This window comes from Elaeis guineensis, chromosome 1, assembly GCF_000442705.2.
Source record: "Elaeis guineensis isolate ETL-2024a chromosome 1, EG11, whole genome shotgun sequence".
Lineage (NCBI taxonomy): Eukaryota > Viridiplantae > Streptophyta > Magnoliopsida > Arecales > Arecaceae > Elaeis > Elaeis guineensis.
In genome coordinates this window covers 181,043,717-181,332,074 of record NC_025993.2, presented here as the reverse complement: position 1 = coordinate 181,332,074, position 288,358 = coordinate 181,043,717, and the positions used below count along the sequence as shown (strand labels likewise).

At 37.5% G+C, this 288,358-nt stretch overlaps 12 protein-coding genes, 2 non-coding genes and 1 pseudogene across 27 annotated transcripts; 6 read left to right on the top strand and 9 right to left on the bottom strand.

Moving 5' to 3' along the window:
• Positions 1 to 9,328: 9,328 nt before the first annotated feature.
• LOC105039957 (protein FAR1-RELATED SEQUENCE 5) lies at positions 9,329 to 14,297 on the bottom strand. 2 transcript variants are annotated; one of them, XM_010916291.4, is made up of 2 exons: positions 14,150 to 14,297; positions 9,329 to 12,062 (listed from the first exon to the last, which is right to left on the bottom strand). In XM_010916291.4, the coding sequence occupies exon 2, from the start codon at positions 12,036 to 12,038 to the stop codon at positions 9,630 to 9,632; it is 2,409 nt and encodes an 802-aa protein (XP_010914593.1). In that variant the 5' UTR covers positions 12,039 to 12,062; positions 14,150 to 14,297; the 3' UTR covers positions 9,329 to 9,629. The 2 variants fall into 2 exon arrangements, with proteins under 2 accessions (XP_010914593.1, XP_019704292.1); XM_019848733.3 differs by having other exon boundaries at positions 9,329 to 12,167; positions 14,150 to 14,277.
• A 6,984-nt stretch (positions 14,298 to 21,281) lies between these two features.
• Positions 21,282 to 27,931, bottom strand: LOC105039956 (prefoldin subunit 3). 6 transcript variants are annotated; one of them, XR_002163904.3, is made up of 7 exons: positions 27,732 to 27,931; positions 24,876 to 24,933; positions 24,415 to 24,486; positions 22,242 to 22,361; positions 22,032 to 22,133; positions 21,690 to 21,881; positions 21,282 to 21,595 (listed from the first exon to the last, which is right to left on the bottom strand). XR_002163904.3 is itself a non-coding variant. In XM_019848100.2 (7 exons), the coding sequence occupies exons 2-7, from the start codon at positions 27,246 to 27,248 to the stop codon at positions 21,816 to 21,818; spliced, it is 456 nt and encodes a 151-aa protein (XP_019703659.1). In that variant the 5' UTR covers positions 27,249 to 27,324; positions 27,732 to 27,931; the 3' UTR covers positions 21,282 to 21,815. The 6 variants fall into 6 exon arrangements, 5 of the variants coding, with proteins under 5 accessions (XP_019703659.1, XP_019703661.1, XP_019703660.1 ...); XM_019848100.2 differs by adding an exon at positions 27,246 to 27,324 and having other exon boundaries at positions 21,282 to 21,881; positions 24,876 to 24,968; XM_019848102.2 differs by adding an exon at positions 27,246 to 27,324 and having other exon boundaries at positions 21,282 to 21,881.
• Positions 27,932 to 29,728: 1,797 nt separating this feature from the next.
• Positions 29,729 to 30,553, bottom strand: LOC105039955 (uncharacterized). The gene has a single exon (XM_010916289.4). It carries the CDS (start codon positions 30,384 to 30,386, stop codon positions 29,961 to 29,963), a length of 426 nt encoding a protein of 141 aa, XP_010914591.1. The 5' UTR covers positions 30,387 to 30,553; the 3' UTR covers positions 29,729 to 29,960.
• A 21,601-nt stretch (positions 30,554 to 52,154) lies between these two features.
• Positions 52,155 to 53,231, bottom strand: LOC105039954 (transcription factor bHLH148). Its single transcript, XM_010916287.3, has 2 exons — positions 53,129 to 53,231; positions 52,155 to 52,912 (listed from the first exon to the last, which is right to left on the bottom strand). The coding sequence occupies exon 2, from the start codon at positions 52,855 to 52,857 to the stop codon at positions 52,273 to 52,275; it is 585 nt and encodes a 194-aa protein (XP_010914589.1). The 5' UTR covers positions 52,858 to 52,912; positions 53,129 to 53,231; the 3' UTR covers positions 52,155 to 52,272.
• A 43,405-nt stretch (positions 53,232 to 96,636) lies between these two features.
• LOC105039953 (DNA replication complex GINS protein SLD5) lies at positions 96,637 to 102,181 on the top strand. Of its 2 annotated transcripts, none has more exons than XM_010916285.4 (7): positions 96,637 to 96,862; positions 97,943 to 98,065; positions 98,157 to 98,236; positions 98,344 to 98,456; positions 99,648 to 99,723; positions 99,802 to 99,922; positions 101,403 to 102,181. In XM_010916285.4, exons 1-6 carry the CDS (start codon positions 96,674 to 96,676, stop codon positions 99,899 to 99,901), a joined length of 681 nt encoding a protein of 226 aa, XP_010914587.1. In that variant the 5' UTR covers positions 96,637 to 96,673; the 3' UTR covers positions 99,902 to 99,922; positions 101,403 to 102,181. The 2 variants fall into 2 exon arrangements, with proteins under 2 accessions (XP_010914587.1, XP_010914588.1); XM_010916286.4 differs by having other exon boundaries at positions 96,638 to 96,862; positions 98,347 to 98,456; positions 101,403 to 101,957.
• An 87-nt stretch (positions 102,182 to 102,268) lies between these two features.
• On the bottom strand, positions 102,269 to 110,490 carry LOC105039952 (probable protein phosphatase 2C 36). Its single transcript, XM_010916282.4, is given in 5 exon segments — positions 102,269 to 102,730; positions 105,497 to 105,733; positions 108,993 to 109,360; positions 110,009 to 110,164; positions 110,167 to 110,490. Coding segments are annotated over 5 exon segments (1,101 nt in total). The 5' UTR covers positions 110,294 to 110,490; the 3' UTR covers positions 102,269 to 102,517.
• Positions 110,491 to 114,738: 4,248 nt separating this feature from the next.
• On the bottom strand, positions 114,739 to 114,845 carry LOC140854980 (small nucleolar RNA R71). Its single transcript, XR_012138073.1, has one exon. It is a non-coding gene; the product is annotated as a small nucleolar RNA R71 (small nucleolar RNA).
• Positions 114,846 to 124,776: 9,931 nt separating this feature from the next.
• LOC105039951 (uncharacterized) lies at positions 124,777 to 161,181 on the top strand. 7 transcript variants are annotated; one of them, XM_073250613.1, is made up of 14 exons: positions 124,777 to 125,045; positions 125,156 to 125,204; positions 125,313 to 125,462; positions 126,763 to 126,899; positions 126,982 to 127,051; positions 127,294 to 127,384; positions 127,513 to 127,582; positions 151,307 to 151,406; positions 151,497 to 151,583; positions 152,035 to 152,126; positions 153,431 to 153,599; positions 157,414 to 157,469; positions 160,769 to 160,835; positions 160,910 to 160,924. In XM_073250613.1, exons 1-11 carry the CDS (start codon positions 124,845 to 124,847, stop codon positions 153,596 to 153,598), a joined length of 1,215 nt encoding a protein of 404 aa, XP_073106714.1. In that variant the 5' UTR covers positions 124,777 to 124,844; the 3' UTR covers position 153,599; positions 157,414 to 157,469; positions 160,769 to 160,835; positions 160,910 to 160,924. The 7 variants fall into 7 exon arrangements, with proteins under 7 accessions (XP_073106714.1, XP_073106717.1, XP_073106713.1 ...); XM_073250612.1 differs by lacking the exon at positions 160,910 to 160,924 and adding an exon at positions 149,706 to 149,801 and having other exon boundaries at positions 124,778 to 125,045; positions 160,769 to 160,841; XM_073250614.1 differs by lacking the exons at positions 124,777 to 125,045; positions 125,156 to 125,204 and adding an exon at positions 149,706 to 149,801 and having other exon boundaries at positions 126,763 to 126,888.
• Positions 140,010 to 140,115, top strand: LOC140855140 (small nucleolar RNA R71). The gene has a single exon (XR_012138171.1). It is a non-coding gene; the product is annotated as a small nucleolar RNA R71 (small nucleolar RNA).
• Positions 161,182 to 166,056: 4,875 nt separating the features above from the next.
• On the bottom strand, positions 166,057 to 182,192 carry LOC105039948 (uncharacterized). Its single transcript, XM_010916280.4, is given in 14 exon segments — positions 166,057 to 166,604; positions 166,687 to 166,781; positions 167,527 to 167,608; positions 167,709 to 167,758; positions 167,898 to 167,966; positions 168,052 to 168,150; positions 168,502 to 168,580; positions 172,569 to 172,669; positions 174,027 to 174,095; positions 175,923 to 175,963; positions 179,175 to 179,832; positions 180,005 to 180,422; positions 181,434 to 181,723; positions 181,726 to 182,192. Coding segments are annotated over 14 exon segments (2,319 nt in total). The 5' UTR covers positions 181,849 to 182,192; the 3' UTR covers positions 166,057 to 166,459.
• Positions 182,193 to 188,165: 5,973 nt separating this feature from the next.
• LOC140854670 (ATP-citrate synthase beta chain protein 1-like) lies at positions 188,166 to 199,152 on the bottom strand. Its single transcript, XM_073250611.1, has 17 exons — positions 199,013 to 199,152; positions 197,554 to 197,677; positions 197,338 to 197,440; positions 196,281 to 196,346; positions 196,064 to 196,187; positions 194,386 to 194,520; positions 194,002 to 194,062; positions 193,747 to 193,823; positions 192,776 to 192,931; positions 192,537 to 192,665; positions 192,202 to 192,334; positions 191,979 to 192,106; positions 190,876 to 190,981; positions 190,695 to 190,771; positions 190,348 to 190,418; positions 189,149 to 189,433; positions 188,166 to 188,697 (listed from the first exon to the last, which is right to left on the bottom strand). Exons 2-17 carry the CDS (start codon positions 197,651 to 197,653, stop codon positions 188,622 to 188,624), a joined length of 1,827 nt encoding a protein of 608 aa, XP_073106712.1. The 5' UTR covers positions 197,654 to 197,677; positions 199,013 to 199,152; the 3' UTR covers positions 188,166 to 188,621.
• A 4,630-nt stretch (positions 199,153 to 203,782) lies between these two features.
• On the bottom strand, positions 203,783 to 208,458 carry LOC140854669 (uncharacterized). Its single transcript, XM_073250610.1, has 4 exons — positions 206,314 to 208,458; positions 205,588 to 205,801; positions 204,780 to 204,964; positions 203,783 to 204,172 (listed from the first exon to the last, which is right to left on the bottom strand). Exons 1-4 carry the CDS (start codon positions 208,233 to 208,235, stop codon positions 203,911 to 203,913), a joined length of 2,583 nt encoding a protein of 860 aa, XP_073106711.1. The 5' UTR covers positions 208,236 to 208,458; the 3' UTR covers positions 203,783 to 203,910.
• Positions 208,234 to 223,915, top strand: LOC105036941 (heat shock cognate 70 kDa protein-like). Its single transcript, XM_073256673.1, has 2 exons — positions 208,234 to 208,419; positions 223,580 to 223,915. Exons 1-2 carry the CDS (start codon positions 208,234 to 208,236, stop codon positions 223,913 to 223,915), a joined length of 522 nt encoding a protein of 173 aa, XP_073112774.1.
• A 32,556-nt stretch (positions 223,916 to 256,471) lies between these two features.
• LOC140857546 (uncharacterized) lies at positions 256,472 to 258,580 on the top strand (annotated as a pseudogene).
• A 2,460-nt stretch (positions 258,581 to 261,040) lies between these two features.
• On the top strand, positions 261,041 to 277,031 carry LOC105037012 (putrescine hydroxycinnamoyltransferase 1-like). Its single transcript, XM_073250608.1, has 2 exons — positions 261,041 to 261,506; positions 275,960 to 277,031. Exons 1-2 carry the CDS (start codon positions 261,096 to 261,098, stop codon positions 276,851 to 276,853), a joined length of 1,305 nt encoding a protein of 434 aa, XP_073106709.1. The 5' UTR covers positions 261,041 to 261,095; the 3' UTR covers positions 276,854 to 277,031.
• The last annotated feature ends 11,327 nt before the right edge of the window (positions 277,032 to 288,358 follow it).

Here is a 288,358-nt window from a genome sequence, read left to right as displayed (position 1 = left end):
CTATATATTTAGGCCATTGGAGAGATCATATAGGACAAGCACGTAAGGTTGGCCTATATACTTTTGAAGAAAATAAAAGTACAAAATACATGGTCTCTTTCTCTCTTTGACACAAGCGAGAAGTGGAAGGCTGACAGCAACCCCTCACGTGTCCAGCGTCAAAAGTAGAAAAAAATAGTAAAAATAATTACATAAGGCAAACATGTAAGTCCTGTCTGCATGCTTTCCTCTCTCTCTTATGCACGCCAACAATAGAAGGATGCTGTTGTGGCAGCAACCCTTACACGCATAAAAAATGAAAAGAAAAAATAGAAAAAAAAATAAATAAAGAGAAGGGTGTACCTAATTCGACTGCGGGCCACGATGGAGCCTCGAATCTAATGGAGACACATATATAGCCTCGACCGATCATCCTTATCGCAACCCCAGTAAGGGATAGATCCGGCCTGCTATCCTCTTTTTCCATCATGTGTCCCATAGTTGGTATATCTTCGAAGAAAAGATTATGGAAAGTGTTGGGTATAAAATATCCTCAGTCGAAGTTCTTAATAAGATTGACCCTCCCGAGACTCCTCCGGCTTTCGACCGCAGATGGTATCTCCCCGGACTTCTCCAACAGTCGGATTTCCGCAGTGCTGATCGAATTCCCCCGACGGACGAACTCCCACTACACAACCCGAGCTCCTTCAACATGAGTTCCCCCAGTTGTCTATTAAACCGCCCCAAGCGCTCACTAAGCTCCACCGACAGCCGACTTTCTACGACTATCAGCTGCTCCCCGAATCCCTTCCAGACTTCTTCCAGTCAGGTTCAACTCTAATCCGAACTACTCCGGACTCCGCCAACGGCTGAACTTCTCCAACGGTAGATTCCTACAACTACCAGATCTCAGTCCGGACTCCTACGGGAGTCGGATCTCGCCCCCGACCTCGACTGCGGAAAGGCTTCGTCCGGACCCCTACGGGAGTCGGGCTCCACCCACGACTTCGCTTACAGGTAAATTTCGTCCGGACTCCTAAGGGAGCCGGACTTCATCCCTGACTTTGATTGCAGGTAGACTCAGCCCGGACTCCTTCGAGAGCCGGACCTCATCCCCGACTTCAACTGAAGGAAGACTCCATCCGGACTCCCGCGAGAGCCGGACTCCAAGCTCCTCTCAGGCGGGTAGCTAGCCACCTCTCTCCGCCAAACACCCCAGCCGAACTCCGGCCGATAGACCTGGACCTCCTGGCAGGCCGCAGCAACAGTCATGACTCTGCTCCACCTCCTGCGATGGATTTCACGCAGCTCCATCACTCCCTGGCAGGCCATAATAATGGCCACGATCCTGCTCCACTTTCTGCGACGGATACCGCGCGATTCTTCCATTCTCTGGCAAGTCACGATATAGTACATTCAAATAGGATGGATATTTAATACTATCTAATTTTTTTCTTTCTCTAATTTTTCAGTGATAAAAATACCCTTTATGACTTTCTGATACCTTATATAACTTCTTGTGAGTGATTTTCTGTGAATATATATGATTTTCTGTGAATATATTCTGTTCAGAAAATCATATGACTTTTTATAAATATATATGACTTCTTGTGACTTCTTGTGAACATATATGACTTCCTGTGAATATATATGACTTCTTGTGAACATATATATATTCACAGAAAGTTATATATATTCACAGAAAGCCATATATATTCATAGAAAGTCATATATATTTATAAAAAATCATATATATTTATAGGAAGTTATATATATTCATAAAAAATCATATATATTCACAGAAAGTTATATAGAAGTTATATATATTCACAAGAAGTTATATATATTCACAAAAAATTATATATTACTTCTTGTGAATATATATGACTTTCTGTGAATATATATATATATGTGTGTGTATTCATAAAAAGTCAAAGAAAGTCATATATATTCATAGAAAGTTATATGACTTTCTGAACAGTATATATTTACAGAAAGTCATATATATTCACAGAAAGTCATACAAGATATCAGAAGATCATAAAAGATATTTTCATCATTAAAAATTTGAGAAAAGAAAAAAACTGGACAGCATTAAATATCCATCCCATTTGAATGCACTACATGTCCAAATGTTATTAGACAGTGCAATAGTATTGCATCGCATACGGTGCACAAAGAATTACTCTTTCCTACCTATGCTGACCTACACCTGAGCCAACCCCACTCCTCTGTCCAAGCCCATGCTTTCTTTAAAGAATTCTTTGTGCACTGTGGGCAGTGCAAAACCACCGAGGTGCAAAACCGCCGAGGGCACTGTGGGGCCGAGGTGCAACACATGAAAAAAAAAATTTTTTTCATCGGTCCTGCATGCGAACCAATCACCATAGGTGGTGCGCACGGTTCTGCACCACCCACGGTGCACAAAGAATTTTACTTTTTTAAACATAACCTTTGGGCTGAGGTCCAGTCCATGTTTTCTTTCCCCAGCCCATACAAATCTGCCTATCTATCACCAATTTTTTTCAGACACTATAAGTTACTCTTCTTCTATTCTTTTTTTTTTCAAATGATACAATATTAGTTGACGATGGCTGCTATCCATCGGCAGCAATATGCCAATGTGCTGATGAATAGAAAAAATTATAATAGAAAAAGAAAACCTATCAGTAATGCTTAAGGAAATCTCTCGCTCTCCAGATGATGTGGAATGGAAAAATAAATACTGTAGGTTCCTGCGGAAATCTCTCGTTAATTAGTTCCTTTGATGGGTACCTAAACAGTTAAGGGATAAAATAAGCTAGCATAAAAAGCTCCCCTTGATTGCAGACCAACACAAAGTCTGGTTGATAACACAATCGAACAACCTTTGTATATAGCTCGCCCTGCTGCAATCCCTAGCACTATGCTGAAATGACCAAAAGAGTAGGCTGGAAAGTGGCGTTTCCATCTTGCTGCACATGCTCACCCCTTCTGCTTCCCAATCATCTGAACTATCCCCTCCACTATGGTGCCTCAGCTTCTATTTTTCCTTCTCCATCCCTATCATTTTGAACTGTCCCCTCCATCGTGTAATTTCAGCCCATTTTACCCTCTATTTTCTTTTTTCCCTCTCGAGTAATTTTTTATGCACCGCATGCAGTGCAATACTATTGCACTGCTCAATAACATTGGGGTACATAGCACATTCAGATGGGATGGGTATTTAATACTATCCAGCTTTTTTTTTTCTCCAATTTTTTAGTGGCCAAAATGTCCTTTATGACTTTCTGATACTTTATATGACTTCCTATGAATATATATGACTTTCTGTGAATATATACTATTTAGGAAGTCATATGATTACTTGTAAATATATATGACTTTCTTAAACATATATAATTTTCTGTATATGACTTTCTGTGAACATATATAACTTCTTATAAATATATATAACTTTCTATGAACATATATGACTTTCTGTGAGAATATATAACTCTCTGTGAACATATATGACCTGTGAATATATATGATCTTCTATGAATATATATGATTTTTTATGAACATAAATGGCATTCTGTGAATATATATATTCACAAAAAATCATATATATTCACAGGAAATCATATAGAAGTCATATATATTCATAGAAAGTCATATATGTTCACAAAAAATCATAAGAGATGGTCCAAATCATAAGCTTGGGCCTCATACCAAAATTCTAGATCGAGGCTCAATCCACATAGATCCAATTTCAGCCCATTTTACCCTTTATTTTCTTTTTTCCTTTCCCGAGTAATTCTTTATACATCGCATACGGTGCAATACTATTGCACCGTCCAATAATATTGGGGCACGTAGTACATTAAATGAGATGGATATTTAATACTACCCAATTTTTTTCTTTCTCTGATCTTTTAGTGACAAAAATGCCCTTTATAAGTTTCTGATACTTTATATGACTTCCTATGAGTGACTTCCTGTGAATATCTATAACTTCCTATAAATATATACTGTTCAAAAAGTCATATCACTTCCTGTGAATATATATGACTTCTTGTGAATATATATGACTTCTTGTGACTTTCTGTAAACATATAAAACTTCTTGTATATGACTTCCTATGAACATATATGACTTCCTGTGAATATATATAACTTTCTGTGAATATATATGACTTTTTTTGAGTATATATAATTTTCTGTGAACATATATTACTTTCTGTGAATATATATGACTTTTTGTGAATATATATATATATTCACAGGAAGTCATATATATTCACAGGAAGTCATATATATTCACAAAAAATTATATATATTTATAGAAAATTATAAAAGATGGCCCAATCTGTGAGCTTGGGCCTCAGATCGAAATTATAGACCGAGGTCTGATCCATGCAGATCCAATTTTAGCCCATTTTACTCTTTATTTTCTTTTCTCCTCCTCGAGTAATTTTTTGTGCACCACATGCAGTGCAATACTATTGCACTACCCAATAATATTAGGGCACGTAGTACATTCAGATGGGACGGACATTTAATACTACCCAACTTTTTCTTTCTTCAATTTTTCAGTGATGAAAATATCTTTTATGACTTCCTGATATCTTGTATAACATTTTGTGAGTGACTTCCTGTAAATATATATAATTTTTTGTGAATATATACTGTTCAGAAAGTCATATGACTTTCTATAAATATATATGACTTCCTGTGACTTCTTGTGAACATATATATGACTTCTTGTGAATATATATGACTTCTTGTGAATATATATATGTTCACAGAAAGTCATATATATTTACCAAAAGTCATATATATTTATAAAAAATTATATATATTCATAGAAAATTATATATATTCATAAAAAGTTATATATATTCATAGAAAGTCATATAGAAGTTATATATATTCATAAGAAGTCATATATGTTCACAAAAAATCATATATGACTTCTTGTGAATATATATAATTTTTTATTAATATATATATATATATATATATATATATATATATATATATAAAGTCATATATGCTCACAAAAAATCAAAGAAAGTCATATATATTCATAGGAAATCATATGACTTTCTGAACAGTATATATTTACAGAAAATCATATATATTCACAGAAAATCACTCACATACAAGATATCATAAGGTCATAAAAGGTATTTTTATCATTGAAAAATTGAAAAAAAAAACTAGATAGCATTAAATATCCATTCCATTTGAATGCACTACGTGTCCAAATATTATTACACAATGCAATAGTATTGCATCGCATGCAGTGCACAAAGAATTACTCTTTCCTTCCCATGCTGACCTACACCTGAGCCAACCCCACTCCTCTGTCCAAGCCCATGCTTTCTTTAAAGAATTCTTTGTGCATCGTGGGCAGTGCAAAACTGCGTGCATCACCTGCAGTGATTGGTTCATATACGGGGTTGGGGTGCAACGCATGAAAAAAAAAAAAATTTTCATCGGCCCCGCATGAGAACCAATCACCATAGGTGGTGCACACAGTTCTGCACCACCCACGGTGCACAAAGAATTTCACTTTTTTAAACATAACCTTTGGGCTGAGGTCCAATCCATATTTTCTTTCCCCAGCCTATACAAATCTGCCTATCTATCACCAATTTTTTTCAAACACTATAAGTTACTCTTTTTCTATTCTTTTTTTTTCAAATGATGCAATATTGGTTGACGATGGTTGCTATCCATCGGCAGCAACATGCCAATGCGCTGATGAATAGAAAAAAATTATAATAGGAAAAGAAAATCCATCAGTAATGCTTAAGGAAATCTCTTGCTCTCCAGATGATGTGGAATGGAAAAGGAAATGTTGTAGGTTCCTGCGGCAATCTCTCGTTAATTAGTTCCTTTGATGGGTACCTAAACAGTTAAGGAATAAAATAAGCTAGTATAAAAAGCTCATCTTGATTGCAGACCAACACGAAGTCTGGTTGATAACACAACTGAGCAACTTTTGTATATAGCTCGCCATGCTGCAATCCCTAGCACTATGCTGAAATGACCAAAAGAGTAGACTGGCAAGTGGCGTTTCCATCTTGCTGCGCACGCTCACCCCTTCCGCTTCCCAATCATCCTGAACTATCCCCTCCACTATGGTGCCTCAACTTCTATTTTTCCTTCTCCATCCCTATCATCTTGAACTGTTCCCTCCACCGTGGTACCTCAGGAGTTAAAAGGGGTGTCAAACGTAGTAGGTTTAACTTATTTTTTTCAAAGTCATCTTAATTCGATGGTAAAGCTCACTGATCAGCATTAATTTTTTGTCTCTAACTATTCTACAATGCCTCATTTTTTTCAATTTTTTGTAGTATTTTTTGATGGTAAAGCTCACTGATCAGCATTAATTTTTGTCTCTAACTATTCTATAACGTTTCATTTTTCAATTTTGTTTTAGTATTTTTGAGTCAACCATGCCACAGACAACACGCAATGCCTGATCTGACATATTGGCTGAGGATGGCTCAGTTAGCGTATTGGCTGATGATGGTTGCTATTTAGCAGCAACACGCCAATGCTGCGATCTGCTACTCAGCAGCAACACCAATGCTTCAATGGGAGACACATGGCAATATCCATGGCTCATTTTTTTTTGTGCCTTTTTATAGCTGTTTTATTTTGATTATTTTTGCTTCATTTGGCTTTTCAGGCTCCATTTAGTTGGAAATCGGTAGCAAGCCTCGTTGGAAACCAACAGCAAATCCCATGGCATCATCCTACGTTGGCACGTGGTGCAGCTACTACTGGTGGATGACATCTTGAAAGAGCCCTGGACTTGACATGTGGGGCGCCCAACTCTTGACAGATGACATGCTGGGAGAGCCATTGGCTCTCCTTTAATGTATTAGATAGATTTAACATTAAATAGATAGATTATTGTAGATTAGGTTCATTCATGAGACACGTGTCAAGACTCACGAGCCAAGTCAGCTTGGCTATCAACGAAGGGAAGCAATTGGGTCATTTGTCTGGATTGGTTTTTTTCTTCCTTTTTCTTAAATTTTATAAGTTCTACTTTTCAGATAATGGATATCCCTGCGGCGAGGGACTTCCTTGATCTGCTGGCCAGAGAGCAGGGTTCCAAGTAAACAATCCAACGTTGGATTCTTTTCATGGAAAATGAAAACTTGATTTGTTACCAAAAAGCTATCCAGGGAAATGGACTTAATACAAAAAAAGCACCAAAAACAGGAATTTTCTTGCTTCTGCTTTTCGAATTGGTGACACTTTCATTTTCAAGTTCAAGTTAGGAGGAACCTAGGGTTCATTCATTTTTGAAATTCTCAGTTAAAGAGGTGTAAAAAGGCTCATTTCTTCAAAATCCTCCAGCTGAATCATATATTTGGTTTTGAAACTTGAAGGTATTTACATGTTCATATGGAGGGACTATGTACACGTGATCGATGTACGACTAATTTAAATAAAGTTATTCAAGAGAAAAGAATATTAAATACATAATCATGCATGCATCTCGGAGTGAAAAATTTGGGAGTCAGGCTGGCACTAAATAAACACATCTTTCTTTGTTCCTCATTTTATGTCATAGATAGAAATAAGTGGCTTGACCTTAGCCAAGAGTCTAAATAATAGCATTGAAGCATACCTCCTAAATAGTGATACCGGCATAACATTCACCATCATAAAAGTATGATTCTTTCCACGTTTTCCTCTTAAAATTTCTAAATATTTTTTGCCCTAAATTTTCCTTTTATATAAGCACAATAAACATTCTTAAACATGTAACCAATTATCAAATCCAATCAATGACAATACCTTTGTAATATCAAACAATGACAAAAATACTGTTCTATTGATTATATTAGGATAATGGCAAACTGAAATGCATATCAAGAAACCATACAGACTAAAAGCATAAAACATGAAATATATACAAAAAATTTCCCTCATTTTAAGACATAATAAAGGTTCCTTCAACACCCCGTGCAAAGTAACAGAGACTCAATAGCCAATTTTAATCTCTCAAAAGAAGATGAAGATGAAGAGCCAATTTCATAGCACATCGACACCACCTATCACCAGAAACCATTAAGACATTGGCAATACAAAAAGAGACTCCTGTTCCTGCATCAAAATACTGAAAAACCATTATCCGATCCAATTCTGAGATTCAATTTTTTTTTTTAAAAAAAAAAGATATGTCTGAATGTAGTTAATAACAGGGAAGCCAGCCAAAGAATCAACGTCTTCCAATCATAGGAGTTGGTAACCCACGATATGCTCTAATAGGTTAAGATGGTAACTTTAGCACTTTTCCAGAGTGTGACTGACACAAGGTTAGTTACACAATAATAGCTTATATTCTGCATCTGTATTTAGTTGTAGATGCTTACATGCAAAAATCACTCTCTCTGTAACAAGTGTCCTGCTGCATAATTTAATAACATTATCCAACAAACTAGAAGCCTTAAGAGAAATCTTATGTCTTCTACATACTTGGTATTAATATCATAAAAGTTACACCTAATTCTATCTTTAAGCCAAGTTTTCCTCTACTGATCCCCAACATGCATATATTATCCGTTCAAGTTAATCAAGAGAGAAACATGATGGACAAAAGGACAGAGTTTTCCAAGCACATACTTGGAAAGGTAATCTTGAAAAAAACAAAAACTATAGAGCAGGTTATAGAGCTGGCACGCAGCATAAATCCAAGAGACATTCTCATATCATGAGGCATAGATGAAGATAAAACCAGAAGATCATAATTTAAGGTGAAAAGAAAAGTTTTCATATTTTTTAATGCAATTAGACAATATAAACATGCATATCAACTATGCTTTATATTTAATACCAGTAGTTGCTATGATCTAAAGCATGATTCCTTCCCACTTACACAAACATAGGCCCCGAAAAAAAAAAAAAAAAAAACGTGTTGGCTATGATTTGAAGCATGATTTCTACCTGCTTGCATAAACAGATGCTAAAAAGGAAACATGCTGGAACTTGGTCAAAATACCATGACATCAATCAATATAGAACCATCTCCACCCAACACAACTAAATAATAAGGTCAAAAAAATGGCTATGAAATCAAACCCATACTGCACATATACATCTAGTGATACCGATCAGTCACCCACAGTTTTTTTATAAACATGTTCAATTCAACCATGCATCTTCACCCTGTGCTTTCCATAAAATTAGCTGTTGCTTTTGCTGGAGGGAAGAAGGCATTTAGTTGATCAAGCTGCCAAGCTTAAAATAAAATGAAATAATCTTGAACCAAAACCAATGGAGCTACAAACAGAAACAAATGTATAAGTAGCCACTAAAGCACTGCTTTACCAGAATATTATCAGTTATAGCAGTTAAAGTGCCAAAACAAAGAACTTCTTCCAATCAAATCAGGCATTTTGCAAAAGATCTGATACGATTGTCTAGATCTAACATGAACAGACCCTGTAACAACTCCATTACTTATGGATACACAAACATCTTAAATTTTACACAAATAACATCCAAGTGGACCATACAGCTGTAAGAACACCCCTATCAAGGTTATAAAATGCCTCTGTCAAAACAATTAAACAAACAAGTTTTGCTGCACGCAAATAACTGATAGGGGAGACATTACTCCAGCAAGCATGGGCGTGGATGCATTACAACAGGATAAGCTCATCTAGCAGTAAACTCAAAACTGTCAAAACAAATGTTACTGGCATCCAGTGTATTCTGCTGCATATTGTCATCAACATTCATATCCTCTCTTTGTTCATTCAATGAAGCATTATGAAGCAAATTTTCCATTTCTGCGATCAATCTATCAAGTCCATGCTCAAGAATATCAAGTGCATCTTTTGATAATGCACTTTTTACTGCAACAGCAATCGCCTTATGGCAAACACGGCTATATCGGTGAGACAAGGATTCTTGAAGACCAGGGTCAACCACAGGTTGACGTGCATCAGATAGTGGCCCATCCTTAGCATATTTTGTCCACCTCTTCAATATGTACCGAGGTGGGAGATACAGAACATTGTTGTTGTTAAGAACTTTTAATGCATGCATGCACAGAATACCCATTGACTCAAACTTTTTACAGCTGCATGTTACTGTAGCATTGGAAGGGTTAAATTCAACATGCCCGCTACTCTGCTTTTGGGGAACAGAAACTTTGAAAGTGTACACTGTACCATCCACGCCAACAGGTTCACAAAGACAGGCAAGTTGGCTCTTGTATTCATATTCAAAGTCCATATACATCATTCTTGTATAAGATTCTGCTGCTTCGGCTAGCATAGGTATATCGACCAGTAAAACTGGTTTAGTTTGCCTTGATTCATAATCTTCAACCAGCTCATCCTCACGAAGTTGAACCAATGCCTTAAAATACTGCATAATAAATTTTGAAAGAGGCAATTTCCTATAGAAATGAATCTTAAAGAGATTGTCCATGCTTTCGGCCCTTTGCTTTGTTGTCAGGGTACCACAGAATGAATGACTATGATAAGCCAAAGCCCATTTCTCTCTAACTGCATACAAGTCTTTTAACCATGAATTACTTGCAAGACCATACTTAGAGATCAAGTTATCCCATCTTTTATGGAAATCATCTTCAGAGCAACCTCCATAGATGCAATTTTCGAACTCCTTCTGAAAGTTAGGCTCGCGACTGCAGACACTATTTAAATGTTTTGGAACATTTTGAAGTATATGCCATAAACAAAGCTGATGACATGAGTCAGGTAAACTTATAGCAATTGCCTTTGACATTGCAGCACACCAATCTGTAAAAATTGTCTTCGGCTGCTTTCCAGACATTGCATCCAAGAATGTTTTAAATAACCAAACAAATGATTCTGTAGTTTCATCTAACAGTAATGCAGCACCAAAAATGACGATCTGCTTGTGATGGTTTATGCCAATAAATGGAGCAAATGGTATGTCAAACCTGCTTGTCCGGTAGGTCGTATCAAACAACACTGCATCACCAAAGTATGCATAATCAATTATTGATCGTGCATCTGCCCAGAAGAAGTTGGTCAACCTTTCCTTTTCATCAAGTTGTACTGCATAAAAAAATGATGGATCCTCAGACTGCTTAGCTTTCAGAAAGTCTAAAAGAAACTGAGCATCTCCCTTCTCAAGATCTCTTATTCTTTTCGTGCTCAAACAGTTGCTTTGGTTCTTCAAAAGAAGTCCAGTATCTTCAGTACCATGCAAATCCTCTGACTCAAAATCATGCAGCAAAGAATGTTTTACTCCATAATAGTAATCTGCTTCGGTAAAAACTGCACGTTGAATAGGCAGCTTCTTTCTGTGAGACCTTAACATGTGTACCTTATTGGGGCTTGCTAGTGGATGATTGTGGTCATCAATGAATTTATTCACTACCCATACATTATCACGATTCACTTTGAATTCAATACGAGCCAGACAATTTGTTCTCTCAAGGGGACGTGGCTTCTTTGTTATATGTGTACGATGCTCTTGACGGAAACCTTCATTGCTACAAACATAATGTCTGTCTCGTATACTCCCATCTCTTCTTCGAGAAAGATGGCCCTTCCGAACACTGAAACCCTTTCTCTTTGCATATGAATTGTAGAAATCATATGCTTCATCTTCTGAATGAAATGTCATACCAACTTTTGGATCTAACTGTGAAGCATTAATCGAATCCAGAGCAGGTGATCCATCCAGGTTATTGGTATTTTTTACTAATTCACCTATTCCACTAGTATTTTTCACAGATCCATCAATGACACTGGTAATTTTTACTGATCCATCTTTCACATTCATTTCTTCCATTGATCCATCTGTGGCATTGGTATCTTCGACAGACCCATCTGTGGCATTGGCATTTTCTGCTGATCCATCTGTGGCATTAATATTTTCTTCTGATCCATTTGCAGCATTAATGTTTTCTGCTGATCCATTTACAGTGATATTTTCTGCTGGTCCATCCCCAGCATTGGTGTTATTTATAACTAGCGTCTCGAAGCCATCATGACATTCCTTGGAAGCTGGGGATAATTTTAACATGGCATTCTCTTCTGAAGCACATTCATTCGAAGTTGACATTTCATCTAGAATTGCATCAACTCCCTTTAAGAAAATAGATTAATCATTAACATCTTCAGTAAACCATTTTCTGAATATATTAAGTAGCACAGGAATCTATAAATTCAACTTCTCAAGATAAGTGCAATCCTGAGAAGAAGAAAGCCACAGTCAGTAGCATGGAATTAATACTACGCAGCACAAGGAAATGACTTTAGCAAATTGGTTATCAAAAAACATGAACATATAGTAGCCCATGATCTCACAGAGACAAAGTCATCTCTGAGTATGTTAATTGTAAGTAAGCAACATAAGCAATGACATCAGATGCTAAGCATAATGAGCGACCTGAGCAAAGGAACAGATGAATTGGGGAAAGTGAGCAAGCAAATGCTTAATTAAAATTCATCTCTTACTTATATTCAGCCAACTAAATTGGTTCTATATGAATGTAAAATAAATGAAAAAAAATTAAATGAGAACATACATAACCACAACTCTTAAAATGTTAATGGGCTTCATACATACACCACAATGCAAATCAGATATTCTGGCTTTTTCGGTAAGCATACCATTAACATAAATAGGAGTAGAATAATGAAATGCATCCCTAACTTTTGGCTCCATCAAAACCTATGAGTTTCCCAGTTTTATAACCAACTTTTAATAAGGAATACGATTTTCATGTATGATTGTGATTTATAGTTATAACATGTCTGAGGGGGGAAAAAATAATGCTGTATCTGGAGAGAGATTTTCCTAATGTTCAGCCACTAAAACAATATATGAAATTCATCCTACCACATAGAAAAACAAATTAATGCAATTCCATATATAAAATTGCACTAGTACATAAATAAACAATTGCACAAACTCTTCCACTGTATATGCATGTATGCAGTGGTACATAGATACAAATATACAGTAATTAAAAAACTTTCAGTCCAAACAAGATGATTATTCTTATATGTATGTGAACTAAAAAGAACCTGCTAAACCTGTTGTAAAAGTATGGGCATGATTTAAACTTATTTTTGCAAAAAACAAATTTAGCAACAAAACGAGAGGAAGATGAAGGATATTCAACTACGGATTATTAAACTACGATTTTAAATACAAAAGTATGAAACTATTTAGCTGTAAAAAACAAGAGGAATCTTTTGGTACATTATTATTGCACCGCTCTCAGAGCATAGCATAACAAAATTTGTGCTGCATCTACCATACCTGAGGGGAAGCCTTCCATGTTTTGTCAGGCATGCTAGAGAATAAAGGCATTCTAAATCTGGCAAAACGACAAAGCAACAGGAACAAATCTTATCCCCCCACCCCCCCCCCCACCCCACCCCCCAACAAAAAAAAAAAAAACCAAAAAAAAAAAATCAAAGAAAAAAAGAAAGCTCTTCATATTTTCTGTTTTTCCCCATTTCGATCTCAAACATCTCCTCTATATTCTCTTGTCAATGGCAACTATAGCGACAAATTGTATTCTCGTTTTGTCTTCTTCTAGTTCACTTGCATTTCAAAACATTCTCCAATTTAGCTCATCTCCTTCAACTCCCAGGTTTGATAATAAATTTGACGCATAACACCATTACCAATTACCAACTTAAGGGTCAGAGGATGCTTGGCGAGTTCGAAGACAACCTAAAACGACTGATGGCAAAGACCAAACTAGTTAAATTGCATTTCTTGACAAAAACTCGAACCAAAATTGCAATCAAAAGCCAGAACCACGGAGAAAAGGGTCCCGAATCAGCAGCCAAACTCGAGCATATTTCATACAAATCACATATTTAACAAGCCCAGAATGGTCTCATCGAAACCCACACCGTTTTAAACAAAATCATGCACACTCGCTCAAGAAAAACAAGACCTTGAAGTTTAGAATTATAGAACCATTACTACTGATTGAAGCCTTGGGACGTTTTAAGAATAATTGGGGTTGAAGCCAGGATTTCGAGCCTCTGGATCTATGAATCATCTAATAACCCTATAATTAACACAAATAATCATACAACGTTAGAAATTTATGCTCCAAGGAAGGAAAAAATTCGGTCAAACTAGCTATCCCAGGGAAAAACTCAACAAAGAATTGATATGACAGGAAGAGAGAACCAATCCAAGCTTACCTCCTTCGAACAAAGATTAGGATTTGCTCCCCAAAACCCTGATGGGCACCGCTTCTCCCAAACCCTCAGGTTCCCACTACCCTCTTGAGCCCTAGAACGAGGTTCTGGTATTCCGCCGGTGCGACATTAGCCGAGCCCGAGGAGCCTGGTTTCATCACAGAATAGACAGCTGATCTGAACCGTCCATCTGGATAGCATTGAGATCGTAGGGAAAAGATCTTCTTAACGTGATCCTGGCTCTATGGTCCGTCACGAAGACCCAATCAAGACCATTGTTAAAATATTTTTTTTCTTAAAAAAATTTATATAATTTTTTTTATATAAAAAATTAGAGATAAATTTTAGACACTATTTTCAACTTAAAAGCAGCTTCTCAAATAAATTTTATATACAAATAGTTATCTAATTCAAACATAAATTAAAAATAACTATCTATTTTTGATTGAAATTATCTTTATATCTTTTAAAATACTGCAATATTACATTATCATAATATAGTATTCCTTTACAATAAAATATTATTATATTATATAATATAATATTTTTTTATAAAAATATAATATTTATTTATTATATTATATTAGTACAGTATTCTTTTATAATAACGTAGTATCACATTATATTAGTGTAGTATTCTTTTATAATAATACAGTGTTACTTTATTATATTATATTAGTGTAATATTTTTTTCAATAAGATAATATTATATTATTATAGTATAGTATTATTTTACAACAATGCAGTGTTGTTTTATAATAATGTAATATAACTTTATAATAGTATAGTATTACTTTATAATAGTGCAGTACTGTTTTATAATAGTGTAGTACTGTTTTGTAATAATATAGTATTATTTTATAACAGTACAATATTATTTTATAATAATATAATATTACTTCATAACTGTAAAAGCAATTGGGTCATTTCATTCTATTTAGATAGCTATTTTTAATTTATGTTTCAAATAGAGAGGATTTTTTATTTGAAACTTAAATAGGTAGCTACTTTTAAGTTTAAACTCAATTGAGTATTTCTCATTAGTTTAATCTTTTTTGTATACATGAAATTTTTTTATTGTCAGTAAACATAAATTATTCTTTTTGGATGGATTGCTGCTCGATTCGGTCCACGTCGGAAAGAGGGTGACTGAGCCACGCGCAGAAATGCTAATGCTAGAGTGACCTGCAAAATAAGTTTAAATCAGAGATTTTCGCTCCGACGAGAATCCTCCGACACTTTAGTCAAATTCAGAGAACAAAGAAGCAGCAATGAGTTCTCTGAGAGAGATTGCTTAGCTTATCTTGATCCTCGGGGCTTTGCTTGCTTATATAGAATGCTATCGAATAGCTGGTCACACAGCTGTGAGATTATGCGATCCTAAGATTGCAGGACATGCTATAACGGACGAGATATTTCAGCCCTCAATCGCTCCAGCGAGATTAGGAGATTTGATTATATCTGAGTTTATCCACTCAGAGTGGACAGCTGTCGCGTATATTAGGAGGTGAGTCAACTGTAATAACAGGGGCAACCTACACATTAAGGTATTAACTTGCTAAGACAACGGGGGTAACCTACACGTCGGACAGACCGTGTTGCAAATCAGATGCAAGTAGCTCTGCTCTACATACGGCTCTGCATACCTCAGTTCTAATCTTGGGTTGGCAGTCTCGATGATAATCGAAAGACCTGAGATATCTCATGGTCGTCACGCTAATCTGAGGTACTCACGATAACCACCGTAATATTATCCCCTTACTCCTAAGTTTGAGAATCAGACAAAAAGAGAATTTTAGAAGTCGTACCTCGGATCAGGGGATGCACACTCTCATGCCTTTGCATATGTCTAGCATTTAAGATTGCTGACATCACCTTGACACAATCATTACAAATGATCGTGACTGATGGGACTCACAGCCGATGGTTTTCTCAAAAATTTGATTTCTTAAGTGATGACTTTTTATCTTTACTATCGACCTCCTTTTAAATCAGGCTTCTGGGTGCTTAATTAGAGAAAAATAATCGTAAGGCCTTCCTGCTCCAGACTTTCATCGTGACCTCTAGAGATAATATGAGTTTAGAACTCATGAAGAAGTTTGAACTAGCATTGACCCGAAAGAGACAGGCCAAGGCTCTATCTGTCGGTCCTTTAGCTCCAGTGGATGACTATACCCGAGCTCTGGTCATCGAATCAGCTCCTATGGCTACGGGAGATGGAAATCCCCTTCAAATCGTCGGGCCAGTGGTTGCCCCGTCGGAAGGCATGGTAAGAGTCCCGTTGGAAGGAATTTTGATAGAAGAGATGTCGGTGGAGGGGACTCTAATTACAGGTGTAACCTTCTAGAGAAGTTCTGGTTGTGGCAATGCAGGTGGAGGATGCGGTTGGTCATCTTGAGGGGGCTCCAGCAGTGGTGGTGGAAATCGAGGAGTCTCTAGAGCCAACGCTTCCTCTTGAGTGCTTTCCCTTTGCCGTCACTCAAGTGGGTCTTTCACAACCAATGCCTTCTGCTCCTTCCACGGCTAGACTTTTGAAAGACTTTCTGTCTCCATCTAGGAGACAACTTTTGGATAGACAAGGAGCCCAACAGTAGATGTTAGGTACTCTTAGATCTCTTGCCCAGAGGAGTCATCCTTGGGCATCTTCTTTTAACCCCTTACAACTTGCAACATTTTAATGCTTATTTATAAAATTTTGCACAGGTGGGGCATGACCTAACCAGTTTCGATAGTTCCATCCCTGATGCTTCAGCATTGGAGCTTACAGCGACGAGGGAGAAAATAGACTTGCTGAGATACCAGTTAGAGCAGATAAAGAGAAATAATGGTGAGCTGATAAAAAAGCTCAGTTCCTTCAAAGAGGCAAGTTCCTTCAACAGAACTGGCAGAGGTCTCCTCAGCAAAGGCCTCCTCTATGCAGGCATACTTCTCCGCACAGGCCAGCATATCTAAAAAATCCTGGAGATAAGTCTTCGTCAATAATTTTTTCAAGTTGTTCTTTAGTAGGTCGTCCATCATCGCAGCCATCGTGGGCAACTGGTTCAGATCACGGACCTCTAGGGTTGACGTATTGAAATAATTGACGAAAGCGTGGATCGACTCACCCTCTTTTTGCTTGATGATGTGAAGATAGTCGGACCGCTTCTGCTGTCATCGGCTACTGACAAAATAGCTGACGAATGCCCGACATAACTCTTCGAAAGAGTGTATGGATACTGGCTTCAAACTCAAATACCACTGTCAGACGGCCTCCTTAAGGGTAAGAGGAAATATTCGATAGAAGATAGCATTAGATGCTTCTTGGAGGAGCATTGCCACCTTAAAAGTCTCCACATGGTTGATGGGGTCGGCAGTCCTGTCATAGACCTCTAGCTAGGGCAGCTTGAGGTGTCGAGGGAGTGGCTCCTGCACTATCCTCGGTGCAAAGGGCGGCTCGCTATTAAATCCCTCATAGGGCTGCACCGAGGAGTGATTATTATTGAGAGCATTCTCAATCTTCTTTTCCATCTGCTTGTCAAGTGCCTGAAACCGTCTTTCGATATCAAGATCTCAAGTGATGTAGGCCTCAGAATGCTGCGAAGAATGGCGACTAGGGGTTGAATCATGCCCCGATCGCAGACTAGGAGATCACCGTCTGGCGGGCTGCTGGGCCCTGGGATGGCTCTGATGAGTCTGTCTCCTCTCCGAACTCTAAGAAGGCACATGCGGCTCTGGCTGTAGCGATAGTTGAGGAGTCGAGTGTGAAGTCGAATTTGGTGGGGGGGCCACAGTAGGAAGCACCGATGGTGCCGTTGAGATAATCACTGATTGTACCACTAAAGGAGGTACAGAGACAACCTGAGTAGGCTGCGGTGCCATTGAAGGAGGCGTAAGAATAGTCTGAACTACTTGAATAGTGGCTAATAAGTTTTGGACTTACTGGAAGAGCAGGTTGAATTGATCCATCGTGACCCACACCAGTTGGGCTGGCGGAGGAATATCAATCATCTATTGCTATGCCTGGCTATTGGCTTGGCTCTCTATCCGATGGAGGTGGCGGCATTGGAGGTCCGAAATGATGCTCATTTTGGAAGCATAATGAAGATTACACCCTTCCTCTATCTGTTGCTGCTCGATTCGATCAAGGTCGGAGAGAGAGCGATTGGGCCTCACCCAGGGATGCTGACGCTAAAGTGATCTGCAAAACAAGTCCAAACCAAAAATTTTCGCTCCGACGAGGACCCTCCGTAGCTCAAATCAGATTTAGAGAACAAAGAAGTAGTAATAAGTTCTCTGAGAGAGATTGCTTAGCTTACCTTGATTCTCGAAGCTTTGGTTGCTTATATAGATTGATGTTGAACAGTTGGTTACACAGCTGTGAGATTGTGCGATCTTGAGATTGCATGACATGCTATAATGGACAGGACATTTCAGCCCTCAATCGCTCCTGCGAGATTAGGAGAGTTGGTTATGCCTGAGTCTATCCACTCGGAGCGGATAGCTGTCGCACACATCAGGAGGTGAGTCGGCTATAACAGGGGCAGCCTACATGCTAAGGTATTAGCCTGCCGAGACAATAGAGGTAACTTATATGCCGAGTAGACCATGCGACAGATCAGACGTAAGTAGCTCTGCTCTGCATGCCTCAGTTCTGCTCTTGGGCCAGCGGTCTCAGTGATAACTGAAAAATCTGAGATATCTCATGGTTGGCACGCTGATCTAAGATATTCACGGTAACTATCATGACAGAATGCATATGGTTTATTTGAGAGGAGAGCTACTGGATAATATCATCTCAACAATAACAAAGAAACAATATTTCTTTTTTTTTTCTAAGCATGGAAGGCCACCACGTGGGACATTTTTTCTGGTTCTGTTACATTAAGAACAAAATATACAATCTGTCTCTCTACTAAGAAAAAATCCATATACTTGCTCCAGCAGTCCTCGACTTAGTTATCCCGTCCTCTGTAAAATAGATGCAATTTGATCCATATTGTTGTGACGCCCCTTCAGCTGAGACCAATATTGATAGACATTTGCTCAAGAACATTAAGTAGTCGCCACTGCTTCCCAGCTGCATCCAGCTCTTGCCACTGCCCTCAAGTTGGAGCGCTTAGAAGTTGACAGTCCTTGCAGGCTTAAATTGGCTAGTATTAGCGTCATCGAACCTCTCGATCTCTAATAACCATCAACAAGTATTAACGACCTACGGAAAAAGTGTTCAGAGAGGGGAAATGAATTAATTTTGTCATTGCTAAAAAGAAAAAAAATAAAAAAAAAATTATAAAAATATCTTTTACCTTTAACAAAATTTTATTTATATTTTTATATTTAAAAAAATATCAAACTGAATGTTCTAATAGTTCCAAATATTTGTTTTATTAATAAATGATATTAAATTTTTTTCTTAATGGATGAAAATATCTTTGTTCATGAATGAACTGGAGGAGGAAGAAGCTGAGAAGAAAAAATAAATGAGGAAAAAAAAGAGAATGAAAGAATGGCCGTGAATAAAGAATGGATTAGAAGAGGAGAAATAGGACAAGAAGGTGAGGAGGAAGGAGAAGGAAAAAATGGATTACCGATGAGAAGTGGCGGAGGTGGAAGAGACCGCCATGAAGGGGCTAGCTTTGGGCAATTTGGAGAGAAAAAAGGATGAGGAGGTGAAATGGAAAAGAAGAAAAAAATGAGGTGGAGGGAGCTATCATAAAGGAGGAGAAATGAGTGAAGAAAAAAAAGAGGGGGAAGGAGGAGAGGGGCCGTCAACAAAAAAAATAGAATGGAGGAGGAGAGAGAAGAGGAAAAGAGGATCAGGAGGAAGAAAATGGGGAAAAGAAAAAAAGATGAAGGTGGAAGAGGCCGCCATATAAGAGGATGATTTATGAACGGCTTAAAAGAGAAAGATAAGGAAGAGAAGTGGATGAAAAGGAAGAAGATGAGAAAGGAGAAGAGGAGAATAAGTGGAGAAAGGAGAGTAGGAGAAAGGTAGAGGGACAAAGAAGAGAAAGAGGAGGAGGAGAAATGGATAAGAAAGAATAAGAAAAGAAAGAAGAGAAAGAGAAAAGAAGAGGGAGAAAGAGAAACACCAGCCATAGAGAAGGAAGGGATCAATTAGAGAAGATAGAGGAAGGAGAAGATAGATATTTTTATTATTTTAAAAAATTTTATTAACAAAAATAAATAACTGAACTATATCAAAATATATCGATAATTAGAATGATCAGTTTGATACTTTTTAAAATATATAGGATATAAGTAAAATTGAACTAAAATAAAAAAGATGTTCTAATAATTTTTTTAAAAGTAAACAAATGGTTTAAGCCGGAGTTATGTCATCAAGTTTGTCATCTTCATGCTTATTGATGAGATGTATATGAAATATCAGCTTGTATAATTTTGAATAATATAAAGTTATGGATCCTAAATTATTGATCAACAAAATATGGATATGCTTCATATCCTGAAATATAAGCCAGTATAATATGAGAATAAATACTAGAATAATCAGTTTGCTGTACCTTGCTGGAAGTATTTTCAGATCAATAAATATTAAGATCAACGTGTACAACAATCATTAATCCACTATTACAATTTTGCTTGACATTTCAGTATCTCATTCTTACGTATCTACAGATTAACATTATGATCACTATTTTGTTTTCCGAAAAGGGTGAGAGAGGTTTTCTTTTAAGAAAATCACGACAATCTAATATCCATATCTTTAAAGGAAAAAGGAAACAACAGACAAGGTGAACAACCCGTGAAGGGAATGTGATCTCAAACATCATTCTTCAGGTATAAATTTATTGAATACCGTATGAGAAGCATGTTTTTTTTTCCTTTTCTGAAAACTTAAATTTGTGACATATTTGTTGCAAAAATGGAAAAAGATACTGCAAGCGAATATGTTCATAGAGCACTTAGGACAACAATGCACATCCGATAGAATAATGTGCTCGAGTCAATTTAAGGGTTGGAACATGCACCATAAACCTCTACATAAGAAGCTACTGAGCTCACATGATTGAAATGAAAATTGCTGGCTGCAGGGACACCAAATTAGTAGTTAAAATATCATAATAGAACCCTTAAAAACATATTAGTGTTCCAAGTAAAATAACCACAGATAACGCAGTAATATAGTTGGAAATACTAGAACCAACAAAAGGAAAGAGCATGCCTTATAATGGGAGAAAAATTAACATCTCATATCATACTAATTTTCTGCCATGGCTGGATAAAGTCATGGTCTAATACCATACAACGCCAGTTGAGCCAAAATAAATACTAAACTAAGCCTTAATCCCAAACTAGTTGGGACCAAAATAAACGCCATGATGCTTGCCATCATTCTTCAATAGAGGAGTTGGGGTCCACAGGAGGAATGTGCCCTGCAGCCTTCAAGCTCAGATAGCAGTACTAGTTGTTTTCTCATATTTCTTTCTGATAGCAAAAATTGACCCTTATCTGAGAAAAGCATGCAGGACATTCTTAAAACTTTGAAATTGTGTATATCTCACAATGACACAGACAATCAGTAGAAATTTAAATATATAATTACCTCACAACAACATAACCGAGAACTAACAAAAAGAACCCAAATCCAAAACCGTGACAGGAAAGAAGTGACCAACTAAATAACATAATCAATCAAGAGCTAGTTCAATAACAGGGAGCTACTAGAAAATCAAGTTTCCTTTGCAGCTAGTCTACTCTGATGAACATCCCAGTTATACACTCGAGCACCAGTAACCTGCATAAACATAATTTCACATCATCACAAAATGATATGTAGAAATTGGTTAACAAAAATCATTGACATTTGTTTCTGCATAGATTTGTTAGGGAGAGAAGGGGGAAACATGAACTTATGAAAGCAGAAATATAATTAAACAGGTGCTACCTGAGTGATGGTCACTTGATCCCTCAAGAACTGCAAATCAGCAACAAAAACTTCTAAACTGGCTTTAGCATTTTCCAAGTTCTTTTGTAGAAGGGCCTTGGCCTGTAGAAAACAACAGGATCAGCACCAAACTAGGTCCTTTTATTCTAGATCTAAAAAGTTATAAACATGCATGTGAATGGAACCATAAGCAAGATCCTCTGAACCAACCTCATCACAAGAATACTCTAGCATGACATTTGCTCCCAACCAAAGACACACTGATTCAGTATCCTCTATTATCGCTTGTGAATAAATGCCCTCAGATACCTCAAAATCAGCAATCAATGCCTGCATGCAGCATGTAGGAGACTGATGGTATAAGATTAAGCTGTAGGTAATATATGAGTGACGAAAGGGTCATGAAATGAATACTTTGTTAGCTTATTGAAGAGACTCTCATATATCAAACAATCATGAGAAGAGAGGGGAAATTGGTTAAATATAAGCATTGTGTTCATGTCTCTTTTTGCTGCATCAAACAATCATGAGAACCAGGACAAATAATCATTTAATATTAAAAATATCTGGTCTTAAGGCTATGAAATTAATATCAAGCCCATGACATTCCAAAGATGGATAATAGAAGTTAACAAATAGTCACTAGAGCAAACTGTCAATAATTATCGATGGGATTTTCAAATATTTCGGACATTATTAATTAATAAGCATGAAATGCCATGCAGCTTTCCAATTACATGATTCAGGGTGATGAAATTCTATTGTTCTCTTGATTCGGCCACCAGGCAAATTGTCAAATATAGTGGAAAATTAGTGATTTAGGGATAACCAATCAAGTTAGTGATGCACTGAAGTCAAGGGTGATGTTGTTCAATATAAGGAAATATTCACAAATGGAAATCAGAGTATTGTAACATCTCGCACCAACAGTTTTAACCTTCCCATACAGCATGGTACATTAGGTAGTGGAAATGCCACTTTAGGGACTGGCACTTTATGTCATCATTGCTACTTTGACCTCTACGTTCATATCTTAAAAAAAGAAAGAATTTATTTTAACAAAAAAAGAACCTTAGCATTAAGTTCAAAGAAAAATACAATATGGCTACATTGCCTTTTGGTTTTTTAGCTTAGGATCATCACATTTGGTGTAAGGATTAGGCCATGTTCTAAAGCTTCATTTGAAAAAAAAGAAATATATGTTATTCTCCTACCGAGTTTCATGAACTAAGGTTTCTTTTGGTATAAGGATTGATCCAAAGTTACATGGACAAGTTTTAAATGCTAAATGAAGTTTGTGTTTGAACATTTATATCCATTTGTTCATGACAAAGCAGTAAAATAACAGAAAGCGTACTAAAATGTTTTGCTACAATAGTATGCTCTTCCATCCTAGCAAAAATTATTTTCATTAAGTTCCACATAAATCATGTTTGCTAGTTTTTTTTTTAAATTATTATTACATCTTTTAATAACTCATTTCTTCCGGTCTAGACAGTTTCAGATTAAATCAGCCAATGTGGAATGACATGGCAGAAACATTTCATACCAAGACTCGCCAATATGTACTTTGAGAACCGCACTTATAATGAACCTCCATGGATCACAAATTTAAGGATCGAGCAGATGCAAAACAAGATATAAAAAGATCAAACTGACATTTCAGGAGGATAAAATAAACAACAGGGTGCAGAGAAAGGTATGCTAGAGCCTAGAGTGTTCATATGACATGAATCAAACATCCTATAAGTATCTATTTTTGGCATCTCAGTACCAGACCCTCTACCAGCAACATCTTGGGACAGTGTTGACACATCCTGCATAGGGGCCGGTTTGTCGTACCAATACTCGATATGACCCCCATATACTGGTTCGGTACCATGCCCGATATGCACTGGCACCAATCACCGATCAGTACAGGGTACCATGATCTGTCTCGCAAATTATATACAGCAAAGAGCAATGACATGTCAAACAGAGATACGAACAGTCTGCACAGTCTTCCACAGAACATTCAGCAATTGCATGCAATGTATTGTCTCATGTGTAAATTACAATAGGAACCCACGTTGACAAAAGTATAAATCTATTACAAAGTTAGGTCTATAAATGGATGTCAAATAAACAAGGATTCTTCTTGAAATGGATGCCATGATGGCATTTCACATAACATTGATGTTTTCTACAAACTTTTGAAATCAGATAATAAGAGAAGAGATTATTTCATTATTTGCAAATCAAACACATCCTCGTCCCAACAAATTAAGATCAACCAGAAACAGGCTTTATGATATTACATTCAAATTTTTTGGAATGCTAACATCTCGATAACAGGATTCTAACATAAATATGGAAGAGCAAATTCAAATTATCTGAAACGAACCTCACCACTACCCTTCTTAGCTTGGAGAGTGGCGACAATATCTAAACACTTCTCAATATCAGGGATTTTAGCCTGTAGTAATAAAGGAAAGAAATCACTTCCAATCATTACACAGCAGTTTTCATCATAATAAAGCATCAATAAAGATGTCATGAAGGGGTTAAGTCAATTATTCCTGACAAAGCCACAGCTCAACTGGCTCTCAGTGTGAGAAAGAGTAACAGAATTTTTTTATTTTGAAGAAAGTATTATCTGATGACCATCCTAAATAATATATCGATATATTGCATTAACTTAAAGGTAAGTCCTGTCAAGCTAAAAGATTAAGGGGAACCCTGAATTGAGCTTGCAAAGATAAGATTAGCCACAAATGTTCCCACAGGTAACCATAGTATAAGTTGATGCAAAGCATTCGCATCAGCAATTTTCCTGTAGAAAGAAACCAAAGAAGGGAAAAGCACCTGAAGATCCCTCTGCTGTGCTAGAAGTTTCATTTCCACAATCTTGTACTGCTGAAGCCTGGAGGGGGAAAAAAGGTTGTGAAAAAAGCCAACCTAACAACATAATAAGGACATATCAGAATATTGATTTATTCTTCCTAATAAACCATGTATTGATCAAAGAAAAAACATGTTGATCAAAGAAAAACATGAAAAGAATCATACTTTATGCAGAGAATTATGATTACAAATTTATGGTCTATCCTTTAAAATCCTGAGAGTTGATCCAATAGTTAATTGAAGTTGTAATTACACATCATTTGATAAAAATGATGAAACTACGAAAGAAGCATGATTTACTCCAAAAGCATGCATTACTCTTTACAGCTTTGCTTTGGATCTGAGGAAGACAAGATATATCCGAAACACAACTAAAGTGTTATGTTTGGTATTAGGCAATGCTTTTTTGCCGTATCTCCAACAAAAGATAGAAATGTCATCTAAAAACTGAGATAACTTACTTCAAGCAGCATTTGCCACTTTTATCCATAACAATTTTCTGCCAATTAAAAATGAAAGGAGAGGGGTTCCTCTGTGAAGATCCCTAATCTAGAAAAATATAAGCAAAAAAAAAAAAGAAAAAGATTATAGCTTTTTCTTTTTATCGGTAAATGTTTACGCCCATACAGTTATGAAATGTAGTGCAATATGTTTTGTGTTTCAGCACATCAACCATCTCAGGCAATACAGCAAAAGAAGGTTTCTATAAGTCAAACCAGGTTTCTTGGGTATAGAGGTGTCTTTTATTAGGACATGGCACTAAAAACCTTTGAAAACATGCACTAAAGACATTTCTTTTGGTGTGCACTATAATTATAAGCACTCTATGACACTCTATGGACAGTGATATTGAGGATCTTGCTTGCATTTAGCAAGCTTTTCGATCTTACGATATGTTTCGTTGGGGTATGTCAAATTACGGAGTAATTTCACAATTCCTAGGAATCATTTATCTAGGAAAATGATTACGGAGAAAAATAATTTTTACTATATTTGGCTAGTAGAAAAATCCGAAAAATGACATTGGAAAAAGATTACTACATTTGGTTGGAGATAATCGCATATAAGAATTTTGGCTAAATTTACAAATATGCCCATCAACATAAAATAATTTTTTAATACAAGATAATATTGTCATCTCTAATAAGCTTTTATATAATGACTATAATCACATAACCCTTTGTATAATGCCATCTACATCTTAATTTTTTTTGTAAAAGCTCTTTATTGAATGAATTTGGAAAGATATCAAAACAAATTTAATGACTACATATGTACTCTATTTTCTGAGCTTTATCCTACTCGATATTTTCATTGTCACCAATGCTTCATTTTGTATCTCTCTTTATTAAATATAATGGGGGTATTTTTATCAAGTATGGATTACCACCACTTGAGAATTTACCAAATACCAACACCCCATGGTATTTGTTTGCCCTTCTCTCTTTGAGAAATAAATGTGAGACCCACCATTTTTTTTTATCATCTCTCTCTTTCATTTTTCATACCAAACATGATAATCTGATATAGGATTTATTTTTCCATACCAGATTAACTCCAACCAAACGGACCCTTAGTGCTTTTGCCCTTACCACACATCATCCAAATCCAACATGAAACAACTGAATTTTTTAAGGAATAGAGTTCTTGCAAATTAAGGTTTGATATTTTAAGATGTCAACAATTGTTGTGGTTAGTCCCCACTAGCCCCACTTCACTTGCTAGCATCAAACAGCCTCCGAGGAATGCAGCACAAACAATGAAAGTGCACCACATAGGTGTTCAATTGCAAGAAGGTATGAGATGCGGAATCCAAAACAAGCACAACAATAACACAACAATTTATGTGGTTCACCCACAAAGGGCTATGTCAACAGGCAAGCTGGCAATTGTGAATCCATTATCAAGATGAAAAGATTACACCAAGAGAGGTTTAACACTCCCTCTCTACAAGTAATGGGAGTCCCACCTTCAACATCTTCTCACACCCAGGCAAGAACAAACACTGGTTCCCAATACTCACCCAGAACCCTGAAAAATACAATGATGGAATCCCAAGAACCTTGAGACAATCCCCAGCAAAAAAGAAAAGAAAAAAAACCTTGGTAGAGAAACCCACACCCCAGTGTGTAAGCCAACCCTTCCCCTTAGCTATCAAACACTCTCCATACGCTAACGTTTGAAATCCGCATTCCCAAGAATGCCCTTCCAACAAATAATAATTAATAAGTACTCGACTTTAGCATATGATCATTTTATATCACCAGCATTAACAGCAACACAAAATTTAAGCAAATAATGAGAGAGATAAATTAGTGTTCCAAAACCCACCATTCAGCCCCATATCAACAAACTTCCTACATCTTTTTCTTTTCCTTTCAGCATCTTGCTGCACCTTTTCACGGTAAGCCTAATTGAATACCAATGCAGACATAATGAAACTCGATTAAAACAAATTGCATATCTTAGTATTCCATTCATCGTGAGTGGAAATTAAAGCATCCACGTTATTCAGAAGAAATTTCCACCTAACACTGTCATACGTAAGTAAAGTGCTGAAACCCAGATTAATCAAGGAGAAACATACCAAGAACCACTTCAAGATTTAAGATAGATCAAAGAAAAGCAAAAAGCTATTCATCCGATCAGCTTAATAAGAAAGGGAAAACGGCAATTCTTTGAGAAATCCAAGATCAAGAACTTGTAAAACCTAGATCGAAAGATGAAAACCAACTTGATCCTTTAATGACTGAAGAGAAATCAAAGAGAAGCGAGAGAGCAGATCGATCAGGATAAGGAATAGGAAAAGAGGGGGACCTTTCTTGGAGGAACGCGAGGGAGCAGCTGACATCGAGGCCGGATTGCTTGAGATAGGTCTCCACGTCTTCCACGAAGGAAGCAGCCGGGATGCCCCTCCGCTCCGCTACGCAGGGGGAGGAGGAACAAGTAGAAGCCGCCATTAACGGGAGAAGAAGAAGGTTTGGATTTTGCATAAAATATGCATTTAGTTATTGATTCTGCTTAATAAAATATCAGTCACATGACTGACTTTAATATTAAATCTTTTTTTAATATTTAATAATTGATATAATTACATCACTTTTTTTTAAATAAATGGATCGATCTGTAGGCTAGACAGGCCAGCTCTTCACAAGTCGGGCCATAAATGGGCAGGACTAAAAAGTCCTTTTGTTAAATGAGCTATTAAAATACTAATCCAATCCTACTATTTTAAAAGTCTAAATGGGTTAGCCTATGGACCACAGCCCATTTTGATGGCTCTAATTGCAATTAGCCTAATAACCTAACGGGCCACCCAACAAACGGATAAAGGTCCTCTAGTGAGGTCACCAATGGAAAACACCCAAGGATGCCCTAATTGCTCACCATATTCCTCTTTTACAGATTTTAAACCATTCATATAGATGGTGCTAAAGAGACCTTCATTGAGAAAATTAAGCATACGAGAAGTCTCGAGTGTCTACAATGTCAACTTCAACAGCAATGTAACTTAAACCAGTGGTGGTGCTAGTTATGCTATCCATGGGCCCGACATGAGACTCATGACGGTCGGTGGCAATCATCTTTTTGACACCTTGGTTCTTGGAGTGGAGCTGAGGGTGGTCTAGATGGGCATTATCTATTTAAGATAGACCTAGGAAGTGGGCCAGCTCATCATTGAGGGTGATTTCACCATATTGATTGGATAGATTCAAAGTTGAGTAAAAGCAACCCAAACCCATCTCCCCTTATATGATATTCGAAGGATGCTGATGGAGTGTATTTTTCTAATGGTCATACATGTCTACCAAAAGATGAATAGTGCAGTGAATTGGATCACCTCCTACGTAGCTCAATACTCAGAAGATGTTTTAAGAATCGATGCAGCAAATACTCTTTTCAATTTTAAGAATATATTTTTTTTAATTTTGTTGAATGTATTTATACTAGACTAGTAGGGTCAATTCAATTTTATCAAAAAAAAATAATAATAATTGAAAAGAAAAAGCATACAAAAAATCCCAAGCAAAGTGGTGAGCAAAGATTGGAAACGGCTATAGGTAGGTCTCGTAAGAATGGAACCGAGCCCATTCTAGCCTGATTGAAGCTTACTTTTGCTTATGGAACCTGAATTAAGTGTGTAAGCATGCAAAATGAGCCAGCCGAAGTTGATGTTAACAGCCTTTGCCAGAGTTTGCAAGTTTCAAGTTGAATCTAAGAAGCGAAATAACATATTCCAAACGATGATATCATTGCTATTGGTGGTTTCTATAATTAGATCCAATTCTCTCGTGTCCATATCTTACCATGTTAAGATCTGGGTTTCTTTTTTCTTTTTTTTTTTTTTTTTTTTTTTTTTTGTGTCGGATAGAACTAGGAATACTTTTTTTTTAATTTTATATGGCTGGCTTTAAGGTTGATGACCTACCTTGTACGTTTTTACCTAATAAGATTTAGGTATGCCAATTCTGGGTGGGTAAAACACCCCTTTACATTTTTTTTTTTTTTTTAAAAAAAAGGAAGAAAGAAGAAAGGCATGCCAAGTGGAGCATCAACCTGCTACATGCTGCGATTCATTGCTTCTTGCATCCATTTGTGCCTATACAGGCTCTGATTGGTGAGTCATGTCCGCTGGAATATAGATAGAGCGATACTTGCTGATTCCTTTTCTTTGTATGTAGAGTTTATCAATGGTCTGATTCTAAGATAGCTGCAATTCAGGGAGGAACTTGTTGCCCAGTCCACTTGTACACCAAATTCACATATACATACACTCAGAGATACACACACACAGAGAGGGGAAGAGAGGAGAGAGAACAAGTTGACATTGCAATTCATGTAATATGAAATACACGGGCTGTCTACATATATATTAACAAGATACTAATAAAGCATTTCCAGCTAGACATGAATGAAAGCAATATTACACACCTAGAATCCTATCCTAACAATATTGTGATCACGTACGGCAATGAGAAAAATATATATAAAGACATAAACAGAGCAACAATTCTTGTCTAGGCCTCTCTAATTTCAAAAAGAGGATCAGACACCAGAATCCTTTGGCGACGTCAGCACACTAACCATGATCTGCATCACCCTCACTTGCGTTTGTAGGCAGATGATGTAGTCTGCTGCCTCATGAAGGAGCCCTTCAAGCCCCATGGGCTCAGTACCATGTGGCAGGAGACGCTGGAGCGTCCTGATCCTCCTCTCGATGCCACTCATGGGCTTTCTAGAACCTTCTAGAAGGACCCGTTTCTTCTTCCACATCATCTGCCTTCTCGTCCATGCCACTGTGCCACCACCAATCCTCTCGGTCCTTGCCGTTTGCTTCCTTCTTCTCAGTGCATGGCGTTGCATGGCTTTCATTACGAGCGATCCCGTTCGCAATCGGTTTGCGCCAACCGACCGCGTGGTCATGCCATTGGAGTGGATAGCTAAAAGAAGGGACTGCAGAGATGCTACCATGGGTACAAGGTTTTGAATAAGACTTTGTTTTTCCCCGAGAGGACCTTGGTTGCTGGGTGAGGAAAAGAGAGATATTTGGTTTCTAGGTACAACACTTGATTGTTCACAAGGTTTTGGCAGAGGGGGAGGAGCCTTATATAAACTTTTTTGAGAACAAGGAGATGTGACCCAAAAATAAAAACTACACCATATGTGCATGGAAATAATGGCCATAGAAAAGGGGGGGGGGGGGAGGGAGGGAGGAAGGTGGCATGAAAAGGGCTATCTTGTAGCAAAAGTCATGTTCTCCTAGCTCAACGCACATGCACCCACATGATTTCTTAGACATTCAATTCTTGCTTTCCACTCCTATACCTCTCCTAATCCCAGACTCCCTTTCCCTTTCCTTTTTTTTTTTTTTTTTGGCTCCTCAACACAACACCCTGTATTATTCCCTCTCCCTTTCACATTCAGTGTATTGTGGTGTGGATCTGGGCATTCATACCACCATTCCAGCTCGAATAGAAGTGACAAGGGGTCCACATTAGCAAGGTGGAGCAAGGAGGAATGGCATGGTGGTTAGACAATTGGGCTTGTGTTTCCCCACAGGGAACTCATGATAGCCTCCAATTAAGAAATTTGATGCTTAGACCTGCATGCTTGTCAATGCATGTGGCAACAAGGGGGTAGGAATTCCATGATCTCCTTAGAATGGGATGGGGGTGGTGGTGATCTTCTCCAAATATTTGCGGGAGAAATTATTTATTGGACCACGTCCATCAGCTCAATAGTAGACCCATCCAACTGCAAAACAACACGTGCAAATACGGAGAAAAGGGAGTAATATGAACGAGGTGTGTGTGCATGTTGTTTTACAATTGGACTTGTTCACCATTGAGCTGGTGGACCTGGTCCAATTAATAATTTTTTATAATTTATGAAATGTCACAAGTTTCTCCTGCAAAATGTCTTTGGAATATGATCTAAATACGTGTCTGTCGGAGAGAGCTAGCATTGCATGCGTTATGGACACGCAACTTTTGTCTTTGAATTGTTAAAGTGGAAGAAGGGAGGGGATCAAGCAATTGGACTGATGGATTCACATGTATTGTTTGACCTCATTTCGCGATAACTATGATTAGAATTTTAATAAATGCATGATTAAACAAGCATCTTTGACAATTAGCACTGGTTAGGTGGATAAAGGCAAGGATGTTTCCTTTCCGCAAGACGTGGTGACTTATCTCTAATCGATAATAATCTAATAATTTACATGAAAAATGGTACTTGGTATCTATGTTCATACCAATTTACATGGAGAAAATGTTTGGTTCGCAATCAGAATCAGAATGAAAATAAAAATCGAAATAGCTTGAAATCAAAATTGGAATGGTCAAATCCTCCGAAATGTTTAGTTCATGACCGAAATCGAAATTGAAATGAAAAATTGAATCCATAGATGAGAGTCGGGATTGAGTTCTATATAAATTGAGCCATTCCCATTCCACTTCGGAATCAGAATCGGAATGAAACTCTTCCCAACTAAACGGTTGGAATGGAAGTCACCCACTTTTCATTCCAATTTCGATTCCGGACTTCCACTTTTTTCAACTAAACACCCCTAAAAAAAAATAAAAAATACATCTTAGCCACCCTACGCACTTGGTTTCTATAGCATGTGAAGGATAATTACCTAGGATCCATGTCAATAGACTATTCCACGGTTATAACAAAACCGGGACCTCAAGTTTCATAAGATAGGCTTAATCATGGCAGCAACTGCACTATGTTGCTAAGCACAGAACCTAGCTTCTAAGTCACATGACCAATGCCTAAGTTGGCATTCTGATGACACACACACACACACTAGGTTAGTAATATTTAATTCCACTGTTAGTGCCTTAAAAAATGCTTCACTTCATCCCACGAAATTTTTTGTTGGGTGCGTCGTAAGCGACGGAGATCCGAAGATTTTATGGGAAGATGCATTTTTATTTGAAATTAATTATAAAGGCACTCCCTCCAAATTTGAGCCGGTTATACTTAGACTCCAAAAACATAAAAAATTTTAATTGACCACCAAAACATCATTTTTATTGCAATATAATCCAATCATCCATCTAAATCTTAACACCATTAACATGTTAGAAAAAAGGCCAAAACAACCTCGATTCAAAGAGACCGGATCGTGGCTTTTACACAATCTTCGAAATTAAGAAATTTGATTAAAATTTCATGATAACTATGATTAGAATTTTAATAAATGCATGATTAAACAAGTATCTTTGACAATTAGCACTGATTAGGTGGACAAACGCAAGGATGTTTCCTTTCCACAAGACGTGGTGACTTATCTCTAACAGATAATAATCTAATAATTTACTTAAAAAATGGTACTTGATATCTATGTTTATACCAATTTACATGGAGGGAGTGTTTGGTTCGCAATCAGAATTAGAATGAGAATGAAATTTGAAATAGCTTGGAATCGAAATCGAAATGGTCAAATCCCCCGAAACATTTGGTCCGTGATCGGAATCAAAATTGGAATGAAAAATTGAATTTATAAAGGAGAATTGGGATTGAGTTCTATATAGATTGAGTTATTTCCATTTCATTTCGAAATCAGAATCGGAATGAAACTTCTTCCAACCAAATGGATGGAATGAAAATCAACCATTCTAATTTCGATTCCGAATCTCTACTCCTTCCAACCAAACATCCTCAAAAAAAATTAAAAAATATATCTTAACCACCCTACGCACTTCCTATAGCATGTGAAGGATAATAACCTGGGATCCGTGTCAATAGACTATTCCATGGTTATAACAAAACCGAGACCTCAAGTCTCATAAGATAGGCTTAATCGTGACAGCAACTGCACTATGTTGCAAAGCACAGAACCTAGCTTCTAAGTCACATGACGAATGCCTAAGTTGGCATTCTGATGACACACACACACACTAGGTTAGTAATATTTATTTCCACTGTTAGTGCCTTTAATAATGCTTCACTTCATCCCATGAAATTTTTTGTTGGGTGCGTCGTAGGCGATGGAGATCCCAAGATTTTATGGGAAGATGCATATTTTTATTTGAAAATAATTATAAAGGCACTCCCTCCATATTTGAGCCGGTTATACTTAGGCTTCAAAAACTTAAAAAATTTTAATTGACCGTCAAAACATCATTTTTATTGCAATATAACCCAATCATCCATCTAGATCTTAACACTATTAACATGTTAGAAAAAAAAACCAAAACAACCTCGATTCAAAGAGATTAGATTGTGGCTTTTACACAATCTCTGAAATTCATCCACTCATACAAATCTTAAAGCACATAATCCTCTACCATTCAACCATCTGCACATATCTAAAAATGCTCCATCATCTATCATCCATCTATGCAAATCTCAAAATAGTCCATCAACTTGCATAGATTTTCAAGTGGTTCGTCCTCTATCAATCGCCCATTTGCATAGATCTCAAAGCGCTTTATTTGATATTAATTTACTTGAAAATACTCCATCCTCTATCATCCATTGCTTGTATAGATCATAAAATACTTTATCTTATATCATTCAGCCGTCTGCATAGATCGTAAAGCACTTCGTCCTTTGTTATCCATCCACCTGTACAGATCTCAAAGCACTGCATCCTCCCTTATCCATCCATCTGTACAGCTTTCAAAGCATTTTGTCTTTTACCATTCATCCATCTATATAGATCTTAAAGCACTCAATCCTCTCTCATCCACCCACCTGCATAAATCTCAAGTGCTCCATCTCTATCATCCATCCATCTACACAAATCTTAAGGCACTTCATCCTCTATCTTCAGCTACCTACATAGATCTCAAAGTGTTTTATCTTTTATCATCCATTCATATATACAGATCTCAAAGCCCTTCAGCCTCCATCATCCATCTACTTGCATAGATTTCAAAGCATTCCATTCCTTATCATTTATCTATCTGTATAGATCTCAAAATACTCCATCTTCTATCATAGGTTCATCTACACAGGAATACTCAATTAATTCTCTATCACTCATTTGTCTACATAGATATCAAAGCATTATATTCTTTATTATCCATATACTTACATAGATCTCGAAGCACTCCATCATCTACTTACAAAATCTCGATGCACTTCATCCTTTATCATCCATCTACTTCACAAATCTCAAAACACTCCATCATCTTTCCTATATTTGCATAGATTTCAAAGTATATTCCATCATTTGCCATTCATCCACTTACATATATATCAAAATACTCCATCCTCTATCACCCATCTGCATGCACAAATCTCAAAGTACTCCACCACTATCATCCATCCATCTACATCGATCTCAAAAAACTTCATTCTTTATCATCCATTCGTTCATGTAGATTTCAAAGCACTATGTTCATCCATTTGCACAGATCTTAAAGCTATTCATCTATCATTTATTCATCTTGCATAGATCTCAGAACACTTCCTTTCAATTTATGCCAAAATAAGAGGTTGTTGCTAAGTTAATGAGAATTAAGGGTGGCAATCGGGTCGGATCGGATATAAACAGAACAGTCAAATATGGGTCGAGTCAAATTCATCTCTGAATCCAGATCCGATCTATTTATTTAAATAGGTCAAGTTTTAAAGTCTGAACCTGACTTACTTAATAAACAGATTATCTAATCTGACCTATTTATGACTCATTGATAATCCATTAAAAAAATAAAATCCAACCCATTTATGATCTATTTAAAAAAATATATATATAAAAAAAATCTGCTCTCCATCATCTCCGATCTCTATGGCTCTACTCTCGCCGCATCTCTACCCCAACCGCCTCTTCGGCCTCCACCCTCGCCACGCTCTCGGCCGCCTCCAGCTCTGCCTGACCGACCATCCTAGCCGTGCTCTCGCCTCCAACTCCGTCCAACCAAAAGTCCTTGTCGCACTCTTACCTCCAGCTCCGCCCAACCGGCCGCCCTCGCCTCCAGCTCCACAGTCGCCGTACTCTCGGTAGCCTCTTTGACCTCCACCCAACTAGAGCTCGCGGCCTCCTCTAGCTCGATCCACACTTAACCAAGCTCTTGCTGCCTCCAGCTTCGCCCGATCGAAGCTCTCGACCACCTTCGACTCCATCGTTGATGGCTTGACCATGCCCTCGATCGCCTCCGACCCTCTGCAGCTTCACCCCATCACCTGATCAGGAAATGAAGGGCACTGTGTAGCACGAGTTTATGACTCGCTGTCTCCGCCCCTCTATAGCCCTCGACCAGATCGATCCCTCTTTATGGACGGTGGCGTGAAGAAGAAGGAAAGTGAGGGGATCAGAAAACCCTAGCTGCATTGAATTTGATGCGGTTATACGGATTATGGAGGGGGGTACCAAGAGAATTGGAAAATAAATGTGTGCTACGCACCGCATGGGAATTGGGAGGAGCCCAGCTGCCCACTAGTCCACTACTCAATTTATTTGAATGGCCCATATACTAGCTAATTTAGTCTAACTCAAAATTTAAACGGGTTAAGCAGATTAGACATATGAAAATTGAATCCGATCCAAATAATAAAAAGATTAAACAAATCGACCTATTTACGATCTAAATCTGTTTAGCCCAAATCCAAATCTGTTTATAGCAAATCGAATACGAATCGGATTGATGGGTTGGGTCATATTTTGCCATCTCTAGTGAGAACGGTATTTCTAAACTTTTGCAAAAATTTAGTTATTAGTTGAGATGATTCTCAAATGATAATATTTTATAATAGAGATAGATGACTGGACTATATTACAATAAATTTAAAGTTTTGATGGCTAATTAATATTTTTAAAATTTTTGAGATCTAAGTATAACTAGTACGAACTTGGAGAGGTGTCTCTATAATTTTTTATTTATTTATTAAGATACGGAATACTCCCTCACATATTTCTCCTACCAATGTTATTTTGCCAATATTCACATGCTCCCATATCCAAACTAGACCAAAATTTCAGCTCCAGCTTTTTGAGGAAGCAGCACTTTGATAATATACAGGAAAATAAGATTATCCTTATGAAAATCATACAACAAGACAAGAAGAGGATAGCGTCCATAGGAGTGTCTTAAATGATCATAGATACATGCAAGATCCAAACTCCACCATAGGTCTTTCGAGTTGGGATCCTTCATGGTGTGAATTTTGCACAGTAGAGCTATACAATGCTAGATGACTATCACATCACCTGATTACGAAGACGAATAGCTATCAAACAAGGTGTGGGGTATTGCATGGTACCCATCCAACATTGTATGGCTCTCTGTCATGCAACGCTCGCAACATATAGGATCCGAAAGCAGCTCTTTCTTTTACCATAAGAACAATGACTTTTCAACAGCTCATGGAAAGTCATGACTTCGGCTCATAAGGCTAGATATTAATTAACTTTAAGAAACCTTATGCCATATCAGTGGTTGAAATATGCAGCAAGGCGCTAGTATTTGAATCATAGGGCAAGTAGTTCTTTTTAGGAGGTGACATGATGAATGACGGATTTAGTTCTTCCAAAGCTATGTTACTAAAACTGAGCAACCAAACAAAAAGTCACTCAAGAGAACATCAATGACGAGCACTATCACTAGTAGACACAGAAAATTCTGCCGTGAGGGGCAGTCAGCCACCACATTATTGGCACTTTGGCTTTCTTCTTATGGGTCTGAGTGCTAGCTGTCTCATATTGTCCCATTCCTTCCCTCGGCAAGCCAAAGCATAATCGTTTGTTTTTGAGAGAGATCCAACCCTAATTCCGATCACAAACAACAGCACTTTTGACATCTTCTGCCCTAAAGATGGACCATGCGTACCTATCTAATCAGGAAAAGGTGACAGCTTCCACTGATGTCCGCATTGATTTCTTTCAGAAAAGCCATTTGGAATTTTGGTAGAAGAAGACTGATGGCCTTGGATGCTGGATATGAACCATCCAGGACAGTCTTTACAACTACAAGGGTCAATCAATTGCCTAGACGAGTAAAATTGCACTTCCTTAAACATGTGGCTTCATTGAACAAATTGGGTAAAATTGGACAAGTGGATTATGCTTTGGTTACTCTTGTATACCATTTTAGGTTGGTGGGGCTTCCAGGGGAGACCAAGAAATGGCGCCTAACTTTGTGAAACCATCCACCATGTTCGATTGTATGAGATGACATTGCCGACGTCAAGCAAGGCCAAGGCCTAGAGTATCGGTGATTTCATGTGTGCTAACTCTTTTTTTAATCAATAGGTAAGCATGATTGCCTCTAGATGGACCATCTACATCATGACATGAAATTATGTTATTTTTGGCAAATATTTTACCTATGCTTGTGCTTGCGCATTGTCATTGATACGATATAAGTGGCATGCATAGAACCTCGCAATTAAGTACACGTCCCTTGAGGGTTTGTCACTTTATAACTAAATGTTCCATATAAGTCTTTTGCAACCGATTCCATAGTTCATACAAATTTATGATGATTGGATGCCAAATTTGTTAATTGGAAACTTTAATTGTTTTTGGTAATTTATTCTTTAGAAAACCCTAATTTGCTGTTGGTGGTTGCAATTTGCCCAGTGCATGTGAACCAAGCCACGTATGACATGTTTTGATTATGAGTATGGATATTCTCCTATTCAAGTCAGATTAGAGATCCACTCTCCTTATCACTGCTGCCCTTGCATTGCGTGCCAGCTGTGATTGAATGAGGTTCATGTAACTCACGTAGTGCTTTGTCCTAGTTCTACATAGGACCTAATCAATCATGGCCATCAAACAAGACATAGGCAATGATGATTGTATGACCGGATCTCTTCATTAATTTCAATCCTGAACACGGGCGAATCCAAAGTGTGTGACTAAGCTCATAGAATTTTTTTTTTTTTTTTTAGTAAGACTAATCTCATAAAATTCCAACCAACCAACAATATAACAAAAATCTTGCTCAATAATTAATAATCCTTCTTATGATTTGATGGTAAAATTTGATAGGAAAAATATGGAAGTACTTTCATGTTCGGAAGGTGGAATTTTTTTCCTCCGAAAGATTTGATCTTTAATTAGATGCATGATGTTATCACCAAACTCCGACGAGATTCTCTATTCGGGGCCGAGTAAGTACCCTGTTGGTGCGGACACCAGAGCCATAAAAAATTGGCAACATAATTTAAGTTCGATTTGAATCGAAGAAGCCTCATTAAATTGATTCTACTTCAGTTATTTATTTTTAGTCAATAAATTTTAATACATTTGGCTTTAGGTCCATAGGGCCATACTTGGATTTGTCCACGTCACCTTTGGAGCCACCACTCTCCACATGCCAAGAGAAGAAATATGCATGCCAGCATGTGCCGTGCTCATGCCAAGTTGTGTCAAGCATCAAGCACCCACATGGAGTTCCATTTCTTCCTTAGAATTCCTTAAGAGTTCTTGGCTACTTACTTATTTTGTTGAAGGCTGATTTCTTTTCTATGATAGATTATAATGCTTTACTTTTTTGTGGAGGGTTGATTTCTTCCTTGTAAAGATAAGAGATTCCTAAACAAACAGGACCCTTAGAGTCCTATATAAATCCTTGTATCTTTCATGAAAAAAATAATGAATGATTTTACAAACTCCACAAATACTTGTGTCAATCGCTCTGAGAGGGAGAGGGTGTGAGATCCAAAATTGCCCCACAAGGGGAGGGTGTGAGGCCCACTTTCTATCCTATTCCTTCTACTTAAGATTCAGTATTCCTGCGACTCTGATCGACTCCACCATCTACCCACGCAAGCCTATTCCGTCAAGAGAAGATCTATCTCCTCCAGAATTTTCATCTGTCGTGCTGAGAGAAGGAGTGATTTCTTATTCTACAGATCATATGCTGTCAAGGACCTTCATTCCTTAACAGTTGATCTTTGATTTTTTTTTAATCCGATGTTGGTAAAGACCTAGTTCTTTATCGATGGATCTGTTTGGTTAAAAGATTAAGAGCCATAATCAGAGTAGTTTCTTAACTACCACGATCCGGATTCTTATCATCTTCTTGAATTTTCTCACGGGTTTAATATTTTATTTTCTCTCATTTCATTATTTTTTTTTTTGCATTTACTCGTGAGCATATTTAATTTCTGCTATCTGTTTATGAAATTTTCTATTACTAATTGTTTACTGATCTCTCGAATGGTATTCGTCTGTATCATTTAGATTGATCTCGCTTTAGTCTCGTATCAATCAATCACGCCTCCTGAGCAGAGTATAGGCAACTATACTGTCTGTCCTGGGAATAATGAGCCTCTAGCCGGACGTGATTTGTTGTTGATGAACAGAAGAGAGCTTGATTATTAGGATTGATTTTCTTTTTAGGATTGTCCCGCATCAATTTGGTATCAGAGCAGGTTGATTAGGGCTTTAGTTTAAATTCAGCAATTTAAATTTTCGCAAGTTAAATTTTCGCACTCTAAATTTCATACTTTACTTTCAAGCATTTTAATTTTTATTGCACCTTATTTTTGCATCTTAGAGTTGCATGACCACTAGATCAGGTACCTGGTACCAACATCCTACTTCCCCACCCAACACCAATATAGATCCCAATATAGCAGCCATCATTAATACTCTGACTGAAAAGTTTGATGATATGAAAAATTTTATGAAAGCCATGAATGAAAGAATAGTGGTATTAGAAGAAGCTAGACAGAAACAACCTGAACCTGAGTCTCTCCGACTACCTATAGGACAAAGAGGTAGGAATCTAGAACTTGATCGACCTATAGGGGCACGCCCGCACCATAACCAGTTCGATCAAGATGAGCATATTCTTAGGAATGTGAAAGTCGAAGCCCCAAGTTTTGATGGTTGTCTAGATCCGAGAGAGTACCTAGATTGGGAATCAGGTATGGACCACTATTTTGGATGGTACGAAATGTCTGAAGCAAGGAGAGTTAGGTTTGCTAGGATGAAATTGGTGAGGCAAGCCCGACTTTATTGGAAAAGTGTTGAGCGTCTTCTCAATCAGAGAAGACAAGATCCGATAGAAACCTGGGATGAGATGAAAGAAAAACTCAGAGAGAAGTACCTCCCCACCTCTTACTAACAAAGACTTTTAGATCAATGGCAGAAGCTTACTCAAGGGAATAGATCAGTCACCGAGTATATCACGAGATTTGATGAATACCTCATGAGATGTGGAGTAGCCGAAGATAGAGTTGTTACCTTATCTAGATTTAGAGCTGGATTACGAGAGGATATTCAGCGTGAGCTCTTTCTGCGAGAGGTAACCACGTTGGAACAAGCTTATCAACTTGCCTTAGATTTTGAAAGATTTTCTAGATATTCGACTCTCCGTCGTCCTGAACCCAACCGAGTAACCCCATCTGGATGGAGACCTAATATTAATCAAACTCCTAGTAATGGACCTCCACTTACAAATCCTATTGGGAGAAAAGAAGATAAAGGAAAAGGAGCTATAGGAGAGTTATCAAAAGGAAGTAGTTCTCGATCTCATTGTTTCAAGTGCCATGGTTACGGTCACTTTGCTGCACAATACCCCAACCGATCATTATTCGTAGAAGAATTAGAAGGAGAAACTCTAAAAAATATTGAGGAGGAAGTTTATGAAGCTGATCCAGATTTAGCCAAGCAATTTGAGACTACTGAGGACATCCTAGGTTATGCCACACCTGAGTCAGACCTTAGGCTTGGAGTCGTTAGGTATGTCCTAGCCCAAACTAAGGAAAGTGAAGACTGGCGTAGGACCTCTATTTTCCATACCTTCATAAAATTTGACGATAAAATTTGTAAGGTGATCATTGATAGTGATAGCTGTATCAACGCCATCTCCACCGACACGGTTAAGCGATTAGGATTAACTCCTGTAGATCATCCCAGTCCATACCGTGTGTCTTGGATTGATTCCTCCTCTATTCCCATTAAATTTAGATGTCGTGTGCCCATCCAGCTTCATTCCTATCAGGATCATGTGTGGTGCGATGTCTTACCCATAGAAGTCAGAAGTATCACACTAGGTCGGCCTTGGCTATTCGACAATGATGTTACGATTTATGGCCACACCAACTCCTGTAGCTTTACTCATCAGGGTAAGAAGATCACGATTAATCTTTCCCCACCTAAGGCTACTAATAGAAAGATAGGCGATGGACCAAAAGAAAATCTTAAGAAGAAAAGCCTCAATCTGATAGGTGCTAAAGAATTAGAGACGATCATGAGTGAAGAATCACCAGTTTGGATGCTTGTTGCTAGAGAAGTTCGTGAGGATTCTAAGATGGATTATCCTAAGGAAGTAGCTAGCCTTCTTACTGAGTTTCATGATATCTTTTCTGAGGATCTTCCAGATTACTTACCGCCTATGAGAAACATTCAACATGCTATTAATTTAGTTCCTGGATCTACCCTACCCAACTTGCCCCACTATAGGTTGAACCCTAATGAGCATGCCGAGCTACAGAGACAAGTTGGAGAGCTGATAAAAAAAGGATTTGTGAGGGAGAGTTTGAGTCCTTGCGCGGTTCCCACACTACTGACTCCAAAGAAGGATGGTACATAGAGGATGTGCATAGATAGCTGTGCCATTAATAAGATCACCATTAAGTACCGCTTTCCCATCCCTAGGTTAGATGATATGTTAGATATGATGGCCGGATCCACTATCTTTTCTAAGATCGATCTTAAGAGTGGTTACCATCAAGTAAGGATTAGACCGGGAGATGAGTGGAAAACTGCTTTCAAGACAAAAAATGATTTATATGAGTAGATGGTGATGCCATTTGGATTATCTAATGCCCCTAGTACCTTCATGAGGTTGATGACCCAAGTACTACGACCATTTATAGGAGTATTTGTAGTCATATATTTTGATGACATTTTGATCTATAGTCGAACTAAGGAAGATCATTTAGATCACCTCCAAAGAGTGTGTCAAGTTCTTAAAACAGAAAGCTTGTATGATAATCCTAAGAAGTGCGCTTTTATGACAGACCATATCATCTTTTTAGGTTTTGTTGTTACCTCCAATGGTGTATCTGCTGATCCTGAAAAGATTAGAGCAATAGTTGAGTGGCCGGTGCCCAAGAGTGTGCATGACGTACGGAGTTTTCATGGATTAGCAACCTTTTATCGTAGGTTCATAAAAGGGTTTAGCACCATAGTCGCTCCCATCACTGACTGCATTAGAAAGAAAAATTTTGAATGGACTAGGACAGCCAATAGAGCCTTTCTAGACATTAAGGACAAGATGACTCATGCCCCAATCTTACGTCTCTCTGATTTTTCTAAGGTTTTTGAAGTAGCGTGCGATGCGTCAGGAGTTGGGATTGGTGGTGTCCTTAGTCAAGAAGGTCATCCGGTAGCATACTTTAACGAGAAACTTAATGATTCTAAACTCAAGTATTCTACCTATGATAAGGAGTTTTATGTGGTAATTCAAGCTTTAAGATATTGGAGGCATTACCTACTACCGTAAGAATTTATTTTGTACTCTGACTATGAGGCCCTTAGATTTCTGAATTCTCAAAAGAAATTGAATCATAGACACGGTAGGTGGGTCGAGTTTTTGCAAGCCTATACTTTTATTTTGAAACACCGTGCAGGTGTAGAGAATCGTGCTGCTGATGTCCTGAGTCATTGTCATACTTTGCTGTCCACCGTTAGTATAGAAGTTGTTGGTTTTGATAAGGTTAAAGAAAATTATGAGGAGTGTCCAGATTTTGGTGACATACTTACCGCTTTACATAAGGGGCCATCTAGAGAACGTAGTGAATATACCCTTCAGGATGGTTACCTATTTAGAGAAACTAGGCTGTGTATCCCCCGTACATCTTTAAGAGATTTTTTAGTTTGGAAATTACATGCGGGAGGATTAGCTGGACACTTTGGTAGGAATAAAACTATAGAGTTAGTAGAAGTCCAGTTCTTTTGGCCAAGCTTGAAAAGAGATGTCGCCCGAATTGTTGCCCAATGTAGAACATGTGCCGTGGCCAAGCAGAGAAAACAAAACACCGGCTTATATACATCCTTACCTATACCAGACTGTCCTTGGCAAGATGTTAGTATGAATTTTATTTTGGGATTACCTAGGACAGCTAGGAAGCATGATTCTATTCTAGTGGTTGTAGATAGATTTTAAAAAATGGCCCATTTCTTGTCCTGTTGCCAAATGTCTGATGCGTCGAAAGTTGCAAGGATATACTTTGATGAGATTGTTAGACTACATGGATTGCCTAAAACCATTATTTCTGATAGGGATGTTAGATTTATGAGCTACTTTTGAAAAATCCTATTGCATCTTTTAGGCACAAAACTAAAGTTTTCTTCTGCCTATCATCCGCAAACAGACGGTCAGACCGAAGTGGTTAATAGGAGTCTTGAAAATCTTTTGCGTTGCTTGATTGGGGAACATATGGGTAACTGGGATCTTTTGCTGCTCCAAACCGAATTTGCATATAATAGCTCTGTTAATAGGTCCTTTGGCATGAGTCCTTTTGAAGTAGTTCATGGATATCAACCTAGAAAATCAATAGACCTCATCCCACTACCCATGCATGCTAGGATTTTCGAATCTGCAGAGTCATTTGCACAGCATGTCAAGAGTCTGCATAAAGAGATCAGTAAAAAAATTAGTATGAGTAATAAAGTTTATAAACAGAATGCAGATTCTCATCGACGTATTCAAGAGTTTGTAGAGGGAGACTATATGATGGTTCGATTGAGGCCTAAACGGTTTTCCCCCAGAATCGTGAAGAAGTTACATGCCCGAGGAGTAGGTCCGTTTAAAATCATAAAGAAAATCGGATCAAATGCGTATGTTGTGGACCTACCTTCTGATTTTGGAATTAGCTCTACTTTTAACATTACAGATCTTGTCGCCTATAAAAAATCAACTCGGATACCTAGTGAGCCATTTGAGCCTGAACCAACCTTTGAGAGCGAACATATCCCTGAGTGTCCACCAGCCAAAATGTCAGCAAAACACGATCAGATTGAGAGAATTTTGGATGAGCAGATCCTTTCCACCCGGAGTCGAGGCTATCAGCGGTATCTGATCAGATGGCGAGGTCGATCGGAGTCTGAAGATACCTGGATCACTCGAGAAGAGCTGCAACGCATTGATCCCGATCTACTTGAGCGTCACCAGAGCGAAATCGACCCACACTCGACAGGATCGAGTTTTTTCCACCCCGAGAGAATTGGTGCGGACACCAGAGCTATCAAAAATCGACAACATAATTTAAGTTCGATTTGGATCGAAGAAGCCTCATTAAATTGATTCTACTTCAGTTATTTATTTTCAGTCAATAAATTTTAATGCATTTGGCTTTGGGTCCATAGGGCCATACTTGGATTTGTCCACGTCACCTTTGGAGCCACCACTCTCCACATGTCAAGAGAAGAAATATGCATGCCAGCATGTGTCGTGCTCATGCCAAGTTGTGTCAAGCATCAAGCACCCACATGGAGTTCCATTTCTTCCTTAGAATTTCTTAAGAGTTCTTAGCTACTTACTTATTTTGTTGAAGGCTGATTTTTTTTCTATGGTAGATTATAATGCTTTACTTTTTTGTGGAGGGTTGATTTCTTCCTTGTAAAGATAAGAGATTCCTAAACAAACAGGACCCTTAGAGTCCTATATAAATCCTTGTATCTTTCATGAAAAAAATAATGAATGATTTTACAAACTCCACAAATACTTGTGTCAATCACTCCGAGAGGGAGAGGGTGTGAGATCCAAAATCGCCCCACAAGGAGAAGGTGTGAGGTCCACTTTCTATCATATTCCTTCTACTTAAGATTCAGTGTTTCTGCGACTCTGATCGACTCCACCATCTACCCATGCAAGCCTATTCCGTCAAGAGAAGATCTGTCTCCTCCAGAATTTTCATCTGTCATACTGAGAGAAAGAGTGATTTCTTATTCTACAGATCATATGCTGTCAAGGACCTTCATTCCTTAACAGTTGATCTTTGATTTTTTTTTAATCCGATGTTGGTAAAGACCTAGTTCTTTATCGATGGATCTGTTTGGTTAAAAGATTAAGAGCCATAATCAGAGTAGTTTCTTAACTACCACGATCCGGATTCTTATCATCTTCTTGAATTTTCTCATGGGTTTAATATTTTATTTTCTCTCATTTCATTATTTTTTTTTTTGCATTTACTCGTGAGCATGTTTAATTTCTGCTATCTATTTATAAAATTTTTTATTACTAATTATTTACTTATCTCTCGAATGGCATTCGTCTGTATCATTTAGATTGATCTCGCTTTAGTCTCGTATCAATCAATCACGCCTCCTGAGCAGAGTATAGACAACTATACTGTCTGTCCTGGGAATAACGAGCCTCTGACCGGACGTGATTTGTTGTTGATGAACAGAAGAGAGCTTGATTATTAGGATTGATTTTTTTTTAGGATTGTCCCGCATCACCTGTGCAGTAGACTTGAAAAGAACCTGTAAGATGAAATTTTCTTATTGGATGTTGTCCGCTGGAGACCCTTCGATGCCTAAGTCAATCAGAATTAAGGAAACAATAAAAAAATTATAAAAGTAAGAGCTTAATTAGTCAGCCAAAAATTTATTCGATCCCCTTCTTACTTCCTCTTATATAGAGGTGGAGTGTGCAATTGCTTTTAACTTTCATTCCCTGAAATTCGAGAATGCGGGAGCCAGTGGACGTAATGCGGATTTAGTGGGCGGATACTTTGGCCCATAATTCTTTAATTATGAGTAATTAATATTCTCATCGTGTGTCGTGACCATTCTGACCCCTAATCTTTCGAGTCGTAATTGTTGGTTCTCAACCAAATAGAAAGATCAAGTTTCCACCGAGGTCGTAATTCCGAATAAATAATCCAACATTTGGCTTTCTGATGAGGTTGACTTTCTCAACCTTCTGATGAGATCTACTTGCTCGATCTTCTCAGATTTCTCGGTCTTCTCAATTTTCTCGACCTTCTTAACTTCTCGGCTTTCTCAACTTTCTCAATCTTCTCAACTTTCTTGGATTTCTGATGAGCTATAGATTTTTATAAAATTGCTAGCCATGTGTCAATCAATGATAAAGATGTTGATTTATATGCCATATCATATGCCCCCAACTTTCAAGTACGAAGCAGTTTCACCGCTTCGACGAAGAAAATAGTCAACAAGAAGTCAAAATATCTGAAATATCCAAAGTAGATTAAAAATCAAAACATCCAAAACATATCCAAAGAAGATTCGAAGTAGATTAGAAATCGACATATCTGAAATCGAAATATCCAAAGAAGATCTGAAATAGATCGGAAGTCAAAGTATCCAAAGTAGATCATAAGTTGAACCTCGACAGTAAACTTGTCAAACCAATATCATCGTCATCAGCCTCCGTTCGACTCATCTATAGATGAAAAGTACTAGATGGCCATATGGGGTCTTTAAAGGATTAGTTCTATCGTTATCATTATTTTTGACCGACCATGTGGGGTGTCCAGAGGATTAACCCCTTCATAGTCATCGTCAGCCATATGAGATCCCCAGAGGATTAGGTCCTTCATTAGTAGATAGTCGAAACTTGACTGAGTAAATTTGTTGATACAATAAAGTCGAATATCGAAATATTTCTAGTCAAACTTCTTTCTTTTTGACTTTTATTGGCTACATAGAGCCTTTTGTCGATCGGATGCAAACCGATCATTATTTTGTTGGGTGTCAGCCGACAATATTTTTGTAATCGGATGTCAGTCAATCATGTTATTCGATCAATTATAAATAGTTGATTTTTTATTAGTCGATATTCATTGCTGATAACCTTTTGAAACAATACAATAGAATACAAAGCATTTGCATAATATGATTTGTTATGAGGACTTATTGATAATACATGCATATATTCTTGGCATTCCAAGTCCAAAAAATTTTAGTACCATCCAAATTTTTGATCAGTCATCCAATCATCATCGGGGCTCATCATGGTGTTAGAAATATCCAGAGTGGAGTCTTCCCTAGATGAGCTTGAGGGAGAGCGACGTCACTTTTTCTTCTTCAAATTTTGTCGAGGAGGAGATCATTGCTCCTTGGGAACGACATGATGTGAGTGCCGGATGGGTTGGCGTTGCGGTGAAGGAGGTTGCTAGGGAGTTTGCCAGCTATGCTTGGAAGGTGCAGCATACAGTGCCGACTCCTCTGGAGGTAGTTGTTGTTGTGGTCGCTTTTCTGCAGTTTGCTACAGATTGTGGATAGCCTTCGTCAAAGGTTTTCACTTGTTAGACTAATGTGGCAAACTACTACTGGTCCGCCATAATCACAAGGTGTAAAGCAGTGGGTTCTCCATGTTGGTTTGGGTGCTCTTCACGTCGTGAGAGCATCTGACAGTACTTGTAGATGCATTTTGGGCTTTCATCCTCGCCATGATTCTTTCTTTGGAGGGATATCTTCTCTCCCTATCTAGTGCATCAATTTGTTATCGCTAAACTCCGACGAGATCCTCAGTCGGATGCCGAGTGAGTGCATCGTGCAATAGATTTGAAAAGAACCTGCAAGATGAAGTCCTCTTGCCGAATGTTGTCCGACAGAGGACTCTTCGATGTCTAAGTCAGTCGGAGTTAAAAAAATAGTAGAAAAAAATCATAAAAATGAGAGCTTAATTAGCATGCCAAAAATTTATCTGATTTTCCTCTTACATCCTCTTATATAGAGGTGGAGTGCGTGGTTGCTTTGTAACTTTCATTTTCTGAAGAATAGGAACGTAGAAGTTACTGAACTTAATGTGGGTTTAGTGGGCGGTTACTTTGGCCCACGATTCTTCAATTATAAGTAGTTAATGTCCTCATTGTGCATCGTGACTGTTCTGATCCCTAATCTTTTAGGCCTTAAATTAGGATTCTTCCTCAGATACTTGACAACATCCAAGTAAGACCATCGGTTTGATACCAAGATAGTTGATTAGTAGTTGTATTGCTTGGCTAGTCTTGGAACATTCTCGATAGCCATCTGAGTAGGTTTGAGGATGTAAGTAATGTCGGTTCTCAATCGGATAGAAAGATCATATTTCTGTCGAGGTCGTAATTCCGAATAAATATCCCAACAATTGGTCTTCTGATGAAGTCGACTTTCTTGACCTTCCAATGAGGTCGACTTGCTCGACCTTCTCAGTCTTCTCAATTTTTTTAGTTTTCTCAATTTTTTGCCTTCTCAGTTTTCTCAGATTTCTGATGACCTGCTGACCTTTATAAAACTACTGGCCACATGTCAATCAATAATAGAGAGGCTAATCTATATACCATATCATATGGTATAATGATTAATTAGAATTTAAAAATTGGTATGACAACAACTCAAATTGAGGTCTTGATTTGATATGAATTATATGATTTTGTATCTTGCAAACATCTGATTAAAAATTTTTCAAAAAACCAAATTAGCACCATCTTATAAGATGTGCATGATCTACTATCGATTTGTGTTCATATGCTATATATGTAGTCCTCCTTGGAGAAAAAAATGATGCTAAGACAATAATATTAAAAAAAACTATGGATATATATATATATATGATCCTTTTTTATTAGTAGAAACTTTATATTTTTTTAAAAAATCACTTTACATATGGGATGTTGGTGAATGTTTCGTGGACTTGGTTGATATCTACTTTAAATCTAAATTCATTTTAAAAAATTACTATAAATTAGAAAATAATTTTAAATATTGGTAGTCATAAAATCTAGACAGATCAAAAAGAATCCTCATCAAGAACACTCAGATATGTTATCCAATTAAGAAGTATATTATTGAGAATATTTTTTATCCCTCAAATCATTTTTCATATTTGCATCAAACCAAATACAAGCATATCATGGAGAATAGTTTTATATTCATCATTTATAAAACTTATCCTCTGTTTGATACGAAGGATGGATTGAAAGAAGGATGGATGGAGGAGGATGGATAGATAGAGGAAAGGATGGATGGGTTTTCTATCCATCATCTCATATTTTTGGTAAAACATGAAAGGATGGGTGGAAATGATTTCCTTTGGAATAAGAAAAATAAGAAAAAAGATGAATGACATTTTACAAAGCTATCCTTTGATAAAAATATTATTATTATCAATTTATAATACTTATTTATACTAAAGAAGTAAACAATCTATAAACTTATAATCTTTCTAATCTATAATTATATTAAAAATTATATAAATATTCAATTTAATACATGATTTCATAAATTAATTATATAAATAACTAAATAATTTATAATTTAATTTAAATAGTTAATTAATATTATATAAATAGTTAATTAAAAAATAATAAATATAAATAGAGAAATAGAAGATAATCTAATTATTTAATTATAATTATAAAAATCATATATTAAAATTAAAATAATAACTAATAAAATTTAATAGTATATAATTAATAGTATATATAAAAGTATATATAAATAATATTAATAAAAAAAATAGTATTATATTTTTATCAAAAAAATTAATTAGGAATAATTTTGTCAATATTAAAATCTATCATTCAATACTCTATCCATCTTTTCTTCATCCTCCCAATTTAGGATGATGCAAAATGGTGGGCCAGGATGGATAGACAATCTATCTTTTTCATTCATTTTTTCTATAACTTTTTGAACCAAACGATCTATTCTTCTAATTCCATCTATCCTTCTAATTCCATCCGTTTATCTTTTTATGATCCCAACCAAATACAGTTATAGTGTCGATACATTTATGGTGAGGTTTAAGAGGTCCTATAAAATATCCGAGCACTAGGAGCAAACAATTAGGCACTATTCATGCAACATATCATCTAATTTTATATGAAAACTATTTTATTAATGATTTGTAAAATCAAACTTGAAAAAAAAACCTCTCACTTATTGAAAGAAACATCACATACTAGCTCAACGCAATTGGATGCCTTTTCAGAGTTTTGGATTGAGCATACGATCGGGTCTCCTTTTTTTTTTTTTTTTATTCCTAATTGGTCTCCATTTTATTTTCAAGCTCTTGCTTGCCTCAGAAAAGAGTCAGGAAAAAAAAAAAAGTGTGCCAGGGCCACCAAAACTTTCCAATGTGGTCTCCGTCACCATTACGCTCGCACTATTTGGAAGGATCTAATTCAAAGAATATCTGGTGCTCCATCATTTATTAATCGTACACATCCATCCACATGTCGAATCCAGCGGATCTAACGGCAGATGTCGTAGGTACACCGGACCGGGTATCTCCCACCATGTCGTGTCTCATCCGGGAGAATATTTAATCGGCAAACCGACCAAGATCACACGTGGCTTGTCTCACCACCCAATCATGTGGTGGTCCACATCCCACATGTGTTTGCCGACATCCTGTGTCCCGTCAGCACCTTCCACATCAGGCCATCAGACGGCCAATAAAAGCCAACAAGGCATTGTGCGGTCTTGTCTGTCCGAAAGCTCCACTTCCTCAAAACAAGGATGGAGAGATGCGAATGACGTGGCTCGGACTCTAGATCTTGGTTCACCAAGATTCTACCCAAATTGATTCACCGAGTCTGGTCCAGTAAAAATGTAGGAGACTACATTTGGATTTGCGAACCAAAGTTTGCCGCGCATTTGATTAAAGCTTGGATCACTCTGAGAAACATATGAAAATGCCAAAAGCCACCCCTCAAATCACCGCTGAGATCACGAATCTTATGTAACAATTGATGATTGATAGAAAAATATAAGCGACCTCGACTGACTCCATAAGATCTGATATGGAATGAAGCTTTATGTTCACCATTGTTTAATCTATCTACCTAGGGTTGTAGTTATTCATCACCTCAATTCGATGGGACCACCTTTCTTCCCATGAGATGAAGTTAATTACTTACATTTTACTATCAGAGAAAAATACATCTTATAGTCAGTTTTTTGTAATAGCAAGGAAAATGAAGACATATGGCCCTTTATTATTGGTCACTTTGTTCTCATAGTCAGTTGGACCTGTGAGCAGTGCTACAAGCTAGGGATGGACACTTATGAATTTTCCTTAGTAAAACTTCCATCCTCTTTTATATCCCACAACTACAATGTAGCTCCCTCAAATATCTCCTGGTGTAGGCAAATTCTAGGATTACCCCTTATATGAGATAGAATTGAATTGGACACAAATGGCTCAACCAAACAAACCAAGTACTAGAGACAATGCACGGCAAAGACTAAAGAAAATGGCCTGAACCCAGTTTTGCTTCATAAAATCGACAATTTAAACTCAGAAAATCCTGTAGTAGAGAAGCAGGCATAAAAAGTATTGAACACTGCAATCTCCCTTTCACCATGTAGGTTCTTTTTTTTTTTTTTTGGGTAAAGCACCATGTAGGTTCTTTGTTTAGCTGTGTAAACTATGAAGGTGGTTACCGCCTTTGATGCATGCATCACAAAGAAACATGCAAACATAAGCAAATAAAAGTAACTACGAAACAAAAAATAAAGTAAAACAAAGATCATCAAACCATCGTACATCAACATATTATAGAGATGTTATTTTTAACAAACATTTAAAATTTATCCCCACTCTTTGAGATATATTTACAAAATAAAATGAAAAAGAAAGTTATTAGACTTGAATTCAGATGTAGGATATTAAAAACAAAGTAAATAAATTATCATCCGTGATCTAAGTAACTCTCCGTACTGAATTTTTTAGTCTCTAGGAAAATATATATGCGCGAATATATCCAATTACATTCGTCTTAAGTCTTACTTAAGACAGACCGCCCCTTAGGCCACGAGAAATCTAACAAAAGTAAAAAGTTAGGAAGCCAAAAAAAAAAGGGAGGGAATATACAGCAAAATACAACAGAAAAAAAAAAAAAAAAAAAAAAAACACTAAGATAATTATAAAAAATAATAAAACGAAATAGCAAGACAGCTCCGTTCGCCGCCAGCTCAGCTCGGCTCCCCCGAGCCGAGCCGAGCCGATCGACTGGAACCGGAGAGCATGTCGGCTAGCTCGCTCATGGCTCGGACTTGCATCTGCAGAGCGGCGATATAATCCGAAGCCTCCGCTAGAAGCGTCGGAAACGACACTTTCCGGCATCCCGGAACCAGCCGCCCCAGAACTCTCGTCCTACGCTGGATGTCCGGCGCCGAAGATCTCCTCCTCTCCGGCATCACCAGCGCTGGAGACTTCCTCTGCCGGCCGCAGGCGGCGGTGACCCATGGACGCCGGCGGGCCTTGAGACGGAGCAAGCGGCTGCCGGAGATGACCGCACGGCTCCACCGTGTCCGGCCCCTCGCCGCGGCCGCCAGCGTGCGGTCGGCCGCCTCCCGGATGGCCCGTGCCCGAGGCGGCGAGGCCGGCGACGAGCGGCAGAGGCGCCGGAGAGCTTCGAGGAGCTTGGAGGAGTAGATCCGGCGCTCGGTGTCGGTCCGCCACCGTCGGGGCGGCGAGGGCGTGCTCTCGCTGCCGCTGCTCCCCCGCTTCCGCTTCCTCCCTCGGTCCTCCTGGACCTCATGATTCGGGATCGGCATCGGATTCGAAGGCTGAAATCTCTTGTAAGAATCCCCCAAAATACAAGGAAAATCCCTGAGAAAAAAAGTTGAACATATATCGCGAGATCGGGAGCCAGAGACATAAATTAAAGCTTTTGTAAATCGCAAGCAAAGAGGTAACGATCCGATCGATCTACCCCCAAATGCTCCATTTTTTATGATTCCAGACTGATGAAAGCTTACATTCCAAGAACAGAAAGATTCGGATTAAAAGAAAGAAAAACATAAGAAAAAAAAATGATCCTAATACCTCGCCGATTTCTTCGATCCACGAAAGAAATGGGTTTGAATAAAGAGAGGGTGGTATTAAACTCTCTCTCTTTCTCGGCAGACTGCAGTTGCTTCCCTCTCCCTCCCCTCGGATTTATATATACCTCTTCTCGTGCGTCGTCACATGGTTTTTTTTTTTAAAAAAATATTACTATTATTATTTACTATTTTTTTGAACATAATATAATGACGATTTTATCCTCAATTTCATTTCATCAACCTAGGTGCGTTTTGGTTATATTTTTTATTTTTTGATTATTAATTTTTAAAAAATATTTATTATTTTTTTTAATTTTTATTATTGAGTAAAAATAAAAAAAAATAAAAAGTATATTTAGTAATTATGTTACTGTAAAGCAAAAAGCAACGTTTGGGAATGACAGATGAAGAGTTCGATGAGAGAGAAAGATTTGAGAAGGAAGGGAGAAGAAAGTGGGAAGGTTAAAAGCTCGACGAAGAAGAAGGATTTGGATTCTTTACTTTTTTTTTAATTTTACGTTTTAGATATGAAAAAATAAAAAAAATAAATAAATAAGTTTTAAAAAATAAAATTTTTTTACTTTACATATAAAATAATTATTTTAATTATTATTTTTTATTTTTCATGATGTTATCAAATATTATTTTTTAATTTTTATTTTTTTAAAATAAAAAAAATTAATGACTAACCAAATGTACTCTTAAAATGCATTTGGTTATATTTTTTGATTTTTAATTTTAAAAAAAAATTATTTTTTTTATTTTTGTTATTGAATAAAAATAAAAAAAATAAAAAAATATGTTGATAACTATGTTGCTATAAAGCAAAAAGCAACATTTGGGAATGGTAGATGAAGAGCCCGACGAGATAGAAGGATTCGAGAAGGGATGGAGAAGGGGATTGGAAGGTGAAGAGCTCGACGAGGGAGAAGGGTTCGGACTCTTTACTTTTTGGTTTGGCGTTCTAGACGTGGGGAAGCAAAAAAAAAAAAAAAACAGAAAAGTAAATTTTAGAAAGCAAAATAATTTTATTTTACATATAAAATAATTATTTTAATTATTTAATTTTTTTAATTTTTTATGATGTTATCGAATATTATTTTTTAAAAATTAAAAAATAAAAAAATATATTTTTTTAATGGCTAACCAAACGCAGCCTTGGAGAAGGATATCAGCGTGGTGTTTGGTCCTTCTAGCCATGTTATTGTGCTGCTACTCTGTGTTCATTGGCAATGTGGAATGTAGCCAGCATCAATCTGGTAAGTTTGGTTGGACCACCGGTGGGGAGACCATAGAGTGGTAAAGGAATCATAGAATTGGTGGTCCACCACCCACTTGATTCAATCTCTATGGCTTTTGATGACGACGGCATATCTTGAACTGGACTTAGTCAATGTAAAAATGTGAAAAATTTAGATCTCCTTTTCTATGTATTTCTGGTGCCTCGGTATCAAATTTTAGTTCCTCGCACTATACATGTACAGTAAGTCATTGCAGTCAAAATGATGCATAGTGAGTAGGCCACATGGGTTGCACTTCTGTTAGGTGACAAACCTGTCTTCAGCTTCATCCATACACAACCCTGTTGGAATCCATGAGCACCAATGGCTCCTCAAAAGTCATCATTTTCGACTCCAAAGTTGACTGGTTCAACATGCATCTTTCTCTAGTTGAAATGTATCATTAGCAAGTCAACTTTAACTCCAAAAGTTCACAAAAACATTGTTGGATGGTTAAATATCTCATATCCAAAATAATTTGGATCTTTCAAGGTGGTAGAAATTAGAAATCGGCAAGCCAGTCGAGTCCAAATCTGGTTCCTCTTAGCATCTCTTAAAGCAAATTCTCTTTTACACTTGCAGTAGAGGTAAATGACGATCAAAAGGTCAAAAAAGAGTGCAAATATTCTCTAAAACAATTGCAGTAGTTTGTCTTATGGTAGATTTGGCCACAAGACAAATATTATAAAAAGGATTCCCAAATGCAATTAGTCTTACAAAATGATGGTCAACAATTGCAGCAATTCAAACACTGAAAATATCACCTTCTATAACTTGAATTGATCTGCACCCAGTTGTAGATATGCAAACACATCGTAAATAAAAACGACCTGCACATGATATGAAGTATGTGTCAACATCTTTCCAATTCTTAGCCATCGTAAATGGAATGTATTGTCCACATCAAGAAAGAGCTGTTTTCAGATTCAAACACAATGTTTGCGGATCTTTGTACATCCAGCTGCTCCCAAGTAAAAGATACATTCAAAGAATGTGACGAAAACTTTCACCAAGATCTGGATTCTAGGGACTCAACAGTATCCAACTGTCCCCTCCATTGAGATATTTTGAAAAGCTAAAAATTCTAAACTGACTTATTATCCCTCATTTCATCCACAAGATTTTGATGTGAATTCATATCTCTGGCACCTGGTTAATTAGATGCATTTATCACTTTCATGTCATCTGGATATATACTTGCGGCAAGGTGCATGTCCATCATGGCAATAATCTTGGAGGCAAAACGATAACCTAGATTGACAGGAGAGAAGACGAGCCATAAGTGTCCACTTTATGCCTTGGATGCATGGTAGTAGCATTCGAGAATCCCATGCATGACCATCCATATACCATTTTTATGGATAATGTCAAAACTTGTAATCATGAAATATCAACACATATATCATCTTTCGCCAAGTGGAGGGTTGCCCATAAATGGGGGAAACTATACTGCAATAGCATTAACATGTTCTGGCACGTGACATGCCTTGATGCAGCAAAGGACATGGAAGCAATGGGAGGTGCAGACTGATGGCTTCAGGTTATGTGTTCAGAATTAGACTCTTCTGTTCAGTGTCATGACTCATGATGTGCTTCCTTTTTTGTGATTATACAATGGAATCGAGCTCATATCCCAAGGCCTCAAATAAATTCGAAATGGGTTTCTCTTGCTGCACCAAATGAGCTATATTAATGTATCTCTATTGTCTAAGCTTGTAAATCTGTGGGTCTTATTTTAAATAAATTCTTTTTTGCCATGCAGCTGTCTCCACACAGTCACATTGAAGTCCACATCACATATCCACCAGCGAAAAACGAAAAATTCGAGTTCCCATTTCCACCAACATGTACTATGTGGATTCACTGAGAAGATGACTAAAAAAGTATATACACTCAAAAAATATATATTTATAAAATATTTACCAAAAGTTTTGATTGATAGGATCATACCATCCCTCAAATACTTGTAAATTGGGTAAGATATGAGGGCTTCGATGTCGGCATTTCTTAATTAGTATAATCTCTGCAATCTCTCCTTTGGTTTTTGGGGTAGCAACTACATCATCTTCTCAAAACAAAGCTGCATTTCGAGTGTAAAAGGGCAAGTAGGTGATCAATGCGAGGTCACACCATTAGAGTTTCTTAGTAGGACTCCTATAACCAATTATATCTTCGTATATTTCTTTTCCTAATTGTTGTTTGCATGTCTATTATTGGTGAAAAAATGAATACTCTAGTAATTTGATGCTTGTATCTTCACTCATTTACATTGTAATCGTAATATGATCAGGAGACCTTCGATTAAGCATAAATAGAAATATCGGTGCACAGTCAGGTATTCAAATGTTTACTTAAGAAGGTGGGAAGAAGAAATATTTCATGGTGGTTGAGGCGATTAATCACCAACTAATGCTTTTATGAATCAGCCCCCACACTAGCTTGCAGATATCAAGGGATTAACTCAGTAGGAATTGCCAATTAAGCTGTCAGCAAAATGATAAAACTTATTTTCCGGTCATCACCTGCAATCCAATCCCCTACCTTGGGATATTACCTCAAAGTGTCCATGTTTAAATATGTCAACTTAATGTATCATCATCCACTATCAATTGTTTTCCAGCCATCAGTGCATGTTTAAGGACCAGAACAGTGAGGCCTGTCAATATATTTTATGAACATAGCAGAAATCATGATTTAAGTCCATCCATGTTTAAACTGGGGCAAAATAGACAAGCACTATAATAGGGTGCCTTAGATGCAAAATAGCTCTGTGGTTGGGGAACAGGATGCTCTATAAAAAAGTACACCGTACTCTAATTATGTGTCCTCAACTAGTCTAGCTTCTATATGTATGAATGCTGCTAGCCTAGCTTCTATATATGTACTGTATCAACGCCACATTGAGGAACGGCTCTCTCTTTTTAAATTTTTTTTCCTATCTTCAGAGGTCAAAGCCACAATCAGATGATGATATCAGTAAAACTCTCACAATCAGTGCTTGTTTAACATGCCATGAAAACAAAATGAAGGCCACATGAAGGATGGATTTATTGGTGACATAGCTAATGACAAATAAATTAAACTGGCTCTTGTTTAGGATAGAAAGTATCGACAGGCATTGAATTTTAGTTACATATATATTTACCAAAGATATAAAATCAGAGCATCAATTCCAAAAACTTGGACACAAACTCTGAGGTTGCTTATTTTTTGGCTGGTTTTTCTCCTATCCTAATCTTCGAAAACATGACACACCAACAATAAGCAACTCGAACAGATATGATCAGTCAATAAGCCTATCTTCTTCTCCATCTATGGACAATTTTGTTCAAATTTGCTAGCATTGATGGCATCTTGACTGAAGCAGGCCAGTTATGTTCGAATGGAATCTAAGGTCAACTTCTTCGATAAATCTCTCCCTCCCAACCTTTGATTGAAGTTTGATGGTTGAGGAAATCAACTTTAACCAAACGAAACAAGAATGGGTAACAAAAATCCACCAGGCCATGAAAAAGATTGGATGGGTCAGAGTGCTTTTCCTAATTAATGTTAAAAAAAAAATTTATTTGCATAAATAACTTAATTTTTAACTTATTTATCATATTGATATAAAAATGATAAGACGTCATTTTGAATGGCATTTTATCATCGCCACGTCACCCCCATTTTCCACGTAGACGACGCCAAAAAAATAATAATAATAAATACCAAATAATATGATATTTTTTTAAAATGCCATATTATTTGACGATTTTAATTTTTCTCCCAAAAAATGATAAAAAATAAAAAAAATAAAAATAAAAATTTTAAATTTATAAAAAAAAATTTTAAATTTTGATAAAAATAAAAAATTATCATTTAAAATTAGTATCCCCATTTCAAATTATCTTTTTAAAAAAATATCTGAAAAAAATTGGTGTAAAAAAGATTAAAAATACCATAAAAAAATTGAACAGAAACAGAAATTATAATTCTAAATTTTAAGAAAATAAAAATTTTAATTTTAATTCAAATAAAAATCATCATTTCAAATTACAATCTCCTTTTCAAATTAATTTTTTTTAAAAAATATCATAAAAGAAGAAAAAAATGAAAAAAAAATAAAAATTATAATTTTGAATGAATTTTAAAGAATAAAAATTCTAATTTTAATTCAAATAAAAAAGATAAATTTAAATTATTTTGTCCATTTAAAATTAATTTTTTTAAAAAAATATCTTAAAAAATATTAAAAAAATAAAAAAAGAAAAAATATCATAAAAAAGAAAAAATGAGAAAAAATAAAAATTATAATTTTAAATTTAAAAAAAATAATTTTAATTCAAATAAAAACCATCATTTCAAATTACTTTCCCCATTTTAAATTAATTTTTTTTTAAAAAATATGTCAAAAAAATAAAAAATTTAAAAAAAGTATATTAAAAAGTAAAATATTAAAAAAATGAGAAAAAAATAAAAATTATAATTTTTAATTTAAAATAACTAAAATTTTTAATTTTAATTAAAATAAAAAATATCATTTCAAATTACTTTCTACATTTCAAATTATTTTTTTAAAAAATATTTTAAATAAAGAAGTAAAAAATGAGAAAAAATAAAAAAATAAAAATTTAAATATTAATTCAAATAAAAAATATAAATTCAAATTATTTTTCCCATGTAAAATTAATTTATTTAAAAAAATAACCCAAAAAAATCTTAAAAATTAAAAAATAAAAAATATCATAAAAAAATGAAAAAAAATGAGAAAAAAATAAAAATTATAATTTTAAATTTAAAAAAATAAAAATTTTAATTTTAATTCAAATAAAAAATATCATTTCAAATTATTTTTTTATTTCAAATTAATTAATTTTTTTTCCATACTGCACAGTACGTAGCTGTTCGTGCGTGTACCAGATCAAGATATACCAGTGCGGTCTGATTCATCTTATAATTAAATTATCCGATATATTATTATTATTTACATTATAATTTTTATAGCCTATTTAGCATAACTTTTTCTCTCCTAATGTTCTGAGACACATTAGAGTATGTGTATCCATATCTACAAAATATAATATCCGATCACTTAAAATTAAATAATATAAAATAAAATTAATAATTAATAATATTAAATAGAATAAAAATATCAAGCGTACAAAAAATAGTACAATAAAAGTTTAAAAAATACTAAGCACAAATCTAAAAAAGACTAAGTCTCACAAGGACGTCGTGGTACCCGTGGTCGCTTGGACCTTCTCAGGAAGGTCCTCAATGGCTGCTCCTGCTGTGATGGCTCCCCCTATATCAGTAGAGGAGGTCTGCTGGTCATGCTGCTCAGAAATAACTGATGCTGTCAAATAATCTACGGACTGAGCGATCCGCTCAACCCTCTCATCTGGATACACGGATAGGCCTGAAAAGAAAGTATCATACTCATGTGGCCAACTGGTACCCGATGATGTTATCTGAAGGATATAGGAAGAAGAAGGTACTGCCATATGTGGATCAAAAGGCGGTGGGTGGAACATATGGTGACGGCGTATATCTCATATCTGATGCATCAGCTGCTCAATACCAAGACGCACAGCTATATGGATCAACACTAATCGCCACCAATATTTCAGAACTTATTCTCTCTATCTCACACAGTATCCGAATCCGTTTATCCTCATCAGTCGTAGATAAAGCACGACGAGCGTCCAACACAAGATCCGACATAGAATCAGTGTACAAAATAAAAATAAAATAGTCAATATACTGTAAAATATAAAATAAAAATATAACACAAACAATATAAACTAATTTCGTAGTCTTACCAAAAAATGCACAGCAGAACTTTCGCCCTCGTATCCGGAAACTGCATACCGAGGCTGTCCAATGACTCACACTGTAATGCTAAAAAATCAAGCCATGTAGTCATCGGTATATGAACGACCTCTCAAAATAGGATCATCATGAACAATGTGATCTCGACGTGCATCCCAAATATCGATGTACTCTGCATGTCTGATATGCCAGTCAATATGAGCTCTCCCTCGTTGATCAATACGATGAAGTCTCTGGCTGATATCAAACTGCTCTGGAATGTCCTGAATCTGACCAAACTGTCACAGGACACGATCGAAAAGATGCCACTTTACCACATCAAAATAAATAAGTGGCACCCTAGCAGTCCATATGTCATGTCCAACTGTACACATCTACGGCAATATAGTCAATATCTCATCTGTATATGGCTCCTACAAAAACTAATAGAGTTAAAATAAAAAAAAAATTAGTAAGCTAAAATTTTAATAGATTATGAATACTGTAAAATGATATTTATAAAAAATTTAAAATTTATCCATCTATATGTATCAACTAATGTATCCAATTGGCGCCTATAAACCCGTACCACTCTCGTCGATACGTGATGAACGTTGAATGCAACGTTCCATCTGTTTCATAATCTATTTATGTTAAATAAATTTTATCGAATTTAAAACAGTAAGTTTCAAATAAAAAAATAATATTTTTATACCTATATCCCAATGGTCCGTCCAGTCTGAATGGAACATCAGGATCATCTGCTCTGATGGCATCTTGAGCAACTGTCGTCATAATGGACTGATAGTCGGCATATGCTCCAATACCCAAATATGTAAATTTTAAAAAATCATATATGATATACCCAATGTTTAAAATATAATTGAATATTAAAAATAAAAAAATTTAATTCACATACCTGTAATAATACAAGATAACCATCAATCTTGCTCTGATCAGCATAAGAACCCCGACACATAGCTCTGTACAGACAAGCTAGTACTGCACTGCCCCAACTGAGTCTACGAGCGAAGTCTAAATCCTCTAATAATGGTAAAAATATCAACTTCATCTTATTCGATGAAATATCGGATAACAAGACACCACCTAACAACCGCAGCACCTAACCCCTAACATACTGCTGCACCATCTCTTTTAGTGCATCATCCGCAATATGAAAATATCGATAACGATCATCCAAATACTCAATCCTGAGTCGTGAATGATCAAAAAAGTGTGCGTCGGGCTCAAACCCTAGCAATCGCAAGCACAAAGCCTGCCACTCTGGAATGATAAGCGTGGGATCAACTCCGGTAACTGGATCGCCATCAACTGGTAGTCCAATAAGGATGCTGACATCCTGTAAAGTGATGGTCGCCTCACCAAATGAAAGATGAAATGTGTGTCTCTGGACGCCATCTCTCAAGCAAAGCAGTAATAAGACCAACGTCCATCTGTATACGACTAATCCGATATACTCCATAAAATTCAAGATATTATAAATAATCCAGCACTCTATGTGGGATGTCCTCTGTCCTCCAGAAGTCAGCATCGATCGTCATAGATGAAGATATCTGGGCTCCTGTAATAAAATATAATAATTAGATAATGTATATGACTTTTCAAAAAAAATTAAATAGTAAATAGGATTGGAATGCTTACGCCACCATTTTAAATAGTCTGTGATCGATGGTACTCCTGCAATGTAAGAATACTGCTATCTCGATGATTGGGATACCGCAGATCGTAAGCCATAATACGCTAATAAATCTAAAATAATGATATTATCATAAGTGTATTAAAAAATAAAAAATATGATAGCTATTCATTTTTTGAGAAATATATTTTAAATACAATATTGTCACACAATACAACTTAAACACAAAATTCAGTTCATCTCAGGATATTAAACACGTATATTCAAATACAATCTCACAGAAATACATAAAACAATGATGAAAATATATCTTCGGAGCCTTTAATTTCTTCCACTGCTTGAAGTTGAAGTGTGTTGAAGTATCCTAGGACAGCGGCGACGGTCATGACCCTGTTCCTTACAAATACCACAGTGGTTCTTACTTCTTATTTGCCTATCATCCATCTCATTTCGTAGTCTTGTTGACTTTGATTTACCTTTCTGTTTGGGTCTCAAATGATGATGATCAGGAATATATTTGAACATACGTGTATGCATCCAATAATCTTCATGTGGTAATGGATTAAAGTCACCACTCCAAACATTCATATATGCTGTAATTGTATATGCATCATCCACAAAACTACTAAAATGTACAGTAATTTCTTGACACACAACTAAAACGTGTGAATATGGATATTTGTACATGCTCCACTTTCCACAAAAATATTTTCTTTCAGCTAAAGTAACAATATAAAAAAAATTTTCACCTCGTAACCTTGCGCTTGCTCTCCTCGTAAGCACTTCATATATATCTCTTTGAAGGTTGAATGCTGTTACTCAGTACTAGTTAGCTTTAACTTGATCTTCAGCAATCTTAATTGCAATATGAGGAGTAAAAAGATTATTTGGATTTTCTTCTACATATCTCAAGACTTGGGCATGCCTCGTATTGAAGTATTTCACAAGATGATAAAATGTCATTTGAACACAAGCTGTAATTGGCAACTAACATAACCACCATCATCTAAATTTATATCGTTAAAAAATTATGAGGGTTCGTGCAAACGAGGTTGAGGTTCTCCCATATTAATATTAGCCTGAACATCTTCATCATCATTCTCATCTTCACCATCATCATCATTACTGCTACTGTCCTCATCCATCCAATAGTCTTCATCTCTGCTTTCATCTAACTCAAAGCCTAGATTATCAGAATTTATTCCACTGACTCCCCAGTCATCATTCCCTATATAAGTGTCGTCTCCCGTACTTACCACTACTTCTAGCAAAGGAGAAATCACCATAGCAGAAGACACAGGAGAAGTCACCATAGGACTCTGAATAATTCGATAACTAGGACCGACAGTAGTGGAATGTTGTTCTGCAAATACGGCCTTAACACTATCAATTTGCACAATAGGAGTTACGAAAGGCGAGGAAAGCCCAACATTATTGTCCGCTTGAGTTAAAAGCCGACTATAGTATCCAAAGCTCGATACATCTTTTTTTTCAATATATAATTCTAAAAATCGATATTTTGAATATTTCAAAAGAAAGGTCAGCATTTCTTCTACATCTTCATCGTCATCAATTGGAATTAAGATATAATTGCTCTGCATTAATTGTCCCGACAGATTAGGAGATTTCCATTTCAATTTTATTTCATATTTTTCTTTGTCTACAAGAATACTGCTGTATAAATGGTCCAATAATTCTTGACGTGATAATGATGAAGATACTCTAATCATCCGGTTTGCAGGATGACTGTACTGCACACCAGTTTCATCGTTCTGTATCATGCCATCATAATACAATAGTACACAAACTCGAATACTGACCATTTTCTCAGAGAAACCTATGACAAAATTAAAATTAAAATATTTAGTATTACTAATTATTTTATCATTTTAAAAGATTTACATTATAAATGCATCATATCATCAACAAATAGGTACAGATAAATCCTATTACATTCGAGAATTGTATTAATTTTATAGGTTAATTACATTAATCAAACGATACGCAAAAGGGACTGAAAAAATTTTGGCAGTATTTCTCCTTAGTTTTCCCCACACGACTGAAAATGTGTGAGAAGAACTAAAGAAAAATACTCTCAGAAATTTCTCTCGAATCCTCCGCATATCATTCGAATAATGTAATTACCTATAGAATTAAATACAATTCCCAAACTATCCAAACTGGACAATCAATTGACCAATGTATATATTTTATGGTATCCGTATAAAAATATATAATCAAATATATATTTTATACGGATATCATAAAATATCCTACATTGGTCAATTGACAGATCTACGTTTTCATGAAATGCAATATATTTAAAATTTTTAAATTATGATCGAATTGAATTTTAAAATAAATCTGAATCTAATGAGATAAAAATAAAAAATAATGAGATAAAAATAAAAATTAAAAAGATCGAAATAGAAGGGTGCCGCAGGACCGCACGGGCCCGCCATCGGAGGGCCACCGCGGGGCCGCCACCGGGGGTCGCCATCGGGGGGCTGCGGGCCCCGAGGGTGGCGGGTTCCCGCAGGGCCCGCCACTGGGGGGCCGCCGTCGGGGCCCGCCGCGGCCCGCCGACGCGGATCAAAATAGAAGGGCGCCGTAAGGCCGCACGAGCCCGCCATCGGAGGGCCGCCGCGGGCCCGCCGTCGGGGGCCGCCCTTGGGGGGCAGCCGTCGGGGGGTCACTGCAGGGGCCCGCTGCCGGGGGCCACCACCGGGGGCCCACCGCGGCCCACCATGGGGAGCCGCTGTCGGGGCCGCCGCCGGCCCTCTATTGCCGGCGGCCAAGGAAAAAGAGGGAGAGAGAGAGAGGAAGAGGGAGAGAAGAGGGGGCCGGCCAAGGGAAGGGGAGGGTCGGGACCCGCCGCAGGGGGCCGCCGCCAGCCATCTGTCGCCAGCGGCTAAGGAAAAAGAGGGAGAGAGAGAGAGGAAGAGGGAGAGAAGAGGGGGCCGGCCAAGGGAAGGGGAGGGTCGGGGCCCGCCGCCTGCCATCTGTCGCCGGCGGCTAAAAAAAAAGAGGGAGAGAGAGAGAGGAAGAGGGAGAGAAGAGGGAGAGAGAGAGGAAGAGGGAGAGAAGAGGGGGCCGGCCAAGGGAAGGGAAGGTCGGGGCCACCGTTGGGGCGCGCGGGCCCACCGCTGGCCGTCTGTCGCCGGCAGCCAAGGAAAAAGAGGGAGAGAGAGAGAGAGAGGAAGAGGGAGAGGAGGGGGTCGGCCAAGGGAAGGGGAGGGTCGGGGCCCGCCGTCGGGGTGCGTGGGCCTGCTGCTGGCCGTCTGTCGCCGGCGGCCAAGGAAAAAGAGGGAGAGAGAGAGGAAGAGGGAGAGAGAGAAGAAGAGAAAAGAGAGAGGAGGGAGCTCACCGCCGTACCGCTGGAGAGGAGAAAACGTCGGAGAAACGCCAGAGAAGAGGGAGAAAAGGGAGAGAGAGTTTTTTTTTTTTTTGGATTTTATGCTTCAAATCCCTTTGGCATTTTCTTCCATTTTTTTCTCTTTTTTTCTCTTTTTTTAATTTTTTTAGTTATTTTTATATGATTTTTTAATAAATAAAATTAATTTAAAATGGAGTTAGTAATTTGAAATGATAATTTTTTATTTAAATTAAAGTTAATTTTTTTTAATTTATAATTATAATTTTTATTTTTTTATCATTTTTTATTTAAATTATAATTAAAATTTTTATTTTTTTAAATTCAAAATTATAATTTTTATTTTTGAATTAGAATTAGAATTTTTATTTTTTCAATTCAATTCTTTTCCCTTTTTTTCTTTTTTTATGGTGTTTTTTATTTTTTTTAAACCAATTTTTTTTCAAATATTTTTTTAAAAAAAATAATTTGAAATGATATTTTTTATTTGAATTAAAGTTAAAATTTTTATTTTTTTAAATTTCAATTTATAATTTTTATTTTTTTCATAATTTTTTCTCTTTTTCACTTTTTTATGGCATTTTTTTTATTTTTCTTGAATTCAAATTAAAATTTTATTTTTTTTATAATTTAAAATTTTAATTTTAATTTTTTTTCCCATTTTTACCATTTTTTTCTGTTCTTGTAAAATTTTTTTAGGTATTTTTTTCATTTGTTTGGAATATTTTTTAAATAAATTAATTTAAAATGGAGAAAGTAATTTGAAATGATGTCTTTTATTTTAATTAAAATTAAAAATTTTATTCTTTTTAAATTTAAAATTATAATTTTTATTTTTTTCTAATTTTTTAAGTTTTTGATCTTTTTATGGCACTTTTATTTTTTTATTTTTTTGAACATTTTTTTTAAAAAAATTTAATTTGAAATGGAGAAAGTAATTTGAAATGATATTTTTTATTTTAATTAAAATTAAAATTTTTATTTTTTTATATTTAAAATTATAATTTTTATTTTTTTCTCATTTTTTCTTTTTTACGGTATTTTTTATTTTTTAAGTTTTTTAGGATTTTTTTAGTTATTTTTTAAAAAAATTAATTTTAAATGAAAAAAATAATTTAAAATTATATTTTTTATTTGAATTTAAATTGAATTTTTATTTTTTAAAATTCATTTAAAATTATAGTTTTTATTTTTTTCTCATTTTTTTCTTCTTTTATGATATTTTTTAAAAAAATTAATTTGAAAAGGAGATTATAATTTGTAATGATGATTTTTTTGAATTAAAATTAAAAATTTTTTTCTTAAAATTTAAAATTATAATTTCTATTTCTTTTCAATTTTTTATAATATTTTTAATTTTTTTTATAACAATTTTTTTAGATATTTTTTTTTAAATAATTTGAAATAGAAATACTAATTTGAAATGATAATTTTTATTTTTATCAAAATTATAATTTTTTATTTTTTTATAAATTTAAAATTATAATTTTTATTTTTTTTATTTTTTTTGAGAAAAAATTAAAATCATCAAATAATATGATATTTTTATTTTTATTTTTTTGACGTCGTCTACGTAAAAAATGGAGAAAAAGAGGATGATGTGGCGATGATAGAACGTCATTCAAAATGGTATTTCATCTCTTCTGTATCAATTCGGTAAATAAGTTAAATATTAAATAATTTTTATAAATAATTTTTTTTTTTTACACTAATTAGGTAAAGCACTCGGACGGGTCACCTCAAATATAGCCAAAGTAGCAGGAAAATGCCAATTATGCATATGTACGATGGTTCAGACCAGCTCATAATATGATTACACGTTTGCTCTCATTCCATGTGAATTTTTATGCAGGGTCGCCATCAAGAATGGACTCTTTGTGGAACCAAACGCCGAGCACACGGATCTATGTAAACCAGGCAGCCCTCTGACTAATAAATGCAGGCATATGAAGAATGCGATGGAAACATCTTCCCGGGAACTCCGGATTCAGCAGCATCAACTGTCCCCACCCTAAATCAGATTTTTTTTTTTCAAAAAAAAAATACATATAAAATAACTAAAAAAAAAACTTACTGGACATCCAAATGAACCCAATCTGATATAATTTGGACTCGATCTAAGATGGATTTGGGTTGGATACGGATTGAAGCTTTGATAACCGGACTCGGGTTATAAGCAGTTAGGTTAACAATTTTTTGAAGGATTAATCTTTTCTTGATACTAGTTCTTTAAATTATTGTTCATAGATTAGATTAGGCTTATGAGAAATGAAGTCAGATAAAATATATTAGATTAGACTCAAGTAGACAGCCTGAAATGATCTATGGATCGGTACAGTTCAAGAGATCTTGATCTAATATTAGATTGGGTCATGTTAAGATTTTGTACATTCTTGCCGTTGCTTACCATTGCCATCCATACTTTATCTTCTAACATTTTAGTATGAATTCATCTCCCTTCTCCAGTTGGGGACACTGTGATTATGAGAACATTTCTAAAGAATTGAATGTATAGCTGGCATTATGGCAGTTGTGTTGGATGCTAATGGGAATAATGTTACAAGGAGTTTGATGTTACATTAGAGTTTCATTGTGCGACATGAGGCTGGTGACAATAATATCAATTAATGCAGTAACACGGGAAGGGTTGGTTTGATTCTTAAGTTAATTTCTAGTCCAATACCTGTGGACCTACACAACTTTTTGTGTGCACATAACTGGCAATCCAAACCTACAAAAGGGGCATGCCATTGTCATAACTTCATTGGTTAGCATGAAAAATATGTTATCCAATTCTAGGGGCCCATGAGAAGAGCTAGCTGGAGAGCACGAGCAGGTTGGACCTCCATGTGGTTTGCATGGGGGTCCATTGCATGCATATCCTAATCGCCAGTGCAAGATGACAACTTAGGTTGACATGGTAGAAGAAGAGCTGTAGACATCCACTTCAAAAATGTCATGCATGAGCATCTATCTTCCATTTATTGCCATATCAAATTTATAATCATACAATCTCATCATGCTAATAATTTTTATCCAAATGCAGGTTCACAAATCAAACAAATTTGTCATGTTGAATTACACTGCGATCGCGATAACATGTTCGAGCACATGATAAGCCTCCACGTAGCAGAGGATATAGCAGCCATAGAGCTACATGCATTATTCAATGCACACTGATCGTAGGTGCAGACTGATGGCTTCGGGAGTGATCAGTAAAAAAAGTAAACATTTTCTTACCAAAAAAAAAATTTCCAATGGTTAAATCACTGCAACTCATTTACATTCTTGCTATCATAGGACCAAGTTGTCTCTCAAAGGGTTCCACTAGATGGTCAAGAAGAAGCAGCTGTTTTTGATGGGCAAGTTTCAGAAAAAATTGAGAGTTTGTTTGGTTGAGGTATGTATCATCTAATGATTTCTGAAATTATATATCTAAAAAAATAATTACAAAAAGAAAATAAAATTTACTATATTTGGTTGGTGAAAAAATTACTTTAAAAAATAATACTAAAAAAAGATTATTACGTTTGGTTAGAGATAATCCTATATAGTAAGATGGCAAAACTTATAAATATATCATTCAATATAAAATAATTTTTTAATATTAAGATAATATTATCACCTCCAATCAATTTTTATATAATGATTATAATCACATAGTCCTTTTCATAATATCATTTGCATCTTAATTTTCTGCAATAGCTCTTTATTAAATGAATATGAAAAAAATTAAAATAAATTTAATAATTATATATGCAGTTTTTTTTGATATATTTTTGAAAGTATAGATTATCATCATTCGAAAATTTGTTAAATACCAACTCCCTATGATATTTATTGTATCTTCTCTCTTCAAAAAATAAAGATAGGATCCATTAATTTTTTTACTCTCTCTTTTTTTATTTTTCATACCAAATATAATATCTGCTATATGATTCATTTTTTAGAATAATCTCAACCAAACGGATCTAAGAGTGTTTATTAAAAAAAAAAGAGTGACTAAATCTTTTTGTTGTCTTACTTTTTCTCCTCATTATTTGTAACTTCTATTTTTGATCTTTAATATAGCTTTTTTGGTGCTCCTTTGGAGCATCATGACCCCAAAAATGTCTAATTACTCGTGAAAAGCCTGCGGCGCGAGAGTGAAGTAGTGCACCATCAGCTATTCAAATGCTTCTAGAAGCGGGTGGGAAGGAGAGTATCTTCATGGTGGTTGACATGATTTAAGCTGGTCCAAAGTTAGATAATATTAAATAGATGAACAACTAAGTTGTCATGGAGGCAATATGACGAGTAGTTAGGAAACAAGATGCGCCATTATGAATATTCTACCTTATGCCATTACTTATCCAAAATCTTTTGAAGATTTAATGTTGAGATTAATATATTTGGCTAGATGCATGAACACAACCAATTGAGCTAATCTATACATGCCAATCGCACTATCTATCTGGAATATCTTTTTTTTTTTTGCTAAGATTAGAATTTTCATATAACTAATTATTAAAAATGAGCTATATTGGTGAGGTTCCCAACAAGAAAGGATGGAGCCTTCCTTCTCTCTCTTGTTAATATATAATTTTGGTATATACGAAGCCTTCTTTCTGCTTGCCCCTTCCACTTTGATATCTCTAACACTATTTACCTGTTGTTCCTTTTATTTTTATGCCGCCTCTTCATTTATGAGGAGCTTCACCCCTCTCTTTTGTTTTCCCCCCCTTTAGAGGAATTATTCAATGCAACTAACATGGGCTCTTAAGTTGCAAATTTGTCCGACATCAAATACCACCGGATATATCGAAGATAAGGGTGCAAATGAGACGAGCAGCTTGAGCTCCACTTAGATCCGAATTTGATTTGACTCGATTATTATCCAACTTGGATAGTTCGAATAGTTTTTGAGTCAAATTTAAATAGCAAAATAATTGATTTGAAAGCTTGTGAACTTAATCAAATATATATTTTTAATAATATTATTTTTTATTTATAATATTTTAAAATATAATATTTTATTTTATTTTATTTTAATCACATTTATCCATTATAACAAATGTTCGAATTTGAGCTCGTGTATTATTTAGTTAATACCTAAGTTGTTTCGAGTCAATCTCAAATATTGCTCTATTTTAATTAGGTGAAGTTCGAACTTAAACATTAAAGATGAATCGTATTTGAATCAAATTTTGAATCTAAATATTTTAAATTAAAATTAATTTAAATTTATGATTATTTGATTTGATTTGACTCAACTGCATCTCCAGTCGTCTCAAAGAAAATTCCAACAGAAATTGGGGTTCTTCTTGCTTTATGTGTTCCAGCTGAACAAGAGCTGTCACCCAACTTTGGCTTTCCTAACCACCAGCAGGGTTCAGAGCCACATCCAGTGGTCTACTCTGAAGACCAATAATTCACGGTCTATTTTAATCCATATCCAACACATGCTCTGTTTTTCTAAATGCTTTGACTTGCCATATGAACTGCATCATGGATAAGGGACACATTCATTGGATTTTCATATTAAATGTGATTACACGTGCGTCAGGTCTTGTCCATGAATGGGTGCAATTATCGCTTTGGTCATACAATGTGAGTACAGTGTTTATAGAAGAAGACGACATAATGATCTAATCATACAAATGGACAATCTAACATGGAATTACCAACATTATACTTCTTGTCTAGATGCATGCATGAATTGGACTGGCGGCAAGCTAGCAGCAATAGCAAGTCGGCCATTTCCTCTATTTTGTTTGATGCAACTCAATAGGCCAGTCCTAGTTATGCCATTGATGATTCTCTCGCAATCATCTGCAATTCCTAATTCATGCTTGCTTCTCATGGAATTAGCCTAGTGATAACCAGTCTTGATCAACCATTTCTCTTTTAAATTCACATGAAATTATCTTCAGTGTTTTAGTTCAGTCTTCTTTGCTATTTTTCTCGAATTTGGAATCCTGGTCTCTAGCCTAGTTATTAGAAGAAAGAGGGCCAAGGCATAGACAATTCCATTCGATTTCAGTTGCCTCAACAAATTCTCTAACACTGAAAATTCTTTGAACTACAACGTACACGCCATTGTTTTGTCAAAGATTGTGTATGTTTAAAGACACAGAGTAGCAAAATATAAACTTATCATAGGCTTTGATGAGTATAAACTGGAACTTTGCAACAAACCCAATAACAGCCATATTAGAACCAGGGACTTGGAGCAGGACTTCAGCAAATCAACACAAATCCAAGTAAATGCCTTAATGCCAGCCGGAAACAGCAGCCTAATAGTAACCAAACAAAGCTTAGCATATGATAGGCCAACAGCAACATTATTGTTGTGATCCAGGTGGTATGCCCAAGGCCCAGGAGATCAAGGCTAAGGCCAAGGTCCATCATTCATGAGGGCTTCATGGAGGCTCTAGGGTTAGTTGGGCCCTAGGTTGAAAAGCTGTGGGCCTTTCGGGTTCTTGAGGTCTAGGTTATGTGGGCCTCAAGGGACTAACTCTTTATGGGCCAGGTCTGGGTCCAAGATAGGTGAGATTAAGTCGAGTCATGGGTGTATATGGGCTTGGGTTAACCTAATCTCCCATAGAGTTGGTCAAGGGAGTTTTGGGTTTGGGTCACTTGACCCTGTGTTTATATATACATGCACTGTATAGGTTTGATTAAGTCAAGGAATACGAAAACCCTTTCTCCCAAGTCTCTCTCTCTTCTCCCTCTCTCTTCAGCTATTCTCCACGCCCCAGGAGCAAGAAACCCTAGGATTTCTTGCCGCCAGGTCCATAGAAGGCAAGAAAAGCAGGTGAGGCGCTAGGGTTTTGAGCCCCTCCCCCATATTGCCTCTCCCTCTCTTGCAGCTGCTCAAACATCAGGTCCAGGACTTGAAATCTCTTGCTACGAGGTTGGTACAAGTTTCTCTCAGATCTGGAGTTGATCTGAGGTCGTTTGAGGCACGGATGAGATCTCCATCAACAGATCTACAGGAAAGGCTGCAGCAGAACAGATCTGCAAGGTCTGATTCTATCTACCTTCTTTCCTATCTAGAATGTTTCGATTCAAGATCTACAAATTGAAAGACCTCGTTTCAGGCCTGATCTGATTGTGTACCAGATCTTGAATTTTTTAGAGATGATCTTAGAGGCGTTCTTCATCTGGAACGAAAGGCTGACGAAGAAGACAACAACCAGGCTGATTTCATCAAGAGCCTTCGATCGAGTCCAGAAGTCTCCAGATTTGTTCGTTGCTGGTTCTGCTGCATCCAAGATTTGTGGGAGGAGCCGGAATCGTGCTCCAATAGTTGGTATCAGAGCCACAGTGGTGAGGAAGCGGTTTCAAGTGCGAGAAGTTGAAGATCCCAAGTGCTGAAAATTTTTAGCAAGGTACTATCAAAGTATATTCTACACTTCTTGATTTTATATTGCTTGTTTGGCTTAGATCCAGTCATGGGCAGCAATATGAAGGTTGATTTCGAGAAGTTTGATGGCAAGAAAAATTTTTTCATGTAGAAAATTTGGGTGGAGGATCTTCTGGTGCAAGCAGATCTGGATCAGACTTTGGATGAGAAGCCTGAGGGAATGACAGATAGACAATGGGCATCGTTAGAGAAGAAAGCATGCTCGGTGATCAGAGGATGTTTGGCGGATGCGGCGTTGTATTCAGTGCTAGAAGAAAAGACCCCAAAGGGTCTTTGGTCGAAGTTGCACACCATGTATATGGAGAAGAATATGTGCAACAAGCTGATGCTGAAGAAGAGGTTGTACAGTCTTCGGATGCAGGAGGGATCTGATGTGATTGACCACATTCAGAGGTTTGACCAGTTGTGCACGGAGTTGATGAATATCGGGGTGAAGCTGGATGAGGAGGACAAGTCTCTGTTGCTTTTGTGTTCGCTGCCAGGATCATATGACTCTTTGATGACTACACTGCTCTACGACAAGGAGACTCTGGAATATGAGGACATGGTCTCGGTACTGAGGTCTAATGAGTAAAGGAAAAAATTGACCAGAGATCGGGCTCCTCAGGAGGGTTTGGCAGTAGGGGAGAGGACAGGTAGAGGCAGAGGCAGAAGCAAGTCCAGGGGGCGGTCCAAGTCTAGGAAGGAAAAGAAAGAGATGAAATGCTTCAAGTGCAACGAGTTCGGGCACTTCAAGCGAGAATGTCCACTATGGAAGAGCAAGAAGGGAGAAAGAAGTGGCTCAGAATCAGTGAGTGCAGTTGCTGGGCAGCAGGTGGAGGATGATCTATTTATGGTATCAGATGGTCACAGACATTACACAGAGGAGTGGACACTAGACTTTGCGTGCTCACATCACTACACACCACACAGGTCTTGGTTTGCGACATACACCAAGACAGATGAGGGATCAGTGACTCTAGGCGACAATCATCCTTGCAAGGTGGCTGGGATAGGGACAGTCAGGGTGAGGATGTTTGATGGGATTGTGAGGACATTGACAAATGTAAAGCATGTCCCGGAGCTGAAAAAGAATCTGGTGTCACTAGGCTACTTGGAGCGCAGTGGATACAGCTTCAGCAGTAGGGCTAGAAGCGGAGTATTAAACATCTCCAATGGAGCTATGGTGGTGATGAGAGGCAGGAGGTTGGACAATAACCTCTATCGCATGGAGGGATCTGTGGTGACCGGAGAGTCTGATGTAGCAGCTGCAGCACAGGACCAGCAGGGGGCTTACAGGATGTGGCACTACCGCCTAGGCCACATGGGTGATAAGGGGCTGAGGGAGTTGAGCAGGAGAAGACTCATCTCTGATCTGGAGGATGGTGCTACAGGGGAGATCTGTGAGCCTTGCCAGATGGAAAAGCAGAGGAGAGTTCAGTTCAACATTAGTACAACCCGCAGTGCAGTCCCTCTGGAGTTAGTACACACGGATGTGTGGGGACCAGCCCCAGTTTTAGCTAGGAATGGGGTCAGATACTTCATGATTCTGATTGATGATTTCTCAAGAAAACTCTGGATTTACTTCATGAGAGAGAAGTATGAGGTCTTCACCAAGTTCAAAATCTGAAGAGCTGAGTGGAGGAGCAGGGGAGGAGCGTGAAGTGTCTGAGATCAGACAATGGCGGAGAGTACACCAGCAGAGAGTTCCAGGACTACTGTGAGGAGTGTGGGATCAGGAGACACTTCTCAGTTAAGAGGACTCCACAGCAGAATGGGATGGCCGAGAGGATGAACAGAATACTTCTGAAAAAGGCACGATGCATGAGGCTGCAGGCAGGGCTTCCAAAGGCGTTTTGGGTTGACACAGTTGACGCAGCGGGTTACTTGGTCAATCGATCACCTCACACCAGGTTGGATGGCAGGCTTCCAGAGGAGGTGTGGTCTGGGAGGACAGTTGGGTTGGGCCATCTACGGGTATTTGGGTGCACGGTCTATGTGTACATTGGAGCTGGTGAGCGGAGCAAGCTAGACGCCAGATCACGCAAGATGGTATTTATAGGCTATCCGCGAGGAGTTAAGGGATACAGGTTGTGGGATCCTTTGGAAAAGAAGGTCGTCATTAGTCGGGATGTGACTTTTGATGAGGAGTCAGTCCTACGGAGGCGAGCAGGCATGGAGGAGCAGCAGGAGCAGGAGGAGGTCCAGCAGGGTGCTGCTGGACAGCTTACCTCTTTGATTTTGCCTCTTGCAGGTACTACTGGAGGACATGACATTCAGGTGGAGAACCTACCTAAGGTATCTCCACAGGTGGAGAGGACTCGGACGGATGATCGAGGCGGAGAGGTCCAGCAGGAGCGAGCTGGACCGAAGACTGATATCGGTGTTGCCCTACACAAGTCCAAGAGGACCATCAAGCAACCGGACCGATATGGCTTCAAGGAGATGCTGTCATATGCCCTGGTGACAGCGAATGGAGACCCATATACGTATCAGGAGGCTATTGAGAGCCAGGACAGGAAGCGGTGGGTTCAGGCGATGTCCGAGGAGATGCAGTCTCTCCACCAGAACCAGACGTGGCGATTGGTGCAGTTGCCACCGGGAAAGAGGCCCATTGGCTGCAAATGGGTCTACAGTCGCAAGGAAGGGCCTTCAGAGCAGGGAGGTATCAGATTCAAGGTGAGGTTAGTGGCCAAGGGATACTTCCAGAAGGAAGGCATCGATTTCAGCGAGGTCTTCTCTCCCGTCGTCAGACATACTTCTATCAGAGTGTTGCTGAGCATTGTAGTAGCTCAGGATTTAGAACTGGAGCAGATGGATATCAAGACGGCGTTCCTCCATGGACATTTGGAGGAGAAGATTTACATGGAGCAGCCATTCGATTTTTGGGATCCAGGATCAGAGGGAAAGGTTTGTTTGTTGCAGAAGTCGCTGTATGGGCTGAAGCAGTCACCGAGGTAATGGTACAAGCGGTTCGACTCCTATGTGCGCAGCATTGGACTTTTCATGTGCGAGTTTGATCCCTGTATTTATGTTCAGTCTCTTGAGGATGGTTCTAGGGTGTTCCTACTCTTGTATGTGGATGACATGCTTATAGCATGTAAGAGTAGGAAGGTTGTGCAGGATCTGAAGGCATCCTTATCTCGAGAGTTTGAGATGAAGGATTTGGGCCCTGCAAGGAAGATCCTAGGCATGGAGATTTTCAGAGACCGAGCCCGGAGGGTGCTGCATCTATCTCAGGGGGGCTACATACAGAAGGTCTTAGAGAGGTTCGGGATGAAGAGAGCAAAACTGGTGGAGCTGCCACTTGCCGGTCACTTCAAACTCTCGAAGACCATGGCGCCACAGACTGAGGTGGAGGCTCAGGAGATGGAGACGGTTCCTTATGCTTCAAGAGTTGGGAGCTTGATATATGCTATGGTCTGTTGTAGGCCAGACATCGCTCATGCAGTGAGTCAGGTTAGCAAGTTCATAGCACAGCCTGGCAGGGAGCACTGGAGAGCTCTGAAGTGGATATTCAGATATCTGACGGGTTCAGTTGGAGTTGGCATCTGCTACGAACAGCGAGGAGGTGCAGTGGGATACTCTGACATGTCCAGGGAGGCTCAGGGGCTGATTGGCGGTTATGTAGATGCAGACTTCAGTGGAGATGTGGATATCCAGAGGTCTAGACATGCTTCATCTTTAGCCTATATGGAGGTCCTATTTCTTGGAGATCGAGTCTGCAGCTTATCACGGCCCTATCCACTACAGAGGCAGAGTACATCGGGCTGACAGAAATAGCTAAAGAGGTAATTTGGCTGAAGGGTTTGTTGACGGAGATGGACCTTACTCAGGAGGCCATTAGAGTGCACTGTGACAGCCAGAGTGCACTTCTATTAGCACAGAACTCAGTCTATCATACAAGGACAAAGCACATCGACATTCGGTATCATCGGATCAGGGAGCTTGTGAAGGATGGTGAGGTGGAGCTGATAAAGGTACACACCAAGGAGAATCCAGCTGATGCACTTACGAAGGTACTTCCATGGGACAGCTTTCAGAGATGTGCTGAGCTGATTCGGCTGATGGACAGAGTGGAGCTGGTTGAGGCCTTGGGACACCAAGATGAAGATTGTTGTGATCCACGTGGTGTGCCCAAGGCCCAAGGGACCAAGGCTAAGGCCAAGGTCCATCATTCATGAGGGCTTCATGGAGGCTCTAGGGCTAGTTGGGCCCTAGGTTGAAAGGCTGTGGGCCTTTCGGGTTCTTGAGGTCTAGGTTATGTGGGCCTCAAGGGACCAACTCTTTATGGGCCAGATCTGAGCCCAGGATAGGTGAGATTAGGTCGAGTCATGGGTGTACATGGGCTTGGGTTAACCTAATCTCCCATAGAGTTGGTCAAGGGAGTTTTGGGTTTGGGTCACTTGACCCTGTGTTTATATATACATGCACTGTATAGGTTTGATTAAGCCAAGGAATATGAAAATCCTTTCTCCCAAGTCTCTCTCTGTCTCTTTTTCCTCTCTCTTCAGCTATTCTCCATGCCCCAGGAGCAAGAAATCCTAGGGTTTTGTTGCCCAGCTATGCAACCCAAGAGGGGGGTGAATTGGGTTTCTAAAAATTTTAAGCTTAACTAATGACTTATGAGAAATGTTTGACAAAGCTAAATAGATAGAGTGAGTAGAATTAATTCAAGGCTAATAGCAAGAGCAAGAATGCAAGAAAATAATAAAGAGATAAAGAAGAGCAATTAGACACACACCAAACACAAAGATTTATAGTGGTTCGGTGCCAACCTTGCACCTACATCCACTCTCCAAGCTTCTACTTGGAAATTTTAATCCACTAATCTTGTATTCAATCCGAATACAAACGTCGGGAACTCTAACTCTAGCTATCCCAAGCTAGACCACTTATTTTTTGGGTACAAGCCGATCCAATACACTCCGATTCTAGGTTCGGATCAACCTTCCCTTATTTTGGAACCTCTCCAAAACAAAACCAATCACTCAAACTGAGTATAACAATTTATAGTACAATTAAGCACAAAGAAAGCTCCTTCAATGAGCGAATATAACTTTAAATACACTTTACTTAAGAGAAGAAGACCTTTTTTGAATTTCTTCAAGGTGGATGGAGACTTGATTGTGCACTTGAGGAGTTTGTGAGCTTGGATTGAAGGCTTCTTGAAAGCTTTGAATGAGCTCTTGCTTAGGGCTGAAAAGTTGGCTTAAAATCTCTTTTTCAAAATCTCTCTTCTTGGATTCTCTCTTTGATTCTCACCTTTTTGTTCCTTTTATAGCTTTAAAAAATAGAGGAAATCATTCTAGACTGGAAAAAGAGCCATTAGATTGCATTAAATGAGCATTAAAAGTATTTAAAATGGGTTAAAAACTAGCCGTTGCGGAAAAATCCCGTCACAGGAGTCGACTCATGCCTGAGGGTCGACTCATGGGTCGACCTCTATGGAAAATCGTCACAGAAGTGAACGGGATCCATGGTTCTGTAAAACTGGCAAAAAGACCTGCAGAGGTCGACTCATGAGTCGACTCATGCCTTGGGGGTCGACTCATGGATCGACTCACAGGTTTTACCAAGTCTGTGCCGGTCAGGAAAATCAGCGTGCCAGTCATCTTATGTGCTATGAGTCGACTCATGGGTCGACTCATGATTTTCAATCATGCATATCTTTCAAAATACAAGTCCAAAATCAATAAAATTTTCACTATTGGATCACAAATCTTTTGTTCTATCATTTGATACTATCAAATCAGGGTTTTGATAAAATTATAATTTTGCCCCTGAAGAGCAATAAGGCTTTTTCAAGTGAGAAACATTGGTACCCCTTCAACTGCTTTGTAATCATCAAAATCAATCTAAGGAGCAACAATCTCTCCCTTTTTGATGATGACAAAATATTTGAATAAAAGCATTTATATGAATCAATGATCATGAATTTCAAAGGAATGAAATGCATTATAGGCAGTTTGAAGATAAACAGAAGATTTACTACCAACTTATAAGTGCATTTGCTTGAAAAGAAGATTGATTCTTTTGGCATGTGATACATGTGCCCATTTGCATAAATAATTTGCCTATTGCTTAATGATTTGAAAATTTGCTCATTTGATTATGTGATTTTGGTATCAGAGTAGAAAATTTATTTTTGTTTTCAGAGCAAAGCAGAATTTACCTTATGATTTGAGAATTGCGTGTTTGAAAATATCTCATTTGTTCATTTACTTGTTTTTCAAATTTCTTAGCATCTTGAAAATTTGCTCATTCTCATTTGATTATTTAGTTTTAGTATTAGAGCAAGTTACATCTTGAAAATTTGCTCATTCTCATTTGATTATTTAGTTTTAGTATCAGAGCAAGTTTAACAATTAAGTGTATTATTTCATGTCTAAGAATTAATTGTAAAGTATATCAGAGCATGTCAAATTTTAAGATGTATCAGAGCATGTCTAATTTTAAAGCATATCAGAGCATGTCTAAGAAGTAATTTTAAAGGTTGCTCATTTGCTTTGCTTAGCAATTGGTATCAGAGCAATTCATTCATTTTGTTAGCAATCTTGTTAATTTCTCCCAATTCACTCATTTTATTATTAAGTTTTGTATTTATCTCTCTTATTTATCTCTCTTTTGATACTTTTGCTTAGCAATTCACTCATTGTATTTTTAAGTCATTTAATAATCTTGCTTTTGATACTTTTCTTTAATTTCTCCCCCTTTTTGACATCATCAAACATTCTTAACTCCCCCTCTTTTTTTGAATACATTCTCTCTTTAGTGTTTCTTCAAACTTCTTGTGCTAATCATTAATGTTTACTCCCTCTGAATACAGCAATCATAAAATAAAATATGCCATTGAGTACCATAGATATGAATTAGCAACATTAATGATACCAAAGAGAAGATATATAATCAAGAGATGATTGATACCATTACAAAGAGTAGATATATAATTAAAAGATGATTAAAACCATAGTTGTTTCAATACATATTTCATAATATAAAAGTCAACTAGTTAACATCATTACATGGCCCAAAAGACAGATCCTAGAAAGAACAACAGACATGACTAACAACAAGGATCTAGTAGAACACATGACTCTATGGATCAGAATCAGATGTATCAGAGATGGGGTGGGGAGATGATGGATCACGACCAAGAGCTCGTCTTCTACCCCGTCTGCCTCTACCACGAGTGGAGGTGCTGGCACGAGTAGGTGGGCGAGATGATCCTGAAGGCTGAGAACGTTCAGAGGTCAAAGACTGGACTACAAGAGAGAGCCTGATGGAATCAAGAACGTTCAAAGCTCTCGAAACAGACTGAAGCAGTGCAGTGAACTGTGTAGAAGCATGCTCACTAGAGCCTCTGATTTCTCTCCTCAAGAACTCATAACCACCCTCCAATGCACCTCTGAGCCTACCAGCCTCCGCAGTAAGGTCTGTGACCTCAATAGTGGACTCCTGTGGCTGAGGATGGGCCAAAGCTAAGACTTGCCCCTGCAAGTCAAGTACTCTCCCAGTCAGTCTCAAAATGCAATCCTCGAGCTGCTGAATCCGAACTGACTGATCTGTGATCATCTGAAATACAGTGGAGATATGTGGGATCAAGGTCTGATCAGATGTATCCAATGATGTGGATCCCGATGCAAATGTAGAAGTGCTCCACTAACGAGAAAGCAAGGAAGCCACACGCTGAGAAATCTACTCAATCTGATCATCAGCCAATCTGTACTCTGAGGAAGGTGCTCTGCTGTCTGGCTGCTGAACTGGTGTGTGCCGCCTGGTGAACTCTGAAGGGCCAGCCTCTGGGTCTGAAACAAACTGGATATCTGGAGATGTTGCCCTGAAGTCATGGAAAGGAGATGAGAGACCTTCTTCCTCAGCTCTGTCCTCAACTCTATCCTCAGCTCTCTCCTCAGCTCTTTCTTCTGTACCCTTGATCCAACCACCATCAATCCTAGTGAATCCCATGCGGTGCAGAGTGTGTTGGTTGATGGTGTCTGCGTGAGAAAGCTTAGCAGATGCCTCCCCCTCAAAACTGACTCCAAACCTCCTGAAAACCAGTGTGAGGGCCATACCAAAAGGCAAATGTGCCTTGGATCTATTCAGTGTTTCTCTCATTGCCTCAATCATTAAAGCAGGGAGGTTTAAGGGGGTTTGAGTGATCACATGAAACATTATACAGATGTCTCGGCCAGAAAGGAGGTCATGCCTACCACTCCTCGGAAAGAAAAGCTTTGTCACTAATTGATGTAGAATTCTCATTTCAATTGACAAGATTTTGGCTTCTAATTTATTTAGACTTCCCGAGTAGGTTCCTCCTAAAATTACATTGATCCCCTCTTCCTTCACTGGGAGTTCCATGTATGAATATCCCTCATAGGGCAAATGTAGAATCTCTCCCAAAATAATAGGATCTAGGCAGATATCAATTCTCTTAACAGTAAAAGTTACTGTTCCATTGCCATAGTGCAGATTTAGATAAAACTCTCTAACCAAGTCTACATATGTAACTTCCTTGAGAGAACAGTAAAATCCCCAACCTTGGTTTTTGATCTTTGTCCCAAAGGAGAAACTTTCTTTTTCAAAGAATCTAAAATCCACATTCTTGCCGGTTTCTACCTTTCTGTCAGAGAGAGATTTTGCTAGGGCTAAGGGGAGACTGAGAGGGACCTGGTGCAGACGCTGGTGCAGACACTGAAGCTGAAATGGGAGCAGAGGAGGTCTGAGAAGCTTGTCTTTTTCTGCGAACGCCTTCTTCCAGCGCACGGACTGATTTTCTTCTTTGAGGGAGTTTCATCTTTGGTGCCATTTTCACTACAAGAGCAGGCAGGGAGACTCGGAAGATCAAATGGGTGAGGAGAAGGAGGGTTACTAGAGGATGGAAAGGGATTTTGGCGAAGAGAAATGATGATTTTGAGAAGAACGGTGGAAGGTAGGGCACGCTCCAACCGCTTCAATCAAGGGAGAAAGATGCGAGAAGCTCCTTTCCCAAGGGGTGATTTGAGGTGGAGATGAGAAGGGGGAATGATCTTGGGTTAAATCCTTGGTTTTGGAGAGAACGAAGATGAGGACGAAGAGTCTTGGAGGGAGGAAGACGAAGAAGAAGAATGAGTCAGCTCATGAACGGGCTTTAAGTTAAAAAGAAAAGAACCCGTGGGAAGTTGGCAAAGAATTTCAAGTATGCCATTGGGTCGACCCTAGGGGGTCGACTCATGAATCACAAAAATTCAGAAAAAATATGAATAAATTCTGGAAAAATTTAAAATTTTGGAAGAAAAAATTTTGCTCAATGGGAAGTTGTGAGAATGATAATCTTGAGCTTTTAGGTCCAAGAGAGATGATAAAAATTGAGCTCAAAAAAATTTTGACATCGATTTCTTGAAATTTGAGAAATATTTAGGCAAAAGGATCAAGAATTCCTAGATTTCTCCTAATTTCACATAATCTATCCTCATTAAGGACCTTTGTAAAGATATCAGCTAATTGATTTTCAGTGCAAATATATTCAAGAATTATATTTTTGTTTTGAACATGTTCTCTTATAAAATGATGTCTTATTTCAATATGTTTAGACCTTGAATGTTGAATTAGATTTTTAGTTAGATTTATGGTGCTAGTGTTGTCACATCTTATGGGTGTTTCATTAAGTTTGATACCAAAGTCTTCGAGTTGTTGCTTAATCCACAAGATTTGAGCACAACAACTTTCGGCTGCAATGTATTCGGCCTCAGCTGTAGACAGTGCTACCGAATTTTGTTTCTTGCTAAACCAGGAGATTAGGTTAACTCCAAGAAATTGGCAAGTTTCACTAGTGCTTTTTCTGTCTAATCTACATCCAGCAAAATCAGCATCTGAATATCCTATTAAGTCAATTAGTGAGTCCTTAGAGTACCATAATCCTAGAGTTTGAGTACCATTTAAATATCTAAGAATTCTTTTAACAGCATTCAAGTGAGACTCTTTAGGATTAGATTGAAATCTAGCATACAAATAAACACTAAACATGATATCAGGCCTACTTGCAGTTAAATATAATAGTGAGCCAATCATATCTCTATAATACTTTAAGTCTACACATTTACCTTCATCATCTTTGTCAAGCTTACATGAGGGGCTCATGGGTGTGCCAATTGGTTTGGAGTTCTCCATTCCAAATCTTTTGAGTAATTCTTTGGTGTACTTGCTTTGGGTGATGGAGATTTCCTCTTTTGTTTGTTTGATTTGGAGTCTGAGGAAGAAAGTAAGTTCTCCCATCATGCTCATCTCGAACTCCCCCTGCATGAGCTTAGTAAAATCTTGACAAAGAGATTCATTAGTAGACCCAAAAATTATGTCATCAACATAAATTTGTATAATTAATATATCATTTTGGTTTCTTTTAATAAAGAGGGTTGTGTCTACATTACCTCTTGAAAAATCATTAGTTAGTAAGAATTTGCTTAGCCTATCATACCAAGTCCTAGGTGCTTGTTTTAATCCATATAGAGCTTTATTTAATTTAAAAATATGATTAGGAAAAGCATAATTTTCAAATCCTAGGGGTTGTTCTACATAGACTTCTTCAGCAATATAACCATTCAAAAATGCACTTTTGACATCCATTTGAAATAATTTGAATTTCATAAAGCAAGCATATGCAAGTAGAAGTCTAATGGCCTCTAATCTAGCAACAGGTGCAAAGGTCTCATCAAAATCAATTCCTTCTTCTTGATTATAACCTTTAGCAACCAATCTTGCTTTATTTCTTATTATATTTCCATGTTCATCTAATTTGTTCCTAAAGACCCATTTTGTGTCAATTATTGAATAATTTTTTGGTCTTGATACTAAAGTCCAAACATTATTTCTTTCAAATTGATTAAGTTCCTCTTGCATTGTATTAATCCAGTTATAATCATTTTCAGCTTCTTCAATAATTTTTGATTCAAGATGAGATACAAAAGCACAATGATTAAATACATCTCTAAGTGAAGAACGAGTTTTTACCCCATGCATAGGATCACCAATAATTAGCTCCTTAGGGTGATTGTGAACATATCTCCATTCTTTGGGTAGGTCATTTGTACCTTGAGGTTGTTCTTGATGTTCTTCACTTCCCTCATTTTGTTTGTCTTCATGTTCCTTATCCTCTTGAATTGTTGAATCTTTCAGAGTGATCTCCTTCATTCCTTCTATAAGAGGATCTGCATCATCAACACTTTCATTCTTCCTTGAAGGAAGATCGTTAGATTCATCAAAGACAACATGTATGGACTCCTCTACTACTAAGGTTCTTTTGTTAAAAACTCTAAAAGCTTTACTAGTGGAGGAGTAACCAAGAAAGATTGCTTCATCTGATTTTGCATCAAATTTTTCAAGTCATTCTTTACCATTATTTAATACAAAACATCGGCAACCAAAAATATGAAAATATGCAATATTAGGTTTTCTTTCTTTCCAAAGCTCATAGGGGATTTTCTTTAAAATTTGTCTAATCAAAGCACGATTTAAAATGTAACATGCTGTGTTAATTACTTCCGTCCAAAAATATCTTGGAAGGTTGCTTTCACAAAGCATGGTACGGGCCATTTCTTCTAAGGTTCTGTTTTTTTTTCTACTACTCCATTTTGTTGGGGTGTCCTAGGAGCAGAGAAGTTATGGCCAATTTTCTTTTTATCACAAAAGTTTTCAAAGTTTTATTTTCAAATTCAGTTCCATGATCGTTTCGAATATTTTGAATTGAAAGTCCTTTCTCATCAGTGACTTTTCGGTAAAATTTAGTGAAAACATGAAAAGTTTCATCTTTGTGTGCTAAAAAGAAAACCTAAGTAAAATGAGAGTAATCATCTATAATTACAAAACCATATCGTTTTCCTCCTAGACTAGTGGTTCTAGTAGGTCCAAATAAGTCCATATGCAAAAGCTCTAAAGGTCTAGAGGTTGAAACAATATTTTTGGATTTAAATGAAATTCTTATTTGTTTACCTAGTTGACATGCATCACAAATTCTATCCTTTTCAAAATTCAATTTTGGCAAATCAAGAACTAATTCTTTCTTAATTAATTTTGAAAGAGAATGCATGCTAATGTGTGCAAGTCTGCGATGCCAAAGCCAACTAGTCTCATTAACTTTAGCATTCAAGGATACTAGGTATTGCATGTTTATTTTGGCTAAATCATTCAAATCTATCATATAAATATTATCATGTCTATGTCCAATAAATTTAATGCCATCATTAATAGGACTAGTTACGATGCAAACAGATGATTCAAAAACAACCTTATATCCTTTATCACAAAATTGACTAATGCTTAGTAAATTATATTTTAAACCATCAACTAACAAAATATTTTCAATGTATTTGGAGGGAGTGATACCAATGTTACCTATACCGATGATCTTTCCTTTGCCATTGTCTCCAAAGGTGACCATCCCTCCATCCTTAGCATCAAGAGTGATGAATTGGGATTCATCACCAGTCATGTGTCTCGAGCATCCACTGTCAAGATACCATTTCCTGTTTCCTCCTTGGGATGCTAGACACACCTGCAAGCAAAAGTCAAGTTTTTGTTTTAGGTACCCAAGCTTTCTTGGGTCCTTTTTGGTTAGTCATAATGGTTCTTTTTGGAACCCATATTTTTTTTATAGTTGAGTTTGCAAACTTGTTAGAGAAGTAAGTGTATGACTTATGTCCTACTCTACCACATTTGAAGCAAGTAATATTAGAAGACTTGTTACTTAAAGAGTTTACATAAATATTTTTCAGATATTTTTGTTTCTTCAAGGGGTTATAGCCAAGTCCGGCCTTATCATACATGGCTTTTTGATTATCAAGAATCATATTGAGTTTATTTGAACTCAAGGTGAACTTTTTTACTATTGATTTTAGCTTGGCAATTTTATCCTTTAAGCTTTGATTTTCTTGAAGCAGAGTGGATTTTTCAATTGAAATATTTTCAGTTTGTTTCAATAAAGATTGATTTTTTAATTTTAGCTCTTTGTTCTTTATCCCTAGTTTCTTTAATTCATCAACTAAATCATAGAAAGCTTCATGTAATTCTTCAAATGTAAAGTCACTAGGAGTTTCAGAAATTACCTCATTTTCGTGTGCCATAAGGCACAGGTTGGCTTGTTCGGTTGAGTTTTCCTCGTCGGAGCTTGAGTCATCACTCGTACTCCAAGTGGCCTTCTTCTTGTACTTCTTGAGACCTTTCTTCAGCTGAGGGCATTCATATTTGAAGTGTCCCGGCTTCTTGCATTCGTAATATATAAGGGGTTGGTCTTTCTCTTTTTCTTTGCTCTATTCTCCTTTTGTGAATGGCCTCTTCCTCATCCCCTGTTTTCTTTTTCTCAAAAATTTCTTGAATCTTCGGGTAATGAGTGCCATCTCTTCATCCTGTTCTTCATCTTCAGTGTCATCAGTTTCTTCATCTGGTGGAGCTGTGGATTTGAGGGCAATGGTTCTTTTCTTTTTGACTTCTTCCTCTTGATGTTGCTTCATGCTCAGCTCATGAGTCATCAATGATCCTAGAAACTCTTCCAACGGTAGAATGTTCAAGTCCTTAGCTTCTTGAATGGCAGTCACTTTGGCTTTCCAAGTTCTTGGTAAGGACCTGAGAATCTTTCTTACAAGCTCACTGTTAGTATAGGACTTGCCAAGACTCTTTAAATCATTAATAATATCAGTAAAACGAGTAAACATTCCAGTTATGGACTCATCATGCTCCATTTTAAACAATTCATATTTATGCACAAGCATGTTGATTTTAGACTCCTTTACTTGATTGGTTCTCTCATGGGTTACTTCTAACCTATCCCATATTTCTTTAGCAGATGAGCAAGTAGAAATACGATTAAATTCGTTAGTATTAAGAGTACAATAAAGAATATTCATTGCTTTAGCATTTAATTGGGCCATCTTCTTATCAACCTCATCCCATTCTTTCTCGGATTTGGTTGATTCCTCACCATCTATAATTTTAGTGGGTGTGTGAGGACCGTTCACTATGATACTTCACATATCATAGTCGAGTGCTTGAATGAATATTTTCATCTGAGCCTTCCAATAGGTGTAATTAGACCCATTGAAAAGTGAAGGTCGGTTGGTGGATTGTCCCTCGGCTAGAGAAGTGCTGACATGAGTTGCCATAGATCTTTTGCTCTTTGATTGTTTAGATCAAAAAAGGGCTAGAGCACCGGGCTCTGATACCACTTGTTGCCCAGCTATGCAACCCAAGAGGGGGGGTGAATTGGGTTTCTAAAAATTTTAAGCTTAACTAATGACTTATGAGAAATGTTTGACAAAGCTAAATAGATAGAGTGAGTAGAATTAATTCAAGGCTAATAGCAAGAGCAAGAATGCAAGAAAATAATGAAGAGATAAAGAAGAGCAATTAGACACACACCAAACACAAGGATTTATAGTGGTTCGGTGCTAACCTTGCACCTACATCCACTCTCCAAGCTCCTACTTGGAAATTTCAATCCACTAATCTTGTATTCAACCCGAATACAAATATCGGAAACTCCGACTCTAGCTATCTCAAGCTAGACCACTTATTTTTCGGATACAAGCCGACCCAATACACTTCGATTCTAGGTTCGGATCAACCTTCCCTTGTTTTGGAACCCCTCCAAAATAAAATCAATCACTCAAATTGAGTATAACAATTTATAGTATAATTAAGCACAAAGAAAGCTCCTTCAATGAGCGAATATAACTTTAAATACACTTTTCTTAAGAGAAGAAGACCCTTTTTGAATTTTCTCAAAGTGGATGGAGACTTGATTGTGCACTTGAGGAGTTGGTGAGCTTGGATTGAAGGCTTCTTGAAAGCTTTGAATGAGCTCTTGCTTAGGGCTGAAAAGTTGGCTTGAAATTCTTTTTTCAAAATCTCTCTTCTTGGATTCTCTCTTTGATTCCCACCTTTTTGTTCCTTTTATAGCTTTAAGAAATAGAGGAAATCATTCTAGACTGGAAAAAGAGCCGTTAGACTGCATTAAATGAGCATTAAAAGCATTTAAAATGGGTTAAAAACTAGCCGTTGCAGAAAAATCCCGTCACAGGGGTCGACTCATGAGTCGACTCATGCCTGGGGGTCGACTCATGGGTCGACCTCTGTGGAAAATCGTCACAAAAGTGAACAGGATCCATGGTTCTGTAAAACTGGCAAAAAGACCCGCAGAGGTCGACTCATGAATCGACTTATGCCTTGGGGGTCGACTCATGGGTCGACTCACAGATTTTACCAAGTCTGTGCCGGCCAGAAAAATCAGCGTGTCAGTCATCTCATGTGCTATGAGTCGACTCATGGGTCGACTCATGATTTTCAATCATGCATATCTTTCAAAATATAAGTCCAAAATCAATAAAATTTTTACCATTGGATCATAAATCTTTTGTTCTATCATTTGATACTATCAAATCAGGGTTTTGGTAAAATTACAATTTTGCCCCTGAAGAGTAATAAGGCTTTTTCAAGTGAGAAACATTGGTACCCCTTCAACTGCTTTGTAATCATCAAAATCAATCTAAGGAGCAACAGGTTTCTTGCCGCCAGGTCCATAGAAGGTAAGAAAAGCAGGTGAGGCGCTAGGGTTTTGAGCCCCTCCCCCTTTGTGCCGCCAACCATATTGCCTCTCCCTCTCTTGCAGCCGCCCAAACATCAGGTCCAGGATTTGAAATCTCTTGCTATGAGATTGGTACAAGTTTCTCTCAGATCTGGAGTTGATCTGAGGTCGTTTGAGGTGCGGGTGAGATCTCCATCAATAGATCTACAGGAAAGGCTGCAGTAGGATAGATTTGCAAGGTCTGATTCTATCTACCTTTTTCTCTATCTAGAACATCCCGATTCGAGATCTACGAATTGAAAGACCTCGGTCCAGGTCTGATCTAGTGGGTATCAGATCTTGAATTTTTTAGAGGTGATCTTAAAGGCGTTCTTCATCTGGAATGAAAGGCTGACGAAGAAGACAGCAACCAGACTGATTTCGTCAAGGGCCTTCGATTGAGTCCAGAAGTCTCCAGATTTGTTCGTTGCTGGTTCCGCTGCACCCAAGGTCCGTGGGAGGAGCCGGGAACGTGCTCCAACAATTATCAATAAGAGGGTATATATATAACTTATTAACCAAAGGATTAGTGAGCTTTAGACAATCCTGCTGTTACCTTCTCACCACAGTCCACAGGAGATTGCTGACACCACTTGATCCCACCCAACTTTCAATTCCTTTGGCATCCTTCTTCTTCTACTCTGTCCAGAGAGAGAAATACCTCTAAACATCTTAGGCCTATAATATGCATGTTTAATAGACTTCCTCCATGAGTAGTTATCACAAGTGAAATACTTCCAGCAACATTTGTTTAGAAAGCTATCATTCAACTCATCTTCCTCCTTTGATTCCTTCTACAAACACTTCCCCGAGATACCAATGATGCAAAGCCTCACATTTGTTGTGCCTCCTCCGTATTCTGTCAATTATTTGAATGACCCACTCAGACAGTTTAAACACAAATCCACAGAATAATAAGAGATTCAAAAGAACTCCATTTATTGGAGTTACTCTCCCTACAATGGATAGGAATCCACTCTCCCAACAAGACAATTTATGGTTGCTTTAATGATATATAATTATATGTGTTGATATAAATATTTATATTATGTATCAAACAAAATAATTATAATAAAACAGTAGCATAAACTGAATATTATAAACCTACTTGGATTCCTATGCTCAAAAATAAGTCTTTACGTAATCAATAAATCAACCCAACAAACAACCTTTCAGGAATGAGTAGATCAAGTCAAGAACTTGGTTCTTTCTCATTAAGACGAAATTTGCCTTGCACAGATGCTCACTATCTCTTGGCAATCATCTCCCAGGATACAACGATCTTCCTCTTGTTGTAGAAGCACTTAAAATAATAAGTACTACAAACTCAAATACTTTACTCTTTTAAAGCCAGAGTTTTTCTCAAGTATGAAGAAGTAAGAACACTCGAAAGTAATAGAGAAGGAGAAGAATTAATCAGCCAAATGCAAATGAGAGAAGTCCCCTATTTATGGAAACATAGGGATACTTTAAAAGACACAAACAGTTAAAATTTAAACCAAAAGATGCACACTTTAGATTAGACATATCCTTGATAGCACTGTTTCGTTTGAAGAGTTATACCTTTTGCAGCAAAATAATGTGCATGTATTTAGCACATAGGCCCACTTTGCTTAGGTCCTCCATCTTCCACAAAATTGGGTATCCCTTGAGGCCCAAACCCATTACCAAATTAACTCCAATATAAAATTTAAAAGACATAAATAAACTTCCAATGTGGGATTACAAAGTTTGAGATCAATTTCTCATTCACTTATAAATAGTTTTAATTAAGTAAAGATATTACAATAATCTCCATGTGTAGGAGAATACATTTCATTAATATCTATCAATAAATATGACATTAAATCATATTTATTTTGGCTTAAAGGAAGCCAAAAAATTAGTCTTAATTAAACTCATTTTTCAACAATCCTCCACATGAATGAAAATTGTTTGATCAGTATGCAGATGAAGACACATGACTCACATGACTATTAAGAGGGTACAACGAAAAGTTACCACATTAAGATAAGTAGCTTTTTAGCTTGGAACTTTTCTTAGAAAAACTATCAAATTTACTCGGCTAACCAGTGAACACGATGTCTTGAACTACTCAGCCTTTTATGTAAATCAAGACAATAGAAATCACGTAGTCCCTTTTAGAAACATCTTTAGTTCTCACGGTTGTATTCATTTTGGCCCTGAACAACTTGTGATTTCATGAGCGCTCTAGAGAATTAAGCCTTTTAAATTCTCATAGAAAAGACCACGTTTCACACTCATATAGGTGATGTCTTATTAAGAGTATCCTACTATAGTCCACTTGGTTTCCCAAGATATAAGAATCATTAAAAGGAAAGCTTTATCCTAAATTATGCTACAGGCAACACTGCTTCATCATAAGAATAGGTAATAGTATCCATCTCCTAAGTGCTTATTTAGAGTTGCACATAATTTGGTTGTTTTTTTGAACCTAGATCTTGGGATCTCCAGTCAGCTAGGTTGGGTTGCCATTATGGAACTCTTTATTTAGATATAGGCTTCAATCCCATTTTCCTTGATGAAATATATACTTGCTCTCTTATTTGCTAAGCGGATCCGTAATGTTATTCTTTGACTTTACATAATCAATAGAAATAACTCCATTTGAGAGCAATTGTTTTATGGTATTGTGTCTACGACAAATATGTCTAGACTTACCATTATACATACTACTTTGTGCTCTACCAATTACAGATTGGCTGTCACAATGTATGCAAATAGTTGGCACAGATTTTTGCTAACTTGGAATATCTTCTAAAAAATTTCTAAACCATTCAGCTTCCTCTCCAGTTTTATCTAAAACTATAAATTCTAATTCCATAGTGGATCTAGCTATACATGTTTGTTTAGAAGATTTTCAAAACACAGCTGCACCTCCAAGTGTAAATACATATCCAGTAGTAGATTTAAAATCTCTAGAATCAGATATCCAATTTGTATCACTATAACCTTCAAGAACAGTCGGATATCTTGCATAATGTAATCATAATTTAAAGTATATCTCAAATATTTGAGAACTCTCACTATGGCTTTTCAGTGATCTATTCCAGAATTACTTGTAAATCTACTTAACTTGCTAATTACATAGGCAATATCAGGCCTAGTGCAATTCATGATATACATTAGACTATCAATTATTCAAGAATATTCAAGTTGATTTATGGCCATACCATTATTCTTAGAAAGATGTATATTAACATCTATAGGTGTTTTCATAATACTATTGTCTCCTTCATTAAATTTCTCTAAAATTTTTTTAATATAATGAGATTGAGACAATATTAAACCTTCAGATGTCCTAGAAATTTTAATTCTTAATATGATATCTGCAACACCTAAATCTTTCATGTCAAACTTTCTTGTTAACATTTTCTTGGTAATCTTAATAATATCCCTATTACTGCCCATAATCAACATGTCATCCACATAGAGACAAACAATGACATAACCTTTTTCAGTATTTTTAACATAAACACATTTATCACATTCATTGATTTTAAATCTATTTGATAATATTACATTATCAAATTTTTCATGCTATTATTTAGGAGCTTATTTTAGACCATATAATAATTTAACAAGCTTACATATTTTTTTCTCTTATCTAGGAACAACAAATCTTTCAGATTGTTTCATATAAATTTTTTTATTTAAGTCACCATTTAAAAATACAGTCTTAACATCCATCTGATGTATTTCGAGATTATTAATAGTAGCAATAGCTATTAACATATGAATGGATGTTATCCTTGTAACTGATGAATATATATCAAAATAATCTACTCCTTATTGTTTAAAATCTCTAACAACAAGTCTTGCTTTATATTTGTCTATAAATCCATCATCTTTCATTTTTCTTTTGAAAATCTATTTATAATCTAATGGTTTACTTCCAGGAGGAAGATGTATCGATTCTCATGTATGATTTTGCATGATGAAATCTATTTCACTATTAACAGCCTCTTTTCAAAATGGTGTTTTTGGACATGACATTGCTTCCTTAAAGCTTTGAGGATCATTTTCTAACAAATAAGTTAGAAAAACTGGACCGAAGGATTTGGACATTTTTGCTCTTTTATTTCGTCTCAATTCTTTTTCATTATTACTTCCTATAGACCCTTGGTCCATATTTTGATTATTATTATCAATTGCATCATTAGATCTTTTAAGAGAATGAACTTCTTGTGCTATCTTGCAAGGAAATATATTTTCAAAAAATGAAGTATTCCTTGATTCCATAATTGTATTCACATGTATATCAGGAATATCAAATTTATGCACAAGAAACCAATTGCACTACTATTGTAAGCATATCCAATAAAAATGCAATCAATTGTTTTCGATCCTATTTTAACCTTTTTAGGATCAGAAAATGCTATTTTAGCTTGACACCCCCACACTTTTAAATATTTATAGGAAGGTCTTTGATTTTTTCATAATTCATATGGTGCCTTTTCTAGCTTCTTGTAAGGTAATTTATTAAGTATATAATTAGCAGATAATATTGCCTCCCTTTAAAAATTTTGAGGTGCTCCAGAACTTATCAACATAGCATTCATCGTTTCCTTCAAGGTTCGGTTCTTGCATTCAGTAATAGCATTTTGTTGAGGTGAATAAGGAGCAGTGGTTTGGTGAATAATACCATATTGAGAACAAAATTCACCAAAAGGTGCTTCATATTCTCCACTTCTATCACTTCTTGTTATCTTGATTTTTCTGCTTAGTTGATTTTCAACCTTATTCTTATAATGCTTAAACATTTCAAGAGCTTCATCTTTACTTTTTAGCAAATAAACATAGCATTACTGTATGCAATCATCAATGAAAGTAATAAAGTACTTTCTACCTTCTCTAGTTTGCACAAACTTTAACTCACATACGTCAGTATGGACTAACTCTAGAGGTTCAGTACTTCTTTCCAATGATTGAGATGAAGTTCCAGTAAACTTAGATTCAACACATATTTCATATTTATGATTTTTGTCAAACTTAATTTTGGGTATTAAATCTAAGTCAATTAATTTTTTCATAGATTTAAAATTCACATATCCCAATCTACCATGCCAAACATCACATGACTCAAGAATATAAGCAGAATTATTATTATTATTATTATTCATGTGGTTAACTTTGGGTACAAGTGTCATTATATTCATTTTGGCCATCACAAAGATAATCCTTTCCCAATATACATCTCATTCTTAGTAAGTACAAACTTATCAGACTCAAAAATCAACTTGAACCCATTCTTGCTTAACAACGATCCAGACACCAAATTCTTTCGAATGTCAGGTACACATAACACATTGTTGAGAGTGAGTTCTTTTCCAGAAGTCATCATTAATATGATCTTCCCTTGACCTTGAACCTTGACTATAGATGAATTTCTCATAAATAATTGTTCTCCATTACTCACTTCTTGATAAGTAGAAAATATATTCTTATCAGAACACACGTCTAGTAGCTCCAGTATCAATCCACCATTGCTTTGGATTGTTGACTAAATTCACCTCAGATATGATGGCTGACAGGTTCATCTCAGAGACAACTTTAGAAAGATTCTCTACCTCAGTCATATTGGCTTGATTGGTCTTCTTTTTTTTTGAAGTTTTCTTGATTGTTTCTATGGTGACAATCCTTGGCTCGATGCCCAAGTTTGTTATATATGAAGCACTTTCCATTGAACTTCTTGGAATCTTTTTTATTGTAATTTCCAGATGACTTCCTCTTTTTATTGATTTTCTCCACTTGTTCCACCATGTTAGCCTTGAAAACTATGGATTGACTTCCAATTTTCTTTTCAGATATTCTATTGTCCTCTTCAATCCTTAGCCTCACAATTAAATCTTCAAGCCTCATTTCCTCATGCTTATGCTTTAAATAATTCTAAAAATCCTTCCAAGATGGTGGCAATTTTTCAATAATTGATGCCACTTGAAATGATTCACTAAGACTCATATTCTCAACATGAATCTCATGTAGAATGAGTTGAAGCTCTTGAACTTGGCTTATGACAGTCTTTGCATCAATTATTTTATAGTATAAAAATCTGCCAACTATAAATTTTTTCAAACCTGCATCTTCTGCCTTGTATTTTTTGTTCAAAAGATCCCATAACTCCTTTGCAGTCTTAAGAGGACTATACACATTATATAAAGTATTATCCAATCTATTCAGAATATAATTCTTGCAAAGAAAATCTACATGCTTCCATGCTTCAACCGCTGCCACAATAGTTGCATCAGTTTCTCCCTTATTTAGAACAAGAGCATCTTCGATCAAGAATTTGGCCAAGTTCAAAGTGGTGAGCTAAAACAACATCTTTTGTTGCCATCTCTTGAAAGCAGTCCCACTGAACTTTTTAGATTTTTTACCATGAACAACGGTAGGTGGTGGTGTCACATTCAGTGCTTGTGCAGTACTCGAAGAAGCAATATCAGTTGCTATTACTACATAAATCAAATATAAAATAATAAATAAACTATAATAAAATATTCAACACAACAAATAAATATATGTTTGCACCAAAACAAATTTATAACCACAATTAAAAATTTTGCCTTAAGATTATTGTTGTTTTAATGATATATAATTATATGTGTTGATATAAATATTTATATTATGCATCAAACAAAATAATTATAATAAAACAGTAGCATAAATTGAATAGTATAAACCTATTTGGATTTTTATGCTCAAGAACAAGTCTTTACGCAACCAATAAATCAACCCAACGAACAACCCTTCAAAAATGAGTTGATCAAGTCAAGAACTTAATTTTTTCTCCTTAAGATGAAATTTGTCCCACACAGGAGCTCACGATCTCTTGGCAATTGTCTGATACAATGATCTTCCTCTTATTGTAGAAGTACTTCAAATAACAAATACTACGAACTCAGCTGCTTTACTCTCTCAAAGCCAGAGTTTTTCTCAAATATGAAGAAGTAAGAACACTTGAGAGCAATAGAGAAGGGAAAGAATTAATCAGGTAAGTGCAAATGAGATAATTCCCCCATTTATAGAAACATAAGGACACTTTAAAAGACACAAACAGTTAAAATTTAAATTAAAAAATGCACATTTTAGATCTGACATATCTTTTGATAGCACTGTTTCATTTGAAGAGTCATACCTTTTGCAGTAAAATAACGTGTGTGTGTGTGTTTAGCACACAGGCCCATTTTGCTTAGGTCTTCTCTCTTTCACAAAATTGGGTACCCCTTGGGGCCTAAACCCATTATCAAATTAACTCTAATATAAAATTTAAAAGACATATATAAACTTCCAATATGGGATTACAAAGTTTGAGATCAATTTCTAATTCACTTATAAATGGTTTTAATTAAGTAAAGATATTATAATAATCTCCATGTGTAGGAGAATATATTTCATTAATATCTATCAATAAATATGACATTAAATCATATTTATTTTGACTTAAAGGAAGCCAAAAAGTTAGCCTTAATTAAATCTATTTTTCAACATAATTAACATGTAGACAATTAAAGCATAGGTTCCACATATTGAGAAAGTTGCCTGTCTTCTTTAGCTTTGTCGACTCCATTCATCACCCTCGAGAGAAGGCTAGCAGCCAACATGAATAGAGATGGTGACAAGGGATCTCCTTGTCTTGCACATGCAATGGTGCAATTTTGGCAAGGATAACAATTATTTGATCCATCCAATCCATTTAATGGGAAAAAAATTTTGAGCTTAACTTGTCACATATTTTTTTCAAAGTCTAATTTGAAGAATATTCCTTGCAATCTGGTCTTCTTGCAATAAGCCATAAATTTAGGAACCATATGATTCGTTGGAAGAGAAGAGAGAAAATATGATCAATCAAAAAATACTTCATATTTGATTCGAATTTTCGAAAAGAAAGGGATAAAAAATTAATTTTTTTATGAAAATAAGATTCTTGTATTTCATGTAAAAAAAAATATGAAGAAAATCACTTTCCCACCAATTTAGAATTGAAATTCTTTTTTCTCAAAAATGATCTTAAACTTTTTAATAGAATGGGATCAGATCTTTTTTTTTATTAAAAACATAATAAAAATTTTATATAATTTTTTTAAAAATAAATATTTAGTTAAATATAAATTATTTTAAAATATATAATTTTTTTATGATTAATCAAATATACAAAACTTTACCCAGGGATCATGTACATGGACGTCAGCTGCTCAAAAAAAACATGGGGGGAGAAATTCTTCCCACCTACCAAACAAGTCCTTCACCACGAAGTAGCCCAAGATAAGCATCCACCAAAATAGTCGAGAAAGGATAATTGTATCTTGTTCGTTGGATGATGATCGTACGGCTAAAATTGAACAGATCAAGGCACACCATATTTCGCATGGGCGCGCCCCTTTCCCGCCAAACGATAAAACAGCGCGCCAAAAGAACTCCACACGAGGGGAGAGCGAGAGAGAGGCAGGCGATGGCTTCGGGCTCGGGATCGGGATCGGAGCGGTGGAGCGAGGATTTGGAGACGGAGGTGGCGATGGCGATGGGGACGACGGACGTGGAGCTGCTGAAGAGGGCGTGGCGGAACGAGAAGGCGGCGCCGGAGATCCTCCAGTTCGAGGCCGCCCTCGTCCTCCGTGCCCGGGAGCAGATCCAGCTACTGGTAAGTCTAACTCTAACCCTAATTCTTACTCTTCATGTATCTAGTATCTTTCTTGTTAAACAATTGGGTTCAGTTTCATTATTGCGTGTAGATGGAAGTGATTTTCCCCAAACCGAAGGGATTTTTAGGGATTGCATTTGATTTGCTGTTACTTTTTGCATGAATTTTGGCTACAGTTCTAATCTGGCATCCATTTTGTTTCTCTTGAAGCTAGTTTTGGCGATGCATGCGGGAATCTGAAGGGATTAGTTGGTGAATCGTTATTATTTTCGCTTAAATTTATTGTCTTGACTGGAAATTCAGACCTTTCTTGTTTCTTTTGAATATATTTTTAGAGGTGCATATAGACCGAAGAAATTCCTCCGAAAAAGAAAGGATTTTTAGGATTTTCTTGGAACCTATTGCTGTTAAAATTATTGATTTCCCTTTTTCTTCTTAAGAGTTAGGATCTCATATCCTTTTCTTTCTATTGAACTTGGTTTGACAGTGCAGTGAGATGAAGAAGATATAATTTCTGAACTGCTGTTATTTAATCCTAAAGTTTTTTTTCCCCCCCAAAAAAACATTTCAGTCGATGCTGATTAATGTTTACCTTAACTTCCCTACTTAGTGCGATACAAGGCACTCAATTGGATCTTGAACTCATCTTGGGTATGTTACTATACCATCCTGCCTTGTGTGTCATTCATCTGCTTCAAAATTCACATCCTACTGATTGATCTCTGTATTCCTTTCAAAGGGAATAAGGGGTTCGTAATCCAATAGACCTTATGTGTTATGAAGGATCTTTGCTTGTCATTCTATGTATAGTGGAATTTTGTGGTGGCTGAACCATAGCAATGTAGTTGGGGTTGAGCTATGTAATATTTTATCTGTCTAGTATAGCGTTTTTGTATAATGTCTTGCAATATTTGCAATAAAACTTGGGGCTGAGGAAACGGCAGAAACATACTTACCAAAGGTGCTCCTCTAATGTCGTTGTGTTGCTTTTATAGTGGAAATTTGTCATGACTGTTTTCTTTGGATATAAGGCAACTATTCTGCATTCAATTGAAAAATGAATGATGGATTTGAAATCAGGAAGAGACAGTGGAGGAATTCACAGAGAATGGAGTCGATGATCTTGTTGTCTCTCTTTACCAAATGGACTTGGACCGCTCTCTATTCCTTCTGAGGTCATATCTTCGAATCCGTTTGCAGAAGGTATACTAGCTGTCCTAAGATTTTCATTTGTTGCTTTAGTTGAATTTTGGGTATCAAGAGAGTCCATTATGGACTTCAAATACCTTTACAGATTGAGAAGTACATGATCCATATTTCAAAAACCAATCTCTGGAATCGGCTTTCTGAACAGGAACAGAGATTTGCCAAAAGGTGGGAAAAAAGGACTTATATCTCTAAAATATTGATATTTCAGATATCTCTAAAATATGGATATTTCAAATACCTTTAAACCATAGTATACTCTTGGTTGTTTTTAGCAGGTGCACTGATATCATGGAAAAGCACCTTGAGCAGTCGGTACTATCACGATTGCCTTATGGATATCAATCCATTTTGAAACAATCCATTTCAAGTGAAGAAGATGATATGGGTAACCTTTTTCACTTCTCTTACACTTTATTAGTTATAATCATCTGAATTCTTTTACTCTTGTAGTTATTTTTTCCATCTTATCTGCTATTCAAGCATTAAATTAATATTTTAATCATGCCTTTCCAGTTGTCTATGTTAGGTGAAGTTTTCTTGATCTTATGGGATTTTGAGTTGGATATCTAGTAACTGCCCAGTCATTGTTTTGAACTGTTTCTCTTACAACATGCCAAAACGAAAAATACATGTGTATATGACTTCATCTGATTCACATGTAGTGGTGGCTATGTCTTGAGGTACTTCATGAAGAAAATCCATCTGTGACCATCCAAATTTTTCTAGCATTACGTGTTTACATAACTAAGCATCAGAGAATAGCTACTAACAATAAATACCATTGTTATTACTTCCAAACTAATAGTATGAATATTTTGAATTGTCCCTCATATCCATTTTTCAGCAGTAGAATGACTTACAAGATCGCCCAAGTTCTTATAAGAAAGTTAATCTGTCTCAAAACCATAAAGCATGACTTGGTTGGAATTGATGGGAAGTAATTTCAGTATAGCATTTTTCTTCTGGTCCTCCCCTATAGTATCGTCACCGCAGTAGAGTTTAACCATCAAGTTCGGAATAGTACAGCTGTTATAATGGTGTCACAGCTCCTTAGGATAAATTTTGCTCCAGTTCCTCTTTGATTAGCTAGTTGTATTTTGCCGATACAAAGATTGTTTGCTTTCCTTTCTTTGCATGCAGGCAGAGTAAATAGTTGAAAAATGAAAGAAAATGCTGCTCTTGATACAGCTATATTTATCATTTTTTCTGCCTTAACCAAACAGTTCTCTGGTTATTCATTACTCAGATTAGTAGATTGTCGTCATTTTTTACAACTTACGGTCTAGAAGCTTGTGACCATAACTTTACCATATGAAATCTGGTTAGTAAGCTCATGAGCACAACCACTCATGGTGTTCTGAGTTCTGCACCCGGTTATGTGCATGCATTTGAGTATTTAAAGCCAGATGGAGCCAACTGATTTTTAATAATTCAATGCTGAGCTCATGATATGTAGTATGAACTATAGTCTAGTAGTGCTCACACAACGAACCCCAAAAATGGGATCAAGTATATGCACTAATGCATTTTTCTTGGGGACATGCTGTTTAAATAACCCTTGATCTTGTTGCTTCAGTCCCAGAACCTCAGCTAGACACCTTTGTTTTCTGCAAGACCAAGCATGCAGTTGGAGCTTTCCAGCTTGATGACACGTAAGTGACTCTTAGCTTGCATTTTCTTTCTGATCTCTTTCAGCACTGTCTTCTCATCTAGCACTTTTTACCTTGTAGAGGGGATGAGATAGTTGACTTGGTTGCTGATGACCTGTATGTCCTTCGATACAAGTCTATAAGAGGTCTGGTGGAGAGTGGGCGAATTGACCTTGTGTGACTTGCTGCAAGGAAAAATAAGGTACAGCTTCTATCTGCATAATTAGGAAGTGGATAACACATCTAGTAAGTGAGCGCTGCCATTTATTATAGTGCCCAACTATTCCCAAATTTTGCAGTATATGGTGTCATATGAGCATTTTTGTGAAAGCTCCTCCATCATAGACTTTGGTGTGTCTGATTGCATTAATCCTGAATATCTCAGTGTGGTGGAATGAAGGTTTATTACTGTGGAATTGGTTCCTTTTTTCTCGTTTTGCTAAGTAATTTGTTGCCTCAGGAGAATGATTATATTGGTTGCGTGTCGTTAAGCATCTTGGAGGCAGCATATACTAGTATTAAATGGTGTACTAGATGAGTTGTCTGTCATGATTAGATCCAGTCCTAAATTTTACAGTTTAGAAAATAAAGGGTTAGTCGAGCATGACATTGCAAAAGATTACGAACTTCCAAAAATTTTCAAATGATTCTAAATATTAAAAATCAGAAAAAAAATGATATAAAGAAAGTGTTGTTTTAGTATACTATTACATTTGAGAACAGGCATGCTGGTGGAATTTTTAACGATCCACAATATCCATAGGCAATGAAGAGGATGTAATGGAACTATTATTCATATATACCAGTGCATCCCAAAATGTCTTGGAGAGGCAATAGCACCAAACAGCAGCAGAAGCAGCAGCTAATATTATTGACTAATAATCTTTTAGCTTGCATCCATAAGCTGGGGTTATTTCATGAACAAGTAAATGATTTCCAGATAGTAGTTGTATAATTTCGTGAAATCTGCGAATTATCTTCCTTTCTTTTGTGGATATTCTGACTGCTCAAGAATAATTTGGCCACTCTTCCAGCCAACAAAAGTTTATGATTGTTTGAAATTTATTTCCACGTCCTATAGATTAGCGGATTTAAGAAAATGACTAACCTGAATTTCCTCGAAATGATTAACTTGAAAGCAAAGGCCATTGCCTAATCATGTTCCCGGAAATCCAAGGTTTTTGAAGGGGCAGACTGGGGATGGATATAATCTTTGCCATTTTTCGCACAAAGTGACTGCCCCAAGAATTAACTTGAAAGCAAGCATCCAAAAACAAAAAAAAAAAAAGGTTTTTACATTTTGGGGCTGTAAAAAAAAATATGCCTGTGGTATTAGCATAATATCTTCTCCATGGGCAGGAAGGTGATGATGGAAGCAGAGAAATCATCGACAGGTTGCCTGAGCCTGTCCTACCAGTCATTCCTCAAGCCATAGTAAATTTCTCTCAGCCCCATAAACGTTTGTACACACATAGGTGCTTCTCTATTTATATGACATGCTATGGTCCAGTTTAGGTTAGCATGAAAATATTAGATATCTTCTACATTAGTTGCATTTTGACTGCAAGAAATCAAGCGATTGGAAAACAGGTTTCGTTTCATAATTAGTGGCACATTAACTATGGTTAACTTTTTTGGTTTTCCGGTTAACTACAGTTAACATTTCGTTTGTTTCGGTTCAGGAAAGCAGTCCGGTAAAATTACTTTCCTAGTGGAGCTGAGGCACATGGAGGGCGCATGTCACTTGCATGCAATGAGTGGAATGAGGATGATCGCTAACTTCCAAGGAAAAAGTGATGGTCACGCGCTTGTACAATTTCTGCTGCTAATTTTAAACCAAAAGAAATGTTATCCACCATAATGACAACCATATGCAGTAGGCAAATCCTTCAAAAGTTGAGGGGTTGTTCTTAAGAGTTGATCTATCATTCCACCAATTACTCAAATCTGTTGATTTTTCTTATGACTGCTGTTTTATTCATTAACTGGAGCTCACGCCTGATGACAGGAGATAATCAGTAATTCGGATGATCATCTGACATACTCTGCTACTTAAAAAAAGACAAATCTCTATATACCATTCTATTTCTTACACTTTCATTTCAGATGTAATCACTGCAGATTTTTTTATCATGGTAAGAATACGGGATAAATAATTGAAATCAATGCAAGCTTGTTAACATATGGATAGGCATTCCAGCCACCGCCATCATGATCCTTCAGATTACCACCAGTCTTGCACTGCCTGATTAGTTTTCATTCGCTCTCTGGTGACTGACGGTAACGTCCACCGAGTTCCACGGATCAAAGTATCATGGCACTTAGAACATGGTGCCTTAAGTGCGAAAGAGGTTATTTTGCTCTTTATATACTGCAATTTTCTGTTTTGGAGTATAAGTTAAAATGGCTACATTTAAACATGAGAGAGATGTCCAGATTGCATGCCAAAATCTACCCCAAGGATATCGTATTCTCCCCTGTTAAACAAGAATAAGCTCACTTTTCCCTGAAGTTGTACCACTTTGAGTCAATGAAACATAGAATGTAATTCAGGAAAAATGCTGCTCTTATTAAAACCAAGAAAATGACATAATTTATGGAAACTGTGATTTAACTCTACAGAGTACAACACCAGATCAATGCTCCATGTACCTCCACCAACATTGAACCTTCAGAAAATTTCAAATCTCTCCAGCAATCAGTCCTGCCTCTGAAACAATAATTCTCAGAATTGATCTTGTGATCCGCAATGGTATTTATCTTCCAGATTCTAGAATAACATGGTCTTCATGCATTATCAATGTTCCAAAGCACTTCTAACAGATAACGGAGGCCCATATGCATGACCCCTCGCCATGAGATCATGATTCAGAAATATGACAATCACTGTTATGTCGTCGTGGAAATGCCGACGAACCTTCTTGTCAATCCTCTTAAGATCCGAGTATCGCATCTCTCGTTTTCTTGCTGCTTCATGAAGAGCAGCTTTTATGAGTCTTTTGGCACTTCCCTGCATCAAGACAAGTTGCAATGACAAAATAGTAATGCAAATGAAGTACCAAGATTTCGGATCATAGCCCAGAGCAGTGTGGAAATGAATTAAGAATGTACAGAGATGAATTTTGATCTAATTTAATCATTGCATTCAGAAACCCAATTAATCAGCATCACATCTATTTGCCGAAACAACAGCCAAAACTAATGTTAACTCTTCATTTTCTAGCAACCAGTAGGGGTGCGAGGATCCTAAGATACAGCACAAGGGGGCTGCCTGTGCCTCAGTAACAACCTCAGGAAAGGGGTATCAACGAGGCAAGTTTTAGCGCTGCCAGTTGGAAGAAATACATCATCTGCTCAGATAGCATCTACCAAATAGCCTAATCATTCTTTTAATAGAAAAGAATGCAACTAGATCTTGGAACTCATCATCGGTATAATTCTCAAAAATCAAATAGCCTAATCATTCTTTTAATAGAAAAGAAAGCAACTAGATCTTGGAACTCATCGTACATGAAATTCTCAAAATAAATAAAATAATATCATCAAAATAAATAAATAAATAATAAAATAAATCAACCTTTTCTGAGTAAATTGTTGAATGAGTTGTTTCAATCATAAATATCATTAAAAGATTTCTTGAAACCAAGGTGGTCAAAGTGTCTTAAAAACAGGCAAGGTACAATCCCTTCTCGAGTGCATGGGAGATGCCGAAGACAGTGAAATGCTATTCTAGAAACCTAGGAAAAAAGACCAGTATGATACCAAAAACACATGACTACGCCTTAACTTTGAATACAGGGCTGGAAATGGACAATCTCTGTAGAACACTAATACGTTGATATATAAGACAAAAGGCTCAACCTAAAGCTTCAAATCGAAACTTCATGTGTTTGATGAGTTACATATACTCACAATCATATTGCCTGATCCTTAGTGTCAATTTTGCAAAAAATGAAGTCAAGAACTACACAATGGTATAATAAAATAGAATAATTCCAAAATAACAACAAAATATTCAAAAAAATGTTTAAACCGTTCATACTATCCTGCTTCTCATAAACAAATAACCTTCATTCAGGTTCCAATCAGAACATTTATAAACCCTCAAGCCATTCATCCATGAAATGCAAATCCAGAGGTGCTACACTTTTAGACAATTCTTGAGTTTTAACGCTACAAAACAATGAGGTACAATTAAAACATTGAAAATGGATGAATGCATCAACTTCATAACAAACTTCAAGAAACCCAATCAGCTGGTCTATATAGTTTCACAACACATTCTATCTTCACAAATCAAAAGGTGGTAATAGGTTTCGCATGTCTGCACCCATGAATATCTCTGGAGATCCAGTATCGAGGAGAGCATCAGCTGGCCTCAGGAAAATTTATCATGCAATCAACTGCTCCTTGCTAGCAGTGAAGGCTTGTTGATTAAGAAAAAAAATCCAGTGACTATTCATTGAAGAAAACAGAAATTTGTCAGCATTGCCCAACCACCCCATAAATCAGACGTAAAATCATTTATCTAAATCATCTGAATATGCTGCCTCTTCTGAACCAGTAGTTATCTCACCCAAATGCCAGCATAGGCAGTTCTATTTGTTTCTTTTTCCTCAAGAATTAAAGACCGCAAGTCTAGAAGCATGCAATAAAAACATCTATGTAAGACTATGAATACAATAAGAACTCCAACCAAGGAGAGGAATAAAGGATAATAACAGTCTCTGCAGGAGTTATAAATAATAAAATACATTAAAATTAAAGCAATTAGAGATAAATTAGAATTCTTTGATAGCAGATACTTGGACGATTTCCAGGCATTATACGTTTTGTGCTATGGCACCTAACCATTCCGAAGCCACCATATGCAAACCACATTGTATATGAATCTGAAGTATTTCTGAACATCATTGAAATTGTTTATGATATATGTACTTTCCTAAACGTACAGGAGGGCAATCAGGAAAGATGGCTATGGAATCATGGAAAAACAAGTCAATGTATCAAAATGCCAAGGTAGAAAGAATGCTGACACATTCAAGTTATGTTTCGCTCTGGTAGATTGATGCCTATCATGGATTCATATCTTTCCAGTCCCTTATTAATGCCAATATATCTTGCTATTGTAATACAGAAAAAGCTAACTTGCAATAAACTCTGCGAAAACACAAGCAATCTCAACACTAAACAAAGGGATTTCATTTTTGTGGTCTGAACTAGTGCAGAATCCTGTCACCAACTGGATGCAGTATGACAGGATGTAAAATCAACTTCTGCAGAGATACCCTCAACCATCAACTTTCTCATATACAGCAAACTAAATCTAAAACTAAACTGTAAACCCTTATAATCTGCAAAGGCACTTCATAGTATGTTTATCCAGAAGATAATTTTCCAGCGGTATTAACACCCAGATATTCAATAAACAATTCAAAATAAACATAAAAGTCAACATAATGTACCACAGAACTTCAAGTTTAAGCTGATTGCCCTATGCATATCAGTCTATGTACATGCTATCAATCCATGCAACAATTTGTGTGAAAAGTTTAAAGCATATGATTATAGAAATATATAGTTCCATGGAGCTGTGGGTATATATGCATTTATCCATGATCTATGAGCATTAAAAAAATTGCAAGATTTTGTCCTCGAGAAAGAGAGCTGCAGTTGATGTGCTCCACAGAACGAGAAAAGCTAAAAGATTATAAAGAATTAATCAGCAAAATGAAAATGATGCTGTCAACAGTAAATAAAATGGTAGAAGTCTTACAGCATGCGGATGATTGTTAACAATCTCAACTGCTTGTTGATTAGTTAGGTGTTCCCATAGACCATCTGAAGCAAATATGATGAAAGAATCACTTGGTTGAAGATGTTGAGAGATAATTGATGGATCTGCACTCAAGATAGGCATGCTCGTGGGTTCAGAAATTCTGAACTTTGCATTGATTGGTTCCCTGTTATACTGGGCATGTTTCATATATGCATCACCTATAGATCTAGAAACCTGCAATGCATGTAATAAAAGTATTGATCACACAATTTTCATAATTGAGAATGTATATCAAGGTTTGAAGTTAAAAAATTTTTGTACTTTGAACCAAAATCTCACTTTTCTACACAACAGAAGACCTATTACATGAGACAGGCAATCAAGCTATGACATGATTGAAATTTAAGTAAAAAAGGGATAAATATGCAAAATCTCCTTTATATATTACTCATACAATCACACACCCCAAAAGTATCAATGAGCAACCATGGGGTATTTTACAATCACTAGACAAAGCTTATATCCATTGACTACCACCCACACAAGATCATGATTGGTGGGTTTCAAATTTACAAGTGAGAGGACAGAACAGTTTGACAGAAAATCTCCATATACGAAAAAAAATGCCATCATGGAGAGCTCAAATTGTTCAAATACATTGGCATCCATTTATCAGCCATCTAAATATCTGGAACCAACATGTTTTAAACATAAAAAGTCAAAGCATCCAAATCAGCATTTATAATGCTTTATTAAATAATGTGATCACAGTAGCATAATAAGGATAACTTCGTCTTGATGTCAATAGCTACATGACTTTTAGGATAAAGACAAATTAACAAGAAGACATGAATTTGAAGTTTGGATGTATAAATGAAATAGGTCCTAAATGGAAATGGTACACAACTGGAAAATCTCAAGAGTGTAGATTCGCAGTTTTACCAGATTTACAAGGGTGTCCATGCACTAGAAAGGTTTTGACCGACAGATGATTATGATTGCAATTCTTCACATCAACAACTCTAATTCAGGATTTGATGGATGGATGGTTTATAAAAAAATGCTTCACGCTAACAAGTCTGATCCATATAATGAAACTACAACTGGAAGCTATACATTTCATGATTCAAAAGCTACAATGTCAACAGTATAAAATTTTGTTCTATATAAGAATTTTGCAGTATGGTTTATAAACACAAAATACTGAAAGTGTTTTCAAGTTAGCTTTAGCAGGAAATATATTCTATATAAGAAAATTCACTTATATGACCACAATGCAGCTTGCTAAATTACAACTAGTGCTGGGCAGAAGAACCAAAGCAGTCAAGTTGCATTTTAATTTTAATCTTGATGCGCATAAACCACAAAAGATTTAATAATACTATTTTATGATTCTACCATAGTTACTTCTAGAAGGAAAAAAAGTATAGAATATTGGCAATTTTTTAATACAAGATGAAGAAAAATCAGTGGCCCAAAGAAATGATGAATAACTGAAAACAGGAGCAACAGAGGAACAGACTGTAAATTGCTTGAACACTCCTAGTAAAAGAAAGCATAAAGTGACCACATATTCTTGCACTCAAACATTGACATTTTCTTTCCAAATGTGATGTTTCAAAAAAGAAGGTATCTTAACAATATAGCAGGATGCACTTTAGAGGTCTGAGGTAGATCACGGCGAGGTGTTTGGATTAGAGAGGACAAATTATACCCTTATAGGTTGAGGTTATATTTCACCTGAAACCTTGCACCTAAGTTGGAATTAGGGCCAAAACAATTTTAAAGGAGACCGATAAGTCTTCCCTTTGTTCCCCTTGCAGGAGTTGAGCTGCATGGTGATGATGTAGATGAATGAACTAAGATATGGAAACCAAAGATGTTATTTTATGCTTCGCTGTGATGGTTCTTTCATAATTCTATGCACCAAAGAGTGTTTGTGGCAAGAGATTCTGAAAACCTCTAGCATACGAAATCTAGACTTTCCTACAGTGAACCAACAACGTTGATAAGAAGGAGACAAATATTGAAAGATGTAAGCTTGTGACATAAAAACTTAAATGGAGTAATTATCTCATAAATAATGAGGTCTCTGATGTTCTTCATGCTATGTTCCATGGTTAATGAACCTACTGGCTTAGGTATTTGCATTCGATGACAGTGTAAGGTGTATGTTTAAATGGAAAAGGTGATTAAAGGGATCAACATCCAGAAACATATGAATTCAATGTTTTCTTACATGAAAAAAATGCAAGTCATGCCACTAGGTAACAAATGGAGCAAATTAATGCACTTAGCCACATTGTTGCCATTTAGAAAACAAATATAAACTAAAAATACAATATTATAAATAACAGGAAGAGTCTTTGAAGTTGGAGCTAATTGTCAATTTAGAAGATGTAAGCCATGAACATTAAAAAGTAAGCAAACGTAGCTATATACCTGAATATGAATTCAAACGTTACAAGTCAAAAGAAGATTAAGCGCAAAAAATAGGCTTTGTGTTTAGGAGTGACTGGTCACAAGTTCATGTATTGAAAAAAAGGTATCATAACAGAAATTGTTAACTCAATATTCTTCTTGTTGGGTACATGACCACCAGCAAAGCAGAGAACCTGATAAAAGAATGTGATATGGAAGTATAATAACGAGCTTTGGAACTTCTACTTAGGTCATTCATCAAGGAATTGTGGAACAAGAGTGAAGCATTGATAAAGACTAGTTGTGTGGCACATGCTAGGCATGCAAAGAGGTTGTGATTGCTTTGGTAAATAATGCACCAGGTTTCCAGACCCTAACAATTTTTCTACTAACACAACTTTTATGTTTTAGTACCCTTAAAGAAGTAAACCCATAAGATAAATTAAAATAAATGTTTCGGTGTATGAATATACTACTTCCACTTAAAAATTTCTTGTGACTGAGAAAATGTAGATATAACCATTAAGATTTATTTTTGGTGGAAGTTCAATGATTTTCATTCAATCTTGTATTGGATGTCATAAATAACTATAGAAGTCTGGAATAGCAATATGTTATCAACTGGCTTAGAATTTGGTTTCAAATACTTTGCAACCTTCTATGGTTCAACATGATCTGCTATCTGATGAATAATGATAAAAGTAAACAAACAACTGAAGAAGTTAGCATGACATAGACATGAAAAAGCTAAAAGGCTAGCATCAAAGAGATCCTCAAATGATGTAGATTTCTTATAGCAAAAAAAAAACTAGTGCTGTTCACAGAATTCAGCTGAAAGATCTGAATATATGTACAGGGTGTTGTCCTGTGAGATTCTGTGCCAAAATTTAACTCCTCCGAACATGAACCTTTCAACATGTCATATATCTCCATGTGACAAGCAACAGGAAATGACCTTGCAGGATGAGAAATGAGAGATTGACTTTTAAGGCCATGTCAGAATAACTGTCGAAGTTGAAGATGGCATAAAGTATACAGTAATCCATTCACAGGAAATTTTGTAATATATTACCTGAATTATGCCTTTGATTCTCCAAACTCCATGTTTAAGGACAACAATCTGTGGATCATCTGGGTGTTGAGCCTTGATTTCCTGCCTCACATCCGCCATATTAGCATTGTGTTCGGTGGACAGCTGTATTGCAGCAATTTCACCCGTGTTACCGACCTTCCTCCCAAGAACCGCACGGGAGTCACCTAAATTGGCCACGTAGAGAGTCCTTTGGCTAATGACACCTACAAGGCAGCACGACCCCGCTGTTGCCATATCTGGCCGAGAGTTCCACAGCTGAGAAACAAGCGCCATAAACCCTTCCTCTGTAGCTAGAAAGGCTCTTTGAATGCCATCAGATGTCACACCCTGTGGTCCAGATGAAATCTCTGCATAAACATAGCACCTAATGATTCCAACAAAGATTTCTCATAACCACATCCAATATCCAAACTTTACGTGCCATGAAGCTGCAAACAACGAAGCAAAAGCTTCCATACCAAATGAAATACATGGTACTTTGATGACGACAAACACTGCATGCAAGAAATGATCAAAAAAGGTGAAGAATCTACACTTATAGAATTATTTATGCACATTCAGTACAAACCGAACATTCACACAACCTGAAAGCTTAGACTTCTAGAAATAAGCGGCAACTCCAAGTCTCGTCCTTTTTCGAGTTGAAACTTCGAGCGCATTAGTAAAGTTTAACTCGAAAAGTCAAAACCTTTACTCATACAATCCAACAGCAAACTCATACCTTCAAAAACTATTGATAATAATATATCATTATGCTACGAAATCAGAAGTGCGATATATACTAATTATCATGAATGATCACGAAAAGGAACGAACTTTACAAAGAAAAAAGATAAATGGATCCACTCCACCAAAACTCCTGCAAACAAAACATTCCACATAGAGATGCTTAATTAAGTGCAATGGCAAGAAGACAGGTCCATCAGGCGGTCGAATTCGAAGTATACACGTGGAAGAATCCCCACTCCACGAGGAATCGAGGGGAGGGAGTGTACCTCGGAAGTGGCGAAAGAGGTGATCGCAGACGTAGCGAGCGGCGTCCGGGCCACCGTGGCCGTCGTACACCCCGACGAAGGTGCCAAAGGGCCCGGACTCGATCTGGCTCTGGTCCTCGAGCACCTGGTTGGCCTGCACGACGGCCATGGAGAAGTCCCCCCGGCGCACCGCCCCAGGTCCCGGTACCATAGCAGCCCCTCCCTTCCGCCGCCGCTGTCACCGTCACCGCCACCGCCGCGGGGCCTCCAGCACGCGGACAGCAACCTTATCAGCCGTCCCAGCATCCCACATCTCTCGCCGGAGACCAAGCCCCAACCCGAACCCTAGCCCTAGAAAGAGAGATATAGGAGGAAGAAGGAAACCCTAACCCTAGAGAGATAGAGGGAGAGAGGGTTTCGATTTCTTGGCGTCGAGAGAGGGAATTGAGGGTGGTGGGGTTCTTGGAGAGAAGAGAGAGGAGAGAGAGAGAGAGAGAGGTGTAGGATAATGAGGGTAGGAGATCGGGGGTGCACGTTAACGGAGAGAGGAAAAGACCTTTGTATTTTTCTTTTGAAATGCTAGAGATCACCTTCAATATCACCGCCACGAAAACCATCCTATGTGGAAGTCGAACAATCACAGGATCTCATTGACCCCACATAATTCCTACGTCCTCTGTACTAATCTTCGACAACCACGTAGGACGGTGAATGTTCTAGTGGTCAGCTGGTGATTGGTAGCAGTGCTCTTGTTCTTTTTGGGCAAGAATGTGGTTTGTTGGGTGGACCTTTCAATGTCCATACCGGCCGACGCCGATTGCGTCACGCCCAACTGTTGGAGGGTTGGAAAACTTGACTTCATCATTAGACTTATGGGAGCATCTCTGTTGGTCCCACCACTGATTATGGTCTGGTTTTATCTTGGAGTTTCTTTGCTTGGTCTCTGTTGTATTTGAGGTAGAGTGTGGGATTTGTATCTTCCTTAAGGGACCTGTGCAGTGGACCGTCATTGTGACTACGGTTTGGAGGTAAAAACAAACCCAGGTCTTTGTGATCATACAATGAATATTTTAACGGTTTTGGAAGTTTCTGGGTACATGGGAACTCCGACAAGCATCTTAATGATTTTTGTTATTAGCTTTTTTAATGATTATTAAGTAAAATAAGTAATGTCATTGTTTGATTTTTTTTTTTTCACTGCTTACAAATTATGTCTACATTTTAAACATGTGATTTTAAATTGGATAGAAATTTTGCCATAAAAATTTAATAAGATGTCAGTATTTTTTATAAAGTAAATATCTAAAATCTATTAAAATATTTATCATAATAAATATATATATATTCTATCCAAAATATTAATCTAAAAAAACTTTTGGATCAAACAAAAAACCAATTCTATCCATCAACAAATTGGATTAAGCATGATTTTTCATATTAAAGGAAACATGCCTTTGCTTAAAACAAAAAAAAAAGTAAAAAGAAAAAAAAAAGAAGCATGCTTTTTTTCCTTGCAAAAAAAAAAATAGAAAATACTCTTATTTCATTCATGCGGTCTAAATATTTTAAAATATCAAGTCTAATATTTTAAAAATTATTCTACTGCAATGATTTTAATTGACAATACTAATAATTTAAATAATATTAATGAGTTATAATTGTTAATTGAAATCTTAATTTGGACTCCTCAAAAAAAACTTTTTATAGTTTGTATTCATGAGAATGCCAAAACATAGATACTAAAAATGAAAGATAAGTTAATAAAACAGAGCTATAAATCATGATAAAATTATTACAATATCAAGAATAGCTAAATATAATAATAAAAATAATAGGGTATATAATTGGCATGATATATTAAGACTTGATGTGATTCATTCAAAATTAAGAATATGTTCGTTGGAGAGTGAAAAATTCACTACAATATTTAGTGTACAATGCAACAACAAATATTCATCAAGATAAATAATTATTATACGGTATATTGCAAGCTAGTTGCTCTATATAATCTAAGTCCAATAACTGCGACAACAATTGTTCCAAAATGTAGACTATGATAACAATATTTTACTGATTTATGTCACAAATTGACATAAAAAGTATCAATTAATATCTAAATTATCTAACTTTATTAAGAAATTGATACTTGTTATTATATTTTGCAAAAGAAGAGATCATCAATAGAAAGAACAAGGAAAGAGGATTCCAACGGCGTAAATTTTATGCAAAACGGAGTTAAATTGACCCAGAAATTGAAGAATGAAGAAAGAAGACTCAATTGGGTCAAACCCGAGTCAAATCAGATCAAAATTGATCAAAAATCAACTGATTTGGTGATCTGATTAGCCGCCTGATCCACAGCAACAGGCGCGTGGACCATGGACCCATCGGCGCACCATAAACCCCCATAACAACTCTCTAAAACCTCTTAGTCCCACATCGAAAGTTTTGAAAACCTTATAACCCCCAAATGCCTATAAAAAACCCCCAAAGGCCCTTGTTTTATGTATTCTTCCTTCCGATCAAGCTTGTAACCCTAGATAGTGGAGTTTTTAGCTCTCTTTTCAAGCCTCGAGCTTTGAAGTTTTTGTAATAAATTTTTTTTTATATATAAAATCTTATTTTTATGCAATTTCATCTCTTTACATTATGCAATTTATTTTTCTTGCAATTAGGATAGTTTAATTTATGCAATTTAATTTTATGCAATTAGGTTAGTTTAAATTATGCAGTTTAAATTTATGCAATTAGGATAGTTTAATTTATGAAATTAGGGTAGTTTATTTTTCTGTATTTAAATTTTGCAAGTAGATTTAGATCATGTCTAGCTAAGCATCCCTTCTAGGGTTTGCGATGAAGCTAGATCATGAGTAGAGATTTTACATAGGGTTCTTTCTTTTTCTTAGGATTTCTTTTTCTTCCTCTTTTGCCAAGAATTTTTGATGAACTACAGTTGGGTCAGAGTCCCTTCATAGTTCATGCTTGATTCAGTGCATAGGAGGAGAAAACCCTAAGGGATCCTAGTTACTACTCCCCTGTAAAGAATCTTGATGGGTTATCGTTGGGTCTTAGTCCCTTCATAATCTATGCTTGGGAAAGACAAGAGGAGTAGTCGTTAGGATCAATAAGAAAAATTCTAGGTAGAATTCCCTAATCTAGATCTAGTGGATTCAAAAACCCTAGATCCTTAGTCTTATTGTCTTTAGCAAACAACTTTCGACTTTCGATTTTTGTTAAAGCTCGCTTGAGCATAGATTTGAAAATCATTTTTAAAACCAAGTCTCTGTGGGATCGACCCGTACTCGCTGGTCGTGCTACTCTGCACACCGTGCGCTTGCGGTTTTATTTACAAAGTTTAAGATTTGAACATCAAGTTTTTGGCGCCGTTGCCGGGGATTTGGCGTTTTAAATTGTTTTCAAATATTTATTCTTCATGCGTTATAACTCTCTTTCTTTTTTTCTTTAGGTTTCTATATTTAGTTGGTGATTGCTGGAAAACTCAGGTACGCTTCTAATTTCTCTTTTATTATTTTTAGTTAATTACTTTTGCTTTTAGACCTAATCATTTGAATTTACTTAATCACAAAAAAAAAAAAATAAAACAAAACAAAAGACATTTCATAATCGTGAAGTAAAATATCAAAATAAAAAAAAAATTCTAAATTAAAATCTTTTACATTCTTGGTCATCTTGTTTATTTGTATTTGCATTTTCATAATTAATCTAAGGGCATCAACCCATTAACAAGATAAGGTGAGGATTTCATTACCCTTCCTTAGCCCAAAAACCATCTCCATCATATTGCATTACCTAGACTTTTAATCTTAAAATCAATTAGACGTCAACCTTAAGGAATTCGAGCTCAATAGGACAAGGAACCCTAAGAGTTCTACCAAGTTTGAGTTGTTTGATTAGTTGGTGTCTAGGCAAGTCCCTGAGGGTGGTTTGTTAAATTGGTTCAGTTGCTGGCCTGGCCAACTCGTTTGGTGTTTAGAAAGGCAACGATGAGTGAACCTCCCACCTCTTATACTTACCTGGCTAACTAGTTGATCAATCTCCACTTGGAAGGTTTGAAGGGTCATCTTGGAACAGTTAGGAGCTGTCTAGATTTAGGTTAACCCTAGGATAGATTGAGTTTAATTTATTGATTCACTTATTTGAAAAAAAAAAAATTAAAATTTAAATTAATTTGGTTACTTTTCTTTAGATTTAGGACTCCTTAGGATCTTCTCTTTAGAACTTTTTCTCTTTTCTTTCTTTTCCTTATACATAAAAATTTTATTAAAAAAAAAAAATGTATAAACATCGAGAACCATACACCTCGTGTGTGGAGAAGAGTGTCGGGTCGTCTAGTTAGAATTGAGTCAATTCCTGTTGTTCCAATGGCTGAACCAATCCAACCCATGACCCTTAAGGATTTGTATTATCCAGTTGGCTCCATCCAACCATCTTGTATCAGGTTGCCACAACCCACAGCTAACAATTTTGAAATCAAATCTCAAATCATAAATATGCTTTCAAAATTCACAGGATTAGAGGATGCTTATATATTTATTAGAGAATTTGAGGAGGTATGTGCAACCATGAAACTGCAATTAACAGAGGATGAGGTCAAACTTAGATTAATCAACTTTGCCCTTAAGGACAATGCTAAGAAGTGGCTTTATAGTCTGCCAAACTATTCTGTCACTACCTGGGAGGGCTTTGTGAGAACATTTTTAAAAAAGTATTTTTTCCATCATAAAACAGCTAGGATTAGGAATGAAATAAATCAATTTTACCAACTAGCTGGTGAATCATTTTGGAAGTACTTTGATCATTTCAAGAATCTTTTGACCCAATGCCCACACCATGGAATAGAAACTTGGAGACTATGCCAGATCATCTATGAGGGGTTAGATTCAAACTCAAGAACCATGCTAGAGTCCATGTGCCAAGGCCAATTTATGGACAAAGAAACTACTGAAGCTTGGCAATTCTTAGAAGACCTAGTCGAGAAAAATTTACAGTGGGAAACAACTAGGGAACCTGATAAAACTACACCTTCAAGAGGAGGAATGCATCAAATTCAACCAACCCTAGCATCAGAGGCCAAGATTGCAACCTTAACACGTAGATTGGAAGCCTTAGAATTACAGAGACCAGCCAATGTAAATCAAATATCTGCACCCATGTGTAAAGGGTGCAATGCACCAGACCATGTCTTAGAAGAATGTTCCTACTCGAATGAGTGTGCACAGGTGAATGCCACCTATCAAGGACCATTGAACAATCCTTATGCACCCACATATAACCCAGGTTGGAGGAATCACCCGAATTTCTCATGGTCCCAGAATCCTAATGTAGGTAATCCAAATTTCAATCAGCAAAATCTAAGGTCCAACCCAGTGATGAACAACCCGCCAGGCTTCCATGATAATGACAAGAAAATTACCTCTTTAGAGAAAAGCCTAGAAGCCATGATGAAAACACATACCAGCTTTATGCAAACTATGGGTCAACTCATAAATAATAACACCCAAGCTATAGCCCGTTTGGAAATGCAAGTAAGTCAGCTGGCTTCGACCATTAGTGAACGAGAACATGGTAGGTTACCTAGCCAACATGAGCCAAATCCTAGGAACCAAAATGGTCCACGACCCCAACAAGGAAACCAAGTTAATGGTGTAAATGCCATTCATACCTTAAGATCAGGAAAACAAATAGACAATAAGGTAGTTGCACTTGATGATATAGATGACTCATCTGCCGAGTCACCTTCTAAAACTACTACCTTTCAACCTCAAGCATCAGAAACTGAAAATTCACCTAGTCCAGTACTTAAAAGTCCTAGAGCTCCTTTTCCAAACAGACTGAAATCCAATAAATCTGAACATTTAGACAAAATTTTAGAGGTATTTAAACAAGTCCAAGTTAATATTCCTCTTTTAGATATAATCCATCAGGTTCCAACTTATGCCAAATTTTTAAAAGATCTTTGCACTAGGAAAAGGACCACTAATGTACCAAAGAAAGCATTTTTGGCTGCAAGTGTCAGTTCATACCTATCTAGCCATGTGCCAATTAAATATAAGGACCCTGGAGCTCCAACAATTTCTTGTGTTATTGGAGAAACCAATATAAAAAAGGCCTTGCTAGATCTAGGAGCTAGTGTGAATATCCTTCCATATTCGGTGTATGAACAACTAGGATTAGAAAAACTTCAACCTACTGGGATCACATTACAGTTAGCCGATAGATCTCTCAGGATCCCTAAGGGAATGGTCGAGGATGTTCTGATAAAGGTTGAAAATTTCATTTTTCCTATAGATTTTATTGTTTTAGAGACTGAGCCAGTTGCGAATCCTAAAGGACATATACCTGTCATTTTAGGAAGACCATTCTTAGCTACGGCCAATGCTGAAATCAATTGTCGAAATGGTCTAATGAAGTTATCCTTTGGGAATATGACCATTGAGCTTAATATTTTTAACTTAGAACAGGAATCCTCTTCTCATGCTGATGTCAATGTAGTCCAAGATGGTATTTATGAATCCATTGACATTAGTGATGATGAAGTCGACCTAGAGTCTAACCCCTGGTTAATCCATGAGTCTGAGGATGTCAATGAAATACTTAAAGAAAATCAGATTAATCAGGAATCGACACTTCCTACTGAACCAATCATTGAGATGGTGAAACCATCACCTAAACCATCGATAGAGGAAGCACCCATTTTAGAACTGAAACCCCTCCCAGAACATCTCAAGTATGCATATCTAGGACCCAAAGAAATTTTGCCTGTAATTATTGCATCAGACCTAGATCCCAAGCAAGAGGAGGAGTTAGTGTCAGTTCTAAAAGCAAATCAGGAAGCAATGGTTGGACCATAGCAGATATCAAAGGAATAAGCCCTTCTATAGTTCAACATAGAATATACTTAGAGGAAGAGGCTAAACCAACAAGAGAAGCCCAAAGAAGGCTTAATCCAGTTATGAAGGATGTAGTTAAAAAGGAGATTCTGAAACTCCTAGATAGTGGAATAATTTATCCTATTTCTGATAGCTCTTGGGTAAGCCCAGTTCAAGTAGTACCCAAGAAATCTGGGGTAATAGTGGTCCAAAATGATGCAAACGAACTTATCCCAACTAGGACCCAAACGGGATGGAGGGTCTGTATAGACTATAGAAAGTTGAATGCTGCGACAAGGAAAGATCACTTTTCTTTGCCATTTATTGATCAAATATTGGAAAGACTAGCCGGACAAGAGTTTTACTGTTTTCTTGATGGATACTCCGGTTACAACCAGATCCCCATAGCCGCTGAAGATCAAGAAAAGACTACATTCACCTGTCCATTTGGTACTTTTGCCTATAGACGAATGCCCTTTGGACTATGTAATGCACCGGCAACCTTTCAGAGATGCATGATCAGCATGTTTTCAGATATGATAGAACGATTTCTAAAAATTTTTATGGATGACTTTTCTGTTTTTGGTCTAACCTTCTCCGAGTGTCTGAATCACCTGCAATTAGTTCTAGAACGATGTAAGGAGAAGCACCTAGTTCTCAACTGGGAAAAATGTCAGTTTATGGTCAAACAGGAAATAGTTCTTGGCCATGTCATTTCTAAAAAGGGGATTGAAGTGGACAAGGCCAAAATAGATCTAATTGCAAGTCTTCCACCACCTAAATCTGTGAAAGAAATACGTTCATTTTTAGGTCATGCTGGATTCTATAGAAGGTTTATTGCCAACTTTAGCAAAGTAGCACGTCCACTGACTAATCTTTTGGCAAAGGATACCAAATTTGAATTTACTCATGAGTGCTTGGAATCCTTTGAATTTCTAAAAAATGCACTTGTATCAGCTCCAATCATTCATCCTCCTGTCTGGTCGGAACCATTTGAATTAATGTGTGATGCATCCGATCATGTTGTGGGCGCAATCTTAGGTCAACGAATAAATAAGCTACCTAGAGTGATATATTATGCAAGTAAAATCTTAAATGATGCGCAACTTAACTATACCACAACTGAGAAGGAGTTCCTTGCTGTTGTCTTTGCTTTAGAGAAATTTAGATCTTATTTGGTTGGGACCCACACCATTGTTTACACCGATCACTCAGCCATTAGACATCTCCTAGCAAAGAAGGATGCCAAGGCACGTTTAATCAGATGGATTTTGCTCCTTCAAGAATTTGACCTAGAAATTAGGGACAAGAAAGGCACTGAGAACGTTGTAGCAGATCATTTGTCCCGAATTCCAGTCGCACCATCTAGTGAACCACCCATCAATGAATCTTTCCCAGATGAGCAACTCATGTCTGTGTCTACTGAACCTTGGTTTGCTGATATTGTAAATTATTTAGCCATAGGTAAGATACCTTCTCATTGGACTAAGCAGGATAAATATAAATTCTTTACCCAAGTGAAGTATTTCATTTGGGATGATCCTTATCTTTTTAAACAATGTCCTGATCAAATTATTAGAAGGTGTATCCCAGATAACGAAGTCATGAATATTTTATCTTTTTGTCATGATCAAGCATGTGGGGGTCACTTCGCGTCTAAGAAAACTGCTGCTAAGGTTCTCCAATGTGGTTTTTATTGGCCCAATTTGTTTAAGGATGCTCATGAATATTGTAAAAGTTGTGCTCAATGTCAGAAAATGGGTCGAATCACCAAGCGATACATGATGCCACTCAACCCAATCTTGGTAGTTGAAGTTTTTGATGTTTGGAGAATCGATTTCATGGGACCATTTCCAAATTTCTTTGGAAATAAATATATTCTAGTAGCAGTTGATTATGTTTCAAAGTGGGTAGAAGCAATTGCATGTAGAACACCCGATAGCAAAATGGTCATTAAGTTTCTTAAAGAAAATATTCTCTCCCGTTTCGGTATTCCTAGGGCAATCATTAGTGATCGGGGAACCCATTTTTGTAACCGACCTTTTGCAACATTGATGAAAAAGTATAATGTCACCCACAAATTGACCACACCATATCATCCTCAAACTAGTGGACAAGTTGAAGTGTCAAACCGACAAATCAAACAAATTCTGGAAAAAACTGTTAGTGCCAATAGAAAGGATTGGTCTTTGAAATTAATTGATGCACTTTGGGCATACCGAACCGCTTTCAAGACCAATCTAGGAATGTCTCCTTATAGGATTGTGTTTGGTAAACCATGTCACTTGCCTATTGAGATAGAACACAAAGCCATGTGGGCCATCAAACAACTAAATACAAATTTGAACGACGCTGGAAACCATAGAAAGCTTCAGTTGAATGAATTAGAAGAACTTAGAAATGAAGCCTATGAAAATGCAAAGATATACAAGGAACGAACCAAAGCATTTCATGATCAATCAATTATGAGAAAAACTTTCAATATCGGACAAAAGGTACTCTTATATAACTCTAGATTACATCTGTTTCCAGGAAAGCTTAGGTCTAGATGGACAGGACCATTTTTAGTAAAGGAAGTCTTTTCACACGGAGCTGTTGAGATTGAAAACCCAAGTAATGATGTTATCTTTAAAGTTAATGGTCAACGATTAAAACCATTCTTGGAATTACCTGTCAAGACTATTGAAGATGCCATGGTTCTTTATGAACCAACTTATTCTGATTAAGTTGCTTCGAGGTTTGGTCTGGCTGAAGACATAAAACTTAGCGCTTCTGGGAGGCAACCCAGCTTATTTAATTTCTAATGCTTTCTTTGTTTTCAGTTTGCTTAGGACAATTAAATTAGATAAACTCCATTGGGGACAATGTCGGTCAAGTTGGGGGGAGAGCTTGAACAAAATCAGGTGTTATCATTTCCTTTTCCTTCCACTATGAGTTATTTCTTGCATTTAATATATTATGTAAAAAAAAAAAATAAATAAATATATATATATATATATATGAAATAAATTAATCTATAAAAGAAATAAGAGTAAGTTAGAAAGTATTTGCTAATGTAGTGAGTCACGGAGAAGATTAGCTGGTTAGACTCTTGGTGGCTTAGGTCATTTAAAGACTATTAGCACTTCCAATTGCACATGCACACTAACAAGGTAAAGTAGGTGTTAATTGTAAGGTCAATTAAGGATTTGAGTATTATTTAAATTAGATAATTTTCTCTACATCCCAATTGAAGAAATTTGAATTTAAGGAAAGAGCTACCTGCCTGAAATAAAATGCAAAACACAGAGTAAATGTGGATTGCCCTAAGCCTAGTAACCGGGTCTCTTCACCTAAGTCAAGTGTTGAGATTCGCGTCAAACGGTGGTGGGAAGGCCAGGATGCTCAGCAAAAAAAAAAAAAAAAAAAAAAAAAACAGTGTGAAAGCTACCTTAGTTCTTTGTTTAATCTGGGGTGTATAGAAAATTAATCAAACTAAGTTATGAAAAATGATACAATTGGCCTGTACAAGTTAATACTGAAATACTAAGTTAGTTATCACTCACACAAGTGCTATAAAACTTTAAGTGTACTCTAAGAAAGCTTCTAAGTAGACCGACTACCAATTCTAATTCGAAGCTCATTACTTAGTAATACTAGAAAACTTCTTGAATTTCGATCTTAAATTAATTTGCAAAGGAAGGATCTTTTTGAATTATGATCTTATTTTGGTACATTGCTAAGGGACTAGCAATGATTAAGTTGGGGGGTGTGATTTATGTCACAAATTGACATAAAAAGTATCAATTAATATCTAAATTATCTAACTTTATTAAGAAATTGATATTTGTTATTATATTTTGCAGAAGAAGAGATCATCAATAGAAAGAACAAGGAAAGAGGATTCCAACGGCGCAAATTTTATGCAAAACGGAGTTAAATTGACCCAGGAATTGAAGAATGAAGAAAGAAGACTCAATTGGGTCAAACCCGAGTCAAATCAGATCAAAATTGATCAAAAATCAACTGATTTGGTGATCTGATTAGCCGCCTGGTCCACAGCAACAGGCGCGTGGACCATGGACCCATCGGCGCACCATAAACCCCCCTAACAACTCTCTAAAACCTCTTAGTCCCACATCGAAAGTTTTGAAAACCTTATAACCCCCAAATGCCTATAAAAAGCCCCCAAAGGCCCTTGTTTTATGTATTCTTCCTTCCGATCAAGCTTGTAACCCTAGATAGTGGGGTTTTTAGCTCTCTTTTCAAGCCTCGAGCTTTGAGGTTTTTGTAATAAATTTTTTATATATATAAAATCTTATTTTTATGCAATTTCATCTCTTTACATTATGCAATTTATTTTTCTTGCAATTAGAATGTTTAATTTATACAATTTAATTTTATGCAATTAGGTTAGTTTAAATTATGCAGTTTAAATTTATGCAATTAGGATAGTTTAATTTATGAAATTAGGGTAGTTTATTTTTCTGTATTTAAATTTTGCAAGTAGATTTAGATCATGTCTAGCTAAGCATCCCTTCTAGGGTTTGCGATGAAGCTAGATCATGAGTAGGGATTTTACATAGGATTCTTTCTTTTTCTTAGGGTTTTTTTTTCTTTCTCTTTTGTCAAGAATTTTTGATGAACTACAGTTGGGTCAGAGTCCCTTCATAGTTCATGCTTGATTCAGTGCATAGGAGGAGAAAACCCTAAGGGATCCTAGTTACTACTCCCCTGTAAAGAATCTTGATGGGTTATCGTTGGGCCTTAGTCCCTTCATAATCTATGCTTGGGAAAGACAAGAGGAGTAGTCATTAGGATCAATAAGAAAAATTCTAGGTAGAATTCTCTAATCTAGATCTAGTGGATTCAAAAACCCTAGATCCTTAGTCTTATTGTCTTTAGCAAACAACTTTCGACTTTCGATTTTTGTTAAAGCTCGCTTGAGCATAGATTTGAAAATCATTTTTAAAACCAAGTCTCTGTGGGATCGATCCGTACTCGCTGGTCGTGCTACTCTGCACATCGTGCGCTTGCGGTTTTATTTACAAATTTTAAGATTTGAACATCATTTACGAGATATAATAAGACTCTTATTTAGTCACATATCAGATTTTCTGGCAAAATTCACTGTAACACTAAAAATTTACAAACATATAAAATCTTATGATAATTTTTTCTTCTCTTTCTTTTTTTTTTTTCTTTTTTAATTTATATTTTATTTCTCTTTCTCTGCTCTTCTTCTAATCAGAGTGGTCTGCAGCGTGCATTCGGCAATGTAAACTATAGTGCAGTCATACATAATCTCGTATTAAAGGACAGATGGTCATCAAATAATATACACCGTATATAGTATGGCCTGCGCTCTTGGATATCTTATTTGACGACCGTTTAAGTACCGATGGCGGCCATTTACAACTATATCATACTCTATGGTGCCGTACGTGTACCACTTGGATTCATGCTCTTCTATGCTGCTGCTTTTGTTTTTTCACCCACCATGGCAAAAGATGCCAGTTGACGTCAACGACCTCTTCGCCACCTTTATGGACCCGGATTCATAGCCCAAAGGTCTTCTTATCCTATTTTAACTAGTACCGAAGATCTTATCTGGCTTCTAAAACGCTTACACTATAGACCCGGTTTTCACGGTGATAAAATAGTGGCAAAAGTAGTCACTTTCCTAACAAAAAATATCTTAATATAAGTCCTCAATTAAGAAACAAGCCACCAACTACACTCCAAACACAGAGGAATCCATCTTTCCTGATTTTTCTTAGTTTCTCCAAAATTTTCACTAATCACCGTGGGTAAAGTTTCTTTTAGGCCTTTCCCAAGCCTCCAATGCCTTTTCTTGCATGTTTTCCCCACATTTTTACCGGGCTTCTAACAGCCACATGCCAGCGCCCGTTTCTTACTACCGTCCAAATGAAGTCGCAGTTTCTGGTCATAACATGCGGTCGCAATTGACATGGACTTTTAGCTTCTTTTTTTTTTTCTTCTTCTTTTTGACGCTCTCTTTTGTCGGGGGAGAGAGAGGAAGAAACGAGAGGGAAAGGAGGCATCCTGGAAGGGGCTTGTAAAGCGTGTTGAAAGGTAATGGAAAGTGACAAATAGGATAATGTCTCCTTCTTTCCAGGGATCAAATTTGGGCTGGCCTTTCACGTGGAAGGCTCATCAGGAAGACCGCAAAGTTTATTGGCTTTCTAAGTCCACCAACTTCGTAGACCCATAACTGAAGTTCAAAATTAATTGGAGTAAGCTGTTGGTGCAATTTCTTGGTGGTTGAACATACTGCATCCGAGATTAAAATTTATGAGGATGCATATATATATATATATATATATATATATATATATATATATATATATATATATATATATAGTTCCATATCATTTATATTTTAAATGGTCTAGGATCAAGAACTTCAAATGAAAGTTTTCAACTAATCTTTTCGAATGAGGTTAGCTTGTAACAGAATACTTCTTTCATTAAGGTTGAGAGGACAGGCACTTGCAGTATCAAAAATTGTAGCCCAGAATTGCTTTATGAACTTTAATGAATGAGACAGAGAGAGAGGGAGAGAGAGTAAATAGCTGATAACTGCCTGGGGAAAAACATTTATTACAAAACTCAAAAGCCACCATGTTCAAGCACTGGTTCACCATCTAAAGCACTAGCTTCTTAACAAAAAAAAAAAAAAAACTGAAATCAATCATTTACTACAAAAAGGGAAACCAAGTTTATATTTATAACCAATTAAACTTAGCCACCTACCTCTACAAAGATACGGCCAACCAGAACCTCAGAAAAAACCAAAATAAATGAGCATGGCCATATTCATTTCCTCATTCAATATTGTGGTTCTCTCAAGCCCAAATTTTGGCAGGCAGGCAAGGACCCAAGCCCGAACTCCGGTACCTTTCAGCCTATAGTGGATGTGGGGTTGGGCCGAGGGTGGAGCCCAGTATAATAAATATTTCTTGTGTCGTGGTGCTCCTTGGAGCTTACAAGAACTCCTAAAAGCGGCATTTGAGAACTTGGCACATGGTATTGCAGTGTATTTTCTGGAATGGGCATCTTAATTATGAAGGCCACTAAAATATGGGCAACTTGTGGAGGACTTCATTGCCAGCGCAGTTAGGAGAGAGGGCCCATAATTAGGATTAGTTGTTTGTCATTTTTAAAATATTAATAAATATATATTATTATGAAAGAAGATATGAGATTTAGGATCCATTTTTTTAGGATAAAAAATTTATCTAAAAATTTATATTTTTTTAAATAATTATTTTTCAGATAATATTTAGATAAAAAATAATTTATTTATATTTTTTTATGTATCAAAAAATGATTTGAAAATTTATTATCTATATTTTTTATATTATCAATTTTTTAAATAAATTATTAAGATCTATTTATATTTTTTATAATATATTTTATTATATAATATTATTATATATAATAATATAATATAATATTTTATATTTTTATTATATATAATAATATACTATATTATTATTATAAAATTAAGAATATATTAAAAATAAAATAAAAATATTATTTTTTAATTGATAGAAAAATAATTTATTCATCTTCTAAATAGATACAGCATTGTGTAGATTGATCAATAAAAAAATTAATTAATTTTTTTATAAGTATAATCTCATGCACTAGGCAAATAGATTTTATTAGAAAATCTACGTGCCACTGATGGTTGGGTGAAAGATTGTTTTATTTTTTATTTTTTATTTATTTTTTTTTGAGAAGGCTTCTTGGCAGAAACTTCTGGAAGCATTCACCGACCCTGCACAGTGAAGTACTCAACCCATTTACTGAGCATCAATCAGATGCAATCACGGCCATCCATTGACTAATTATGAATCTCGATCCATGTCAACCAATTTAACTGAATAAACGGCCGTTCCCAGCAAAATCCCGATATCCCAACTGAAGATTGTGAGCTTCCCAACCCATTTCCTTGCTCGATGCCTCCTCCCTTCTTCGCCTTTGCCACTTCTCTTCCCTCCCCTTCTCTCCTCCCGCCCCACCACCGGCGGTCCCTCCGGACCATCAAAACCCTCGTGGACTCCACCGCCGGGAGCCGCCCGACCTCCGCCCTCCCACCTCCGATCGAATCCCTCCGCGGGGGCAACTGGGTCAAGCTCATCTGCGGCGCCAGCTTCGAGGTAAACCCACTTCAAAGATCCAATCTTTCATCCCCCCAAGAAAAAATACCCTCACACCCTATCGAAGATTATCCTTTCTTGGCTTCTTCTCACCCCTTTTTAATCCATAGGATGCGGCCGATGTAAGGAACCTATCCCTTGTGTACACTCTTGCTGGAGGTAATCTCAAAAAACCCTAGAAAAACCCTGAATTTTGATTTGTTTACGAATATGGTTTGTCATTTTTGAAGAAAGGAGGTGGTTTGATGGACGGTGGGGATTTTGCAGTGGATTGTATCGATTGTGCTGCCGATGCATCGGTGGTGAATGCGGTGAATGAGGGGATTGATGCTGCCATGTCGATTGCTGCAGTACAGAGGCCGTGGGTGATGATTAGTGTAAATGATGACAAAGAAGACCTTCATTTCCGCAAAGCTGGTGAATTGCAAAATATTTTGATGCTTAATCTTAGTTTTCCTTTTATCTGTCCTGGTTTTCATCCCAAAACTTCCCCTCCCCCTTTAGCTATCGTTATTTCAATGTTATGTTTGAGCGACATATTTAGATATTGTTTGATATTTGGGGAATAAACTGTAAAGCTGCATTTTTCATGGCAAATTGTGATGCCTCCATGGACTATTGAATTTGTGAAAAAAATAGAATATAATGAGTAGATGTTATCTGATTGTAAGAAGATATAATTTTGTCCAAACATTTTATTATTTCTTTTCCTCCTGTGCTGCATGATACTTCACTTAGAATTTAAATAAATAAATAATTATTCTTTACCACTGCTAGAGGGATCGAATATGCCTTCTGTGGTCTATCACTCGTGTTAACTATTGCATTAACACTCAAACTGTAAGTAAAGTAACTTAATCACATTTCAGGAGACATAATTCATTGTACACACATTCTTTGTACACACATTCTTTTTATATGTCTTATCTAGCTTGTTAATTCTGATTCTCCTAAAAATAGGTGATGTTTGAGCATATATGGTTTACAAAGGAGGTCAGATAATTTTAGGTTAGTGTTTAGTTGCTATTAGGTAGAATTTTTGAGTCCTAGGTGGGGGAACTTGTTTGAGGAATTATTTGTTTGATTTAGTGATCTTTGCATGTTGATTGTGGAAGGACTTTTGCTTCCATGATTTACCAGATAATACCATAAAATTGTCTTTCTTTTTTATTTTTTTTCCCCTTTCAGTAATATTGGAAATCAGGGTTGTGGACTATCCCCTATTTGATGATTTTTTTGACTTGATCAAAGCACGGATTTGCCTAGATCAACCTCTTAAATCTTCACCTTAGACTTGAGTTTACTCTTAGATAATCTATTGATCTTAGTTGACTGTTCGAGTTTTATGGAGTCCTTTTAAAAATAACAGAAATGCACTAATAATGCATAGTTTATCTTGTTAGTTATTTGGCTCATAAGGAGTCGATTGAGTTGGATGATATGGAGACTGTGAACAAAATTGGTTGCTACGGTTGTCTGGTGGAGTCCATATTTTCCATTGTCACTATCATCCCATTAGTTTCTTTCTCTCTCCTTTCCTATGTTTCATTTATTTTTGTTTCTCTAACATCAACTTTCTTTCTTGTTCTTCTCTCCTTTGTGTGTATTTTACCCAAGTTTTCCCAAATATGCTATATAATAATCTATGTTTAATTATAATCACGAGATATTGAAAAAATAATTGCATATTCTAAGCCTTAAGTTTTCATGTGTCCAGAATTTGACCCTGAGGATTGCCCATCAGATTGTGCAAGGCCATGTGAAGTGGTCTGCCCTGCTAATGCAATATCATTGGAGAGGGTGACAGTTGGAAATGAACTTGCAGGCAATGCTAATGCATCGGGTAAACTTCAGGTGTTGATATTTTGTGTCTTGCTGGAAATTTTTATCCTTCTCCTTCTGCTGTTGCTTTTTAGCTGACTTATGCCTTGTGCAGGTTGGAGTGATAACAGAACGCTGCTATGGGTGTGGGCGGTGCTTTTCAGTTTGCCCCTATGACAGAATAAGTGGGTAGAGCCTATTTATTGCTTTGTTTCCTTTAGAGACACTATTTCTATCTGCTTATGTGGGCTAGGTGGCTTGACAGAAAGATTGTTGCTTTCCTTCTAACATTTAGATTAAGTTCCATTTCATGTATTCTATTATTATTGTTATTGCTATGTTTATTTTTTGTGTCTTTTCTTTTTATATTTTTGCTATTTCTTTCTCATACCTCATAAAAAATATAAATTTCTTTAAATAATTCCAGGAGCTATAACATATGTTAGGGATCCTAGTACTACTTCCAAGCTTTTGAAGAGAAATGATGTGGATGCTATAGAGATACACACTAATGGAAGGTAAAATTTTAGTCATTGTTTTGTCATTTTTCAGAGAAGTCTTAAGAGGAATTAGATTACTTTTATCTTGTTTTGTTACCATTTTGACTATGTGTTTTAAATGATGTGATATTGCAAAACTTTTATAGGTGCACTGATTTGTTCAATGAGCTTTGGAATAGATTGGGTGATTCTATTGATCATGTGAAGTTAGTATCTGTAAGTTACCACCTCAGTTTAATGAGTAATGATTTGTTTCTGGTAATGTATTCGAAGTTGCCAAAAGGTAAATGCATGTGCAGTTTATTTGAAATAAAAATTGCAACAATGGTCGGCCACTAGTCCCCACGTCGCAGCAATGCTATCACAAAAATGTTTTACTTGATAATTCATGAAGCCACAGTTATACTACAGATATAATTCAGGTTGATACTACTATAGCTATGTGTTCCATGGTCATACCACTTCCTTTCAAACTACAATCAAAACTTTTTATTCTTTATATGATCCAAGATACTAACAAAATACTAATTGGACAGGAATATTCCTTGAAAAATTCTGGAATTTATATCCATAAATTGTTAGAAGTTTTAATCGCTGATTTTCGCCCAAAAATTTTTGCAAGAATATAACTCTTGTGCGGCACTAGACTGCTGTCTAGTTCAGTCTCTCAACACTCCCCACCCCATAAGATGCACACACCAAGTGGAATGGGGACAAGATATCAAGGCACACAGAGAAAATATCAAAGATATTTTTATTCCAATTTTCATAGAATTCTGGATAATAGAGACCCGCCCACAGTCTCTCAGAATATCCCATGCTCACCCACTCCTGCCTGCTACAAGCCAGGAAATATGGCATACATAGGCGGTGGACAACTTCTCCTAACCGCTGGGAACCAACTTGTTACCGTCTCCTATCTGTTTGGAGGCAAACTGCTCCAAGGAGGTAGGAGTCAACTGCTGAAAACTTTCCAAAACTGGTGCTGGACAGCAACTGATCAAGGCAACTGAAGGCAACCACCGGCCAACTTAGAATCCCGTCCAACATGCCAACTGCATGCCAAAGCCCCAGGCTGCGCACGCCCAAGTGCTAGGTTGCATGTGCTCGGGTGCCAGGTTGCGCACCCTTGCGAGCTCATACGTGCGCGTCCATGCACGCGTGCTGGTGCCCAACGCCCTTGCACGCGCACTGTTGCCACGCCCCTGCTGTGCATATGTTGTTACCGCACGTGCCCCGTTGTCGCGCATGCCCCGCTGCATGCATGCGCCCCGCTGCCACGCACGTGCTGCCGCACGGGTGCAGTGCTTGCCGCGCGCACCCTGCTGCACGGCATGTCTTGCCGTGGCGTCTTTGCGTGCGCTGCCATGCGCACCCTTGCGTGCGCCATGCCATGGTGCTGCGCACTGCTGCATCTTGGCACTCGTTTACTGGTGCCAATACTTGGCCTGGCCATCGAGTACCAGGCCATGCCTTTTCTTTGCAGAGCTCCCGTCAAGCCTCTGCACACTTGAGATTGGCACGGCAAAGGCATCAGCTCATACTATCTCAAAAGTTAGCTAATGGGACTGTGACAAACCACCCCCACCCGAGGATCCCAACGTCCTCGGAGGAAGGCGTGACAGGTAAGTTTGGATTGCCTCTCCAAACTGCCACAATGAAGTCTCTTTCTCCCAACTAGCCTCATTCTCTGGTTCTCCTTTATATTGGACCAAATACTCGATCTTTCTATTTTTCTTGCTGTGTCCCAAAGTTCGGTGGTCGAGAACTTTCTCCACCTCTTTGTCAAATTATTGCCTTATTGTTGGTGGAGCTTGTTGCACCTGAATCCTTGAAGGATCTGCATCTTCATAAAAAAGCTTTAAATAACTCACATGAGAGGTTGGATATACTTTTAGCCTTTCCGATAGATGCAACCGATAGGTGACATTTCTCACCTTCACCACTTCAAAGGGTCCATCATATCTTGAAATCAGGCCTCGATGTACCTTCTTACTGTTGATCTTTTTTCAAATTTGAGGAGCCAGTTTCAATAGAACTTTATTCCTCACATCGAATTCCAATGGCCTGCACCCTTTATCTGCATATTTCTTCATCCTCTTCGTTGCCTTATTGAGACTGTCTCGTGCCTCTTCCAGCATTTTCTACTGATTTCGGGCAAACCGATAGGCTGCTGGATAGATTTTTTTAGATTTCTGCAAGGCAACTTCTTGAGGGATAAGATATTGTTGTCCAGTCGCCAACTTAAAAGGACTGAATCTTGTTGCAGAAGATCGACGAAGATTGTAGTAGAACTGAGCGGTGTCTAACAGCTTCAGCCAATTTTTTTGACTGGCTGTCACATAGTGCCTGAGATACTCCTCCAGCAGAGCATTCACCCTCTCCGTCTGACCATCAGTTTGAGGATGGTTTGCTGTGGAGAACTTCAGTTCAAAACCCATCAATTGGAAGAGATAGGTCCAAAATCTCTCCATGAACCGAGTATCTCTATAACTGATAATATCTAAAGGCAACCCGAAATATTTCACCACATTTCGGTAGAACAAGTCTGCAGCAGTCTCCGCTGGATATGCTTCTGGCACTGGGACAAAAACAGCGTATTTGGAGAAGCGATCAACAACCATCATGATAGAAGATATACCTTCAATCTTAGGAAAGCCACTGATGAAGTTCATGGATACCGAAACCCATGGCTTCTTCGCAATAGGCAATGGTTGTAGGAGACCCGCCTCCTTGTGTCTCTCCACTTTGTCTTGCTAGCATACAAGCAAGACCGGACATAAGCCTCAATGTCCTCCTCCATCTTCGCCCATATGAATGTACGGGACAAAAAAGCCATCATGCGCTCTCTTTTTAGGTGTCTCGTCCATTGGAAATCATGGGACTCCCTCATGAGTTGTCTCCTCAGTCTTCCGCCATCAGGGACATATAGTCTATTGCCTTTATCCATCAATAGACCATCTTCAACCCAACATTTTCAGGTCACACCATCCCGAACTTGTTGAAGCAAATTTTGGTAGCCTTTATTCGACTAAGCTGCCACCTGAATCTTATCGATGAAGTCTACTTCAACAGAGGAAATGGCAACAGCCACTTCCACGATGCCTTTCCGACTTAAGGCATCAGCAACCTGGTTATGCCTCCCAGGTTTATGCTCCCACTCCAACTCATATTTAGCCAAGAACTCCTGCCACCGAGCTTGTATAGGAGACAGCTTTTTCTGCGTAAAAAAAAAGTGTTAGTCACATGATCAGTTTTCACCACGAACTTGGTACCCAACAGGTAGACTCGTCATGTCCTCAAGCAATACACCACAGCCAGCATCTCTTTCTCATGGGCAGAATATCGATGTTTCGCCTTCTTGAGTTTCCAACTTTCAAAGGCAACCGGATGTCCCTCTTGCACCAGCATACCCCCAACAGCCTTATCGGAGGCATTGATATATACTTCAAAGACTTTATAAAATTAGGCAATTTGAGCATTGGTTCTGAAGAAATAACCACCTTCAATCCCTCGAAGGTCTCTTGACATCTTTCAGTGCAAACCCACAGCTGATCCTTCTTCAATAGATCTGTCAATGGGGCAGCCTTCTTGGAATAACTAGCCACGAATTTGCGATAGTAGTTGGTCAAATCAAGAAAACTCCTCAACTCGACAACTTTGGTAGATGCTGCCTAATCCAAAATGGCTTGTACCTTCTTTTGATCCATCTTCATCGTGCCATTGCCCACCACATGCCCAAAGAAATTGATTTTCTTGCAGTAGAATTCACATTTTTTTTTCTTTACATACAACTTATGTTTCCTTAGTTGATTGAATACCAACTTAAGGTGCTTTCAATGTTCTTCCAAAGAATCACTATATATGACTATATCATCTAGATAAATAACTACAAATTGATCGATATAATCATAAAAGAGATCATTCATTAAATTGTAGAAAGTTGCAGGTGCATTTGTCAAGCCAAACGGCATGACAAGGAACTCATGGGATCCATACCTCGTAACCATAATGGTTTTAGGCTCATCCCCTTCAACAATTCTCACTTGCCAATAGCCTGATCGTAGATCCAACTTGGTGAAGTATGCAGCCTTAGATAAATGATCAAACAAATCTAAAATCAGGGGCATCGAGTACTTATTCTTGATGGTGACTTTGTTTAGGCCTCTGTAGTCCACACAGAGCCTAAGAGAACCATCTTTCTTCTCTTGGAACAATGCAGGGGCACCGAAAAGGACTTTGGATGGTTGTATCTTTTTCGCATCCAGCAGTTCACCTAACTGCTTCTTTAATTCAGCCAACTCCTTAGGCGACATTCTGTAGGGAGCTTTGGCAGGAGGTCTTATATTGGGCACAAGATCAATCTTGTGGTCTACAGCACGTCGAAGCGGCAATCCTTTAGGCAACTCCGAAGGCATCACATCACTAAATTCCTGCAGAATTTCAGCTACCTCCTTTGGCACCTCTGCTGTCTAATTAGGACCCACGTCAATGAGAGCAGTAAGGTAAGTCATTTGGCTCCGCTTCTATCCACGGGCCAACTGCATGGCGGAGACCATCTCCACTTTTGGTTCGTGAACACCAGCATCCGAAGACATGCTGCATCCTGTAACAAAACAAGATTTCTTCTCATCATGGATCATCAATCCAAATAAGTATGGCAATATCATCATTTTGGCAGCGACGAAAAGGTCATTGTCAAGGATCAAGTTGTAGTCATCCAACAGAATCACCATCAGGTTCATGCGACCATCCCATCTGCCAATGGTCACTTGGACGTCAAAGGCCGTGCCCTTCACGGTCTGGGCTTAGGAATTGACTGTTTTGATACGGCTCGAATGCTTCACCACACTCAAGCCTAGAGTGGGTATGATCTTTTCAGCTACAAAACTGTGAGTGGCACTAGTGTCCACCATGGCTGAAAGCTAATGTCCATTGACTCCCATACGTACGAACATCAGTTTGGAGTGTTCCTTGGCTTTCTTAACCTAAATTGCTCCAAGCAATTGCAATGGTGCAACTTGGTGTGTAGCCTCTGAATCAGAGTCATCATCACGGGCTTCTTTGGCAATAATGGCACTTATCTTGCCCTTGTTGGGACAATTTTGGATAAAGATGAGGGCCATTGCAGATGAAGCAACTAGGATGGGGGTTGGCTTGATTCCTCCTTTGGTGGGAACCCTCCACCTTCGCCTTCCCTTTATCAGCATCTTTGATCCGCTTCTCTCCAGCATCCTTGAACTTTGGCTTCTTCTTGTGAGTCTTCTCAGCAAACTTTGGCTTGCTTGTTGAAGGTCTATTGCTGGGTTTACTGATTCGTAAATCCACCAAGGCATCAACGGCAGCCAATGCGGCAGGCAAGTCTTTGACACCTTATTGTCACAACTTCAATTGCGCTTATGGTTGGAGGCCAGACAGAAAATTGAATAGCCTGTCTGCCTCGGACATATCCTTGATGTCCAACATAAGAGAGTTGTACTCCACATACTCTCTTACCGAATCGGTCTGCCTCAACTTCTTTAAGGAGTCCCTTGCAACCTATGTTTGATGCGTAGTCGTTGATAGCACCAAAAATAACTCTACTCACTACGTAGGTAGGATGAGTCGAGATCGTATCCTCAGGGACCTTGGGCTAAGTTGAGATTGCAAGATAAAAGAAAGAAACGTTGTTTTTGATTTAGAAAATAAATTATCTTAAAATTAAGGTAATTAGAAAATAAAAAACTTGGGAGTTTTGAATCACTTTGCACTAGCAGAGTTGTATCTCTTTTTTTTTTTTTTTAATTAAATGGATGCGATTAATCTTAGGAAAAATACCTATCTTTCCTCGGCACGCTCCGTACCCGTAGATCATGGCGCGTCTCCGGAAAGTATTGGGTAAATAACTCTTCTTTCCTCGGCACGCCCCGTATCCGTAGATCACGGTGCGTCTCCGGAAAGTAAAAGCTATTCCTAATATTAATCTAACAAGAAAGCATAAATAAAAACATATAAATGAGAACAATTAAAGAACTCATGACAATTTAAATAAAAAATATAATCTTTATTGCATATAAAGAAATACAAGAAAGTTTAGAACAATAAACCATCTCTGTGTCGTTACAAAATTTCTTCTCCACTCCCGAGACTGCCAGCCTAGCTGCTCATGAAGTAGTCCCTTTCTATTCCTCTATGCAAGGCTCTAGAAGAATTTCTGGGCTCCCCTTCTAATGGGAGTACAAAAGCCTTTTTATAGATATTAGGAGGGAGGAGTTTTACATGATTTTCCGGTATGGGACTAAAAAAATACAAATCTTTCAAAACATTTCTAAATATTATTTTTTCCTTATTTTGAACTCGTCTGCCGTGCGCCCACACCCGCGTCAGCGCCCGTCTCGCGTCCACGCCCGTCCCCGCATCCACGCCGCGTCCCGCATCCACACTGCGTCCCAAGTCAGCACGTCCACGCGCACCACTTTGTTTTGAATTCATGTGAAACAAGCGCCAGCCAGCCTTTGAATTCACGTGAAACCGCCCAGAGAAAATCAACGTGAACCATCTTTTCACATACCAAAAAGAAACTTTTGTTTCTTTACAATGACATCTGTATCCTTTTGGATTCCTTGCATAGTATCTTCATTTTCTATAATACCGGATGCGTCTTTTTTTTATTTTAATTTTATTTTAAGTCTAAATTTCTTCAAACTTGAGTCTTTTTTATCTATGAATCGGACTCTTTGTATCGGCGATCATCTTTCCTGTAAAACATAAAAAGAAGCATCAAATTCTTAATAAATAAAATAAATTAAATATGATTTTCTGCTTTAAATGACTTAAATTATGTGTTTATCACACCCCCCAACTTGAATTTTGCTCGTCCTCGAGTAAAATAGATATATCAGCATTGTGTACTGACTCGGTTTTGAATCAAAAATTAGGTTAGGCATCCCAAAAGGTAGATGATACTTGGTCAGACCATTAAAGAGATATTTCATTGGATTATCAATTTGACCCAATTAGTGGTTGAGTATTAACTAAAGAAATTTCAGAGCTTTTCTTTCACCAACTCCCCACTTTACTCTTTAAATCCTCTAACTTAATGGGAAAGAGGTTTATTATCTTCTTGCAATTTAGTCTCCTTAATATATATATTATTATTATTATTATTATTATTTTTTATTATATAACATTGCCTACCTTTTTACGCGAACCACAACGCTTACTTAGGCGAAAGGGCCCGGTTACTCAGTAGGAAACCAATATTTTTTTTTTTTTTTTTTAAGGAGAATTTTTTTTTAAGGAGAATTTTTTTTTTTTTTTGCATACCTCGATCTTTCCACCCAATTTCTTATGAAGCAGATTCTTTATTGAGATCAGTAAGAAGAGGGTTTGTAGAATCACTCCTAAAATTTGATCTAGTTTAAACCCTACCATTCATTGGGTTTTCTTAATAATTTATTCCTCAGTATCTCTAAAATTATCTTGACCGTTAATCATTCATTTATTAGGATGCCTAATAAAATTTGAATCCACAAAACTAATTATTTCTGACCATACTCGAGGATTTGATTAATTTCCTCCCCCCCAACTTAATCTACATTGTCCTCAATGGAGTAGGAAAGCAAAGGAAATAAAAAGAGAGAGTGCACCTGGGATAATTTTGCTTTGGAAGTTGAAGATAGCTTCATTGATTAATAGGCTCTTGTTCTAAATTCCTGCAGCTGCGGTAAAGTAAAAAAAAATATGAAATCGTTGGATTGCCTCCCAACAAGCGCTAAGTTTTACGTCTTCAGCCAGACTGAATTGAGTATTATGGCAGTTTTGGATCCACTAAATCAACAGATTCAATTAATTCTCCATCACTAATTCCATCTATGTAAGGTTTCAATCGCTGACCGTTCACTTTAAAAGTGTTCCCCTGTTTAGGATTTTTGAGTTCTATAGCTCCATGAGGAAATACCTGAGTTACAATGAAAGGTCCGTCCCAACGTGAGCGAAGTTTTCCAGGAAACAGACGCAACTTAGAATTGAAGAGCCAAACTTTTTGATTAGGCTCGAACGTTTTTCGTGCAATAAATTTATCATGATATGCTTTAGTTCGAGCCTTATAAATTTTGACACTCTCATATGCTTCATTGCATAGCTCTTCAAGTTCATTTAATTGGAGTCTCCTATTGGAACCTGCATTTTTCATATCAAAGTTAAATTGCCGTATGGTCCAAAATGCACGATGTTCCAATTCCACCGGCAAATGACAAGCTTTTCCGAATACAAGTCGATAGGGAGACATTCCTATGGGTGTTTTAAAAGCAGTACGGTAAGCCCATAATGCATCGTCTAAGCGAAGAGACCAATCCTTTCTATCGGGCCTAACCGTCTTTTCTAGGATATGTTTAATCTCCTTATTTGACACCTCTACCTGACCATTAGTTTGGGGGTGATATGGTGTGGCCACTTTGTGTGAAATATTATATTTTTTCATAAGTGCTTCAAAATATTTATTCGTAAAATGAGTCCCCCCATCACTAATGATCACCCTTGGGAAGCCAAATCGACTAATGATGTTTCGTTGGATAAAACTAATTACAATTTTATTATCATTAGTCCGTGTAGCTATTGCCTCCACCCATTTTGATACGTAATCAACTGCCACCAGAATATATTCAAATCCAAATGAAGCTGGAAAAGGTCCCATGAAATCAATCCCCCAAACATCGAAAATTTCTACAACTAAAATGGGGGTCAGCGGCATCATATCCTTCTTGGATAAATTTTTTGTTTGCTGACATCGCAGACAACTTCGGCCAAATTCATGTGCATCCTTGAAAAGCGTTGGCCAATAAAACCCACTCTGCAGTACTTTTGCTGCAGTTTTTCTTCCACTAAAATGTCCCCCACATGCCGAAGAATGGCAAAAAGTGAGAATGCTTTGGAATTCACTCTCGGAGACACAACGGCGAATAACTTGGTCAGGACAGTATTTGAATAGTTTAGGGTCTTCCCAGAAATAATGTTTAATTTGCGAGAAAAATCGATCTTTTTCTTGTTTTGTCCAGTGAGAAGGTACTTGTCCTGTTGATAAGTAATTGACAATATGGGCAAACCATGGAGGACGGCTAGAAGAGATTGCAAAAAGTTGTTCGTCAGGAAATTTTTCTTTGACCTCATCTATGCCTATCGTGTGTTCAACTAAGATCCTGGAGATGTGATCAGCTACCACATTCTCAGAACCCTTCTTATCTCGGATTTCCATATCAAATTCTTGTAAAAGAAGGATCCATCTGATCAAACACGGTTTAGTATCTTTCTTTGAGAGGAGATGTTTCAGAGCCGCATGATTAGAGTAAACTAGAACCTTAGACCCTAACAGATATGAGCGAAATTTTTCAAGGGCAAACACTACTGCTAGTAGTTCTTTTTCTGTTGTGGTGTAGTTTAATTGGGCATTGGAAAGAGTCTTGCTAGCATAATAGATCACATGTGGCTCCTTATTGATTTTTTGGTCTAAGACGGCACCTATTGCAAAGTCAGAGGCATCACACATAATCTCAAATGGAATGGACCAGTCAGGGGGTTTTATTATGGGTGCTGTTGTCAGGGCTGTTCGTAATGTGTTGAACGCTTTCAAACAGTCTTCATCAAAGACAAATGGTGTATCCTTGGCCAACAGATTGCACAAGGGTCTTGAAATCTTGCTAAAGTCTTTGATGAAGCGTCTATAAAATCCGGCATGACCTAAGAAAGATCGTATTTGTCGGACCGAAGTAGGGGGTGGTAGTTTTGAAATAACCTCAACTTTGGCTTTATCTACCTCGATCCCTTTTTCAGAAATAATATGTCCTAATACAATTCCTTTCCGCACCATGAAATGGCTCTTTTCCCAACTTAGGACAAGATTTGTCTCCATACACCATTTAAGAACTTTGGAAAGATTATGGAGACAATCCTCAAAGGTGGTTCCAAACACAGAAAAATCATCCATAAAAACTTCAAGACATTTGTCCACCATATCCGAAAAAATGGCCAGTATGCACCGTTGAAATGTAGCGGGTGCATTGCAAAGCCCGAATGGCATACGCCGAAAAGCGAAGGTGCCATAGGGGCAGGTGAAGGTAGTCTTTTCTTGATCATTCGGAAATACAGGTACTTGATTGTACCCTGAATAACCATCAAGAAAACAGTAGAAACTTTGTCCTGCTAACCGTTCTAGGATTTGATCGATGAAGGGCAATGAAAAATGATCCTTCCTAGTAACGGCATTCAGTTTTCTATAATCTATGCATACTCGCCATCCAGATGATATGCGAGTTGGAAGTAGTTCACCTTCTTCGTTCTCCACCACAGTAATACCAGATTTTTTAGGTACTACTTGAGTGGGACTAACCCATTTACTATCGGATATGGGGTAGATGATTCCAGCATCTAACCACTTTACCACCTCTTTCTTTACTACTTCACGCATGTTTTGGGTTCAATCTCCTCTGCATATCTCGATGGGGTTTGGCATGTTCCTCAAAATGAATATGGTGCATGCAAATGGAGGGGTCAATTCCTTTTAAATCGGCAATGGACCAACCGATAGCCTCTTTGTGTTTCTTCAGAATACCAACTAATTGTGCTTCCTGATTAGGGGTCAAGTCTGATGCAATGATTGCCGGGAGGGTGTCATTGAGTCCTAGAAATACATACTTAAGCGTAGCAGGAAGAGGTTTCAATTCTAACGTAGGTGGTGATTCTAAAGATGGGACTATTGGTGTACTGGCTAATGTGGGCAATGGCTCATACTTGATTGTCCATGGAGGAGTGGTTTTATCATGTGGTGTATCTAACAAGATGTTAACTTCTTTCATATATTCCTCAAAGTCACACACTCCAAAGTGAGCCAAGCAAGTATCTAAGGGGTCTGGTGCTAGAATTATGGGTGTTGCATCTTCTATAATATCTTCTAGTGTATCTACTTCGAAGCAACTATCCATTGATGGTCCTTGGGAAGCACCAAACACATTCAGTCTTAGTTTCTTATTCCCAAACGATACGTCCATGACTCCTGTCCTACAATTAATGCATGCATTTGCCGTAGCTAGGAAGGGTCGTCCTAAGATAATGAAAATTTGTCTGGGGTTGCCACTTAATTCCATATCGAGAATCAGAAAATCAACTGGAAAGTAAAACTCATCTACCTTGACCAAGACATCCTCAAGCATTCCACGTGGTTCCTTAATTGATCTGTCGGCTAACTGCAGTGTGACTGATGTGGGTTTCAGTTCTTCAAATCCAAAAAGTTCATACACCGAACTAGGTAAAAGATTCACACTTGCCCCTAAATCCAGAAGAGCTTTTTCAATGTGATAATCTCCTATAACACAGGAAATGATGGGGGCTCCTGGGTCCTTAAGCTTTGGAGGAGTGGCATGCTGGAAGACAGAACTAGCCTGTTCAGTGAGACGTACTTTTTTTGGGATTTGTGATCTAGATTTACGTTTTTGGGTGCACAAATCCTTCAAAAATTTGGCATAAGTAGGGACCTGTTTGATTGCGTCTAGAAGGGGAAGATTAATTTGGACTTGCTTAAACAATTCCAACATCTCATCGAGTTTTCCTCCCTTCTTATCTGCAGGAATAGGGGCTTTCAGGGCATCCGAAAATGGGGCTTTAGGCAAGTAAGATGATTCCGGTGCAGTTGGTTCCTTCTCTATTTTCAGGTCCTCCTTGTTCTTGGGTGATTTGGATTCGGTTAGAGATTTAGGGTCGGTCTCATTGGTTTTACTAGTGTGTTCAATGACCTTCCCACTTCTCAGAGTCATGATTGATTTGGCATGTTCAGAAAAAGCTTCTGGGGTATTAGAACTCTCAATCACAAATTGCCCTCTTGGGTTGCTCTCTGGTTGGCTAGGTAATTTTTCTCCTTCCCTCCTACTGAATGCAGTTGCTAGTTGACCTATTTGGGTCTCTAGCTTAGCAATGGATTGTGTGTGGGAGTTAAGGGTCTGAGTGTTGACTTCTAATCTTTCTAGTGCTTTCAGGACTTTTTCCTCAAAAGCTGAGCTGTGACCAGTAGTAGACGGTTGAGGAACATTTTGAAATTGATGGTATGGTCCATGCCTATATGTTGGGTCTTGATATTGAGGTCGAGGTGTAGCAGGACCAACCACTGGTTGTGGTCTCCAGGAAAAATTTGGATGGTTTCTCCAGCCGGGGTTATAAGTGTTCGAATATGGATCGTTTCCCGGTCTGCGAGCTTGTTGGACTTGCTGAACCTGCTCGTGCACAAACTCAGGAAATTGGGGTGCGGCTGGGCATTCACTAACAAAATGGTTCGGACTTGCACACAATGCACAAACTTCTTGGATTGGATTAGGTGGAATCGGGGATTGTCCAGTGTTTAGAAGACGATCTAATTTTTGGGACAGTTCATCTACCTTTTGATGGATATCTATGGCATTTCCTACTTCATATATTCCACCTCTTTTTGAGTTTAACATGGGTTTATCTCTAATAGAGGCAGACATATGATGTAATGAATTTTCACTTAAAATTTCAAACAGTTGCCATGCCTCATCCTCACTTTTCAGCATAAATGTCCCACCGCATGATGCATCGACCATTTGTCGATGTCTTTCAGAGAGCCCATCATAAAAACATTGGATTAACTGCCACTTGGGTACAGCATGGTGGGGACATTTTCTAATAAGGTCTTTTAATCTCTCCCATGTTTCATGAAACATTTCTCCATCTAATTGGGAAAAACTAGTTATGGCTTTCCTTATTTGATTAGTTTTTCCTATGGAAAAATATTTCTTGAGAAACTCTCCTTGCAGCTGGTCCCAGGTTGATATAGTCATGGAATCCAAAGTATGTAGCCAGTATTTGGCTTTGTCCTTAAGTGAAAAAGGGAATAATTTCAACCTAAGAGCATCATCGGAGAAGTTGTGAATTTTGACAGTTGAGCATATCTCAAGAAATTCTTCAAGATGTTTATAAGGGTCTTCATTACTAAGTCCATAAAATAAAGGTAACATTTGGATTATACTGGACTTAATTTCATATTGAGTGGCCTCTACAGGGGGCACTTGAATACAAGGAGAGTAGGTATATGTGGAAGGAGTAAAGTACTCCTTCAATTGCTTGGGTGGATCATTCTCCTGATTTCGGTCCATCTTTTTATGTCTGTTGGCTCTAAGGGTTCTTTCTATTTCTGGATCAAAAGGTTGGATTTCTGGTCGTAACGATCTACGGCCAAGCATACACCTTACAATTATACTGTAGAGCACACACAGAATTTTTTTTTTTTTATAATATATATTTTTATAATAAAGTGAGAAAAGAATGAAGAAAATCTAAAGAGAAGAACCTAAGAATCTTAAATCTATGAAAAGGGAGAAATTAATTAATGTTTAGATGTTAATTGCAATCAACTTAAACAATCATAGACTCTCTATCCTAAGGTTAACTTAGATCTAGACAGCTCCTAACTTTCAAGATTGCTTTTGAGCACTCCAAGCTCAAGACTGACTAACTGACTTGGCCAGGTAAGCGTAAGATGTGGGAGGTTCCCTGCTCGTTGCTTTCCTTAGACACCAACTAAGTTGGCCAGGTCAGTCAATGGAACCAATTGAAAACCACTTTCTTTAATCACTTGCCTTAGACACCAAGCAATTAACCAATCCGCACTCGGTTCAACTCTAGAGCTTTCTTATCCTATTGAGCTCGAAATTCCTAGGGCTGACGTCTAGTTGATTTTAAATTAAGGTCTAGGTTATGCAAATGCAAGGGAGTGATTTGTGGGCCAAGGAAGGGTGATCAAATCCCCACCTTATCTGGTTAATGGGTTATTGCCCTTAAGATTAATTATGGAGATGCAATGCAAAGAAACAAGGTGTCCAATCAAGTTAGAAATTTTTATATTTGAGGTTATGCTATTTTAGTTAAGTGTTATGAAATGTCAATGATTTTTTTTTTTTAGTTTTACAAGAAAATAAATTTAAGTGATTAAGTCTAAAAAGCAATAAATCACTGGGCTATGAAAAGTAGCAAATTATTCTAAGCAGCAAAATTCCTAAGTAGTAAATTAGTTATGCAAGGTAATTCTGTAATTATGCAAATAAGATTATCTAGCTAGAAAGCACTGAAAAAAATTTAAAACGAAAAATAAAAACTGAAAAGTATTTTTTTTTTTAATTTTTTTTTTTTCAATTTTTTAATTCAACCGTGCTAAGATCCCCGGCAACGACGCCAAAATTTGATGCGTAGTCGTTGATAGCACCAAAAATAACTCTACTCACTACGTAGGTAGGATGAGTCGAGATCGTATCTTCAGGGACCTTGGGCTAAGTTGAGATTGCAAGATAAAAGAAAGAAACGTTGTTTTTGATTTAGAAAATAAATTATCTTAAAATTAAGGTAATTAGAAAATAAAGAACTTGGGAGTTTTGAATCACTTTGCACTAGCAGAGTTGTATCTCTTTTTCTTTTTTTTTTTAATTAAATGAATGCTATTAATCTTAGGAAAAATATCTATCTTTCCTCGGCACGCTCCATACCCGTAGATCACGGCGCATCTCCGAAAAGTATTGGGTAAATAACTCTTCTTTCCTCGGCACGCCCCGTATCCGTAGATCACGGCGCGTCTCCGGGAAGTAAAAGCTATTCCTAATATTAATCTAACAAGAAAGCATAAATAAAAACATATAAATGAGAACAATTAAAGAACTCATGACAATTTAAATAAAAAATATAATCTTTATTGCATATAAAGAAATACAGGAAAGTTTAGAACAATAAACCATCTCTGTGTCGTTACAAAATTTCTTCTCCACTCCCGAGACTGCCAGCCTAGCTGCTCATGAAGTAGTCCCTTTCTATTCCTCTATGCAAGGCTTTAGAAGAATTTCTGGGCTCCCCTTCTAATGGGAGTACAAAAGCCTTTTTATAGATATTAGGGGGGAGGAGTTTTACATGATTTTCCGATGTGGGACTAAAAAAATACAAATCTTTCAAAACATTTCTAAATATTATTTTTTTTCTTATTTTGAACTCGTCTGCCGTGCGCCCACACCCGCGTCAGCGCCCGTCTCGCGTCCACGCCCGTCCCCGCGTCCACGCCGCGTCCCGCGTCCACACTGCGTCCCGCGTCAGCACGTCCACGCGCACCACTTTGTTTTGAATTCATGTGAAACAAGCGCCAGCCAGCCTTTGAATTCACGTGAAACCGCCCAGAGAAAATCAACATGAACCATCTTTTCACATACCAAAAAGAAACTTTTGTTTCTTTACAATGACATCTGTATCCTTTTGGATTCCTTGCATAGTATCTTCATTTTCTATAATACCGGATGCGTCTTTCTTTTATTTTAATTTTATTTTAAGTCCAAATTTCTTCAAACTTGAGTCTTTTTGATCTATGAATCGGACTCTTTGTATCGGCGATCATCTTTCCTGTAAAACATAAAAAGAAGCATCAAATTCTTAATAAATAAAATAAATTAAATATGATTTTCTGCTTTAAATGACTTAAATTATGTGTTTATCAATGTTGTATTGCAAGGGAGGAATTGATCCTTCAATTTTTGCTTCAACACCTCTCAAGTATCAATCTTTTGCCTCGCAACATCTTCCATTCTAGTTCTCCATCACAGTTTGACATCCCCCACCAAATACATGCTGGTGATAGAGACTTTCTCTTTTTCAGGAGCATGCGCAGCCTTGAAATATTGCTTCATGTCCCACAAGAAAATTTTCAAATCTTTGGCACTCCGAATGCCATTGCAGGGCTTGGGGTCAAGGACTTTCATCTTGATGGCACCATCTCCCCGCGAAGGGTTTTGTAGAATCGTCTTGAGGAGTCTGACATCAAATGTCATCTCCTCCAAGTGTTGCTGCGCCGTTGCGAAGGCTTCTTGCAGCAGAGCCAATGTGGCCAGCGAGTTCTCCACTTGCGACCACAAAGGTTTAGCGGCTTCATTTTGAGGCATCCCGATCATTGCCTCCAATCGAAACAATTTTTCACGGATAGCTTCCATGTTGTTGCCATCTGTTCGCATGAGCGCCACCCCAATGCTCACTATTTTGGCACTAAAATTGGTCAAGATTTCACTGATAGAGCCTTGAAATTGGTTATGATACTAACTTTTTATTTTATTTTATTTTATTTTTTTCAACTGTCACAGGGCTGATTCTCGTCCAAAAATTTTTGCAAGAATACAAGCCTTCTACGGTACTAGACTGCTGTCTAGTTTAGCCTCTCAACACTCCCCACCCCATAAGATGCACACACAAAGTGGATTTGGGACAAGATATCAAGGCACATTGAGAAAATATCAAGGATTTTCTTTATTCCAATTCCCACAAAATTCTGAATAATAGAGATCCGCTCACAGTCTCTCTGAATATTCCACGCTCACCCACTCCTGCCTGCTACAAGCCAGCAAGCATGGCATACATAGGCGGTGGACAACTTCATCTAACTACTGGGAACCAACTTGGAACCATCCCCCATCTGTTTGGAGGCAAACTGCTCCAAGGAGTTGGGAGTCAACTGCTGAAAACTCTCCCAAACTGTCGCTGGATAGCAACTGATCAAGACAATCAAAGGCAACCACCGGCCAACTCAGAATTCTGTCCAACATGCCAATTGCATGCCAAAGCCATAGGCTACGCGTGTCCAAGTGCCAGGCTGCATGCGCTCGGGTGCCAGGTTGCGCACCCTTGCGAGCTCATGCGCGCACGCGTCCTACCGTACGTGCCCATGCGCGCGTGCTAGTGCCACGCGCCCTGCACACCCGTGTGCGCGCACTGCTACCGCGCCCTTGCTGTGCGTGTGCCGTTGCCGCACGTGCCCTGTTGCCGCGTGCGGCGCTGCCACACGCATGCTACCATGCGGGTGCAGTGCTTGCCACAGCAGGGGCGCTGCCACACGCATGCTACCACACGGGTGCAGTGCTTGCCGCGCACACCCTGCAGTGCGGTGCGTCCTGTCGTGGCACCTTTGCGTGCACTGCTATGCGCACCCTTGCCCGCACAATGCCATGGTGCCGCGCACTGCTGCATCTTGACATCCGTCTGCTGGTGCCAATACTTAACCTGGCCATCCAAGTACTAGGCCATACCTTTTTCTTGCAGAGCTCCCGCAAAGCTTTTGCACACTTGGGATTGGCACGGCAAAAGCATCAGCCCGTGCCATCCCAAAAGTCAGCTAATGGGACTGTGACAAACCACCCCCACCCGAAGATCCCAACGTCCTCGAAGGGAGGCATGACAGGTAAGTTTGGATTGCCTCTCCAAACTGCCATAATGAAGTCTCTTTTTCCTAACTAGCCTCATTCTCTGATTCTCCTTTTCATTGGACCAAATACTCGATCCTTCTATTCTTCTTATTGTGTCCCAAAGTCCGGTGGTGAAGAACTTTCTTCACCTCCTTGTCAAACTGTCGCCTTATTGTTGGTGGGGCTCGTTGCACCTAAATATTTGAAGGATCTACATCTTCATAAAAAGGTTTTAGATAACTCACATGAAAGGTTGGGTGTACCTTTAGTCTTTCCGACAAATGCAACCGATAGGCAACATTTTTCACCTTCTTCACCACTTCAAAGGATCCATCATATCTTGGAATCAGGCCTCAATGTACTTTCTTACTGTTGATCCTTTTTCAAATTTGAATAGTGAGTTTCAGCAGAACTTTATCCCTTATATCGAATTTCAATGACCTACGCCCTTTATCTGCATATTTCTTCATCCTCCTCGCTGCCTTATTAAGACTGTCTGGCACCTCTTCCAGCATTTTCTGCTGATTTTGGGCAAACCGATAGGCTGCTGGACAGATTCTCCCAAATTTCTGCAAGGCAACTTCTTGAGGGGTAAGAGGTTGTCGTCCAACCGTCAACTCAAAATGATTGAATCCTGTTGCAGAGGATCGATGAAGATTGTAGCAGAACTGAGCGGTGTCTAATAGCTTCAGCCAATTTCTTTGGCTGGCGGTCACATAGTGCCTGAGATACTCCAACAGAGCATTCACCCTCTCCATCTGACCATCAGTTAGAGGACGGTTTGCTGTGGAGAATTTCAGTTCAGAAACCATCAATTGGAAGAGATAGGTCCAAAATCTCCCTGTGAACCGAGCATCTCTATCACTGATAATATCTGAAGGCAACCCAAAATGTTTCACCACATTTCGGTAGAACAAGTCTGCAGCAGTCTCCGTTGGACATGCTTCTGGCATTGGGACAAAAATAGCATACTTGGAGAAGCGATCAACAACCACCATGATAGAAGACATACCTTCAATCTTAGGAAAGCCACTAATGAAGTCCATGGATACCGAAACCCATGGCTTCTCCGCAATAGGCAATGGTTGTAGGAGACCCGCCTCCTTGCACCTCTCTATTTTGTCTTGCTGGCACACCAAGCAAGACCGAATATAAGCCTCAATATCCTCCTCCATCTTCGCCCATATGAATGTACGAGACAAGAGAGCCATCATGCGCTCCCTTCTCGGGTGTTCCGTCCACTGAGAATCATGGGACTCCCTCATGAGTTGTCTCCTCGATCCCCTACTATCAGGGACATATAGTCTATTGCCTTTACCCATCAATAGACTGTCTTCAACCCAATATCTCTGGGTCACACCATCTCGAACTTGTTGAAGCAACTTTTGGTAGCCTTTATCCGATTGAGCCGCCATCAGAATCTTGTCGGTGGAGTCTGCTTCAATCGAGGAAATGGCAGCAGCCACTTCCACGACGCCTTTCCGACTCAAGGCATCAGCAACCTGGTTATGCCTCCTAGGTTTATGCTCCCACTCCAAGTCATATTCAGCTAAGAACTCCTACCACCAAGCTTGTCTAGGAGACAGTTTTTTCTGCATCAAGAAAAATATGGTAGTCACATTATCAGTTTTCACCATGAACTTGGTACCCAACAGGTAGACCCACCATGTCCTCAAGCAATGCATCACAGCCAGCATCTCTTTCTCATGGACAGAATATCGCTGTTCCGTCTCCTTGAGTTTCCAACTTTCAAAGGCAATCGGATGTCCCTCTTGCATCAAAACACCCCCAACAGCCTTATCGGAGGCATCGATATGCACTTCAAAAGGCTTCATAAAATCAGGCAACTTGAGCACTGGTTTCGAAGAAACAGTCACCTTCAATCTCTTGAAGGTCTCTTGACACCTTTCAGTCTAGACCCACGACTGATCCTTCTTCAATAGATCTGTCAATGGGACAGCTTTCTTGGAATAGCCAGCCACAAATTTATGATAGTAGTTGGTCAAACCAAGAAAACTCCTCAACTCGGCAACTTTGGTAGGTGCTGCCCAATCCAAAATGGCCTCACCTTCTTCCGATCCATCTTCATCGTGCCATTGCCCACCACATGCCCAAAAAAATTTATTTTCTTGCAGCAGAATTCACACTTTTTCCTCTTTACATACAACTTATGTTCTCTCAGCTGATTGAATACCAACTTAAGGTGCTTTCGGTGTTCTTCCAAAGAATCACTATATATGACTATATCATCCAGATAAATAACTGCAAACTGATTGATATAATCATAAAAGACATCATTCATTAAGTTGTAGAAAGTTGGAGGTGTATTTGTCAAGCCAAACGGCATGACAAAGAACTTATAGGATCCATACCTCGTAACCATAGTGGTTTTAGGCTCATCCCTTTCAGCAATTCTCACTTGCCAATAACCTGATCGTAGATCCAACTTGGTGAAGTATGCAGCCTTGGATAAACAATTAAACAAATATGAAATCAGGGGCATTGGGTATTTGTTCTTGATGGTGACTTTGTTTAAGCCTCTGTAGTCCACACAGAGCCTAGAAGAACTATCTTTCTTCTCCTGAAACAACACAGGGGCACCGAAAGGGACTTTGAATGGTTGTATCTTTTCTGCATCCTGCAGTTCACCCAACTGCTTCTTTAATTCAGCCAACTCCTTAGGCAACATTTTGTAGGGAGCTTTGGCAGGAGGTCTTGTGCCGGGCATAAGATCAATCTTATGATCTACAGCATGTCGAGGCGACAACTCTTTAGGCAACTCCGAAGGCATCACATCACCAAATTTCTGCAGAATTTTAGCCACCTCCTTTAGCACCTCTGCTGTCTCATCAGAGCCCATATCAATGAGAGCAGCAAGGTAAGTCATTTGGCCCCGCTTCCATCCATGGGCCAACTGCATGGCGGAGACCATCTCCACCTTTGGTTCGCAAACACCAGCATCCGAAGGCATGCTGTTTCTTCTCATCATGGATCATTAGTCCAAATAAGTGTGGCAATATCGCTACTTTGGCAGCGACGAAAAAGTCATTGCCAAGGATCAAGTTGTAGTCGTCCAGCGGAACCACTATCAGGTTCATGCGACCATCCCATCCGCCAATGGTCACTTGGACATCAAAGGCCATGCCCCTCACGGCCTGGGCTTGGGAATTGACTGCCTTGATATGGCTCGGGTGCTTCACCACACTCAAGCCTAGAGTAGGTATGATCCTTTCAGCCACAAAACTGTGAGTGGCACCAGTGTCCACCATGGCTGAAAGCTGATGTCCATTAACTCTCATATGCACGAACATTAGTTTGGGGCGTTCCTTGGCTTTCTCTGCCTGAATTGCTCCAAGCAATTGCAATGGTGCAACTTGGTGTGTAGCCTCTGAATCAGAGTCATCATCATGGGCTTCTTTGGAAATAATGGCACTTATCTTGCCCTTATTGGGATAATTTCGGGCAAGATGAGGGCCATTACAGATGAAGCAACCAGGATGAGGGTTGGCTTGATCCCTCCTTTGGTGGGAACCCTCTACCTTTGCCTTCCCTTTATCAGCATCCTTGGTCCGCTTCTCTCCAGCATCCTTGAACTTTGGCTTCTTCTTATGAGTTTTCTCAGCAAACTTTGGCTTGCTTGTTGAAGGCCCATTGCTGGGTTTACTGATTCGCAAATCCACCAAGGCATCAGCGGTAGCCAATGCGGCAGGCAAGTCTTTGACACCTTGCCGTCGCAACTCCAATTGCGCCCATGGTTGGAGGCCAGACAGGAAATTGAATAGCCTGTCTGCCTTGGACATATCCTTGATGTCCAACATAAGAGAGCTGTACTCCTTCACATACTTTCTTACCGAACCGGTCTGCCTCAACGTCTTTAAGGTACACAGAATTCGCTTGGGTGGTACCTTTGTTTGGTGTTTTGTTCATGCAAAACTTCAGAGGAATTAGATTATCCATTTGACAAGACCTCTCCTCTTTACACCCTATGTTTTTATTTCAAACCCGATAAGTTAGTATGTTCTTACGCATGATAAAATGAGGACGGGATGTAAATAGTAAATCTTAATTGACAAGTTATAAATGGATCATAACTTCATGGATAAGTGTAAAACATGATAGCATGAGTGCATTGTGGTTGCTAGAGCATGAAGAAATGTTTTTACTTTCATTTTCAAGCATTTTTGAGTTTAAACAAAGTTGTAAAACCTATACATGCCCATTTTTCACTTGAGTTTATGCAATTATATTGGATAAAAAAAAAACTTGTTTTGAGGACACTTTTCTGAGCTTTTCCCTTATGCCCATGCCAAGCCCTGTAAGTACAATTGCTGTTGATTGCTTGACAGTTCTTGGTGCTTATTTCAAGTTCAATTATGTTAAAATTGGAAAGCCAGGTGTCTCGGCTCTGTACTGCAGAATGTGCGCAAATGGTGCTGACCCCCTTCGTTATTCTTTCCTTTGATCTGCTTTTCTTTCATCATCTCTCATGCTTGTTTTAGCTACCCTTCCACTTCACTTAAAATTGTACAGAAACAGCTCGAACCATGATGCAGTTGTACCATAGTAATCCCGTTTCTTTGATTCATGGTATTGTGCTTACGCTTAGTTTGTCCTTCATATCAAAAATACATTCCTCTCTTTGTATATTGTCAAAAGGCTTTTAGTTGCTTGTGGATGAGGGAAGTGAGAGAAAATGCTGCAGAGGTCCAATTGGGTGATGAAGAAAGCCCTTTTTGCCCCTGCATAAGCAAGAAGCAGAGAAAATTTCTTGTCTTTTTCTGAAAACATTATACTTCTTCCATTTGCTTGTTTTCTTTATATGACATTTTATATTTAAATTGGGTTTTATCTCTTAATTTTCAGTTGTGATGCTCTAACAATACTCTCATAAGTTCTAGTTCAAGTTATTTAGTGAATATGGATTCACAATTTATCTGGACGAGAAGATTGTTCGATTTGAATTCTCTGAGTGCTGAGCCTGAACTCGATGTGAAAGAACAGATAGTGAAATTTATTCTAATAGGAAAGAAAATCCCTTGATTTTTTCTGTATTTATTATGAACATACCTGGTATAATATTTCAAGCTTTCATTTTCCAGGTTAGTATGCCTGATGTAGGTGAATCAACTGTTGCTGTGATGAAAATGATATACTCAATAATGGAGTCTCATCTTCGGTGCTACAATTTATGGCAGGTCCTATCTTTGATAGCAAAATTGTATTCAATAATATTTTTTGGTTTTATTGATATCACATGTTTGGAAATTTCTTCAATATGGTCAATACTTACCTCTAATGCAGAATATTCTAATTAAACATGTTAAAAGTTTAGGGCTGGAGAAGTTAAGAGATGTTGAATTGAAGATTTCTTTGCTGTCCATTAAGCACAAAACACAAATTGCTTTAGAAGTTCTTATCATGGCACATAAGATTGTACTTCTAGTTTCCTTTAGGCAAATTTTAATTAGAAAAGAATGAATACAATTACTGCCATATCCTTCATTTTCTTTCCTGTTTGAAAAAGTAAAGGCATTTTTCTTGGAAAATTCTATGTCTAGTTGAGGAGAAGTGCTCTTCCCCATGGTAGTAAGGCTGCAAACTTATAGGTCTCCCCGATATCTGACTCAGATCCAGACCTAAAAATAGGGTTGCAATTGGACTTCTTTTTTTTTTCCTTGTGACCTGACACCAACACAATCCAATGTGGAATAATATGTGGACTAGAATGGGTGGATAGCTCCTAGATCCACCTTGATCTGACAATACCCAACCCAACCCATATAGGTAAATAACTATATAGAGAGACATATATTTATTCAATTTGCTTCAATGACTGATTTTGAGCTAAGATAACTAGAATGCAAAAGGATCTAGTGAATTCTCCTAAGATACTTATGGGGAAATTATATTATCATTTTTGGTACCTAAATAACTATATCTAACTAATTTTTGTTGGTATCTTGAAGCTTTTTGCCCCAGAGTATACCCCAACCCTGAACCCAACCCCAATGAAACCCCTAATATGGGGTTGGATTTGGATCTAGACCAGTTCAAGTCAACCCATTTTCTGCTTTGGATCATGAAATAACTGTTAAATGGATTGGGTTGGATCTAGTTTCGGACACAGCTTAAAATGGGATTGGATCTAGATGAAGCAATTCCTGGACTCAACCTGACCAACATGCAGTGCTACATGGTGAATGAGAGGCCGAGAGAGAGAAGTAAAGGAAGCCTAGAAACAGAAGAAATGAAATAAAATGATTGGAGATAAAAAAAGGTAGTTTGTTTAAAAATATTTGCCAAATGGTTGCCATTAAGCTATTTTTATTATGCTTAATAATTATATACAGTGGTGGAAAATATGTCGTATAAACATTTCTGTACCTAACATATTTCAAATATGTGAAACACCTAAAGTAAGACATCTAATTGCCATTTTGTTTCCATTTCCGTCATGTCTATTGTGCTCTGGCTGTTATCATTCTATTTGATGCAACAATGGTCATCAACATATCAATTTGTACAAATGTAGTTATAGATGTTCATGCATCTTTTCAGTTCTCAATTCATCAGTTGACATTGAGCCTTACTGCTTATACTTCTCATAAGGGTGCTTTTGTATGTATGTGTGTATGTATTTATTTTGTCTCCCTATTTTAATCGATACATATCATTGTAAACAAATGCTTTGTTGTCACAGTTGGATGGGCGGCCCATGAGTGGAGACATTGGTGGAGGTGCAACAAGAGAAGCAATTGCCTTTGCAGTTCATTTGGCTTCCACGTTGGACAAGCCTTGTGGTACATATATGGCATAACATGGGTTGGATTAAGTGATATCTGATTATACCTGTTCTCGAAAGATTATTAATTTTGAAGTTGACTCTGTAGGTTTCTATCAACTTGCTGGTGGCACTAATTCTCATACAATTAACCATTTAAAAAAAGTGGGTCTTTTCCAGACAACAGCCATTTCTGGTAATCACTTTTGTTCTTCTAGAAACTGACATATGTTATATGATTCTCATGAAATTTCTCATACACTGCCATCAAGTGTTTGAGAAATGGACTATTTTTGTCACCACTCATTAATGTTGGAATCTTGAACAGTGATAAATGTCAGGATGGAATTATCTTATTGCTGCATGCTTTAAGCTTTTCATTGATGTTCTAGTGGATGATATCATTTGCAACTGCAAAGCTGCGGAACAGATCCAGCTTTTACCCATTGAATGATAAAACAAATGGACTACAGATTAGGATACTTTGCTTTAGCGAACCAAAAGAGAGTAAATATTCAAAATCTGATTAAGTTGTTTATTCCAGTTCTAACTTTCAGATGTATGCAATTGCAACAAGCATATCTTACACTTGCTGTCTTAACTGTGGAATGGATGAACTAATTCTTTTAATTTTTTTCTTTTTGCAGGGCACTCTTCGGATACAAGTGGTGCTGCTCAATCAACAGGTTTAGAACAAGCCTTGATTGGTGGAATAGCTTATGGTGGCTATGCACGGAAGGTTCCATTTTCTTCTACCGCAAGCAATTTTTTGAGCAAATTCTTCATAATCAAACCTTTTGTTTTGCTAATTGATATTGAAGATAAACCTGTCCCTGTTCATTATCATTCTCTTTCCTGCAGTATTGCCTCCCTTTGTTTTTGGCTGTCATATTACTTCCTTTTCTCATAGCTATCTTTATGATAAGTTGATCTGGTAAACTACTGTTTAGATTGATAGAATTGTATTAACGTGATACAACAATTTCAGTCCCAAAAGCTTCTCCACTTTTTGAGGAAGATTTTTAGTAATCTGTTGTTGGAAATTAAACACTCAAAGCTGACTTTTCCCAAGAACCGTGAGGTTGTGCCTCAGGAAAATGAAGGAATCTCTGCTTTAGATATATCCTACTTCTTAGAGACACCTGCCAAAACACATGTCGACTAATTATAAGTTATCTCCTCAATTTGATGGTGGAAGATCAGTGCCTCAATGCTTTTTATATTAATTATCAGTGATTATGTAATCCACTCAACTTCTGCAGTTCTGCTAGCAACCAGGTTTCTCTCATGAGTAGTGAAAACATATGATCCAAACCAGAGAGGCATATGGTAGCTAAGTTGTGAGGAATAAAAGTTTCATATTTTGGGTTTTCAGTTTTGAACTTTTAAAATGTATTATCCATCTAATTGAGGATGATCTTCATGGCGAAATATATGGGAAAAAAATTTGGTTACATGCCAGTGATTAAGAAAACTCATAATCCAAGCATGCTCTTCTTTGGCTCATTTTGGTCTTTTGAGCTCAATTATTATCCTTGCCAAAGAAGCAGAGTTTCTTAATCAACGGTTTCAGCGAATGTCATGCATTGTGGCAGGATGATCTTCAGCCTTTTTTTTTTAATTGATCTGTGATTTTTAAAAAGATTAAAATGGTTTTAGATATGATTTGTAATTGGGGGAAGGAGGTAGGATGATATCATGCCAGCATATATAAGATGGGTGACTTGAAGTGCAAATGGTCGTTTCAAGGTTCAACATTCAAAGGAGCTGTACGAACTGCAACCGTCATGGAGGCGTATGCTGAAAAAAAATGAGCTATAATAGCTAACTCCTAAACTTTTCATTGGCGAAGAATTGTGCGTATATTTTACTAACACATCCATGTGCTGTTACTATTATTTGTATTTTGTTTGTTACTTGACCATCTAATGTTATGCGTTCAATTTCAAGATCTGTTGAAATTTTTATTTGAAATACTAATCTGATGCTCAGAGGTGTGCCTTCTCTAAAATTATACTTGAAGTCCTACTAAATTTGCTGCAGATTGTTGGAAGAGTCTTGCGCAAAATGCCAACCCAACATGGCCATGCGAAAATTGAAGATTATCCAGAGCATTTCTTGGAGGCACTTCAAGAAGCCTTAGCATTGGTTGGGCCTGTGAAGTGCTACAGCATGCCTTTTGTTTTGCCTAAACAGACGACTTCTATGTGAGGTAAACATCCGTGCTCGCGCATCTGAAGGGAAGTCGTATTAAAACATGATGCTCCCTAACTATCAGTGCTTTTCTGGGTATTTATAACAGTAAGTCTACTTTTTAATTTGACATAATTTCATCACTCTAACACGTACTCTAGCTCACCATGCTAATGCGGAGAACCCGAATGAAATTTCTTATTTCTGGTGGCGCTTGCTTTGTAGACATAAAAGCTATTACCAAAACTATTCACGCTATCTTAGTCTTAAATAATAATCATCAAAAGTAGAAAGGACCATTCCTCCACCAACTAGTTAATGCTGAATTTTGCCCGATCATGTGCTTGAATTATTGCCAATGTTAGTTATATGTGTATTATTTCATACTTGCATGGAAGTGCATGCGGTTTGGGGGTTGGTTCCGCTAGGTGAACCCTGCTAAATTTCATACGGTTAAATTGTCTTTATGTATGATATGAACCCCACAAAACCCATGTGTCATTAACGTCAAGGATCGGTATGGGTTTAACCTACTTATGGTGGGTACTGGAACATATTTTTCTTTCTTTGGTAGAAAAAGGGAGGGAGAACAACCTTTACTCGATCCATTTTTTTAGGATGCGCTATCTAAACACCGAATCCAAAACCTCGGCGATACATTTTTAGTGGAGTGTTTTTTGTGTTGGTCTTGTCCGAGCCGTAATTTTTTATTTTGTTTTTTTGTTTTGTGTGTAAATGTAGGCTGCAAATAAGTTTCCAACTCTGAAAATTTGGATAATGTAGACCAATAGAAACGGAGTAATGCTTCAAATCTCCCCTCATATTTGGGGTTGATGCAACTTGCAAGATTTTCTGCCAAAACTGGGATGGTTCAGTGAAATATGAAATTACCGATTCAGCAATTGTGGCTCCATGAACTTTTGGGCGCCCATAGCAAGTGTTTTTCGTAGAGAGGTCAAAACGATTTGCTCCAGGCCTGCTGGATATCCCTGAAATTTCTTTATCTTTTAACTTTATCGTTTAGATTTTTTATTGAAGGTAGAAGATTTTTGGATGGTTCAGATGGACATCCAAACATGCTCTTAGGTTTTACTTACTGCCTCATTACTAGTCCAACTCTCATCATCCATTTGATACAGTTGTTTAATACAATAATCATATCTAGGTCCGAAGTTACTTTGGATGGTTGCTGAGACTGCATTTTCCTAAACATTAACGGGATAATTTATTTCCAATCTACTTTATTTGAAATAAATCACTCCATCTTGAAAGAAATAATAACCTTAGCATTTGCTGGGCTACAGTGAAAAAATGGAATAAAAACAGTTATTCACTTTAATCCCGAACCACAGGCATTCTAACTTTTCATCTATTTTGAAATGTTGCACCTTGAAGCCGGGTGCCAAAAATCTTCTTCCTTGTACTCTGTCTACTTTCTTCTTTCAATAATAAAAACATATCATGGAGAGGCAAACAAACATAATGCATATGGAAGTGTAGATTATATATTTATCACGCAGTTACGCCCATCAATGTTTTTTCTCATGTCTATCTATCTACCTAGAGAGAGAGTGAGAGAGACTTGACTATACTTATTGGATCTCTACTTAAATTCAATCAGGTCTAAATCAGATAATAGAGGTTCTATATCTGATTAGAACTATCACATATGATCTATTATCTTATAAATTACTTGCGCATCAAATTTCATATAATTTAGAGATCTTTATCTCATGCATTGAGAGGTTAAAATATTAGATAATTTAAGTGACATAAAACGATGTTTTTTTCTTTGATCACTTGATACATGGGTGGGGACTTCCAAATTGTATGATTTTTTATATATAAGTAATTTAGAGGTAGTTGATCACATCTAGAATTGATTAAACACCAAACAAGATCAGGTTTTATAACACAAGCTAGGCTTGATGATGATGTTCATTAAAGAAACTAACAAGAGAATTTATAGCATGCTATTAGTTCAAACTTAGCCCAGCTCGACCATCAAGCTTACAATTCTGTCCAATCTTGGCCTAGTTTTGAAGAGCCAATCCCAAGTGCATCGATCAGCCCAATCTTCTATATATTCTTTTTTTCATCTCCATCACAGATAGGGCATGGCTCCAACATCAATGGCTATTTGGCACCGTGCGCCAACAATGTCACCCATCTAACTGTCTGAAATGGGAAAGACTGTTTTTTTTCCTTTTCTCTCTCTCTCTCACTTTTTTTTTTTCCCTCCATCATACTCTCTATACAGCGCAACTTATGATGAAATAACTAAGAAGCGTGGTGTGTTGGAAGAACTCTGAACTCTTTTTTTTCATATATTGTATAAAAATATAAAATTAATTAATTTATTAAAAAACATTATATATATATATATATAATTATATTATTTTAGATTAAATTAAGTTATTTTTTAATTTTCTCTAGCTCAATCTGATTTTTAGATTGGACTTATTTTTTCTCTCTAAACTTGTCCAATAGATCTATTTTTAGTGTCCAAGCCCATTAAATTACGGATTAGATGAGTTATCTAGTTTGGGATTAGCTCGAGCCATGTCCAACAATTTGGATCATCAATATGAAATTTTATCATCCAATTTAGACATAACTAATTTAAGTAGATACCTATATGAGGATAACTTAGTCTCTCTCTGCACATATATTTTGATGCGGTTTGTCCCACGCATGTCAAATAACTAGTTTTGGCTAGGTCAATTTAGTGGCCGAAGGTAGATTAGGTCTGAGTCCCTGTCTAACTAACCCGGATCCGTTTGTGGCTACTGGCCTTCCTTGAAAGCCACTTGACTTCTCTTCTCCCGGTGATACTAGCGGAAGCCTTTTGTTTTGCTCTTCGCCGGCGAGGGGAAAGAGTGAAGAAACGAACGGAGGAGCGAGATCCGTAGCGAAGGGGGAATGGAGGGCGGCGATGATGGTGGGGCGGCGGCGGCGGCTGCTGCGGCCGCCGTGGACTCGAAGGACTTACAGCAGCAGAGCAAAGCCCTCGACAAGCTCACCGACCGCGTCGAAGACCGCCAGCTCGATTCCAGCCGCGTCCAGAGTGTTAGGAGACCCTAATCCTTTTCCCTTTTTCTTTCTTTTTGTTACATATTGTTTTCTTTGTACAATTTAAAGAATATAAATCGTCAAAGAAGGATTTTTTGCGCCTTCGAATTCCGATCGGCATATAGATCCCTTTCTCATGTTCTTGGTTGTTATGTTTGGTTTCTAGGGATGATTTCTCATTTTAGCAATGGGTTTTGATGTGGATTTTCTGCCGAAAAGTTTTCCCTTATGTTATCTAGGGTTTTATTTCAAGAAAATGTTTCTTTGATGGGGTTCTATTCTCTAGGTAGATTATGGTATTTTTGATATCTTTTGGTAGGAAAACGAATTATTTTTTATCATATTGTCAGTTAATTTGTTATCCATGCGTTTTTGCATAAAGATAATTTCGTCCTATGTAGATGAACAAGGATGTTGGAGATACAGAAGAAGGTCGCATGGGATCTTGTCGCTTTCTACATTAATTCTTGTAAATATGTTATGTTCTCTGTATTAAAAAGAAGTGAAGGAAAGAAAAGCTCTAACTGGAATTTCATTTTATTTTACTTTGTTTTATTTTTAAGGTTAAATGGAGGGGCAAGAGACCAAAAAATAAAAATAAAAGTGAAGATAAAAATAAAAAGCTATTTATTAAAGAAGGATTTTTTAAGCTTTTGTGAGGAGTCTGTTTTTCTTTACTTAAATATTTGAGCAAGATTAGATTGTTACACTGACATTAATAAATCCTTTCTTCAACTTGTCATGTTTTTGATATCATGCAGGCCATGGCAGCTCTTGCTTCATCTAAAGAAGCTGATTGGAATGCGATGAGAATGCGGTGAGTCAATATGTATCAAATACTTACCTGTTTAGAATCCCCAGATAGCACAGAAAAACTCTGTTGGCATGGATCATACGCCTTACCTCAACCCTCAGATCATCCAGAATGGTGAATGTGGATTGCCTTGTCCAATTATGAACTCTTTTTTATTTTTTTTTATTTTTTAAATTTCAGTGTATGGAGTTCAATGTTACATATATCAAGTAAAAGATCTTGTGACTTTTAGGGCATGCACTGTCCACTATTATCCCAAAATATTTGAGATCAAGCTTGATGGTCATCATTTATGGTTAGGCAAACATATGACCGAGGTTTACAAATATAATCACTGCAACCAATTATTCCAATTACTTGGAGTCAGCTACGTGAAGCATTCTTGGTTCAGATCTACGTTTTATGTTAAAGCCATCTATGTGAAATATTCTCTCACATTGCAGCTACATTGTCCTTGGTCTCTCTTTCCCTTAATTTTCCTTATCCAAGCATTTTTTTTTTTTTTTGAAGGATTGTTTAGATACTCATAACATATGTTATTCCATTGTAAAAGGATCTTTCACACTTAACTACCAATCGATACAGCTTTAACATTTTTATTAGTGCATTTATTATTAATGCATTCATTATTTGTGACTTCATCTTTGCATTATGATACCTAGAATCCCACCTTTTAACTTTTATACTTTTACAACTTCATTTTTTTTTAATTATGCGACCTTTATTGATAGTCTTCCTTTGCTTCATGGGCCTGCCCTGTGCTTTCATTGTGATGGCTGCAGTAGCTTTATTATTTTAGTTTGTACATCTTCTGAGAAGCCAAAAAGAAAAAGTTTTTGGTCAATGGTATCGATGAGTATCTTTCTAATTTCTGTCATACATGTATTTGGTAAATCAGCAACTATCGATGCACATCGTAGATGATATTGTCAAGAGAAACATATGATTGTTATGCACATTGATGTTTATATCAGTATTATGTATATTCATACATGGTTTTTCATTGTTCAAATCTACATGTTAGAAGAGTAATAAATCCAATCAAATTGAGTTACAAACACACTGCGATTGGGCCGAGATAGCTCCCGAAGTGGTCGATGTTGCAATATTCGCTAGTCGACATGGGCCTTGGGTTGGCTCCGCTCTGCTGTCATTTGCGACGGCCCTAGAACCTCACCTATAAAAGCTGATCTAGTTATTATTTGAGTTCCTTGACTCTATAAGTATCTAAGATCATCCTAGTGCACAGCAATGTCGGACTAAACACATGCCGATGTTGGTCCTCACAACTGATATGCCTGGTGTTATAATCTTTGGTATATATTGATTCATATCACTTCAAACATGTCAATACAAGTCGATGCACATTGATACTAATAATGTATACAGACATGCACACCTGTGCACACGAATAGATATATGTAGTAACTTGTAATAATGTATAGGGAAGGTCATTTTTTGATCCAATAGAAAGTTGATTGGGCAGTTTTTTTATCTTTGAAATTCATATACACATGCATAGATATATCCATATACATACAGACATGCACACCTGTGCACACATACACTGATGTGTGGTGTGCCTATGTGTGTGGTACTGTGCATTTTAGTCTTTCAAAAAGGCCTACTTATAGTACTATACTTTAAGGGGCGCAGATGTTCAGGTGATCAATTGTTGTTTGTGGCATCTCATTCTTGGTGCCACCAGCCTTCTAGATCCTCATTATAATTATTCATTTTCAATGTGTCCACCATTTCCCTAAAGAACCTCTTCAAGCATATTTCGAACATTCTGTTGAGCTCTTCTAGCTAAAACTTCATCAAATTCTAATTGCACCTTGTTTATCTGTTTTTCTTTTGAGCTTCAACTTTCTCTGTCCTTGATGATGATATGATTTATTCCAATTTCCATTTGTGAAATTGATACTCTAAAGCTATTTTGACAAGAACATGAATCCTTGTATAACTTCTTGGTTTACAAGGTTGCTTGTTTACTCCATTACTTGATACGAGTACTCTTTAATGTCTATGCTTCATGAGCTTATGATGAAAGATGGACAAATATCATGCCACTTCTCATTGATGGCTTATTTCATTAGGTTGTTGCTACTCCTGTCAATCTTATCATCTCTGATTATGACATTTTTTTATGCACTGCAGCTGGTTGTTGCGCATATTTTGTCAAGTATGCCATGATATTCTGTTCATTGCATGTTCTTTGGTGGCATCAATGTGCATCACCTCTTTCTTTCTTTTAGTCAGATGTTTGATACTTCTTGTGCTAACTTGGCTGCTAACGTCTCGTGAATGCTTTACTGCCTCAATTTTTTTTTTCTTTTGTTTATGGAAGACAATGAAAACCGAGAAGCGATCTCCTAGTTATGTTTCAAAGCATAATATTGTACCAAGGTTTTGGTGACTTCTTGTTGGCATGGGTGTTACACTTCCATGAGTGAACCAAGCTCTCTGAGATTAATATAATTAGTACCTTTGTTGCCTTGCATCTTGTTATTATTATCCTCCAAATCTTAGCTTTCAACTATTTCATGAAGCCCCACAATGAATCTTGATGGAGTTGATGCAGCCAATGACTGCAACATGCCAAAAAAAAAAAAAAAAAATCTCTACCTCAGGTCTTTGCCTTCAATGATGCGAATCTGGCCAGTAATGTCACCATTACTTCATTTTTTCTTTCTCTTATTAACCAACAAGAAGGAAAACAAATTAAGCAGCTTAGCAACATGCCTCCCTTTTGAGTGCTGATACATGGTAACTGTGATATTGTACCAGTCCCATGGTTTATTGGTTTTGGCGAGTGCTTGTTGGTATTGGTTTTATTCTTCACTAGTTCCAATAATGACAATTAGGATGCCCTTTAGATTGCTGGCTGCCTGCTTCTAATATTTGGCTAAGTTCCTTGTTTTGCAGATTTCTAACATAGCATTTTCCTTCATTATGAGCTTAATTTTACTAGGAAGCATACTGACATTATGCATGGTGCTCTAATGTTATCTAAATTTTAATTTTTTCATTTGGGAGCAAGTGTAGGCTAGATAAATTGGCACCAATTAATTTAGGTCCAGACTTCGGTTCATTTCCATCTTTCTGCCATTTAATCTGGAAGAATATCCTTTCCAGCTAAATTTTACATACTCAAAACAATTGAGGATACAGATCACTCAATTGATACTTGCTTACTGGATTTACAAAATGTTCCTGTATGGCTACTCTTATTTTCAGAGCACTGGGTAATTCTTCATATATACCATGAATTCAGCTAAACTGATGTAGCCTGCGTTCAGGGAGAAGGAACTGGCTGCTGTCAAGATCAATCCAACTGATGTAGACATCATCGCCAATGAGCTTGAGGTGAAAACCTTTGCTTTCTCGTTCTCACTGCTTAGCTCATGACCCTGCCGGTAATACCCCCCATTTCTATGCAGCTGGACAAGAAGGTGGCAGAGAGAACACTGAGGGAGCACAAAGGCGATGCTGTTGCTGCCATTCGCTCTTTGCTGCGCTAGAAGTTTGCATGACACGATACTATGGCTCCATTTTTGTAATCATGCAATATGGTTGGGCAATCGGGTATAAATCCTGAGTACATTTATATGGAAAAAGAACTAGTTTCTTGCTCCAGTTTTTACTCCAAATTTTTACGTGAAACATCATTCTCTTGTGCTGGAAAATATGCAGTGACTATATATTCTGTTTATTTTCTGCGGTGTGCTTGTTGATTTCTTGCAAACTTAAAGTTTTTGGGTTTTGATGAAGCTCAGTCCCTTTTACTTGATGCTCGGTTATGCCTGCAAAATTGCAATGTATATATTTATCCCTAGATCGAATTCTTGTTACATGTTTTTCCTTATCATCTCTCTTTGTTATAGAGCATCATTATAGTTATTGGATTGATAAAATGATATTTTTACCCTTGTAGTTTGAGCGCTAAAGAATTAAAATATTTAGTGATACACTGAAATAATGATTTATTTTGCTTATACTGATTGAATTGAATTATTTCTACTACTGTATAACATTTCAAATTTCCATTTTTGACAAAAATTGACAAAATATGTACTTCATATTATTCTTTTAAATATTTTCAAAATTTTACTATTTAAATTAATTAAGATATATTAATCTAAAATATAGATCCATGCAATTTTAAAAGTAATAATTAAAATATAATTTTGTTGGTAGCTATTTATATTTTTTCAAAGATAGAAAATTAAAAATAAATATAATTGCTTTTATTTTTTGTATAATTTCATATTTTAATACTTAAAAACTAAGATTATTGATTTTATTTTGAAATAGGTAAAATATATGAATTTAAATTATTTTAAATAATAAAGTTTTAAAATATTCAAAAGAATAAAATAAAGTATACATTTTTTTTTATTTTTTTGTCAAAGGAAAAAGAACATGCATAGCTACTGCTGAATTTTCAATTTATCATATTTTATGCATGTGGATTTACATTCTAGATACTTTTTAATAATAGAATAAGTATAAAATAATCATCAATCATGTAATTTTTCAGAGAAAAATTAATAAATATTTAACATATGATGTAGAAAATATGTATAACTAATAGTGTTAATTATACTTAAGTTATTTTTTTATAAGTGAAGTTTTGAAAATTTTAAAATAATAAAATGAAGGATAAATTATATGAACACTCCCTCTACTTTAGTTTAATTTCACTTATATTTTTTATATTTTAAAAAGTGTGAAATTAGTCTTTCTAGTTATCGATATATTTCGATGTAGTCTATTCGTCTATTTTTGTTAATAAAATTTTTTAAAATGATAAAAATATCTATCTCCTTCCTCTCTCTTCTTTCATGGTCAGTGTTCTTCTTTTTTCCACTTCCTTCCTTTTTCCTTTCTCTTCTTCCTTTTTCTTTTTATCCATTTCTTCTCCTCTCCTTCCTCCTTTTTCTTCTCTTTTCTCCACCTATTCTCTTCCTCTTTTTTCTCCCACCATGATGGGGTATTTCTCTGTGGTCCATGGGCCCTTCCTTACTTTAGCCTTTTGGCTGCTGTTTATCCTTTTGTTCATGGTGTTTGTTAGTTTTTTCTCTTATGAAATAGAATTCTTTTGATCCATCAATTTAGTTTCATTCTCAAATCCCATGCTTCTACCAAAATTAAGCTCTCAAAACCCCAAGAGACCTACTCACACCAACGCAACTCTTACAAAATCTCATATGCTTGAGAAAAACCCCAACTGGAACCTAAGAAACCCCTCCAATCTCCCTTAGGTGCTCTCTTTTTCCATATATCTCTGAAAAAGAGAATTAAATGAAAAGAAAGGTAAAAAGAAAAAAAATAATGATCAATCTATGTGGTAAAAAGTTTTATCTTTCAATTTTTTTTCCGTCTTTCTTTTGTTTTTGTCGAATTTTTCTTTGTTTTTCGCTGACTTTTTTTCTAATTTTTTTCCTTCCTTGAGAGTCTCACTTGGGTGGGAGGCTTGGAGCAGCCAAATAGCAAAAGCTTAAATGATAGCTATAGTTTTGTGTTGGTTATTAGAGTTCTTATCTCATGCTTCAGATCCAATCTCCCTTAGATGCTCTCTTTTTCCATATATCTTCGAAAAAGAGAATTAAATGAAAAGAAAAGAAAGTAAAAAGAAAAAAAATAATGATCAATCTATGTGGTAAAAAGTTTTATCTTTCAATTTTTTTTCCGTCTTTCTTTTGTTTTTGTCAAATTTTTCTTTATTTTTTGCTGATTTTTTTTCTATTTTTTTTCCTTCCTCGAGAGTCTCACTTGGGTGGGAGGCTTGGAGCAGCCAAATAGCAAAGCTTAAATGATAGCTATAGTTTTCTGTTGGTTATTAGAGTTCTTATCTCATGCTTCAGATGCTTAATTTGTATTGTTGCTGGACAATATTTGTCCTAAAGCATTATAGCGATATAAACGTTGTTTTTAAACCAGCTCTCTCTCTCTCTCTCTCTCTCATGTGCTAGGGGAGGAGGCCATCGTGTAAGGAAATAGTTTATAGGTGGTTTGGAGAAAAAAAATGAGGAGGAGAAGTAGATGGGAAGGAAGGGAAGGAGGAAAAAAAAAGAGAAAAATGGGTGGAGAAAAGGGAGGAGAAAGGGGAGGAGGAGAATGGGTGGAGAAAGGAGAGGGCGAAAAAGGAGGGAGGAAGAGGAGGAGGAGAAATGGATGGAAAGAAAGGGGAGAAAGAGAAAGAAGGAAGGAAGTGGGAGAAAGAGAGACACCGGTCATAAAATAGGAGGAAAGAAGAAGATGGATATTTTTGTTATTTTAAAAAATTTTATTAACAGAAATAGACGGCTGAATTATATCGGAATATATCGATAACTAGAAGGGCTAGTTTGACATTTTTTAAAGTACAGAGGGTGTAAATGAAATTGAGCTAAAGTAGAGGAGAAGTTTTTGTAATTTATCCTAAAATGAATTGTGTGTTTTGTCAATAACTATTGAAAAGGTGAAAAAGAGGACTATTCAAATGTTATCAGTTAGCAGTTATAATTTAATTCAATTAGCATAAGTAACATGAACAATTCATTTTAAATTATTGCTAAATAATTCATCAAGAGGTTTGTGTTTTAATTAATGGTTAGAGTTCGGTTCAGTTCTGCAAATAAATATGCAATTTCCAACTTTGCGGGAATAAATATGCAATTACATGGGGATACATGCATACATAGGTACATTCTCCATGGGACGTCTACAATGGATCATTGTGCAATAAGAAACTTTCCAATGATGGAATGAGCAATCGTGATTGATGCAATTTACAAGAATTATGCATGATCATCTGTGTGGATTTATTGAAGCGGTAGAGACTCTGCTGCCTATTAGCAGGGGTATAAGTGGGTTGGATTATGAGTGGGGATACATACATACTCCATGGGACGTCTACAATGGATTATTGTGCAATAAGAAACTTTCCAATGATGGAATGAGCAATCATGATGGATGCAATTTACAAGAACTATGCATGATCATCTGTGTGGATTTATTGAAACGGTAGACTCTGCTGCCTATTAGTAGGGGTACAAGTGGGTTGGATTATGAGCGGCTTTAATCCGATCTGATTTTTTTTTGATTGAATTTTAATTTTGTATTTAAATCTAATCTAATAGGAGATTGAATTAGAATCTATGATCAAAATTTTTGATCCAACAGATTATTTGGGTCGAATCGGTTTCATGTATAATCTGATCTTAATCCAAAAATTTAAATTTAGATTAGGTCTGATTCAAGTTCAAATCAGGTCCATTAGAATATAAGAATCTCCAAACCCATCCTCTAAATTTCTGTCCTCAGTATGTATCCAATACACACCAAAGCTACAGGGGTTTGGAAGTTCAAGACTTCCTAAAATTCACCCCATCAATCCTCAAGTTGTGTTGCTCTTCAATCCCCCGACACCATCTCTATACCACTTTCCAATAATAAAAAAAGCTTTAGAAGGTCTGCTGTTGACGGCTTAGCTGCTTTTGTTTTCAGCTCATCCATGCAAAATTCACCTTTAGCCTTCCTAGGTGAATGTCACCATCCCTTGAGAGCATCCTTGGCATGAAGTCTAATCTTTACACCATGAGTAGATTCATCCTACCATTTCCTAGACAATCCAGCTCCTTGATCTTGCAACTATTCCACATTGGTGTTAAATTTGGAGGTATGTCGATGGATCCATGGTACACAAGTCTACTTATAACAATTCTAGAAATTTCCTCGCAGCTTTGCTTGATGGCTGCATTGTGACTCCTCTTTTTGAACACGATATCTCTCTTTTCGTTTCTAGTCACTTAGGCACAATATTATTGCGATAAGAAATGAACGCGGATTTTCTATTTCAACTAGCTCTATAGAAATGACATATATCTTCAACTTAAGCATCCTTTAAACATAAAAAGCACAAATCTTGGCCTTTTTTATTATGCTAAACCTTCTGCACCACTTAATCCGAGGATGACCAAAAAAAATACATATGATGTTTATCAATGCCAAATCAAAAAAGACGTTGGAGACCCACTTAACCACCTCCTATGAGCCTGTATACCGACTTCAGATCAGATCGTATTATAAAGTAAAAGATCCAAAATTAATCCAAATAGATCATATTGGAATTCAGCAAATCTAAACCCAACCCAAAAAATAAAATGGTTCCAATTTTGCAATCGAATGCAGCCCCACGGATCATTTCAAAAGATTCGGATTGGATTTAAGTTAGATCGTATCAGGTCACAGATTCAATTTAATCCATTTTCAACCCTATCTGTTAGTGTTTTTCATCATTAAAACATCGAACATTCTGTTGGTTCGTGATCTGGGTCTTAATGTTGGCTTAGTTGCTACCTCAGCAACAAAGCATTATAGGTGCAAAAATAACTTGCATCATCATCCCATTGAAGTTGAAGCTTCTGATACCCATCGCCCCCTGCGGTCCAAGCCATGGAAGTATCTGCTATATACTGCAAATTTAATGGCACTGCAATCATTCTTGAACCCCACCCTCAAAGAGTGCTGCTTGCAATCAAGGAATTTAAACCTATACAAGACAGCCCCAACAATGCACACCACCATTTTTCCTCATGACAAATTCTTAGAGGAAAGAAAAGATAATAAAAAAAGGTTGTAGTCTGTTATAATACAATATTTAAGGCCCTGATGAATCTTCTTTACAAGCAGCCCGACCATCAAAACTCACAAGCCTGAGGCACAACTTATGCGATGATAAGAAAAAAAAAACCTGAGCTTGTGTTATGGATGATCCAAGGCAATTTTGCAATTGGCTGATTAATTTTTGGCCCAAAAGGTGGCAGGCTGGCACAGCAATTTTGCAGTCACTGAGCTGCGTGCTGCTTGATTAGAATGTACACAGCTAAGCTGTGCTCTCTAATGAATACAGTCCTGCAGGGCTCATAGGATCTGTAGCTCAATGCTTCTCATTAGATCCATGGCTGATGCATGGACTGGCAAATAAATCTTTGCATTTGATAACCTCATTCCTGAACACTCACTTGTGCATTACCCTGGGAAGTGTTGCTAGTTACAGAGCGTTGCACTTGAGATTGGACAACATACTGCTTCTGCAAATCTCTAAATCTTTCCAGCAGCTGCTGGAAACTTGGCCGCAAATTCGGTTCACTGTTTGTAGAAGACCAAAAAGCAGGTAAGTTTGAGAGACAAAGCATCTGGGAAATTTTGTTTGAAGAAAAGGAAAGCATACCTATGCCAACAACTCTCAATAATTGACACCCACTGTGGATCCAGGTCTTTTGGGAGCTCCAACCTCTGGTTCATAAAACCTACTGCTCCAATGATCTGGATGATATAAGTCATTCAAAAGTCAAGGAATCAGACTCACATTGTACAAGTCTTTAAAGGCTATGATAATCTTGTACAAGGTCTAGGACCCTAACTCTTTAAGGATAATTGAATTTATCTGCCAGCAATTGATTTCAAAACTAAATGCAGGTCAAATTTGTTTCCCCAGAATTGCATGCTATGAATAAGAAAAACTGTCTAATATTTAAGTTTGCTAGCGAAATTGCAGCATATTTTGGGACATGTTGTCTTAACCATTCTAAGTGACATCAGGTGAAGATTACGTATTACAACATTACGACAAATTTTTGATTTTTCCTCTTTTCAGATAGTGCTCTTTCAATCAGCAGTGTGGACTAGAACAAAGCCTGGAGTTTATGATTTAGTCTAATATTATAACAGCCAAAGATGAGAATGCAAAAGTAGATCATATCATGAATGTTTAGTGAACCAGAGATGTCAGCAGAATATAAAGAAGCAACAAGCTGATCGCATAAGAAAGGTATCTTAGATCAACACATATGCAATATGTTTTTGTAATTATTCTGAAGATATCAATAAGCTCCCAAACAATGAAAAAAAAAAAAGAAAAGAAAAAGAAAAAACAAAAAGATACTGTATCATGTCATGATTGTATAGTATATATTATGATGTCAAATATGCAAGAATTTCTTGTTAGTTGTACAAAGTAAAAGCAAACTACTTGTTATTAGGAAATGACAGAACTTCAGCAGGGAATTACCTGCATTGAATTGAGATTATCCCAAGGAATCTTCTCGGTGACAAGTTCCCATAGTATTACCCCATAGCTATACACATCAGACCTGTTTTCCGAAAAAAGAAAAAAAGGAAAGAACCCCTTCAAGCAACAAGTGGAACATTGAACCAACGATGTGCTAAGATAATATTGAGATCTCAACCTACTTTTCATCTGAAGGCTCATTTCGTAGAACTTCTGGAGCCATCCATTGTGGCTGAGAATAGAAAAATGGCCAGTTTTTAGCTTTAGATAAATAATTCAGTGTTCAGAAGCTATCATTGGCTGATAACTAATTTGGTACTCAAAAAAGACTAGAAATAATGAAACTAAGTATGAGCTGTTTGCATACAAACCGTTCCTTTCCCATTTTTGGTTGTCAGATATGTGTCATGCTTCAGACGTGAAAGACCAAAATCCCCAACCTGTTCATCACAAACAAAGAAAAAAGAGGATATAATGTGTGTATATGATGTGGTACGCCCATATGTTTAAGAAGTATAAGCACACCTTTACAGTCCAATTCTTATCAACTAACAGATTTGATGACTTCAAATCACGATGAATGATAGGTGGGTTGCAATGGTGAAGATAATTCATGCCCCTTGCCTGTTGAAGAATAATAGAGAACATATTATAATCATGGTTTGCAATTTCAAGCTACATAAATCATTGCAACATAAGCAAAATCAAATTGAAATTTCGAATGCCAAGGTGGCTTAGCTGCCAAAAAAGGGCCTTTTTCATCCTCTTAACAAATATATCTTCCAGATGTCTAGTTCAAGAGATGCAGTAGTCTGGGAAATGAACAAAGGAAAAAAATAAAATTTTGAAGTGATAAGAATACCCTTTTCAAAGCTTATTGGTTTGATTCCTTGATCAATATTCTTAAAACAGATCTACAAATAGAACCAAGTCCCATTAAATCCTTTTCTAATCTATATATGAAAATATACTCACAATATCTAAAGCCATGTGAATGCGCCGTCTCCAATCCAATCTTGTGGTGTTTCTTTGAAGCAACCGAAACAAACTCCCACTGCATTTGGAATGGATATCAACCAAAGAACGATAATGTAGAAACTTTTCTATTGAATCAAAAACTAGATACAGATAATAGCTGCCTTCTTGAAAATGGAGTCTATAACTGTAATCACTCAATCTACCATGTACATCTCAATGCTGAATTTCCAGACCATATCATCTGAGGTAGCTACAGTCTGAACTCTGAAGGTTTATACATGTGGGGTTAACAATAAATATTTGTTGACCTTTTGTTATGTCAATCACTATTTAAATGGTTGATACTTATTTTTTCCATCAAAAAGTTTCACCTTGTAAGCTGCAGTTTGATGCAGTTACAATGAACATGCCATCTAAATAGCCACACAAGTTAATGCAAGTATCCTTCCAAGGAAGGGTCCCCACAGCAAGTGAAAGTTTGTTGTTTTGCAATCAGCATGCACAAGAATATTGCTTTTGATCACTTTGCAGTTAAAATGATAAGACTGAATCTGGGTGATAGTGCTTGAGAATTGTGAAGACAATTATTTTCTGTACAGAGTTTAGGAGAGGAATAGTTTCTCATGGATGATGATAGGAGATCATGTCATGATGTGTTGAAATCTTAGGAGTTTACTTGATCTGGCTGCAGTCATTTCAGTAGTCAAGTTTTACATTTTCTTTTATTTTTTGGATAGTTTTAGCCTTTAGTGGATCATTTAAAATCAGGGGCTCAGATCAAATGGTCTCTAGTTTTATTTAATAGTAGTGTATGAACCAAATTACTGTGTTACTACAGTTCATGGCATTGTTCACTACGGTAACTATGAACCCTAACCACGCTTTATGTGGATAGTTTTGGGATTACAAAAGATTATCAGAATTTTTTTTTCTTTTAAGTTTGGGTCATAGAGTGACAAAATCAGCTTTTGTGAAGAATATGAATAAAATAATGCATTTTTGGAGTTTTCCCCTCTTGTGGTGCGATTCTACAATGGCGGTGTGAGACCTTCAAACCCTAGATGTGGTTCCTAGATCTCAGAGTCTGGTAGCATCTTTCCTCTCCTTTCACTGCTTTCTACTACTTTCAGTTTTGCTTCTATTCATTATTTTCTGTGGCCTTGTTGCTGCTGTCAGCTAAATCTGCAGCAGAACCATATTAGAGTATCATAGCTTGCAGATCGAACAACAATGAAAGCTATTCCCTTGCCATTGTGCCACTGCTAGCCATCTGTGTTAAGGCAAACAGCTACCTATCAGGGTATATTTTCAGGTCAGATCAGGACTGTCATCACAGTACACCCTGTTCTAGTATTGCAGCGAGCCTAACAGCCTTCCATCATGACCCATGGTTGATCGCTACACAACCTAAACATAAAGCACCTAACACCACTTGCTTCTGAGATCCATATTATTGCAAAAACAAATTTGTGGTTAACATCTTTGTTGTTTCTCCTCCATTTTATCCTGATAAGCCATCAACTGACCCCTTTTTCTGGCCAAAAACATGGCTGATTGCTTTGCTGCATTTAAAACTTTTCCAGCAACCTATAGGTTTAAGCCTTGTTTCCCTTGACCCTATTCCCTCGACCCTATAGACCCTACCATCTAGGTTGTCCTCCATCACAAGAGCTCAGTTATTATTCCACAAACACTACTGTGGATGGCTTGCAAAACGAGAACTTGAAGAGTTCTGAAGAACACTAAGCTTGATCCTGAAACATGGGCTGATATCATGTTAGAAACATTCAGATGGTTAAAGCGCCTTTTGAGCAATGAAGTTGCTTTCGATAATAAGGCTACTCCATGGACTTTCTTTGACTGGCCTATCTTACATATATTTGTGTGTGCCTATATTATGTCTTTGTGTTTCACTTTCATTTGACTATTTGGATCTTTTGTTCATTTAGGATGAACAACTCCTTCACTGTAGCACAATTTATCATCTTGTCCTTCATCTAGACTCTTTGCAAGCCGAGAGGAATTTTTAAGGGTTTGCTCATGGTTGCATGATCTTAAACTGAAGCTAACAAGGTAAACCTCCTTACGAACAAGTAGCCATACAAGTTTAATGGAAGGCCCACCTCTTGCCTTATTTCCCTTAGCTAGGAATTCAGCACCATTGTAGAGGGTCAATCAAGATTCTTAATTCTGGTACTGATGGCCGTTCCGGTCGGCCAGCGGCACAGTCCGATACGGTTTTGTACCAGATCGGATCGGCGCAAACCGACAAAGAGAGAAAGGGACGAACCAGAGAGGAGAAAAAGAGAGGAAGAGAAAGAGACAGGAAGAGAAAGAGAGAGGGGGCCCGTTGGAGAGGCCGTTGGAGGCCGCTAGAGAGGCCGTCGGAGAGCCTCCGACTGGCAGCCGTAGCTGTCGAGGGCTTTTTTAAAAAAGTCCAATAACAGTGAAGCCGACAATGGGTTTACCGGCTTCACTGTTTCTGGATTTTTTTTAAAAAAATTAAAATATTGAAGCCGGCAATTCGATTGCCTACTTCACTGTTTTTAAATTTTTTTAAAAAAATTCTAAAAAAGTGAAGTCAGCAAACCAAGTACCGGCTTCACTGTTCGTCTTCCTTTTTAGAAAACATGAACAGGAGCGGTCGCCTCTATTCCACGGCCGCAACTCCGCCCACACTGCTTCCGTCGCCCGATGGTCATGGCGATCATCCGGAGACCTTCGACGGCCCCTCTGCCGTCTTGTCCTTCTATCTCCAGCGGCCTCTCCCTCTGTCTCTCTATCTTTCTCGCTCGTTGCGGTAGCCTTATTAGGTGAACCGAGCCACCACCAGTCTCCGATGGCTACAGAGGGCCACCACCGACCTCCGACGGCCTCTTCCTCTCCTCCTCTCTCTTTCTTCCTTTGTTTCCCTCTCTTTTTTTCCGGGCACCGGCGTGTGCTGTTTTCGCTGTCGGAACCATCCCGGTTTCCCGCCGGTCCGATTTGGCATGCCCCAAAACGCCCGGTTCAGGACGGTTCTGAAAATCATAGGGTTGATGCTTAGTTATCAAAAGCAGGTGAAGATGCAGACTTGGATGATGGTATCTAGAAGTGGGTCTCTTAAGAGAAATGAATAAGGAACACATAGGAAGTGAGTATAGGATGAGTTTCTGGAGAAATTTGGAAGGAGGTTATCCACTGCAAGTTGAAGTTTCCTGCTGCTAAGGATTGACATCAAGCTTATAATCGACTATAAAATCTGCCCCCAGATTTTCCTTTCTTAGAGCTTTCCTCTATAGCTGACCCCAGATTTGGTGGTAAGTCATGAACAAATGACAACAGTGATCTGTTTGAGGTTTTCCTTTTCTTTTTCTTTTTCTTTTTTTTTTTTTTTTCAGGTTTTGGTTTAAGAGGGGGAGGGGTGGGTGTTTGGACTCTATGCCCCGCTTTATGTCGTGCACACACTGTTTGCAATTCAAATACTCACTGCTACTTAAAACTTGTCAAAAATGAATAAGATACAATTATACTATACTACATTGATCTCTAGGAGACAAACATAGTAAAAGGTAAAAAATTAAAACCATAATGACCTTTCTATACGAAAACAGCTCAAAGTTATTTTGAACTGACCAATTCACAATACCTATACTGGTTTCATGTTCATTGTACAATAAATCTTAGGACAACTTCATAATAATATTAGAGTGGAAAGAAATTGGTTCAACTTCTGCTCATCAAAATAGATCCCTAATTAGAAACTTTGTGTAACCATGACAAACTTTGGGTAACCATGACAAACTGCTTTGCTTCGCAACAGAGTTGTGATCATCCATTTACCTAGACTTCCCTTTTCTCGGAACCTTTTCATATAAGGAATAATAAATTTCATTTGTTAAGATAAATACACAACCAGACACCTTTTATTGCAACTAAATTTATGTTCTGATTTCTAAACAACCTGAAGTATGTTCTCAAACAGTCCAAGTATATAGCTAAAAGGATAAAAAACACTAAGCAATTGAAAGATAGAGTTCTGGTTGTTTTCCTTTTGAAATTCATAGATGAAGTGAAGAACAAACCGTGGAAGGAACTCTGTCACAATGCATAGTCTCTGAGGAGAAGTAACTGCACCCATAAAGAGTAGTATATTTGGATGCCTTAGCCTCTTCATCAGCGATACCTTCACGAATAAAACTATATTTAGATGATACAAGCAACACAATCCATTGGCTACTGAATTTGAGATTTGAAGTCGGACAATGCATATAATAGCTCGCCGAAATGGTGCATAGCGCTCCATACTGGGCATACCATACCACACCATACTAGTACCGAACCGAGACTCCACATGAGAAGATGTACAGAGTCTCAGTATGCCGAATAGACCCTCATACTAGGCATACCAGCACTGTACCAACATGGTACCGGTATAGGTACAGGGTCCAATACAGAGACCGTGAACCTTGCATGAAGCAATAAATATCAAACAGTTGATTATAGTCAGTTTAGTTATATACTGGAAGGGGCATACAATCAATTCTCCATCCACTAAAAAAACAGCATCATGTTCTTATAGAATTAGATTCATCTAAAATTTTAAAAAAATATATTTTCAGAGCCCAGTATAAATATTCCTTAGAGGATTGATGTCTGATGAAGAGGAACCCTTACGGATAATGATCCAGATAAGTTGTCCGTGTTGCATTCAACAATACCTAGAGCTACAAAGGCTGTGCTCTCACATTAATCTAACTTGAGATTTCACATGTCAACTTTCTGGGTTAAAGCTCAAGTTTTTCAATTTTCAAATTGCAAACTTCACATGTCTAAGATAAATGCAAATTATAAGTGAATCAGCTGTCTCCATTTTCAAAGATAGGAACCCTTGGAAACTCTTTGTGATTGTATTATATGAACTAGATAATGAAAATTATAGTTTCATTATTTGATATTGGCACTTCTGGGGGAAAAAGGACAATGATAAACAGAACCATCAAAAAAGAGTGGCTGCACACAAGCCATCAACAACAATGAAAATTAATCTCAGCAGCTGAAAGTACAGATGAAATCAAAAGCTATCAGAATCAGCAGATAGTTTTAATCTTCAAGGATGGAAAACTGCTATGAACTGCCATAGATGTTCTGGTAGAAGAAGTCTAAATTCTGACAGGCTTAGGCTCGAATCTGTAAAAGTAAGAAATCAATCCACGTGTGATACTATCCTTCTCTTTAACATGCACTGACATGTAAGATGCATGCAGGTGCAAGTAACGACCTAGCAACTTCTTAAACAAACTGAGTATACCTCTGTTTGCTGAATCAGCTGTAACCCTTAAATGATTCATGTATCAATGTTATAACTTAAAATAACATGCTAGAAGTTGATGTTTTGCAACTAATCATGAAAAAGTAAAGGATGGCATATAGAATTGATCTCTTTCCAATCACAAGATTCAGCTTCTTAAAAATATGTCAAATCGCAAAGGTAATCACAGATCCTTATTTTTTGAGAGACGCAACTTAGTTTTGAAAGTTACCTCTTGTCTGAAGGAAAGTATGACTTCATCAGAATATTCCTGCTTTGAGAATACTTTAACAGCCACATCCTGCAATTAAATAAGATACTTTAGCTCCATGGCATAAGGTTAACAACAATGCAACCAGCATAATGTTTCATTGTAAGTCCATGTGAGTCTGTGACCCTCACATAGCACTAAAAATCATGAAGTATCTTTGACTGTAAACCTGGCAATTCCGTTCCAAAATTAGATAGTGTGCACATTTTGTGGATATCATTGACATGTAACTAATTTCAACCAGTTTGATAGCATCCTATCTTAGGCGAGTCCCATTTACATCTTTTCCATTTTGCCAATCAATCCCACAGTGCAGCTCAAATGCTTAGAGTGGTTATTGATCTACAAGTGAACCCTGGAGAGTGCCTATAGGCCTTGGTGAAACTAAAGAGTAAAGAGACCTATGTGGAGAAAAAAGTTGGATGTCCAGGCTAATTAGATAGTGAAATCTATAATAAGATGATTTGATAGGGATGCTTCATATCACCAGCATCCAAGTTTATAAGCCCATGTTATTAGTCAACAACTGACGTGTTTGACAATAGATGAAGAGCGAAAGGGCACCCTCTTAACATGGGAAAGAAAATTATACCAGCCCAATCCATTCTTGTTAATCTCGCACATGCGTGCATTTTTAACCCCCATTAAGGTACCTAAAAATTCAGAGAAGCTGCAAAATACTTTCTTAATGGAGACTACCGCGGGGTGGAGCTGCGGGGGGGGGAGGGGGGGTGGGTTGTTGGATAAATGGTATCTGGAGGGAGTGATGATCACTTAACATTTGGTTACTAAGATTTGGAGTGGATGCAGGAGAAGAGCAGCAGAAGTCTTAACGAAATTACATGTAAGGAAGCACCTGGAAAGTGAGTGAGGGAGCAAAGTTCTAAAGGGATCTAAAGCAAGGAACCCGAGTAGAAATTTCAGCTCGTAAGCTCAATAATATTTGGAGAGGTTGAGTCATGCTAGCTAGTTAATTCTCTCCCCTTTGAAGAGATTTTAAAAGATGGGATCATTCCCAGGACTTATGCCTGAGGTAGAAACTGAAGATAGGGTGAGATTTGAAAAGGAATAGTGATTTTACACAGTGGGAGGCAAAGAGATTGGATGATGCAATGTCTAACACCAAAAACAGTGTAATCAATTTCGGGGATCAGGTTTTCTTTTCTTCATGGAGAAACTCTAGAATTTGATGTTGGAGCAATGGTTGATTTCATCCTGACCTTTGACTTTTCTCTACCTATGCAAGAGAAATTTCATTTTGGCATTTGACATTTTATCCTCACCAAAGACATATATATAATATTGAAGGATGCTAGAGCTCATCATTGTGAAGTCTTATCATGTCTTGACTGATCAGTGTAGTTCATATTCAAAACATTCTGCATGATGGTAAGAAAAATTGTTTCGCAATCCTGTACTAGCATATGAAACTATATACGCAAGCATGCATTGGCATAAGACATATACCATAAAGTTCAATCCAAATGGTACCATAGAAAATTGCCATTTTAGACTAACACCTATGTACAATTGCCTAATAAAGTAGAACCACATATAAGCTATCAGTAAGGGTTGGCATCATTTTTGTTTTAACTCAAAGAGAGGCCCTATGGTGATAAAGATAGAGACACACCTAACTGATTGTGTATGTGTTATAGCCAATACATGATCAATAGGTTGCTCGAATGTATTCCTCCAATCTTATCTTATGGTATGCATGCAACTCCTAGTATGGATAATCACATACACACACACACATATGGGATGGATTACGCTCCTCTCAAGAGAATCAACCACAATAAGCAAGTAACACAGTACTACTTCCTCATTCAATGAAAAGCAATACAATAAACATACCGAGCCATACCACAGAGCATGATATACAGTTCCACAAGAACCTGTGCAAACAGAAAAACAGAATAAGTATAAGATAACGGGACCGAAAGCATGAAAAGCATATGGCAATATCTTCAAAGAAGTCTTGAGACAGTAGTCATCATCAGTCATCTATTTTAAAGTTACTTGTATTGTAATCATTCGACATGATTGAGTTAATCAAGGAAGCAGGAAACCTGCACCTGTTTGCTTATACGAAATATCTCAAAGCAAGTAAATGCAAAATGAGGTTCCTATCCAAATAATGATAGATCTTCAGAGATCTTTCACCATTTGATACTCCACAAGGGCAAAGATTCTAGTATAATGATAAAAAGATAAACTGGCAGATGGTGTAACATCACATGATCTGTTTTTTTCCTTCCTTTCATTTAACACGAATCCCAAAATTATGTGGGACCGGTTAAAACATTTTGTGAGAAAACCAAAATTAATTATGATTAAAGAACATGAAAAAAAAATCAAGCAAAGAATGAAGCAATTAAACTTCCATAAAGATTCACCCAACATATATATATATATATATATATATATATATATATATATATATATATATAAAAGAAAAAGGTTCTCAAAGAGGGCAAATATGCAATCTAGGGGTAATCTAGGGACAAAGTAAACAATTGGCATGGATTCCACTAGAACCAAGACTCTATATATTGCCAAATGCAAGGTTCGCCAGTTAAAAACCGGATCCTATGCTGGCGGGCCAACGATACGCCCCTGTATCGGACTATATCAGGCTTGAACTAACATAAAAATGAGAAAGAATCGGAGAGAGAGAGGGGGAAAGAGAAGGGAGGGAGAGGGAGGCTGGCAGAGATGCCGATAGTGGCCACTAGAGGGCCATCGAGGCTTCTAGGGCTCCACGGTCCTCCGCGAGATAGATTAGAGAGAGATAGAGAGAGAGGAGAGGGAGGGAGAGGGAGAGAGCGGGGAGGCCACTTGGGGGATGCTAGATAGCAAAAATCCACCCCGTGGACGTCGTGGATTCTAAACTAGGTTGACTCGCCCCTGCTCATCGCGTTTTTAAACCCTTGTTTCAAAATTATAGAGTTTGCAGGATGGATTTCGCCGTCCGATGGCCACAGCAGTCTTCCTACAACCTCACCACCGCCCTCCCCTCCTTTCATTTCTCTCCCTCCCCTCTCTCTCTAATCTCTCTCGGGGAGGACCACGAAGCCTCAGAGGCCTTGGCAGCCCTCCAATAGCCTCGACAGGCCACCGCCAGCCTTTTCATCTCCTTCCCTTTCCTTCTCTCTCTCTCTCTTCCTCTCTTTCCTTCTCACTCCGTTTTCGCTAGTTCCGCATCAAACGCCGAACGACACTGGTTGGCTGCTGGTATGATTCGGCAAGCCTCGTACCATTCGATCTGGGGTAGTTCCGCAAACCATGGTTAAATGTAAAGTCCTTTACAAATAAATTAAAGCCCTTTGAAACAGAGGATCTTGCTAAAAAGGTATAACATACACAAAACAATTTACCAGTCATATCATCAGGGCATACTGACAAAAAACAAAGAAAAATATATTAAAAAGTAACCACCAGCAGAGGATATGAAATCTGCAAAGTCAGATATAACACTATTAAGTCCTTCAGACACAATTTCCATCGGCGAAGCAACAAAGTTTATTAGATAAATAAGGACATACAAATTTCAAAAATGCTAAGTTGGCCAAATTACTCCTATTAACAAACCTCCACAACCTAATTCCGCCTTTTACCCATGTCCGCATATTCGTTTTTTGGGGGTTGAGGGGGAGTCATGACATTCATCATATAGGAGGAGCAAAAAGTAATGAAAGCAAGCACCACCAAAACTTCTTCAATATATTTCAGGCTTCAGTAACTACCCCAGATGGCATCCAAATTTGAGCAAATTCAACAAATGCGATTATGTAAATGCCTTCCACAACATCATTCATTTCATTTCGGTGTATGATATTCTAAAAGCTTCTCCAAGATGACACACTGGATCAGTGATTAAATTTGTAAAATGAAAAAACTGCAGAACATAGATTTCATACTCCTGGATTAGGGGTCCCTGGTTATTATGGTAGAGTGAAATTCCAGTTGAAAAGCCAAGAATCTGACTGCCTCTTCACTAAATATCCACTCTTCAGCATATGCTTGTTGTTCCCTCTAGCAAGAGAATGACAAGCATAGGCAGTCAATAGAAAGTCTCAGACAAAGTAATTAATTATTAACATAACAGACAACAATAACTTCACATTTTGCTCCATCAATTTTCTTGGCACTTGATTGAGTATATTCCAGCAATCATTCAGATTTTGAATTTCACACCAGACCAAAATCCACAACTCAAAGCTTTCATAGAAATCAAATTGCTTAAAATAAGAAGCTCAATGAGAACTTTTGAATTAATTAAAGAAAGCACAGAGTCATCACCTTTATGCAAGAATCTGTGACAAAATAAGTGTTACAAAAGTCATTATAAAGCATGACAACTGATAACACAATAAAAAGTTAAAGAAAATGCATGTAAACTGAAACCCTATCACACGACTTCAGATTGAATATAAAGCTTGAGAAAGTACCATAGAAATTGTGTTTCAGAAAATCTGTAAATTGTATTGAGAAATTGCCAGGTACTGGTACCTTATGGAGCAGGTTTCATTAATCAGGCAGATGTCCAGGACTAGCTGGCTCGCAATTGGGAAAAAGTTGATATCAAAACATGAAAATTAACCATGTACCAGCCTCGACATGCAGACATACATATGTTTCTATGTATGTAACATATGCGTGTGTATATGATTAGCACAAGAACTTACTAACCAAATATAAGTAAACAATACATCAAGGATACTCAATGTATCTGTACAGGCAGTGAAGTTTTTGTCAATTATAGAAGAAGCCAAGCAGGTAATGCCAAGATACCTTCTGAAATTATTTTAAGAAATGATAGTAAGAACAAAAAAATAATGGGTTGAATAGAAGATACAAGTGACAGAAGAATCACAAATCCATTGTAAAATATCTGCAGCCACATAAGTTACCATCACAAAGTACATTTTTGCTAGCAACCATAATGAGAAGACCACAGGAATAAAGAAAACAACAGCTAAAATACATATCTAGGATTACAAAATAAGAGAGGGATGCTTGTTGCAATAATTTTTTGCATGATTTCTGGTTAAACTGCTCAAAGAAAGAAATACGATCTTTTTCATGCTAGGAGAAGATGACTACCTTGACCTATTTGCTCTCCAATTGTGAGGTCTTCCCATAAGATTTCATAGTCTAAGCAGTCAGTATCCATATCCGCCTTGTGAATAGCACTGCTATTGGTGCTTCCACTGCTGCTAACACTACTTGTACTGTTAGCATTCAAAGAGGACCCGGATCCTGAAGCTTCATTATTGCCTGTTCTGTTGCTTTCGGTCCCTTGGCTTTCTGGCTTTACACTAGCTTCAGAAGCCCTTTGATAAGTCAAGCTATTTTCCTGATCACCATGCACCCATGGCCAGACAAACTGATTCTTCACATCTGCATCATCATGCTCATGCCCTTTCCAGGGCCATGATATCCCTTTCTTAGCTAACAATGCCTCTGCCTTCGAGCTTATGATCTTGTGAAACCCAGTCTTTCCTTCAACGTCTTCATTATTACCTTTAGACGCTTTTCCTGGAGATTTTTCCTCCGTGGCTGCAGAAGAGGATGTACATAAGGTATAAGGTGGTATGTCACCTCTTGGTGAGCTAGCTCCACTTGGGGTAGCATCCTCCTTGTGATCTGATGAAACAGCATCATGGTCAGAATATTGGCTATCTCCACCTGCACATTCACGTTCCATACTGCTTTCACCCGTCCTTATCCGAGAACGAACTTTGTTTGTGACCTTAGTAGCCTGATTTGGCAATTCTAAAAAAAGTAAGAAGGAATACACTAGAAAAAATAAATTCAGAATATATCCCAGAATTCTCTAATTATGAAATACATCGGCAGGTGTTTCTACAACATAGACTACATTCTACCACGTTCCTTCTAGTTGCATGAAATTGTAATAGAACTTAACTTACAAGACTGGTTATTTTGGATGCAATAGCAACCTGAAGAGGCTGTGGAGAATCAGAATTGCCTTTACATGTTGAACTGATTCTAGTCCGACTGGGCGTACTCCAGGCAGCTGATTGGGGCTTTGTACAGCTTGGAGGGGATGCCATCTCCTGAAAGCACCGTGAATCACTTGACACACAAATGATGCCAACCAGACTACCATCATCATCATAAAAAGGTGTGTTTGTGACAATAGCTAAAAACCGCTCTCCTGACTTGTTCTTGACAGGAAATTTGCCTGTCCAGCTCTCTCCCATGGTTACACGTTGGATTATGTTGCTTGCAATGTTGAAATCACAGGCATCAACCAGTAGCTCAATGGCATCCTGACCAATGGCTTCTGATGCAGGATAACCATAAAGAAGTTCTGCAGACCGGTTCCTACATGAATGATATGATCAGTTATGGCTAGTGCGCAGGCTAATAACAACTGGAGAAAAGAGTGAAACAAATAGCAAAGATTCCTCATTGCTCATTTTTAAAGAAAAAGGATTCTGTGTTGCTAATCAAACTATAGCCATAGCATTAAATTACTGGCAACAGTAAAGCCGAATTTCTGCACAGTAGTGAACTTACAGAACAACATCAAAAGAATGATCACACACACACACACCCGACCATAAAGAAAATCAGAAGCAGATAGAGTATAAAACATATTAGAAAACAACAATCACGCTGAAAAAAGACCAAAAAGAAAATGCCAAGATCTTAGCCATTAATACTGTTGGAAAACTAAACAGAAATTAATGTTGCAAAAACACCATGCTATAATGTACAATACGGCTGACCATCAGAAGTAAGACTTGCATGAACCAATCACCGATCCTTGTTTCATGACTAGGGATGACCTGATGCATGCTAATTGTTCCAGCAGGTTTACGGCAACAGCAACAATGTGAAGAATGCAGGGAACCTTAATACTTGAAAAATGCACAGGACCAGCCCCGCCGACCGCCTGGTAGGATAGCAGGGAAGCTTCTCCGACTACTGAACTACAACAATGACTTCTATGCCTCAAATCTCAATGACTTGGAAGTAAATCCTCCCTCAATCATCAACCGAATTTTGAAGCTATCATCTTGAAGCCTTAGTGAGCATCTCATACCATTCATCCTTACCAAAAATGGCAATATAGTGAAAGATTCACTGCAATCCATGTAATATGTCTCCATAACTTCATGTCATCCACTAAACGATAAAAGGATAAACTTTTACCAAATCCTAGATAAGGAGCTATAAAAGGCCCCAAGGCCCTCAAGGAAATCACAAACTAACAACGATCTCAGAAAAACCGACAGAACACCAGAAAAACTCACACAGAGACAAAAGAGAGAACTAGTAAATCAAACATCCAAATAGAACAAGGAAGGAAGCAGAATTCTCACAACTGACCAGTAGATTATCCGGCCTTCAAGATTGAAAATATGCACCGACTGCCCCATTGACTGCAATACATTCAGGTACTGCCTTTCGGACAACCCGAAGCCGGCCTGCGGCACCCCACGCCCTCCTCCCTTCGGGGCGTCGCCGGGCTCCCGGCTCTCTCGTTGCAACCTCGACAAGTGCCCCGACGAAGTCGACCCGCGCCGCCACGACCGTCGGTCATTCCACTCGCTCCGCCGCCTCGACGGCGTCACCCCCGAGCGCTGCGGCGACACCGAGTGGGACCGCCGGCGGTCCCCCCGCCGCCACCCCCGGCGGCGGCGCCCTCCCCCGGCATCAGCTTCGACATCTCCTGCTTCAACAGCGCGTGCCCCACCTCCAGCTCTTGGACCTTCTTCAAGAGCTCCTCCGCCGGCGTCTCCATGGCCAAAAAGGCTTCATACGGACTGGAAGCAATCCAGGAAGAGGATTGATGGAATCTTCTCGAGGGAATGGAGAAAAGAAGGGCTTTTTACCTCAAAGGTGGCTCCTTTTTTTCTCTCTATCTCTAGAGAGAATGGAGAACAGAAGAAGAGACGGTGTGGTTACTGAGCTCAAGGGAGCCTCCCCTCTTTCTTCCTCGTCTCTATTTCTCCCTCTCTCTGATCTCTATCCTTCCTTTTTTCTGTGGGCAGTTTCTCGTGCGTGGAGGGTCTCTCAATGCTTTTATTTTATTTTATTTTTATTATTTCATGGTGATTAGATCCCCTGTGAAGCTTTTACTGGATTCTCTTCCTCATCCCGTTGGTGGCGCTGTTAACATGCAAGTGGGTGCAGGGGGGTTTGGCTTTATTTGTTTTAGGCCACATCTTTTTTTAAAAGCTTACACTCCACACTTCTTCCCCACCCTCTGCGAAATTGACCACTGTGACCTTTCAGTCTATATATTTGTTTAGTTAGCATTATTTTACTCAAATATTATTTTAAAAAATATGTGAATTATATATATATATATATATATATATAATCTGTTGTTGTTTTTTTGATCATTATGTCTAAGTAAAATATTTAGTTTAATAATTTATAGCTACTTTTTTACGAATACACCAAAGTTGTAACAAGGACGATGGCACCGTTTCTCTATTTTTGAAGTGCTTTTTTTGGAACAAAAGGAGTGTCATAAATTTGAAGTTGATGACCACTAATTTAGTTTAATTAAAATTTGGATCCATTTTGATGGATATAAAAGTTGTTAACAAAATATGGATAGTTTCGAATCTGAATTGTAGTTAAGTATTTGATGTTGAATCGGATCGATTTACCAATATACTTTTCACTTGTTAAAGCTATCATGCATGCACGAAATAAATAATATTACATGTTAGAGTGGTTAAAAATATTGAGATAATATATATTCTATCCACTATTTAAAATTTTTAATTAGATAATTTATGCATGCAGATGTGGCAAACGGATGAGCATGCTATCTATCCAAGCTTATTGATCAAGTAGCAAGCCACATCAAATTGTGCTCCCAGTTGAACTATTCCACTTTGTCGGGGCTGTTAAGTCTTTAATTGTAGTTTGAATAACTTTCTTATTTTATTAATGCGAAGATCAAGTTAAATTCCCTTTTTTTAAAAAAAACAAATACTTGAGTTGTTGATAAGAAGACAGTGTTACTGATATCAATCTGGTTTTAGACATTGACATAGAACATAAATTAGTATAGCATATTGTATATATTATTCTGGTATGGTCACAGCTGCATGTATGTACTTGTGTTGTATCAACTCTTCTTACCTCTGTTTGTATCTACGCTAGCTTCATTTTGGGATGTATATTATCTGTAAGGTTTGTTCTTCCAGCTGACATTTCATCTTAATAAAGCATTTACCTTTTACCAAAACAATAAACAAACCTCTAGGAAAAAGACACTCATGACCTTCTCTTTTAAGATTTTATATTATCTTTGTTTGCTTTGTTTTGTAGGCCTCCTTGGAGGCAAATGGATTTGGATAGGCTGTTTCTTCTGTTTTTCTATTCAACAAATCGGCTTGGACGCTTCTTGGAGTTTTGCTTCTTTAAATGCTAAACATTGTTGTTATAGTTGTGCAGTTATCCTTATGAGTTTACTTTTATGACCTTAATTTTTTCACACTTCTGCCTTGATTTGAAGTTTAGACTTCATAATTTCTTTTGTCGGTGCTTGTAGCCATGTTTTCTCCTTTTATCCCCTCGGACCTTTGGAGCACCAATGTTATTATTAATAACCTTTGCCCCCATATAGCTTTGGGAGTTTGGACATGTCATCTTTCTTTCTCCTCTTGCCTTCCTTTTCTCATCCTTGAGGTTTTTTGTTTGCTTGCAAGCAAGTGGACCTTTGTGGTCCACCTTTTGGGGGAGAATACCATTATTTTATCCAATTTCTGATGCTTTTAAAGCCCTCTTTCTATATCAGCCATAAGTTACGTATAGGTGGTGACATGATGTGTGGAAAAAGAATCAGACTTTTAGGAGCTTCACATGTATGGCCTCTTGCTTCGATTCAACTGCTTTCTGATGCCTCCTAATCCAAGATAAAGAAAAGAAAGAGAAAAAGACTTTCGATGCTATTTAATAATTATATATTATTTTTCAAAGAAATGAGGTGAATTACCACCTTGCATTTCCAAAAAAAAAAAAAAAGAGATTATTTTAACTTTTACGTCTATGGTGCAGATTCCTGCATGCGTCTCTGCCTTCACTTGGACTGCAACATGGACCTCATGAATTAGAGGAATTCATAATTCTTCTGTTTGATTATTTTATATTTTTTTATATAATATTCTTTTTCAAATAGTGATCTTTTATTTGGAGAACCTATCTTAGATCCTTCTATCCTAGAGATACCATTCACTCTTTCTTCATGAGACTCGTGATATTGATTTGTAGTAATTATTATTCCTGATATGGTGAACCTGCTATACATGCGTAGATGTGTTATGTAGTGAATAAGCAGCCTTAAGGATTGCAAACAATTTAAGCCAATCATGAGCAAGGAGGGCTCAACACGATCCAAGCTCAATTCAAGCTCAGCTTGGTCCAAGCTTGGCATGGTTAAAAAATGAATATATAGAGCTCAAATGCCTCTTGAAGTCTGGCTTATTCAATAAGCTGAACATAAACATGAGTCAATTGAAAAAATAATAGTGATGCTCAGTTTAGAGCCTATATGAGGAGAGCTTGGATGGTTGAAGTCGTGCTCAACTCAAAAGCTTATAGATATATTCGTAAGTAAGCAGCTTGCTCCTCGCTCAGCTTGTTTAGAGCTCTAGATACTCGTACATCATAATTAGATCATGCCAAACTATCAAAAATAATTTCTCTTTTTTTTTTTCCCAAAATGTAGCTATCGTAAATATTTTCAAATAGCCCTTCAAACGTATTCAAAATCATACTAATACACATCCTTTGAGATGAACTTTTACCAACCCATGGTTCGCTGACCAAATCAAATTGAACTACCCTAGTTTTGGGCTTGAAATTACCACACTAACCACATAGATTGCAATGCATGACCTCCCCTTCGGTGGGAGGAAAGTGCCAAAAGGTGGGACTATCACCAGGATGGCTATAGTCACATAGTTAGAGATGGTTATTTTTATATATAATAGACCACATGATGGTAATGTATGTTTATTTTGCCTAGTCGTAGTCAAGGTAGATACGTATGTATAGTTATAATGTTGATAGTGACAACCATGTTCATATATTACTAGTAAGCTAACATCAAAAAAATGTTAATTTCAGATCTGCACATTAGCACATGGAAGGTGATGCTTAAGATAAACTCAAAAATAAAGAGGACTGCTACATTTATTGTCCTGTGACCAGTATAAAAATATATTTCAGCATTATCGATCCTGAAGTAAACCAAACAGAAATTAGCTGGAGCCTTCAATTGTCTGAGAGGACATCCACATATCTGTTGAACCTTCTTAATGTAAGAAATCAATTGATTAGTCTTTCAATAGGTGCTTGCATCAATATCATTGTATATAGAGGATTGGGTTGAACAAGGCTGGTGTCAACAGAGAAATGGGATTTGGAGGAGCGCCATCTACATGCACTAGCACAAAAGAAAATGATACATCCTGTCTTGTGCACTTCTCTAGCTTTCTCCTTTTGTATCATAAGAACATGATAAAGATTATATATTTTTAAGAAGGGGAGAATATTGTGTAATAGGGCTTGAGGGTTTTGTTAGCTAATGTTAATCAATAAAGGTATAATGAAAAAGATACATCCACTCCTACCTTTCATTAGGATAACATTTTCCTTTTGGTTTTGCCTGGGACTAAGAGGAGCAGAAAAAAAGAACTTGCTTCAAATATTATAGAGATAGGAACTTGCTTCAAATGCTTGCCTTTCAAATGAGTTAGACCATCCCTTAAAAAAAAAAAAAGGAAAAAAAAAAGTTCACGAAATATTAAGTTTTCCTTCTAATATTTATCTCTTTTTTATATATATAAAATATAATAGTTGTCCACCGAAATAGAAAAAGGGTCCAATCAAGACCCATGATAATCTAACAACTCAGCAATATAAAAGGACTTCGAAAAAGAAAAACAACTGAACCACATGAGCATTGAATTTACTATCCTAACTTCAAAAATATATCTATCATCTATTAATATATGGTTGATTGGTTTATCTGAGTAGAATTTCCATCACAATCTAGGCCAGATGATGTCAAAGCTGTCTTGGAGTTGACCTGAACAACAGTGTTGGCTATACAATAATATAGTGCACCAATTATTTGTTTCAGATCACAGTGTCAGGTACATCTCTAGTTGGCATCACAGTAGAGACAAGAATCTTCAAACGTCTCAGATTATTGAAACATCCAAAGCATACATATAATAAACTATGAAGCCATCACCTACTTACAAGTCTCAACGGTAACCACTAAACAAGCAAAAGTGCCTGCACACATTTAGTGACATCCAAGGATTTAAACGAGTTACAACATTAAAGATACTCAGTTTATTTTATATATGTGTGTGTGCGTGTGATACACGCACATGTATATGATACGTATGTTTGTGTATACATACGTATACACAAACATATAATGAATGAGCGATTGGTAGGTTGGAACTTCAGCATAAATAGAAGATGTCCGAGATCGTTATTGGTTGCCTTTTTGATCGCTGGTCATAGCTTATTCAGCTGAAGGTTGAGCATGCACTTCAACGCACTTCTAAAGAGATGATGTTGGATGTAAGCATGGTCCGTTCATTCGGTTCACCTAGCAGGGGAGATAATAGACTGGAAAGATGAGGAAAAAATCTCTGTCACCCTTGTTTAGCGGGGAACCGTATAGTATACCAAGTACGGAGGAAAAAAAAAAAAAAAAGAAGCCCAAAAAAACATTTTAGTAGACAGGATAAATATATTCGCTGTTACAAGCGATCAAAACAACATTTTATTTAATAATTTCATCATAACATGCTGAAAAATATAAATATAAATATAAATGTCTTAGTCTGTGTTTATTTTTTCCTCCTATAACAGGTTACTTGTATTGATTTTGATTCAGGGATATTCTGTATACAATCCGAGAATGAGACATAACAATCATCAACATGTAACATATAGAATATCAACGACCAAAGATAAAAGCAAATGAAGAGGCCAAATCATTATTTACAATGTGAAATGAGAAACCAAGAAAAATGGCCGTTCAATAATGTGATCTGAGAGGGTTATGGTTCAAGAGTCAAATTAAAAATATACCTAACCTATGGTAGTTTAGAATAAAAGCAACAATTATAATGCAGATACAGTTCCAGATGTTGAATGATAAGTACTTAAAATACACCATATATTCAATCTATATCACCATTGCAATGGAAATATAGTGCTGAAGCACCAAGACTAGAAGATAGGGACCATTTGTAGACCAGTTTTAATGATTCTCTTAGTCTTTTAGCACTAAATCGCATAATATCACATGTGAAAATTTTCATTAAATTTATCAGATTCTGCAATGCTGCTGATAGTGGTCAGACCATGAAAAACATAAGTGATAAGAGGGAACATCTCCATTCCTAACTCAGGTACAAGAGGAAATATTAATCATTCCGACTCTATTCATCCAGCAATGTCCAGAGAAAGTCTACACGATTAAAAAAGGGACAACCATAACTCGAGTTATGCACCTCGAAGTAAAATGTAATATATGTCCCATGTAAAGAATGAGATTCATAATAAGTAGAACTTGTGACTAACCACACAAAAGCATAAAGGATTAGCTCTATCAAACCAAGAAACTAAAATAAAACTTTACTCCTCAACTCGAAAGCACGAATACGGTAAAATGACTGAATGACTGCCGTATCAATGTCGGATACATATCCATATCGCACTGTACCCCATATCCGTATAGCAAAATGACTGTTATATTTTTAAAAATTTATCGTATCTCCGTATCCATATCATACCGTATCCATATCTTGTATCGTATCTATGCTTCCTAGCTCCTCAAAAATACTAAAACAGAACTTCAGAACCTATACTTATAGGACATTCAAATTCAATTTTCTTTGGAGTCCCATCATTTTCCTGACATTCAGGGAAACCTTCTAGGCAGAAGGGAATCATTTTATTTGCTATATAAGTACAAGGGAGTCAAATTTGGAGCAGAATTCAGCGGAACGGATGTCATTTATGTGACTGAAGAAATGCCATCATTAAAAACACTATCACGCAATCAAATTCAGAGGAGAAAAGGGAATAAAAGACTTAACAAAGCAATATTTATCCTAAAACCAGCCAAGAGCAGCAGCAGCAATGCTTAAATGCAGGGCTGCTACTTGGTGAAAACACATGCTAAATGTGGCGAATACAAAAATTGAATACCGTAAAATGAATCAAATACAGATGAGTTATTCATCAGCTCAACCTCTTAACTATTTTCCAACTGAAGCAAGGAAGCAATCGACAATTTGCAGTCAACCCAGCATCAGAGATACACAGGGAAAACTGTTTGTTGCCTGTCAGTGCTTGTAACTGTTTCGTAAATTATGGACTGGTTAAATAAATCAAATCCCTCTGATTCCTTGCACTTCTCATTATTCTAAAAGAGCACTTCGCAACTTGGCTTCTCATCCCCTAAAATAGGGACAAATGCATGGGGAAAAATTGGAACTAGAACCTTGTATCCAGAATTGATCACTTTGTATAGAGAACATCTTCCCATGGATGACGGTAGAGTGGCTGCTTCAATCTCTTCTGGTCGAAGGTATGCCTGTGAGTTCCAGTTGGAGGAAATGTTAAACAAAGAAATCAACCAAACACTAGCCAAACAACAAAAGATCAGCAAAGAAAGCAGGAGTTAACTAAAATATCAAGCTCATAGGCCAAATGGCCAACTGAAGCAGTATCCATCTGATAGGTGGAATGGTGGGTAACATATGGGCTGTGTGTTGAGCCAAAGAACCAGGAACAACAGTGAAACTAAAGATATCTCAGATAGGAGTTGTAAGCAAGAATTTGATTTCACACATGCACTTGAAAAGGCAGTTTCAGGATATAAATAGAGAAAACAAAATTCAACATGGCCACAGAAAAATAGTTGCTGCAAGTCTTGTTAGTTATTACAAATATTGCGCAACACAGTATATTAAATGGATGCAAGTAGGATATAATTCAACTGGTGTGTATAGAACAAATTAAATTGCATGGATCATTCAACTCACCCAATCAGACCAATTGAGCGTGCCAACACAAACAATCCATTCAGGTATCCAATTTCAACAATCTCATCTATCTCTTGTTTGCTAAACATTCCACTACCAGCAAGGAGATCCAAGAATAGAGACCCGATTGCACCATCAACATTAAGAACCAAATTATTTGCCTTTGATAGGGTGTACGTTTCAACTTGGACAGCATAATCCATGTATTTTGTGGAAGGGAAATGAGAGTGAGCATATTGTTGTAGAAGTTGTACTCTCTTGTCCTTGTTGTCTCCTCTCTTGATCCTAGCAGCAATAAGCAAAGTAAATCAAATATGCCAAAATTTCAAGTAGCTCAACTGTTCAAGGCTAAAGAGGAACAGTGAAACAATATCAAGCCATTATGTTTTTTCTTTTTTTGTTTTTTGGAACCAATATCAAGTCATATTTTAAAATATTTTATCTGAGACATTCAATATGAAGCCATTATGAATGTCTCAGATAAAATATTTCAAAGTATGCAACATAAATCTATGCACATTCACTTGAATTAAAATGGATATTAATAAACAAATATGTTAGGTGCATCAGTTTCTGGATATATACAAGCATGCCGACATATATGAAATGAACTTCTAGATCTTAACCACATATTATGTTCACTTTTAGGATTAAACATTTAAACTAGTATTGGATGTTTCAGCCCACAAAATTGTTTTGATAGGGCATGCTAACAGAGTAACAATAATATCATGTGGAGGGAAAGGTAACAGCAATTTAGCGAATTCTTTTTGTATTGATTTAAAAATCTATATCATTTCCAAAGGATTTGGCTCACAACCATAACTTCCAATGTTATATTAAGCAAAAGCAACTGAAACTATACATTTTATTAATCTTCATCTGGAAGCATTTAAAAGATCAACTGGTTCCATGCTATACAAAGGACCTAATGATTTAAATATTATTAGAAAATCTTCAGTAGACATCTCAAAATAGTAGTTTGATATTTTTGTCTCCCATAGCCTGCAGCAGTAAGAATACAAAGTATTTGCATATGTGGATAAATGATGTAACCAGGAAACAACTAGGAGTAGTCTAAGGCATTCATTGTACGCATGGCCAGCTAATATCTAAATCTCTGCTGAGACAATAAACATAATCAAACCAATACAACCTCAATATGAAGGTCTTATAAATTAGGAAAAAAGGTAATATACCTGTGTCCAATTCCTGGTACACGAATACCCTTCTTTTTCATACCTTCAACAAACTCATAAGGAGAGAGTCCCTGGAAAACAAATGTAATTAGATTTGCTTTTAAAATGGTAACTAAAACCAGAAAAATAATGTTTCTTGCAAGATTTGCCATCTCGATATCGGACCCTATAATGGTACCATCTTATTGCAGTATGGATACACGATTGGGTACAGTACAAGATAACATATTAGTATGAGACCTGTACGGTATGGTATGCTCCATACCGAGCAGCACAGGGCGGTATGACAGACCATGGTTGCTTGTACAATTACAAAGATGCAACTAAAATGTATCAAACCAACTCACCTTGTCATATGCATCCTTAAAATATCGAGCAGCATCATCAATAGCGCCACCAAACCGAGGACCAATTGTAAGCAAACCTGTTTCAGAAACATTAGCAATTTTGCTGCAGCTTGATTGTAAGTGCATCATAGTAATTGAAAAATTAGATGATATGATGTAATACTTTGTCATAATAAATTACCTGAGACAAGGCTAGAAACAAGATCCTTTCCAGCCCTTGCAGTAACAATAGTGTTATGAGCACCAGAGACGCAAGGCCCATGATCAGCACACAACATAATGCAAATCTGTCCATCTCCAGATTGTGTTAGTAAGCTTGACCCTAGAAATCAAAAATAAATCTAAGATTCTAAAGAGCCTTTCCACTGACTAACCGGTGAGGCAATAAAGATCAGAGAAGATAAGAAAGTTATATGAGCAGAAGTATGGGATCAAGACCAATAAAACAGCAAATTATATGACAACAAGTCTCTCACACAGAAATCAGATTACAGGACCCTATCCATAATTTCCCCAATAAGGAGGAAAAAAGAAGGAAATCTTTCAACCTCCAATGAATCATTTGTCTAACATATTGCCTGGCACTTTTCTTTATAAACTTTACACCAGATGACAAACAAGAAAAATACCCTGAATTTCTATTATGCACCCTAGTGGAACAAGGTTCATGTAAATGAATACAATATTGATGACCTGGTTTTCCTGAGATGACCATGAAATGCTTCAAGGAGTAAGAAGACCCCACAGGGGCTGGATGAGTTACGAACAAATTGTGCACTCATCATTGCATAAATAACAAGTGAATCTTTCTAAAAATCAAAAGTTCTAAATCATCTTCTAAGAATAAAAATTGGATTTTTCCACTGATGACACAAAGGAAAAGAAGCCTCTCTAGGCCTTCAGCTTCCAAATTCTCAATCATAATCTTCAAGAGATAGAAGGTGTCCTTGGGTATAAATGAGATTAGCCGGCTCCTTAAGCTCCCCTTCTGTTAGAACTTCTCCAAGGAAAGGGCACCCAAGTATATCATCTCTTCATGACTCTAAAGAAATTCTAAGCTAAAGCTTTGTCCAAGGGAAGCTAATATATATATATATATATGTATATATATATATATATATATATATATATATATATATATAAAAGCAAGAATTATGGGCTTATGATTTAAGAGTCGATAGGAATATAAAATAATGAAAAGAGATAGATGAGTTAAAAATGATCCACTTAAAGCATTAGGTAACTATTACAGAAGCTAGCTTGTAGAAATCACATCCCACCCACCTCAATGAACTTTGTGCAATAAGGGGGTAGGCTACGCTTGAACCACAAAAGGGAGATGACGTCCCCAACACCATAACCCCGTTCAACAATGGTAGACATTGCCACACCAGCATAAGAAGGCTCTTCACCTGGACATGGATGCATAAATAAGTAAATGCACTTACGAAAGTTTCTGTATTTCATACAACGTTAAATCAGAGGTTGAGTAAATCAATAGTCAAACCTCTGTCATCAGATATGGTAGAGATGATATGTGTTGGTGCACGAACCCCCCCATTTTTAATTGCAACCTTGAGATCCTCAGGTATTTTAGGAGGCTTAACTTCAGATATGGGTGTAATCTTCCCTGCTTCAACCTAAGAGATAAGAATAATATGTTTATTTAGAAGGATTAACATTTCCCAAAATATTTAGAAACGTTAATCTTCTATAAAGGGTTAACTTAACAATCATCATAAAATAAGTCAAACTTATATTGGAATTGTGTATAATACATGCATTCCAAGCCCAAAAAAGACATCAAGATGTAAGAATAATGTTGGCAAAACAAGTGCATACAAGTTTCTCGAAAGTCTCTTTGATTGCATCCTCTAGGGATTCATATGAAGTGGGAATGACTGCTCCAGCTTCCCTCAGTGCCTGATTTTTTGCCTGTGCTGATTCCAACTCACCTCCACTTTTAGCACCCTGATTTGGTAATGCAACTCATAGTGAGAAAAGAATCAGTTAAACAACAGTATAGATAATTATGGTTCTATTCATAAATATGGAAAACAAGATGTTCAGATCTAACTCACAGCATGACCAAATTGCACTTCAGACTTGAACAGCCGTGCACAAGTTCCGCTAACCCAAGCAACCACTGGTTTATGAACCCTTCCCTCTTTGAGGGCCTCCACCAGGGAGTATTCATCTCTCCCACCAAGTTCCCCAAGCACAACCATCATTTTGATCTAAGTTAGATGAAATAGTAATGGCAAAGAGAGAACAAATTAGTATATGAGTAAATAGTTATATCTCTTTTAGGTTTTTGTGAGGTAGTTCTTGAAGAAATTGTGTGCACTGGCTCAGCTTTGGTTTGGCATTAAATGTTTTAGCTATTAATACCGAAGCCAATATGATGAATCTAGACAAAGAAGTATTCTTCATGAGAACCTGCCGCTGGCCATGGCGGATTACATGGGAGAAATGCTATCCCTGGAAACACAACTCAAAATATCCAAGTGACTTCCAGATCTGCCATCCAACTTGCTCTTTTAAACAGTGAAGACAATGCTGCCCACTATGGTGCCACACCCAAGAAAAGGTTGGCACATGTCACGACACCATATATTGGCAGAAAAGGATGTGTTTATGATGGCAGCATGATGGCCGATCCAGGGTCTAAATGAAAAATTATATAGCAAAACATTTAGGAACAGCTTAGTCCAACAACCGGAAGATCCAAGCAAAGTAATCTGACGCCCAGGTTTAGATGTGAGACTATGACGGTTACTCAACAAAAAAGAAAAGGAGAAAAAAACAATATTAAAATAGTAACCAAGTTTATTGATGATTTTGCACAACTGACTACAAGCACACACCTCTTGTAATAGACAAAGAATTTCAAGTTAGTCCTGATGCAAAAGTTGTTAGCACCTTTGGCTATGGTTCAATGACAACAATATTGGAATTGATTGCTTATTTTGAAAAATTTACAGTTATAAATACCTTCTCCATACATGAATGAAACATACAAATATACATAGTTACATGAATCATGATTTACCTGTGGGATGTTATTAAACCGCAGAATATGATCGGAAAGAGTTGAACCAGGAAAAACATCTCCTCCAATTGCGATGCCTAGGAAAATCCAACAGGTATCCAAAATTTAGATTAATATTCAGAGTCTAAGAAAAAAAGACTGTATTGTCATTTTCCACACTAAGAAATCCATCTGTGTCAGGATGGGGGTTGCCAAATCCCTGCCGAAACAGAGAAAAATGTCAATCTTAGGCTTTGGCTAATTATACAAAAGTACCTTCATAAATTCCATCTGTCACACGTGCAATTGTGTTGTAGAGTTCATTTGACATGCCTCCCTGCAATCGTAAAATCAAATCAGTGCATTCTCATACTAATAAGATGTGTCGCGTGTAAGCTTTCATATATTTTAAGCTCTTGTTTGTACAAAATATGGAATAAGAGTAACTATGTACAAAACAGGACAGACATCTGGACTATGCTGCTTTTCATGATCAGAGCATGTAATGATGAAGCAATCTCTACCTAATGAAAGTTTTACAATCATCATGAATAGAAATAGTTTCCCATTGCCACACTACAGCAAAAACTAGCAAAGCAGCAAAGTGAAACTAATAATAGAGTAAAATATATTCTGCTTAAAAAACTCGTAGAAACATACCGATTTGGATACAAATCCAACAGATCCAGGCCTATAAAGCTTGCAGTGAATAATATTGTCAATAGTTCCAGCTGTGTCACCAATTTTGAAAGCTCCAGCTTGAATACCACCAACAGTGGCAGGACCAATAATGAGCTAATTTTAGACCAGAATGAAGACCGGTTATCAAATGAAAGCAGCAAGAGTAATAAATTTTGATAGACTCTTTTGGACCAATGCTGTGTAAACTGGCCCAGCAAATATCTTTTACCAAAAGCACCTGACACTTATTCACCAAAGCAACTGAAACTTATTTGATAATTAAGTTAATTATATTAATGAACAGGCGGGCCTTGGTGCAATGGTAAGGTTGCAACACTTGTGACTTGGGTGTCACAAGTTCAAGACACAAAAACAGCCTATCCGCATGTAAGGGTAAGGTTGCATACATCTAGCCGTCCCCACTTCCTGCAGTGGCTGGAACCACATGCACTAGGACAGTGGACACCCCTTTTAAGATAATTATAATAATAACTAGCTTTCTATATGCTGAATGTTTGAGAGAACTGACCAGCAAGACATCCTTTTAGACTTCAATCCCCTCAAATATGCTATAATATATAGACCAGCAAGACATCCTTTTAGACTTCAATCCCCTCAAATATGCTATAATATATAAATAAATAAAGACGCGCGCGCGCACGCAAATAAATAAAGACACACACGCACACATGCACGCACGCACAGACATAGATAGATAGATAGATAGATACGCATATATATACATATACATATATATATATACATATGTACATATATGTACATATATATATACATATGTACATATATGTACATATATATATACATATGTACATATATGTACATATATATATACATATGTACATATATGTACATATATATATACATATGTACATATATGTACATATATATGTACATATATCCATATATATATATGTACATATCCATATATCTACATATATACATATATGTACATATGTATATATATATATATATATATATATATATATATATATATATATATATATATACATATGTACATATATGTATATATGTAGATATATGGATATGTACATATATATATATACATATGTACATATATATATACATATGTACATATATGTATATATGTATATATATGTATATATGTATATATACATATATGTGTATATATACATATATGTGTATGTATGTATACATATATGTATATGTATGTATACATATATATGTGTGTGTGTGTGTGTGTGTGTGTGTGTGTGCGTGTGTGTACATATATATATGTATATATATACATATACATACACACACACACACACATATATATATAGATATATATATATATAGATACACACACACACACACACACACACACACCCACACACACATATATATACATATATATATGCACACACATATATACACACACACACACACACATATATATGTATATAGATATATAGATATATATATATATATATACATACACACACACACACACACACACACACATATATATACATACACACACACACACACACACACACACACATATATACATATACATATATATACATAAATATACATATGTATACATATATACATATATGTATATATATATCCACTCATTTGGTGATTGTATCTAGTATCTACAGTATCTTACCTTGTTATTAGACCGTGCATATGCAATTAACTGCCGCGTGTCTGACTCTGGAACACCTTCAGCTATAATAGCCACTACTCTGATTGTTGGTTGTTTCAGAGCAGACATGGATGAAGCAGCTGCACTGCAGATACAACAAATATGTTAGCTATACAGTAGCACATGTGACAAGTGGACACTTTTCAGATTTAGGTGCATGTAAATGGAGAAAGCTGACCTCCTAAATGATGCAAAGTTGATGAAAACATCAGCATTTGGATGTGCCTTGCAAGCTGCTTCAATGCTAAAATAGAACATCAAAAAGAGAAAGGGCATCAGTATACAATTTGAAACCTGATTTAAGTGTGCATTTTACCAAAGCACACTAAAATTTGATTATTGGCTCATGCTTCATTGCAAATTCGAAAACTATCCTGTTTGGACAGTTATGCATATGCACAACATAATTATCAGATTTAATCCATCGCATCATGCAGCTCAAATGTTTATTCATTTAAGTGATCTTTCTGGCAATTTACTATAAAATTTTATGATTATATCGTCGTAGAAACTTGTAATTCAATAATCCATACTCAAAGTAAATAACATTGTCGATGTCTTCCATTCTCGAGTCTTAGTGGTCGCATTAATAATGGTTACAGTGAAAACAATTACTTTGACAGTTTGACACATATGAAAGACCTCACAAATATAGTTTGTACATTGAAGGGTAGTGGTAATATTTAGCTTAACAGGTTCCATTATAACTAACACCACTGAAACTTGAATATTTTAGTTTATGTCTGACCATTAATATTGAAACTTAAGGAGGTTCTCTGTTGAAATAAGATGCCATAGTTGACCTAGGTTTTTACACATCTTCTACTCTAAGAAGCATAAGAAGCTGGGCCCACAAGGTATCATGGTATCATATTCAGATAATTTCAAAATCATGAATTCATGGGTCCAATAATTACATCAACTACAATGGAGCTTTGTGGATGTCTTCTTTGCTTGCTTGTGATGTTCATAACATGTTGTAGCACCCCCAGAGTGAATATTTGAAATTAATATTTTTACAAAATTCACAACAAAGTGCATGACAATAGATGATAGATGGAGTATGCTTATCTTGTTATTCTCAAGATGTATTAAACAGATATCTTCAGATGAGATGCATGATAACAACCATCAAAATATTGATTCTATGGGAAATAATCCAACAGCCCATTCTCACCAGAATTCTGAAATGGCTTCAGTTTAATTAATTATTAAGTACAACTAGTGAAACTCACGTTGAATGAACTGGAATGGCAATCTCCTCCTGACCAAAAAATAGTTTTTGAAACCCCTCAGAACCAGGATTTATTATTCCAGCAACAGAAGGTGTTTCCCTCCCTAAATATTGAGATAGAAATTAGTACCAAATTGGATGGTGGATTCACCATACAGTCTGTAACATTGGCAGTTAAAACTATGACCAATCCATGGAAAGTTAAAGCAACATGCACCACAAAGGAAGTCAAAATCAAGCATCCTCTGAATGGGTAGTTGCTTATAATTGTTGAATAATGCCTGGGTATTCCGTGAAAAAAGTTGTCCCGTAGCCATGGTGTAAAAGGATGGTCAACTAATCTGCATGCAGTCATGAATTAACATTCAGAATTAAAACAAAAAACAACTTGATATATGAAACTCAGAATAGAAAGAAAAAAAATGCTGCAAGCAGTATTTGATTCAGACTGCTTTGGCAAGTATCACTTCTTGATGCGCACATACAATTAAAAGAAGAATGAAAAATGACATAAAACCATTTAAGTTGACGTGTATCATGTGTATATTTGTGAATTGCAATATGACTTTGATTGTCATTTTGACACTTGGGACTTGATGTCATTTGCATCTGAAAATGAAAAAGAAATGTTTTTTCATTCTCTTTTACATTTGGCAAGAACATAAATGTTGAGAAGACCAGAATTTTCTGTAGTTATACTTTGAAAAGTGACTGACAAAGCCGATCAAGAATTATTGTTAATGAGAAAGACAGCTTCAACACAAAATAATTCATCTGCATTATACAACCCTATTCTCGTCTCCACCTCAACCACCCACACCCTCTTCCCCCTCCCCCAAAATCCAATCCAATAAATAAATAAATAAAAATAACTCCTTTTACCTCGTCACAGGTTTTCACAACCACAATATCTTGAAAAACTTAAAAAAAAAAAAAAAATTGCTGTATAAAATTGTGAACTTTCTCAAAAGAAAGTATTGCTCATTAGCTTCTGGAAACACTCCACACATGAACAGGCGCATCACAACATTCACATTTAGAATTATCCATCTCATGCTAATTAGAAATATGAACTAATTCTCTCTGCTAAAAATCCCTTGTTGCAAGCACCTAAATAAGAGAGGCATTTCGTAAGACTCACTAGCCAAATCAAAAGTCATCGACCATAAACCGAGTCATCATTTAAAATCATTACCTAAATATAGAAATCCCAAGAGAGAGAACTTTGCCAAGGATCAGCAAGATCACTGCAGCATTTTTCCCTCTCAGATAAAAACTGCTTCGGTGGCAACACTATCAGAACAACCAAACAATTGTCTCATACGCAACCACTCATATTTTCATCATAGAAACAATCCAACTCCGTCCAGTTAGTGAACCAAGAGATAAATCCCTCCATAAACAGATTCTTGGCATCAAGTGACCCGTCAAAACTCAGATCTTTATAAATTTTAACCAAAATGATTCAAAAAATTTCCAGATCTAAAAGTCAGTGGAAAAGATCACGTCTACAAATTGAAAAACCGAACTGAATCATGAGAAATCGCATCAATGCAGCCAAAAGAACACGGATCACGTCATCAGATCCACTCAACAGCGGAAAGATCCCAACCCGCAGCCGAAACCACAGCGACCCGGATAAGATAACAAGCGAGTAAAGAGGAGGGCGAATCTACCTGCGATCCAAGAGTTCCCGCAAGACCCGGGGGGAGTGGAGGTGGGGAGGGAGGGGTAGAGAGAGAGAGCGTGCGAACGGGCGAGCATTCTTGGAGCCGTTGGGGAATTATATAAGACTAGAGGAGGGAGAGGTGGGGGAGTACTCGCCCACCCTCCGTGCGACGAAGCGTGTGGACGGGCTCTGCAATGGGTCGCAGTTTTAACTTTATACGACAATACAGCATCAGCCGTCGGTGAATTCTGATCGGAGTGATCATGTCCGTCCGTACATTTCGGGGTATATTTGGACTGTCGATGTCGTCGTCTCTGTGGAATTTTTTTATGCGGAATGGTTGTTGGACGGGAACGCGGCTGGAGAGAGTGGGTTTGGGTGAGGAGCAGCACGTGAGGAGTCTCTGGGCTGTTGATGCTGGGTAATGACATTTCAACCCCCATGTATTTTGATGCATCGTTTTTTTTTTTTTTTTGGTAACAGATGCATTCAATTATTGTGAGAAACAATTGTATGCTGCTACAAAATTAAATGAATCTGCATTGTGTTTTTTTATATTAATAATGAGATTTTAAATATAGTTGTTCTGTTATTTGTGCTTTTTATATGTATTGATATGAATTAAATATTAAATTATCATAGCTGAGCTCCCAAAAAGAGATAATATAAAATATTTTCTTTCTAAATTTCTATTTATGCATTCAACTTATTCTTTCAAAATACATTGTACGTGTCTAAGTTTTTACAACCATTAGTGTTTATCTTAACAAAATAATATTTTAAAATATAAAGCTGCATATACCTACCAAATAAGATATCTTTAAATATGTAAATAATTTGGGCAAAAAATATGATTTATTAATTTATCGTTACTCATGATAAGATGGTAATACAAACTAAAATTTATTTTTCAAATAAATCAGATCCTCTAGAGTTGCTCCTCCATATAGAGGAAACTACTCCTACTCTCCCCTTATATGCACAAATTTTGATTGATATATTGATAATGCTGCTTCCATTAATGTGATCTGCTATCATTCCTGTCTCATCTTGCTCGATGGCAACCTCTATAAAATTTAGTACCTTGCATGGTTTATCAGTGAAAGACTTTAAGATGGCTTGGGAGAAGTGTTGAAACTATCTCCCAGTTCACCTGTTGTTCAAGGAGGATTTGACTGATAAAATCTTTTCCATGATAGTACCATGCAAAGATGATCCTAATATGATAGGATGGAGGCATCTTTCAACATAACTATCGAAATTACTTATTTTTATTGATTCTTCATATTTATTTTCGATTCAACTTAGAGTACCAATTGAATGTGGAAAGCTAACAACCACCTAAGAATTGCTCTTTTCATATGGAGCGTTGCTTGGGATTTACTTCTAGGTCAAGCTATTCTATACCAATAGGGGATGCATATTTCACTATATTGTGATGTTTGTCCTCATGCGAAGAAAACCACATTGCATGTCATTTAGGATGGCGACTGGTGGCTCAAGTTTAGAGGTAGATTCCACTTCCAAAGTCAGGTGATCCTTGACATTTTTCTTTGATCTATCAAAGAAAAATATTTCAGAAGAAATTTTGAAGGAATAAAATTACTCTAACGTGCTATAATGCCTATAAACTATATTTACCTAAGAAAAAACACACCTTCCAAAATGTGATTCAAAATTCTAAATGGATCATTTTGAAAGCCTCCAAACCAACCTATGAGCTCATCCAGGCAGTAATTGATAGCTTGGAAAACTTATGACTCTCTTTTTGCAAGTCTTACATCCCATCAGATGATTTTTTTCACTTGAAAGTTATTATTTTTTTATTTTCTCAAAATCAATTTTAATGGCACTGTGACAAAGGAGCACATGATAGAGTTGTCTTTGTCATTAGGAATCATTGCTGGCAATGTACCTAAGTTTTTAATTCTACAATTATAATAGCCATACTTTGTGGAGCATAGAAAAGATGAGTGCATATTATGCAGACCTTGAGAGCTTCTCACATTTTTTAAAAAGTAAACTCCTTTATAATAATTAAGTGGTTATTAATATCCATGCATAATTATGTCAATCATCATCTCTTACTTCACAACTATTGATGGATGGTGGCTTATTTTTCATCGCTTGAGATGAAGTATGTCTATTAGACGGCTAATGGTGTTGCTGTCTAAATGGCTACTTATATGGCTAATTATATAAAGGCTATAATATGGGACACCACCTCTATCACTTCAATCTATTTATTGGATCTTTCGTGCTTTGATTCAGGAATATATAATATTCATGTTCTATCCAAAAAAAACTCCTCTATTATAACAGAAAATATTGTTTCTTTAAGGTTTTATTATTTGGGAATACATCAGCAATGCGGCCTCTGATCAGCAATAAACGTGGCGTGAGAATATCAATCATCTTTTATTCCCCCCTCAAGGTCCGGATGAGATGGTGGGATGTGTTACATCAACAACTCGAACAGCAACCGAGCATGACGTTTCATGTTATTACTGGCCAGAGTGGACCACACCAATAACCATTCGGCTGTTGGTGCACCGTTGTCCCGTCGACCGAAGGTGTCATTAACGTTAAATTTTGACGCTGTAGATGAGCGCATGGCATGCGTTTACGATTGCGTGATGGACGGTATATTCAACAATCGCATACAATTAAGATGCGCATATTCGGCGAGAAACGCCGTCCGGATACTTGCAAACTTTTGAATCACGCAAGGCGGACGATCTGGTGAGGAGTGGGTGGGGGGAGTACCAAACGTGCAAAAAATATAAATATAAATAGAGAGAGAGAGAGAGAGAGGCAGCGAGATAATACTAACCAGCAAACTCTGTTGTCCAGCCATTGGTTCCCACAAAATTAATATCCATCATCAACTCTTTTTTATTATAATTTATATTTTATTATTACAACAAATTACAAATATCAGACTTGTGATTTACGTCTACGGATCTGATTAGAAAGAAAGACAGAAAGACTTTGTCGTTCCGTCTAATTTGAATTTCATAAAAAATTTTGAAAAAGATAAAAAAAATTTGTGAAAGTAAAATTTAGATTCCATTTTATTTCGTTGATAATTCAAAAATTAAAATATATAATTTTTATTTATAATAACAAAATTTATTTTTATACAATTTGATCATATTCTTTTTTTGATTTGAATATAAATAATTTTTTAAAAATAAATAAAACTAGTAGAAATAATTATAAAAACTAAAATCTTATAAAAGATATATAGATCTTGAGTCCTATACCAACTTTGTCTTCTATCATTTTATCTATTTTTTATTAAAAAATATATCTAATCAAAATTTTTTTTATATCAGCTAGATTTGGGATCCTAATAATGTAATTTAGACTTTTTTGCGGAGGGACTCCATATTTAAAAAAAAAAAATTTATTTTAATTGAATATCGTATGATTAAATTATAGCATCTAAAAATATAATATATGATTAAATTCAATGTGAGGAATCTCACTCTTAAATTTAATCAGCTTGACCTGTGACAGTCATATAACTCATATCGGTTTTGATAATTCTCATAAATCACCGACCATCTAAAACACCCATAGGAGATACATTTTTTTTTCCCCCCAATTCTCCTTTCCGTCTCTTTCCCAACTCCACTAACATGAGCATAATAGCAGTTTATATTTTCAAGTACTATCGTTGATCAGCAGTCTATTTCCCAATTATTTTAGATCTCACTTTGCTATTATGGATTGGTGCAAGTAAAAGAAGGGAAGCAATGGTTGCCACACATCATTCATATGAGTTGGGTCGTCCATTGAGCGCCACATCCACACCGAAATAGCATGGAGACTCATTTTTTAAATAATATTATTTCAACGATAAATAATACAAAGGCTTTAGCTCTAACCTCATATATCTAAAGGCATGACTGGATTATGCTTGGTCCATACCTGAGACCATGTGGCGTCGTTGGATGCAGTACATAACTAACTCAATTACAGGAAGCTTGGCCAGAACCGACAAATGCCTGCATACATCTTCATTGAATTTGGAGACATTCTCATTTTCATTAAATAGAATTTCTTTTTTTAAGTTCTGCAAAATAGAAGAACAAGTAAGTATTTCAGCTAAAAGGTCAGAGAGAGAGAGAGAGAGAGAGAGACATTCTCATTTTCATTAAATAGAATTTCTTTTTTCAAGTTCTGCAAAATAGAAGAACAAGTAAGTACTTCAGCTAAAAGGTTAGAGAGAGAGAGAGAGAGATCAATAATTCCCAATCCCCTAAAACTAATTAGGGGAAGGTGCCACTAAAGTCTAAGAATAACATTTTTGATAAAGAGGGTTGAAAACAAGAAAGTTTCCAGCACATCATAGCTGTCTTCACTTGCTACTTAACAAATGAATATGATTGGTTCCCACCTGCTAAGCAGTCCCAACAAGAACAAGCAAAATATCATCTTTCAAATTTGAGTAGCAAGCACATAAACATCGAATCAAGTCAGTCCATGGAGCAAAACAATGCAATGTCTTCGTTGGCTAGAGTGTCCAATTCATGGGCTGCTCTGGCAGAAAGAGGTAATTGCAAAATTGGAACCTTTTTCCCCGTAGGAACCAAAAGAAAATTTTGACCGTAAGACATCTCATCACTGACTTGAAAAATGGATCACACCTTGAACATTTTTTTTTTTTTTTTTGACCGACAGAATCGATCTGTTCTATCTTTAAGCAGTAATGCAGAGAAAGGACCAAAAACGAAGGGCAGGAGTTTAAGTACAATTCTGGTGCTAGCAATTTCAGAACAAAAATATGATTCAATTTCACAAAAATAAGAACAAGTCTCTATTTTATTCTCACAACAAACATAAATTTTACCAAATAGATACAACTGGCTGATGAGTTAACCTGGACGATCTCTGAAACTACAATTGTAATGCCTGCAATCTTGGAAGCAGAGACGATGGACTCGAATGTTGCACTCGCTCATCACGAAGGAGAAGGATGTTTATTGTCCCTGGTTCCCTCAACCAGGCAGCCACCATTGCACCTGGTGATACAAACCGACCAATGTTGAACCTTTCCAAATTGAATGGGGCTCCAATTGAGTCAAGCAGCACCTCAATGACACAACGGAGGGTGCTAGCACCAGCTCTCTTGCTGTGTTTGCCCCAGCCTGTCAAGATGCTGAACAGAAACAATGAATTTAACATATAAGATTGTGGTGATATCGAACTTTTTTGGTTAGGCCACAAAAAGGCAGCGATACCCAGATGCCAAATTTTTTTCACTTGAAGTATTTGGTATGATATTTATTAAAGAAAAAAAAATCTGCTTCGTGGTTTGCATATCCAAGAAAATCAGAATGAAAAATACCACCAAATTTCATCTTATCATTTCAAAACGAGTCTTGTAAACGAAGGCATTAACTGGAATATTTCTAGGAGGTAGCTAACCTGATCAGCCCTCGTATGGGCATGCATATGAACTTGATACAAGTTTCAAATAGGTTATTCAACCTTTCCTTGATCAAGACAAGTACCAGGAGGGGTACAGAAATCCTAGACAATAATTTGATATACAATTGCATATGTTGAAGGATTAGATGTCAAAGAGATGACATATAGTCATGCACTAATTTTGATGTCCGTGCTCTTCTTTAAGGAATCAATCTCATGATATATTCCCCTTATATCATTACGTGCTGGTGTCATATAATAGTGTCTTAGTGCTTGACACATTTACCTCAAGCTTGTAACCTTTCAGGTGTCATAGCTAAGAAAGGATTTCATACCTAACAAACTCGGGTAGTTCACACCCTGCAAAAACAATTGAGCGTATACTGAGAAGCCATGCATGAACCATGGCCTGAGCAGCACCACAAGACATCAGGTGCAGATCCAAAGTAAATTCACTCCATGCGTTCTCCCAAACGTGCCGCTGTACCCCCTCAAGCACAACCTGCTGAGCTCCTCGTTTCTGTAAAAAAATAAAATAAACAAAAAGTTAACTTTCTGAAATCCAGGGGACCTCAACCTCAACATCACCATAACAGCTCATTCAATTCCATGTGGGAAAAATTGATCACAAACAAGAGACCATTGAACTACAACAACCAACACAACCTTTCTGGGAGCAAGATGGAAGAGGCAAGCCTCATTACCCAACACTCTGACCACTAAAAAGGGTGTCCCGGTGCCTGAGGCCCCTATCACTGCAGGATTTGGAGAGGGTCAGATGTACACAACCTTATCCTTATACTAAAAAGCTGTTTCTGTGTTTCAAACACATGATGGCCAGCCAGATCACAATGCAGCGACCTTCCTGTTGCACCAAGGCCCAACCCAATGTTCTAATACTAAACTCCAAAATGACATACAAGCAGTAATGTTATGGGCAGCTTTCAAAAGTAGATTAAAGAAATAACGATCTTGATCCCCTTCTGTTGGTTCACCTTTCCAACTACTTAAATCTATTTGAAAAAATTCAGAGAAATGGAGCACAAATAGTGCTAAAATCACTAATGACTACTTAAAAAGGGATATTATTCATTAATAACTGCACGATCATTAACTAGATAGTAACAAAATATGCTTGATTACCTGACCAAGATGCCATAGCATATCAGTTAAAGCATTGTAAAAGGCAGATGACGTTGGCAAATCCATTTGCCTCAGTTCATCAAAAAGCAACTGAGCTTGCACCCAAACCTCTCTGCAGCCCATTAAAAGCCCATGTGCAACCCCATAGACAAAGTTATCAAACAACCGAAGCTGCTCCAATAACAATGATGCATCTTCAAATGAATTGCAACGACTGCATATAAAATTCAAGCACATAATGAACAGGCTTATTAACAAATGTAGAACAAGGATATGGAGAAACAAGTGACCAAAAGTGTGTTAGAGAAACCATTAAAAAAATGATGACTTGAATTCATATGCTTGATTCTAAAGAAGCATATGTTTCGTCCCTAAAAATATACTGCATAGAACATATAAATATGTTTCACTCATGATAGAACAAAATCCAGCATTGATCAACTGTTATTAATGGCACGAAACCAGCTTATGTGTAACATAAAATGAAGTGTTAACATCACCAAGATTTTCTCCATTTTTGATGTCATATCACAATGGATATATGTTTTCAATAATTTCAAGAGAGACAGAGATGGGAATTTAATTTCATACTTTTCAATTCTCCAGAGGATGCATGTGTTACGTATTTGGTTATAGTTTATTTTCCATTTCAATGCTCTAACAATTTAATAAATAATACACTTCTAAGTTAATGATTGGTATCTTGAGGGCAAAATAGGACATCACCTGCAAGCATTCAAAATAGCCGAGAAAGTCACGACATTGGGCCTCACACCCTGCTGTATCATCTTCTGAAACAATCCTAAGATGCAAAACAGTTCCTCAGACCTCCTCCTGACCTCTTCTGCCACAGGCCGCCCAAATCCCCTTGCTAGCTGACTGAAAGCCCTGACAACCTGGCTGCCACATCCTTCAACACCCACTGTCGTACTCCCAACACCATCCTCCTCAACAATGATCCTAGACTTACCAAAAGCATCGATTATAGTATTGTAAGTGACCACATTAGGCTCGATCCCCACCCTTGTCATCTCATCAAGCAACCACACAGCACACTCTACTAACCCATTTTTAGCCAACGTGTCAATGAAAGAGCTGTACAAAACCACATCTGCCTTCAACCCGGACTCCTTGAACTCTAAGAAGACATTTGCAGCATCTCCATACATGCCTGCCTTTGAGTAAATATCCATCAAAGTCGAGTATGTTAGCACACTCGGGGCAACTCCCCTCTCCCTCATATCCTGAACCAAGTAAGCAACAACGTCTAACCTCCCTTGCTTTCCATACCCATTGATCAAAGAATTGTAAGTAACAGTATCCTTGTCGACTCCCACAACATTCATCTCTTCACACACTCTCGCAATCTCCTCAAACCTTCCGGTCTTCACATAGATTGAGAGCAGTGTATTGTAACACACCCGGTCCAGCTGAATCTTCAAAGATTTCATCTTTTCATAGATCTTCAGTGCCTCATCAAATTGCTCCAATTTAGAGTATCCATCCATCAACGTACTATACGTAACGACATTTGGGCACACATTGTTTGTGGGCATGTCCAACATGACCTGCACTGCAAGCTCCATATTCCCACACTTGCAGATAGCATCGATGAAGGTATTGTAGGTGTAGATATCACGACCCATGCCCAGACGGATCATTTCATCAAACATCACACGCGCATCTTCCAAGTGCCCAGCACGGCTACAGGCAGCTAGAAGAGAGTTGAATGTCTTCCTATCAGGACAGAGCCCATCGTGGAGCATCTCCCGGAAGAACTCAAGGGTGAACTGGAGGTCGACGCCGCCCTTCCCACAGGCATCAATCACGGCGTTGTATGATATGGTGGTGGGCCTCAGGCCGGCCACCTTCATCGACTCGAAAACACCCATGGCCTCAGCAGCAAGCCCACTTCTGGCATAAGCGGAGATCAGGGAGGAGTAGGCGAAGACAGTATTGCCATAACCACGGGCGACGCCGACATCAAAAACCTGTCTTGCCAGCTCGGGGCGGCCCATCTTGCCGAGCCCACAAATGGCGGCCGTCAGCAGCTTCCCCTGCTCGATTCGGCTTCGCATGAGAGGCATGGCGGAGTGGAAGAACCGCAGGGCCTTCGGCGGGCACTTGTCACGGTCGCCGAGCTCATGAAGAATGAAGCAATAGTCTTCGGGGATAGCGAGGGAGGGCCGGAAGCTGGAGAAAATGGTGACGAGGGCCCGGTCATTGGGGGGCGACCGCAGGATTTGGGCGAGGCAATGGGCGGCGGCAGGGGAGGCGGTGCGGGCGTTGTCGTGGGAGGGCTTGGCGGAGGAGAGGTTCCTCTTGGAGATGACTCGGGTGCTGCGAGTCCGCCGGAATTCGGGGCTCAGCCCGGCTCTGGGGCGGGGGCAGTAGGGCAAGAAGGCTGGGTTTCGCTGCAAGATTGGGTTTTGGGGGGAAGGGGAAGGAGTCGAAGCATTGGTGGCACCACTGGGGGAGGTGGTGGTTATGGTAGGAGTGGTCGCAGTGTTAGGAGCGGTGGTAGTGGTGGTGGAAGAGGAGTGAAGTCTATAGGGGGTTTTGTGGGGGTTTTGGGGTGGAGGGTGGGGGTTTTGCAGGGATTTGGAAGAGGTGAGGGAGTAGTGAGGGGGGGGAGTGGGAGAGGCCATGGGAGGGGTTGGGGTTTATGCGATTGAAGGAGGAGGGAGGATTTGGAGGGGGAGGAGAGAAGGGGGCATATGGGTGGGTGGGTGGGGAGGGAGGGAGGGAGGGAGGGAGAGGAGGGAGGGGTTATGGAGGGAACAGAGGATGGAGGCTAATGAAGGTCATGGGATAGAGAGCATGGAGGGAAGTGTATCGGAGAGAAGAAGATAAGAGATGGGATGGAGGGAAGGACTTTTGGAGATGAGATGATGATAAGGTGAGTAGGTGACATTTGGAGAGAGAGAAGTTGGGAGAGAATGGGAACTTAGGTTAAAAACATGAATGCGGGTATTTGAATTAGAGGTTATGTAATAAGGGGAGAAATAAAGGATTGAAAATTAGTAAGCAATGGAGAAATTGGCAAGGGGAAAGGAGCTTTTGGAGAAGACAGAAAAAACATATGAAGTGGGGCAATATAAAATTATTTTTCTATTTTATCATATTTTTTTAATATTTATGTTAAAAAATTTGAAAATCAAAAATTTCTTTTACCAATTGAGTCGTTAATCATATGATTAAAAAAAAAAAAAAAGCTCAATATTTCATTTCTTCCTTATTCCTAGAATATGTATCTTTACAAGTGCATATTATATATTGAATGATACATATTAAATAAATTACTCATCTAATAAGTTAATATATATCCTAAATAAATTGATATACGATTTCCAAATTTTGAAGTCTATTAATATATAGCACATGATCAATTTCTAAAACATTATGTTTATTAGTACATAATATACAGTCAGATGATACATATTTAATAAATTAGTTATCCATAAATCTAATATATACCTTCAAGTAATATGATACATACTTTTTAAGAATATTATACTTACCAGTACACACGACATAACTAATGATATACACCCATTGATTTTCTGATATATATATTACAAGCTTTTTTAATATATATCCAGTAACGATCCAATATATATCTCTAAGTAAATCAACACATAAGCTACAAAACATATTTTTTACCAATACATACCATATAGCTAGATGATACACACTAAATAAATTAGTTATCCAGCAAATCGATATATATTTTTAGATAAAATAATATATAGTTTTCAGAATATGATATATATTAATATCAATTATACATAATGTATAATTTTCTATCTTTATCTAACATGAAAAAAAAAATATTTACATGCCATCCCTTAGAGTCTATGAACTTTTAGGTACAGGTACCACTAAAAGAAAAGAAAAATTTATAGGAGAAGAAAGAGACTCAAAAAGGAGAAGGGTGGTCTCATATATAGGAGAGATGATTTGATAAGAAAAATAAGAGATGGAGAGGTTTGATAAAAAAAAAATATCATGCATATTTTTTTTTAAATTTTTTTTAATTATGAACTGATAATTCTATTGAAGAAATTTTCAACTTTAGAATTTTTTCTTTAAAATGGATACTAAAATAATTAGGGTTTTCATATGTATTCTCTCTCGAATATTTAAATTTATATAAATATCTTTTCAAAATTGATATCTGTATGTATATCCTCATAAAATATCTTTTTTTGTATATGTATCTATATAATCTGATACATTAAAAATTAATGATTTAAAATTAAAATAACTAAAATATCCTTATGGATAGATGTGCAAAAAAATTATAAAGATATATATATATAAATAGTAATTTTATGAGGATATTCACGTAAATTTGAACATTTAGAAAGATATAGATACAAAAAATTTTAATATAAATACATCTCTTTTAGTTTGTTAATTCTTTTCTTATTCTAATAAAAAATTAATATATATAATTAAAATAATAAATTAATTTAATTTATTATTTTATATAGATAAAATATTTTTTTATCAAATGATAGATTAAAATTATTTTTTTAAAAAAGTAGATAGATTATAATCATCTATATTTTCTCTAATATATAATATTATGCTTCTAAGAAAAGTATCTAAATCTGATATTAGATGGATAGCTTGTATATTTATATAGAATGAATATAGTTATGAATTTAAATATTATGTAATAATAAAAATTTAATTATAATCTTATTATATTTTATTTTAAAAATTTTTATTAAAAATATCTTTGTGAAGTGTATAAAGTATATTATATTTTTATAAGATGAACATAATCATTCCATCTTGTATAAAAATAAAATATAATATAGTATTTTAATTTATAAAATATTATATAATATCATTATCGTGTTATTATATTATGTAATATATTACTGCATTGTAGAATAAGAAGATCTGAATCCATCCAGATGAAATATATAAAAAGTAAATTAAATTTTTTTACATATATTGTTAGAAAATATGTTCTAAAATCAATCATTTAGGTTGTAGATGATTATGCTCCATACATGTATATGAATTATAAAATGATAAATATTATCTGACAAGATTCATCATAAGGAATACATCTTCTAAAATAGAACTCATATGTTATGATGAAGTCCTTAGAACTACTATCAAAATGATAAAGAAAAATTTATCATGTGGTTCTTAAATCTTGCTCGTGACTAAATGATACAATTATTACAAGAATGATAATTGTATCAAGTGTAGGTTGTTGTATTGCATCTTAATTGGTTGTCCTCTTAACCAAGACGTGTGGTGACACGAGTACAGCATACGGATGATATGTAGGAGTATATTTCACTGAGCGTGACCACTTTCAGAGTACTCTGCTATCAAGAGTTGCTCTAATGGGATATGGATATAAGTGTTTCTCGGATCTGAGGCTACCTCGGTGACTTGCAAGCAACTCACTGTGCTTTGGTGTCAGACTATCCAAATTTTTAATTCGATGATGGAATATTTCTAAGTACAGTCAAGTACCTATGAAGTTTGAGTGTGAGTCAAGATGAGATTGACCACTCCAAATAAAATTAAAAATGATGCATCATTGTGTTTCAATTCAGCAAAATTTTGATCAAAGTAGTCCTAGTGAGGAGTCACAGAATTTTTGAGGTTGAGACATAATGTGGGCCATTCTTTCTGGGTTGACAGTTTATCCTTAGTCGTCCTTGAGCATCAAGTGTCAAAGAGATGAATTATACGGTAACTATATCCACATAGGTTCTAGAGTGTAGCTAGACATATATTTGACCTATGCAGACATCGGATCTCATTGCTAGATGGTTACATCAATTAGTACAGAAATTATTCTTATGCTATCGGCTTAGATTCAACCTATGGGGTCACACACATAGAAGTACCTATCTGATCAAATAGCTGATCGACGATTATGAATCGTTGAAGGATTTAATTATCAATTTAATTGATGATTAATCTTTTACAAAGATTATAATAAATTATTTATTAATGATCGATAAATGAGAAGAATAATTAATTAATAATATGATTGTTAATTGACTCAATTTGATTGAGCAATGGAGATTGGATTAGATCTAATTGAATTAGATTCAATTAGATTGGCTTTGGATTGATTGAATGCAGCCCTATTGAATGACAGGATTTGTTTCAATTGATCTCAGAGATATAAAATTAAATTAATGAGATTAGTTTGATATAAGTTTTGACTGGATCAAATCTTATTGGATAATAGGTTTGATTGGATCAAGTCCTATTATCAATAGCTTCCCTGAATCCATCAAGAATCAATCTCTAGATCAATAGGATTTTAATCTAACTAATTTCAAAATCGATTGGAGCCTAATATGTTTCATAATTAGACTAGGATCCAATTAGTTAGCTTGTTATAACTAATTCCTAAGTTAGTTAGGATTGGATCCAAGAATTAGTTAGAATTTGATCAAGATCTTGAATCCTATTTGACATAGGACTAAACCCAAAATACCCTATGTGATTTATTTCCCATGCCATATTTATTCACCGTGAGAAAAAGAGATCCCACACCCCAACTTTCTTGTGCGCCATCTCCTCTTTTTCGTGAAGAAAAGAAAACATCTCTCCTCTCTTTCTTGTCGCCCCAAATGAAAAAAAAAATAGGAGGAAGGGGGCGTCCAAGCATCCAAGAGTTGGACACCCCAACATCCCACACGCCAACATCCTATTTCTCCTCTTCTTCTTGGAGTGTTTTATGAGTTTTTTCTTACTGATTTTTGGGCATCAAAGAGAGCTTCTTCTGCTGATTTTACACCCAACATCCTGTTTCTCCTCTTCTTCTTGGAGTGTTTTATGAGTTTTTTTTACTGATTTTTGGATATCAAAGAGAGCTTCTTTTGTTGGTTTTACAGTAAAAAATTGGAGAAAAAAAGTTCTTTCCAAAGAGAGAAAGTTCAAGAAAAAAGATAGGTCATTTTTCTTGTGTGCAGCTTTGAAGAAGGAGTTCTTGTTTTAAATTTTTCTTCTATTTTTTTCTAAGATAAAAATTAGATTAGATTTAATTTTTAATATAAAAATTTAAAAAAAAATATCAAAAAAATTTGATTGGGTGTTTGGGGCTTTCTAGAGTTTTAGATCAAGGAAGAAGATAGGTTTTTTTTTGTGCGCAGCCTTGAAAAAGAAGAAGTTCTTCTTTCAGATTTTTTTTAAATTTTTTTTTAAAAAAAAATAGATTAAATCTAATTTTTAATATGAGAGTTTAGAAAAAAAATATTAAAAAAATATGATTGGATGTTTGGAGCTTCCCAGAGTTCTAAATCAAGGAAGAAAAAGAGAGAAGAAGAGAGAAGAACGGTTCTTCTCTTGGATCCCTCTTTTGGATTCTTCTAAGGCTTAAGATCTCCTATGATTTTCAGCATAAAAAATTAGATTAGATCTAATTTTTATCATAAAAAATTAGAGAAGAAAAGTTCTTCTCAAAGACGTGAAAGGAAGAGAAAAAAGTTCTCTCTTATGCGTGAAAAAATTGAAAAGAAAAGTTTCTTCTCTTGATCTCTATTATAGAGATCAGATGCATGGATTCAGAAAAAAAAGAAGAGGATCTCTTTATTTTTCATCTTTATATTTTTTCTTAGATCAGTCAAAGAATAGTATCTTCGCGAGCTAGTACTCTCGGAGAGATCGATCAGCATAAGAACTTCATGTGGATATTCGTAGAGGCCGGACGTGTGTACGGCTGCCAAGCATCATGAAAAACTATCTACTATGAATTTTGGATGCGGTGATCTGCTAACCGTGCTCAGGTATGAAGTTTTGAATTCAATTAATATTTAGATATGATTTAAATATAAATTAGATATGTTCTATACTTGCTGAATTTTAGATTTCAGATGTGCATACATGCATATTAATTTATATCATAGATCTTGTATGATAATTTAGATTTGATCTATGCATGTATTGTAGATTAAATTATTTAATCTATATATGTTTCACTGTAAATTTTTTAAAAATACATGTACATCACCCACCATGCTTTTCTTCAAATGATATCAGAGCCATGTTCATTATAACATGAACATATATGCATGTAGAGTTGAAATCTAGATTGAGCAATACATGAGATGTGTTATGATCTGATTTTAGATATGATCTAATGCAAAATTAGATCTAATACAATTTAGATTTGATCTAAATTTTTGTATATATGATATGTGAATTAGATTAGATGTTCTGAGTAGCAAAGTACTCGAATTGAATAATCACCAGGCCGTCCGGTCGTAAGAGCAAATAGAGTTACATGACTCTCTCTTTTCATTCAATGAGGTGCTCTTCATGGTATGTAAGGGTGCCACTGTGAGGTCCCATGAAGAAGAAAGCGAAAGAAGAAAACTTACTTTTCTGCAAAACCCTAGATGTTGAAATATTAAGATTTGTTGTATGTGATACAAAGCATAGTTGTATGAAAAGCACATCATCTAATCTATATGATTAAAATTATTTTAATCATAAAAATAAAATTTAGAATCATAAAATATTTAGATATGATCTAAAGTTTGTTATGATTAATTTTATTTCAGTTTATGCAAGAATTTTCAGATCTGAGACTATATGATACCTATTGGTATACCAACTGAGCTAACTAGTTTTAAACTGAGTCGATCCAGTCTTCTATTTTAATCGATTCAGTGTTGATTGATCTAACCTAGTTGTCTCAGGCCAAATAATAATGGTTACTGTTCATAATCAGTTAGTCGATTAAGTATCAAATTTAGTCGACCCATTGAAGTGAGCCAACTCAGTTCAAGGGTGAGCCGATCTAGTTTTCAGATCAAAAAAATTTTGCATAAAATTGATATAAAATTATTTTACAAAATTGAAATAGTTTCCATAGTAATCTTAATCCATGTTGATGCTATACTTAATTAAGAATTAAAAAATATATTTTAGATCTAGAATTATGATTAAAGATCTAATGATATTGCATAAAACATGAGGTATGGGTTAACTCAAATCAGATCTTTTTAATTGGATTAGACCTAAGGTTAGAATCAAAGACCTAATAGACTAAAAAAAGTAGTTGATTAAATCTAACCAATAGTTGATTTAGATTAGATCAAGAGTACTCTAGATCGAATACAATAGTTGTAGAAGGTCGAGTCCATATCTTTGATCAAACCAAATGGACCTTGATTGAGACTCAAAGGTTGAGCCCGAGTCATTAGGTTGATTAGATCATTAGGTGACTCGAGTTGACACATGTTGTTAAGGTTAATCAGTATGAATGATTTAGGTACCCTGGATCAACTTATCTCTAATCTTTCTCATGACTTGGTAAAGTCAGTGAGAGGATCTACGATATACCGGTTGGACCCACCAATCACTAATCTTTTTTATGACTTGATGAAGTCAGTGGGATAATTTATGACTTGTAGGTCGACTAATATTTTATAAAATAAATTAATCAAATTTTTTAAATTATGAGATCTATAAAATGAGCTAGTTTTGGAGATAACTAGATCATAGCCTCCCATTAAGGTGCATGATAATGAGTCTAATATTCCAAATAGGCATTGGATGTGCCACACATCTGGTGTCTATTATGTATTAAAATTATCATCCATTATATGACCATCTTGTTGTTCTTTCAAATCAATGCTCAGGTTGGTCAAGCTACACTCGGGTCTGGACATCCATTTGTTGAATGTACTTGATGTTGTCATGTTAATGGTTGGACCTAATCAAGATTTTCAGTGGAGGCGCCACACACCTGCTGAAGGGATGTATGGGGCAAAATCTGATTGCTAGAAATTATTTGAGAAAATAATTGGTTATGAGCCTATCTATAGATCTACTAGGGTTGGCCGAGCCACACTCGGATCTGAATACAGTCTGTGTGGATTCTAACACCTGCTAAAAAATTAAAATAATTTTTCGGATTGAAGGTAGAGGCTACCAATTCGTATAAAATAGTAGAAGAATCTTTAAACTAAAGTCCAAATTTTTAGGCTTCAAATAGTTTATATACTAATAGGTCAATTATTCTTTTTTCAGAAATGAGTAGAATATTATCGCTCTGTTATTGTTAGACAGTGAAAATGTTATCAGACCTAACTTCGATAGCCAGTATCAGAAGTTGAGTATAGTTTTTGGACAAATTGATCAAGAAGTCTCAGGCTAACCTAAATAGACTTAAAAGAGAAATCAGCAAATCGTTGCTAGTCAAGATGTTATATGATAATTCTTTAAAGTTTCTCTATTGATAATACTACTATCTGAATATAGGATACCGATAGTGCAAATTATGTTTGCAAATAGTTGCAAAAGACTTCAGGATAGTAGAAAGTTTGAAAATGGGAAGAGACTCCTAAATGTAAGAGATGGAAGTCTGTTCCAGTCGCAATATTAGGAATCATCGAACTTGTTTTCAACTCTAAAGATGTCATTTTAAGTGATTGTCACTATTGTCCAATCTTATTAATGGTGTCAATAAGTATGATCATTGTGATATCATTGTGAATGATACTACAATAATATGTGAACCATTGAAAATGATATAAACTCAATATCATAGCTTATTAGTATAAAGTACACATCTAACTAGCACCCTCGATTAGACAGTGACATTGAAGCCTGCTTTTGATATAGTTAACTTATTCATCTTTTATTAGAAAGGGTAAACGAGCTAATGATATTTTAAGTTTGATACATATTGATATATTTGCACTCATGAATTTAAGTGCCAGAAGAGAGTTTTACTACTACATTAAAATCTTTGACGATCTATCTTGGCATGAGTGTGTTTTGCTTATGTAGTATAAATTTGAGTCGATTAAAATATTTAAATAATTTTATAATGAGATAAAAAATAAACTGCAAAGAGTATTATAACTCATCAGTTAGACTGATGAAGTGAATACCTTTACGGTAAGTTTTGACATATCTTAGAGAAAATTAGATTCTCTCTTAATGAACCTCTCATGGGACATCACTATTTAAAAAAGATATCTGAAAAGAGAAATTGAACTTTGTTAGATATTATTCGATCCACTGTGGGATTTGCTGGTCTGTCTGAGGTTATGTTTTAGAGATTACTTGATATGTGCTCGAGAATATTCTGAGCAAATCGGTTATCAAAACTTCATATGGGATATGGACTTGGGTAATTTGATACTTTCTTACCTTAGGGTCTGGGGTGTCGAACTTATATGAAATGTTCACCAATCGACTAACTTGGATCTTGATCTGATAAATATTATATTAAGGATATTTCTTCTACCTTCCTGATGGATATGAGATGTTTATGAATCTTAAGACATTCTTTTTGAAAAAAAAATTTTTTGGTGAAAGAACTGATACCGTTAAGAGCAAGCTTGGTGAAGCTTGATAGGTAGAGGAACCGACTCTGATACAAACCAACATAATCGGAGCTGATTAGATCAAATTCGAAGCCCGATGTAAAGACATCCTTGAGTAGATACAGTAGAGTACCATATTAACTGAATAGATACTTCGATTTCTAGGTTCGAGATGGAGATTTGATCTCCCATACGGATGCAATGTAGGGATCTAACTTTGAGAAGTGGTTTAGAGCTATTAAATTTGAAATGAAGTCCATCAAGATTAACAATGTATGGACATTCGTTGATTCACCTAAAGAGGTAAGACCCATAGGGTGTGAGTGAATTTTAGATGGATTAAAGGTGCAGACAGAAAGATGGAGACCTATTAATTTTGTTTGATTGCCAAATGATTTTATCAAAGTTATAGTGTTGACTATGACGAGATAATTTTTTATGATAATCTTCAAGTCTATTCGGATTGAATCAAGCTTCTTAGAGTTGGAACATATATTTTTGAATATATGACTTCATTAAGAATGAAGCAGAATCTTGTATGCACAAATAGACTAATAGTTTTGTAAAAATATTCTTTGTGTTGTTTGGATGAAATTCTCGTAATCGAGAATGACATCCCTACATTACAGAAAATAAAAGTTGGTTGTCATTTTCGTTCTCTATAAAAATTTAGAAGGTTATTAGAATCATTTTTAAGTATTTATGAAATACTAAGGACCAATGACTCATTTATGGAGAGTTTGACTTAAAACCTATGAAATATTGATTTGAATTTCTAGTTAGATCGAAATGACAAAGTTGTGTCAGATTATATTTTTATCCTAAAAAGAGGAGCGACATGCTGGAAAGGTTCCATGCAGTATTCAGTAATAAATTTTATTTGCCATATAGAGCTCTTTGCAGTATTTGATGTTGATAAAAAAGTTGTTTGGTCATGAAAGTTCATTAGCGAGTATGGAGTGGCACCCTCTATTGATGGTCCAATTTTATTGTATTGACAACAGTACTAGAGCCATAGCTCAAGCTGAAGAATTGATATTTTATCTAAGAATCAAATATTTTCTGCATTACAAACAACTAGTTCGATAAGATCGAAACAAAGTCGATCTTGAAAAAATCGACTGAAAAGAGAACTTGACCAACTTATTGACTAGAGCAATCGGATCTAATGAGTTTGATGATCTCAAATAGAAGATGGATATTTGATATCGATCTGATTGGCTTGAGTCCAAGTGGGAGTTGTTGAAAAATTTATCTTAAAATCAATCATCTAGGTTGTAGATGATTATGCTTCATACATATATATGAATTATAAAATGATAAATATTATCTTGCAAGATTCATCATAAGAAATACATCTTTCAAAAAAGAACTCATATGTTATGATGAAGTCCTTAGAACTACTATCAAAATGATAAAGGAGAATTTACCAAATGGTTCTTAAATCCTACTCACAACCAAATGATACAATTGTTACAAGGATGATAATTGTATCAAGTGTAGATTGTTGTATGCCATCTTAGTTGGTTGTCCTCTTAACCAAGATGTGTGGTGATACGGATATGACATACGGATGATATGTAGGAGTATATTCATTGAGCGTGACTACTTCCGGAGCACTCTGCTATCAAGAGTTGCTCTGATGGGATATATATTGGATGTATGCCCTAGAAGCCAATTTTGATTGACACATTTCATATCTCTAGGACATGATTTTATACTTATTGGGCAGTTATATTATCATTCATGTCTATATGTCCATGAATCATCCAAGAGATTAACAAGATGATGACATATATTCTCAAAGAGTTGAGAATTTGAGGTATATGTTATTGATGGTTGATTCTTAAATTGCTCCTGATCATAGGATCATCATGGAGATGGTGATTGATCCGGATAGATCAGTGCACGAATCATTTTCTTTGGACAGATGGATCTCGAGTCTGTAGTGTAGAGATACTGGAGTAAGAGTACAGGTGGTTGTTAGAGAACAACTAGCACTGAGTGTGATCAATACGAGAAGTCACATGGATATCTGCTCACTCGTTAGTGATTTTTTCGATACTGCAGTTGTATGACTGATCTTTTGATCTGAGATGATACTACTGCTCGCAGTGAGGCTGCTGGAGTTTGATTGACACATCAACATGGGTCTCAAGGAGCCATTGTAGTGGATGTTGGTGACAGTTGATCCACTGTAGGAGTGGCGTATGCATCAAGATAGGATCTATCGATCCTAGTAGAAGGGAGTAGTCCTATGAGATTTAAGAGGCTGAGTCCTTAAGTCTATGGCCATAGCAGTGTGATTGATGAAAAAGAGTTTTTATAAAATCACATATGGACTTAAGCTGATTGAATCTATCATATGACCGATGTTGAGGTTTGACGATTTATCCATGACCTACCATCTAGTCGGGACTCATGATAGAGGGACTGAATCACACGTTAACTACACTTAGAGATTCATTTCAGTTCTACTAGGTTGTCACTACATACTGCTAGGTGTCACTAATAGATTGTGCGAGTTTACTAGGATTGTTCTGGATCGATAATCTTTGTTGAGTTAGAGTGAAATTATTTCGATCCATTGAAAAAAATTTCAATAATACGATGATAGAGATCATTATATGTCCCACTACCAGATAGAATTGAACCTATAAGGTCACACAACAAAGAGATTAGGTCTAAAATAAGTAATTGAGCTTATGAAGTGTCAATTGGATTTAGAGAAATCTATTGGGTTCATAGTAACTTTGCTAGCACATGGTTGGACCCAATTTCTCTTTTTGTTGGGATCACTTATTTGATAAGTTAATTCTAACTTAATTACCTGCTAATAACCTACATAAATAAGATTCATGAGACTTCAATTATTGAGTGTCTAAGATTATGGATCATATAAATTAATGGTGCAAGTCCCTTATGAATCTCCTTGATAGTTATTATGGGGTGCCACTTTGATTTGATCAATTTGGACATGTCCATTAATTAGAGGACCTTTGATTTTCATATGGGATGTCTCTTGGGTGCAAAAGATGGTGTCTAATTATGGATGCAAGAGCTCCAATTGTTGGTGTCTAATGGGCTTCCTAAGTTGGATAACTTAAGTTAATAGGAATCCTAATACAAGTAGGACTTGTATTATGAGATTAAATAAAATTCAATCCTTATGCCTATTTAAAGGAACCTCCCCTAAGATCCCTAGAGCATCAAAATCAGCAGCCCCTCACACCCAAAGGCTCTCCCCACGCCCTCTCTTCCTCTCCCTTTCTCTCTTCTTGGGTGTTCTATACACCCATTCCTTGGGATGCACGTCCCAAGGAGTTTCATGCCCAAAGAAGTTTGGGTGCCTCTTTCTTACTGGTTTCTAACATCTGATAGCAGGTAATATCCTCTCATCTTCTTTTTCCTCTCTAATATCATCCTATCATCATGTATAATCTTCAGGATTCCATCATCAGCTACCCACTTGTAGCCATTTAAATCCAATCTGCTCAGTGAGATAGGATTCCATCTGAAATTGGGTATGTATCAGACCTTTCCTAATCTCCTCACTGCATCATTATGTATTCTCTAGCTAACCATCCCGATACTTCTGATCACACAGTTCGATCCATCTGACAGATGAACAGTGCTCTCACTGCTCTCTAGAAAGTCAAACAACTCCTCTTTGCAATATATATAAGTGCATGCGGAATCTAAAATCCATTGCTGGTAAGAAGTAAATATCTCATCAGATATCAAGAAGACATCATCTTCTAACTCACTATTGGCCGTCATGTAGTAGCCCTCATTCGATCTCTGAGTTGAGTGTAATCTCTGATACGATGTCCCAACTTATCACACCAGTAGTATCTGATCTTACTGATGTCCCTCATCTTGAACTTGGATTATCCTCCTCGCGATCCTCTACTGCTCCATCTACTACCATCTGCTCCTTCAGAAACTATCAAAGTTAAGCCGCCGCCATCTGAGCTCGAAGCTGGATTCTCCCTTCTGAGAACCTCATTTTAGAGAATCACTATGATGATCTCGTCCATCTTAATGGTGCTCTTTTTCATTAGAAGAGTAGTCACCAACGACTCTATAAAGGGAAAAGCAATGCTAACAAGACCAACATCCTGATTTTCTACTCAACCTTCTCACCTACATTGAGAAGATTGGTGAGAATCTTTTGGAAATAGCTGAGATACTCCTACATGCTCTATCTCTCATCCACCATAGTTAGTAGAACTACCTCCAAAGAAATAGAGTGTTGATGAGAGATTTCATCATATACAACTCCTCGAGCTTCGATCATAGCACCATCGAAAAAGTCTCGTCCAGTATATGAATCACCACCTCATCCATCAGGTAAAAGCGGATGGTACTCACTGTCTGCATCTATAGCCGCTCCTAGGTCTTCTCCTCTATGGTGTCTGACTTTTTCTCGTACAAGAGAGCATCAATCAACCTCTATTGGATGAGCACATCCTTTACCCTCACTTACCATAAGAAGAAATTGCTCTTTCCATCGAACCAGTTGATCTCCATCTTCATTATGTCTGTCTTTTCCATCTTCAATCTCGATCAACACCATCTCTGTCTCGATCATCTAGTACCACTTATCCATGGTAACCAGGCTCTGATACCAATTGTTGTGCTCTGACACTATTTGTTGGAGAGAAGAAAAAGAAAGAGAGAGAAAAAATATCACAAACAAATCAAGATAACATGAATTGACCTCAAGCCTACCTCCAAGAGACATGCAAGCTTCACTATGAAAAAAAATCAAACAAATACAAGAAAAACTCATCACTTAGCTCTTATACAAAGTCTCTCGACAAAAAGCCTCAAAATTCTTACAAAAACTCTTTGAAATATCTCAAAAAGTCTCTTTACATAATCAAGACGTCACCAACTATCCCATGCAATAAATGACTCATCAATCGAAGCTATATAGGCTCCAGAATCCTCAAAACAGTATTACATTAGGAAACCAAGCTCAAAGCAAACCCTAAAACCATTTTAGACCATCTGATCGTGATCAGCTTGAATCAGAACATTCCGATCGTGCACAACATAGCCATAGATCTCCTGATCATGCTCAGGATGAGTCCCAGCTATTCAATCTTGACTGGCATTGCTTTCGCCCATCGGATTGCGCTTAATCGTCGCTACCGTTCGATCTTCAAGAATGCGAGTGATGTCCGTTGGATAGCGCCTTCTCCTCAGCCGTCAGATCGCGATCAGTCCACGTGCCTGACTGTAAGCCGCGATAAAGCATGATCTACTGTGGACCATGATATTTAGCAGGCTTGGGCACTCGCGCTCGTGGGCCGTGCACGTGCTTGGGTGGCCCAGCGCACTGTCGGGCCTGGCCCGCACTGCCGTTGGCCTACACTGGCCCATGGGCCCTTTCGATGGTCCATAGGTCATACCATCTGCTTTCGATCTTCTCTTGTACGTATCTCCTTCGTTTGGACTCCGTTTGGACTATTCTTGGGCTCATTCGACTCCGTTCATCATTTTAGAGCTCGTTCTTAGCTTATTGTGGATTGAATCTTGAGGTATTTTTCTCAACAAAAACTCTCCCCTCCATCCCTTTTGAAAGAGCGATGCCCAAGATGTTCATCCATCTTTTTTGCAGTGCCTGGCGTGCATACGAAGTAGAGGATCTGCACATCTAGATCTCGTGAAGTAATTGATTCCAGAAATTCTAGTAACCTTGATCTTATTTCTACCGTGCATCAAGGTAACTCATAAATGTTATGAAAAATTTTAAATTGAAATATGCTCTCCTTCTTTCTGGTGATTCGATCTGAGTCAGATTTTTTCCTTCACTACATCCTCCTTGGCAAATATTGTCTGCCCACACTATTTGAATGATGAGATGTGTTCGATGCTCTTCTTCGTGATCTCATGGTGAGTTTTTCCTTTTCAAATTAAACCTCAAAACGAAGTTTAGGGAAACACTTCTTTTAGCACCAACTGTTACTATCAAATCCTGTGCCTGAAGTCGAAAATGATCTCTTCGACTGAGGTGATAAAGCTGGGCAAAGGTAGTGGTCTCTAGGTGCTGGCTTGAGATCTACAAAATGTCCTGGCCAAGGTGTTTTTTGGTGAAGGTCCTCTAATATTCAAGTTAGGAGATAGAAAATAGAGAGAAGAAGAGAGCATTTTTGAGAGCTTATCTTGTGGTCCCCACTCTCCTTTATTTATAGAGGGGGAATTGGAGTTGTGCACGTCCGAAGGACTAACCGCCTCCTTGAATCGCATCTGGATCAAGCCGATCATAATCTCTCCCGTGTTTGCAATGTGGAGCCAACTATGAATTTCCATTCGTGGCACGAATTGATCTTGGCGATTTCCTTCCTTATTCAGACTTTCCAAAGCCATGGAGGTGGCAGACTCCATCCATATCAGGATATTTGCCTTTAACGATCGATCTTCCTCGGATCAGTTCCTGGCAACTCGACCATGATCGAGGTGTGAGCCCAAGCCTCTTGGTTACGATTGAGGCCCGAGCTGCCATCCATAAAGTGATTATCCCATAGGCAAGTCGGTTTGGCTTTCTATGTCTGATTTCTTTAGGTCGGCCCAGACTGATCTCTCACTATTTCTGTATCCATCGAGATCCAAACTCCCCGGATCCTTGGTAAGAGCCGAGCACGTGACAGACCAAGGTCGAGGTGGTGGTCCACAACACCTACAATACGAGGAATACGGTGAGGGATGACGAGATTAAGGCTAAGTTGTCCGAGGGGGATAGGAAGAAGATAGAGAAGGCAGTGGAGGAAGCCATTACGTGGCTGGATGGGAATAAACTGGCAGAGGTGGACGAGTTCGAGTGCAAGCTAAAGGAATTGGAGGAGGTCTGCAACCCGATCGTAGATAGGATTTATCAGGAGGATGGTGAAGCCGCGTCTGGGGCCAGGATGAATGGTGGCGGACATGGAAGCACTGGTGGCTCTACTGGAACAGGGGCTGGGCCCAAGATAGAGGAGGTGGATTGATTTGTTTGTATGGATCCCCGGGTTTGGTCGGGCTCTTTGTTTTCGTTTTGCCTCTTTTATTTATCCTTTTCTTTTTTGTTTTTAACTTCTGTGTACCATGGTCGAGAGAACAAAAGTGTATCTGTGTTTAGTTATTTTCTTTGGTGTGATGAAGTGTTCTTCTATGTGGCGTGATATTATTCGTGCTTTACCATTTTTTTGGAAGAGAATTCAGAATAATATTGAAAATGGGCTCGATACTCTTTTTTGGAGAGAGAACTGGATTTGTAAAGCTCCGTTCCCATCCATCTTCCCAATGCTATACCATCTGAGTAGGAACAAGAATGGTTTTGTGGTATATTTCTACAATCAAAGATCAGAGAAATGGAAAATCAATCTTCTTCCATCGGCTAAGTTCCAAGCGAGAACTAAATTGGGTCATCTAATTTCATGGTTAGACAATGTTAATCTATGACGGGATTGTGTGAAAGATCGATACTAGTGGCATCTTCTCCTCCTCTTTCATGTATCGGTTTTTAAATTCTACAGGTATTAAAAATCAAATGTTTCCTGTGGTTATGTTGGAAAAACACAAGCTCAATATTAGGGATTTGCTTGGAAGGAAAATTGAGTGCTTTTTGGGTGGATGTGCTATTTGTCATCATGTTTCAGAAACCATAGATCACCTCTTCTCCATTTGCCCCTTATTCTCAATCATTTGAAGAACTCAATATAAATTTTCCCAAAAACTTTTGTCCTCTGGTTTTAATGCTACTTGCAGCAGTAGCTTGGTCTTGCTGGAAAGAATGAAATTCCAAGGTTTTTCTCCACAAAAATTCACCTCTTACCTTGGTAGCTGCGGAAGTTCTCAGCAACTTCAAAGATTGGTCATTGCTATGCAAGCCTTCAGTTTTGCCACACTTTGGTAAGCTCTGGTCTCAAATTAGATTTGTGCCGGTTGAGCTTTCAAATCCTGGCTGACCACATTTGTAAGCAATTCCCTGCTTTGAATCTTCTGCTTATACCTATGCTCATCACCATTCCTTTTTTTTTTTTGGTAAAGACTCATCACCATTCCTTAATTTGTTTGTAACCACCCTACTCCCTGCTTTGGACTATTATCTTATAGGGTGCGGACGTCTGTAAAGGTCTCTAGCTTGTAAAACTTCTTTTAACTTTTATAAGATCTTCCTGGTGGTTTCTCTGACCTCCTTTTTCATAAAAAAAGATAACACCTGTCTGGAGGTGAATGCTTCTACCATAAGAGAATAGCTTGTTTTGATTTATTTTTACTTACCATAGATTGTAATTGTTGGGGCAATCGGACTTCCTCCCTCCGATTCAATGTCAGCTTCCCATCTCATAGTTGGTCAATTCGACTCTATGTCGACAACTGATGTTGAACAACCAAAATTGGACTATCAAAAAAATTTCGATTCAATTACAGTATCTACAAGGCTCATCACCCAACATATTATCGACATCATGAAGCATAGCCGACTGTCGATCAGCAACCCAACTGATTGTCGGATGACTATCTCCCCAGACAACAACTTATCTTAACGACTCAGTCGACTGTATGACCAATAACCAACCAGCATATTTGGAGCACCAACATATAGTCGGTACGTCAGTATTACCGACATATAGTCGGTATATCAAACTCTACCGTTATGGTTCTACAATCGTGGCTAACAACTCCACACCATGATTGTTAGTGGGCGTAAACCACCTACTAACTATATGATTATGGCTTGATAATAGGGGATATCTACCCTTTCATGCCACAATAAGTGAGACTCCACATATTCGATGGTTACACCCAAATTACCTATATAAATGGGAGGTAAGATGACAGCATGGATAAGACACTCCTGGGCTAAATTCTATCGGATTCTATTCTAAAAAATCTGTTGTTCATCAGTCCCCGCTGACTTAGACATCGGAGGGTTCTCACCGGACATAATTCCGGTTAGTGGATTTCTTTTGCAGATTGCTCTTCACTGGAGTTAGACGCAACCGGAGATTGATCACAACAGATTGGTACATCAGGAAGAGGGAAGATTTCAATCAACATGGCAAAAACACGAGCCCAGAATGCTTCCACTGGCTTCGTCCGACAATCTTCCGATCGGGAAGATCCTCCATCACTACCGATAGAGCCCAGCACCTCACATCCAATCATCACTGCGGATGCTCAGCAATTTGTTGCTCTAGTGTAGCAAGTGAAAATGTTGATAGAGGCAGTGTAAAGCCTCTAACAATAACAAATACAGCAACAACAACCGCAGCAATCGGTGGCAGAGGAGCCAGCACCGTGTATTGTGTCATCCAGGTACAGTCACCGCATCCTTCAATGATCTCTTTCTCCATCTCCGGAATGATAATCGGCTCGACATTCCCACCATATGGAGCCACCACCATCCTGACACTCCCACTGTGCCGCCTGCCATCAGCGACGGTCTCCTTCTCCTTCTCTTCGTCATAGTATCAAGAAGGAGAAGAGACTGCACTCACTTTCGACTTCTTCATCCTCAAGTTCTTCAGAAGATTCTACCCCTTGATTTATTGGACTGTCGGACCCTGAAAAGCTATTTGGGGAAGCCCAAGCTAACGTTTAGATGTTGCAAATCCATCAAGAAAGTTATCTTCACAAATATGAGAGACGTGTTGTCGCCTGAGCATTAGGTCAATATGATACTTGGGGTTCTCGCTTAAAATTTCTACTGCAAGAAGGATTTTTCTGAGTCACAATTCTTGGTTTTATCAATTACTCCCTTTTCTTTTTTGTCCTATGATTAGATTTGATCTGTTGATCCTTTAAGTTTATTGTTGCCTCTCAAAGTAAAGCAACTCAAAGATCCTTCTTAGACTTGTGGGCTTGGGCCATAAAGCTCAACTCAGTCCTAACAGGGGAGGTCTAAAAAATTCTAGGCTAAACATGGGCTTAGATTTGACCACAAAATTTCCTTTTAGTTACGCAAGTTGTTCGGGAAAGTGTGTTAAATATATAAAATATTATGGCGTAAAATGTGTGAAAATATTAGTCTTGCCTTCAAAAAAAAAAAAAAGAGATCTAGCTAAAGTTTAAAAGTCTCAAGTGACCTTCCAGTTTAAATTGAATAATGGGTTTTGTTAAGGGGCATTTGCTCAAACCTCACTTTAAAGAAAAACGTCACAAGGAATCAAACACGCATTGTCGTTTTGGTCCGGATTCAAGGATATAGTGGTTCATTTTTGTTCTTCTTTTGGAAAAACTGATTAAATCTCTTTGGTTATGGTCAAAGTATCTAGGTAACCCGATATTATCTCAACTTAACCATCTATATCTATCATAAAATATATAAAAACTTTGCTCAATATGCATATATATATTAGACTTATAGGTATTATGGACTCAAGATTAATTTTCTTTATTCCATGGAATAGCATGCTAAATAATGTTATGGTATCTGTACTATATATATATATATATATATATATATATATATATATATATATATATATATATGTATTGTGGATAAGATGGATCATTCAAATCCTTCAGACGTGAATACATCCAAAATAGTCACAAAACAAAATATCCATAAAAGAGTTAGGTGTCTCTCACATATCCGTCCAGAAATACGATCCAAAGTGCTCCACGATAAAAGCAGCTATCCAATCAGTTGTCGTGTTCATCTTCTGAAGATGTGTCTGATGATGAGATCTGCACAGCCTGACAACATAGCCGCAATGTCTTATAGAATGGAGTGACTAGTGTCCCCCCTCCCACATACATCTCTGAAGCCAGAGCATAATAGTGGCCGAATCATCTTTAATGAACAGATGACCAGCATGAAGGGTTTGACGTGAATAAGTAATCCCAGCTCAGACAGCCTGAAGCTCTACAGTAGGAATTGATAGATCAAAGAGATGACTACTGCCCCCGACTGCTATTAGTTTGGAGGCGTAGTCGCGGATCACAAAACCAGCTCATCTACTCCTACCTCTAACACTGTTATCAAAGCTGACATTAAGGACCTTAGAGAAGGGGGCTCCTAAATGATAAATACCCTATGGGCGACTGCAAGAGCAGGTTGGGAGTCTTAAGTCTCTGAGGGTCTCAAAATTACATCAATCACCTCAATAGCCAAGATTAGGACTCTCCAAAATAAATTTCGCTAGACATCTCCTAGCCTTAAACATGAAACTATTCTTAGATAGCTAGATCTGTTGGGCAGCATAAGCTGCTTGTATGCCAACCGACCTCAGTGCTACAGCACCAGCACTCCACCTTAATACTCCTAAAACTCTTGGACTGGAGTCCTCTCTTGAAAAAGAGAAGTTGCACTGACTCGCAAAGTGCCACGCTTACACCACTCTCAGACACAGAAAAAGAACATTCTCAATGGTTTCTTTCTCTCTACTACATACTAGCCAGCAGACTAAATATCTATGCCTTCGTCCTCAGGGTAGACATGGTCGGAAGTTGCCCCCAAGAAACTTTCCAAAGGAAAAGACTGACCTGCAGGTGCACTCCGATCGTCTAATTTTACCCAATATCCAATCGCCTAGATGAATCCCTCCAGAACTGATGATAAAGGTCTGCTATTATGACCCTCGACAAATATGAAGACCTGCAGACTATGACATCCTAAGTGCTACAGACCAAAATCTCTAAGGACTATAGATGCTCTACCAAGATCTCCCTAAACATATGGATCACAGCCTCTAAATCCCAACCCTGACCATCTTGGGTGAGTAGGTCGTGTACCTTCATAGAGTCTCCAACCTCCGTACTAATGAATGTCGGTCAGTGGCTCAATGGCACCTCAGCCACCCACAGATCCAGCAAGATATTCATAGACTGACCATGTAACAACCCAGGACCTCATCCAAAAGGCCAGCTAGAATGTATTATTTGGGTTCCTTGATCTTATATAAGTATCCAAGATCTTCTCAGTGAAATGTGAGGATCTGTGTAGGCGTGTATTTAGTCTCACATCGATTATTTATTGAAAAGATCTTAGGTTCTTATACAGGACCAAAGAACTCAAATAATACCCATGACTAGCCTTTTTAGATAAGATCTTAGATTGTTACAAATGATATTAGAGTTGATCCAGCTCATAATCATGTGGATTAGGGGATACTACAGCACGAATTCATGGGACTGACCACAGGCTGATCGTGGTATTTATGAATGAAAGTATGGATTCGGATCTTTAACCTAATAAGGACGTCAGGACTTAAATTGGAGGAGTATGTGAGGATCTGTGTCGGCATGTATTTAGTTCTACATTGGTTATTCACTGAGACTTCACCCAAAAAAGCTAATCGAAAGGTATTATTTGAATTTTTTGATCTTGTATAAGTATCCAAAATTTTTTCAGTAAATAACTGATGTGGGACTAAATACATATCCGTATGGATCCTCACATACTCCCTCCATTTAAATCCTGACATCCTCGTCAGGCTAAGAGTCCAAATCCATACTTTCATTCATAAACACTATGATCGGTCTGTGTCAGTCCCATGAATCTGTGCTATAGTATCCCCTAATCCACATAATTATGAGCTGGATCAGGTCTGATATCATTTATAACAATTCAGAATCTCATTCAAAAGGACTAGCCAGAAGGTGTTATTTGGATTTCTCCTATATAAGTACCTAAGATCTGTCTAGTGAATAACCAATATGGGATCAAATACATGCCTGCACGGATCCTCATATACTCTCCCCATTTAATTCTTGGTGTCCTCATCTGGCTAAAGGTCCAAATCTATTCTTCCTTCCACAAACACCACAATCAGCCTGTGGTTAGCCCAATGAATCCATGCTGTAATATCCCCTAGTCTACATGGTTATGGATCGGATCGATTTTAATACTATTTATAACAATCTAAGATCTCACCCAAAAGGCTAGTTAAAAAGTATTATTTGAGTTTCTTGGTCCTGTATAAGTACTCAAAATTTTTCTAGTAAATAATCGATGTGGGACTAAATACACGTCCATACAGATCTTTACAGACCATCTCCTACAAGCCGTCTAGTTTGTGAACTGACCTTGAAGACCCACGCACAAATCTCCTTCCATAGGAAGGAGCACCTTCGACTCATATGGATCTCTACTCCAACATCCCACAAGCCATACCTAACCCTCATCACCAAACTCCACCAACTGTCGGGTCAAGTAGGAATCGGACAGCATCCTGAGCAATAAGAGCCTCCCGCTTAGCGACTACAGACTAGATCCCCAAATTATCATTCACCAATGGCTAGCACACAACGTCCCAAGCTAGCAAATGCACACCACCATGTCCAGACCTCAGGCCCTATAGAAATCTCCAAAAATGCTGCTTGATCTTCACCACCAGGTTTCTTAGGAGGATAGTGTTGGACAAGAGATAAATAGGTATAACACTCAGGATTGACCTCACCAGGATAAGCCTGCCATCATAGAGAGAGCTCTGGCCTACCACCTATCTAGTCGCTCTTGGATCGACTGCTCCATCTCTACACATTGAGTCCTCCTAAGCCTGCAACTTGCCATGGAAACCCCAAAGTAGAGCAAAACCTCACTATGCTCCACAAACCCAAGAGCTCTTCTGATCATATGTCAAAGTTGGATCCATGTCTTCAAGCTAAAATGAATCACCAGTTTGTGGAGGTTCACTTTTTGGCCTGAAGATAAGCAATACTCCTCTAGAATCCTCTTGAAGCTAACAACATTCCTAACCAAGGTCTGACATGCCAACAAGCAATCATCTACAAAATGCAAATGTGAGATCGGCTGGGCCCTCAGAGCTGGTAGGTAAGGGTCCAAATTCGGTCCCTGGGATACAGTGTGAAGAGCTTGCGAAAGGACGTTAGTATAAAAAATGAAGAGGTATGGGGATAAAGGACAACCTTGCCGTAGCCCAATCATCGAGCAAAAATAATCGGAGGGCAACTCGTTGATCAAGATGGCAAAGGTGGGCCTGCAAATACACACCATGATCCAACTGGTCCAGCAAGGATGGAATCCAAACTCCTTTAGTGCCTGCTTCAGGAATTGCCAACTCATGCAATTGTAAGCTCACTTCATGTCTAGCTCACCATAAGGCTGCAGCAAGTGGAAGCTGAGTGGAGATCATGCATAAACTCTTGGACAATAAGAATATTGTTGGAGATATTCTAGCCACCAACAAATGTCCCCTGCTCAAGACAAACCAACCGAGGGAGAATCAGCTTCATCTTACCAACCATTAGCTTGGTACAAATCTTATACAAGATTATGCATAGGCTAATGGATCTCAAGCGACTTGACCCTAAAGCATCCTACCTCTTCAACAGAAGGACAATGAAGGCCCGCTTCCAACATTTGACCTATGACAAAACACTCCGACATAGTAGCCACCAACTCTGACTAGATGATAGGCTAATATAGTCTGAAGAAAAATGAAGGAAAGCTAATAGGCTTGAGGGCCTTGTCCTCTACCATTGACCATAGCACCCCATGCACCTTGTAATACCCGGTTTTAAAATCCAGCCCACCCAAGTTGGCCCAATTAGCCCACAGAACAAAAAAAAGGGGGGGGGGCAAAGACTCCCAATGGGAGTCTTCTTCTTTTCCATGTTGGACCAGGAGATGGCCTCCCAGGGCCATCGAAAAATCTTGGGAAGACTCCTATAAATCCCTCCTCTCCCCCTCCATAGCCAGCCATGACAAGCATTGAGATCTCCCCCTTCTTCCTCTCAAAATTTTTCGTTGAAGCTGCCGACCCTATTTTCGTGTTCATCTCAATTTCTTATCGGAGACCTCACCGGAGTTGAAGATAAGCCCCGGCCCTCCTTTCTCTCTTCCTTCCCCTTCTTTTCATGGTTTCGTGCACCCTCGCCGACCGTCGAGATCGTCGAAAAATTTATAAAAAAGTACGGTTATGTTGTGCTTTGTTTGGTCGAATCATTGTCTTCTCTTTTTCGATCACTGACGCCACCGTCGATGTCTCACCCTTAGGATAGGACCCTCACCTCTCTACCTCTCTTTCCCAAAGTTCTTGGCCGCCGACGATCGGCTAATGATCGAAAAATGAAAGAAAAGGGGTGGGTCCCCTATTTTTCAAAAATTTATTTCAAATTTTTCCCCCCGTCGGTCCCCTATTTTTTTGAATTTTTTTTCAAATTTTTTTCCCTGTCGGTCGAGCCTTGCTGTCGGTGATATCTTGCTCTCCATGGTCGGTGCCACTGCTGGACTTTCGATCATGTCGCCGCACCTCATCGGAGCATGAGCCACTTGTTGGGAATAGTGTCTCAAAGCCAATCGTCAGCCTGTTGACGGTTGTGCTCCTTTTGTATTAGTACATGAATTATAAATAAATAAAAATTATTTTAATATTTTTTTATCACAAATGTTTCATCTTCTAATGAACTCCTGTGTTGTGGTGAAGTCCTTAGGACTATTTAGACTCGAGAAAGGAGGATTTGTCGCTTAGTCCTTAAACATGTTCGCGATTAAATGATATGTTGTTACCAAGGACGACAATGTTTATCGAGTATAGGTCGTTGTGTGCCATATGGGTTGGTTGTCCTCATAACCAAAGAGTGTGGAGACACTGGTATGGCATACAGGTGAGATGTAATGGTACATCTGCACTGAACGTGACCAACTCCGGAGCTATTTCTGCTGTCAAGATTTGCTCCGATGGGATATGGGTATAAATGTCCCTCCGACCTGAGACCGTCACGGTGACTTGCAAGCAACTCACTGCACTTAGGCACTGGACTACCTGAATTTTTAATTCAATGACGGAAGGCTGCTGGGTGTAGTTAAGTACTTGACTTGTCGGTGCGTGTGTCAAGATGGGATTGACCACTCCAGTTTAGGAGTTGTGTACAGTCGTATTTCAATTTAGCAAAACTTTGGCCAGGGTAGTCCTAGTGAGGAGTCACAGGACTAATTGAGTTGAGCACGATTCGGATGATATCATCAGGGTTGACAGTTTAACCCTGAGTCGTCCTAAACACAGGGGTCAAAAGAGATGAATTATACGGTAACCATATTCACGTAGGTTCTGAATGTTGTGATTGTGATTATTCGATCTATCCGATCATCGGGTACCATTGCTAGATGGTCACTTCGATTAGTACAGAAATTGGTTCCTGTGCTACCGGCTTAGGTTCGAACCTGCGGGGTCACACACATTAGAGGTTCCTTTCTGATCTGATGGCTGATTATGAGTCTTATCTATCTGAGACTCTATGATTGAGAATTAGGATTCTCTGATCATGAGTTCCACACATTTTGGGTACCGGGGTCAAAATTTTGAATTTCAAATTTTGAATTTGAAATTTGAACTCTTTGATCAGGGTTTCATATCGATGGTCTCTGATGCCTGATTGCCCATCGAATTTGGACTCAATATTTATGAGAGGTTTAATTAATGATTTAATCATTAATTAACTCAATTTGATTGAGTAATTATTTTTGGATCAAGTCCAATTGAATTGGATTCAGTTTGGATTGACCCGATTAGGTTAAATGTTGACCTAATCGCTAAGGTGGTTTAGTCCCTGATTTGATCAGAGGTTAGGCTTAGTTAATTTCTAATTTAATTAGGATTTTATTGAGTCTAATTAAGCCTAATTATGTTAGGTTTAATCTATTCTAATTGTGCTTAACCTATTTAGATTAGGTTGGCTCAATTTGAATCAACCACCTTGTTTTAAATTCCCTGCGACACCCAACTTCCTTGCACCCATTTGAATTCACGAGAAGAAACTTCTCGTAAAATTTTTCTCACGCAAAACCCTTCCCCACGCCCTCATTTGTGCACCATATGAATGGATAAAATAATTAGTTAGCCATTCAAATTCAAAGCATGTTTGAATTTGAATGGATAACTTATCACTTGCCCCTTCATCCTTATCCATTTTGTGCGCCACATTACTTACACGAGAAAAGGTTTCTCGTGAAATATTTTCCACACATAAAGATCCACGCCCCTTCTCTTCTCACACCCAAAAGGATAGGGATAAGTTGGTTTTCGTTTGAATTCAAATTTGATTTGAATTCAAATGTGCAACCACTTATCTTTATCCTCTCACGCGGATAAGACACGTTCGACATTGTTTTAAAAAGAGGAGAAAGGTGGGACGTGCGTAAAAATTTTAGGAGAGAAACTTTGAGGCGTGAGGAAGACTTGTGTGTGAGGTGAAGGCCCAAAACCTTCCGATAGAAAAAGAAAGAAAAGATAAAAAATTGGGCGCAGGGTTTTTGGTGTGTACCCTAGGATTTCTACCTAGGGTTCGGGAAGTGAGATTGGTGTGCCACGAGTGTCGTGAGTCCACCAAATTTTAGGGAGAAATTCATCAACCTCTCAAGCAACTGTACAGACGATCTGGAGCATCCGAAAAGTCGGCACACATCGATCGAAGGAGTTCGATCAACATCTGCCATCAAAGGATGAAATCACGAACTAGCATTCGTGAGGAGCTGATCAGAAGGGAGCTTCGTGTGGACGATCCACAGAGGTCAGACATTTGTGTGGCTGTGACATGATGATCAGATCCCCCGACGGTGATCAGATTACGGTGATCGACTACCCGCAAAAGGTGATGTGTTCTGAACACAGTACTGTAAAAGGTTTACTGATTCAAATTTGAATTTCAAATTTAAATGCATGCTGTTGTATCATATTTAGATCCTAGTATAGGGTTAATTAGTATAAATTAATGAGATTAATTAATAATTCTACTGTAAAATAGTAATTTTGAAAAAATTTTAAAATTACCATTTTACCCCTGCACTAAATTTTCGCTACAAATGGTATCAGAGCATGGTTCTAGAATATGATATACATATGCATGCGTAGATTAAGGTGTAATCTATAAGCTTAAATTTGAAATTTAAAATTTAAAATTTAAAATTCAAAAAATTTGAAATTTGTTAGAAGTTTCAAATTTGAAATTCAAAATTCAAAATTTGAAATTTGGTTGAAATCTCAAATTTGAAATTTAAAATTTGAAATTCGAAATTTAAAATTTGAAATTCAAAATTCAAAATTTAAAATTCAAAGATTGAAAATTCGAAATTTGGTTGAAATCTCAAATTTGAAATTTAAAATTTGAAATTTGAAATTCAAAATTTAAATTTTGAAATTGGTATATTTAGATATACTTGATCTAAGTAGCAAGTAATCTAATTGAGTTGGTTGCCATGGCCGTCCGGTCATAGGAGAAAAGTAGGGTTTAAAGACCCTCTCTTCCCATTCGATGGGGTCTCCTATAGCGGTAGGGGTGCCGATGTAATTATATCCTATGTCGATGAAGCAGCGAAAGGACTTAATTAAAAAATTTATCATGAATATGTTAGATTAGATCTAAAAGAAAATTTATGATTTATTTTGAGTTATTTTCTGTTATGAAATGAGCAATAGAATTGCTGTTTATGAAATGTGCTGATCCGTTTGTGAAATGAGTCAACACATTTGGTGAACAGAAAATAAAATCTATCAAAATTTAAAAATTATTTTCGAAATGCCAAACCCTGACCTATCAGCCCAAGTACTTAATTAAAAGAATTAAGTGTTGTCTAGTAGGTCTAGAATTGTGAATTAAGACCTAAGATAATTGCATAAACTTGTGGGTCAATGGGTTAGATGAATTAGGTCCATAATTGGGTTAGACCTAAGGTTAGCTTAAAAAATAGACTAAATGGAGTAATTGGTCAAATCTAATCAAAAGTTGAATTAGATTAGGTCAAGGATACTCTAGACTCAATTTCAATAGTTGTAGTTGAATGGGTCCATGTCTTTAACTAGACCAAGATGGACTTAATTCATGGCTACGCGGTGGAGCCCTATTTACTAAGTTGATCAAAATTAAAACTAATGAACCGGTTGGTGTCTAAGGTAAGTTCGGCAGTTTTGATCAGTGGTTCTTAAGCGGGAGCTACTCGCATTGATTCGATCATTGACGAGTTAATGGCAAATCTCCACCACTGATCTCACTTACCTGGCCAATCTGGTAAGTTAGATTTTGATTAGATCACTTGGTGATTAGAGCTCACCCATGTCATTAGGTAAATCAGTGTGACTGATTTAGGTGCTCCTAATGCCAGCTTTAATTAAATCTTTTTTTAATCTGACTTGGTGAAGTCAGTGGGAGGATTGAAATTGGCTGGATGATTTTTTCTCTACTATTCTTTAATAAAATTCTCAAAATTATTAGGTCCCTAAAATGATTAAGTTATAATGATAACTAAGTCATAGCCTCCCATTAAGTGAGTAATAATGAGTCCATTAGTTCAATGATCATTGGAGGCCCAAAGGCCTGGTGCTCATTGGCTAATGGAATTATTATTCATAATATGATAATTTGATTGAGTCTTTCTGATGGTGGTTAGGTTGGCCGGCCAAAGTCGGACCTGATCATTTATTGGTCTGATTCACTAAATTAAGTCATGTTAATGATTGGACCTAACCAGATCTTTTCAGTGGAGGCCAAAGCCTACTGATTATGTTCTGGGGCAAAATCAATTATTAGAAGTTGTTTAGAGAAACAACTGGTTAAGAACCTACCCATAGATGCACATGGGTTGACCAACCAAAGTTGGGCTCGTGTGTAGTCTGTGTGGATTCTAGTACCCATTAAAGAATTAAAGTAATTCCTCAAATTGGAGGATGAGGCTACCAGTTCGTAAAAATATTGAGAAAAACTTTAGACTAAAGTCCAAGTCTTTAGTATTAATTTATGTACTAATAGAGATCTCGTTTTTCTTTATGCAGCTATGGCCACTACCCTGTCGCTCCGGTCATTATTAGATAATGACAAGCTCATGGGACCCAATTTCGATAGCTGGTATCGAAAATTGAAAATCATCCTTGAGCATGAGCGGATCCTTTATGTAGTAACGGATCCAGCACCTGAGGAGCCAGCTCCGAACGCTAGTAAGGCGATCCGAGATACTTACTTGAAGTGGCTCAATGACCGCACCACCATTCGATGTATTATGCTGGCAGCAATGAATGATGAGTTCAGCCGAAGGTTTGAGAACGCCCAGCCACAGGAGATGCTTCAAATGTTGAACGACTCCTTTGGCACGCCTGACGACGTTGAAAGGCACAAAACTAGTTGTGCCATTTTCAATGCTCGGATGAGGGATGGGGCCTCAGTCACTGATCATGTACTGTACATGATCGAGATGATTGAGAGCCTAAGCAAATTGGGCTTTCCTCTGCACGAGCAGCTCGGTAAGGATGCGATCCTTAATTCCTTGCCCAAGTCCTTCCTCCCATTCCTTACTCATTTTCGAATGACAAAGCCTGCAGTAAACTACCACGGATTGTTGGGGTTGCTGCAGAACTTTGAGAAGGATCACCAACTCCATAAGGAGTCGGTGAATGTAGTGGGAGGGTCTTCTTCTCGTCGTCAACCCTTTGGGAAGGGGAAGAAGAACAAGAAGAAGAAAAATAAGAAGGTGCAATCTCATGCTGGGATAGTAGCACAGGGTCAGACCAAGAAGCGCAAGCACGACCAGAGCCAGGCGGAATGCTTCTTTTACAAGAAGCAGGGGTATTGGAAGAGGAACTATCCTCAATACATTGCCTCCTTGGACCTGAACAGGCCAAAGAAGAAGCAAGGTAATTATATGATAACTCCTTGCAATTTTTCGATTTGTGATACTACTGCCTAGGTATTGGATACCGGAAGTCCTTATCATATTTGTAATTCGATGCAGGGTCTGCAGGTCAGTAGGAGATTTGATGAAGGCGAGAGGTTCTTGAACGTTGGAGATGGAAGCAAAGTTCCAGTTCTAGCTTTAGGAATCGTGAGTCTTGTAATCAATTTTCGTAATGTAATTCTGAGTGAATGTCACTATTGTTCAAGTTTTTTATTAAATATTATTTCTGTAGGCCTTTTGGCCATGTACGGTTATGATTTTTTAATAAAAAGAAATATTTGCAATATCATTTTGAATGGTGTTACAATATTTGTTGGACAATTAAATAATAGAATTTACTTACTATCACAGCCTGTTAATGTGGTTCAAAACTTCGGTAAACGCTCTAGAATAGATAATGTGTCAGAAGTCTATCTTTGGCACTGTAGGCTAGGTCATATCAATAAGAACAGGATAAACAGGTTGGCTCAAGAAGAAATTCTTGAAGTTAGTGATTGTGAATCACTTCCAACCTGTGAGTCCTGTCTTCTTGGGAAGATGACCAAGTCACCTTTTACTGGAAAAGGTGAGCGAGCCAGTGAACTCTTAGGTCTGGTACATTCTGATGTATGTGGACCCATGAGCTCAAGTGCAAGAGGTGAATTTTTCTACTTCATAACCTTCACAGACGACCTATCTAGGTATGGGTATGTCTATTTAATGAAGCATAAGTCGGAATCATTTGAAATGTTCAAACTATTCCGAAATGAGGTAGAAAAACAAACTGAGAAGTGTATTAAAACTCTTCGATCTGATCGAGGAGGTAAATACCTTTCCAATGAGTTTCTGACGTATCTAGGGGAGAATGAGATTCTCTCTTAGTGGACTCCTCCTGAAACACCACAGCATAATGGTGTGTCTGAAAGGAGGAATCGGACCCTGTTAGACATGGTTCGATCCATGATGGGGTTTGCTGGTCTGCCGATCTCCCTCTGGAGATATGCACTCGAATCGGCTTGTTACCTTCTAAATAGAGTTCCGAGTAAGTCTGTAGTCAAAATGCCATATGAGATATGGATAGGACGTAAGCCAGTACTCTCGCACCTTAGGGTTTGGGGGTGTCCGGCTTATGTTAAACGTTTAATTACAGACAAGCTTGGACCTAGGTCTGACAAGTGTAATTTTATTGGGTACCCAAAAGAGACCAAAGGGTATTATTTCTACCTTGCTGATGAGCAAAAGGTGTTTGTCAGCCTTAAGATAATTTTTTTAGAAAAGGAGTTTCTTAGTGAAAAAAACTGTTGTCTCTAAGGTCGAACTTGACGAAGTTCGACAAGTGAAAAAATGACACATGTTACTGAACCTGAACCGGATTTGATTAGATCAGATCCGGAGCCCATTGATTATGCACCCTTAAGGCGGTCTGGTAGAGTACCACATCAACCGGACAGATACTATTTTCTTGGTCCGGGATGGTGATCCTGTCGAACTTGATGAAAATGATGAGGATCCGATCACCTATATGGATGCAATGCAGAGACCTGACTCTGAGAAATGGCTAGAGGCCATGAAATCTGAAATGGAGTCCATGAAGGTCAACGATGTGTGGACATTGGTTGACCCACCCGAAGGAGTAAAACTCATAGGGTGTAAGTGGATCTTCAAAAGGAAGAGGGGCGCAGACGAAAAGGTGGAGACCTATAAAGCCTATCTGGTTGCCAAGGGATATTGTCAACGTTATGGTATAGACTATGACGAGACATTTTCTCCTGTGGCAATGCTCAAATCCATTCGGATTATGCTTGCGATAGCTGCCCATCTGGACTATGAAATCTGGCAGATGGATATGAAGACAGCTTTCCTAAATGGAGAGCTGGACGAAGAGGTGTATATGATACAACCTGAAGGGTTCACATCCACAGATGAGTCTAAGGTGTGCAAGCTACAGAGGTCCATTTATGGACTTAAGCAGGCATCTCGGAGTTGGAACATACGTTTTGATAGGACGATCAAAACGTATGGCTTCGTTAAGAACGGAGAAGAGCCCTGCATTTATAAGTGGGCTAATGGTCCAGTAGTAGTATTTCTTGTTTGTATGTGGATGACATTCTCTTAATCGGGAATGATGTCCCTGCATTACAGGGAATAAAGATTTGGCTATCGTCACAGTTCTCCATGAAGGATCTGGGAGAAGCTTCCTATATCCTAGGGATAAGGATCTATAGGGATAGATCCAAAAAGTTGCTTGGCTTATCCCAGTCCACGTACATTGATACTATGCTGAAAAGGTTCAGCATGAAAAATTCCAAGAAAGACTATCTACCGATAGGCCATGGAATTTCTCTCTCGAAGAGGGATTGTCCGACAACACCTCAAGAGAGAGAGCGTATGGGTAGGATTCCATATGCTTCGACAGTGGGATCTATCATGTACATCATGATATGTACACGATCAGATGTGGCATACTCACTAGGGGTAGTGAGTAGATACCAATCTGATCCAGGAGAGAATCACTGGAAGGTTGTTAAAACCATCCTGAAGTATTTAAGAAATACTAAGGACCAGTGGCTTATATATAGTGAATCGGACTTGAGACTTATAGGGTTTATAGACTCTAGTTTCCAGTCTGATCGCGATGATAGCAAGAGTGTGTCAGGATTTATTTTTACCCTTAATGGTGGGGCTGTCTGCTGGAAGAGTTCCAAGCAGCACACTGTGGCTGATTCAGTATGCGAGGCGGAGTATATTGCTGCATCAGATGCTGCCAAAGAAGCGGTGTGGCTGAGGAAATTCATCATCGAGCTCGGAGTAGCACCCTCCCTTGTTGGTCCAGTTCTGCTCTACTGCGACAGCTCTGGAGCCATTGCTCAGGCGAAGGAACCAAAGGCATACCAGCGGACGAAGCATATTCTGCGCCGCTACCATCTCATCCGGGAGATCGTGGATCGAGGTGACGTCGACCTTCAGAAGATCGACGGGAAGGAGAACCTGGCCGACCCATTCACTAAAGCCATTGCGGTGAAGGAGTTCAACGACTACAAGTCGAAGATGGGTATTAGATACTGCACCGATAGGTTTTAGGCCAAGTGGGAGATTGTTGGGAATAGTGTCCCAAAGTCAATCGTCAGCCTGTTGACGGTTGTGCTCCTTTTGTATTAGTACATGAATTATAAATAAATAAAAGTTATTTTGGTATTTTTTCATCACAAATGTTTCATCTTCTAATGAACTCCTGTGTTGTGGTGAAGTCCTTAGGACTATTTAGACTCGAGAAAGGAGGATTTGTCGCTTAGTCCTTAAACATGTTCACGACCAAATGATACATTGTTACCAAGGACGACAACGTTTATCGAGTATAGGTCGTTGTGTGCCATATGGGTTGGTTGTCCTCATAACCAAAGAGTGTGGAGACACTGGTATGGCATACAGGTGAGATGTAATGGTACATCTGCACTGAACGTGACCAATTCTGGAGCTATTTCTGCTGTCAAGATTTGCTCCGATGGGATATGGGAATAAATGTCCCTCCGATCTGAGACCGCCACGGTGACTTGCAAGCAACTCACTGCCTTAGGCACTGGACTACCTGAATTTCTAATTCAATGACGGAAGGCTGCTGGGTGTAGTCAAGTACTTGACTTATCGGTGCGTGTGTCAAGATGGGATTGACCACTCCAGTTTAGGAGTTGTGTACAGTCGTGTTTCAATTTAGCAAAACCTTGGCCAGGGTAGTCCTAGTGAGGAGTCACAGGACTAATTGAGTTGAGCACGATTCGGATGATATCATCAGGGTTGACAGTTTAACCCTGAGTCATCCTAAACACAGGGGTCAAAAGGGATGAATTATACGGTAACCATATTCACGTAGGTTCTGAATCTTGCGATTGCGATTATTCGACCTATCCGATCGTCGGTACCATTGCTAGATGGTCACTTCAATTAGTACAGGAATTGGTTCCTGTGCTACCGGCTTAGGTTCGAACCTGCGGGGTCACACACATTAGAGGTTCCTTTCTGATCTGATGGCTGATTATGAGTCTTATCTATCTGGAACTCTATGATTGAGAATTAGGATTCTCTGATCATGAGTTCCACACATTTTGGGTACCGGGGTCAAAATTTTGAATTTCAAATTTTGAATTTGAAATTTGAACTCTTTGATCAGGGTTTCATATCGATGGTCTCTGATGCCTGATTGCCCATCGGATTTGGACTCAATATTTATGAAAGATTTAATTAGTAATTTAATCATTAATTAACTCAATTTTATTGAGTAATTATTTTTGGATCAAGTCCAATTGAATTAGATTCAGTTTGGATTGACCCGATTAGGTTAAATGTTGACCTAATCGCTAAGGTGGTTTAGTCCCTGATTTGATCAGGAGTTAGGCTTAGTTAATTTCTAATTTAATTAGGATTTTATTGAGCCTAATTAAACCTAATTATGTTGGGTTTAATCTATTCTAATTGTGCTTAACCTATTTAGATTAGGTTGGCTCAATTTGAATCAAACCACCTTGTTTTAAATTCCCTACGACACCCAACTTCCTTGCACCCATTTGAATTCACGAGAAGAAACTTCTCGTGAAATTTTTCTCACGCAAAACCCTTCCCCACGCCCTCATTTGTGCACCATATGGATGGATAAAATAATTAGTTAGCCATTCAAATTCAAAGCATGTTTGAATTTGAATGGATAACTTATCACTTGCCCCTTCATCCTTATCCATTTTGTGCGCCACATTACTTACACGAGAAAAGGTTTCTCGTGAAATATTTTCCACGCACAAAGAACCACGCCCCTTCTCTTCTCACGCCCAAAAGGATAGGGATAAGTTGGTTTTCGTTTGAATTCAAATTTGATTTGAATTCAAATGTGCAACCACTTATCTTTATCCTCTCACGCGGATAAGACACGTTCGACGTTGTTTTAAAAAGAGGAGAAAGGTGGGACATGCGTAAAAATTTTAGGAGAGAAACTTTGGGGCGTGAGGAAGACTTGTGTGTGAGGTGAAGGTCCAAAACCTTCCGAGAGAAAAAGAAAGAAAAGAGAAAAAATTGGGCGCAGGGTTTTTGGTGTGTACCCTAGGGTTTCTACCTAGGACGAAAAGTGAGATTGGTGTGCCACGAGTGTCGTGAGTCCACCAAATTTTAGGAAGAAATCCATCAGCCTCTCAAGCAACTGTGCAGACGATCCGGAGCATCCGAGAAGTCAGCACACATCGATCGAAGGAGTTCGATCAACATCTGCCATCAAAGGGTGAAATCACGAACTAGCATTCGTGAGGAGCTGATCAGAAGGGAGCTTCGTATGGATGATCCGCAGAGGTCAGACATTTGTGTGGCTGCGACGTGATGATCAAATTTCTCCGACGGTGATCAGATTGCGGTGATCGACTACCCGCAAAAGGTGATGTGTTCTGAACACAGTACTGTAAAAGGTTTACTGATTCAAATTTGAATTTCAAATTTAAATGCATGCTGTTGTATCATATTTAGATCCTAGTGTAGGGTTAATTAGTATTAATTAATGAGATTAATTAATAATTCTGCTGTAAAATAGTAATTTTGAAAAAGTTTTAAAATTATCATTTTGCCCCTGCATTAAATTTTTGCTACACCACTAGGTCCCATGGTCCCTTCTCTATTCGGCCAGGAAGAGAAAGAAGAAAAGAAAAGAAAGAAGAAGAAGAAAAGAAAAGGAAAAGAAAAAGAAAAGAAAAGAAAAAAAGAAAAGAAAAAAAAGAAAAAATTTTCTCTCTCCTCTCTCCCCTCTTTCTCCCTCTTTCCCTCTATTCTATCTCCACTTTCTTTCTATTTTCTCTCTCTAAAAAAGTTTCTCTCTCCTCTTTTCTCTCTTTAAGAAAGACTTGCAGATCATGTATCGAGCCATCTTTTTCTCTTTCAGGGATCCATGACTCTGAATCGATTTAGTGCTTGGATGGTCTATCGGACTGATCATCCAATCAATCACTTTCTATTATTATTTAATTTTATTGAATATATAGAATAAAAATTGATCTTAATTTAATATTTTAAATAGGATTATCTGATTTATCTAAGGAAGACTAAAGATCTAGGGCGATCTAGATAAGTGGATCTTACGCTTCTTATTTATTTTTAAATAATTATATTTTTCATGCAAAGAACTATTATTGATAAAATTATATTTTTCATAAAATAAAGATCAGCATATATGATATGAAAAAGTATATTTTATTATGAGCATTGATTCCATGAACGTGTTTTATGAAAATAGCATGATTATAAAATATAAATTTTATTATTTTTCTATCTATGTATGTGTATGTTTTAAAAATATATATATAAAAATTTTAAAGATTCTCAAATAGCTATGAACGAATCTCGTCAGAAAGATCGACATCCGTAGCTAGCATCCATAAGAACACAGGCCCTGCCAGTGGATATAAAGTTGGCATATGAAACATGAATTTATCGATTAAGAATACTGACCCTGTCATGGGTATAAAGTGACCATAGTATGAATATCTGTGAGCAAGATTTAGAAATATGACATGGACACATGATAAGAATGATTTACGAAATATGTTTATGAAATGTTCATGATTTATGCTTGCATGATTGGTTTATGACTTATTTTATTATATGTTCTATAAAATATTTTATTTTATATTATCTATTATTTTTTAAATATTATATTATCATGAAAAACTTATGCTGGATCCGATAAAAAAATATAGGTTCTACTTACTGGGCTAGTGTAGCTCATATTCTTTTTATTTTTTTTATTTGTACAGACGAATAAGATTAGGACCGGCAAAGAAAATTCAGGTTTAGAGATCTGCGATGCAAGCTTGAAAATTTTATAGATGAAGTTTAGTTATTTGATGATCATGAATTTATAGTAAATAATTATGAATTTTGAGATATGAATTTGTATTTGCTTTCGAATTTAGATGCTCTGAACCAATATTGATTTAATTATTTGATGAATAATGAAATTGAATCTTTTATTTGATAAATTTTAGATAATTATGATTGATTGGCTTCGTGTTATTGTGGGCTCCATCCCTCGATAGCATGGCCATGTTATGTTTTAGATTCAGAGCATGACACACCTAATCTGCAATCACCACACCAATCAGAGCCTTATTGTCCTGCTCCAAAACCACCTCATCAGGAGAAATTGAAAGGCACTATCCCCTCCTAAAGGCATCATCCATCTCGATCTGAGAAGTGCACTAGCTTCTACCTAATCTCTTACTCTGTCTTCCATTATCCATCAGCCCTCCTGATCAATCGGACATGATTTTGGTGCCTCCGAATAATGGTGGCCTAATAAAAAATTATATTTCAGTCCCCTTCCATGATCCATTGTACCCTACATTTTTGCCTCCACAAAATCTTCTATTATCTTAAAAGGGAGTGATGCTTTGAGAGCCTACCCTCAAGGTTGGCAACTCATCATCAGCATGCCCGCCATCCTAATCCTCATGCTTCTGGGGCTCCATAAGAGCAGCCTCCATAGTCTGAAGTCTCTGGAATATATCTCAACCACCAATGTCAGCTAGTTTGTATAAATCCTAATCACTAAATATATATCTCAATATATCATTATAAAACCCAGTAGCTGAGATTGACTATGTGTATGATTATATAGTGCATGACTATTAATATTGAATTCAAAATTTAGATCATATTTAGAGTATATTTTAAGGTTGTCCACATTCTATGTTTAGGATATCAGAGTACTATTAAGGTCTTCGAGCTTATAAGCTCCTAGCCAGAGGACTTCAATAACTCGATAAGGCCCTTTCTAATTCAGAGAAAACTTTTTTTACTCAGTGAGCTTTGAAACTTCAGCCTTCCAGAGTATAAAATTATTAGGTTAGAAAATTTTGGATTTTTTTTGGGCATTGTAGTAATGGTGGTACGAGGCCATACATATCTAAGCTCTAGTCTTCATCTCTCTATTCTCTTTTCCGTAACAATGCAATACCCTGCTTCTAGTACCAATCTATTGGTGCAAAGCTTCAAAGGTCATTGTCTAACCGAGCTAAAGGTCATTCTGTATCTGAGTTGAGGAATAGTGCCCTAGTTCCTGCAACCAAAAGTTTACTTACTGGAGTTTGTTTGATGGAGGATCCTTGAATGTTTAAGTTAAAGCTTAGGAAACAATAGAAAGAGGCGGAGTGGAGAACTCGCTAGAGATCCTTTTATCTGAGCATCCCATTCTCCCCTCTTTATATAGAGGGGGATCATCGATCATTACTTGAATTTCTAAGATTTTTTCATGCCATTTGGTAATGGTGCTATATCATGCACGTTCGCATTGTGCATGGTCGTCATGGGCGGCCGCTATACACATGGGGCAAAAATTTCAGCCTATGTGTGCATAGGCAAGATAAATAGCTTAGATTGCATGGAATCCAATTGCATCGAATCTCTCTTAAAGAGATGGTCGATAAGGGTCTCATCAGAGTCATTGATGAATCATCAAGGTGGCTCTTCAGATAATGATCGAGATTGAAAAATTCTCCATAGGCACCACAAAAAAAATAATTTAACTTTAACTAATTTCAACTATTCAACTTTCATTTTAAATTGATTAGTGAGAGGTGAAAGGTGATTAATTATACATATACAAATTGGAGATTCTATCAGCTCTAGGTTGTGTTGGGTAGCTGGTAATCTATCCAGATCGCTGGTAATTTAAAATGGACCCATCAGATTATTATGTTTGTTATGATTTTTGAATGGTAATCTGAATTGCTTAGGAGAAGAATGGCTATCCAGATTACAACTTTTATAGTAATCTTATAATATAATTTATTTAAATTTTTTTAAATAAATAATTTTAAAAATTATCAAATCACTCCATATTCTAATATATCTTAATTCAACTAATCCTTTGATTTATTTGAAATGATGAGAAATTGCAGTCTACATAGTGTGCACTATATAGTTATGCATATAGTCAAACTCAGCTATTGGGTTTTATGATGATACATTGAGATACATATTTAATGATTAAGATTTTTAGAAACTAGAAGTCATTGGTGGTTGTTTGCACAAGCCACATCATGTATACAGTGCGGACAATAATTTTTTTGGCGGTGATAGATACTTGATGGAACATATGTATACTAACCTTATTGGATATTTTGGAAATAATTTTTCTTGAGATGACAAATATTCGATGGGATACGTGCATCGAGCTTGTATAATATTTCAACACATCCCATCAAGTTTAGTTATCTATATCATGATGCTAACCGTCACCTATCACCCAATAATTAATAATTGATGGGTGGTTGCATAGGCCAATGCAAAGAATTAGGGTTGCATTTGGTGCATCGCGAGACAGTCTTGAAAGATAATGTAGATTGCCTTCAAGATAAATTATCATTATTAAATTATCAGTATTATTGATTACTATGTTTGGTACATGCAGATAATATTGCAGTAAATTTACTGAAAATCTTGATTGATATATTTGGTATGATAATTAGATTACCGATAATATGAAATCAAATTTTCAAAATATTCTTAAGTCAAATTTTTTAAAAATTCATATATTATAACTTACACTCAAAATCATCCTAATGTCGTGGATGCCAAATAGCAACATACTTGACCGTCGACCACTGCTCATGCCCCTACGGTAGCCATCGACTGCTGGCCGCAGCCCCACCACCATCGCAGACCACCGCCCTCCATCACCACCACCCTTGATAGATGACCATAATTTTTTATCCTTTTCTAATTAAAATATATTCATCAAAAAATATTGATTAGTTTAATTTCATATATTATAAAATATGTTTTCTGAGAGATCAATAGGACACTTGATTTGAATGCTTCTTATGACATAGAGCATATTGGTTCGGTATCATGAAATTTTTTTTATGATATAGAGCATATCAATTCAAAATTTTTTAATCATTAATGCATCTAAATGTATTTATTCAAGAATTTTGTAAGATAGTCAATGTAAACAATTAAATTGAGCAAAATATTTATTCAAGTATTCTCTTTGCTGCAAAAGCTCTGTCGGAGAATCGTCCCAGCGTCTGAAGACTTCTTTTCCTTGTCTTTTTCTTCTTTGAGTTTCAGGTTAAGTTTTTATCTTTTTGAGTCATTCTTTTTTAGTTTTCTTTTCTCCAATGGCTAGGGGTTCCTCCTCCCAAGATGGTCGGTCGGAGAATCTGACTGACGACTCCCTGTCAGGTCCAGAAGTAGAGGCTTCTTCACTTTCAGAATCGAACGTCGATCGGCTCCGAGAGTAGTATCGCATCCCGAAGCAATTTCAGCTCTTCGTCCCTAGTGCCGATGGTCGGGTGAATACCCCTCCGTTGGATCAAATGGCTTTTTATGTCGAAGATCTTCGGGCGAATCTTCGATTTTCGATTTTGAAGTTCGTCCGAAATATTTTGGACTATTATGGTCTTTGTCCTGCTCAGCTGGCATCAAATTCGGTCCGGCTAATAATCAGTTTTGCTCTGTTGTATCGCTTACTGCCGACCGAACCTCCTCCTTCTCTTTTTCAAAAAATTATCCTCATCAAAAAAAAAAATTCTCTTGTTCTTCTTGTGAAGCCGCTCCTTTTCTCCCCTCAACCTCTTGCATCATAATGCCCTCCTTTTTTTTGTTATAACAAATTTATTTTTTACTTATCTCCATATTTTAACATGCAATTTAATGAATAGTTTTGCCAGAATATTTTGCTAGGTTTTTTAATAGTTGAATAAATATTTTGCTCAATTTAATTGTTTACATCAACTATCTTACAAAATTCTTGAATAAATACATTTAGATGCATCAATCATTAAAAAATTTCGAACCAATATGCTCTATATCATAAAAAATGTTTCACGATACCGAACCAATATTCTCTATGTCATAAGAAACGATCAAATCAAGTGTCCTATTGACCTCCCAAAAAATATGTTTTATAATATATGAAATTAAACTAATCAATATTTTTTGATGAATATATTTTAATTAGAAAAGAATAAAAATTATGGTCATCTATCGACGGTGGTGGTGGGGCTACGACTAACAGTCGATGGCTATCGTAGGGGCATGGGCGATGGTCGATGGCCAAGTATGTTGCTATTTAGCAGCCACGACACTAGGATGATTTTCAGTGTAAATTATAATATATAAATTTTTAAAAGATTTCACTTAAGAATATTTTAAAATTTTGATTTCACATTATCGATAATCTAATTATCATACCAAATATGTCAATCAAGATTTTCAATAAATTTACTGCAATATTATCTGCGTGTACCAAATATAGTAATAAATAATACTAATAATTTAATGATGGTAATCTATCTTGAAGGCAATCTAAATTATCTTTCAAGACTGTCTCGCGATGCACCAAATGCAACCCTAATTCTTTGCATTGGCCTATGTAACCACCCATCAATTATTAATTATTGGGTGATAGGTGACGGTCAGCATCATGATATAGATAACTAAACCTGATGGGATGTGTTGAAATATTATACAAGCTACGTATCCCATCAAATATCTGTCATCTCAAAAAAATTTATTTCCAAAATATCCAATAAGGTTAGTATACATATGTTCCATCAACTATCTATCACCTCCAAAAAAATTATTGTCTGCACTGTATACATGATGTGGCTTGTGCAAACAACCACCAATAACTTATAGTTTCTAAAAATCTTAATCATTAAATATGTATCTCAATGTATCATCATAAAACCCAATAGCTGAGATTGACTATATGCATGACTATATAGTGCACACTATGTAGACTGTAATTTCTCATCATCTGAAATAAATTAGAGGATTAGTTGAATTAAGATATATTAGAATATGGAGTGATTTGATAGTTTTTAAAATTATTTATTTAAAAAATAATTATAGAAAAAATAAATTTTATCATATATGGTTGTAAAAAATTATTCCAAAAAATGATACTTGAAAATGATTACTATATTTGATTGGAAATAAGTTTATATAGAAATATTAACAAATTTTTGATAATATTTTTGAATAAATACTTCAAATAATAATAGTTTTTTTCTCAATTTATTTATTGGATATTTATGATTCACTTACATAAATGCCTTTAATATTAGCTATTTCAAATATTAAAATATATTTTAAAAATTAAAATATTTATATGAATTAATAAATATTTTAAAATTAATTATATATTATAAAATATTTTCTTACTATGATTAATTTTTGTATGTAAATAAATATATTAATTATTAATAAATTCTATGTTTGATTTATTGCTAATAAATAAATATGTATTAATTATTTAATAATAGTCAATATTTATTAATAGATATATTAATATACAAAGTATATTAATATTTAATATACTACAATATAATTAATATAATATTAAATAATATAATCAAGGTTATTTTTGTCAAGAGATGATACCTTTTAGGATCCATCATTTATTTTGGGATATTACTATGGTGCCCCTTTATAATATTTTATAAAGAAGGGTATTCAAGGTATTTTGTAAAGGAGGGTATTTAAATCAACAAATGAGGGCATTTAAGATATTTTATTTTGAGATATTACTAGTAACCACCCATCATTATCAATTATTGGGTGGTAGGTGATGATCAGCATGATGATATAGATAATTAAACCTAATAGGACATAGATTTGAATGTGTTGAAATATTTACAAGCTCGATGCATGTATCCCATCGAACATTTGACGTCTCAAGAGAAATTATTTCAAAATATCCAATAAGGTCAGTACATGTATTCCATCAAGTATGTATCACCTCAAAAGAAATTATTGCCCACACTGTATACACCATGTGTCCTGTGTATACAACCACCAATGACAGCTAGTTCTATAAATCCCAATTATTAGATATGTATCTCGATATATCATTATAAACCTAGCAGCCAAGATTGACTATATGCTTATGTAATGCACAGAATGTAGACTACAATTTCTCATCATTTGAAATATATCTAAGGATTAATCGAATTAAGATATGTTAGATTATGGAGTGATTTGATAGTTTCTAAAAATTATTTATTTAAAAAATAATTATAAATTTTTTTTATCATATTCGATTGTAAAATATTATTCTAAAAAATGGTACTTGAAGACTATTACTATATTTGATTGAAAATAAGTTTATATAAAAATATTAACAAATTTTTGATAATATTTTTGAATAAATAATTTAAATAATGATAGTTTTTTCTCAATTTATTTATTGGATATTTATGATTCACTTACATAAATGCCTTTAATATTGGTTATTTCAAATATTAAAATATATTTTAAAAATTAAATTATTTATATGAATTAATAAATGTTTTAAAATTAATTATATATTATAATTTTTTTACTATAATTAATTTTTAGTATGTAAATAAATATATTAATTATTAATAAATCCTATGTTAGATTTATTGATAATAAGTAAATATATATTATTTATTTACTAATAGTCAATATTTATTAATAGATATACTAATATACTAGGTATATCAATATTTAATATACTACAATATAATTAATATAATATTAAATAATATAATTAAGTTTACTTTTGTCAAGAGATGATATCTTTTAGGATCCATCATTTATTTTGGGATATTACTACGATGCTCCTCTATAATATTTTATAAAAAAAGATATTTAAGGTATTTTGTAAAGGAGGGTATTTAAATCAACAAATGAGGATATTTAAGGTATTTTATTTTGGGATATTACTATGTAACCACCCATCATTATCAATTATTAGATGGTGATATAGATAATTAAACCTGATAGGACATAGATTTGGATGTGTTGAAATATTATACAAACTCGATGCACATATCCCATCAAATATCTATTGTCTCAAGAAAATTATTTTCAAAATATCCAATGAGGTTAGTACATGTGTTCCATCAACTATCTATCACCTCCAAAATAATTATTGCCCGCATTGTATACAACACATGGCCTGTGTAGACAACCACCAATGACATCTAGTTTCTATAAATCCCAATCATTAAATATATATCTCAACATATCATTATAAAATCTAGTAGTCGAGATTGACCATATGCATGACTATATAGTGCACATTTTGTAGACTACAATTTTTCATCATCTAAAATAAATCTGAGGATTAGTCGAATTAAGATATATTAGAATATGGAGTGATTTGATAGTTTCTAAAAATTATTTACTTAAAAAATAATTATAAAAAAATAAATTTTATCATATTCGGTTGTAAAAAATTATTCCAAAAAATGATACTTGAAAATGATTACTATATTGGATTGGAAATAAGTTTATATAGAAATATTAACAAATTTTTGATAATATTTTTAATAAATAATTCAAATAATGATAGTTTTTTTCTCAATTTATTTATTGGATATTTATGATTCACTTACATAAATGCCTTTAATATTGGTTATTTCAAATATTAAAATATATTTTAAAAATTAAAAAAATTATATGAATTAATAAACATTTCAAAATTAATTGTATATTATAAAATATTTGCTTACTATGATTAATTTTTGTTTGTAAATAAATATATTAATTATTAATAAATCCTCCACTAGATTTATTGCTAATAAATAAATAAATATTAATTATTTATTAATAGTCAATATAGATATATTAATATATTAAGTATATTAATATTTAATATACTTAAATATAATCAATATAATATTAAATAATATAATTAAGTTTATTTTTGTCTAAAGCTGATATCTTTTAGGATCCATCATTTACTTTGGGATATTGCTATGACGCCTCTTTATAATATTTTAGGATGAATTATAAAATTTTTTTTGAAATTTATATTTATTATATTTTTATTCAGTATTTTGAAAAATCTATGCTTCAACTCCTAAGAAATAATGCCTAAAAGATAACGGCGTCAGCGAAAAAATTTTGAACCTATGAAATGACTAAATTATCCCTTGAGAAAATCCTTAACGCCCAGAATGAGCCCCATCCCGTTCCCCATCTCGGAGCAGATTGCCAACCATGTTCATCGGCTCCCTCGATGCCCGCGTCGACGCCGCCAGCTCCCTTGTCTCCCTCTCGCCCGCGACGCCGCTGCCACCTCCCTCGTCTCCCTCGCCCAGCCGATGCCACCGTCGCCTCCCTCATCTCCCTCGCCCGCGTCGATGCCGTCGCCGCCTCCCTCATCTCCCTCGCCTGCGCCGACGCCACTGCCGCCTCCCTCGGCTCCCTTGTCGTCTCCCTCGCCCGCGCCGTCGCCGCCGCCGCCGCCGCCACCGCCGCCGCCGCCGCCGCCGCCTTCCTCGTCTCCCTCGCCGCCGCCGCCGCCTCCCTCGTCTCCCTTGCCCGCTGCGACACCGTACACTGCGCTTGCCCAGAAGGCCATGTCACACCATTAATTTTCGGTGTCTCGAGGATGCAATTGCTGCACAATTGAAGCAAACATGCGTGCTCCTCGACGAGAAGGAAGCTGGGAGCAGTTCAGGCATAACCAGAGACCCCAAGGCTTCGGTTGGTAGACCAAAGCCTACGGCGGCAGAAAGCTTTCCAGCAGATGGGAATGATGGAACAGGAGGCTTGGAGGCCTCTTTGCGGCCTACCAGAACGCTCAGTGAATATTCTTAGAGCTTGGCTTTTTGAGGATTTTCTTCGCCCGTATGTGTTCTCTCCTTTCCATCCACATCAGAATCTTCATATAATATGTGTTGGGGGATACCCACCGACCGACCGACCGACTATCGGAGGGCCCGACCGACTAACCAACGGCCCGACGGACGACTCTGGCTGACCGATCGTAAGTCGGGCGACAGGCCGACGGACGCCATCAGCGGCTAACTGCGGCCATTCCACGGTCCGTTCCCGACCGACTAAACCCAGAGGTCCGGTAGCCGACCCACATGAAGCTCGCCGACCGACGGAGGAGTCCGACGCCACTCTGCTGGCCACCGACCCTGGATCGGCCGACTCCACCAACCGCCATACGGCCGCCAGACGTTGTCAGCTCTGACACGGACATGCGGCACAGTTACCTAGGGGCATTGTCCCGCCGAGAACCGGGTCAACCCTGGTGATTAGACGGCTACACGGCGACATGACATTTTCACGGCGGCTCTGACAGCCTACAGTGAGTTGACAGTTCCTCGCTTGTCCGCGCCATTAATGATGGCGCCATACCGTGCTCCACTATATATACCGGGGAAGGCAACGGTGCAAAGGGTCGATCCGCCCGTCTCTCCCACATACGCAGGCTCGCTCCTCTCTCTTTCTCCCTCTCAGAGCTCTCTGTCTGCATTTCACTGTTGCCCAGTCACCTCTCTGACTTGACCGTCGGAGGGTCTCCGCCGGAGCCGCCTCCGGTCAGTGCGGACTTCCTTTTGCAGGTGCACGCTTCCCGGCGATCGGACGACGAGGCGATTGGCCGCAACAATATGTATTACAGTAGTCAACAGAACCTTGTTTCCTGTCCTTCACTTGATTCATGAGTTAGAACTGATAATCTATACCGGACACGCTTCTTAATTATTCTGTATCTAAACTTCTTTTGTAACAGTACACTACTGTCGAGATTTGTCAACAGTTTTGAGGGCCTTTTTGTTCTTCTACTTTTTCTGTTAGTATACATTGTTTGGTTCCCTTTTAAGCACAACAGTAGCAATCCAGTTGACACCATTTCTCCTCTCCCATCCGCTCACCAACTTTAAATCTCTCGTGCACACAGTTGTCCAAGTAGTAAACAGTGTGAAGCATTGGAATCTGTTTTATATCTTGGCTGTGATTTAACAATAATTGCTGCAAGCAGTAGTCCTTTCTGCAATCTGTGTTTACTTTGTTCAGAAGAGTCAGCAATGCACTATCCTTAGGCATTTTATTTACCCCAAAAAAACTGGGAAAAGCTTCTCTCTCTTCCATCCTTTTATGTATGCATGGATGCCACAACAGCAGTAACTCTTAAGACAACAATTATTAAGTCGGTTTGTTCGCTATTGAATTCATAATAGCAGGCATAGATCTCTGGTTGTACCACGACATGGGTATCGAAGGGGCCATGGGAGCGGGCGGGGGAGGCAGAGGGGATGGTGAGGTTGAGGCAGATGATAGCGTTGGAGGATTCGGAGGCGGTGGGGAGCCATCGGTTGGAGAGGAGGACAGCAAAGTAGCGGGAGCGAAGGAGGGCAGCGGAGTGCATGTGGAGGTTGAGGAAAGGGGGATGGAGGTCGAGAGAGGAGGCAGGGGAGGGATCTTCGAGTTGGAGGCAGACGAGGACGTCGGTGGTGGCGGGGTCATCGAAGCCACCAGCGGTGGGGACGGAGGAGGAGAGAAGCACCGAAGGGGGGATGGAGGTCAGGTAGCCACCAGTGCTGCTCCCTGCGCATGGCCGTTTCTAGGCTCCTCCTCCTACGCCGTCACCGGCGCCCCCGCAAGGGGCATCTTCGTCGGACGGGACACGGAAGATTTGAGAGCCTAGGTTTTCATTTTTTTTTTTTAAATTCTTTGTTCGACGGCTATTTTGGTCAAAAATTATAATGATGTGGTAATGAGATCTAAGTTAATATTAATGAATTATCTAACGGCATGGGTTAGATCGTAGGATTGATCAAAATATTAAGGATGTATTTATAAGTTTTGAAAATACTGGGTGTATTTATAATTTCGACCTATTCTCAAGGAGAAAAGTATTTAAGATATTTTGTAAAGGAGGGTATTTAAATCAACCAATGAGAGTATTTAAGGTGTTTTAACTTTAATAAGTTGCACCAACTTGCTTATATTTTATCATTTTCTTAAAAATATTTTATTATCATTTCAACCCTTTTTTTCTATAATTTTTTATTATAAAAATATATTTAAGATGTTATTTTTTATTATTTTTCTTAGTCTTTCGATGATCATTTGATTAAGAATCGCAACGGTGAGAGATCTAATCTAGAAGTCGGGGTGGAAGTTACAATCACTATAGAAGGAACCAGGGAGCTTGGAGGTGGGGGGAACAAAGGTGTATTGTGGGGGGGGGAGGGGGGCCGGGGGGTTGGTTGGGATGGAGATCAGCGGGGTTGGGGTAGCATGAGAGGGGGTGGGACTAATGGGAGATAGAGTTGGTATTGGGAGTGATAGGGTAGGAGCTATCAAGGTGGAGGAGACTTAGGGGTAGGGTGCACTATAGAAATTAAAAAAAATTATGACTTAAAATTGCCGACGCTAGCAAAATGCATCGGCAAATTTAAGTCACAACTCACATGTGCCGATGCTTTTTACGAGCATCAAAATTTGATAAATGGCAAGTATTTAACAATGCTTAAAAGCATCAACGGACTCTTCTCCTGCGTTCGCTAAATTTCACCCTTACCCCCAACCCTTCGAAGCCGAAAGCTTAGCCCTATTTCTCTCCATCACCTCTCTGGACTCCAAGATCTCGTGCCCCCATCCCTGATCGGAAACTCTCTACTTCATCTCCATTTTAAGCCCCCCTCCCCATCCATTTGAAGCCCCAAACTGACTCTTACTCCCTTATCGATCCCTCTTCTCTCCATCCTTCTCCTCCTCTGACCTCATCATCGATGGTCTCCCTCCTCTGGTCTTTCATTGTCGATGGCCTCCATCCTCCTCGGACCTCTTACTGCTCTACCTCGCTCATCCTTCTCCAGTCTCTCATTATCGAAGGTCTCATCACCATCGCCGTCCCCATGCTGAAAATGTATAAATAATTCTTCTCTTGATCCACAATCTGTTGAAGAATATTTGGTGTGGAATGATTTTGTAAGAAGATATATTAAATGGATATTTCATAGAGAATCCATATTGCCATCTTCATATAATCAACCCTCATATATAACATAGATCTAATATTGGAACCCATAATCTACAAAAAAATCCTGCAAGAGAAGATGATATGAGGGGTTTACTCAGAGATGCTTTGGGATTTGATATTAAAAATTTAGGAGATTTCAGTGAAGGACAAAAAATAGATGTGATGCCCGAAGAATCCACATTTACTGATCCTATACATATTGAGAGACTCCGACATTCATCTAATGATGAGATAGAATATCGGTATCATAATTTGTTCAAAGATTATGATCAAGAACTATATCCAGGTTGTAAGAATTTTTCGAAATTTTTTTCTTATATATCTATTTTATTTGAAATATTTGAATAAATTATCTTATAAGAGTTTTACTATATTGCTCTAATTATTAAATGATGCATTTTTTGAAGGCACTGTCTTGCCCACTTCTTCTTATAAAGTCAAAAAATTTATAAAGAAATTGAATCTTGAATATAAGAAGATTTATACTTATCCAAATGACTATATGTTATACTGAAGAAAAATGCTAATCAAGAATCATGCAATGTCTATGGATCTTCATAATGGGCATCATATAAAAAAGATAAGAGTGATGTATTGAACGAAGTGGATGCTATTTGAAGTAAGAAAAAACTGACTAAAGTTTAAGTTTACTTTTCTTTGATACCTAGATTGAAAATGATCTATACATCATAGAAGACAGCTTCGTTGATGAAATGGCATGATGAAGATCGTACAAAAAATAGAATATTAAGACATCTAATTGATAGTTTAGCATAAAAGTATTTTATGATATGTATCCTGATTTTATCTCAGATGTTCACAGTGTTAGATTAGGTTTAGCTATTGATGGCTTTAATCCATTTCGAACACTGAGTTTTACTTATAGTATTTGGTCGGTCGTTCTGATTTCATATAATTTATCACCATAGATATGTATGAAAGTACTCTTCACTTATCTTGCCAATAGTTATTTCAAGTGATAAGGGTCCAGACAATGATATCAACATCTTTTTGCAATCTTTAATAAAAGAATTGAAACAACTATGGAAGGATATCATTGCATTTGATGCTTGTAGTAGTCATACATTCAAATTGAGGGCAGCTCATATTTGAACTATCAATAATTTTTCTACATATGCTAATTTATCCAGATGGAGCACAAAAGGGTGTATTGTGTGCCCCTCTTGTAGAGATTCTACCATTCACAATGGTTAAAACATGAAGGAAAGTTCTGCTATATGAGTTATCATCGATGGTTGGAAGCCGACCATCCATTTTGATTTCTAAAAGATGTATTTGATCGTACTATAAAATTATGATCTACTTCTGTAGCACCATCTAGAATTGAGGTTCTTATACAAATGCATGAATCATAGGTATGGTGAGGTTTTAAAGTGTTCTAAGAAAAGAAGAAGAGAAGATGTTGAAAGTTCAACAAATAAAGGGTTGACACAGGATGTCATTACTCACAATCTTGATTGCGCAGTATTTAAGGATACTGACAACTTTTATGATGATGATAATCATGTAGAAGAAAGTTGGAATGATAGTGACACAATGAAGATATCTACACATAAAGTTGTTAAGCAGTTATGGAAGAAAAGAAGTATTTTTTTTGTTTACCTTATTGAGAGTACAATCTTCTTAGGTATATTCTTGACATAATGCATATAAAGAAGAATATTTATAATAATTTGATTGGCACAATATTAAATCTTGATGGAAAGAGTAAAGATAACTTAAAGGCACGTTAAGACATGAAAGAGAGAGACATAAGATAGGAGCTTCATCCCAAAGAGCTTACTAATAGTGAAGTTTATATACCTTCTGCGTTGTATACAATGTCCATTCGAGAGAAAGATCTTTTCTTGACTTTTTTAAAAAAATATCAAAATTTTTGATGGCTATGTATCAAATATTTCAAGATATGTAAATCTTAAAGAGCGAAAAATTTTAAATCTTAAAAGTCATGATGGTCATATTTTGATGCAAGATATTTTTTCTCTAGCTTTAAGATCATCAACGCCAAAACAAGTAGTTGCTATTGTTGCGCAATTGTCTTCATTTTTTAAGTCATTATATTCTAAAGTTCTTGATCCATGACAAGTTGATCAATTAGAGTCTCGTGTTGTACTTACATTTTGCCATATAGAGAAGATCTTTTTTTCTAAATTTTTTACTATCATGGTTCATCTACTTATTCACTTAGCTAGAGAAGCAAAACTTAGTGGATTAGTATATTATAGATGGATGTATCTTATTAAGAGGTAATGTTGCTAAACTTTATAATTATAATTTAGAAATTTTTAATATAAGTAGTATCATACTCATATTAATATTATAATAAATTTTTATTTGCGAAAGGTATCTTGCACATTTAAAGGCTTATATATGAAATAGAGCCTATCCCGAAGGCTTAATTATCGAAGGATATATTGCTAAGAGTATTTGATATTTTGTTCAAGATATCTTGGAAGTGTATAGATCATTTTTAATTGACTTCAAAGAAATTATGATATTATTGATAACTCAGAAATTTATAAGTTCTCAACTGCTGGAAGAGTTTTGGAAAAGATTTAAAGTGTGGTTCTTGACAAAAAATTCATGGCATAAGCCCATCATTATGTGTTATTTCATAGTGACATAATATCTCAATATCATAGATTAGTGTAGTCATATGTCGATTTCTTTTATTATCATTATATATAATATTTTTAATTAATATATTTATTTTTTTATAGAAAATTTTTGGGTGTTTAAAGACAAGCAAACAATAGTATTTGACTCGATTCAAGGAGCAATGATGGTTGATCAAGTTATTTTCTGAATAACTTTTTAAATAGGTTAGTCATCTATATGAGAGAAAAAATTAATTTTAAAATATATTTATTAACATCAAATAAATAATATATTAATAATTTTATCATAATTTTTAAGTACTAATGATGATGGAGAGTAAATATTCGGATGAAAATATGAAAAATTTTAAAAAATTTAAAATAGTGGAGTCGTAGTGGAAGTAGATAAAAAGACTTATATGGTGTACTTACAGATATTTTTTAGTTGGATTATTATGAAAAATTTAAAGTAGTATCATTTGGATATAATTGGATGGATATAAACTCACCAAGAGGCTTGAAACAAAATACAAATGTTTATACTGATAAATTTTTTAAGATTGATATATATTGGTGTGTTATTAAAGGATGATCTATTTATTTTTTCATTTCAAACTCATAAGTATTTTTTGTACAAGACTCAAAAAATAAAAATTGGGCAGTTGTTGGGAGAACGAAATCTACTGACTTTTATGATATGGAAAAAAGGTTAGAAATAGAGGATGATGAAGCTTATACACAGTGTATGCCTTATAATTTTGCCTCAACAGATGATCTAAATGCTATGAGCTTGGTTAGAATAGATATTAAAGGAGAAAATGTTGACTGATTTAATTAGTAAGAGATATTTAAGATGTATTCATTCTATATAAAATATTGTATATATCATCATATTTATTTTAGTAGATCTTGCTTCTTCTTAGCAATTAAATCAGTATTGTATTTATTATTTGATAATATATATTAATTTATTTTTATTTCTATTTGTGAATGTTAGGCGTTATCATGCCTCAATGTGGACGATTTGATGATATTGATTTACGAACTTTTCAGGATGGATTGTCTTTTGATCAACCCCAATAATTCAGATAGCCATAGCAGTATGAGGCCAGTCCATCATCCATGTAGTAGTCCGAGGTTGATCCTTTTTTATCCATGCAGCAGTTTGAGCCACACGATAATTCTTCTACTGATGAGGATACTATTATAGATGAGATATACATTCAAAAAAATTTAATAGAAATATCATATATTCAAAGAAAATTTAATTTAATAGATCCTTCTCCTTTGTCCATCTCTCCGTCACTCGCCTTCCCATGATTGCATACCACCCCCTCCTCCTTTTGCTTCGTCCACCTCTTTGTCACTTGCCTCCCCGTCGCCGCATGCGGCCCCCTTCCTCCTCCTCCTTTGGCCACCTCCCCCACACGCTGCCTCCTTCCTTCTCCTCCATCCACCACTCTGTTGCTCACTTCCTCGTTGCCGCATGCTGTCTTGTTCCTTCTTCTCCACCCACCACTCTATCATTTGCCTCTCTACCACTACATGCCGCCCTTTCCTCCTCCTCTTCCATCCGCTTTCTCTAAACCCCCCCTCTCCTCCTCCTCCTCTTTTTTTTTCTGCCTTCAGCAGCTCCTCCTCGGCCTTCTCCAGCTCTGCCAACTTTCTGCATCGAGAAATTACGGCTTAAAAGTGGAGTGGAAAAAGAGGAGTGAAGCTGAGGCTTTTGATAAAAAAAAAATCTTAATATTCAATTTAATTATAGAATTTATCATTCATTTAAATTTTTAAATAATTTTAATATTTAAAATATTTATCACATGAGTCATGCATCAAAAATTTATGCTATTCATCTTTGATCTGACGATCAAAAATAAATTAATTATTAAAAAATTAAATTATATTTTTTGTTAAAAAAAAAAAAAAAAAGCTAGACTGTCTTTTGGAGCACGTAGTGAAATCATAATTTCTCTGATGGGAGAAGGGAGGGACACGAGGTGAAACATAATTGGCTGTATCGTGGGCTACAACCTACATTGTGGTGGATCCCACGCTATGGCCTGAGTGTCTTGAAAACATTTCGTTACTGTATTCCCATAAATAGCAGGGTTTGTTTGGGGTTTGATTACAACACTGATAGAGCTGTAGAGATAGTATCAGCTCCAAGAATGGCGAAGACGGTGGAGATATTGGAGACCTCCTTGGTGACTCCGAGCGACGACACCCCAAAGCATGACATCTGGTTGTCAAACCTGGACCTAGTGTGGTCCCGGGGTCACACGCCAACGGTATATTTCTACCGGCCTAACGGGTTCCCAAACTTCTCGTCGGTAGGGGCCCTGAAGGCGGCTCTGGGCAAGGCTTTAGTGCCATTCCACCCACTGGCCGGCCGGCTCGGAGTGGACCGGGAGGGCCGGGTAGAGATCCAGTGCACGGGGGAGGGGGTTCTCTTCGTCGTCGCCCGCTCCGACTCGACGGTTGATGAGTTCGGGGACTTCACACCATCGACGGAGATGAGGCGGTTGCTGGTGCCATCGGTGGAGACCGGCAACCTACCGTACACCTTGGTCATGTTCCAGGTCAGTTTTCTTCGGTGGCTTTATTTTTGTCCTCTTTCTTTTTTTTTTCTTTTTTTTTCCATTAATGGGTTTTGAGTTGTTGGGCAAACAGCAAACTCTTTGATCTTCGAAGCTTCCTTGTTATTGTAATATTAGATGGAAGTTTATCTGGTCAATTTGCCATGAAGATGGGGCTGATCTAAAATAGCTATCACATGAAATGTTCACGGACTTTTCTATGATAGGTACCTATATGGTAAACATATTATACTTATCATTCCTACAATCGGATTGTGACGGCATCAAAACAATATAAGGATGAAAGTAGTATCGATAATATTCATTCCTATTTATTTTTATATTTTAATCAATTCAAATATAGATAAAAATTTAAAAATTTAATTAATATCTATATCGATATCTATGTCTATCAAAACAAAATGGATAAACAACTATCCAATCCGTATTTGAATATATATATAATCTTATATAATTTTATATTATATTTATTAATTTTTTAAAAAATATATGATCATATAGATATACTATTAACTTAATTTATCATCTATTTAGTAACATCTTTCATTCTTAGTTTAAAGTTTAATTATCTAATCTATATCTATAATTATATTTATAATTTTAATATTTGAATTATATCTATATTTATTTAAAATAAATATAGATATGAAATTTTATATCTAAATAATATTTATATTTATATTTATATTTATTAAATAAAATAAATATAAATATAAATATATTAATATATAATCCATATATGATCCGATTTTAGCCCTAAAGCAATGCTTGTGGGCAAAGATATATTGTTTAACTAAATAACTACTGTTTGCACCTGTGTGTACACGAAGCAAGAGCAGACTGGGCTAATTAGTACCCCGTACACATTGGGTAGGTGCTTTGAAAGGAATGATAGTACCCATTTAATCCCTGATTCATTAATAATATTTGGTTGAGATTATGAAACGAATGATGGATGCCTCTTATCCACTATTTAGCTCAAAATTTTTTAAAAAAATAGATAAAAAAAAATTATTCATTATCTATTTGGGTCTACTAATTTGTATCTTTTTAATTTGAGAGGATACAAAAAAAAATAGATGAAATATGTGAAGGATAGATTTTTATATTAACAAAATTATTTTTTTTTATCTTTTTTATAAAATCTAACAACTTCACATTTTTATTCATTTTATTTGTATATTTCTTATTTTATCTATACTATACTAAAAATTTTATTACTATTTATTTTAATTTTAGTACATAATTTCTATAATTATAAGTAAATAATTATAATTACCTTCTTTTTTATTTATATTCACTATTTTTAGTTAACTATTTACATAAAATTAATTAATTATCTAAATTAAATTATAAAATAATTAATTATTTACATAATTCATATGTTAATAAATTTAATCATATATAATTAATTTATCAAATTAATTATTAAATTAAATTAAGTTAAAATTAATTATTTGTAAAATTTTTATATAATTATTAATTATAAAGATTATAAGTTTGTGTATTGCTCTACTTTTTTAGTATCAATAAGTGTTATAAATTTAATAATAATATTTTTTTATAAAAAATAATTTAATAAAAATATCATACAAATATCATCCATCCTTTTTTTCATTCCTTCTATATCAAAAAGATAAGAGAATTATTTACATCCATCTTCCAGTATTTCACCAAACTTATGAGAAGATATGCGGAAGATTCATCCATCCTCTCTCTCATTCATCTTTTCTTCTCTATCCTTCCTTTATGTAGTCCATCTCTAAATCAAACAGAGGATAAAAAGTCCAAAAAATATCTGACCTGTTAGTGCAAAAATCCACCGGCGTCGGAGAAGCTGGAGTCGAGGGAGTCGCAGTCACCGCCGGGACATGCAAAGGAAGTCTAAACCAGAGTTGGGGGTGCTCCGACAAGACCCTCCGACGCTCAAGTCAGTTCTCTGCCTCAACAAGAATGGAGTACTCGAACGAAAATTTTAGCAGAGTTTTGAGATAGAAATTAGAGCTTAGAGAATAACATATCTGGAGTCCCCTTTTTATAGGTGGAGGATGCAACAGACTGACAGCGATGTTTGTAACCGCCCGATAGTGGGCCGCTCGGGGCCAGGAGGAGTTTGTTATGAAGAGTAGTAGAGTGGAGTCGTGGCTATCACCGTGGCCTGCCATGTGGAGCCTGTTGCGGGGAGTGGATCAATGTCCATTGTCGCGACTTGCCAGAGAGTGGTGGAGCCGTGTGGAATCCATCACAGGAAGTGGAGCAGAGTCGTGGCTATTACTGTAGCCGCTGGAAATGGAGCAGAGTCGTGGCCATTACTGTGGCCCGTCGAAGAGTCCAGGCCTGTCGGCCGAAGCTCGGTTGAGGTATCTGGCGGAGAGAGACAGCTATCCATCTGAGGGGAGCTCGGATGTTGCTGGCGAACCTTCTACCGTCGGGTGCCTTGGGCGTTAATATTGCAGGCGAGGGCCACTTTCTGTAGGAGCTCGGTCAGAGGCTTTCCGCAGACGAAGTTCGGTTTCGCACAGAATTCGACAGAGGGTCGGCCGGCTGTGGATGCCGGATAGCGCTGGAGAGGTTCATCCGCAGGAGGGGTCCAGCTGCTGGATTCCGTGTGTCGTAGGAGTTCGTCCGGAATCTATCCGCTACAGAAGTTCGGTCGGAGTCCGATCTCCGTAGAAGCTCGGACGGAGATCATTTGTCGAGGAATCTCGACCGAAGCCTGTCTGCGATAGAAATCTGGAAGGAATTCATCCACAATGGAAGCTCGGGTGAAGGCTTACAGTGGGAATCCGGCGCGGACCGCTCGTAGTAGAAATTTGAAGTAGATCGTTTGTAGAAGAAGCTCAGAGTGGATCGCTTGCAGCCGCGGACCACTCGTAGTAGAAATTTGAAGTAGATCGTTTGTAGCAGAAGCTCGGAGTGGATTACTTGCAGTAGAAGCTCGGAGTCCGGCCCTTGTAGGAGTTCGGGTGAGGTCTACCTGCAATAGGAGTTCAGGACGGAAGTCCGGCTCCCGTAGGAGCTCGGACGAAGTCTACCTGTTCGGGGAAGAAGACCGGCTCCCATAGGAGCCCGGACGAAGGCTACCTGCAGCTGGAGCTCGGGGAAGAAGTCTGGCTCTCGTAGGAGCCCGGACGAAGGCTACCTGCAGTTGGAACTCGGGGAAGAAGTCCGGCTCCTGTAGGAGCCCAGACGAAGGCTACCTGCAGTTGGAACTCGGGGAAGAAGTCTGGCTCACGTAGGAGCCCGGACGAAGGCTACCTGCAGTTGGAACTCGGGGAAGAAGCCCGGCTCCCGTAGGAGCCCGGATGAAGGCTAGAAGGTGGTCGACCATCGTAGACACTTGGATGGGGTCCGTCTGTCGCGGAGAATCCGATTGACACTAGTAGGGGTTTATCCGTTGGCAAAACTCGGGAGCGTTGCGGAGGCTCAACCGTCGGGGAGGTTCGAAAAAATGTCGTCGAAGGTCAGACGTCGGCGAAATCCCTGAAGGGTCACTCTTGACACGAACTTCGGCTAGGGGGTATTTTATACCCAACACCAGTCTCCCTACTTCTGAGTTCGAGTTTCGAATGAAGGAAGTACAGAAAAATTTTCACAGCCGAAGTTGCTCCCTTGAATCCCGCGCACGACCGCCCTCAAAAATCTGACATTTAATGCGCGCGTGCTGGAATCTTTTCAAATCGAGACGATCCGAAGAGACCTTTCGAAATTCTCGTTGGAGCGTTTCCCAAGCGCCACACCATAATGATCTCGTCGGTAGTCAGCTCTACGCCACGGTGAGTGGGACGCGTGGGGGGCATTGGTTGACCTAGGGATATCCGCCATCGTAACTGTGCCGGATCCCGTCGCTTATTTAAGTCTCCTCCTTCCCTCCAGTGGCTTCATTTCGCCTGAGAGTCCAGACGACGCCTTTCTTCTGCCCGAGAGTTTAGCCACCCATCAGCACCTTTTTCGACCCTAAGCATTCTTCGTGCCAATCTTCGCCATTTCCGCCGGCTTCCTGCTACCTTCCGTCTTCCGAGCCCTTTCGGGGAATCCTCCCGTCGTGGCTTCTGCCCCGGAGATCAATCTCGAGAGGATGCTGCTGATCGAGAGGAGTAGGAGGGGGGAAATAGTGGCCTGCAAGTTCAGCGACTGCCGAACTGCCATCGAGGGCTCCCACAGCTTCGCAGGGGGCTCGAGGGAGAATTCCTTCAACAATAGAGATTTAATAACGAAACCAGCCGGTGAGCGTGTCCTACCCGAGAATTTTGAAGTAGTTGAACGGGGCGACACCGGTCAAGGGGGTAGAGTTGCCGTCATAAACCGTGACGGGTTCCTTGATGTCGTCGGGGTCGAGGGACCAGAAGTGGTCGGCGCTGATGGCGGGACAGTAGAACTTATTGCGGGGGCGGTAGAAGTAGCGCATGCCGACCTCGCCGAAGTACCTGAGATGGTGGTTATCGGGGAGGACGCAGTGGCGGTGCATGCCTCCGACGTCATCGCGGCCTCCGGGGTGCTTCCGGTTCTTTCTGATACAGGTCGTCGCTGCCGTCACCCCTCGAATTCTATCCTCCCCTTTTCCCCCTAGGGTTGGAGTTTCGGCAATAGTGCGGAACGAGGCGGGGGCGAGAGCCGATGGATTCATCACATATGCTGGGAGATACTACTGAGAAAGATGGAACCGGAAGGAGAAGTCGAAAGCTTGGAGCTGTTTCTAATGTATTCTTTTCAAGTCTTGTAGTAATGTTCTTTTTTCCTCGGTCCTTAGGGCTTTGTACCGTACCCCTTGTTAATCAAGAATGGAAAGGAGATTTTTGTTACCTTCTCCGTACTTTGCGTCAAATTGTCACCTACCGAACTTCTTTCATTCACTATTGTTAGTGTGGTATTCCCCCCTCTTTTTTTTTCTTTGATGCCGACGTTGTCTGGCGGTTCCTGGTCGTCACCACGTTGGCCCGCTTTTTTTGTCATCTTTCTTCTTCAGTCTCAAGGGTTCTGTAATGCTTACTTAGTCAATGACATGAGAAGGAAATTTTTCGTTACCTCTTTTACTCACGTGTTGAATTATCGTTTGCCGAGCTTCTTTTGACTTTTGCCTTGCTTGATATCGATGCCGTTCGGAGGTACCCGATCATCGTCGCATTGATCCGTCCTTTTGTTTATGGCCGCAGATTTATCTGAAATCGTTCGAGTTTGACGTCTCCTTTCAGAGTTCGAGCTCGGAGGTCTAAGTTTCTCGTCGCCCCAAGGAAGCCGTTTTATCCTTGGCCTGCATTGAGGGCTCTCTTGGAGACCGAAGATTTTGATAAGAACCCCAATCCTCGCTGAGATGAGGCTCTCTGTGTCTTTGATGTAATTTGTTTTTCATTCGTCGCTGATGCAGTTCGTCGCTTTTCTTTTTAACCCCTCTCCTTTTTCTTTTCCTTTTCTTGAGTGAGGGTTTTCCCTCAGCCCTTAGTGGGGTCGCGGGAGCGCGGAGGGGCCACTGAGAAGGTTTTCTTTTTCTGATCTAATCTTGAATGACCAGATCTTAGTTGGTGTCAGGACGAGGTCCTTCTCCTATTTCTGATGTAATCGATTTCAGCTCAGGTTAGGACGTGGTTCTTCCCTGTTCCTAACAGGACTGTAGGGGTACATATGGGCGTTGCAGGGCCTCTCCCCTCATCTGATCTAAGAGTAATCGGGCCTTCGACTTTGCTCATGTTAAGGCGGGGTTCTCCTCCTATCCCTAACAGGACGGTGGGGGTATATATAGGCGTTGCAGGGCCTCTCCCCCTATCTGATCTAAGTGTAACCGGACCTTCGACTTTGCTCATGTTAGGGCGACTTTGCTCATGTTGGGACGAGGTTCTCCTCCTATCCCTAATAGGACGGTGGGGGCACATATGGGCGTTGCAGGGCCTCTCCCCCTATCCGGTCTAAGTGTAACCGGGCCTTCGACTTTGCTCATGTTAGGGCAACTTTGCTCATGTTGGGGCGAGGTTCTCCTCCTATCCCTAACAGGACGGTGGGGGTACATATGGGTGTTGCAGGACCTCTCTCCCCATCCGGTCTAAGTGTAACCGGGCCTTCGACTTTGCTCCTGTTAGGGCGAGGTTCTCCTCCTGTCCCTGACAGGGCTGTGGGGGCACATATGGGTGTTGTAGGGCCTCTCCCCCCATCCGATCTAAGTGTAACCGGGCCTTCGACTTTGCTCTTGTTAGGGCGAGGTTCTCCTCCTGTCCCTAACAGGGCTGTGGGGGCACATATGGGCGTTGCAGGGCCTCTCCCCCCATCCGGTCTAAGTGTAACCGGGCCTTCGACTTTGCTCCTGTTAGGGCGAGGTTCTCCTCCTGTCCCTAACAGGACTGTGGAGGCACATATGGGCGTTGCAGGGCCTCTCCTCCCATCCGGTCTAAGTATAACTGGGCCTTCGACTTTGCTCCTGTTAGGGCGAGGTTCTCCTCCTGTCCCTAACAGGGCTGTGGGGGCATATATGGGCGTTGCAGGGCCTCTCCCCCCATCCGGTCTAAGTGTAACCGGGCCTTCGATTGTGTCGAGATGAGCTCTCCTCCTGCTCCTGACACGATTTGTTTCGAGTCCTGTCGATATAGGCTCGTGACAAGAGAGAAGACATGTGGATATAAAATTTTTATTTAAAGTAAAGTTATTGGTAATACATTCGTAAATTTTTCGAGCTCCATGGTCGTGGGAGGTCTGCTCCTCCGAGCTCCTTGAGGTAGTAAGTTCCGAGCCGGACTACCTTCTTGACTTCGTACGGGCCTTCCCAATTTGGGGCAAGCTTTCTTCGATCCTGAGGTTGCGAGACAGCGGCTCGTCGAAGCACCGGTCTCCTGCTCTAAAGACTTTGTTTTTGACCCGAGAGTTGTAATAGCGGGCGACTTTCTGTCTGTAGGCTGCCATCCGAACTTGAGTTGCCTCCCATTTTTTTTCTAACAAGTCGAGGTTGGCTTTAAGGTCTTGCGGATTGTGATGTTCGCTGAATGCCACGACTCGTGCCGACGGGAGTCTGAGCTCAATTGGGATAACGGCCTCCGTTCTGAAGGCTAGAGCAAAGGGGGTTTCCCCCGTGGGTAACCTTTGGATAGTTCGGTACGCCCACAACACATGATAAAGTTTGTCTGCCCAAGTTTCTTTCGCTTTTTCAAGTCTTGTCTTGATTCCTTGCAATAGAGTTCTATTGGTCACTTCGGCTTCGCCGTTGGCCTGAGGATGGGCTACCGATGTGAAGTTGTGGGAGATGTTTAGGTCTTCACAAAATTCGACGAATCTCGCTCCCGTAAATTGCTGTCCATTATCAGTAATTAGGGTTCTCGGCAGGCCGAACCTGCAAACGATGGACTTCCAGACGAAATCTTACACTTTAGCTTCTGTGATTTTCGCCAGCGGTTTGGCTTCAACCCACTTGGTGAAATAGTCAATTGCTACCAGGAAGAACTTCCTCTGCCCCGACGCCACGGGAAAGGGTCCAAGGATATCCATTCTCCATTGCGCAAACGGCCATGGGGCACTCAAGGGTGTAAGCTCAGAGGCGGGCTGTCTCTGGATGTTGGTATATCTCTGACATCGGTCACACTTTCTGATGTATTCAATGGAGTCACGATACATTGTCGCCAGTAATACCCTTGACGGAGCAACTTGTGGGATAAGGATCTAGCCCCCAGATGGCTTCCGCAGATTCCTTCGTGCACCTCCCACAAGGCGTAGTCAGCTTTCGAAGGCCGGAGATATTTTAAAAGGGACAAAGAGTATGATCTCTTGTACAACTTGTCCTCATAAAGGATGTATCGGGAGGCTTGATTTCTGAGCTTTCGAGCCTCTTTCGCATCATGAGGGAGAATCCCGTCTCTGAGATATGCCGCTAGAGGGTCGATCCAGCTGGGTTCATGGCCGACTTCCATCACGGGCCGCGATTCTCCTGTACTCGGATACTTCAAAACTTCAAAGAGAACACCATTGGGCAATTCAGCCGGAGCCAGCGTAGCCAACTTGGAGAGAAGATCGGCCTTTGTATTTTTCGTTCTTGGAATCTGCCTGATATTGAAGCTACTAAAGGCGGGGACGAGCTCCTTTACCTTTTCAAGATATTTAGCCATGCTGTCCTCCCGTGCTTCATAGTTTTCGCTAACTTGTCCCACCACCAATTGAGAGTCGCTGTAAACTTAGAGCCGATCTACTCCTAATTCTTTGGCGATCCTCAATCCCGTGATCAGAGCTTCGTATTCTGCTCCATTATTCGTTGTGGGAAATTCGAAGTGCAGCGCGTACTCCACGACGATCCCCTCCGGACTGATCAAAATCAGGCTCGTACCTGCGCCCGACATGTTGGAGGATCCGTCCACATAGAGGGCCCAAAAGCAATCAGGGGGGTCTATTTTTTCTTCAGAGGAGTTCAGTCGGGACTTCAGGCCGTCAACTTCACCTTGTTCAGGTTCGGCCTCCTCCGAGATAGTGCATTCTACTATAAAATCTGTCAGTATCTGAACTTTTACTGTCGGCCTAGATTGATAGTTGATGTCGAATTCTGTGAGCTCGATCGTTCATTTCGCTATCCTCCCAGAAGCATCCGCCCGGTGCAAAACCGTCTTAATCGGCTGGTCGGTGAGCAACGTTACGGTGTGCCCTTGAAAGTAAGGTCGGAGCCTCCGGGCTGCAATCAACAGAGCGTAAGTTAGTTTCTCCAATTTAGTATACCTGATTTCGGCGTCTCTCAACGTGCGACTGATGTAGTAGATCGGCCATTGAATTTTTGCTTCTTCCTTGACAAGAACTGCTGCGAGGGCCATAGGGGAGACCGCCAGGTACAAGAACAACTTCTCCCCGAGCTCGGGCTTCGCCAATAGCGGAGGTGAGCCGAGGTAGCTCCTTAGTTCTTCGAACGCCAGCTGACACTCAGTGGTCCAACAGAAGTTCTTCGGCCGCTTGAGGGTTTGGAAGAAGGATAAGCACCGTTCGGCCGACCTCGCAACGAAGCGATTCAGGGCTGCCACCCTCCCTGTAAGGCGTTGAACCTCTTTTATCGACTTCGGGGTGGTCATCTCCTGGATGGCATGAATTTTTTCCGGATTGACTTCAATTCCATGCCCCGATACCATGAAGCCCAGGAACTTCCCCGAGGTCACTCCGAAAGCACACTTAGTCGGGTTCAGCTTCATCTTATATTTTCGGAGGGCGCCGAAGGTCTCCTCGAGGTCGGCGATGTGGTTCGTTGAAGATTTACTTTTCACGAGCATGTCATCTACGTAGACCTCCATGTTGCGGCCGATCTGTTCCTTGAAGATTTTGTTCACCAGCTGCTGATAGGTCGCACCTGTATTTTTTAGGCCGAAAGGCATGACCCTATAACAGTAAAGACCACGGTTAGTAATGAAAGCAGTCTTTTCTTTGTCTTCTGGCGCCATTCTAATTTGATTATAGCCAGAGAATGCATCCATAAAGGTGAGAAGCTCATGGCCCGAGGTTGCATCCATCAGTTGATCAATCCTGGGCAGAGGGTAGCTGTCCTTTGGGCAGGCTTTATTCAGCTTTTTGAAATCTATACACATCCTCCACTTGTCGTTTGCCTTTTTGACTAGGACAATGTTGAAAATTCAGTCAGGATAATTGACCTCTCTAATGAATCCAGCTTTCAGGAGTTTATCCACTTCCTCGGCTATCGCTTTTTGTCTTTCCGATGCATGACCTCGGATTTTTTCTTTCGTCGATCGATGCTTTGGATCAACGGCTAGACGATGTTCTATGACCTCTGCGTCAATCCCCGGCATGTCCGCTGGAACCCAAGCGAAAACATCTGCATTCTTTCGTAGAAAATCAATGAGCTGCGTCCGCATCTCTTCCCCCAGGTTGGAGCCGATCTTCACCATATGCTCTGTATTCCCATCGTTCAAAGGGATTGAAACCAGATCTTCGATTGGCCCGCCCCTTTCCTCAACGAGATCATCGCGGACGTCCAATCCATCAACCAGACAGAGGTCAGATTGGTCACTTCTTTGCAAGGCTATACTGTAGCAGTGTCTGGCCAGGGCTTGGTCTCCCTTGACTTCTCCGACCCCCTGGCTAGTAGGGAATTTCAATTTCAGATGGTAGGTCGACACCACGGCCCGGAGGGCGTTGAGGCCAGGTCGGCCGAGGATTGCGTTGTAGGCTGACGGCGCCTTCACCACCAGAAAATCCACCAAAGCCCTGGACTGTCTTGGATATCGACCCGCAGCTACAGTCAAAGTTATTACCCCCTTCATCGGAAAAGCATCGTCGGTAAACCCTACCAGAGGGGAGCTAATCGGCCCCAAACGACCGTCTAGGATGGACATTTTTGAGAAGGCATCGTAGAACAAAATATCGGCCGAACTTTCATTGTCGACAAGAATGCGGCATATATCGTAGTTAGCTATACTTAAAGAAACTACAACCGCATCGTTATGAGAGAATTAAACTCTCCGAGCATCTTCCTCAGTAAAGGTTATGGATTTCTCAATCCTTTGCCGCTTGGGAGGTCCGACCAAGACACCGGTTGTTTCCTGTCGGGATTCTCCTGAGATAGTGTTGGTGAAATCGATCGGAGGCCGATCATCGGACTGCTCCATGCCGACTGCCGTCGTCGGAGGAAGAGGAGCCTGGAAAACTGGGGATGGGGCCGGGGCTTGCGGAGCCCGCTGAGATCTGGCCGCGGAGGCCGTCGACCGCCTGGAGGATGCCCTTCGGGGAGGCATCAAGTGGAGATCAGGCAGAAAACTGGAGGAGAGGATGTCGGAGAAGACGACTGGAGGCGGTCCCGTTGAGCGCTTCTTTAAGAACAAGGGTACTGCGAAGACACGCGCCCTTTCTCTAGCACCAATCCTGTTAGTGCAAAAATCCACCGACGTCGGAGAAGCTGGAGTCGAGGGAGTCGCGGTCGCCGCCGGGACCTACAAAGAAAGTCTAAACCAGAATTGGGGGTGCTCCTGCAAGACCCTCCGACGCTCAAGTCAGTTCTCTGCCTCAACAAGAATGGAGTGCTCGAACGAAAATTTTAGCAGAGTTTTGAGATAGAAATTAGAGCTTAGAAAATAATGTATCTGGAGTCCCCTTTTTATAGGCGGAGGATGCAACAGACTGACAGCATCGTTTGTAACCGCCCGGTAGTGGGCCGCTCGGGGCCAGGAGGAGTTTGTTATGAAGAGTAGTGGAGTGGAGTCGTGGCTATTACCGTGGCCTGCCACGTGGAGCCTGTTGCAGGGAGTGGATCAGTATCCGTTATCGCGACTTGCCAGAGAGTGGTGGAGCCATACGGAATCCGTCGCAGGAAGTGGAGCAGAGTCGTGGCCATTACTGTGGCCGCTGGAAGTGGAGCAGAGTCGTGGCCATTACTGTGGCCCGTCGAGGAGTCCAGGCTTGTCGGCCGAAGCTCGGTTGAGGTATCTAGCGGAGAGAGGCAGCTATCCATCTGAGGGGAGCTCGGATGTTGCTGGCGAACCTTCTACCGTCGGGTGCCTTGGGCGTTAATACTGCAGGCGAGGGTCACTTTCTGTAGGAGCTCGGTCAGAGGCTTTCCACAGACGAAGTTCGGTTTCGTGCAGAATTCGGCAGAGGGTCGGCCGGCAGTGGATGCCGGATGGCGCTGGAGAGGTTCATCCGCAGGAGGGGTCCAGCTGCTGGATTCCGTGTGTCGTAGGAGTTTGCCCGGAATCTGTCCGCTACAGAAGTTCGATCGGAGTCCGATCTCTGTAGAAGCTCGGACGGGGATCATTTGTCGAGGAATCTCGATCGAAGCCTATCTGCGATAGAAATCCAGAAGGAATTCGTCCACAATGGAAGCTCGGGTGAAGGCTTACAGTGGGAATCCGGCGCGGACCGCTCGTAGTAGAAATTTGAAGTAGATCATTTGTAGCAGAAGCTCGGAGTGGATCGCTTGCAGCCGCGGACCGCTCGTAGTAGAAATTTGAAATAGATCATTTGTAGCAGAAGCTCGGAGTGGATCGCTTGCAGTAGAAGCTCGGAGTCCGGCCCTTGTAGGAGTTCGGGTGAGGTCTACCTGCAACAGGAGTTCAGGGCAGAAGTCCGGCTCCCGTAGGAGCTCGGACGAAGTCTACCTGTTCGGGGAAGAAGACCGGCTCCCATAGGAGCCCGGACGAAGGCTACCTGCAGCTGGAGCTCGGGGAAGAAGTCCGGCTCCCGTAGGAGCCCGGACAAAGGCTACCTGCAGTTGGAACTCGGGGAAGAAGTCCGGCTCCCGTAGGAGCCCGGACGAAGGCTACCTGCAGTTGGAACTCGGGGAAGAAGCCCGACTCCCGTAGGAGCCCGGATGAAGGCTAGAAGGTGGTTGACCACCGTAGACACTTGGATGGGGTCCGTCCGTCGCGGAGAATTCGGTTGACACTGATAGGGGTTTATCCGTCGGCAGAACTCGGGAGCGTTGCGGAGGCTCGGCCGCCGGGGAGGTTCGGAAAGATGTCGCCGAAGGTCGGACGTCGGCGAAATCCTTGGAGGGTCACTCTTGACAGGAACTTCGGCTGGGGGTATTTTATACCTATCATGACCCAAACCCAGCCCAAGGAAACACAAGTTCAAACTTGGATCTAGTTAACCAAACACAACATATTTGAACTCTCAACACAATCTCGTGGCCAAACCCAGTCTATAAGTAGGTCAGATTGGATGTGGATATTGGAGTCATAATTTAATGTCCTTTGATTTAATCAAGCGAATCTTTGTCTTAACCCAACTTGTTTGCAGCTAGACGGGGTACTTTCGTATAACAGCAACCAAGTCCTGAGTCTTAGATTGGGATTCCGTCATTCCGGAAAATCACTTGATGAACTGCTTGTTTGATGGCCCAAGCCTCTGCAAAAAGAGGCTCGTGGGCCGAGGAAACCTTGATCCTGCACATATTAAGACCGCCGGTTTCCGATTTAACTACAATTCCAGCATTGTTATTGTTACTCTTTCGAATGTCAAAAGACCTAACCAATTTTTGCCTGACTCTTAGCCCATCCAGCTCGCGGAGTTTGCAGTTGGACCCATCACAACGTGGCGTTGGTCGTTTGTGCTCCATTTGTCACCTATCCATCAGCTATGCCTACAATGGTGATAATGATTTCGAAACATAGATCAGGATCTTCTCTACTCTCCTTTGCGCCCTCCTTCCTCAGCTGTGCTCAACAAACACTTGAATCCGTATCCAAATTGTCACCTCCCAAATTCAGAATATAACATGATCATATTACTGGGGTGCTATCCTCGATAACACGAAGTCAAACAATCATATTCAGCTAAAATCCATCACCAATTAAATATAATAAAAGATTCAATTTTTATTATTCATCAAATAATTAAATCAAAATTGATCCAGAGCATCTAAATTCAAAATTAAATGCCAACCTATATCTCATAATTTATAAATAGATAACTATAAATTCACGATGAACAAATAACTAGATTTTAGTTACAAAATTTTCAAACTTGTTATGTAGATCTCCAAGCCTGAATCTTTCATCGGTTCTAATCTTATTTCTCTGTAAAAAATAAATAAATAAATAAGTATGAGTTATACTAACTCAATAAGTAAATCCTACGCTTTCTTATCGGATCAAGCATAAGTTTTTTATGATAATGTAACATTTATAAAATAGCAGATACTTAAAAAATAAAGTATTTCATAGAGTATATTATGAAACTAGTCATAAATACAATCATGCATGCATAAATTTATGAACATTTCGTAAACATTATTCATAAATCATTCTTGTTGTATTCTCTATCATGTTTCTCAATCTTGCTCATAGATATTCGTACTACAGTCACTTTATTATCGTGACAGTGTCAGTATTCTTAATCGATAGAGTTCTTATTTCGTATACTAACTTTATACTCATTGACAGGTCTAGTGTTTTTATGGATGCTTGCTTCGAATGTCGATTTTTTCATAGAGATTCGTTTATAGGTATTCGAAAGTGTTTGAAATCTTTATATCTTTTTCTTAAACCATACATATACATGGATAGAAAAATAATAGAATTTATGATGTTATTTTCATAAAATATATTTATGAAATCAATGATCATAATAAAATATATTTTTTTGACGAAGATAGTATTGATGATTGAAAAAAATGAAATAAATATTAAAAAATAAAAAAAAATTATATTTTTTTGATGAGATCGATGGTCAAACACCATGGAAAGAAGGGGGAGAGAGAGAGAGAGAGGAGGAAGGATCGGCCTTCTGTATCGGTTCCGGTCGCTTTTTCGGTGAGTATTTTAGGCAAGCATTATGAGAGCAAAGGAAGAAACCACGGAGAAAAGAGGGAGAGAGGGCTGGCTGCTCGTGCATCCTTTAGAGGGGGAGGGGGCTTTTTATAGAACAGAAGAGAGACCGAATCCTTCCCGGATTCAGCTTTCTCTCCAACGTGTTCGTTGGGAGTCTTCTTCGTCATTTTTTCTGGAACTTGGGCCGGGTTATAACACCAATGGTTGCAGGTAACGTTCTTCAAGTGTGGTGGGGTGTGCTTGGGAACCGCCGTGGACCACACCGCCGCAGATGGCCTCAGCGCACTCCACTTCATCAACTCATGGGCCGAAATTGCCCGAGGCATGGAGCTCGCCGTCCCACCCTACCTCGACCGCACCCTTCTCCGAGCTCGCTCTCCACCGACCGTGCACTTCGACCATGCTGAATACTCGCAGAAGCCACAAGCGAAGCCTTCCAGTGGGAGCAAATACCCTTTCGACACCGTCATCCTTAAGCTATCCAAGAACCAGCTCAATTCCCTCAAGAACATCGGCGGCGGCAAGAAGCCCCTCTCCACCTTCGAAGCAGTCGTAGCCCACGTGTGGCGATGCGCTTGCAAGGCTCGCCAGCTTCCAAGCGATCAGGAAACCCGATCGTACATAATCGCCGATGCGCGTCTTCGCATGAAGCCCCCACTTCCACAAGGTTACCTTGGCAATGCCGTCTTCTGCACGTCGGCAGTTGCGACGGTTGGAGAAGTCTTGTCCAATCCACTCGAGTTCAGCGCGGACAAGGTCCATGGTGCAACCGTTCGATTAAATGACGAATTCATCCGGTCGCTCGTAGACTACTTGGAGCAGCTCGGCGATGCGAGGGGTTTGGAGATGGGGGCACGGGTGATGCTGGGCTCTGATCTGTGGGTGACCAGCTGGCTGGGGCTGCCGATATATGAGGCCGACTTCGGATGGGGAAAGCCAGTGTTCATGGGGCGCGCATGCCTTAAGTTCAGTGGGATGCTGTACGTCATGAACAACCCGGGAGACGATGGTGGTCTCTCGTTGGCGGTGGCGTTGGAGCCGGAGAATATGCCAAGGCTCGAGAAGATATTCTACGAGGACTTGGAGGCTGTGGGAGGAGCGTAGGCATGGCTGGCTTCTAGGCCTTTCTTTTTTTTTTTTTTTTGGAAATAAAACGGAGGCCGAGCTCTTGGCCTTCCTGTGGTTGTCGGTATTTAACTGGACCTCTCTAGCATGCTAATAAGTTTGGATCTAGAATTTACTTTCAGCATAATTGAGTTTGGTTCTAGAATTTCTTTGTGAAGCTTACTTTTTGCGGCTAGAAATATCGCAGATGTATGGGTGATCAAATCTCCATGCTCATCCGGCCAGGTAATAACTGTTCAAGAATTGCCCCCATCAATTCTTCCGTCACCAAGTTTCTTTACGTCTATTGAGGGCCTTTCCCTTACAGCTTTGAGTTCAATCATACGAACAGTCTGGTTTTTTTGCTGGAATTACTTCTGCAGCAAGAACTGTTCCCTTATGGTTTCGAGTGACCTATCCAACTCCTGCCACTCCATTTCTTCATGGTCAGCCATCAATTTTCACCTTTATACTTCCCGCATGAAGGGGGAGTCGGCAAACAATTGTTGTTGAAGGTACTTCAGTACATGTTATGCCCCAGCATTCATATCGGCCACCGGACGGCCGTACATTTTTTGGGATAAAACTTTGGCGTATATATAAGATTTTAAATTTAATTATAATTTCAAAATCGCTTAAATACTATTGATCTCAATTTATAATAAATATTTAATATTAATAAATATTAAAATTTATATAATTTATAAATTTTGATCATCTGACTGATACGATGGTGCTCTATCTAATCAATCTTTTCAACGATAATCCCAATCATAACCAAATACACATATCATGTTACTCTGAAAAATAAAAGAGAAGAAGAGGTTGTGAGCTCTACAACCAAATAAGAATTTTCACATTCCAATATCAAGATAATAATAATAAAATAAAAAATTATCGATAGTTGTTATTTATGTAAATCTCATACAATAAGATACCATAATCATAAAATATGCATAGTAAACATATCATCTTGCACAAAAAAATCACATCATATAATTATCTCAAGATAACATATATCGGATCTAATCATATTAGGATGCTCGACTTTGAACTACGACAACTATATTTCTAGCCAATAGCAAGGCATCAATAAAGTGATTATTCCTATAGATTATCAAAACCATCCGTGATAGGGTAATAAAGTGGCTAGTCTTATGGACTATCACAATCATATTTTAAGCCTATAATAGGCATCAATAAAGTAGCTAATCCAAAGAACCACAAATGCTTAACTTTGAACTATCACAGTCATATTTTAAGCTTCTGATGGAACACCAATAAAGTGGCTAGTTCAAAGGACCACAAGTACTCTATCCTGAACTATTACAGGTACGTTTCAAGCCTATGGCAAGGCACCAATAAAATAGCAAGTCTAAAGCACCATGATCTCATTCGGTCACACAAATCAATTACAGGTTTGTCAGGTATTGAAATTCAAGATATATATATATATATATATATATATATATATATATAACACTACTACAAAATAGAGTATGACAGCGGTTAGATAATCGCTGTCATAGTCAAAAAAATTACTGTCATGGTTTACGACAGCGGTTAGATAATCGCTATCACTGTGGCCATGCCGTAGGTCTATGATAGTGATTTTTTGAGCTACGGCAGCAACTGCTGCCAAAGCTATGATTGGGATTTTAAAAATCGCTGCTGTATAAATGCTGTCATAGTCCATTTTTGTAATAGTGATAACATGAAATAAGCCATAAATATATACGTAACAATTAAGTACATAATATGTCTTATCAAAAATATATAGATCAAAATTATTAATACATAAAATAATTTTGATATAAATAGATGATAATATTCAGAAATTTTATCTCTACTAACGACAAACTCTAGAATAGGTTTATCGGTCAACGACAAGTATGTCCAATCAACAATATAATCTCAACACATCCTTGATCAATCATTAGCACAATAAATAATAACTATTATTAGATTTCTATTTTCAAAGCTCTAATATTCAAATTATTTTTAATCATGAATTTCTCGACCATATTTAATACATGACTAATTAATAAACAAAAATTTAGGAATTTACCTTAATTTAGGGATTAGAGCATCAATCCCTTGCTCAACATTTTTTTATTCAATTGATCACTCCCATACATAGCCAAACCCAATAACTAGAAGCAATCATAAAATGGTTTGCTTGTGGCAAAAAATTATGAAAGAGAAAGAACATAACTATCTAGATAATGATATCTGGCAGTTTGAGGGGATCAGATCTAGATGACTCAATCAGTAGATCACGAAGCAAAAATTCAATAGGTTCAAAACAAGCATTGTCAATGATAGGTGTTTCACCAAAAGCAAGATGGAAATCAATACAATGGTGGTCGTATCAATATCAGTCCAGGACCCTCTATTGGGGTCGTTTGATATTCATAAAACATAAGCATCACCTATTGGTTATGGATAAAATGTCAAAATCTAAGAACTTGTTTGGTTCACGGAAAGAAGAAGGGAGAAAGTATGATCAATGAAAAATGAAGAAATAACTCATATTTGATAGATGTTTTCAGAGGAAAGAGGTGAAAAGATAGCTTACACATCGAAACAAGATTATCTTATTTTATGAAAAAAAAATCTAACATATATGGGACATGGCAAAGTCACTCTTGCACCAAAAATTGAAATATTTGTTTTTGCCAAAAATACTCTTAACTTTTAAAAAAATAGGATCAGATATTTCTTTCATTAAGAGCATAATAATAATTTATAATTTTTTTAGAAAAATAGATGTTCAATTTTTCGTTAAGATGAAGCCATTGATACCGTCCAAGATATTTACGATCAATTTATCGAATCTATCGAATTATGCAACCAGAAAGAACCTGCAATCAAAAAAGAATCAAGCCGGATGTAAACCAAAGTCGGATGGCTCCTCGCTGTGGTTGAAGAGCACCTTGGTTTTCCAAAATTCAGCTCCAAGAATACTCGATAGGGAGGAGCTCACAACTCTTAGATGAGTTGGGACCAAGTCCATAGAGGGTGTTCTTTTATAACATATCTTATCCATCAGAGCAATATCAAAATCAGTCGCAAAGACTGAAGATGGATGTTATCCATAATGATTGTATAAAGGTTAATTTATCATAATAATCATCAAGTATATCCTTAATTTATCAAAGTTTATCTTTAGTCAGAGTTCATATTAATTGAACCAACTAAAATAAATCCCAATGCATGTTAGTGTGGGCCATATTCAGATAGGGTTTAATTGGATAAATTTTAATATTTTTCTATTTGGCCCAACCCAACATAAGCATCTTTGTTTTAATTTTAAAATATTTTTAAAAATTTTTAATAAAAACTTCTCTGGATTTGAAATTGAAAAACTGACACGGATCCACATTTAAAAATTTAATTGCTCCATAGAATATAATTATATACTTGATTACAAAATAATTATTAGTATGAATTATGACGGCAAATGCTTATCAATCGATACACGATTTTCATACATCACAACATTAATGACACCTCATAATTAAGTTCTTTATATGAATTTTACTTTATGAATAGATAGAACTTAAATCTATTTTTATCATCTTTATATCACATGATAAATAGGTAATCAGCACAAATAAAAAAAATTGAATTTGTTATAAAACCAATCGATGACTTTATATATAGTATCCAATACATAGTGTAAATAGCTATATCCCATATGATCTACATAATCCCTTAAAATCTCAAGAATGAGTCCTTTAGTTAGTGGGTCTATAATTATTAACTCTATATAATATGTTCCACTGACACCATATCCTTTATCCTCTCACAAAAAGCCATGTACTTAATACCAATATGCCTCCTGGTGCTTGTACTTTTCATACTGTAGAAAAATTTACTACAGAATTATTATCACAATATATCTTTATTGGTATGCTTAATAGAGTTAACAATTCTAAATCTTGTGATAAAAATTCAACAACCATATAGCTTGTAAGAAAATCTCATATAGATTATGTACTTTGCTCCATAGTGGATATAGTGAACAAGACCTTATTTCATACATATCCATGACAGCATCTTTTGTAAGTAAAAAATATATCAGTAATAAACTTTCTTTGTCAATGCATTCTGCACAGTCCGAATCCTAATAGCCTATTACTTCATGATGAGTAGACCAACTGTATATGAGCATGTAAATTTTTATATCCTATAGGTAACACATGATTTTCTTTGCAACTTTTCTATGTTCCATTTTTGGATTATATTAATAATATCCAAATATTGATAATGTTGGATGTATATAAACATGGACATAGATTAATCTCTCAACAATAGATGCATATGTTATGAACTTTATTTTCTTTTTCTTTATCTTAATTCTTGATATTGAGTTTTATTAAATTTATCATCCTTTGCCGTATGAGCACAGTCAGAGAAATATTTTCTCATCCCAAATTTAGTATTATAGAGATGTAAGTCTTTTAAGATAGTCCAAATAACCATAAAGATTTATCTCTGTAAATCTCAATACTGGTAACATAAGCGCCTTATCCATATCTTTCATCTCAAATTTTAAGAATTGAAACCATTTGATTTCCTTAAGTAGATTAAAAATATTTATTGACAAGCAGAATATTATCCATATAACATAAAATTATAAATTTACTCCCACTGACCTCGATATATACATTAATTAATAGTATTTTTTTTAATCCAAAGAAAGTAATTATCCCATTAAATTTGAGATATCACTATGTAGAAACTTGTTCAAATCTATGAATAAATTTTTTATTCTACAAACTATGTACTTCTGTCCATGACCACAAAAATTCTTAGGTTGTACCATGTAGACTTCTTCCTCGATCTAGATTACCATTGAGGAAGGCCATTTTCAGATTTATCCGATGTAGCTCTAAGTTAAAATGAGCTACTAAGGTAATGATAATTCTAAAATTAGAATATATCCCTTTAAAGTCAATACCTTTCTTTTATATGAATCTTTTTGCCATAAATCTGATTTTATACCATTCGACCTTTCCATTGAGATTCTTTTGGTCACATAGATTCTTTTGCAACCTATTGGTCGCACCCTTCAAATAGGTCAACTTATTTCCAGACATGATTGTTATCGATAGAGTCTAGCTCTTCATTTTATGGCATCCAACCACCGTAAGGAGTTCCTACTTTTATAACTTGTAAGAATGTCTTAGAATCATATCCTTTCACCTATTTCAGTCTATTACACCATATAATCTGGAGGTATAGTAGATTTCTTTATTCTAGAAGATCTTCAAAAAGCTGTCTCTTGATCCACTTGTGACGGTGTTAGACAATTGCTCCTTTAGCAATGTAAATCTCATGGGGTGAAATTTGATAAAATGGTGGTCTCTTTTGAATGTTATTCTGAGAAACAACTGTAGGAATTATCACTTCAGTCTATTTACAAATTTAGTATTTTCGCATAAACAATATCTTAAGGTTCTTCACTCCCATTAAACATGTCAATCTCTAAAAATTTGACTTTCTTAGTTTCTAGTATCTGTGGTGTACAAGATAGATAAAATAATCTATACTTATTAAACCTCTCCAAATAACCAACAAACAAATCATTAGTCATTTTGAGATCAAACACTTTTCTTATGGGTTATAAATCTCAGCTTCAGCTGGACAACCCCATATACACATATTTACCAATCCATAACTTATGAAGAGTCTTTTGAATTGTCTTAGTAGAGACCTTATTTATATATGCATAGTTATCTTTATAGCGTCATCCCATAAGTAAATAGGTAGAGTAAAATAATTCAGAATCATTTCCTTAAGTGTTCATTTTCTTTCAGTACACCATTTTGATTTAGTGTGCCAGGCATTATGCACTGGAATACAATGTCTCGTTTCTTCAAAAATTTTGCTAATGATCCTAGCTATCGTCCCATCTCTGTATGTTTACTATACTATTCACCATCTTAATCGAATTTGACTACTTTAATCATTTTTTCTGATTGTATCTCTATCTCTATTTTTTAAAATTTTTTAAAGATCTTAAAGATATCAGCCTTATCAAACAGAAGCTATAGATACATATATCGCAAATAATCATCAATGAGTGTGATGAAATACTACTTGTCAACTATTAGATATAGAAAAAAGGTCCACATACATCAATGTGAATGATGTTGGAGCACGATCCGGCTCCTCCATGGACCTTTAGTGCAGCGAAACCAGCAATGAATAGATCTGAAGATTTCTGGACACGATCCAAGGCCCTTGACGAAATCAGCCTGGTTGCTGTCTTCTTCGTCAGCCTTTCGTTCCAGATGAAGAACGCCTTTGAGACCACCTCTAAAAAATTCAAGATCTGGTACCCAACCAGATCAGACCTGAACCGAGGTCTTTCAATTTGTAGATCTCAAATTGGGACGTTCTAGATGGGGAAGAAGATAAATGGAGACAGACCTCGCAGATCTGTCCCGCTGCAGCCTTTTTGTAGATCTGTTGATGGAGATCTCACCCGCACCTCAAACGACCTCAGATCAACTTCAGATCTGAGAGGGACTTGTACCAACCTCTTCTCAAGAGATTCCAGATCCTGGACCTAATGTTTGGATGCCTGCAAGAGAGGGGAGAGAAGAAATGGCTGGCGGCTACAAAGGGGGGAAGGGGCTAGCGCCTCCCTTCCTTTCTTTCCTTTTATGGACTGGCGGTAGAAACCCTATGGTTTCTTGCTCCTGGTGCGTGGAAGATTGCTGGAGAGAGAGGGAGAAGAGAGAGAGAGATTTGGGAGAAAGAGTTGTCTATTTTTTGGCTTGATCAAACCTATACAAGTACATGTATATATAAACACCGGATCAAGTGACCCAAACCCAAAACTTCCTTGACCAACTCTATAAGAGATTAGGTTAACCCAAGCCATATACACCCATGACTCGACCTAATCTCACCTATCCTGGCCCAGACCTGGCCATAAAGAGTTGGTCCTTGAGGCCACATAACTAGACCTCAAGAACCGAAAGGCCACAGCCTTCAACCTAGGGCCCAACTAGCCTAAAGTCTCCATGAAGCCCTCATGAATGATGGACCTTGGCCTTAGCCTTGGTCCTCTAGGCCTTGGGCACACCACCTGGATCATAACAAATGATTTCAAAATTCCTTCACTCCTCCTAGCACCCTTAGATGTGTATGTCTGCTTTGTCTTTATGCAGCCAACACATGACACAAAATCAATGAAGTTTTAATGATCTTAAGATCCTATCCTTCACTAGCTTTTTGATCTTGCCCCAACCTCGATGCCATAATATACAAGAGTTTTCAAAGAATATGAAAATTACTTTAGAACCTCAGACTATCCTGTAGCATCCAACTATCTTAATAAGTGAACATGCTTGATTCCAATGAGTATGGATAATCCACTTTCAATCAGAGACCTTCTTAATAAAAGCCCTATAATTTGTTGGCAATATGCACAGATGTACAATGGTCAATACACCAAATAGAATTAGAAACATTTACTAAATTGAATTCAAAATTCACACAATAATAAAGGATATTTTTCTTATGCAGACACTTTTCATACTTCATATAGTTTGCTTTAGGTGTTCCTTTCACAGAAGAAGTATTTGACAACTTTATTGGTGGCTTCGCTTAATGCCACAGCTCATGCATTTTTTCTTTTATCTTGGGTACACCCTTTTCTTTACCTGCTTTTCTACTACCTTAATGTGAAGCAGAGTTCACACTCTCTATCTTTTTCTTTCTCAATCTCTTCTCTTTTTGCACATATTTGGTCAATTTAACTGTTCAATCTTCATAGTATATATGATAGATCTTAAAGAGATTGTACTCTGATGGAAGAGAAGTGAAAATAAAATGACTGTGCTGCAATTTTCTTATCTCTATAATATGCTCACATATATCAACCTTTGCTTCATTAGAGCTTACTAACTTCTGCTCCACAATATCTAAGAAAACTCATGCCTTATGACATAAAGGCATAGATCCCTTAATGTACCACATTAGATTTTTTATTTGCAAATTAAAGCGATTGCAATGCTCTCATTTCTTAAAAGTTCTTCTATTCTGATATACTTTAATCTATAAGTGATGAAGGTTCATCCACTCAGATCATTAGATCAAGATCAGCATCCTCTAATATGAGCATTAATCCCTCTTTATATTCCAAAAAATTCAATCTATTAAGCAAAAATTTTTAGCTATGCTACAATGAATAATTATGAGAGTTAATGCTGCAAATAATACATGCTCACGATATCTTCAAACAATAAGACAAATTAAATTTATCCAAAGCAAATAAATTTTTTTATATTTAACTTTGGCAGGTAGCCTGGTGCATCATTATGTCTCTTCTTTGGGTGAGTGCCATAATATGCTAGTGGTTATACTTGGTTATTGATATATCATATCACCAGTGAACCTAATAAGACATATACATCGATATAAATAAACACTATATTTTTAGGTATGAAAATATCACTCGATCCAACATACAATCCTGTCATTTCACCGTCTAAACATCAAACATGAAGATACTCCTTTGGACGCGAATCAACATTTCAGTAACTTAGATGCAATTATGACACTATTAAAATTTTATTGTATCAATTAAGTTTATTCAAAATTATACTTCATAGAAAATTTTATTTTAAGAGTTCATGTCATTTTGGTGATCGCACCAAAACAATCAAATAAAAAAAAATTTATTTCTTATAAAATAATTTTTATGCAAAACATGGCAAGACATAATTATGATACTATTAAAACTTTATTCGATGAATTATATTGATCTAGAATTAGATATTATAGAAATTTTTTTGTTTTAAAAGTTCGTGGTCACTTTGATGATTGCACCGAAACAATCATACCAAAAATTTTCAATTCTTTATGAATAGAGTCAATAAACTTTACATGCAAAATGAAGCATGAATATATCATCAAAAAATATGATACCCTGCAATGTTTTATTTGCATATAAATAAATTAAACAGCACATAAAAATATGTACTATGCAAATTTATGATCCTTTATGCAATTCAACTAGATGATAGGGATTTTATTATAATTATTCGAGGATCTTTATGTAATAAAGTTTGTTATAGACACTAAATAATAATTCAGGATCTTTATATAATAAACTTTATTACAGGAATCAAACTGCAATTATATAAGGACCATTATGAAAATAGTTATTTTATCAGGGACTAAATTGCAAAACATTCCTAAGATGATTCAATCAACTATTGAAGAGGACTTTAATTGAATATGGACTTTATCAGGGGCTTGATTATAAGATTTCTTGAACCAGATGGAACCAGCTCAATTCGATTAGGTTCAGTCAATTACCAAAAAGGCTAAAGGATTACTGCTTGATGGATTCGGGTTTTCGAGTCCAACCCTAAAACTCGGAACCCTTTTATACTTTCTTCCTCCTTCGAAAACTCCCTTTTTCTAATCACACGCGGCGGAGGAGGCAGAAACCGAATGCCCGCTCCCTGCCCAAGTGTCGGCTGCCGATCGTCGGAGGTGCCCAAATCGACGGACCGCCACCATCTCTGAAGACTCACTGCCGGCTTCCTAACGATGGTGAGGTTCTCCCGATCGGTGTCCATGGAAGGTCGAGATCTGGTTCCCCGACGATCGGGAGGGAGGACCGCCGCTTCATCGAAATCCGACGGGTCCTTCCTCTCTTCTCTCCGATGCTTTATATTTTTATTTTATTGCATCAACAGAGGAGAAGTCTTAGACGCTGCCACTTCATGGGACACACCATCGGCCCGTCCCGCAGCAGTCGGAGATCGATCAGAGTCCGATTAACAGGATGAGAGGAGGAGGCCAAACCGTCGGCCCTCCACTTCCTCTTTTATTTTCTCTTTTCTATTATTTATTTATTTAGTTCAACAATATTTTAAGCTCAAAAAAATAAATTAACCCTAAACAATAAATTTTTGGATCTTTAAAATAAATAAATAAATAATCATAATTTTTTTTTATAAAATCTGGGAACAGATCTTGACCGTGACAAGCAACAAATCGGGATGGCTAAATCTACATCCATGAATTCTTTACATGAATGTGAAGACTTCAACCTTCAATTTAAAAATCTATATGACCTGATACCATAATATTAAATTTTATGGACAATAAAATTTACGTAAAGATGAAGCGATTGATGCTTTTCAGGATCTCTACAATCAATCTGTCGAACCTACTGAATCATGCAACTAGAAGAGAACTTGCAATCAGAAATAATCGGATAAATTCCAACAAAAACATCCTGCGTTTTGCACCAAGCTTTCTAACTTCATTAGCTGTGAGAGAGTTTATGAACAGGATATCTCCAGGGCGTAGATCAGTCTCAAATGTTTCCAAAGCCCTCAACTTGTTGGCTCGAAGTCTCGCACTTCTCTTCTTTTCAGCTGGTCTGTTTGAAGAGCTGAGATGGCCCGTTGGAGTTTTGTTAGGTGGGAGTTTAGTTGTTGACAGGATCGATGGCAACTTGGCAGGGCTACAGTGGGCATCCAAACTGGGGAAGATCTGGAGGACGACCTGTCTTTGGTACAGCCATGCTTAAAAATGATTGACGTCGACATCTTAGTGAGACACTTGAGGATGCTAAGATAGGCCTGGCTGATAGAAGTGAAAGCTCGTTCTAGTGTCACATCCCACCTAAATTCAAAAATCAACTGTTTGTTCCCTAGTTTTCTCTCACCAGGGGTCGCAACGATCATCCTGAAGCCATGTTTTGAATTTGAATCCAGATTTTGAAGTGTCTTCGAGATTAGCCACTAGGAAAAAGGATTAGAACAAAAATTAGATCTAATTTTTGATTAATTATCGAGAAAATGATTTTACATGTTTGTAGGCCCTTGTTAGTTAGGGCATATTATCGGTGGAAAGAATGCTTCATTATTGGAATATTTTTTTGATGCTTGGGTATATGATATCGAGAAAATAATTTTATATATTTGATTAATAAAAAAAAATGACATATATACTATAAGAAATTTGACTATTAGCAATGATATACATATTTGATTGATCAAAAAAAGCAATATATACACTATAAGAAATTTGACTATTAGCGATGGCTAACTGCCGTCGCTAAAAATTGATTTGCCATCGTGATAATAAAAATGATCATGTTATATTAGCGACAGCTTCCCATTGCTAATTGGTTATCGAAAAAATCTTGATCGCTAATTGTTACTATGAGCGATCAAATTTTTAGCCATCAGTAATGAGGCTACTAGCGACAGCATTAGGGATGCTTAAATTCCATCATTATTTTTTTATTTTTAAATAATTTTTTTAAAAAATTAAAATTCATTAGCGATGATTTTTTTATCGCTAATACCATCATTAATAATTATTAGCAATGGCTAAAGTCGTTGCTTTAACCATCGATAATAGTTAATTTTTTTAAAAAAATTATGATAATATTTTATTATTAGCGATGGCTAAAGCAGTCGCTAATGCTATCAGTAATAGTTAATTTTATTTTTAAAA

Bases quoted from the DNA above. Each gene is read 5' to 3' on its own strand.
- LOC105039957 (XM_010916291.4), bottom strand. From the start codon at position 12,038: ATGTCAACTTCGAATGAATGTGCTTCAGAAGAGAATGCCATGTTAAAA.
- LOC105039956 (XM_010916290.3), bottom strand. From the start codon at position 27,907: ATGCAAAATCCAAACCTTCTTCTTCTCCCGTTAATGGCGGCTTCTACT. The intron at 24,934-27,731 runs GTCCCCCTCTTT...TTCCCCCTCCAG, and splicing joins CTCGCGTTCCTCCAAGAAAG to GCTTCAGCAGTACAAGATTG. The intron at 24,487-24,875 runs GTGCTTTTCCCT...TTATTACTACAG, and splicing joins CACAGCAGAGGGATCTTCAG to GCTAAAATCCCTGATATTGA.
- LOC105039955 (XM_010916289.4), bottom strand. From the start codon at position 30,386: ATGGTAGCATCTCTGCAGTCCCTTCTTTTAGCTATCCACTCCAATGGC.
- LOC105039954 (XM_010916287.3), bottom strand. From the start codon at position 52,857: ATGCCGATCCCGAATCATGAGGTCCAGGAGGACCGAGGGAGGAAGCGG.
- LOC105039953 (XM_010916285.4), top strand. From the start codon at position 96,674: ATGGCTTCGGGCTCGGGATCGGGATCGGAGCGGTGGAGCGAGGATTTG. The intron at 98,457-99,647 runs GTAACCTTTTTC...TTGTTGCTTCAG, and splicing joins AAGTGAAGAAGATGATATGG to TCCCAGAACCTCAGCTAGAC. The intron at 99,724-99,801 runs GTAAGTGACTCT...TTTACCTTGTAG, and splicing joins GCTTTCCAGCTTGATGACAC to AGGGGATGAGATAGTTGACT.
- LOC105039951 (XM_073250612.1), top strand. From the start codon at position 124,845: ATGCCTCCTCCCTTCTTCGCCTTTGCCACTTCTCTTCCCTCCCCTTCT. The intron at 126,900-126,981 runs GTGTTGATATTT...TGCCTTGTGCAG, and splicing joins ATGCATCGGGTAAACTTCAG to GTTGGAGTGATAACAGAACG. The intron at 127,385-127,512 runs GTAAAATTTTAG...AAACTTTTATAG, and splicing joins GAGATACACACTAATGGAAG to GTGCACTGATTTGTTCAATG.
- LOC140854670 (XM_073250611.1), bottom strand. From the start codon at position 197,653: ATGGCTACGGGACAACTTTTTTCACGGAATACCCAGGCATTATTCAAC. The intron at 197,441-197,553 runs GTGCATGTTGCT...CTCAATATTTAG, and splicing joins TGATTTTGACTTCCTTTGTG to GGAGGGAAACACCTTCTGTT. The intron at 188,698-189,148 runs GTGAGTTGAATG...TGGAACTCACAG, and splicing joins CGCTCAATTGGTCTGATTGG to GCATACCTTCGACCAGAAGA.
- LOC105036941 (XM_073256673.1), top strand. From the start codon at position 208,234: ATGGGAGGGGTTGGGGTTTATGCGATTGAAGGAGGAGGGAGGATTTGG. The intron at 208,420-223,579 runs GTATCGGAGAGA...AGCACGTGACAG, and splicing joins TAGAGAGCATGGAGGGAAGT to ACCAAGGTCGAGGTGGTGGT.
- LOC140854669 (XM_073250610.1), bottom strand. From the start codon at position 208,235: ATGGCCTCTCCCACTCCCCCCCCTCACTACTCCCTCACCTCTTCCAAA. The intron at 205,802-206,313 runs GTGATGTCCTAT...TTTTATATGCAG, and splicing joins GCTATTTTGAATGCTTGCAG to TCGTTGCAATTCATTTGAAG. The intron at 204,965-205,587 runs GTAATCAAGCAT...ATTTTTTTACAG, and splicing joins TGCTATGGCATCTTGGTCAG to AAACGAGGAGCTCAGCAGGT.
- LOC105037012 (XM_073250608.1), top strand. From the start codon at position 261,096: ATGGCGAAGACGGTGGAGATATTGGAGACCTCCTTGGTGACTCCGAGC. The intron at 261,507-275,959 runs GTCAGTTTTCTT...CAATGGTTGCAG, and splicing joins ACACCTTGGTCATGTTCCAG to GTAACGTTCTTCAAGTGTGG.